This window comes from Heterocephalus glaber, unplaced genomic scaffold (assembly GCF_053883595.1).
Source record: "Heterocephalus glaber isolate CG9 unplaced genomic scaffold, H.glaber_assembly_v1.0 deba00001760, whole genome shotgun sequence".
In the NCBI taxonomy this organism is placed as follows: domain Eukaryota; kingdom Metazoa; phylum Chordata; class Mammalia; order Rodentia; family Bathyergidae; genus Heterocephalus; species Heterocephalus glaber.
This window is the reverse complement of record NW_028258457.1, coordinates 2,086,211-2,367,974: the sequence shown is the minus strand read 5'-3', so window position 1 is coordinate 2,367,974 and position 281,764 is coordinate 2,086,211. Positions and strand designations below refer to the sequence as shown.

The window sequence follows — 281,764 nt, the reverse complement described above, 5'->3', positions numbered from 1 at the left end:
TTTTTTTTTTTTTTTTTTTTTGGTACTGGGGATCGAACTTGGGACCTTGAGCTTGTGAGGCAGGTGGCAGAACCACTGAGCTAAATCCCCGGCCTCTGTTATTCCTTTTTAAAATTAATTAATTAATTAATTTATTTATTTATTTATTGAGACAGGGTCTCAGTTTGTAGTGTAGGCTGGCCTTTTGAACTCACTGTGTAACCCAGGCTGGCCTTCAACTTGTGACGATCTGCCTGCCTCAGCCTCACAAATGCTTGGATCACAAGCATGCCTCTCCACGCCTGGCTCAGTGCCTGTTATTCTTTCACCCCTTTGTAGTCTTTAAAGTTTGAAGATTAAATTTGTCTTAATGTTTCTCCTCATTTATTTACTGTTGGTGGTGGCTTTAAATTAATCCCATTTCTTTACTCAGTTGAATTGACTTCTGTTAAGCCATTTCTCCTTTCTAGTTTGTAATTAAGAGAAGTAAGATTGCATATGTGAAGAAGTTGTAAAAGGTGGTGCTATCCGTGTGTAGGCTGTTTTCATTTAAAATCTTTGTAAACATTTCTTGGCTCTGAACTGCTTTCAGGTATTAAAAGCTGCTAAGTAATGAGTGTGTGTGTGTGTGTGTGTGAGAGAGAGATTCTTCCTATGTTTCCTTTTGACATTGGGAACCTTTGAGCTGACAGATTAGCTGCCTGGAAATAACACCACCTTCTTGTTCACATGTTTCACGGTAATAACTCACCTCTTTGTAATCCTAAGCATGCAGTTTTGGTTTTCCAGTGTTGAAGCAGGTTCCCTGTGGGACCCTCTTGAGTTGTGTTATATGCTGCCTGCAGCTTGACTATCCGCAGTGTCATCTCACAGGACATCTCTGCCTATGTGTGAGAGCTGGTGTAGACCTTTCCATCCACTTGCCTTCTGGACCCCCCACTTCCCATTGTTCTTAAGGCAGTGTTTATCTTTTACTGTTGCCTCTGTGAAAAGTTTATAGAGCTTTTAGCAAAACAGCTGCCCAGGAAGGGGCTTGCTTCCCTGTAAAGTTTAGAGCTATATTTTCCATTTTTGTTGTTTTTGGGGGGTTTTTTTTGTACCAGGGATCGAACTCAGGACCTTGCGCTTGCGAGGCAGGTGGTGGAACCAGTGAGCTAAATCCCTGGTCCTATTGTTTTGTTTTTTTGAGACAGGATCTCATTATATATGTAGTCCAGGCTGGCTCTGTACTTACTATGTACCCCAGGCTGGCCTTGAACTCACAGCAATTCTCCCTTGGCCTCCCAAGTGCTGGGATGATAGGCGTATGGCACCACACCTGGTTTAGAGGTATATTTTCTAAATTGATGATATTTTCCTTTACTTTTCTCTCTTATTGCATGCCTACTGTGAAGTGGTGATGCCAAACATTAGCCATTCTCATTTCTCGGTAAACCTTAATATCAGTCCCTCTCCATCACCACTGTGCTGTCTCTCCAGCCTGTGTGACCCTACCAGTCACTCCCTTTTAGTGAATATTTGAGTAATTTCTGTGCCTTAGTACTGTATTTGTAAGTTGATATGTATTCCTTAAGTTCTCAGAAAAACCACCTTATGGAACTAGGTATGTGATAGTATCACCACTGCTTGCTTATTTATTTATTTATTTATTTATTTATTTAGGTACTGGGCATCCAACTCAGGACCTTGCTCTTTCAAAGCAGGCACAGTGCCACTGAGCTAAATCCCTGGCCCTGATCTCTAGCCCAGCCCAGGTCAGCCTTGAACTCCTTCCCAAGTGCTGGGGTTGTAGGGTTGTGCCACCACACCAGACTCATCACTGCTTCTTGATATGGAGAGCTCAGTCACTTGGCCAGGTTCTCTAGGTCACAGAGCTGTGACAGCATGTGGCTCCAGAGACCACAGCTATGGACTGCTGTGCTCCAAGTTGTGGGAGGAGGGATTCTACCAGGTGCAGCTTTGCTCTCAGGGATCTCAGATGGTTTGTATGATACATAATGTGTTCAAGGTAGACCTCAGAAGTGCTCTCTGAAAGGTACAGACAGCCTGAGAAAGGATACCTTCCAGGTGTGAGCAGAAGAAAGGAGCTAGCTGGTTCTTCAGTGCTCATTAAGCTGGGATGTGAAACTCTTGTTGCTGCTTTTTGTGGTACTGGAGATTGAATCCAAGACTTTCGCATTCCACTGTATCCCCTGCCCCGCCCCTAAATTTTGAGAAAGGGTCTCCATATATTGTCCAAGCTGGACATGAACTTTTTTTTTTTTTTGGTACCAGGGATCGCACTTGGGTCCTTGCACTTGTGCAGTAGGCGGCGTGGGCATGAACTTTTGATCCTTCTGCTTCTGCTTCCAAGAGTAGTGGGGATTACAGATGTGTCCAATTAATTGCCTTTTCATCTAGATGTCTGTTCAGTAAAAGCATTGCCATCCTCCTGTGGAAGTCTGTCATGAAAACATTCGCATGAGTGAAATTTAACCTCATCTTGAAAAAGTTTCCACTAGAGTACCAAGCTGCCTTGATTTGGCTCATGTCAATGTTTTCCTTTGATACTTTAGTGAAAGTCTGTGAGAAGAGGGGTGTGTTTAGGGAAGTCCATAAACTAGAGTAAGTGTGTCTTTATTTCAGGTGCCTGGGCCTGTTCTAATTGGGTGAGTTGGGGCCGGGGATTTAGCTCAGGGGCACCGTGTCTGCCTTGCAAGTGTACCAAAAAAAAAAAAATTGGGTGAGTTGGATGATCTCAGTCTTTTGGGGAGTGTCTCAGTCATTGCTTATTGTAGGGTAGAATGGAATTCAACTTGTGGGTACTTTTTCCCCACTTCAGGACGATGAAAGAGAGTTTACCATTTGAACCACACACTAAATGGGACTAGATTCAGTACCCATGGCAGTGTGTGTGCTGGACTTAGTAAGTGATTAGGCACTGGGTGTATTCTCCATGTGGAATGAGATTTTATGGTGAACTATGGTGCCTCTCATGTCTGTGTCCTGTGTATAATTAGAATATCCCTGGGAAGAGAATGAGGCATATGTTTTAGGGATCCTGACATCTCCAGATGGCCAACTTCCCAGGGCTAGACCAGTCAGTGTTTATTTAACAGTTGTGCCTTGAAGGATTTTCATTTTACCTTTTTTTTTTTTTTTTTTGTACCGGGGATCGAACTCGGGTCCTTGTGCTTGCATAGCAGGCATCGAAACCACTAAGATAAATCCCCGGCCCTCATTTTACCTTTTTGTTGTTGTTCTTGGTATTGAACCAGGGGTTCTTTAACACTGAGATACATCTCTAGCCTTATTTTAGCTTTTTTTTTTTGGTACGGGGGATCAAACTCGGGTCCTTGTGCTTGCGAGGCAGGCGGCGGAACCACTGAGCTAAATCCCCGGCCCTCTAGCCTTATTTTATATTGTTTTGTCACAAGATCTCACTAAGTTGCCCAGGCTAGCCTTAAACTTGTGGTCCTCCTCCTCAGCTTCCCAAGTAGCTGGGGATTATAGGTGTATATACCCATCTCATTTTACTTGTAAGGTCTTTCTTTGGCTTTGTAAAATAATAAGTAAGTCTTGCTCAATAATGAGTTTGGCTTTTTTTTTGAGATAGGGTCTTTCACTATGTGGTTTAGACTGGCCTTGAACTCATTACATAGTCCAGGCTGGCATTGTAAGCATGTGTCACCACTCTGGGCATGAGTTTGCCTTTGGGTATGTGTGAGAAAAACCCAGTCCAGAGAAAATGGTAGAAGTGATGAAATAAGTGCTGTGTAAAATTTAAATATATAGTATCCTAGTTGCAAAGTACATGGTCAAAATGTAATCGATTTTTGTAGCATAATTATTCTCCTTTAAAATCCATATTCCTATCCTGGGCTCCTGGGCTCTCTGAAAGACTACTCAATTCCATTTCTGTGATTTCCTCACTTCTTCCAGATGACCCCAGCTCCACTCCCCCATCTTTCAGAATCCAGTTTAGACTTAACTCATTTTACAGTGAGCTACCCAGTTTGTAAAGTCTGGTGAGGGAAATGTTCTCTGGGTTATCCAGCCCATTAGCTACTTCCCCATGTGGTAAGTGAGCCTTTGAAAGGGGGCTGGAACACTGAGTAGGACTGTTAGCAGCCTGCTTTGACAGATTTTAGATAAAGCTCCTGTCACTCTAGTGTCCTGACAATTATGGTGTTTGTGAGGCTTCCTCGTGGGCACTGCCCTGTGGGCAGTTCAGGGTACAGGTTTATGTGTGGCGTGGTACTGAGCGTTGCCTGGATGGTGGGTAAGGTCTTTGTGGGGCTGTGGAAAGAGAAAGGAGGAAAGTTCAAGGACGAGCATTTAGGGTCCAGTTAGTCAAGGACTGAATCGTGATATTGGAAATATGCCAATTCTCTTCTCCTGTCCTCATAGAAGGTTGGAAGTGGAACTCCAGGTTTGAGGAGGTGTGGCTCCTGTGGGGTTAAGAACATTGGTGGTGAATTTGCCTTCATCAGAGGAAGGGCTTTTCTTTCCAAAACTCCTTATCATAGTTAACCTAGATGTTCTCTGGTTTTGTTCGTATGTTCTTGGAGAAAGTTCTCCTCCACCTTTATCTGGTATCACCGGGCCTGGCTGAGGTGTAGAACTATTTTATTTTATTTTATAAAACTGAAAGTAGTTGGGCCCAGTGGCAAGCATCTGTAATCCCAGTACTCCTGGGAGGCTGAGGTAGGAGGATCACTGAGGCCAGCCTGAACTGCATAGCAAGACTTTATCTCAAAATAACAAGAAAAAAACTGAAAGTATATCCATTCAAGTCCTTTTTTTATATATATACCCCCCCCCCAAATTGGCATTGCCCTTCTACTTTCTCTTTCACTGTTAAAGATTCCTTACACAAGTAGATCAGACAGCAGTTGCCTTTTTGTGACTAGCTCGTATCCTTTGGCACAACATCCTCCAGGCTGATCCATGTTGTAGCACATGTCAGCATTTCTTTTCAAGAGTGAATAATATTCCATTCTCTGGATATATCATCTTTTTATTCGCCCTTCTGTTGATGGTCACTTGGTTTGCTTTCAATTCTGTTTTGTTTTGCTTTACTTTTTTGAGATAGGGTCTTACTATGAGTCAGTCTGGCCTTAATCTCAATCCTCCTTCAGCTTCGCCCAAGTGCTGAGGTCATGGATGTGCACCCACCCCATTATTTTTTAGTGTAGTAGGGAACTAACCTGGAGCCTCACACATAGTAGGCAAGCATTCTACTACTTAGCTACATCTCTAGTTCTTGCGTGCACCCTCTCTCTCGCACTTGCTCTCTCTCTCTCTCTCTGTCTCCATATATATATACATATATATATACATGTGTGTATATATATACACACATATACACATGTGTATATATATAGCCTCAAACTTAGAAATCTTTCAGCCTCAGCTTCCTGAGTACCTAGGATTATAGGCATGTGCCTCTGCCCAGCTTGCTTCCACTTCCATCTTGGCTGTTGTAATGCTGCAGTGAATATGGATGTCAGATAGCCGCTTGAGTACTTTATGAATATGGTAGAACTCAGAACTTGAATCTGGAAGCCTTCTAGAAGGCTAGAAACCTTCCCACATCTTGCCTGCACATTAAAATTATTTGGCGTTGTGCGATTTTATTGACAGCTATGAAATGTGGACCCAGGGGTCAAGGAAGTGGTTCAAGCAGTGACACCATAGTATCTGCCAGGTTTCTTCCAGAGCAGCCTAAGAAAAAATAATTTTTTTTTTTTGGTACCTCTCCCTCGTGACGCTAGTATTGGCAAGTATTATCTTTTTGGGGTGCGGAGGCGGGTACCAGGGATCAAACTGAGGTCCTTGTGCTTGCAAGGCAAGCGGCGGAACCACTGAGCTAAATCCCTGGCCCTGGCAAGTACTATCTTGATGATTTGTGACATACACATGGACAACTTAAATTGCTTTCTCCTCTCCCACGCATTGATTCTTGGATACTGAACAGCAGTACTTCAAAGGGCAGCATGGTGCCTCAGGATTGACTGCCACACTATTCAGTTCGCTCCCCTAAAAGGAAGTATCTTTTTTCCTTAGAAAATCTGATTTCGGGGCCGGGGATTTAGCTCAGTAGTTTCACCGCCTGCTGCACAAGCGCAAGGACCCAAGTTCAATCCCCGGTACCAAAAAAAAAAAAGGAAAAGAAAATCTGATTTCATTCTTACAAATAATATCTAGTCATCAGTTCATGAATATTTTGGTTTTTATGAATAGTGTTGCTTAATGTTCATGTACAAGGTGTGTGTGTAAATGTGTTTTACTTGCTGTGATGCACACCTGTAACCTCAGCACTCTGGGAGGCTGAGGTAGAAGGATTGTATTTTTTTTTTTTTTTTTGTACCAGGGAATGAACTCGGGACCTTGTGATTTCGAGGCAGGGCGCCGGAACCACTGAGCTAAATCCCCAGCCCTCACCTGGGTAACTTTAGTGAGACTCTTGTCTCAAAAAAAAGAAAAAAATGTTTTATTTTCTCTTGGAGACATACATACATACCTAGGTCATATGGTATCTGTGTTTAGGTACCTTTCAAGGAACTGCTAGATTGTTTTCCAAAGTGACTGCCCTGTTTTCCATTCCTTGTAGCAATTTGTGAGGGTTCCTTTTCTCCACATTCTTGGCAATACTTGTTATTTGTCTTTTTGATCACAGCACAGTTTCGTTCTAAACCTACCAGAAGCTGAGAAGTTTCTGCTTAAATGTAACCTTCCCTTTCAATCATTGCTTTGAGCAGCAGTTGCAGGATATATAGTTGTGTTTTCTCAGTATTCTTGGAAGTTAGTCCTGCTAAGGTGAGTATCGTCATGTGACAAACCAGTTGCAGGTGGCCTTGTGTGCAGACCTGAATGTGTAGTGTTGTCAAGATGTTGAATTTTAAGTCTGCAACATGGAACTCATTTTCTTTATGCTTTTATTCAAGTAATGTTTTAATTGTAATCTTTAAGTAGTATGGTATGTGAGACTTGGGGTGGAAGGTCCCACTTCACACTCCCCCCAAGACAAAGTCTTGTTATGTACCTTAGTAGTCTGGCTTCAGATTTGTGATGTTCCTTCCTCAGCCTCCTGAGTGTTGGGATTACAGGTGTGTACCACTACACCTGGCCCCCCTCTCGGTTTTATTACAAGCACACCTGTATACTTGAGGCTAAAGATGATGGTTCTGAACCCATCTTTCTTTGTGGGCTTATTGCTAAATGGCTTCTGGTAGAGAGTGAGGGGAAGAATTGATTCATTGAAGATCTTTTGCAGGTGATGCCTCATACAAATTGCGACCAGTCTATCTTTAACTTTTTTTTTTAACATGCTGAGAATCAAATCCAGGGCCTTGTGCACGTTAGGCAAGTGCTTTACCACTGAGCTACAGCTCTGGCTCCTGCAACCAAGTTATCCTTGATGTTTACTGTTGCATAGTAATTGGCATTGTCTTGTCTTGGAGAAAGGTTGAGATAGTTATTTTGTATCGTGTTTATTTCATGATTAGTTGAAGTTCTCTATCTCTCATGTGTTTTAGCTGAAAATAGACTATACTGTCTGAGGAGAGGACAGAGGAGTACCCCTGTGATTGTTGGTACTGAAGCTGAAAATGGACAATGACTTACTAAAATTTGAAGACATGGGCAATGAAAGGGGATAGACTGCTTAACCTCAGGCCTCTGGTTCCCTGTAGGTAAAAATGAGGTAACAAAAGCACTCCACCTGCCATTCAGGGTTGTGAAGTTACTGTGTCTGGGAACAGGTAGCTCTGCTTGGTACTGATGGTAGTTAAGTATAGCAGAGACGATTGCTCCTGCCTACCCTGAAATATTCCCAATTTTCTGAAGATGCTGAGACTGAGTCATGGGTGATTGATGATACAGTGGTTTGGTTTGCACGCTAAATTTAAGATGCACTTTAATGTTCATCTCCCAGTGTGAGGAGACTTGGATGACAAGCTCAGGCACCTCTGCTGCTCCCTGTGTGTTTCTTTCCTTGCCCCATGTCTTTGGCATCCTGAATTTTGAATAGACCAGCCTTCTTTTCCCTTTTGTTTCAGTTGCTTATACTACTTTTTTGCTGTGCTGGAGATTGAACCCAGGGCCTTGCACTAAGCCATTTTGTATTTCAGACAGGATCTTACTTAGTTGCCCAAACGGCTCAAACTTGTGATCCTTCTGCCTCAGCCTCCTGAATAGCTGGGATTATAGGCACCCACCATTGTGACTGGCAGTTGCACATACTTCTAAACAATTGATTGCTTAACTTCTGTTGTGCTTGAGCTTTATATCATTGGCAGTTTATCAGTTACCATTTGCTTGTTTAATGATCAGCCATAGAGCAGTAAGTATAGTTCGTTTTCACTGAAGTGTGAATGGGATACAGGTTATTCATTCTTGCATAGGGAAACATTTGGGTCATTAGAGTTTGTACTGGAGTGTGGAAGAGGCACCACTGTCAGCAGTGTTGCTGTGAGCATTTTGCATGTGTGCATGCATGTGACATGTGAGTAGGTTTCTCAGCAAATGCCCAAGAGTAGAATTGGTGGGCCATCAGGCATGCCATAATGCCAAATAGTTGCAGGAGTTTTATCTTCCCACATTCTAAACCATTGAACTGTATTTTCACTGTCATTACGTTAATGGACTTTTTTTGGCCAGTCTTGATGGTTATAAAATGACATTGTGACCTGGATTACAGGGAAATGCAAATTGATGAGGCTGAGCATCTCTGCTTGTGTTTATTGCCCTTAGTTGAAATGCCTATTCCTGTCTCTCTCTCTTTTTTTTTTTTGGTTGTTTATTTTCTCTTTAGATACATTGGCAGTCCTTAGTAGGATCTGTGTACCATATCTTTGTGGGTAATAATTTTGCAAATACTTTCTTCTAATTTGTTTCCCCTGCTCCCTGTAACATCTTTCGATATAAAGAAGATTTTGGGGGGAAAGGGCTGACTGGGGATTGAACTCAGGGCCTTCACACTGAGCTGTATCCATAGCCTGTTTTTTTATTTTGAGTTTTGAGACAAGGTCTCACTAAGTTACCCAGCCTGGGCTTGAACTTGGGATTCTCCTGCTTCACCCTCCCAGAGTGCTGGAATTACAGAAGTGTACCACCAGGGCCAGGTCAAGATTATCTTAATTTTAATGTATATGAATTCATGAATCTTTGCTTTGTGGTTGATGAGAAGAACGCCTCCTTTAGGTCAAATATACAGTGGTACCTCAGCTTATGAACTTAATTTGTTTTATGATTTGGGGGAAGATGGCCACATTTGTGTTTGTGTGGGGAAGATGGCCTGGTTGTGTTTGCTACTGTGTTTGTGAGTGGAAGCAAAATGTTATCAAATGCTTTTGTTTGAGAACCGAATTGTTTGCAAACAGAAGCATTCATGAGCCAAGGTATTACTGTATTCTAAAAGTTGTAAAGTTTTGCCTGCCTAATTTATACCTTGATCTATCTAGTAATGATTCTTGAGTATAGAATGAGGAGTCCAAGAAAAAAACAAACAGAAAAACCCCAAATCTATTAATGGGCAGTGTGAACTTAGATAAATTACCTCTTTTGTTTTTGTTTTTTTTTTCTTCTTCCTATCATCAGATTCCTTGGCTGCAAAACTGAGATCCTAGACGCTATTGGGTCCAAGGTTCCCATGTGGTTAGAATACAACATACAAACACATTGAGCCCCTGCCTCGGTAGGCATTTAGTAATTGCTTGCTGGTCTGAGTCCAGCTGCATTCTGTAAGCATGTGGACACTCTGGGAAACTTGGCACTTAACTGGGAAAATTGCTGCTAGTACATTGCCTGCCAACTACTGCAGGCATGGTGGCCAGGCTGGGTTTGGCTGCTTAGCGAATCCCCTGGCAGGACACTGGGAGCCTAGAGAATGTATACCACATGCAGAGCTTGCCTGGTGCAGGCAAGTGCTCAGACAGACCTAGAGCTGGTTTCATGTGATAGAATTGAGAGCATAAGAACATATTCTAACTTTTCTAGGGTCCCAGACTCTGCTTACTTGGCCTACTATTTCAAACTGTTGTGGGGAATCTCAAGGTATTGAGTGGAGCAGAGCCTCCTGGGGCAGAAACACTTGGTGTAGTGACTGCCAGTGACTATGTGTGCAGACACACAGTGTGTTCCTGTGGGGAAACAAATAGACAGCTGGGGATCTGGTGGTTGTCTGTCATTTGTGTCACCGCATGCCTTCTGTGAATGACTTGTGAAGGAATCAAAAGGATTGTGGGGTTGTGTAGGTTTAAAGATTTCTGCAGCCAGCATTTAAATTAGCCTTCTAGAAGAGAGTAATTATGGATGGGCATTTCTTTGTGTGCCCTGAGCTCTTTTATCCTCCTGTTGATGGTCAGGTGGCAGAGTAAGGTCTTTAAGTGCCCAAAGGGCTACTGACTACGAGCATTGCAAATGGAGGTTTCCCCCCACCCCCCACCCCTGGGATCGAACTCAGGGCCTTGCACTTTCAAGGCAGGCACTTGGAACCACTGAGCTAAATCCCCGGCCCCGCAAATGGAGTCTTATGGGGAATGATGATTGAGACAGGGTCTTGCTTTGTAGTTTAGGTTGGCCCTGAACTCAGTGTAGCCCAGGCTGGCCTTGAACTCAATAGTAATCCACTTGCCTCAGCCTCCTGAGTGCTGGGGTTACAGGTGTGTGCCAGCTACCACACTTCTTGCTAGCATCTTGATCGGGGTTCCATTCATAGTGGGGACTGTTGAGCAGGACAGCTAATGATTAGCCATCAAATGCTTATCGATCCTTCTCTTCTTCGTCTAATGACCATATCTGGAAAACTGGAAACATCCCAGTATGAAATGGCTGAGGAGTGGCCTTTTGTGGGCATGACGTCCCAGTTAAAGGTGACAGGAGCTGGATATGTTGGTACACACATGTAAACCCAGCAATCTAGAGGGCTGAGGCAGGTGGATCACAAATTTGCACCCAGCCTAGGTGACTTACTGGGATCCTGTCTCAAAATTAAAAAATCAAAAGGGCCTGGGGATGTAGCTCAGCGTGAAGGCCTTGAGTTTAGTCCCCAGTATTACAAGGGGAAAAAAGTGTCAGATTGAGTCTGTATACTTGGTATCCCATCAAAAACAGCACAGCAAGCTGGGTGTGGTGACATACTCTTATAATCTCAGCACTCAAGAGACTGAGCCAGGAAGATCCCAAATTCTAGCCCACCCTGGGGCAATTTAATGAGACCTTGAATAAAAAATAAAAAGGCTGGGGAGGTAGTACATTGCCAAGGCCTAGGGTTCAATTTCCAGTTCTGCAGAAAAAAGAAAGAGATAGGCCTGAACTGTATAGCAAGGCCTTGCTCAACACTGAAGTGCATGTGCACGCACGTGCCTGCACACACACACAAATTGTGAAGTTTTTGTTTTTTGTATCAGGGGTTAGATCCAGGATCTTCACACTGAGGGCAAACAACCCTCTTCTCCCCCAGGATCTTCGCACTGAGGGCAAACAACCCTCTTCTCCCCCGTGCCTTTTCTTTGAGACAGGTCTTGTTGAGTTGCCTGGGCTGGGCTCAAACTTGTGATCCTCTTGCCTTAGCTTCCCAGAGTACTGGGATTACAGGTGCACACCACCACGCCTGGCTATAAAGGGAATTTTTTTTTAATTAAAAAAATTTTTTTTGGTACCAGGGACCTTGGGACCTTGTACTTTCGAGGGCAGTGGCGGAACCACTGAGCTTAATCCCCGGCCCTATGAAGGGAATTTTTATGGCAAGTAATCCAATGGGCTGATTGTAGTGATAGGAGTTATAATACCAGACCGCCTTTTCCCTAGTAGTTTTGTTTTGTTTGCATTTTATTATAATGATGGTTACACAGTTTAATCACAAAATCTCAATCAAAAGACAGAATTGTCATGTTTAATGCTGCTTTTTTTTCCCCCTGTGGACCTGAAGGTATACTGTTGTTGGAGTCAGTAGAGTTTTGATTCTGGCACTTTTAGAAATCCTTGTCCCCTCCCCATCCCTACAGAAATAAATATCTTTCGAACTTTGAGATCTAATTGACACTTTAAAAGTTTGACCAAAGTACTCCTGGAAGCATTAGTATGAAAAATATTCTAAGCAGTAGCTTTGCTCTGTAAGCACAACTGAGTTATCTCAAAAGGTGAAATGTACATAAAGCACTTTTGAGTAGCTGTTCCCTCCTTAGAGGTAGAAGGAGTAGGTTGTTCGCTCTAGTGGGTCTGAATGCAGGGGTCACTGATTTTTTTGCTATTTCAAGATTTAGTCTTGCTGCTTTGGTTTCTCAAGTGTAAAGTCACAGAACCCCTTCTTTACCTTAACTAGCACATTCCTTTCAGTAAACCACTTTCAGGATGTATTTGGGTCCCAGGGGGTTAATGTCTACAAGTATTTATTTGCATTGCCACTCTAAGGAAGGGGTCAACAGAAACAGGCAGATGCTGTAATGCTTATGTCCTGACCCATAAAGGTGACATCAGGATGTGCCAGTTACCCAAGTGCTGGCATCCCAAGAAATTAACCTGTGTTGCCTGGTGGGTGGAGGGGGGGTCCCTTCTTGTGGGTCGTGTGTTTGTTCTTCAGGCCTCAGGTAGAGTCGGATTGTTTCATGAGGGATGAATGATTGGGTGTTCTTACTGTGAAGCTGATTGTCTGGTTGTAGGAAGTAGATTGTTATAATTTTGGTTTAGTTCACAAGTTGTCAGGGAAACTGTGAAGTTCTTTCGTCCCTTTTAGGAGGAGGGGGAACCACACATTTTTATACTAAGAATGCAAGGAAAGTATTTTCCTCCCTCCCCTCATCAGTACTGAGTACAGAACCCAGGGCCCTCACACTAAGTTACATTCCCAGTCTTTTTCTTTTTTCATTTTTGAGACAGTCTCAAAGGCTCTAGGTTGCCCAACCTGGGCCCAAACTTGGGATCCTCCTGCTTCAGCCTCTCTGAGCGTTGGGATTACAGGTATGCACCACTACACCCGATTTCCAGTTTTCTTGAAAGCCATTAGAGTAGACCACAGCCTCACATGGATTTATCCAAGGTTCAGGCCAAAAAAGATGCCAAGTATTCTAGGAGTGCTTACAGTGTTTCTGTTTGTGGACATCTACATATATTTGTGTCCTTTACAGAGTCCACCAGTAAGCCATTGCTTAATAATGAAGTCTGAACTGGGTTATGCATAACTGGGCGAACACATGGCAGGCACAGAGGAGCCTTTCTGGCAATTGACAGCTGCTGCATAACTTGGCATCAGACAGGCCATTGTATTGTGACTCTTAGGGGTTCTTCCAGCTGGGAACAGTACTGGATGTAACCGAACTGTTATTTCCCTTTTGCCTCACAGATGAGATTGCAGAAATGCCTGAGATTAGAGATGGGAGCATATACAACCAGCATCTCTTCCTCCGCACTGCTGGTCTCTTGGGAATCCCCGGGGATTTGGGGTATTTGTTGTATTTCATCTGCTGCTTTCTGTGTCTTACATCATCTCCTGTGATGAGAATTGGCCACATGCAGAGGAAAAAAGACTCTAGTTGGAGCACGGGAGTACAGTCCCTTTGTGGACTGGTGAGGGCATCCCTCACTAGACCTGAACTCTGCACAGAGGCAGATCCAAAAGCAGATGAAATGTCTGTCAGCTCTGAAAGAGACCCATTACTTATGCAAATACAGTTTCTTGTACTTATCCAGTAGACACATCAAAGGTGTGGGAGTGTGTTGGCCTTTGATGAGTGACAGACTTGCAAAGCAGTTTAAGGTCCCCTCTCCCCACAATTTAAAAACTATGTGAAGGCAGATTGGATGCCCTCAGTGCTTCTCTGTCTTTTTTGTAGATTGTTATTCTGGAAGTTGAGGAAGGAATATATTTAATCTGATATTTTCTTAGCAACAGAAAAGAAGAAAGCTCTCAATAAGTTTAGGCCTGCAGAAGGTGCAGCTTGGTAAGCTTTGCAGTCTATATGGCCTGCCCAGGTCTCTTTGAACTTTCTGACATTTGAAGGTTCCATAAAGGAGGCCACACAGACCTAGCTGCCCTGCTATGTCTTTTGTTAAGGTGGTGAGAATATAACTGAGGGATCCTGTTTCACATCCTGTGATTACGTCTTTGTGTGTAGGAGGGCAAGGACCTTATATTTTGTTTTGTTTTGGTACCGGGGATCGAACTCGGGTCCTTGAGCTTGTGCAGCAGGCGGCGAAACCACTGAGCTAAATCCCTGGCCCCTATATTTTGATTTTTAAATCCTGTACTACAAGCTGTGCCCACTTTATTTATATATGTTCTTTTATTTCATCCTTATAAGAATGCAAGATGAGGTTTACAAAATTCCCAACTTGGGCTGAGGTGCCTGCCCAGAGTCATTGGGGCAATGTCTGAACTAATGTTTTGCTGGTTCTGGAGTATTTCATGTGGTTTCCTTATGGCACCTTCACATGTCACCACCAGAGAACAATCACTCATGCACGCTCACATGTGTGCGCCACTCACGTAAAGTGAGTGGACAACTGCATCTGAGGTTCTGGCCTTAGAAAATCAGAGAGAACTCCATTGATTATCAGAATAGAGATATCTCTGTCAGCACACCTCCTTTATTAAGTGGATTTTCAGAGAGTTGTAAATTGGCTTGTCTGTTTTTATATCCCTGGATTTTCAAATTCAGCTTAAAGCTTTGCGCTTGGGTGGAGTGGTGTTTTAGAAGTTCAGTGGGCTTGGGAGGTCAAGAGACTGTACATTGGTTTCCCACTTCACTGTGTGTTAGTCTTCTTGGCACCCTGCTCACTTAAGCAGCCATCTAAAGATAATGCAGACAGGTCTGCATACATCCTGCCCTGTTCTTTTGAGTTCTGAGGGGTGTCTGTCCGAGAGTTTAGGCTTTGTGTGGCAATCAGTTTTGATTATGTTCTGGCTTCCTTCATACTTTTTTTATTTTTGGTACCGGGGATCGAACTTGTGTCCTTGCACTTTCGAGGCAGGCAGGGGAACCACTGAGCTAAATCCCCGGCTTGGCTTCCTTCATACTTGGGGCACTCACTTGATGCTGTCCATACCCATATAGTATACTTCAAAGAAAAGCATCAAACTAGATCACACTATTGTAGTGTGGAAGATGCTGTAATTTCAAATTTTGTTTGTTGCTGGTTTTTAGGAAAGCAGTTGACCTTTGTATATTAACCTGGTATCAGCAACCTTGCTTCTTGGTTCTAGAACTTTTTTTGTCAAATCTTTGGGATCTTTGTAGACAGTCATGTCATCTGCAAACAAAGATAGTTTTTTTTTTTCTTTCCAATCTGTGCTTGTGTCTCTCTCATTTCCTTTTCTTATTGCATTAGGACTTCCAGCATTGTTCAAGATGACAGAGAGAAAGCATCTAGTTTCTCAGCATTGACTAGATCCTGTGATTGTAATAAACAAAATCTGGCCACAGGAATACTTGAGGAGAACACCTACAGCAGACTTAAGATGCGCAAGTGGAGTTCAGAGAAAACAGGATATTCCAGGTTCTAGAGGATTCATCAGCCAAATCAAAGGAGGAAATCTCAGAGTGAGCACTTCTGAGAGAGATCAAGAACGTGGGTAAAGAGTCCTTGGGCTTCTACCCTGTGCTAGGTGCCCTGAGATGTTAGGGATCTAACCTGACATCCCTGGGTCATAGTGGGATAGGGTGCAGCTTCCTTGAGTAAGCTGGTTCTCTGAGTGGATAGGCTTGATTTACCAAAGTTCAGCTTCACCTGTAAGGCTTGTTCCCTTGGCTGACTGTCACCCTGCTGTTGCCCTTCACAGAATCTCTAATTGATAGCAAACTAGGAAATTATAAATGCCACAAAGTCATGTTATGGCATTGAGTGTTGAGACAGTAGGGAAAGCAATCACAGCTGAAGCATAATTTTATCTCCTTTTTTGAAGCTGGGTGAAGTAGTTCTTTACTTTTTGAATGGGCTTCATGGTGTAAAGTCTGGGAAGACCTGCCCCCCTTTCACTATTCTTGACTGCGATGCCACAGAGGGCCCCACAGTGCCTCTGCCTCAGGGATCTTGGATGTCAGCCAGGTCCTAAAGCCTCAGGCTCCAAAGGGATCAGTGATTCTGTTCATTTAGATTAGTGCTGGCACCCAGCCACCATTTACAGCATTCCTCCCTGGGGAATCACCAGAGAGGCCCCAAGAGCTAATGAACGTGTTGGACGAACCTTTGGAAACTCAAGCCTGTCCTAGGTTGCTGGCTGCCTATGTATATTGAGAAGATAGGGAAAAAAAGTGGGAAGGGAGGAAAAGATTAGCCCTGGATTTCTGAGCTGGTTCTTTCGGTGTTATCCTGCCTACTCTCCAGGTGGCAAGACAGGTTTCAGTTATGTTCGGTGCTGGTAGTAAAAATCACATAACGTCATTCCTCTTCTCATCTTTTGGCTTTTGGACTGAAGAGAAAACCAATGAGCCCAGAAAATCTGCTCTGCATGAGAGCAGTTCCACCTTAGCTGCATACTGACCAACCAGAATCCCACACATCTAGACCTTTGTTGGTTATGGTACAAATGCACCAGAGAAGAACATTCCACCTTGGCTTTTCTATTTATATTTAACTCAGTAAGATTATGAGAAAATGAGGGTTAGGGTTAGAGAGTATATTACATGTGTTACATGTTTGTGAAAACTCATGGACTTCTGACATAGCTCTCCATTTCTTGGGTGTTTATTCACTATATAGTCCAAGCTGCCCTCAAACTCATGGTGATCCTCCTGCCTCAGCCTCCTGCATGCTGGGATTACAGGCATGTGCCACCATGCCCCGCTCCATTTCTTGATTGTGTAGTGGTTCAGAATCATGGCTTGAATGTTAAAACCACCTCAATCTCAGTACTTGGGCATCCCCTGGGGACTCTGTTGGAATTTCTGTGTGTAGGGGCCCAGATATCAGTATTTTTTAAGGTGTCCCCAGCGTGCCAGCTGTGCGGTTCTGCATACCATTGATTCATACCAGGTCTTACTCCGGTTCAGGAGTTGAGTGTTGAATTCAGAATCCTCATAGTCTTAGTAGTAGAGAAATGAGATATGATTGAAATATAAACCAGGGATGGGGATTTAGCTCAGTGGTGCCGCACCTGCCTTGCAACCACAAGGTAGGTCCTGAGTTTGATCCCTGGTACAGGGAGGCAAGGTGGGGGATAGATACTCTGCTTGGAACACACTTAACTATCATTCTGAAGAAGTTCTGCAAGTTTCTTTCGTGAGTGTCTTTACTAGGTGTGATAAATATAGTGAATGCTGCTGCTCAGCGTCATTCAACAGAAAGGCAACTGGTAAAAACATGACAGTGTGTCTGCATCTATCTTATTCACTGGATCTGGCACCATGTGACTTCAGGTTCTTCCCCCAAAGTCAAAATGACCTTGAAAGGTAACATTATGAATCAGTTCAGAACATGGAGGCAGACACAAGAGAGGACTTTCAGAACTGCTTAAGAGAGTGGCAAGAGGGCTGGGGATTTAGCTCAGTGGTTCCACCACCTGCCTGGCAAGTACGGGACCGGGGTTCAATCCCCCGTACCAAGAGAAAAGAAAGTGGCAAAAATGATGGGATGATTGTGTTTGAGGGGGGATTAATGCCAATGTATTTTTTATTGTACTATTGGGGGGTTTTGGTACTATTGTTAATTTAAATTCACTATAAGTTCTGGTCACACTGCATTATACTGAGTCAGACTCTTCTGTGACTAAACTCTTTTCTTCATTCCTGCTGTTAGATTCTTCCTCCTGTCTTCCTTGTAAAGAGCATAATCTTAGTCTGAAGATGTAGAGAATGATAGTCTGATTTATCAAGGCCCTGTTGACTATGTTGGCTATACTTGAGCCTCAGTGAAATCTGGGAAGAGGGGTCCGGACTATCTTAAGTGCTTAAGCTTTTTCTGCTAGTTATTTGACATGGAAAACTTTCTGCAACGAATGATCAGAACTTGCCCTGAGATGTGCTTTCACCAATGCTGATGGTATTATTCAAAATAACCGAAAGGTAGAAGCGACCCTAAATGTCCATTTTTGGGAGAGCTAGATGGATAAACAGAATATATATTCACATGGAATACTGTTTGACCTTAAAAGGGATGGAAATTTTGACACATGCTACAGCACGGACCAACCTTGAATATATTGTGCTGAGTGAAAGCAGCCACACACAAATTGACAGACATTATATGATTTCACTTAGAGAAGATAGAAGTAGTCAAATGTATAGAGACAGAAAACAGTACTAGTAGTTACCAGGGGCAAGGGGAAGTGAAGAGTTACTGTTTAGTGCATAGAATTTTAGTTTGGAGTGATGAAGAAGTTCTGGAGAAGGATAGTGGTGATGGTGATTGTACTACATTAAAAATGTATAAATGGTGCTACTGAATGGTACACTTAAAACTGGGTTAAAATCATGCCAGGTGTAGTGGTACATGTCCGTCACCCTAGTACTTAGGAAGATGGAACCAGGAACAAGCTTGAGGTCATCCTGGCTACATAGCAAGAGCCTGTCTCAAAAAAAGAAAAAAAAAAGATACAGTGGTAAATTTTATGTTCTCTGTGTTTTACCACAATAATAAAAAAGTAAACATTTTAAAAAGAGATGTGCTTTTTTTTTTTTTTTTGAGACAGGGTCTTGCTTTGTAGTTCAGGCTGGCCCTGAACTGACTATTTAGCCTAGGCTAGCCTGCCTGCCTCTGCCTCCCTCCCTAGTGCTGGCATCATAGGCATGTGCTACCATGCCTGGCAGGTGTCTTTTTTTGAGACAGCTTGGGAATGCATAATTGGTCATCAGTCTATTCTGCAAAGGCTGTGAGTAGTATCTTCACAGGTCCGCTAAGGCTGTTTCTCTTTTTTATAGCAGTTAAAATTTTGGCTGCTTTTTCTTTTGGTGAAACAGCATAGCTGTCTCTTTGCATGCTATCGAATTGCCAGCTGTTGCTTCCTGCTTCTGTGCCTTTAACTCTTCTTCACTTTTAATGGGCTGCTTCTAATGTGGTACTCTGGGAACTGAGATAAGCTTGCCTTCTCAGTGGTGTGGGGCTTTGTGGTGGCCTTTGCCTGGTGCCACCCTCCTGGGACCTCTGGTTTGGGGCCACATTATTAAACTCAAGCAGCCAAGAATTCCTCAACCACACACTCTAGTGTAGTTAAGTTAAACTGTACTGTTTCAGGTCTGTTTTTTAGTTCCAGTTTTGGCTAATCTTGTTTTGAGTTAGATAATTTATTTGTTGGCCTTTCAGTTTGGATGGCACAGTTTTCTGCTGCTGTTTGCCACTTTTAGAGGTGTTGGCATTGATGGTAGATTGCTGTTGTGAGGCCCTGAGACATACACATAGCAGGGTGGTACAGCACCAGCCCACACTTTGAGGGCAGTGAACTCCAGGAGGAAGTGGTTGTCTCTTGGCGACTCAACAGTGAGCAAAGAGTTAGTTTCCTTTTGCTGAAGTTCTCTCAGGTCCAAAATTGTGACCTAAAATGTTTTCACTTTGAGGGAGTTGGTTTGGGCTTCTCAAACACATCTATAGATGCCTCCTTATTTGTTCACAGTGCCTTCTTAGGCAGGCATTTTTCTCCAGTCTTTTGTCTAATCCAGCTAATGCCACTGACATGTGGATTCATCATTTTCAGCAGCAAAGAGACCCTTTGCGGGTGTGTATATAAGTTATCTGGAATCTACTACAGCTATGGGAAGCACCTGTCAGTTGTGAAATGAAGCTTTTGTCTTTAATTTATGGGAGCTGTGAGAAACTTGAGAATCCCAGCCTAAAGAGAAGACCCTAGAATAGGGTCATTAGGCACGGTGGGTTATGGCTTGTTTATAACCAGGAGTCTCTGTTGGGCTTGCTTTCTTTATTAGAAGTGAAACATATTTGTGAACAGAAAAATCTGTCTTTGGTTAGCTGAGTATTTGTCATTCAGTGGTGCTTAACAATTGTGTTTATTTAGGGAATATTTCATTACCACCTAGCAAAATAACCAGTGTACCCGATGGAATTACCATCCTTCAGGGTAATAATGTAAGCCTAGGGTTGCCTGAAGGCTGGAGTCAGGATGATGGACTCACACCTGACTGCAGAACCACCAGTTTTGAAGGAAGATAGCACAGCAGATAAACTACCCAAGTTGTGTTGATTTAATGAGCTACATTGTCTTATATGTAAATTAATTCTCAGAGATAAATAAATGCAATCATTTTTCACTAGATTTAAAGATGATAATGTAGCTATTGCAGAATGAGAGCTGGTTTTAAGTAATTCCCAAGCCCCCAGTATTCAGAATAAGACCTATCTGGGAAACCAGTTTAGAGTAATTTGCATATGGATGAGGTTTTCCAACAGTTTCTTCTTCAGGTGGATTATCATCCCCTTTAATGCATAATGTGGAGGAAATCAGAAGAGATTAGGAACCACATTTTCACTTGTGAAAGTCACAAGAAGTAGCAAGTAAAAATAGCCCATCCCTTCCGCTTGCTCCCTTGCTTTTTCTTTTTTTCACAGCACTTACTAGCTCCTAGTACATCACATTTTAGCTGTTACTTTTGTTTCTGGTTGTATATATGTCTGTCCTTGTGAACCAGTGAGGGCAGGTGTCTTTGTGCTGAATTCCAAGAACCTGCAGTGTTGCAAGACATGTAGTGGATTGATTGTTCAGTGGATGAATCAGAAATCCAAAGTTTTTCACTTAAGCTAAGTACACTTCAAATGTAGGGGGAATACTAAGTCATTCCCAGGCAAGCACCTGCTGGTTGGCCAGCCTTTCACTAGGAGTTGGTTTGCACCCTATCCTTTATCTTTCCACTGACTTCTTTACAGGGAGAGAGGGAGCAGCAAAAAATCAGAAGCCCAGAGCAGGGAGTGATAAGCAGTAGTGGGATCACAGGAGCAAGCTGAACCCTTACCATATTCCATTGATGTGAGACTTTGCAGGGGGTCTGAGCAGCCGTAATGCTTGTTTGTTCGTTCCTTCTGGAACCTGTCACATGTGCCATTTCCCCTGTAATTCAGTAGCCTTTTTTCTTTATAAAGAGCACATTATTGTTAATATTCCTCAGCCCCCTTTTTTATTTTGAGACAGGGTCTTGCTAAGTCACTAAGTTGCCAAGGCCAGGCTGAAATTTGCAAACATCCTGTCTCAGCTTCCCAGAGTGCTGGGCTTACAGATGTGCACCACTGTGCCCAGTTGTTTCTTGAATTAATATCATATCTGTCATTACCCAGTAGAATATAGTTAACCCAACCCCATGAAGGAACTTGAGTCGCTGAGAGGGGCCACTTAGAGTTTCATAATGTAAGACCGAGGGCCTTACCAAACGCTCCGAGGAGCTGACTGCAATGAAGAACACCCGGGAAGGAACACACCGGACAAGTTGGAAAATAAAACAGACCTTTATTAGTCTGGCCAGACGGCACTCCCAAAGCAAAATAGCTTAGAGAGGCAACTGGCTCAGGGTCCGAGGCTGTTCTTATAGGGGGTTGAGGGGGAAGTTAACATATAGAATTAAAGAAAAGGGACAAAGGTTAGTGGTCAACTGTCACGTATTGATGGTCAGCAGACATTTGCAGCTTGTTCTATAGATTGTGGTGTCCAGAACATCAGTTCCAGGCAAACAAGGAGTTGAGTGGTTTACTTTGGGACTTTAGGTCTGTTACAGATTTTATCTAGTGTCCCAAAACTAACTAGCATCTTTATCCATTAACTCACATTTAATCACAGTGGGGCTGGAGAAAAGGAACAAAGGTTATGCAGTCCCACGATAATATGGGTCATTATGAGAAATATGAAAATTATATGACTTAGAGGAAAGGAAATGTATATTGGGTGAACTTCATCCCTTTGAGAAAGAACCCAGAGCATGGAGGCACAGAGCATGGAAGGGCGGGCAGCCTACCACCAGAGCAGTTTCCCCTGAATAAGTAAAAATGAATGAGTGAAACGCCTTTCTTCCCAAGACCTGGAGCACATGTTTGGGTGGTGTTCTGGATGTATTTGCACCTAATTTAGTATTAAAGGGGTTTGGGTTTGTACTGGATTTGATGAAAGTTTTTCTTCAGCATCTGCGCTGCATTTCTTCACCTGAAAATATAATGCATTTTGATGCTGTTTCTATGGAAACCAGTGAACTCCAAGGAAACAAGTTCTATTTTTGTGTTCTAACATGGAAACAGGATTAAGGAAGGCACATCAAAAATTCCATTATAAGCCAGTGCTGCTTTTTGAAGAGAATTGAACTGGTCAGGCACTAAATTTTTAACATTAACTTCATTTGTATACACTTTTAGTCTACATGTTTCTTAACTTTATCTTGGTTTTAAATGTCTTCAGGATTTGTGAAGGGTGCTTGATGAGATATTCTTTTTTTCTTTTCTTTTCTTTTTTTGGTACTGGGGAATCAAACTCGGGTCCCTGCGCTTACAAGGCAGGTGGTGGAACCACTGAGCTAAATCCCTGGGCCTAATGAGATATTCTTTTAATCTCAATTGTTGGTTCCTTAGTAAAATCTTTAAGGACATCATTCTCTGGGTTTCAAAAGCATACACATTTCTGCCATTGGAGGTTCTTATGTCTAGTGTGTAAACCTCCTCCCCCCTTCTCCAGGAGGTCAGGGGTTGTAACTTATCCGTCCTGCCTGGACGCCATACGTCTCCAAAAATTGAAAACAAAAATATGAATTCATCTTTGCCCTTCAGGCACTTTTTTGGAAGCGTCCTTGCCCTGAGATCTGTGCTGAGGGATGTGCTGAAGCCCCTGTGCCTTCCTGCTTATGCAGGCAGAGACTTGACTGTGGGTGGTACCCATAAGCAGAACCCAGGGACTGGGGGCTCCCTTGCCTTGGTGAGCCCTGCCTTTCCTAGCATCTCCCAGTTTAGCTACAAGAGTGGGTTTTTTTTTTTTTTTTATCTTTTACAAATTTATTGTACTTGAATTGGAGGACTTTCTGTTTTGCTTTTATTCATTAAGTTTATTGGTACATTTTAGGTATACAATATGATGACATTCAGCTTAGGAACTTGTACCTTTACATGATATATCTTGTTTCTTTTTTTTTTTTTTCCCCATTCCCCTGGCCTCCCTTCAACCCCTCCACCTCTCCCTGTTTACAAAGACTTTGTTTCCATTTTTTCCTTTTCTCATATTTATTCCTTTCTCTTGGAAACATTCCCCTTCCCCTTTGGACCATTTCTTCCTATTTCACATTCTCTGTTATATATTTTGATCCTTATTTACACTTTCAGTTTCTCACACCAGAGAAACTATTCGGTATTTACATATGTGTGTCCTAAGGATTGGTTTTGAGTCTTGGAAATAATGCTCACCTGTTTCCAAATTTTAGGTGACTAAGAAGCATAGTTTTTTACTAGAATCATTTTGGAGATGTGGACACATCGCTGCCTAGATTTCCTCTTTGGCCTGGCTGCCTTCTGGCTTGTGAGCACTAGTCATCTGAATCTGGGATACAGATAACAGAAGCATGAGCTTAGAAGGGAACTGAACAAATGCAACCAGACGTAGAAGACAGGTAGCATTTCTGGAGCACTTCTTCAGTTCCCTTTCCCCGGGTAGTTACAGGCAGGGACTGTAGTTCAGTTTGTTAGAGTCTCATGTTGGGCTGGGGTACTTGTCTGTTGCAGTTATCTTGATACAGTAGGCCTGGTTGGTCATTTTTGCCTGAGTGTGGAGGACCAAGGATTTGGTGCCTGTTCTATAACCTTTCTGTCCCCTCTGCAGATGGTGCTGTGTCCTGTTCTCCAGCAGTGAAAGAGCTCAGTCATGCAGTGTGTTCAGCACTCTTCCCTCCTCCGTCTGCTGGAGAAGGCACCCACCTCACTGCTTTCAATGGCCACCCTGGGGCCAACAGCTCATGTCCTCATTCATGGATAAGCACCATCCTGCATAACACCAGCTGCATGGCTGCTGTGGCAAGAACCAGGGAAGTCTGTAAAGCTGGGCTGTGTATTGTGCCGCCGTGGGAGAATCTACCTGAGGATGCGGAGGGCTTAAGGCAGCATCAGCAGTTTTGGCTGATCTCTGTGTGTGCCTCATAAACAGCTGGGATAGAGCTACTCTTTCCCCCAGTGGTATCAAATCCAGGACGTTGTGTGTGCTGGGCAAGTGCTCTATGACAGCCATACCTCAACCCCAGGAGGCTTTTTTGGGGGGGAGGGTACCGCGGATCGAACTTGGGACCTTGGCGCTTCTGAAGCAGGCAGCGGAACCACTGAGCTAAATCCCTGGCCCTGGAGCCAATTATTTTGTTTGTTTGTTTGTACTGGGGATCAAACTCGGGTCCTTCCACTTACGAGGCAGGTGCCAGAACCACTGAGCTACATCCCCGGACCCTGGAGCCAATTTTTGATGGGGGGAAAGATCACTTAAGTAAGTTTATAGCTAGATCCAGTCCCCCACCTTCTAATGATAAGAAAAGAGGGGCTGATGAGATCTTTGCCCAGGCTTTGGAACCTTCATTGAAGGTTAATTTCTGATCTCTTCTTTCTTTTGGTGTATTTACCTTGGACCATGTGGTCTGTACATACAATCAGCCTTAAAAAGGAAGGGAATTTTGACATATGATAACATGGATGAACCTTGAAGACATGCTAAGTGAAATAATCTAGTCATAAAAGGGTAAATACTACTGGATTCCACTTGTGTGAGGTTCCTAGAGTAGTCAAATTCACAGAAAGAATGGTGGTTTTCCAGGCAGGGTTGGGGGGAGATGGGGAGTTAGTGTTTAATATGGGTATAGTTTTTCAGTTTTCCAGTATGGAAAAAAGTTCTGGAGATATGTTAATAGCTGTATAACAGATAGATGTACTTTAAAGTCTTTATTCTGTCTTTTTAAAAAGAACATTGTCCTCTAAAGCTATAAAAGGAACTGGATGGAACTATGTGCATAGCAAGTACAAGGCCTTGGATTCCATCTCCAGCACCACAAAAACAAAACCAAAAATCTCACAGTAAACATTGTTACATACAGGAATATCGGTTGCTGCATACCATATAGAGATTTCTCATGTTGTCTCCAAAACTCCATCTCCCCCATCACACAAGTTGACTTGTCACACGTGATGTGTTAATTTCCCATCTTTCCTTCCTGGGGATTGAATCCAGGGCCTCACACGTGCTAGGTGAGTCCCGTTGGGCTGAACTGCGCCTCCAACATTCATTCATTCATTCTTCATTCATTTGACAAAGTCTCACTGTGTAGCCCAGGCTAGCCTCAAACTTGTGATCCTCCTTTCTCAGCCTCCTGAGTGCTGGGGTTACAGCTGTGTGTGCGCCACTATACCAGTTCTTATTTTCTGTTTTGAGACAAGATTTCCCCAAATTGCTCACACTGGCCTTGAATTTGGGACAGTCTTCCTTCCACGGTCTTGGGAGTTGGTGGGATTACAAGCAGGTGTCACCATGCCTAGCTTAATTTTTTCTTTTAAGTAAGTATACTAGAGTTTGTAAAAGCAACTTTATTTGTATCACAGATGGATCTATGGGCGATGGAGGTGGTGAAGAGGGTCTGACTGCTTAAACCAGCCCTGAATATGTAGTGGTCTGCATCACTGTGGCACCAGAATGGATTTCTTAAAATACCTACCCCTTCCTGTCTAGCTGTTGAAACTTAGATCTTCACAGTAAGGTAGTAGTTAACAAACCTCATGTGTCTCTGGAACATCAAAATGTAGATGGTGCTACTGAGAAACTAGATTTTTAATTTCATTGAATTACAACATAGTTTTTAAAACCAGTGCTGAGTTTCCTTATTGGAGAACTCTTTAAGAAGGTTTGGAATGCCTCGAATATGTGAATCTACCTTTTCAACTGTGAGTTTTCACACTGAGCTACATCCCTAGATCCTTTTATTTTGGTTTTGAGATGAGATCTCACTAAATTGCCCAGGCTAGCCTCAAATTTGTGGTCCTCCTGCCTCAGCCTCCCAGAGTGCTGGGATTGATTACTGGTGTGCGCCTGCATGCCTGTCTTCAGTTGCAAATTTTATGCAATCTAAGTAGGGATAAAAATTTTTGAAGATGTAGTGCCTGACTTGAGTTGTACTGTGTGTGTGAATGGAGTACACACTTGGATGGATATCGAAGATTTAGTATGAATAAAACTTTATCCGAATTTTTAATGCTGATTACATGTTGAAATATTTGGAGGGCCAGGAATTTAGCTCAGAGGCACTGTGCCTGCCTCGCAAGTGTAAGGTCCTGAGTTCGATCCCCAGTATTGGAAAAGAAAAATTGGGGTATTAGGTTCAGGAAATACACTATTAATTTTCCTGTCTTTTATGTTAATGTGAGTCCTAGAAAATTTAAAATTGCCTGAGTCACCTCATTAGATTTCTCTTGATACCCACAGATACTGTGCAAGTATGGAATTACACTTCTGTGCAGCAGCCCCTGCTGATACCCTTCACCTACCTCTTACTTCCTTTCTGTGCTGCTGAACCTTCAGGCCTGTCTTTTGGTGATTTCTTGGCTGGAGTCTCTTTCTTTGTTCTCTGTCCTAATGAGGCCTCGGGCCTGTGAGTGCCCCTGATGCCCAATCTTGCCTCACGCTTCATTGGTTCCTCCACTGTTAGCTGGTGGAGAGGAGGGGCTCAGGATTGACTTGCATTACTAGATACATGGGAGGAGGGCCCTCTCCCCTTGGTTTTTGGACCCAGTTCCTCAGAAAAGACATAATCCTCTGAAGCAGGTTCTAACGTGGGAAGGCAGTGGCTTCCTTCCTGGATGAGACTTGCACAGAGCTGGAGAATGTCATGGCATGTGGCTCTGCCTCTTTCCCCACACATGCCTCATAAATCAGGATGGGTCCATTTTTACTAAGCTGGGTGTGTCTGGGTCTGAGTCACGCTCCTACCCAGCCTCTGCCCATTAAATCTTCCTTAAAGCACTTTTTTCCTTTCTTCCTGATAGATAACTATGCACATATTTCAGGAAGTTGGAAAACACAGAGGTATCAAGCAAAAAATACAAATGAGACAAGATCCCGGTGTTATTTTTTTGTTCAGTTCATCATCCCTGTTAGTATAAGAGTTGGGGTGCTTCACTGCTTTGTGGGAAGTTTGTGAAATGAACTGCAAACAATGTCAGCCTTAAAAAATAGCTGGGCATGGTGGTGCACGCCTGTAATCCCAGCACTGGAGAGGCTGAGGCAGGAAGATTCCCACAAGTTCAAGGCCAGCCTGAACTATACAGTGAGTCCCTGTCTCAAAAAAACTTTATAAAAAGAAAAAATGATAGTTCCCTACCAGGTTAGCTATTCTCATCTGAAACAGTGTTTTGTTCCCATTCAGCTCCTCTGCCTTCTGAAAGTTACTGAAATCAAGACAGTTTTGTCTCAGTTAGGTTGTCTGGACCTTAGTCACAGAATGCTGGCTAAGGAAGTCCTGGATGGCATGTGCAGGTGGTTGTCTGGGTGGCTTGGAAGCCAAGTCTGCTTGGCCTATTCCCTAGGGCTTCCATGAAGATGTTTGGCCTTTTCTGCAACTTTGGGGGTGTGTTTTGAGTATAAACCTGGCGGTTTAGTTGGTCATTGGGCCTTGGGTCAATCTTCACATTTTACTCTATAAACTGAGGACTTGAGATCTAACTCTGACATTAATTTTGAGTCACTTTGTGCATTTCCTTTTCTTTGAGTGAAGTGGTGCTCTCCCTTCTTCCTAGTTAGGGTTGAATACCTGATGAGAGGTGAGGTCAGGGGATGAAAATCATTTTACCTGGAGCCACTTGTTAAGAGTGCCTGGAGGGCCGGGGATTTAGCTCAGTGTTTTCCGCCACCTGCTGCGCAAGCTCAAGGACCCGAGTTCGATCCCTGGCACCAAAAAAGAGTGCCTGGATATTGACTGATGTAGTTTTTTTTTTTGGTACCAGGGATCAGCCTGATGTAACTTGCTTTTCAAAGTTCAGCTTCACAATGAAGGATGCAGAGTAATATTGATGAAGAAAGGTTTGTCCCATTAACAGCAGCTCTGTCATTTACATAACTGGACTCCAGAATCTCTCAACCCTGAGTCAGTGTGTGTGCTTGCCCTTTGTGGGTGCATTTGTTCCTGGCACGTGGGTCTCTCCATGCCTCCTCTTGGCTGTCAGAGGCCTGGCTTTCCCTCTCAATGAGGGCTCTCTGTTGTCAAGTTGTTCCCCTGGTATTGGTGTCATGGAGTCTTTGGAAGCACTTGTGCTAGCTCTGTTCCTCAAACCGCTTTTTGTCCCAGTGAAAGTAGGTGGGTTGCAGGAATGTGCCTGGGTACAATTTACTCTGGGTTATTCATCCATGCTCCCCCTTTCCCCATGAGTGAAATTGAATAGAAAATTTGATTGGAATATCATCTTTCCTATTCCATGAGTCTACTCATGAGTTTGTGTTATTTCCATTTCTATAAAACTGTGCCAAGCTGATATATTCTGAACATTTCACCCACAGGCAGTCTCATCATTGGGCTTGCAGATTTCATCTGCACCTTATCTCTCCCTCTCTTAGTGTCCCAAATTCCCAGTTTAACCTCGACCACATGCATTGAACTTGGTACTAATATGTTTCTCTGATGTTTATTGTACTGGAAATGCTATAGTTGTATGTGTGTGTTGTGTAATAAAGCTTTAAGTTTTGTTCATGAGGACCGTGAAATTGGTTTTTATTCTTTGTCTGTTGGTTTTGAAACAGGTTCTCTAGTTCAGGTTGGCCTCACACTAGCAGTGATTCTGCTGCCTTGTTCTCCCAAGTGCTGGGATTACAGGTGTGTACCACCATGCCCAGATTATCCTTTTGTTGGAGATGTGAGTTTCCAGAAGATCAGTGTGATGTCATCCCCAGGAGCTTTCTCATCTCTACCAGGGCTCTTCAGCGCTGTGTTAACAGCTTGGTTTGGCTAGCCTACGTTTCTCACTCTTACACCTTTTCCTCATTTCTAATCCATGTGTCTTCCATGAAGTAAACATCATCTCCTAGTCTTGCTGCCTTGCACATTCTTTTCTTCTTCAGTGTCTCCTTCATTTCTTACTAGGACCCCTCTAAAACAGAGAGAAGTGCCCAGCCTTACTGCTTCCTACTCTACTCCCCTGCCTATTTTAGTCTCTCTTTTTAGAGGTGGGTGTATTGTGTGTGTGTGTGTGTGTGTGTGTGTGTGTGTGTGTGTGTGTGTGTGTACACAGGCACACCTGATGCATGTGTTTTGGGGCAGGGTCTTGCGGTGTTGCCCAAGCTGGCCTCCCAACTCCTGGGCTCAGTGGTCCTTCTGTTTCCCCCTCACCTGACTTCTCTCCTTCCCTTCTCTGCCTCTCTTCCCCTTTCCACTCCCTCTTGATGCTGGAGATTGAACCCTCAGTCCTCTACACTGAAGTATATCCCCAGCTCTCATATTTTTTATTTTACTGTCTTTTATTTTGCTAAATCATTAAATTCCCCTGGGTGGCCTGAAACTTGGGATCCTCCTGCCTCTACATCCCAGAGTTCTGGGATTATAGGTGTGCCTCCCATGTGCAGCTCTGTGTCCCTATGCCCCCCCCCCTTGAGATAAGGTATTATATATCTTTCTGATGTATAATTCAGGCTGGCCTTGAACTCTCAGCAGTCCTCCTGCATCAGCCTCCCAAGTGCTGGGATTACAAGTTTGCACCACCACACCCAGTGAGTTTGTCTTGAAGTAGAGTTTTTCTACATGAATTAACAGTCCTGTTGTTTTGTTTCACACTATGCTGTGGATTGAGCTCAGTACCACACATTCTACACCACCTTTGTTGAAAGAATAAATTTTTAAAAAATTAGAGATAGGCAAAGAAGATAGAGTAATGATGGTGGCAACCAGGAGAAAACATAGCTCTTAACTGTGAAAGGCACAACCTGAGACACACTCAGTGCAGCCTGAGTCAATGGGTTTGTGTACCTTGGATTAATGGTATCCTGTTTCTTTTTTGGAGGATGCAGTGCTGGGGATTGAAGCCTTTGAGCATCAAGGCAAGTGCTCTTGTAGTGAGCACCTAGCTCTGTTATAATCTTTGAGTCTTGAATTTGGGTGATTTCCAGGTCACAGCTCCTTTGGGGAGCAGTGCTTGCAGGCCAGCCAAGCTGGTAAAGAGATGGACAGGTAGACCTCAAGAGAGAATGGTGGGGACTTGTGGAAAGGGCAGATGGAAAAGGGCTGGGCTGTTTTTACGTACTGGTTTTTTTATTTGTTTGTTTGTTTTGTGTTTTTTTGAGACAAGGTCTCACTCACTGTGTAGCCCAGGCTGGCCTTGCAGGGATCCTCCTTCCTCAGCCTACAGGATGCTAGGATAACAGGAATGTGCCACCATGCCTGGCTACATGCTGTTGATTGGGTTGTTTTTGGGTTTTTTCAATGTGAATAGATACAGTCACTCAGACCTGCACCTGTATACCCTGCTTCATCCTGTGATCCCACATGCTCACCCACACACATGCACATTGCTACCTACTTTCATCTAAACATTTGCCTTTTTTTTTTTTTAAGATGGCGTCTCACTATTCAGTTCAGGTGGGCCTAGAACTCACACCAGTCTTGCCTCAGCCTTCCAGGTGCTCAGATTACAGGATGTGCCATGCCCAGCTTTGTTTTCCTAATGTAATGTTTTTTTTAATCACATACCTTCCCCTTGCCTTCTGGAAATTTGTGGAACAGGGGCTGCAGATTATGAGCCTCAGGCCGAAGTTGTTGGCACACAGCCAGGTTTATTTGTTTGGCCGTGGTAGCTTTCATGTTGTAGTGACAGCAGAATGGATTATTTTGATAGACGGTATGTCCTGCACAGCTGATATTTACTCATTTCCCTATATAGGAAAAGTTAGCCTAGGCTTCTCCTGCTGGAATATGTTTTAGCCCAGCAGTCTTGATTTTGTGTAGTAACACTGTTTTCTTTGGCTCACAAGATGTAGTATGTATGTAACAGGAACCTTTTACTGTACCTGGGCTGCTCATCCCTCCAGCCAGCTCCTGACAGCTTTCACAGGGAAAAGTGCAGAATTCATATGTTCCTAGTGTAACTGGTCTTCTTAGTGCTTTCTAAAAGGAATGGGACTAGAGTTTTGTTTGGCTGGGTTGTGGTCAGCCCAGGCTTGGCTCCTGCTCCTTCTGGCTGCAGGACCCTTGTTGCCCTGTGTCCCCTGGACAGAGAAGAGAGCCTGAGTGTGTCTCCCCTCCCGTTGCTGGAAGGCCAGCTTATCTCTCTGCCTTGGCTCATCTGGTTCAAGACAAATGACAAGGTCTGAAGTAACGAAGTCCCCACTTGGCTGGTCCAAGAGGCAAGGGGCAGGATGTATACAAACTTGTGTGAAGGAGGATTAAGGCTTCTAAGAGCTGCCTCTGTGCATGGCCACTGGCTCTTCTCCAGGCAGCACTGTCTGGCTGATGACAGAAGAGCTGTTCTCACTAGCCGCCCTAGCCAGTCAGATGGAAAAGTAATCCTGTTTGTGTTTCTCCACCGACACAGATTGCACAATTGAACACAGCCATCGTCGTCATGAATGTGAATAGCCACTGCACTAGGAGCAGGAGGGGAGCAGACCGTCTGTTACTTGTGTTTAGCCAGCATTTCGGCAAAGATTCTAGGACAGGATAAGGTATACCACAAGTTGACTAATACAGAGAAATTATAAGGTTTTTACCAAAGTCAGAGTTCCTCATCCTCTTCTCTCACCTCCCCCTCACAGGAGCCTCACAGTAGTGGGGAAGGGGTGACCTTCTATTTCTAAAAGGCATGTGTGACTGGGAGGAAGATTGCAAGTTCAAGCCCAGCCTGGGCAACTTAGCGAGATCTTGTCTCAAAAATTAATTTAAAAAGGGCCGGGGATTTAGCTTAGTGGTTCTGGCACCTACCTCGAAAGTGCAAGGTCCCAAGTTTGATCCCCAGTACCAAAAAAAAAAAAAAAAAATAATAATAATTAAAAAAAATAATCTCCTGATATAGCTCAGTGTGAAGGCCCTGGGTTCAATCCCCAGCACTGAAAAACAAAAAAGGGTACATGTAAATGTGAACTTATATTTTTACTACAGGCTGGGGTTGGCTAGTATTGCCCAGCACAAAACAAGTTTAAACCATGTCCCCTCAAGCTAATAAATATATAGGCTTATAATTGATAGGCTTGTAAGTGATAACTTCATCTCTACTCCTCTGGTCCCTTGTCCCATGCCCCACAGCTTCAGCAAGGAACTGTACTTCAAGTTTTGGCTGTGACATGAGCCTAGTCTCATTGCAGACAGATGGCCAGGTGCTGTGAGAGTTGTCTCAGTTCTGATTTGTTCACAGGAGTGAAATTCTTCAGAAGTACCACTGCTAGAAATCTTTCCTGAGCCTCAACTCATAAGTCAGGTGGCATTCAGATACCTCTGCTGTGAAGGCACTCCCAGTGATGGATTTGTGAAGTGTGGATGTTGTCGGCCAGTGGATACCTGGGGGTTCTGGTCAGTGGTCCTCTGCTTCCTTGTGGTTGTTGCCCGTGTGCTTGGTGAGGAAGCACCTGTGGGGCAGAGCTTGCAATGCAGAACACTGTGCTTCTGTGTCGTTGTGGGGACAGCAATGATGATGCCACTGCTTGCTTTGCAAAGATTGGTTTGACTGATACAGGTCAAGTGCTCAATACAGAGCATCAGCTCAGGAAGCCGCATGTACCTTGGCAAGCTTTCCTAGGCCTCCTGCAGGTGCATGTGGTGATGGCAGGTATAAAGTTCTGCTAAGTACAGTTTTATGAAAGAAGTGCGAAAGCTTTTCAGTTAACTAACATTTGTCTTTACAACTGCTCCTGCCTTCTCTGGCATCTTGCCAGTGTACTGTCACTTTAGGAGGGAAATGGGTCTGAACTAACAGGACAGAGTTTGGCACTTTCAGTGGGCACTTAGGTAGGCTGGGAGACCAGGAGAACTTCAGGTGGAACAAGTGTAGCTGGTTAAAACCCACTTGTTTTACTCAGTTTCTATCTCCCATATTGGGAATTGAACTCAGGACCTTGCCCTTGCCAGGCAGGCGTGGCATCACTGACCTACATCCCCAGCCCCTACTCAGCTTCTTGGAATGGACAGAACTGAGAACTCAGTCTCCAGGAATAAGCCGATTTCTGGGCAGTTCAGATGTGTGTGGTCTTTTTCTTCTCTTGTCTGCTTGCCCTTAAAGTCTCAGAACTAGCCTGCCTCTGTCTGCATCTTCCTCTGTAGCCAAACCCCACTCCCCAAATTCCAGGAAGGAAGCCCATCTAGTGTTCCTAAAAGCCAAGTCAAAGGACAGGAGCCCACCCGGACGTGGTAGCACACACCTGGCATCGCAGCACTTGGGAGGCTGAGGAAGGAGGATCGCTGTGAGTTCAAGGCCAGCCTGAACTACGTAGTGAGTCTCAAAAACCACACACACACATAGTGGTAATAGAGGGCAATGAGAACCAGGACTTGATGGGGACAGCTGGTGGATGGGGTTTGCTGCCATATAGTTTACAAGTTGGAACTCTGTCATTGCAAAAAAATACTCAAGCGTTCTGAACTTGTTTTGAATCTGTGAAATAAAGTTTTGCATCTTTAGGCTTCTGAGTTGTCTGTACTACTGGCAAGATTACAAACAAGTTTTAAGATAGCAAAGGAGATAAAATATTTTCTGTACAGAGTTAGAAAACTTCACAGTGATGTTGTCTGTTATATACTATTCTTTGAGCGGTGGGGGGAGGTTGGTTTTTTGAGGCATGGTCTCCCTTTGTATTTCACACTGGCCCTGAACTCACTGTGTAGCCCAGGCTGGCCTCAAGCTCTTGGCAATCCTCTTGCCTCAGCCTCCCAAGTGCTGGGATTACAGGTATGTGCCACCATGCCCGGCTTTGCTATATGCTATTCTTAAAATGAGAGGTGAATTGATAACAAAGACTATCCTTGAAAAGCAGCCATGCTTTATCAGAGGGCTGTGAACATAGAGAAACATTTTATGTTTTTATTTTCATTAGATACTCTCTAAACTTCTGGTTTACAGCATCCTAAAGCATCTCAATTTTTTCACAATGCTTCTAGGTCTAATGAAATATTAAACAGTTTTGTTTACTGGGTAGCTATGTATAAACAACTAAGTACTGATGTCCCAACAACTGTGTAGCTGTTGAAAATATGAAACGTGTAACTTGAAAGGATATTATTTTATCCTTACATAACCATAGTTATTTCCTAGTGGGATGTGTGTCTGTTGCACACTGCTGTCTGCATTTCCTGTTCATGTTGATTTTATTTGTTTTGTTTGTTTGTTTTATTTTGGTGGTACCAGCATTTGAACTCAGGACCTTGCCCTTGCGAGGCAGGCGTGGCGCCACTGAGCTAAATCACTGGCCCCCATGTTTTTTATTATAACAACTTCACAGGGTGTGGCATTGTCAAAAGGAATGATAGTGCAGTCTAACATTGAAATTATCGATTGTTTTGTGTTAATAGTTCCTGCAGTGCTCCTCTGCTTTACCATGGCATCCTGAGGCATCTTGGTGCTATCCATGGCTATCTTAGCATCATATATTTCTTGTTCCTATGAGAATTTATGTTATAGGACTTCTTTGAGAGTAGATACATAAATAGAACATCCATTTGGATCATCCAGCCTTTTGGGGTTGGAAATAGTTAAAATGAAAATTCTCTTCGTGTCCCTTGATTTTCATCTATCTCAGCATAGAGACAGTTGGCTCTTGCTCTTGGCCACTGGTCAGAGTGAGAATGGAAAGAGAACAGTCTTTCATTTTTTAGATGGAAAACTTTGGTTGGGAACAATGTCACAAGAATCCCACTTGCCCTCCTGCCAGCAATTTACATGTGGTAGCCTCTTTTTTTTTTTTTTTTTTTTTTTGGTACCAGGGATCGAACTCCTCGGGTCCTTGTGCTTGCATAGCAGGCGGCAAACCTCTTTTATCTAAACCAGTGATAGCAAACCTTTTAGAGCTTTCAGTAATAACAAACAGCCCTCTGTGGCACACATGCCATAGGTTCACCATTGCTGGTCTAGACCTTTGCCTGTGCTGTTACTACATTGGTTAGGAGTCCTGTTTTCCTGCCTGCTTCACTAACCTCAGAAGCATGTACCCAGTCTGTCACCTTCCCAGTCTCATCCTGTACCTCCTTCAGAGATGTAACCTTTCCCGCGATGTCAGCACAGTCCTTCTCTCCCTGTCCAAAGCAACCTTGCGGTTCTTTGAAGATACTCACCTGAGTATTGTTTAATTACTAGGGAGGGCATCACATCCACTGCAGAGTTTCCAGGCCTGCCATGTATCTTAGACGAGTGACTGACCAGATCTGGCAGTTGCCACATTGTGAGTGTGAAAGCTGCTTTGCTTTGCTTTTCTGGAGGTGGTGATCCAGTGGAAGCCCCAGGATGACAGTCTAGGTGTGGTCACTGTAGGGCAAGACTGCCTCCTGCTAGGAGGAGTAAGGTCACTGCAGGCCTGCCCTCAGAGTTGACCAGGAGCCACTAGGTAGAGATCAAGAAAACACCTGGTGCTGGTTGAAGGTCATGGTCTGCCTATGTGTGTCCTCCGAGCAGGGGTAGCAAATGACTGGGAGGCTGTGCTGTTTGGAACATTGATGCTAGGGGCCTGGGGCAATGTGGTGTAAAGATGACCACTATAGTAAGAATTTACCAAAGAGGCTGACCTAGTCAGCTCTATGCCTCAGTTTTCTGGCTGTCTCATAGAACTCCCAGGGCCCTTTTCCTTGACCTGTAAGAGACCAGATGTTCTGGTTGGTTTTCCTCATGTTTCTTTTTACTTCAGTAGGAGTAGTGCGGGGATTTGGGGTGGGGTACCGTTGTGTGATGTGTACTGGGGATGGAACCCAGAGCTTGTGCATGGTAGATTAGTGCTCTGCCACTGAGCTCTACCTCCAGACCAGGAGTGGGTGCTTGAAGTTCCTCAGACATTTTATTTTCCTATGGTTATGTGCAGAGAACGCTGTGCCACAAAATGCAGGATGTCTAGGGATAGCAGCCTTGTGACAGGTCAGTGTGTAGTCTCTAGAGGTAGCCGGGGGTAGGTGCCAGGCAGTAGTACATGATGACCCTCTGGCTCAGGCATCATTACCTGGTGACATCCATTGTGGAGATTGTGTGTGTCACTTGATAGTGGTTGTCCTGAGAGCCTCTTAAGAGAAACTGAGGTACTTGTGGCTCTCAGGTCCAACCTATATGGGTTTTTGGTTGATTTTTTTTTTTTTTTTTTTTTTGAGACAAGGATTGGCTATGTAGTTCAGGCTGGCCTTGAAGTCACTGTGGAGCCCACACTGGCCTCAAAATTGTAGCAGTACTCCTACCTTGGCCTCCTGAGTGCTGGGATTACAGGTGTGTGCCACCAGCCTATATGTTGAACATGTGATACCTTCACATTTGGGCAGCAGCCTTCAGCAGTTTCTTTCCTTGTGGAATTGACTTAAGTCTTTTTTTCAGTATATGGATCTTGTGTCTGGTTGGGTTGGTGGGTGGGTGAGTGGGTTGTTTGTTTGTTTTGTTTTGTTTTGTTTTGTTTTGCTATATTAGTGATAGAACCCAGGGCCTCTGCATTGAGCTTCATCCCAAACCCATTTTTTAAAGAGGGGATGAGGAAGGAACCATATTAGAAAGTTGTAAAGATTTAAAGGTTACTGTGTATCATATAAGCAGCCTGCCTAGCCAGGGGTGTTTCAGCTTTTGTAATGGCTTAAAGCACTAAGATGAGGCAAAAGAAAGGCTTTTTTGCAAAGTAATCTCCATCCATCTTGTAAACAGAAAATTCCGCTTCCTTGGCCTGTCTGGCCCTGGCATGAAGGTGAAGAAAGTCATCAGCCCAGAGCACACAAGAGCCCCTTGTCCTTTGGCTTTGCTACGACCTTTTTGGAAAGAGAGAAGGCATAGCCAGCCCAGAAGCTCCAGAAATTGGCTACCTTGGCTTTCCTCTTGTCTCAGGAACGTTGCTTGGAGATTTCCAGAATGTCACTGCTTAATGGAAATTTTCTGGGGCTGCTTCCTCTTTGTGGGAAGAATGCAAGCTAGACCCTCTCTTGTCCTATGTCCTTGCTGCCTATATACTTCTCTGCCCTGGGGCTGGAGGTTCTCCCTCAACCCACCTGCAGCTGTGCCCACTCCCCTGGCATATGCTCCAGGTACAGCATCAGCTATACTTTTCCTAAGCTGCTATAAAGGAGAAGTCTGATTGCAGCACCCAGAGGACATCATTCTTTAGCCTTATTCACTGTGCCCTCCACCCCCATTTCATCCTTCTCCAGGACATAGAGGCCTCCCCTTGTGCCGGGCCATGTTGCACCCATCCCCTTGTCTCTTTGGACATGCTGGTAGCAAAGACTCCTGGTGACCTTAAACCCCCTGGCAATGCTCCTTCTATGTAATGCTGTTCCTTGCTTGATGCTTCTGTGCAGTCACCTAGCATGTTCTTGTACTCTGTGCCCTCACCACTGTCACTCCACTCCAGTCCTGATTTGATATTTGTATGCTTAGAGATGTTTCTTTTCTTTTTTTTTTTTTTTTGGTGTCAGAGATTGAACTCAGGACCTTGTGTTTGTGAGGCAGGTGATGGCACCACTGAGCTAAATCTCCAGCCCGAGATGTTTCTTTTTTAAATCAGTTGTTTCCTGTATAGTACTTATTTTGAAAGGAAGCTAAAAGCAACACAAAGAGGTAAAATAAAATTAAATACCATGAGAATAAAATAAAGTTGTTAATTTCTCTCCAGGTGATAAAATTGTCTGCTAACACCTCTCAGTACAGCCTTCACATTGCACCAAACTTCAGCTTTCCTCATCAATACTGGGATGAGAATGAAAGTAGGAGAACTCAGGCCCAGTGCTCACACATCCTCCACCTAAGACCAGTCTGCTTGCTTGCCGGCTTTGAGACACAGTTATGCAAATCCTTCCACAGCACTACTTCGGGCCCTGGCATGTCTCTGAAGGTGGCTGTGCTCCCCTCTCTGAGGTTGGGGTTCTCCCCATTCATTAGTGGTGAAATCATCTTGTCTCTCTTGTCACCTCAGGAATGATGGCGAGTAATTTCTACAAGGTCCATGCCCAGCTGGATGCCATTTCTGGGTCGCTGCCTCCCTCTAACCTCTTCTTGGATCGCCTGCCTTGCTGTGCTACACCTCTCTGGTTAGCAGTGCCTTGCTCTCTGCCAGACTTGTGTGCCCATACACAGAGTCACAGTTTTGTATGGTTAGGCCCAGGTCCTAGGTCTCTCATCCTGCTCTGCTGTTCTCTCCTGAGCAGAGCTTCTGACAGTTTACACCCTACCCCCAGCTTGTGGGTGCTGTCTCCCTTTGGATCTGTACGTGACCTCCTCCTCCTTTCTTTCATTGGCATGTGCTCACTCAGGGGTCCAGGGCTCATACTGTCTTTCCTAGCTCAGTCTCAGATGCCATCATTTTTCCCAGGTAGCTCCCATGTACTTGTCTCCCTCCAGTTGCAAGTGAGAGGAGACCACCCCTCCATATGGGACTGGGCAACTATGGGTTAACTAGGTAACTGTGCTGTTTGTAAAATGTACCTGGGTAGCCATGACAACTTCTGTAATCTGTCACCAAAGGAGAATTATGGACTCAAAAGTCCTGCCAGAACTCTTTGCTCTCCCCCCTCCACTGCCCTGCTTTGTATAAATCCTGCTTGCTACATTCTCAGGGAAATTCCAATAAAATTAAGCTTCGTAGATTTAAAAGGAGGTATATAAGGACACACAAAACTTCTATTCGGGGCTCTCGAGACTGATAGGAGTCACTTGCTGAACTGCCAGCATCATTAAAAACCACTTTTTGCCCCTATCTTTGTGTTAAAGAGTTATCTGTGCTGAGGTCGTCACTGTTTCCCGCTTTCACCGGAACTCTTCTAGGTCTGTCTATGCAACAGTTACTTCTTGTTCCAGAAGTACCCCCTATAGGGTGGGAAATCCTTGATACATGAAGCAGGCCCACCTAGTCAGACATCACCCTTTAGAAACCATTGTTGGGGTGAGATGGCAGGAGTTCAGTCATAGAGCATGTATTTAGCATGCATAAGGCCCTGGGTTCCATCTGTAGCACCAAGAAAAAAGGGTAGGGGGGATGAAAGAAATCACTGTAGGGTACGATGATGGCTAGGTGCTGGTCAGGCTCTTGTGATAATTCACTCAGCCCACCCTCAAATGAAGTTGCTTCAGGGAAATGGCCCATCTTGGTCCTAAACTCCTGTCTCACTGCGCCCTTTCACTTGGGGGACACTTTTGCCCACCTGATCCTAACCCTTTGTGTCCGTAGAGCTGTGGTGCAAGGTGACAGATTGAGAGGGACCTATCTGTGCCCCTTCCCCATCTCTGGTACTCTGTGTGGGACAGGTACCAGGACAAGGCTTCACATTCAAGAAGCCCTCCCTGACACACACACACACCCTTTTAAAGTAGTCTGTTTGAGCTGGGTGTCCTCCAAGGAGAACACAAGTTCCCAGAAGTTGCCACCCCTCTCCTCAAGGCTTGGGAATGCCTGGTGCAGATTGTTGGTTCCAGTCTGGCATCCTGGACATAGTCACATATCACTAAATCTTTGTTTAGCAATGGCTGCTACACCCCTCTTCTGTGAATTAAAGGAACAATGGATTACTCTGGGGGAGTTTTGTTGTTGTTGTTGTTGTTGTTGTTGTTGTTTATTTGTTATTTGTATCCCTCCCCTCTCTGGCTTTTGGGGGAAACAAGAGGGCAGTTTCAGATGGAACCCCCAGCCGAAAAAAGTATTCTTAAATCTCTTCTGGGATGAAAAAAGGACATCCTGTCCTCTTGAAGCAAACAAAGATTTTGTTCTTATATTGGATCTGTGAGATCCATACTATAGTTTTCATTGCCACCAATCATTTGTTGATTCTTGAGTTACATTTGTTCCCTGTCCCCTTCAGAATCTGCACTAAGTAACCTTGAGCTACTCCCACATGGACCAGACTCTTCCTTAGAGCATTGCTTTTCTCATTGTTCTCCAGTTGGTTGGTGACTGCATCTGTAGTTGGCCAGAGTACCATGGAAAAAGAAGATGCTCTCTGGAAAGGTTAGTTTTTTCCCTTGGGTTCAGTCTGTAGCCAGGACCATAGTGTAGGATGCATATGGCCAGGACCTTCATGCCAGGCTTCTAGCCTGTCTGGTGTCTAGAAGTTCAGCTCTCCACAGACCCCAGAGACAAAGACTACTGAGTTGCTTTAAGTAGCATGATGGTGCTTTTAAAATTTGGCAGAACTGTATTTGCAAAGAAGTTTATAGTATCCTTGGTTTAAATTACATTTGGACTGAATTATAATTCATCAGCAACTACAGTGCCAAGGTGTAAAGCTGCTTCTTGACCCATTCATTGTGTTCCAGAATGTTCCAGAATGAAAGCTACCACAGAGCAAGCCAGCCTGCCCTGCCTTTTCTTATTCTTCTTCCTGCTGGTCATAAAACTCTCCTTTTGAAAGCTCTTCCTTGGCTGACTTCCTCAGCCAGAAAGGTTTTCTTATCCCCACTGAACTCCCAGGTTGATTCCTAGAAATGCTTGTTAGATACAGGCAGCCTCAGCTACATACTGCTGAGTTTAAAGCTGGTAGTATCTTTTTCTTGCCTATAGAAAAATGTTATAAATAGGCAGGACACAAAAAGGTTGCAGATGGCCAGTTCACATTTGAGTATTTGGTTTTTTTGTTTGTTTGTTTGTTTTCTCATTAACAGCATGGGAACTTTCAGCCCTGTAAGTAGAGGGTAGGTTATTGTTTCTGGAAAGTGGTTTGCATTAAGAACGAGTGTACCCCCAAATTACAGTTGTGTATCTTGGAGTTTGTCTCATTGTAATAACTGGACCAGTGTGCAGACTTGCCCTTTTGAGGATGCTTGTGGCAGGGTTTCCAGAGTGCCTTCAGCATAGGTTGTTCAGGGAGGGATGGGAGGGTCCCATCTGGTGATGTGCTCAGCAGGCACTGACAGACAAGGAAGGCATTGCTGCTGGAGGTGCTCCTTTCTGGTTAGTATTTAATGGTAGATTGGATATGGATTCTTCTTTTAATCTATAGTAACTTTGTATGATTTCTTTCATCAGTGTGCATGTATTATTTAAGTTACCAAGAAAATGTTCTAAGAATGAGGCTATACTCTGAGCACTCTCCAGAAGTTTGTATGGGCCATCAAGGAAGGGCAAGCGGGCCTGGAATCTGCTCACCAAGTGAAATTATGGACCTGGCTCAGTGCTCAGTGAGCCAGAATACAAACAGTTTGAATGTAAATGCCAAATTCAGGGACTTTCAGACCTTCCCCACTCGAGGCTTTGTCCTCTGAATACTTGCAGGTGGGAAAAGGAATGTGCAGATTTGTGAAACGTGGCTTTATTAAACTTTCTCCCCCATGAGTTCCATAGCACTCAGTACCTGCTGGCTCCCGATGGGCTCTCACCACCATGCCTATTCTGCACTGTTGGGGAGGTGATCTCTCTCTTCCCTGCTGGATGGTGAGTCTTGAAGGAGAGCAGGTATTAGAGCCCCCATACTTAGAGCATAGAATTATTCTCCTGACTCAGAATCCTGCCAGAGGAGCTCAGTCTTTGGAAGCTGAAGCCAGGGGGCCATATGATTTAGGAGTGCCCATCTACTGCTTCATCTCTGATAGGACTTTTCTGTTTCCTTGTAGAGTGCCTGGTGAAGAATGTGATGGGATCATTAGCATGTCTGCGGAGAGCGGCCCTGGGACGAGATTGAGAAATCTGCCAGTAATGGGGGATGGACTAGAAACCTCCCAAATGTCTACAACGCAGGCCCAGGCCCAACCCCAGCCAGCCAACGCAGCCAGCACCAACCCCCCACCCCCGGAAACCTCCAACCCCAACAAGCCCAAGAGGCAGACCAACCAACTGCAATATTTGCTTAGAGTGGTGCTCAAGACACTATGGAAACACCAGTTTGCGTGGCCTTTCCAGCAGCCTGTGGACGCTGTCAAATTAAACCTCCCTGTGAGTAGTTTGGGCAGGCCGAGGACCTCTGTCCACCCTCAGTCTCCTCACAAGGACAGATTCCAAGGGAGGGTGGAGATGGGTTTGGAGTTATGGCAAAAGCTCTGCCAGCACCTAGAAGGCCTTTGAGTGTATGGTTTCAGTAGTCCTGATAATCGGAATAGGGAAGGAGAAAGGAGCTAAGTGCCGTAAACACTAACTGGTTTCTTAGGTATTGGGGTCTTGGGCAAAGAAAAAAGAGAGGTTTGAAACAAGAGGGGAAGGGCTACTCAGATTCATTTCTATTTCCAAGGTGTACTGAAATTAGAGTGCTTGGCAATCCCAGACCCTTCCCCTCTCAAGAGGTCTGTGGTCCACCAGGCCAGTAGTAGATATGTTGGTCAGACTGTGCTGAAAGGGACTGGCTTGCTTCATCAGTAGTCACTACCACCATCATCTCCATCACCAGCACAAGGTGGGAATACACACCAAATTCTGTCACAGGGAGTGAGTGTATGGAAGGGCCCTGGGGAGAAGTGCCCCTGGCTGCATCTACATAGGCCATGTCCTCAATTGGCAGCTTCACCCTCTTCCTGGAGTTTTCTATTTGCCCATTTCTTGGCAGACAGCTCTGTAAGCATAAAAGTCTCCCTATCTGAACCTCAGGGAGGAGTTGGAATAAATGCTTTAATTTTTGCTTTCCTTCAAAGCATCAGGGACTTCTCTAAGCTGCCCTCTCCTATGTACCGGGACCCATACCCACTGGCAGGTGAATTAGTGGGTGACAGCCACTGACCCAGGTTGGGTCTGCCTTAGCACCCATCAACCACCCAGATTCATAAAGTAAGGATACCCTCGAATGGCCTTCCTTGCCTGAAAATTGTCCTTGTGACAGTTGTCCAGTGCTGTCTCTCCACCACATACATATCATATGACCTTGGGGGAAGGGTCAGCCAGAGAGAGTGCCACAGGTCTGTATAATAAACTGGCTCAGGAAAGGGTAGAAGCAAAAGAGGGCCTATGTCTGCATTGACCAAGATACGGAGAGGAGGCAGCCAGCTATGCCTGACAAGTCACTTAGAAGAGGCTGTTAGATGAGCTTGCTCTACCAGTCTGTATCTGGGCTGTGTAGGGGTCCACAGTTGAGGGTGGACCTTAAAGAAATCCAAAGAACCCTGGGATAGAAGGAGCTAGGATTGGAATGCAGGGTGTTCTGAGGCTTCCATGGGAGGAGGCAAGAGAATCACTTGGCAGATGACAGCATTCCCCACATTTCTGCATCAGGCTGCAAGGTTGTGAGAGAGATGAGGATTCTGACCTGACTGCCATGTTGGCCTTAGGAGGTCATTGATGACCTTAGGAAGACATGACAACAGGAGTAGAAACCAAATTTGTTACCGTGCAATTGAGAAAGTGAGGGTGCGAAGCCACCATTTCCAGAAATTTTGCTTTAAAGGGAAAGAGTATTGTAGCCAGATCAGGGGAGGGGCCATTTTTTGGTAAGAAAACAAAATGAGAACAGAGTCTCTGAGGGCTGGGCCAGCGAAGATCAGGTAGAAGGGGCCTCTGAGAGAACTGAGATCTCTGAGGAGGCAGCATCCCGTGAGAGGGCATGGGAACAGCACTGACTGGTGAGACAGATGTGTGCGGCTGGTGAGGCCAAGGGCTGGGTCTCTGGAGTGGGGCTGGCCGCCCTAGTGAGCAGGGGGACAGCCGTGCTCTTGGCACAGCGTGGGTCCCAGTCCCTGACTGGTGACAGGACCTTAACAGCTCATTGCTGCTGGCACCGATCAGTGTCTTCAGGCATGGGGGAGAGAGGAGCCCAGAGGAGGAAAGCTGTTGCTTGCTGTGAAGACATCCTGCAGTCCTCGATGTGGGCTGATGGAGGGGCTGGTTCAGTAGCAGCAGCATCACCCAGTTATTCTGGGAGCTAACAAGAGCTTCCTCTTCTACAGGAGCTGTTAGTAGACACTCCTGCCTCCAAAAAAGCTCCCCCCATGTCTGCCTTCCAAGACCTTCTAGAGTTTTACCTATGTGTGGCCCTCTTGTCATGCCCTAAGCCCACTGCCCTAGTTGTCATCCCACGCCCAAACACTACTTTCATTCCACCTCCCTCTTGCTTAGCTCTCTATCACTGTCCACTTTGCCCTTGGCGGTACTCGAACCCACTGTGGCCAATGCAAACACGGAATACTATTCTTAGGGAACTTTGGCCACAGAATGAAATATAGATTTCCATTGGGGCTGATGTATTTGGGTTTGGAAAGGAGGCCTGAGCATAGTGTAGAATCTAATTTTGAGTCCCCCCTTGGCCTCTTGTCTGGGATACCTGGGTGTGCACATGCACCCCTTACCAGGGCAGAGCCCTGACCTATGCTAGCTCTTAAACACAAGTGGTAATTTTGTTCATTTCAGTGTCAGAGCAACTCAGACCCCACTACCCACCACCATTTTCTTTTTCTTTTTTTTTGGTACTGGGGATTGAATTCGGGTCCTTGCGCTTGCACAGCAGGCGGCAAAACCACTGAGCTAAATCCCCGGCCCACCCACCACCATTTTCAACCAGAACCTTGATACTTCCTACTGCTAGGTCTGCACTCCTTACAACACCCTCTCTGCCACCCTAGATGCCCCATTTGGACTTAATTCTGATGTTACGGAGCCTTCTCGTGGAGGAGATGCCCTGAGAAAAGGCAGCTCTCATTAGGTCTGGCCTTGAGGCCAGAGCTGGACCAATACTTTGGGGGCTTGCTGTCTCTGTGAACTCCTCCCTCACTCTCTGTGGTTGCCCAGGCACTGCTTGATCTGTCCCCAAATTCTTCACATATTTTTGAGAATAAACTTTTGGTTCTTCGAATAGCTTGGATTTAGAGAAAAGTTGTGAGAGTGGTAGAATTTGATTTCACATCTTTACCTGCCATCTGAGTCCTCCTGTTTGGGGAGTGAGATCTGAAGGTTTGTAGACTGGGCCTGCTGGATTTTTTCATTGAGGATTGCAAAGATTGTCTTCTTTAACAGTTAACCTGAGTAGTCCAGCTGTGTGAGAATACTAATAAATCCTTAGTGGCAGCCTGCATGTAAGTGAAAGACATGGATGTCCAGTGATGCAGGGCACATATTTGTGCTTCACAGTTTTGCTGTGTGATATAAAGTAGGGAATGTAGTCATTAGAGGGATTCAAATGTGGAGACCTGGGAATTTGCATTTTATGAACCAGTAAAATTTCAGGTGGTATGGACAAAGGAGGACTAGCTATGGGTTGTTTTACTAGGTAAGACCTGTTTTCTTAAAAAAAGGAAAAAGGCTGTGTACTCTCCCCATTATTTGTTTAGAACAAAAGGATATTTTAACATAAAAGAAAAAAAGTAAATTTCAACAAAGACAACCTATTCTAAGATAGGGCAGTGGGCAGCTTGCACATTTTCTTTCCATATTGCCACCTGGTGTTTTGGAGTCCTTCCTTGTCCACTTTATCTTGGGTTTCCCTTAAGGTCACTTGCTGACGTCATAGAAGAGCTTCCATCTCTGCTATACCTCCTGTGGGTTTACCTGTGGAGTGACCTTGAATGAAACCCACAGGCTGCCCTGCCTGACCTTCCCAGCATAGCTGCTGAGGTGAACACTGGTCTTTGCCCTCTCTCCTTCCCAGGATTACTATAAGATCATTAAAACACCTATGGATATGGGAACAATAAAGAAGCGCTTGGAAAACAACTATTACTGGAATGCTCAGGAATGTATCCAGGACTTCAACACTATGTTTACAAATTGTTACATCTACAACAAGGTGAGATGTGGGAGTGGGTGTCCAGATGCCCTGGGGGGAAGAGGAGGAGATAGAGAAGATGGGAGACTTGTCAGGAGGCCAGGGACAGGGAGTTGGGGTGCTTAGAAGAAGCTGGGGTTCCAGTCTGATAGCAGGAGACCATTGAAAGCGCAGCTGATGGAACCTTCAATTGTGCCTGGGACTGGGAGTGTTTCTTTTGTGGGGAGGAATTCACTGACCGCTTTAAGCTGGCTTTGTGAGCCTGGAGCATGTACTCCTGGTACCCTTGGGATTTTGGCTCCTGAGTATGTCTAGTAGAGAAGGTGTGAGGAAGACAATGACAGCCTGTGACAGTCCATTGGGATGGTATGAGTTGTCAGGGAAGAGCCTACTCAACTGTGATCATGCAGAGGAGGAGGTATGCTCAGACAGAAACGTCAGTGCGAGAGAGGGCACAGTGGGGTGGGCTGCAGAGCCCAGCTGTTCTGTGGGTCATATTCTCGGAACTGTGGACATGACCATTGATAAATCTTGGCCATAGAGTTGAGTATCCCCTTGATCTTACATGTAGACCTGAGAGCCACTTCTAACCCCGTAGCCAAACCTTTTGGCTCGGCCATGAAGCCAGATCATTTGTTTACAGTTCAGACCACAGAAGTGATTAAAACCAACCCTTTCAAATTAACGACTCTGGAGGGAGACACTATACAGAACTCAGCTTTTGACCTCTGCTGGTGTAGTGGGTAAAATTGCCCAGAAGAGATGGGTAGGTGAGTTTCTTGAAGTTTACTGTGTTTTGTAAAGTCTTAGCTCTCACCACTTAGGTGGAAGTGAAATGTACAAACCAGGCCCTTGGCTCAGAGCTGAGTGGTAACAGCATGTTCTGGACATAGTGACAAAGTGGGGACCCATAAAGCAGTATGAGATGGGCCTTATCCAAACCCCGTCAAGCTGATTGGGGGTACATTGGGGAGCACTGTTGAAGCCCTGCTAAAGTATTTGTGGCAGGAAGTCCTGTATAATTTGAGCATTGTAGTGAATTCAGTTGAGATATGCCAACTAAAGCAAGGAGGGCCCCTGTCAGTGATTGGCTGAATTTGGTAGATGCTTTTAAGACACCAGGATGGTTTCCCAGACAGGCCAGAGCTTTAGCAGTAATATAAGGAGGTGCACGTTAGATAGATGCTGGATCAGCACCTCTTGGGGGCACCTGGTAGCATATAGTTGTGGCCCCTTGGGCTCCATGTCAGGGTAAGCTTGTAAATACAATGCTTCACACACTGGGGCAGGGGGTGGCTTGGGTGTCCTGTCCACAGAGACAGGGAGGGGAGGGCTTCTGGCTCTACCACACATGTCTCCTCATCCAGCCTGGAGATGACATCGTCTTAATGGCAGAAGCATTGGAGAAGCTCTTCTTGCAGAAAATCAACGAACTTCCCACAGAAGAAACTGAGATCATGATAGTCCAGGCAAAAGGAAGAGGACGAGGGAGAAAAGAAGCAGGTAGAGTACAGAAATAGGAAGCAAATTGGCTTTGTCCCTTTTCCAAGTTTAATGGAGTAGTAGGGGAGACAGGAAGCTAGATGATGACTATCTACTGAGGTGCTGCTGTTTGGAAGCAGTGGGATCAGTGTCAGTATTGGATCTACCCCACAGGGTTCTGGGATCCTATGGTCTTCACCCAAGTAGTGGTTGATGGACCTTGCCTTCTCTGTGGTGCTCAGTGGACTTAGGTCAGAAGTGTAACACCTGTGATCCTGGCACTCGAGAGGCAGAGGCAAGAAGATGGAAAGTTAAGGCCAGCCTGAGCTACATAGCAAGACCCTGTTTGAACAAAAAAGAAAAACCTTTTCAAAGTACTTTGACATTGTTTGAATTTTCACTTTGACAGTGTTGTATTGCTGTAGATGGTTTCTTTCCCCCTCCCACTTCTTTTCTCCTCCCCCTCCCTTTCTTTTTTCTGTTTTTCTTTCTTTAGTCCTCTGGGTGAACCCAGGGCTGCGGGACTGCTAGGCAGGTGCTCTGTCACTGAGCATACTTGTAGCCTTGCCTTTCCATTTTAGAATAAAGCAGTTAATCTGATCAGAAGCATTTTTAACCAGCGATCTGATAAAAAGCCTTGAGGTTTGTTGTGTGGCATAGTCATGTTCTCTCCAAGTCATCTGAAGTCAGTTATGCTTTCTTTGTCTGGCTCTGCGTGTCCTCTTGTCCTTGCACCCCCACTGACACAGGATTCTGCAGGCCATCTGGCAGAGAGTTGCCCGAAGAAATGTTTCAGCCTAGGAAAGTCTCTTAACAGCTGCCTTCTGTAGCTCTGTACTACAGAAGGATGATGTTTTCAAGGCAGTTCCTGGGTATGAGTTGTTGGCTTCTATAGCCTAGCCTCTTAGCCTGTTCTGAAGTGGTGGTAGCACAAGGACGTTTAGATCCCCTAAGGTGCCTGGAGTTAAACAAGGGAAACTTTGTTTTGTTTCTTGTGTTAGTGGAGATCAAACTCAGGACCTTGCACTTGCACACACTTCCCCTTTTAAGAGGACCTCAGTTCTTGCTTCCTGGGCCCAGATGTTTGGTCTGTACACGGGGCAGACATGGAGACAGCTTCTCTGATCCAATTCTGGGAGTACCTAGGGAAGGGGAATTGGGAAACTCAGTAGGACCTTCTACTTGCTTTTCACAGCCTAGGTGCTACCCAAGGGCACCTCACTGATGAAGGCTTCTTTTACAGAGTTCTGGGTACTTGTTCTTTTCTTTGCCATCGAGTGTGCCTTTGAAGTACCTGGCAGTCAAGGTCATGGTCCTAGGTTCCAATTCCCTGGTCCACCTGTTTATGAGAGAACCCTCCCTAGTCATAACCCCTCAATTTGGGAGCATGTTGGCCATGCCATGTGACCCTTTCGTGTCTAGGTGTGGCCACCTAGCCACAGAGGCACAGCCTGAGATAGTCTTAAAGGGCAGTAGCTGTTCACCTGTCCCCAGTGACTTTGTGTGAAGTCATGCCTGTTTCCAGAAACCTTGGCCAAGGGTGGCTACTGCCAGCCCTGCCAGAATGCTCACTCAGAGTGTAGCACTTGTGGGAATGGGGACAGCTCTGGCTGGATGTTCCAAGGAACATCTCTTTGATATCCATCCATAGTCCTGCTTATAACACCCAGCATGGACTTCTGCTCCTTCAGGCCAGGACGCCTAGGACGTGCGAAACTCGGTGTGCAGCTGCTCCCTGAGCCCTAGGGTAGATAGATGGCTTTGGCACAGTGACGTCCTGGAACATGCAAATGCTCTGCCTGCAAGCGTACCACACAGATGTGTGCTGGTGTGTGGCAAGGTCAGCCAGCATGTGTCAGCACAGCCTCTAACTCTCTGTCCTTTTTATGATTGATAGGGGCAGCAAAGCCTGGTGTCTCCACGGTACCAAACACAGCTCAACCATCAACTCCTCCACAGACCCAGACCACTCAGCAGAATCCTCCACCTGTGCAGGCCACGCCTCACCCCTTCCCTACTGTCACCCCAGACCTCATTGTCCAGACGCCTGTCATGACAGTGGTGCCTCCCCAGCCACTGCAGACTCCCCCACCGGTGCCACCCCAGCCACCACCCCCACCCACTCCCACCCCCCAGCCCGTGCAGAGCCACCCACCAATCATTGCGGCCACCCCACAGCCTGTGAAGGTAAGCATCTTGGGCGCTGGTAGGCTCCTCCCACCAGGGGCAAGGGCTTGTAGAAGACAGGTGGTCCCATCCTTGTTGATGCTTTATTCAGAGCCTGTTCTGTCCCCCAGGCACTGGCAAGTATTTCTGGTGAAGATCTTTCCCAGATCTTTCTCTGAAGGGTTAGGGTGAAGGGGGTACCCTGCTGACCCAAAGAATTAACCATATTTCTCCTCCCAGTGGGTTTCTGCTTCTGATTTGACTGTGTTTACAGAGATGTCTGAATAGTTGTGACTCGTGCCTCCTGTGGGGACTGTAGGAGAGGTCCCCCAGTAGGAAACAGCTTTGGGAGGTTCCTTAATGCAAGCATGGGAGTGAAGAGAGCCTGAGCTCAGTTGTGTGCTTCCTCCTACCACTGGCTGGTTCTACCCCAGCTGCTGATAGGAGTGGTGGGATTGGGTCTCCCTGTCTTCTCTGTCCTTCACCTGCCCAACTGCCTTTGGGTCCAGTGCCTTTGATTGTTGGGATCCTAGATAGGAACTGGTTTCAAGGGTGAGCCCAGGGGGCAGCTGTACTGGTTGCCACCTCTGATGGAGCCTGACACATCTGTGCTCCTGGCAGACAAAGAAGGGGGTGAAGAGGAAAGCAGACACCACCACCCCCACCACCATTGACTCCATTCATGAGGCGCCCTCACTGGCCCCAGAGCCTAAGACCGCCAAGCTGGGTCCCCCACGGCGGGAGAGCACCCGGCCTGTAAAGCCCCCAAAGAAGGATGTGCCCGACTCACAGCAGCACCCAGCACCAGAGAAGAGCAACAACAAGGTCTCAGAGCAGCTCAAGTGCTGCAGCGGCATTCTCAAGGAGATGTTTGCCAAGAAGCACGCTGCCTATGCTTGGCCTTTCTACAAGCCGGTGGATGTGGAGGCACTAGGCCTGCACGACTACTGTGACATCATCAAGCACCCTATGGACATGAGCACAATCAAGGTGATCCCTCACTTGGGGAGGGAGGAGTGGGCAGAGGCCTCCCTCACCCTTAGGACCTTTCCCCAGGTTTCTTCCTAGAGTAGTGGAAGAAGGCCCTGGCCTGCAACTCGCATTAGTTGTGGAACTGTAAAATTTACGCACCAGCCCAGAGAAACCTAGCACCCCCTACTGGGTATTTTGGGAACATGCATCCTAACAGTGCTCTTAGTCATTTTGGTTGCAGGCGATAGATGAGCTCCCCTCTTCCCCTTGTCTGAGAAACATGATGTACCCTCTGTGGCCCTGAGGGCCCAGTGCCCCAGGTGCCTTGTACCTGGTAGATGCTGTAGGAGGGCTTTGATGGTTCATGGCCAGGTTCTGTGTAATGGAGCCAGATGATATTTTCTTTCTTTCTTTTTTTTTTTTTTTTTTTGGTACCGGGGATCGAACTCTGGACCTTGCACTTGTGAGGCAGGCACCGGAACCACTGAGCTAAATCCCCAGCCCTAGATGATATTTTCACTGGCATGTTTTGAATCCTTTTAAAGACTGCATTTGTCTCCTTCTGGGAGTGGAATAAAAGAGCCCAAACATGAGGTAGTCAAAGCAGGGAATGGTGGTGTGTTCCACTGACCAGGGTCCTGTTCCATGTCCCCAAGAAAAGTGCATGCAAAATCAGGGCTAGACTCATCTTCTGTTCTTCAGTTCTGGTTGAAGCCCTGCCTTTTGGGATTCTGTGTTCTCTTGCCCTAAATTAAGGCAATTAGGATGACCCCAGAGGGTGAGCATGGGCTGCTAACAGGGCGGGTTTGCAACCCCAAGACTTGCTGTTGAAAGCCTCCTTGTCCATATGATGCTGATAAGTGGGGTCATGGCCTGTGCACACCTCCACCCCAAATCTGGCCTGCATTTTACAGGTAGCTCTCACTGCTGCCACTGACCACCCCAAATCAAAACACAGGCAGACACAACTAACTACCTGTCTCATCTTTCCAGTCTAAGCTAGAGTCCCGTGAGTACCGAGATGCTCAGGAATTTGGTGCAGATGTCCGATTGATGTTCTCCAACTGCTATAAATATAACCCTCCCGACCATGAGGTGGTAGCTATGGCCCGGAAGCTCCAGGTAAGGCTCTGGGGAAGGCAGGCCAGACCTCTCACTTGCCTTGGGACAGTGCATATATATCACCTTACAAGAGTCCACCCAGTTCAGGCCAGGGCATACATTTTAGGTTGGTGTTACTTACTTGCCATCAGAATAAAGCTGCTGGTTTCATTTTGGGGTGATCCTCTGAAAGTTCCCTCCTCTGCCCCTTCTCGCCCTCTACCTCCACTTTCTTGCCCTTGGCTGGAAGAGCATGTGTGCTGTGCATGGCTGATTTTTTTTTTTCTGAAATAGACCTGACTCAAGTTGGTGGGGGACACACTTTCCTAGTAGACAGTTTGTCACAGCTGTGAGCCAAAGTAGCTGCTTGCCTGTGGGTGTTTCTTCACTAGAGGCTTGAAAGCCTTTGTTTGCCCTCTAGGTGCATACTGGCTATTTAGATGTTCCATGTGACCGTAATTCTCTAATAGGGGGAATTCATGGGCCCAGTTGAGAAGTCCTGGGTGGTCCACACTGTAAAAGGCACATGCAAGAGGCAAGTGAGAGGTATAAATGTGTGAACTAATTCACTTCTGTATTTTAAAGGATAATTTATTTATACCTAAATTTAAACAGTGGTAATCTTTGGGTAATAAGATCAGGATTAAAGATTTTGGATAACAGTCAGTATCTAATACTTTGATAATCTGTGTTTTAAAGTTCTTTGAAAGTAAACAAACAAAATCATAAAACTTCCCAGCCCTTTCTCCCCAAGGCCATGGGTTGCTTTTGCTCACAGGTCTGAGCAGACTATGGGTTGGGCCACCTGATGTCACAAGGTACAAGTGTGCTCATTGTGGGCCTCTGGGCTTCCTCACACCTGGCTTGCACCGCACTGTTAGTGTTCTGGGGCAGAGGTGAGGGCTTGCAAAGCCTTGTGTGTCTGTGCTACACAGAGGTCACCTGAGCCCCACTGCCTGCCTGCCCCCCAGCTCTGCCAGCTCCAGATTCTGTCCCATAGTGCTACCACTGGAGCTAAGGACCTTTGTCCCCTACGCTGGCTGCTCTGTCACTTGGCCTCTGCCTGGTTGGGGCTGCCTTTAGCTCAGAGGATATGCCCTCACCTGTGGTGTAGAAAAAACTATTTCCCTATGGATGAAGTTAGCTGGGCCCTTTATTACTAATGTGGCCCTGTCTCTTGATATTCAAACCCACGCTCATATTGGAAGGTTTTTATTTCTAGAGCTTGTTTATTAGTTCTGTTTTCTATGACTTTGGCTGGGCAAGAGGCACTGCAAAACCAGTTTGGTGTTGTCTGTCTTCACAAAGCCCCTTCAACTCATTGTGTTTGCCATCCTTAAAGGAGTTCCATATTTTTAATTTTATTGTAGTTCTTATAAGGGCCACCTAGTGGCAGTGGTGATTTCAGATTTATCCCACAGATATCTCCCTCCCTCCTGTTCTCTTGAGAAGATGTAGCTTTTGCTTGTGCTGCCTAGATCTGATATCCATATCCTTTATTTGCCCTCATGGAAACAGTGAAACCCAAACAAGTTCTCTATCAGCACCCAAGAGTGCTATTTTGAGCTAATTTATTAAAGAAAGGACTGAAAAAGACTGCACCCTCTAATATGTTCCAGTGCTCTCTTCCTCATTTCTGTGTGTTTTTTTCTGGCCCTGACTGACACCTTGGAGCCACCTACTCTTCAGTCTCTGATTTTCTAACAAAAATTTATTCTGTTTGCATCTTTCTCCTTCTGGGAGTGAGTGAACTTGCCCAAACATGCAGTTTTCACCTGTAGCATGGCCACTGAGATGTGTGTCACACAATAGCCTTTTGAACTAAAGGGTTCTTCTTAGTGACCTAGGTACCAGACTGGACTAGACGTGGGCCTCACCCTTGAGAAGGGTCCAGTTGTGGTGGTGGAAGGGTGTGCTATGAAGGAGCCCCTGGGTTTCTGAGAATAGTGCTATCTTTCCCACCTCTTCTGGAAGGCAGTTGTGATGTTTGTGGCACCTCAGGCTGTGTTCCACTTTCTCTTCTAAGTTCTCCCATTACCTCCTTACTTGCTTCTTTCAGAGGTGTTGGGACCTGCTTAGTTAGGTCTGCCCAGAAAGTGGGAATTGTCTAGAAATTTGCACGGAGGAGGATGGATTTACTTTATTCTTCTAGCTCCTAAATTGTGGGCCTTTAGAAAATCCACATCCCACAGCCTAGGAGCCATGGCCACAAAGATGACCAGAAGCCTCTAGGCAGGGCATTTCCTCAGGAGCCCCAGGATGGCCACCAGCACAGCAGAGGACGCAGACCCACGGGTGGTCCTGCCTTTTACTCTACCCTGTTTTGAAGAGTGATGAAGGAAGTTTGGTAGCAATTGTAGCCCATGTGGCTACCAGTTTTATTGGGGTGGAGGGGATATCACAGAATCTAGGTTTTTTATAAGTATTTTTAGGAGGAAAGATAAACTGAAAAGTACATTGGCCTCCTCCATTGGATCCTAGAGGCAGGAAGGTTTTGAAGAGAGTGTGTGTGTGTGTGTGTGTGTGTCTGTGTGTCTGTGTGTCTGTGTGTCTGTGTGTGTCTGTGTCTGTCTTCCTTCCACTCATGGCCGTGTCCCCAGCCACCTGGCACCTCTGCTGAGGGTTTCCAGCTCCAGCCCTTAGCTCCAAGAATGTTTGGGCATTGGTCCACATTCTAGCAAAACGGAACTTGTTCTGAAACCAGTGGCATGTGCCCAACTCAAGATGGTGTAGACCCAACAGCAGAAGACCTAGGCCCTGTTCTGGGTGGGTACTGGTGTCCACTGCTCCTCTATATCATTATCTTCCCTCACTCTCCATCAGTATTCTTCCTCACGAGATCCTAGCTTTTGGTATGTCTCCAGTTAGTTTTTCCTGGACTCTTACTGGCCCCACAATAGGCCTGTTAGCATTCTTGCCCATTCCCTCTTTCCTAAGCCCCATTTTCTCTGATCGCTACAGAAGTGTTTATCTTGCAGCCCTTGTCCTGGTCCAACCCTCACCCTGAGTTTACAGCATACTCTTCCCAGGTACGTCCAGTGGATTGTGACCCCTTGCTGTCTCCCTCTTAGCACTAATCCAGTGTAGAGCTATATGTTCACTCATCCTTGTTCCACTAGACTGATTTGAGGAGAAAGGCTTGTTTCTCTTTTCCATTTAGCAGATGCTTGGTGAGTATGTGGAGTGTAGTCAGCAAGATCTTCCTGCCACTAGCATATGGGTTTCCCAGCGTTTCCCCTGCTCAGGCTAGAACAGAGTTCTCACATCCCAGACAGTGTCATTTAGCTGGACACCATCAAGAAGCCGCGCCCAAGCCTGCCTGGTGGTATTTATTCACTGCAGCTGGCTTCCTGTCTTGTGCTCTGTGCTGTTTGGCCTTGCCCTTTGACAAGCCAGGGTGGGACAGCTCCTGGGACAGCCTTGGTGCTTGGCCTCATGCATTGTTCTGTGACACATTCTTGGGGTCCCTTTCATTGTGTGAATTGTTACATTGACCAGTTTATTCTGTGCTTAAAGCAGCCCTGAAAATCCTGCAGGGAAGCCAGCCCTGTTCCTTCCATCTCTGACCTCCAAGTTATTGTTGGGTTGATCATGAGCACGGCAAGATTACTGTTTTCCTGAGCTGCATGACCTCACAGATCTTAGAGTTACAAGGTCTAGGGGTCTCCTGGAATGGGCTCTTAATGCCCAGTATCACTGTGGCCTCTCCAGGTCATTTGCATCTCACAAGGTGACTTTTTCTTAGTACCTCCACAGCATTGCCTGGCGTATCTTGGAGGTGCCTCGGCCAGGGACTTGACCCTGCTCAATTAGATGCTGCTGGGTGCATCTGAGGAGTCATGCGGCTGTGCACTATGCCATGCACACTTCCACCCCAGGGCCTGTGCATGTATGTGGTTTCCCACCTGCCTGTGAGGTTCTTTCAAACTGCAGTCCTCATGCGTTGCAGGCTTCCATGCTAGAGGGAGAACTAAACATTAGTAGAGCCTTCTGTTCTGGGGGCCACAGACCTGGCAGAAGCTTTGAGAGACTGGTTTTTTTTGGTCACTGTGTCCCCAGAGAGTGAGTGCCCAGCTATGTCAGGATCACATGGTTCTTCAAATTGTTGAGTCATTGAAAGCCCTGCCCGCTGGGCGTAGTGTCACACACCTGTAATCTCAGCTGAGGCTGAGGCAGGAGGATCGCCATGAGTTTCAAAGCCAGCCTGAACTACATTTTGAGACTCTCTGTCTCAAAAAATAAAATAAAGCCCTGCCAGAGGACCTCAGCCAGCCCTTTGGTCCCTGCATTAGTGCCAGAGGGTAGCCCTCATCCTCACAGCCCTGTTATCCTCTCACCTACTTTGTCCTGAGTTGTCCCAGCAGCTGGCAAGGCCACGGTGACCTTTATGGATTTGGCCTTCCCTCTCCAGGATGTATTTGAGATGCGCTTTGCCAAGATGCCAGATGAGCCTGAGGAGCCTGTGGTGGCTGTGTCCTCCCCAGTGGTGCCACCCCCCACCAAGGTGGTGCCCCCTGCCTCGTCCAGTGACAGCAGTAGCGACAGTTCTTCAGACAGTGACAGCTCCACCGATGACTCTGAGGAAGAGCGAGCCCAGCGGCTGGCAGAACTCCAGGAGCAGGTGAGGCCGTGTGGCTCTGTCCCCAGCCTTCGAGAGTCCATGGACAGGTGGTCTCCCCAGAAGTTTTTTGAGATGTGGCTAGCTCTTGGTTCCCACTGACCCTCATGTGGCTTACCCTTCTGCCTATTCATTTGCATATTAATCATACAGATGCATATGTTGTCTATGTTGAGGGAGTAGGGGTGGTCATTTTCTGAGGAGAGGTGAGGCTTTTGTATCCTCCAGTGTCCAGAAGAGGTCCAGGCAGGATGTCTTGTCTCTCCTGAGGCTGCCTGCTTGCTCCTCTCTCTCCAAGGTAGTCATCAGGTCCTTGGGGCCCAGCATGTCTGTGTGCTCATGGCTGGCCTCTAGGAATCCTCCTCAGGAACATCCTGTACCAGGATGGCCAGGGTCTTAGCCTCCCTCAGCTTGGGCAACTTCTCTGGTGAGGCGGACACTAGGAATCCTTGGAGTTGGGAATCTGATGAGTGTGGCAGATCACTGAAATGCCCACACCCTGACCCTTAGGGCTCACCATTCCATGTGGTACAGAGCCGGCACTCTGCTCTTGGGTGATAGGAAGGTGTCAGCCTGGGTATATATCTTGCCTGTCTCCTCCTCAGCTCAAAGCCGTGCACGAGCAGCTTGCAGCCCTCTCGCAGCCCCAACAGAACAAACCAAAGAAAAAGGAAAAAGACAAGAAGGAAAAGAAAAAGGAAAAGCACAAAAAGAAAGAGGAAGTGGAGGAGAATAAGAAAAGCAAAGCCAAGGAACTTCCTCCCAAAAAGACAAAGAAAAACAACAGCAACAGTAATGTGAGGTCTGTGCTTCCTCATGTGGGGACCCTCTATCCCAGTGTGCCCTCAGTGGGGAGGGAGGCTGCCCTGGTGCATGGCAGCTGATACGCTGGTAGTCAGACTGGCAGTCACATATGTGTAGCACTTAGCTGCTCTTTCTACCCTCTCTCTGGGGTGAGCTTTCTTTCCCTGCCATACTAGGGATTAAACCCAGGGCCTTCACACTGAGCTCCATCCTTGGCTCATTTTTAATTTTGAGATAGGATCTCACTAAGTTGCCCAGCCTGGGCTTGAACTCGTGATCCTTCTGTCTCAGCCTCCCAGAATGTTGGGATTGCAGGTGTGTGTATCAACACTGGGATGAGCCTTTGGAGCTCACAGTGTTTGGGAGAAGATAGTATGGTGCAGAGGCAAGAGTGCAGCCGCAACAGAGCCCCTAGCTCACACAGCCCCTGTTTGTGGTTGGTTTCCATTTTGTGCTCCCAAGGAGTGAGTTGCCCAAGGCCCCTTTCTTGTGAAGACCAGATGGGTGGGGTATAGGAAGCTCCCCTACATACACATGGAAGAATGAGTGCCCAGCTTCCTCAGGGGACCTGTTCTTGATGGTGTCTGCATCGTCCCTTCATAGCAAGAAGGAGCCAGCACCCATGAAGAGCAAGCCCCTCCCCACATATGAGTCAGAGGAAGAGGACAAATGCAAGCCTATGTCATATGAGGAGAAGCGCCAGCTCAGCTTGGACATCAACAAGCTCCCTGGCGAGAAGTTAGGCCGAGTGGTGCACATCATCCAATCTCGGGAGCCCTCACTTAAGAACTCCAATCCTGATGAGATAGAGATTGACTTTGAAACCCTGAAGCCATCCACATTGCGCGAGTTGGAACGCTATGTCACCTCCTGTTTGCGGAAAAAAAGAAAACCTCAAGGTGCACTTGGGCCCTCTGGGTGTGGGGCTCCTTCCCATGGACACCCTCATCTGATTTTCCCTTTCTAAAGTAGCCCTCTCCTTCCATGAGCTTTTTTCCAGTTACAAAATCTGTGTCCTTGATGTAGAAAGCCCTGCAAACCCAGAGAGCGCACATGATCTTGGACTGTCCATGCCTTTCTAGACCTCTGGCTGGTGGCTGGCTAGGACCCACTTGCACCTTTGTGTTTTGAGCCTTACTCTAAGCAGCAGCTGCTTCCATCCCTGGCTGCCTGCCCCTCAGTCTCTGGAAACCAACTCCTGTTTCTGGGGGGTCTGGGGTGGGTGGGGGCAGGAGGAAAACGTACAGCAGTGTCCCAGGGGGCCTGTGTATCGACACTAGGTCAGAACTGAGCCAGGCCATCCTGCATCTGCAATAATGTGGCTCTCTTTGATGACAAAGTCTGGTGTCATATTGGTCTCACCTTGGCACACCGTTTTCCTCTCAGGACCACAGGAGTGGGGTCTTACGTCAGAATATTTTTGAACACAGCCTTTGTTTCCAACCCAGACCGGCTTCTGGGGTCCTCAGTCCCCTCCTTAAGGTGCTCTTTACACACCATGTGAAAGTACTGGAAAACCTGGGTTTTGTCTCCATGCACCATGTCCCCTATGGGTCACCTTCACCATTAGCCAGAAAGATAGCTGAAGGAAGCCAAGCCCAAAGCAAGCAGTACTTCATGCCACTGGAAATGAACTCCTCTGCTTGGTCTCCTCAGTCCTTGAGAAATCCTCCAAAGGATGTTCTGAGAGATGGGCAGGGCCCTGAAATTCCATGTTTTGGCTGGCTGCTGTTGGGAACAGTGAGGGTGGCACAGGACCTGGGACAGTGGCAACTGACAGGAGCTGGTCTTAGGCACAGGTTTCCCACTGGTTCTCCTTAGGGGTGTTTGGGTGCACTGTAGCTAAGAGCAACTTCCTGGGTCGGGGTCCTGCCTGACATAGTTCCTGTTGCTTGGATTGCAGCTGAGAAAGTTGATGTGATTGCTGGCTCCTCCAAGATGAAGGGTTTCTCGTCCTCCGAGTCAGAGAGCACCAGTGAGTCCAGCTCCTCTGACAGTGAAGACTCTGAAACAGGTTAGGTGACTTGTGTTTAAGCATCTTTTCCAACTCCTCCCAGGCACTAGCTCAGTCCTGTGCCCAGGAGCCCAGAAACAGTGGTCATGAGAATCTGCTGGGCTCTTTTGTCTGTCCATCTACCATGTCAGTTTTCTCTGGGAGCAAGTGGGTGGCCCTGCACCTTGTGTGACAATGATCCATTCTTTCCACATGGCCCTTACACTGTCATCGCTGAGGCCTGGGCTGGAGAGGATGAGTGGTCAAGGGCATTAACACTGCAAAGCTCTGAGCTGGGGGAGGGGAGAGGGCTGGGCCTTGAGAACTGTGGGTGTTGAGGCCTCAGATAGTACCGTTGACCTTGGTGCGACCCCACCTAGCCTTCTGCACCAGGGGAGGTGTTTGGCCAGACTCTTGAGACTGCAGCCCACACATCCAGTGTGCTCACGGTCCTGCCGTCACCCAGGCTCTGGACACTGCTGGCCCTCCTTAGAGTGTGCTTGCTGCCTTGTTGGCTGCTCCTGGCTCTCCTCTAACTCTGCATGCATCTGGACATGTGTGTCCCACACTTCTAACAGTCCCTTCCCATCATGCTCTGTGGACCTGCACAGGTACACTGCCAAAGCCCACCTTCTGAATGGCAGGTTCAGAATTAGGTGGGAGCAGGTCAAAATTCTGGGAGCTGGTTTGGGAGGGGATACTGTTTTCTCAGGGGAGCAGGTGCTCAGACTGGCCAATGGAGAGGATAGGGAAGAAGCCAGTGACCCGGGAGGCCAGGCACATGGCTTATGTGAGTGAGGTTGCCACTAGACAAATCAGGCTCCATCCACTGAGCAGATGAGCTGCAGACCACCCAGGAAGCAGCCCTGGAATCTCAGGTGCACTCTGCCATGTAGGCTGGGGTGTGGAGATCCACAATGAGAAACAAGTACTTTGAGCAAAAAGCTCTTGGCATGTTCTTCCATGGACCTATCCCACCTCTAGAATTTTATTCTAAGTGGAGAAAAAAAATGCTAATTCCATAATGAGTGCATGCAAATAATGACCTGGTCATTCCAGTGATGGTCAGGGGTCCCTTACAGAGCTTTGTTGTTCTGAGGTTATTTGCACCAGTGGGGTGGACTCAGCCTTCCTCTTCCCAGAGAAACAAAGATTGAGGAGATGAAGTACTTCTGATCCTTGAGGTAGGCTTTCGGCTTCTCCAGGACTTAAGTGCTCTGGACTACCTCCTTTTTAATGGGCCCAAAGGAGATGAAATCCATTAAGCCATGTTTGTTCTCCATTTGATCAGCACTGACTGTAGAAACTGTCACCATCCTTCACCCTTTTCCTTTCTAACCAGCTACCCTGCCTTGCTTTTTTTTTATTACTAGTATTCTTTCTCCCCCTCCTTGCTTTTTTATCCCATCCAAGAGGGAGCACTGCACCCCAGGAGGGGGCACTGCACCATAGGACACTGGTGGGAAGGGGTGGCTCTGGGCCACTTTGAGCTGGGGCTATACAGCGGCATGAATGGCCATATTCTTGGGCCCCATTAGCATTCCTGCTGGCAACTGATTTTCACTGTGTTTTCTAGCAGACCGCTTCTACCAGGGATTTGTAGCCCAAGTGGCCAAAGATTGAAACTGGGAGGGTTAATCCTTGAAGCAACTTGGCTTGGGGGTGGGTGGTTCGAGCATCAAGTCCTGACTGTGAATCCATGGCTGGCCTTTGTCCCTGGTCCCCACAGCCTTCTAGGGCAGCATACATGCTTTCAGTAGAAACCCTGTGAACTCCCAAGTGAGGTCCCCGCACCCCTCCTGATTCTGGGGCTACCATGACAGCATTTCTAGCAGCAGTTTGCTCCTGCTGGAGCTTCCGAAGGTTTTTTCCCCCCACTTTTAGAGTGTGTGTGTGTGTGTGTGTGTGTGTGTGTGTGTGTGTGTGTGTGTGTGTGTGTGTTTCCTCCTCCCTTTAAAGAAAGTGGAAAGATTGTGCAACAAGTAATCTGAGAGTCCTGGGAACAGCTGTCCTGGTGGGAAGGAGAGTGAGATTTACAGTCTTGGAGCTGCCTGCTCACAGGCTCTCAGGCTCCAGCAATCCTGCTCTGACCACTTGCTCAGCTGCCTGGGCTGGGCTGTGGCTCTTCTCAGACACCCTTCCTCCCACTTTGTGTTTTTGCCTTTTGTCTTTGACATTCAGGCCAGAGGGCTGCCGATGGATTGGTAGCTTTCCCTTTGCCCTCTATGTGTGCTAATGACCTCTGTTGTGAGCTGGCTGGGCACTTCTGAGGAGGGGCCCAGTGCAAGTGGTTTGTGCAACAGATCCCAAGTGGGGGCCACATGTGCCATTGCACTCTTGTGGGTGGGCACATGGTGGGCAGCTCCTGGCAGTGGCTCTCCTGAGTCCAGGAAGCCAGATAGCCCCGATTTCTGTGGCCAGTTACAGGCTTGGGTAGAAAAGAAGAGGGGGATATTGAAGGTATTTCCCTTTGGTCTTTTGGGGCTTGTTTTTGCCCTTGTTCTTATGTTTCTATTTGGATTGGAGCCGAAATTCCTGAAAGGGCCTATTTTTGTGACTTGTACTAGGGGTCAGTTCTGCTGACATGGCCCCAGGACATGAATCATCAAAAGAAACTGAAGAGAGGCACTAAACTGGAGCTGGTAAGGTGGTGCACAGAGCCCTCCTCTGGCAGCTGTCCATGGCAAGGATGCAGTAAGCCAGTCAGGGCACAGGGCCAGACCTCAGGGACCGGTCTGCAATTTAGGGAGTCTGTGCCCAAATGAGGGGTGGGGCTGCTTTCCCAGGTGGGCCCCAGCCACCATGTAGTCCTGCACCCTACCCAACATCACACAGTGTTGATGGCCAGTCCCACTGCTTCCTCTGAACCCAGCTATTACTTGGACTATGTGGTCTTTTGTTCAGTCTCAATTCCAGCTGAAGTCCAGAGCTGCTGGAGAGGGTCAGTGTTGGAACAGGCAGGACTAGGGGGACATCTGCAGACCTGAGCTGGTTAGACCAGAGGAGGATGTCATGATTCTCCCCTACCACTGCTGTCCAAATGGGCTGTGGCCAGTGCTGTGGCCCTGGTATCACCAGTGCTAAGATTGAGTCTGTATGGCATGGTGGGGCAGGGATATCTAGGACCCTATCCTGAAGTGCTCATTACATTGCTAATGTCTGACTCTTCAGATGTCACCCGCAGGTCTTTGTGGGGAGGGCTCACTATACACCTTATGCTCCTTTTAGGAGCACGCCTTCCTCCTCAGCTTCCTGGGGTAAGACGGGGACTTAGGGAGATTTGACTTTGGCCTGCCTGATGATCTAGTCACAGTAGGGGTACAGACTATTTTAGTCTCCTGTGGTCCTTTTCCCAGGATTGGAGCATGTGGGTGTTTCTTAGAAGCTCCAGGGGAAAAAAGGAATGCTTGATGTTTTGGAAAGATTTGAGCAGGGAAGTGCAGACAGAGGCCTTGGGACACTCTTACCACACATCTAGCCTCAGCTTCCTGGCCCCTAGAGCCTTTGAAGGGACTCTTTCCAGTCACTTCTCTCAGACCATGGCTTGCCTGCTCCCAGGGTGTGGCCTGTATGGCCTTTGCCCTTGGAAAGGGGTAAGTTCCCTGTGGGGAGTAGGGGTGGGTGTGCACAGCAAGGTGTTACCCCCTACCCACGCACACCCAGGAGTTGCAGCTAGAGGGATTCAGGGCTTCACAGAGCAAGGCCAAGCTTGTGGAATGTGGCCCACAGTGAGAGGCTGTAGTGGGCGGGTTTTTCCCAGCCATGTGGTGGGGGCCAGGAGTCCTTGCATCCCGGAGTACAGCAGAGGCGCTGCTGTGTGGGTGGGAATGAACCCCACCCCTTCCTGCTCCAGAAGCCATGTTGGATGCCCTGAAGAAGGGAAGAACAAGACTTTTCAGCTTGGGTTTTATTTGTTGGTTTGAGATTGCGTGTGTGTGTGTGTGTGTGTGTGTGTGTGTGTGTGTGTGTGGTTTCTCTGCCCTGTTTTTCTTTCCTCAACAATGTATGTGTCACAGTTTCCTCCTTTACAGTTTGTGGTTTTTGTTTTGGGGATCTGGAGCAATGGAGAGATGAGGCTTTGCTCTTTGCCTCCCTCAGCTAGAGGTCCTGTACTCCAGCATCTCGTTTGTTGGAGGCTTTTCCCCAGCCATGCCATGTGGAGGGGCTGGGATCACCTTCCCAGACTGAGTCAGCAGATGCTTGCTGGGCTCGACACACCTGGCCAGTGGGACAAGGCAGAAGCACCTCTCACCCTGAAAAGGAGTGACTTCAAGAGCGGTAAATGCCAGCATCCGCTCAAGGCAGGGCACACATGGAACTCGTTAGTGGAAGTAGTTCTGTCTAGAGCACGAACAGGCGCCAGTGGTTTTGGAGAGTGCACATGCTGGATCATTGGCCTGACTAAGGGGAAGGTGGGTCTGTCCTCACCCAGTGCAAGCAAGCCAGGCAAGGGCAGGACTCCTGGTCTCCAGCACCATTCTCTCCTGGCCTTTCAGCCCCCTGGGCACAGGAGCCTGGCTCGATCTGCAGTTCTTCTGTTCTTGTGACTTGAATGGTACATTCCACACCATTTCTCTCACACTGGTTTCTCTCTCCCTCTATGTAGGTCCTGCCTAATCATTGGACACGGACTCTTAATAAAACGTCTTCAGTTCCAGATTCCTTCCCAGCAAGCTATATAGCTTAAATCCATTTTCTTCTGTGAAAGGGACAGGACTCCATCAAGTTATGGAATTCCTCAGAGCCCTGGGCCTGTCCCCGGGGTGGATTAGTCATGTCCAGCAGCACACGCCTAGTCCCGCCTTCGGGAAGGCTGCCTGCCTGGCTGCCTGCCCAGGCCTACTTGTGCAAAGACTGCCTGGCTGTCCCACCCAGCCTCCCTGGTCATCTGGGTCCTCTGGGTGGTGGCATCTCCTGGAGGGTGATGACATTCCCCCCACACATGCATACATGTGGTGCTGCTCCCTGAGCGAAGCCTGATCACAGTGTTTCCTCTCTTCGTCCCCGGCTCTTTCTGAGACTCCAGACCCTGATTCCCCTGAGACCTTGCAGTGACTTTAGCCCAGGAGAGATCACATTCAGCCTAAGGAAGATGTTCTGACCTGAGGAGTGGGGGCTGTGGAGACGAGGCCACTGGGCCTTCCTGGCTGGGTTGGTCAGCTGGAGGCTATCACCAGCCACCACTGACCCATGGCCTCCTGAAGTCCTCCTTCCATCCCCATTGTTCCTGTGCATTTCTGAAAGCTTCAGTTCTAGGGGGCATTTTCCTACTTCTTTGGCCTCTTCTGCTCAAGTCACATAGGGAAAGTACCTTCAGGGCTGCTGATGTGGGGCACTCGGGCCATCAGCCCCTCCCACTGGGGCCAGGATCTGGGTGGTGAGTGAGAGGGGCATCACAGCCCCTTGTGGGCTGCCTGTTGCGCATCTCTGAGGGCTGTTTCCAACATGAGCATCCTCCTGGTCTTCAGTCCCCTGGGATGACAACAGGGGCTGGGGCTGGGGCTGGGGCTGGGGCTGGGGCTGGGGCTGGGGCAGGCACAGGCACATCATCCAAGCCCTTCCAGAGGCACCAAATAGACATTTCTGCTCTAAAAATAAATACCAACCCTTTTTTGGTCATGAATACAGCATCACAACAGAAAATTGCCTGATGTAAAGAGTTGCCTAAAGAACTGCAACTGTATTTTAAGGAGTGCACACTCCCCCACCACCACCCCTTTTTTCCCCCTTTTTTAAAGTGTAATTTGTATGTGCAGCCATCCAGCACCTTAGAACCCACCTTTTGGAGCTGGCAGGTTGGGGAGGTGCCACTCATGGGCAGGCCATGGGTGCTGACCCCTACCAACTGCCCTCCCAAGCTCCTCAGGTCTTTGGACTGCTTGGTGCCCCTTGAGACCTTCTGTGGCCACAGGGTGTAGCCCCAGCCTTCCTTGGGCCCAGCAGTGATATTTGTCAGTTCCTAGGCTGCTCCCAGACCTCTGGGCATCCGGCTTCCAGTCAGCTCCATTTGCCAAACATACTATTTTGAGCTGCCCTTTGGCCTGTGCCTGATGTGTTCCCAGTGAACTTGGCTGGGATGGGATGAGGGTGCTTCATGCCCAGAGATTCCCACAGGACAGTTGGGAAGCTGCTGGCATTATCTTTCTGGGAAGATTCTGCTGTCTTGGACCGAATGGCAGCATGAATTCCCATGGTGGCCTCAGTCTCAGCCACATGCTGCCCATCCCTCCCTACACATGTGCACACAGGCCAGCCATTCTGCAGGATCCTCTCACCCTTGCTGTCCAGGCATCCCATCCTTCTTGCCCTCAAGGTTTCCATCTGGCTAGAACACTCAGGGCCCTTTGAACTTAAGAGCTCTTTAGACTTAGGCTGTCACTTGTGCTTAGTGCCTAGGGAACACAGCCAGAAAGGACAGTGCCCACCCACTCTTCCTTGTTGGCAGCCTCCTGTTCCTGGGCAACAAACGAGGTGCCAGCTGAGTGCTCAGTGTACCAGCTGGCTGTGGGTCCTGTGGAGGAACTATGTAAGAGGGGTAGAGGAGCCAGACGGGGCAGTGGAGGCCTGCTCTCTTCTGCCCTCCTCCTCTCCTCTCCTGTCCCCTACCCCACAACTGCCCCGCCCTGCCCTGACCTTCCTTTCTGTCTCCTTGGCTGGAGTGGGGCAGGGCGGGGGTGGGAGAAATCAGTGTTTTAATCAGATTTTTACCAAAACATTTTATTTCTTTGTACAATTATCATCCTATGTAAAGATGAAACTTGTGTTGAGTTAAAGATTGTCATGGAATAAAGATCACACAGTACTTGAGGCCATTTCCATGTAACCCTTTCTAGAGAGTTTTGTTGTGGGGGTGGTGATCTGGGGCTGGTGTGTCGTGAACCTGTGCACTTCCTTTTTGTCTTCTTACTGGTAATTCCAACACAAGGCTCGAGCCATGGGAGTCAGGGGCCCCAGCTCTCCTCAGCACCTGCCACCATCTCCTTTAGTCTCACCTCGGCCTGGGTATCTGCATTGTGCCTCCCACTTCTCCTGCACTCTGGAGAAGAGCCCTGGGACACTCCTATGATGTGCTCCCTGGAACACCCACAGGCCCACTGTGCTTGGTCTCCAGCCTGCCTGTGTGGGTCTCTGTTCATAGCCTGTGGGCAGAGAGCAGGGGTCTGGTTTTTGTAAGTGGAAAAACAAAGCTTCACATTCAGATTGACATGGTGGCCTGACCTCTTCACCTAGCTTACCTTCTCCGTGCCTGACTTCCCTCAAAAGTGCACCCAGCATTTGAGCAGCCACTGCCTCCTTGCTCTGGAATAGTTTGGGAGAGGAGGCCATCCTCGAGAAGCCCTGGCCCTGTTCCTCCTGCCCTCAGGTCAGGGCTTCTGCTGCTGAGGCACTGGGGCTCCCAGCCTCTCCAACCAATGTTCCTCACTCCACGGCAACAGCAGGCGCCCTTTGCCCTGATCCCACCAATCTGCCCAGGCTCCCTTTTCATATGTCTCACCCACAAGAGCGTCCCTCTCTTCAGGTTTTCACTCTAACCTGAAGGTTCCTGAGCCCTTTATTCTGGTATTCAAGTTTGGGACCTGGTCTTTGGTGCCTGTACCCTAGGTGTCCTTGCTTAATACCCTTGGCCGTTTGTATGAGGACATGTGTCTCTAGCTGCTGAGGTGTGTGTCCGAGTCTTGTTTCTTGCATGGAGTGGTAAGCTCTTGCCTGGCACGAGGTTCCTTCTCATCCCTTTTGGTGGCACACTGCACCTTGGCCATGCATCTCACAGAGGCTTAGTGTGACCCTCAAAGCAGCTCTGAGCAGAGTGGTATCCTTGATTTGGGCAAGATGTGTCCTTTGACACCAGCAGCAAGAGTTGGTGTCTTGACAAGTAGTTCAGGGGAACACAAAAGCCAGAAGGTGCCTCTCGGTGACAGGAATCCAGAAGGTGTCATTCCATGGTTCTGACCTTCCACCTGGTGGCTGGCAACTATATGACATGGCAGCCCAGGGGTACCAGCAGGGGTGCTCTCTCTCTCTGGGGCTTGCACAATGTCTGTGTGTTGAGTGGTGCATCCACCTGCCAGAGTTGCTTATAGTGAACATCTAGGGTGCAGGCTCTTAAACACACCTCAAGGAGGCAGGCCCGCCCCGGACACATCTGCACAGCTGCAGCGCCAGCCATCAGTCCCTGAGGAGCCAGGGCACATGCTGCCTTCTCTGCAGTACATTTACTGTGTCCCAGAACAAGGCTTCTCTGAGGTCTGTCTCACCTGAGGAAGGGGACACAGACTGCTGTCCTCCTTTTATAGCCACGGAAGTGAGCACCTGCCCCTGGTCATTCTGGTGAGGCCATTGTGCTTCCTTCCCTCCCTAGAGGTCCTTAAGGGCCCTCTGGGTTCGCACTTGCCAGCGCTTCCCTCACCCATCCCATGGCTCTGGGACCAGGCTTCCCTCCCATGACCACACCATTGAGCTTTTGATCCCAGCCTGAGCTGCTCTCCTTCCCCTGGGAAAATGGAAAGCTGTGAGCCTCAGAGGGCCATGTGGTCTTGGGGTCCCCACACTGCTGAGTTGTAGCTGTGCAATCCTGAACAAGTCCCTTAACCTCACTTTCGTTCAAGTCTGTAGTGAATGGGACCATTTCAAGCATCCCAGGTGGAGTGGGTGGGGTCCAGAGCATGCTAGTTCTCCCCATTCGCCTGAAGCCTGACCATGAACGGGGAGGCATTGGGCAAGGTCTCCACAGCTCAGCTTCCAGTGGAGCCAAGGGGGCAGCCTTTTATGGTACCTATGGGCTGAAGCTTGGCAGGGGGAGCCTTTGATTTTTTCAGACATACCCCCCACTAGGAAAAGTAGCGGGCAGATGGGTAGGTGACATATCTTTCTCTAATGACCAACTTCCCGGACCCAACCCAGACACTCTTGCTCAGTGTCAGTGGGCCCCATCCCGAACACCCTGTGGCCCCCCGTTTTCATTTGCATTCAAGGCCATCTTATAACGTTCTCCCCCAGAGCCTCACTACCTTCTTTTTTCTCTGCAGAGATGGCTCCGAAGTCAAAAAAGAAGGGGCATCCTGGGAGGGAACAGAAGAAGGTATGTGGCTTGGGTGTCCCTTCCTTAGATGAGAGCTAGGTACTCAGCCCTGTGAGCCCCAAGGACAGCCTAGGTCAGGCCTGGGCCTGTTCTGCCTGCCTGATGTCAGCCTGTGTCTTCTGTCTGCCTGCAGCACCATCATCACCACCATCAGCAGATGCAGCCAGCCCCAGCTCCTGTGTCCCAACAGCCACCCCCGCCTCCCCAGCAGCCTCCGCCACCCCAACAGCAGCAGCAGCAGCAGCAACAGCCCCCACCCCCACAGCCCCAGCCTTCTATGCCACCACAGGCAACCCCGGCGCTGAAATCCTCGCCCCCGCCCTTCATCACTGCCCAGGTGCCAGTCCTGGAGCCTCAGCTCCCAGGGAGCGTCTTCGACCCTATTAGCCACTTCACCCAGCCCATCCTGCACCTGCAGCAGCCCGAGCTGCCCCCTCACCTACCCCAACCACCTGAGCACAACACTCCACCCCATCTCAACCAGCATACCGTGGTCTCTCCTCCAGGTGAGCATGGCTGTAACCCCTTCCCTGCCTTGGTTCTGCCATACTGGGATTGCATAGTCTGAGGGCCATCTTGGAAATTTAAGGAGATTCTCTGGGACATGCCTGGCATGGAGTTAGCTAGTATTCTGATTTAGAAGATGCTGGATTCGTTCTCCCGGGCCAGGTGTTGTGTTAGATGGAAAAAGACAACCTCTCAGCAGCTCCCAGCGGGCTGGGGGGGTCACTTATCTTGATAAAGTTAGTTGTATGGGTCCTGGACAGTACGTACTGGGTGGTAACTGTCCAGGGTTACCATCCTGGTGGGCTGGTGCAGGTCTGGGAATTAGTGGCTGAGGCCTGCACTGAGAACAGGGAACAAGAGGAAGAGTTGAAGGCACAGAGCATGGGGACAGGTGAAGAGCCCGTTCTTGCTGGAAGCTGTCTTCATTCTGAGGTTTGTGGGAAGTCATGGAGTGTGGGAAGAGATTGCTAGCTGGAGGGAGGGTAGGAGGTGGTCACCAGAGTCCAGATGAAGTCAGCGTGAAACAGAAATGCCAGGCCAAGGTCACAGGGCACTCACTGCCACCCTGGTGTGTCATTTCAGCTTTGCACAACGCGCTGCCTCAGCAGCCATCTCGGCCCAGCAACCGAGCTGCCGCCCTGCCCCCTAAGCCTCCCCGGCCCCCTGCCGTATCCCCCGCCCTGGCCCAGCCACCCCTGCTCCCACAACCCCCCATGGCTCAACCCCCCCAGGTGCTGCTGGAGGACGAAGAGCCACCTGCCCCACCCCTCACCTCCATGCAGATGCAGCTGTACCTGCAGCAGCTGCAGAAGGTGCAGCCCCCCACGCCACTACTCCCTTCCGTGAAGGTGCAGTCCCAGCCTCCACCCCCCCTGCCACCTCCACCCCACCCCTCTGTGCAGCAGCAGCTCCAGCAGCCGCCACCCCCACCCCCACCACCCCAGCCCCAGCCGCCACCCCAGCAGCACCAGCCCCCACCACGGCCTGTGCACTTGCAACCCATGCAGTTCTCCACCCACATCCAACAGCCCCCGCCACCACCAGGCCAGCAGCCCCCCCACCCGCCCCCAGGTCAACAGCCACCCCCACCACAGCCTGCCAAACCTCAGCAAGTCATCCAGCATCATCCTTCACCCCGGCACCACAAGTCAGATCCCTACTCAGCAGGTAAGTGGTCCTTGCCACTGGGCTCTCCTGGGGTCCTGGCCCTGTGGTTTGAAAAACCAGAAGGGTTGGCTGAGAGCAGAGCCCCAAGGGCTCTGGGTGATTGGAGAGAGAGGAAGCATCCAGGGAGCATTAGTACCCCCCGCACTAAGTTTATCAGGTGTTTCTCTTGCTGGTAACCTGAGGTTGCTTAGAGCACTACAGTATACTGATTCTCCTGCTAGAATGGGTAGGTGGAAACCTACCCTGGAGGTGGTAACCATGGTACAATGGTGCCTCAGTTTATGAACTCAAGGTCGACTTTGAACCTAACCATTGAATTGATTCAGTTCTCATCCAATTTTGTTTGTGACCAGAATTACGGAAAGAATTAAGTGAACCAAGGCACCAGTGTATAAGCACTAACTTAGTAAGCAGGTTGAAAGTGAGGTTTAGTCCTGGACTGAAGAGACTATTGGGAACAGACAGGTTGTTCCCTCAGCACCATAAGGGCACCTGGCAGTGTGGAGGGTGTGCTGGGAGCACTGGGACTGAGGCTGAAAAGCCACCCAGGGCCTCCCTAGGAACTGTCCTGGTCTTTATGCTGGTCCAGGCTGCCCTTTCCCATTCATGGGCCACACACCCTTTTGCCTTTCCCAAGCATTTGATTTTTTAAGCGTCTGGAACCAAAATGTCCAGGCCACCCCCAGCTAGAAAATGTTCCAGTCAATGCCTTGTGACATGGTTACTTTTAAGGGTCAGGGCAAGAGTCTCCCTTGGGGGTGTACCAAGGGCTCTGACTGCTTTTGAACCCAGTGAAAGCTGTCAGGTGCCAACTGGATTGCTGCATGCCCTGAGCTGAGAGCATCTGGCTGTCCTCCCTGGGAAAAACTGGTGCTGGGCCTGATCATCATGCAGCTGTGCTATTGTCACTCCAGAGCATGCCAGCATCCCAAACTTCCTGTGTGAGGCAAGTGATAGATAGATGGGTGCCAGAAGAGCCGGCACTCAGGGTAGCCCAGGCCAAGACCTCTGGCCGTCTCTGCTTTGAGCCCCCAGGCCTGCACCCAGTCTCCTGAAGCCTAGGACAAGGCATAAGAACTCATGTGGCTTGGAACCCAGCTAGGGTCTTTGGGACAAAAGATAGGTCATCAGAGTTCCACAAAGGCTGAGGCATCGAAAAGTACCCAGCCAGCTATCTAACATCATCCCCCAAACTCCTAGGCTACCTATGTGAAGCCACCAGCAGGCGGACACTTTTTTTTTTTGGTACTGGGGATCGAACTCAGGTCCTTGTGCTTGTGAAGGCGGACACTCTTTAAACCACAGGCCTAAAAGGCTGGCCTGGTAGTGGATGCCTGTAATCCCAGCACTTAGCAGACCGAGGCAGGAAGATGAGTCCAAGGCCAGCCTCAGCTACAGAGTCAGTTCAAAGCCAGCCCGAACTACATAGTGAAACCCTGTCTGCCCAAGTCAGTCTCGGGAGGCTGTCATAAGTCATTTACCTGTGGATTGTTGGCAAGCTGGAACTAGGCCAGGGGAGGAGGGTGGCAGTATCCAGATGGGTCCTGACAGGCTAGAGTGGGAGAAAATGTCAAGGTGAGCAAAACTAGCCCCATAGGTTGTGGGACTACAAGAATAGGGTGAGCTTTGCCTCCGTCTCGGTGGCAGCAAGAGGCTACAATGTCTTTCTGGGGTTAGGGATGAGTCCTAGCTCTGGAAGGGGTCAGGAGGGTCTGTTATCTGGGCCATCATGGTTTGGCACAGAGCTGTCAGAGTGGGTACCTGAGCCAGGGGGCCCCGTAGCAGCAGACAGGAACTTGGAATCAGGACCTAGAGGAGATCGTTGGAAGGGCTGGCATGTGGGGCCAAATAAAATTACTCAGGTGAGTGGGAGGTAGGGCTGGAAGGAAAAGGTGTTAGAGGCACTTTCTCTTGTGGACACTGTGGCTTATCCTGAGCTGTACAGGCAGCAAGGTCCCTTCCCATAGAATTGAGTTAGTGGGGGCCAGGGATTTAGCTCAGTGGTTTCGCCGCCTGCTGCGCAAGCACAAGGACCCGAGTTTGATCTCTGGTACCCCCCCAAAAAAAAACAAAAAGAATTGAGGCAGTGGGTATCTATGCATTCAGATGAGTGGGACTCAATGTGCAGTTGTCCTGTGACCTGTGCTGAGGCACTGGCTCCCTGTGACCTGGGGCTGTTTCCTCACTGGTCCAGCTGAGTCAGCCAGAAGTGGGGTTGAAGGGCTCTCTCACCTGTGCTGGGCACTGAATCCCTTGGACCCCTTGGTTGGATACAGATGGGTGCCCTCCAGGACCTGTTCTAGCTGCTCTGTCCAGATGGAGGCCAAGTCCCAGGCTTTGTCATTCTGTAGAGTGAACAGGCTGAGTGAGGAAACGGGGCCCCTGAAGAGCTCTACCCTCACTCCTAGCAACTGGACCTCAGGCCGTCAGAGCTCTCCACCTGCACAGAAACAAGGGAGGCTCCTGGGCTGAGCCTTATGGGTTTATTGGTGCCCCCTGCATCTAGCCCAGGCCACAGTTTAGAACTGTCTGGAAGCTTTTTAAAAAGATCGGTGCTGGGCGTGGTGTCATGTGCCTGTAATGTCAGCATTCAGGAGGCTGAGGCAGGAGGATCCCTACAAGTTTAAGGCCCACGTGAACTACATTGTGAGACCCTGTCTTGAAAAGCCAAACTGAACCAAATCAAACAAATACTGTTGTGCAGGGTCCCACAGGCTAGGGATTAGATTGTGTGGATCTTTATTCTCAGGCTTGGCTGGGGTACTTGTTGGTTCTGCTTTCAGTCTGTCCTTGCATTGTAATTCTCTCAAGGTCCAAATGGCCCCTGACATACTCTTTGTCACCTCTCGTAGGTCACCTCCGTGAAGCCCCCTCCCCGCTTATGATACATTCCCCCCAGATGCCACAGTTCCAGAGCCTGACCCACCAGTCTCCACCCCAGCAAAATGTCCAGCCTAAGAAGCAGGTAAAGGGCAGGCTGGGCCATGGCCCTCAGGCCAGGTGTGGGCTGGGGCTGAGGGTGCCCTCCTGCCTCACCGGCCACTGTGCCCGTGCTGTCCCAGGAGCTACGCCCACCCTCGGTGGTCCAGCCCCAGCCCCTGGTGGTGGTAAAAGAGGAGAAGATCCACTCACCCATCATCCGCAGTGAGCCCTTCAGCCCCTCGCTAAGGCCGGAGCCCCCCAAGCATGCTGAGAGCATCAAGGCCCCAGTCCACCTGCCCCAGCGTGAGTGTCCTCCCCTCCCACTCCCAAGAACCATCCCACCCACCCCCACAGGGTGAGTTGGCAAGGCCCACAGGCTGTTTTGTGTTCCAGGGCCTGAGATGAAGCCTGTGGATGTCGGGAGGCCTGTCATTCGGCCCCCTGAGCAGAATGCACCCCCGCCAGGGGCCCCTGACAAGGACAAACAGAAACAGGAGCCGAAGACGCCAGTGGCACCCAAAAAGGTAGAGGCAGTAGGTCCATGGGTGTCCTGAGCTCCCTGCCATGACCTTTAGGTGCACCAGGCCCCTCACTTGTCCCCTGGCCTCTCTGCCCTACAGGACCTAAAAATCAAGAACATGGGCTCCTGGGCCAGCCTGGTACAGAAGCATCCGACCACCCCGTCCTCCACAGCCAAGTCATCCAGTGACAGCTTTGAGCAGTTCCGCCGTGCAGCTCGGGAGAAGGAGGAGCGAGAAAAGGCCTTGAAGGCTCAGGCCGAGCACGCAGAGAAGGAGAAAGAGCGGTTGCGGCAAGAGCGCATGAGGTGGGCTGGGGTCTGGGGGGCCACTGGGGCTCCCAGGCCCACACCAGGCTCCAGCCTGACCCGGGGCCCCACTCTGCCCAGGAGCCGAGAGGATGAGGATGCACTAGAGCAGGCTCGGCGGGCCCATGAGGAGGCACGCCGGCGCCAGGAGCAGCAGCAGCAGCAGAGACAGGAGCAGCAGCAGCAGCAACAGCAGCAGCAGCAGCAGGCAGCCGCTGTGGCCGCAGCTGCTGTCCCCCAGGCCCAGAGCTCCCAGCCCCAGTCCATGCTAGACCAGCAGAGGGAGTTGGCCCGGAAGCGGGAGCAGGAGCGAAGGCGCCGGGAGGCCGTGAGTTACGGGTCCTAGTAGGGGCCATTGGGCAGGAGTCCACCTGGAGGAGCTGGCAAAATGGGCCAGGGGCCCAGGGGGGTGGGGTGGGGCAGAGAGAGTCCAGGCCCATGGCTGTGCACAGGGCTGGCTGCTGGGCTCAGAGGTGGTTCAGCTCAGATAGAAGCGGCCCAAATGCTCAGGTTCTGGGCTGGCCACTGTGGAAGAGGCCCAGGAGGTCTGATGGCCGAACTCAGGCAACATACAGGGGTAGGGGGTCTTGGAACCACAGCAGGGGCAGAAACCCTACCTCACTCCCTCCTTCCTTCTCTTCCTCTGCAGATGGCAGCTACGATTGACATGAATTTCCAGAGTGATCTGTTGTCAATATTTGAAGAAAATCTTTTCTGAGAGCACCTAGGTGACTTCTGACTTTGATTTTCTGGCAAAACATTGACTCTCCATAGTGTTAGGGGTGGCAGTGGAGGCGGTAGCAGTGGCCAGGGGTGTCTCTGGGCCTGGTCCTCCTGCATGCTATGCCCGGGGCAGGCCTGATGGGCAGCTGAGGATCGCAGAGCCCCCATCTGCCTTACAGCCAGCTGGACGGACGTCCCGCCACCTGCCACCTCCTCACAGGACGTCGGCTCAGAGCACGCCTCGATTCCAGCAAGTGCCGGCTGGACCCAAGGCCTGCGTCCCCGTGTGGGGAAGTGGCCCTTTTCTCCGCCAAACGTCTACACAGTATACACAGGACATTGTTGCTGCCGCCACCGTGACTGGTTTTCTGTCCCTGAGAACGTGACGTTTGTGACGTCTGCCCATTGGGAGTCCTCCACACCCCAGCCATCGCCACTCGCTCCCAGGAGGCCAGGGCAGGCCCCCATGGACTGGAGCAGGCGAGGGCACTGGCATACCCCGTTGCTGGCACTGACTTTGCCTTGAACAGATCCCCTTCTCTCCTCCCCACAAGCCTTTAATCGAGAGCCGCTCTCTATAAGTGTTCGCTTGTGCAAAAGGGAATAGTGCCGTGGAGGTGTGTGTGTCCATGGCAACTCGAATAGAGGTGACCGTCCCACGTATGTGGGCGGGCCTTGCCCGGGGTGAGGCCACCAACCAAAGTCAGTCCCTTCCCACCTGTGTTTTTTTGTTTTGTTTTGTTTTTCTATATATATATTTTTTTTGAATTCTATTTTATTTTTAATTTTCTCTTCTCCTCCAGACACAATGGCACTGCTTATTTCCGAAATGGTGTGATCGTCTCCTCATTGAGCGGCGGCTCCCACCGCGCTGTGGGTAGTGTGTGACCGTGGCTGTACTGTATAGTGAACATAGTTGGCATATCTTTGTTTGAAGTTTGTGGGTGACTCCACCAAACTGGTGTAAAAGAAATTTTTTTTTTCAAAAAAATCCACAAAAAAAAATCAAAACAGAAAAATCTCAACCTATATTTTACTCTCATTTCAAACTTTTATTAGTCTTTTTAATTATAAACCCAGAAAGCTATAATTTCTTTTCCTTTCCCTCAGTGCCCATTTGTTGGCTTTTCTTTGTTTTTTAATGTCAAGTCTTTTAGTTTTTTACCAATAAAAGGAAGGGCCTGGGGACAGGTAGGCCCCAGTATGATTGGGGGTGCCACAAACTGAGGCAGAGGCTCCCCCACCCAGCACCCAGTCCCAACCAGCTGGCTGCTCCCTCCCACACTTTTTTTTTTTTTTTTTTAATTTTATAATTGGAGCCCTTGGTGAGGTTACGTGTGCCATGAGAACCCACTCTACACCACAACGCTGGTGCCTCTGTTGGCCAAACTCTGGAGTCACTGACTGGTTTGACTTTCATACGGTGAATATGCATTTGGTCTGTACTGATCATGGAATAAACACATCTCTCTTTTTTAATGCTGGCGTCTCCCTGACATTTCTTTGTGAACCAACTGTTGGCCTAGGGTAGGCCCAGGCTCCCCTGCCCCCCAGGCCACCTGTGCATGAGAACTAAGGACTCTAGCCACAGAGCCTCTTTCATGTGGCTTATCCCTACCTTTCCTGGGCAGGAGGTGCTCAGGCTCACAGCTGCCACCCAAGCTGAAGCTGACAGGGAGCCCAGAAGCCCATTCTTCATGTGGACCCTGGCCTAGGTAGGTGACCTGTCCTAGAAGAACCCTGGCCAAACTCCAGACTCTATTCGTCCCATTTTCCCTCCTTCATCTTGGTCCATTCATGCATCAAAGGATTTGGGCCACTTCCACCTCGGTTGCCTCCGCCTCTTTTTCATTCAAGCTCAGGGTTAACCGGATATTCATAGGTAAATGTACATTCCCCTAAATAGGATCTTCATTCGAACACATGTACATTTTCACCCAAGCCCACCCACAGGTAGCTTCTCTGCTTGTATCCACCTGTAAGTACATGCCCCACCCACAAGCACAGGTGGCACCTACAACAGCCCCTGGGATGTAAGGTAAAGTACATAACTTACATGTATCCAGAGACAAACATTGAAATATTTCTAGCACTGTTTACTAACATCCCCCCTGTTCAATCAGAAAGGCCCTTTTATTACCCTATGTTTAAGATCTGCCAAACCTCAAAGGGTAGAATAAGGCATTCAGCCAGTGCCTTCCCACTACCACCACCACACATTTCCTCCATGTCCTTGACCATCTCAGGCACTTCATGCACCACCGTGCCAGTTCAAATGTGACATTTTGGTTCTGTGGGGTTTCTTCCATTTCATCCCACCCTCTGTTTTTGTTCAGAAACTTCCCCAGGCTGGGTCCAACTGTTGAGCTGGAGAGATGGTTTCATCTGCACCTTCCTGCTAAAGATTTCATTCTGCCATGGCCTTCACACCTCCCTGATGGGTGTTTCTCAAACTGGGTTGTAATTAGAACTGGGATTTATTTAATTTTTCTGGCCATTTATCCAGCCCCTCCTACAGTACTAGAAATCTTAGTCCTATACAAGAGTAAGAGGTGTGTACAAGCCCCCACTGTACTGTATGCACGGATCGCTTGGCCAATAATTATGTCAGTGAATCTGAGACTTGTATTAAAACACTAGACATTTGTAGAAAGGAATTCGTAGACTTTTCACTTATATACTAAAAGTTCTTTTTTTGTGCAGTTCTCATTGCAAAAATAAACATTTGTACTGAACATAAAGTTACCCTCCTGTGAGTACTGCTGTCTTTTTGAGGGTAGAGTTGGGAGGAGGTGGTGGGGTGAGGACTGGTTAGGGGTGTGTTCTAGAGTTAGAAGACACCCACCAACCGTGCAGCCTGAAGAGGACTGTGGAAAGGTTCTAGCAATGTCAAGTTGTCAGATAAATGGACATGAAGTGTAAAGGAGACCAAAGTTAGGACACAGGCTAATAACAAAGATGAGTGGTTAAATCTAGGGAGAGCAAAAAGGTAGTTCAATATAGGCAATGTACTCCAACTTTGAGATCCATTGTTCACTGAGGCAGAACAATATGAATGGGCATTCACCTTTACCTAGCAACCCATGGGGTTAATTATGGTTAGTACCCAGATAATACAAAGCTATATAGATGACAGGAAGAAGGGACGGTGGGTGATGTGAAAATGGGGTCTTAGAGGAAACCAATAGAAAAACTAAAATGGAAACGCATGTTCAGTGGTGGTAATGTCAGCAAGTCAATAGATGATGTTCCAAATTAAACAAGAAATAGGCACATAACACACATTGGGATACCTAGTTATCAACCAGAAGCGATTAGGGGATGGGTTTTTATCAGTCTTCCTGGATTGCTCTTTAGCCACAAGTGACTTCACAGACACGTGACTTCATCCACAAATTTCAGGTTCTTGTAATGCAAGAATGTGACCAACACTGCCTACAGTGGTTGTCCCCAAAATAGACACGGATCCCTGAAGGTTGCAAAATACAGGACACTGGCTCCCTGCATGAATGGGATTCTAATCCGGTGCCCCGTCATGCTCTACTCTGCCCAACCCAGCCTTGACTCCTTTTTGTCAGAGGCAGTGACTCAATTTACCGAGTCTTCTTCCAGGAAGCATCAAAGCCGGACTTACCCTCCAGGAATCAGGAGCTCCTCTTAGCCACCATCGGCAAGCCCGGACCAACCACAACACCTGCCAGTTGGCACCGGGACCAAGACGTGTCGCTAGGACATCAATGGCTGCCGATGTCCAATCACAGCTGTGTAAGGATGGGCCGTCGGACCCGCTGGGCCAGCAGGAGGACTGCGTGGGACCTCGGCCTCTGGACCCGCTGTTGGAATCAGAGCTGGATAAAGGTGCTACTGGGTCAGCCAGATCAGGGAGGGTCGCGCACTCCAGGGAAGGAAGCAGTCGAGGGGGAGGGCGGTTGGCTGGGGCTCCTGAGTCCCTCTCGGGCCGCTGTGACTGACCACACCTCCCTGCCAGTCCCAGCCATAGCACTGCTGGTCTCTCTTCCGCTTTCCGGCCAGTCCGACCCGCCGTATTGTTTGGCTCCGCCCCCCGGCCTCATTGGCCCAATCCCGGGCCAATCCTCAATTCATTGGGCCAACCTCCGTCCTTATCCGCCCAATGTTAGGCCCCAGCTCTATGCCCCACCCACTTCCCTTCCCACCTGCAGAAGCCACGCCTCTATCCTTACAACGCTCCTGAGCCAAATCTGGTCCACCTTCCGGGCTCAAGAGCCGCACTCCCAAGGCGTAGGCCCCGCCCCTTCGCGCGAGTCTCCGCCCATTTCGCCCAGGGCCCCGTCCCCTCTATTTGTTCCGGCTCCCAATCTCCTTTAGAGACCCCTCCTCACCTGCTGCAGAAGTCCTCCTAGGCCCCTGTACCTGTCTTAAGCTCCAACCCGTCCAGGCCTTTGTGTGCCCCGTCCATTGAGCCCCTTTTTCCCCAAAGCCCCTCCCCAACCACAGAAGCCAGGTCCTCCCGGGCTCCGCCCCTTCACTCTACCGGGCAGCGTCGCGCCCAGATGTTTACCTGCCCCAGTAGGTGAGTCATGGAGCGGTGGCAGTTTCTGTCTGAGCCATCCCTCTCTGTTCCTGCAGCGCCTCCAGCCAACCCCGACGGCACGAAGGGGTCATGGACCAAAGGCAGTAGGCTCCCAAAGTCCGATTCCTCTTCGCCGCTGCTGCCGGTGTGCTCAGCTCGGTCTTCGCCCGCCAAAGCCGTCGCCGTCTTGGAGCACGGCAACATGCCCGAGCTGGTGGTGACCGCGCTGCTGGCGCCGTCGCGCGTCTCGCTGAAGCTGCTGCGCTTCTTTATGTGGATCTTCGTGTACTCGGCTGCGATAGTGACTGCCGCTGTCTACGGCTGCATCGCGCTCACGCACGTGCTGTGCAGGCCCCGCCGTGGCTACTACGGGCGCCCCCGGTGCGCGGCTCCTGCCTGCCTGGTAGACCCCACACTGGGCGAGCACGGCTTCCTGAACCTCAGGGTGAGCTGCGGGGTGTGTGTGTGTGTGTGTGTGTGTGTGTGAAGGGGCTGGGGCCCAAGGAGGAAGGGTCCCAGGCCTTAGATGGTGCCCTCCCGCAGAGCTCGGGCCTGCGTCTGCACTTTGTCTCTGCTGGTCGCGGCAACGGGCCCCTGATGCTGTTTCTGCACGGCTTCCCTCAGAACTGGTATGTCCAGGGCCCTGGGGCCTGGAGCCTAAGGGACTGGGAAGAGGTGGAGCCCAGACTGGGCACCCAGGGTGTGGGGAAGAGGGCTGAGTACTCTTGGGGGTGCAGAGCATCTAGGGTCCAGATGGTTCGGAAGCAGGCAGGGACTGCTCCAGGATGCCAAGGATTTATCTGTAGGCCCTGGAGGGATGGCTCTGAAACGCTATTGATGTTGAGGCTGTCCTGGATCTGGGGTGCAGCTGGCTTCTTCCTCTGCTCGGGGTTCCCCATCCTCCCTTCTGGGAAGACCAGAGGCGGAAGGTGGTGTCACCAAAGAACCCTGCTGAGCATAGGGTGGAGGTGCAGCCTAGGGGCCCTGACTCAAGCTCCCCCTACATCCCCTCCCACTGGGCAGGTTTTCCTGGCGCTACCAGCTCCGGGAGTTCCAGAGCCGCTTCCATGTCGTGGCTGTGAACCTTCGTGGCTATGTCCCCTCAGAGGCTCCTAAGGATGTGGAATGCTACACCATCGACCTGCTGATGGCTGACATCCAGGATATCATCCTGGGCCTGGGTGGGAACAAGCCCCCATCCCAGGGGTACCTTGTTGGGACCTACATCCCCCACTCCTACCTCACCCATACCTGGCATCTTACACCAGCATGTCTGTCCCCTAGGTTACTCCAAGTGCATCCTCGTGGCCCACGACTGGGGCGCTCTCCTAGCCTGGAATTTTTCCATCTATTTCCCATCCCTTGTTGAGCGGATGGTAGTGGTCAGTGCTCCCCCCATGTCGGTGTTCCAAGGTGTGTTGGGAATGCTGGGGGAAAAGTGCCTGTGAGCGGGCGGCGGTGGGGGGGCGGGCGGGCATGTGTCTGTGTTTATATATCTCCATTCTCCTGTTCATATACCAGGCTGTCCCCTCCCTGCGGCACTCCTCAATCTAGGGTCAGTGACAGAGCTAGGGGTGGTGACACACACTTGTAATCACAACTGCTCTGTAATCTCAGCTACAGAGATGACTGAGATAGGATCAAAAGTTCAAGGCCAGCCTAAGCAACTTGGCAAGCTCTTGTCTCAAAATTTTAAAAATTTTAAAGGTTCTTTAAAAATTGCTGAGGATGTAGGCCAGTGCTTCCTAGGTTCAATCTCCTATATTGTAATAAATAAGTAAAATCAATGAGAGTACACTAAGAAGTAACCCACATACTGGAACAAGTTGAGTATCCCTTATCCAAAATGCTTGGGACCAGGACTGAGGTTGCAGCTGAGTGATAGGACACTTGTGGAGCATGCTCAAGACCTTGGATTACAAACTGGGTGTGGTGGTACACGGTGTGCTGGTGCACGCCTGTAATCCCAGCACTCAGGAGGCTGAGGCAGGAGGATCGATGCAAGTTTGAGGCCAGCCTGGGCTACATAGTGAGTTCAGGGCCAGCCTGAACTACAAAGGGAGACCCTGACTGAAAACCGCCCCAAAAGACAACAAAAAAGGACCTTGGATTACATCCCCAGTACATCCACATGAGCACATACACACACGCAGACTGTCACACACACCTGTTTAGGACTAGAAGTATTCTGAATTTCATATTATTTGGAGTATTTGGACGCACATATTGAGATATCTTGCTGATGGAACTTGAGTCTAAACATGAAATAATTTGTTTCATATACACCTTATACACATAAGCTGAAAATAATTTGTTTTTTTGGGTTTTGTTTGGTACCGGGGATCAAACTCAGGTCCTTGTGCTTGCGCAGCAGGTGGCAAAACCACTGAGCTAAATCCCCAGCCTGCTGAAAGTAATTTGTAGAATACTTTAAATATTTTTGTGTGTGTGAAAAAGATTGTACATTGATACATCAGAGGTCAGGTAAGGAATTTTCCACGTATAACACCATGTGGACACTCAAAAATTTTAGATTTTAAATTTAGGCATGGTGTAATCCCAGCACTTGAGTTCAAGGCCAGCCTGGGCTTACACAATGAGTTCAAGGCCAGGCTGAACTACATAGTGAGACTGTGTCTCAAAAAAATCGGGAAAAAAAATTTTCAGATTTTAGAGCATTTCAGATTTAAGATTTTTAGATGAGGGATGCTCAACCTGTAACAAAAGCCTCTGACGAGGAGCATGCATACAGTAACCCACACAGGGCTCCTGGGATTAGTGTGTGTGTGTGTGTGTGTGTGTGTGTGTGTATCTGTTTTGTTTTGTTTTTGGTGTCAGGGATTAGACCCTGGGCCTCATGCATGCTAAGCACACACTCTGCTGAGCTACAGCCCCAGCCTGTATCACCTGCCCTGATTTCATTTTGATTGACTCACTGATTTTGCTGTGCTGGGGTTGGAACCCTGGGCCTTGCACATGCTAGGCAAGTGCTCTACTACCACTGAACTACACCCCAGCCTTCACCTGATTTTAAATCTCAGCATGGATTGTAGTCATAATTGTGTTTATTCTCTTCCTCTCTCCCCTCTTCCCTCTCTTCTCTCTGTTGTTTTCTTTTTTTTTTTTTTTTGGTACCGGGGATCAAACTCGGGACCTTGTGCTTTCAAGGCAGGTGCCAGAACCACTGAGCTAAATCCCCGGCCCATCTCTGCTGTTTTCTATCTGTCTCCTCCTCTAGACTGTCAGCTCCCTGATGGCAGAGTTTTTCTACCTCATTCACTACTGTGTCTCCAGGGTCTAGGACAGGGCCTAGAACATAGTAGGTACTCAATAAGTGTTTGTTGAATGAAGCAAGGGCGTGCTTGGACAGGGGAAGCACACCAGAGCTGCAGAGGGATGTGCCCCCATTGTGTGGATACAGTGACTCCCTGGTAGGGAGGAGTGCTGGGCCCTAGACCAGGAGGGCGCATTGGTGTCTTCACCAACAGCCATGGTGGCATTCATTCATGAGGCCTGTGTGCTTGACTGGGTCTGTGTGGGGATATAGGGGTTCAGGGCCACCCCTGGCCTAGGCCACACATCCACCTCCCCTCCTCTTGTTCCTAGATTACTCAATTCACCACATCAGCCAGTTCTTCAGATCGAACTATGTGTTCCTGTTCCAGCTTCCCAGGCTGCCAGAGAAGCTGCTATCCATGTCTGACTTCCAGGTGCAGTGGGGTGAAGGTCTGGGGGTGGGGGGCAGTGGGTTGGACCCAGCAGGCTGGACACTGCAGCCAGATCCTTGGTTTTTTACCCAGATCCTGAAGAGCTCCCTCACTGGCCGAAAGACAGGCATCCCACACCTGACCCCCTATGAGCTCGAGGCCTTCCTTTATGGCTTCTCTCAGCCCTGCGGCCTTACTGGGCCCATCAACTACTACCGAAACATCTTCAGGTGAGGCCACACCCAGGGTGGAAGCTCAGGAGAGTTCCAGAGGCAGGGAGTAGGAGTGATCATCGTCTGTCTGTCTGTCTGTCTGCCTCCACCACAGGAACGTCCCCCTGGAGCCCCAGGAGCTGGCTGTACCTACATTGCTGCTGTGGGGAGAGAAAGACCCCTACTTCCAGGTGGGGATGGTGAGGGCCATCGAGAGCCGCTTTGTGCCAGGCCGGCTGGAGGCCCACATCCTTCCAGATGCAGGACACTATATCCCACAGAGCCACTCCCAGGAGATGCACCAGTACATGTGGGCCTTCTTGCAAGACCTGCTGGACTAGTGGCCCTTGCTCACCTCCCTTCCCGGGTGCACAGCTCCACTTAGGAACACACACCTGCTGTCTGAATGTACTTGTGTCACACAGAAATGCGTGAGGCACACCAGCCCCTGTGCTCACACCCGGGCATCTCTGGCCTTTCTGTCCTTGGCTTCTGACTCGAACCTGGGTCTTAAGCCTTCTTCACTACTGAATCCAATACAGTAGCGTTAGACATGTGTGGTTACTTCCACTTAAATGTGAATTCATCCAAATGAAATCCAATGAAAAAATGCAGTGCTTCAGTCACACTGGCTGTATATCAAGTGCTTGTTTGTCATATTGATGAAGAAAGTTCCATTAAGCCTGGTGTGGTGGCACACACCTGACATTTCAGCATTCAGGAGGCTGAGGCGGGAGGTTCAATGTGAGTTCAAGGGCAACCTGGATGAGATCATGTCAAAGCCATCCCAGAATATATAGCAAGACCCTGTCTCAAAAAAAGACTTCATTAGATTGTCGGAGGGTGTCCTTAGTTTAACAGGGACATGTCACTTCACCACGGCAAGCCGTTCACGGGCAGGCAGGTAGGTGTGCAGACTCCTCTGCTGCCAGGCTCAGGTGGCTCCCAGGCCCTGCTCCCTATCCGGACCAAGGTTAAGTCAGGTCAAGTTCTCTTGCCCCAGCCCAAGCTGACCTGTTTCAGAGCCCTGGGAAAACAGCTCTGGGATCTTTAGGATACATGGGATTTTGGACTCAGCCCAGAAAGGCACCAGTTCCCTGAATGGCCATCTGGGCTCTGAGTCCTGCCCCTTCAGCCCCTAGAATCTTCTGCTTAAAATTAGCCCAAGTTTCTAGAAGTCCAATCAAGGGTTTTACAAGAGGAAGGGTGGACTACACAGTCCCAAGCTGGTCACAGCATCGACTTCTCTCCTGGCTTTTGCTCAGGTTTGGGGACAGTGTCAACACCAGCAGGCTGAGGACTCAGAAGACCTGAAAAATACATTCTTTTAGCCAGCCATGGTGGCACACACCCGTAATCCCAGCACTCTGGGAGGCTGAGGCAGGAGGATCCCAAGTTCCATCCCAGACTGAGCATCTTAACAAAACCTTTTCTCAAAAAATAAAGACAGCTGAAGAGTCAATCCCTAGTATCCCCCTCCCAAAGAAAGTCTTATTTTGGTATGAGCCTGCCCGCCCCTCCCTTGTCCCCCAAAAGACTTGCTTTCTCTCACCATGGGTGCCAGCCATTGTATTTGTTCCCAGGGATAGAGCCCCAGAGGCAATCTTGGAGCTCTGGGGTACACAGAGGAGAGGGGAAGACAAGTGACAGAGCAGGTAAAGCTCCCCTGAGGACCCACAGGTGGGACCCTGGTGATGGTGAGGGACTCACTTTGCCCAGAAAACATTAAGAGCCAGATCCAAGGCGGGAAGGAGCTCAGGTTATTGGATAAACAACGTGGAAGCCAGTGGCTGCTAACTAGACTGCCAGGGACTTTGAGGAGGAGTTTGGATTGGATTCTCAAGCAGAGCGAGGGGAGGTTTTCAGCAGGGGAGGGACATGGCTTGCATTTTGAAGAGCTCCCTGTGGTGGCCGCTGAGTTCCTTGCAAGAGCGCGAGCAGAGAGACAAGCAAGGGGCTGTCTCAGCCCAGTGCAGTCCCTCAGCATCGCCAGAGCAGGAACCCTCAGGACCTGAGCTACTCCCCCTACCCCGCAGGGTGGGACCAACACCCGCCTCCCTCTGGGGCACGAAAAGAGGGACCTGAACCATGGGGCCTAGGGATCCGAGCCTGGAATAGAGGTCTGGAGAGAGGAGGCCTGTGGGCAGGTTGAGGACAGCGTCCAGGAGGCGGAGGGTCTATCAATGGTTGCCAGGGTGACGGGGGAAGGGTTGATGGTTGATCGGAACGGGTAGCGGTTGTCCGGGTGACTGGAGAGGCCCAAGCAAAGGCTGACGGGAGGTTTCTGACAGTTGCCGGGACTACTCCGGGTCCACTGATGGTTGCCAGGGTAACCAGAAGGCGCCCTCTTCCGCCTTTCAGGTTGTGGGCGCGGGGTGGGGGGGGGTCTTCTGGAGGAAGCGATCGCGTTGATTGGGCAGAGTTCTGGGGAGTAAGCCAATAGAAATTCATATCATGGCCTAGACTCGCCTCTCCCGGCCTGAGCCAATCACAGAGCGTCTTTCTTCCGACCCTGGGGCTAAGCGTTCGATTCACTTTGGGCGGGAGCAGAAGACTCGAGAGCTACGGGTGGAGGTCCTCCTGGGCTCAGACTCACTCTTATTTTTTAAGCCCCTGTCTCCAGACCACTTTCTATCATTCGCCATTCATTCATTCACACACTCACCCATTCATTCAGACCACTTTCCATCATTCGCCATTCATTCATTCACACACTCACCCATTCATTCAGACCACTTTCCATCATTCGCCCATTCATTCATTCCTTCATCTCTTCGTGCCACCAGTTCTATGCCGCTGGCCAGGGACTAGAGGAGGGCGGAGGAGACAGCCGGAAAGAGTCACTGCCAGCCCGGTGTGGTCCGGCTGGGGGACGGGGGGCGACGAGGAGGACGAGGGGGCGGGGGAGGCTGCCTGGAGGAGGTGACCTTGGAGCTGAACTTTGAAAAAAAAAAAAAAGTGCTTCAACCTCCAGAAGCCTCCCACGCACGGGTGATTTATCATTTTCAAGAAACAAGGAGGAAAGTTTGGGAAAGGAAGATGGTGGGGGGATTGTAAAGGATTTCAGATGCCAGCAAGGGAGGGCCTGGGACAAATCTGTGTGTCTGGAATATTACTTTGGGGGTTGGTGATGTAGCCAGACCAGAGAGTGGGGAAGCCAGAACAGAGGGTGTGGTCTGGACCTTAGAGAATGGGAATCCAGTCCAAGCACTGAGACAGGAGAAGAGGTGCTGGAAAGGCACAGAGGCAAGTTTGGGGCATGTTCACCTGAGGAGTCTGGGCCCTTGGGATGGGAGATCTAGAAGCATCCGGGCTGAAGACAGATGGCCCAGAATACATCAGTGTGTGGTGGGGGAGGGAGACGAAGCTGGGAGACAGTGTGGAGTCTGTCCTCAACAGAGTAGAGACTAAGACTCACTTGAGACTGAGCCCTAGGGGCCCTTACCATTGAAAGACAGGCAGAAGAGAGAGGCCACACGAGTAGGATGCCCAGCAGGCAAGTGGCCACCCAGCAGTGGAGGAGGGGAGGGGAGTGCCAAGGGCACCGGCAGAGTCTGTGGTTTTCAGAACAGCTTGAGGTGCAGGAGGAGGACTGAGCTGTGCAGAGGGCTGAGGATGTAGGCGGGCTAAATTCCCCCCACGACATAAGGGAGAAAGCCAGGAGGGACAGCTGAGCACCAGGGCTTGGGAGCTCTGAGTAGGTTAAGCAGGGATGGAGAGGGAACAACTGACACATTCAAATGGGAAGTTTTGAGATAGATTTGCTATGGGGACTGTCCTCATCCAGTTGGGGGCGTGGGGACAGAGTTGGGGAAAAGCAACATGGATTCTTGCAACACCCTGAAGCAAACACCCATCGCCATGTCTGGCTGCCCTTCCCTGGCAAGGGGAAGGAAGAGAATTTGCAGAGCTTCGAGGAAGGGTGGTGTGGACAGGATCTTTGGTCAAGGGACACAGGTGGCCACAGTGACCTTGTAGGAAGAGATCTAAGAGGGTTAATGTCCCTTTCTCACTTTATTCCAGCTTCACCTTTTGCCAGTGACTCCTACTAGCCAAACTCACCCAGAAGCCAGAGGATGGGATGGGGTTTGTTTGTTTTTTTTTGGTACTGGGGATCGAACTCGGATTCTTGCGCTTTCAAGGCAGGCGCCAGAACCACTGAGTTAAATCTCCAGGCCTTCAGAGGATGGGAACATCTACAAGGACCATAGAGTGGGGCAGAGAAGGGAAGAATGGAGAGGGAGAGGGGGATGCAGAGCAGGGAGAGGTGACAGGCTGGGTCCTGGCTCCTGATGCATTCATTCAGCAGCAATGATTAAGGCTGAGAGACAGTTCAATGGTAAAGCAATTGCCTAGCATGTGTGAGGCCCTGGATTTTATCGCCAGCACAGGAAAAGAGAGAATTATTTCACTGCCTCTGCATCCGGTCTGTGCTGGATCCTGAGACTCAGCGTTAAGCATGACAGATGCCCACAGAGCTCGAAGACTGCAGGGGGGTCAGGCAGGGTTGTGTGAAGGGGTCAGAGCCCGGATGGAAGAGACCAAGCTCCGGAATGGCTCCCTGGGAGATAAGAAGGCAGATCTGTCAGAGCAACTGAACACTGTTCCTCTGGCTCTCTGCTGTTCCAACTCTTTCCTTCCTTTCTTCCTTTCTCTCACGACACCAAGGATTGAAATGAGGGGCTCTCTACTGCTGAGCTCATCCCCAGCCCTTTTTACAGTTTATTTTTTATTGTAAGACAGGGTCTTGCCCAGATGGGACTCACATTTGCTGACCTGTACTCCCAGATCTTTTCTCCTCCTTTAGGTCTTGGCTCTAAGATTCCCTCCTTAGTGAGGCCCATCCCAACTCCTAGGCTGAAATCTCTCCTTCCCCCCAGTCACACTTCATCTGAATAGCTCTTAGGTCTTTGCCTTCCTGTTTTGTTTTTTGGGCCACCTCTCTTTACAACAAGACCTGCCACCAAGTAAGTAGGTAGTCAATAAATGTTTGTTGAATGACTGAATGAAGGTGAGAAGAGCTGGAGAGTCAGCCAGAGTGGCTAGGTTTCTGTTTTGTTTTGTTTTTTGGTACTGGGGATCAAACTCGGGACCTTGGGCTTGCGAGGCAGGTGGTGGAACCACTGAGCTAAATCCCTGCCCCCTGAGTGGCTAGGTTTTTAAAAAAGCCTCCAGGGTATAAAAATGGGGTTCCTGGTCTTGAGAATAGCCTGCATAAAGGCTAGCAAGGCCGAGAAGAAGGGAGGTGAAGCCGGGGAGGTGTCGAGGTTGTGCCATTCTGCGCAGTGGGGAGCCATGGAGGGTTGTAGCATCAGAGGGTCACACAGAGGCCGTGTCCAGTAGGCCTGTCTGGGTCCCCAGACCCTGGGGTCCAGCCACACCCCATGTAGCCAGGCAGGCCTCACCCTGCTGAATCCACTGGGCTCCCACGGCGCCCCCGCCTGGGCAGAAGGACCTGGCCTGGCTTCCGCACAGAGGGTGGGCCTGTGGGCCTGGGAGGAGAGGCAGAGGGCACATTCTCAGGTTCCCGGTCAGCATGCCGGCAGCTGCATCTTGGCCTGGCCCCAGGTCCCGCATCCCCGGGGACTGAGCTCATTCAGGAGAAATGCAGTCCCTGGCCAAGGCGGCCAGCAGGGGCCAGGGAGGGGGCGCGAGCCCATCTCCACCACACTGGGAATGGAGCATCCTGTTGCAAAGCCGTGGGAATGGCCACCCCGCCTGTCCCATCCTCCAGGCACCCTTGGCCAGTCCTTCCACTGTGGTGGGAGACAGCAGCACGAACCTGGAGCTGCACGGGGTCCCATGCCGTCCTCAGCCTGTTTTCACTGTTGCTGTTCCGTCTCCCACAGATCAGAAGCCACCACATTAAATCAGCAGTCACAGACCAGATCTCCTGCTTAGCAAAATATGTCTGGGTTTCTTGGTTGCTTCTTTGACCGGGAGCTCAGCGTGGTCATCTATTGTGGAAGGAAGTCCAGGAGGCCCAAGGAGGAGCTGGTCTCTCACTCCTCTCCCTGCAGCCACAAACCCCTCTCCACCCCCTAGAACAGTAGTGAGGAGAATGGTTTGGTCCCCTGTGTGGCTCTTCTGGGCTCCTGTGTGTCCCAACTCCATCAGTCACTTCCTGAGTTACCAAACCCTGCCACATCACCCCCTTGGTGTCCACTCCATGCCGAGGTGCTGGAACCTTCATCCTCTGCCTGTTCCCTGAAGAGTCCCTTATGATCAGGGGTGAGCTGGAGAGGGAGGGCCCTGGGAGAGCTCAGAAATGCAGAGGGGTCTGGCCCCGGGGGCAGGGAGGGCTTCCTGGGGTGGACCCTTGAATGAATCTGATGCCATCTGCCACAGGAATAGGGGGCATGGGCTTGTGAGGAAGAAGGCCCAGCATGGGCGATGAAGTGCCATTGTGGGAAACAGGGCAGTCCCTACAATGAGAGCAAGGTATCCCTGTGTGTGCACTAAGCTATATCCCCAGCTAAGTTTTTATTCTGGAGCCAGGCATGGTGGTGCACACCTGTCATCCCAGCACTTGGGAGGCTGGGGCAAGAGGATTACCATGAGTTCTGAGGCCAGCCTGGGCTACACAGTGAGTTCAAGGCCAGCCTGATCTACATAGCAAGATTCTATATCAAAGAACCAAAAACTAATTTTTAAAGTACTGAAATTCTTATTCTGAGACAGGGTCTCCTTAGGTCAGCTAAGTTGCCCAAGCTGGCCTCAAACTTGCAATCCTCCTGCCTCAGTCTCCTGACTGGCTAGGATCACAAGTACACATACCACAAGTGCCCTGAAAGTGCATTTTATTGTTGTTGTTGTTGTTGTTAGTGGTAGTTTTTTATTTTTTGAGATGACAGAGGTATGTGAAAGTGCATTTTTTTCCCCCAGTACTGGGGATTGAACTCAGGACCTTGGACTTGTGAGGCAGGCACAATGCCAATGAGCTAAATCTCTGGCCCAAAAGTGCATTTTTGAAAAGAACACATTTGCTGTTGGTTGCTGCTTGGGGGGGAAACCCAAGTCCTTCCATCGCAGGCAGAGGAGAGTATGGGCAACAGCCTTGACAGGACAGAGCTGCTGTGTAGAGAGAGCCTAACAGGGAGATGACCCGGGCTCCCAAAGGGGCTGGAGAGGGCCAAGCCTGGCTCCAGGGGTCTGAAAGCCGGGCTGCAGAGGCTGTGGGGACTTGGATTTCCTCCTGGCTGGTGGCAGGAGAAAGGACTTGAGCTGTGCCTGCCCTCTGGGCCAGTTGACTCAGCACAGGTTAGTGAATGTGTGTCCCTCTTATGCAACTTTTTTGCCTTTTTCTCTGTCCAACATTTACTCCTCTTCCCCACCCCACCCTTGTGGCCTGGAGTCAAGCAAGTCGAACTTCAAATCTCAGCTCTTGCCAGACATGGTGATGCACACCTATAATCCCAGTACTTGGGAGGCTGAGATCGGAAGATCGCGTGAGTTTGAGACCAGACTGGGCTGCATAGTGAGTTCAAACCAGCCTGAACTACATAGTAAGACCCTGTCTCAAAAGAAAAAAAAAAAAAAAATCTCAGCTCTTGGGTCGGGGCTGTAGCTCAGTGGTGGAGCATTTATCTGGCAAGGCTGAGGCCCTCTCTGCAATGTCCAGTAAAACACACACACACACACACACACACACACACACACACACACACAAGAATGAAGTACCTTGGCATGGTGTCCTGCAACTGTAATCGCAACACTAAAGAGGATGAGGCAGGAAGATTGCAAGTCTGAGGCCAGCCTTGGCTACACTGCAAGACACTTTCCCAACAAACAAGAAAGGGCCAGGATGAAGCTCAGTGGCACTGCACCTGCCTTGCAAGTGCAAGGTCCTGAGTTCAATAGCCGGTACCAAACCAAACCAAGCAAAACAAAAAACAAACAAGAAAAAAGAAATTGACCCCTGCCATAATGTGGCTGAATTTCTCAAGGTCAGACACAAATAGCCACATCTTGCGTGATTCCACTTATAGGAAACATCTTGCTCAAGCAAATCCATAGACACAGAAATCCTATTAGTGATTGCTAGAGGTTGGGGGAACAGGAAAATGGGATGACTGCTCCTGGGGACTTGGTCTCCTGTGGGGGTAATGAAAATGTCTTAGGACTAAATACAAGTCATGGTTGCATAGCACTGTCAATGCACTCAATGCCACTGAATCGCACACTTTAAACAGTAAATGAAACAAAACAAAACAAAAAACTCAGTAAATGAGCCAGGCAAGGTGGCACACAGCTTGAATCCCAGTATTTTGAGAGGCTGAGACAGGAGGGTTACAAGTTTGAACTCAGCTCCAGCAAGTTAGTGACTTACTGAGACCCTGTCTCAAAGATAAAAAGGGGGGCTGAGGATTTAGCTCAGTGGTTCTGCCGCCTGCCTTGCAAGTGCAAGGTTCCAAGTTTGATCCCTGGTACCAAAAAAAAGATAAAAAGAGAATGGAATGTAGTTCAGTGGTAAAACACCCCTGGGTTTAATCAGAAGTACAAAACCAAAAACAAAGTTTAATGGGTGCCATGGTATCCACATAGTCTCAGTGTGTCTCCCTACAGGAGAATAGGGCTGGGGATTTAGTTCAGTGGCACTGCGCCCGCCTCAAAAGTGCAAAGTCCTAAGTAGGATCGCCAGTAGTGGAAAAAAAAAGAGAAAGTTTATTCACCACTGAGTGCCACTGTGGTGCACACCTGTAATCTCAGCACTCAGGAGCCTGAGGCAGGAGAATCATGAGTTTGAGACCAGCCTGGCTTGCTACACAGGGAAAACCCTGTCTCTGAAAAGGGGTTGGGATTGGGACTGTATCTCAAAGATGCTCAACCTGAACTTAGTCACAAGAAACCCGCCAATATCCTTGGAAAGAACTGACTTCACCTCTCCAAAAGTGTCCACGTCATGAAAGAAAAGGAAGAGGAACTAATTCAGGTTGAAGGAGACCAGGAGATGTGATGATTCGATACAGTATATGATCCGAGGGGCAATCATAAAAACACAGCAGAAAGGGGGCAACCAGCACACGCTGAACTGTGGTACATTTGTGCAGGAGAATGTCTTGATCTCAGAGAACACTCAGAGAAGTAGTTGGGGGCAAAGGAACATCACGCTTGCCTTCAGATGAACCAGCTGGGTATGGTGGCACACACCTGTCATCCCAGTGCTCAGGAGGCTGAGGCAGGAGAATCACCACAAATTCAATACCGGCTAGGCTACATAGTGAGTTCAAGGCTAGCCTGGGCTGCATAGTGAGACCCTGTTTCAAAAAAACCAAACCAACACAAAATCAAACAGTTGAGCCAAAAAAAGTAATATATACACACATATATGCATGTGTATAAAATTATAAGATAAGCTGGGCATGGTCGGTGGATGCCTATAATCCTAGCATTCTGGGAGGCTGAGGCAGAAGAATCCCAAGAGTGACTTTTTTTTTGGTACTGAGGATCGAACTCAGGACCTTGCGCTTGTGAGGTAGGCAGTGGAACCACTGAGCTAAATCCCTGGACCCCAAGAGTGACTTAATGAGATTCTGTCTCAAAAAAGAAAAGAAAAAGAAATCATAAGACAAGTGAGGCAAAATGTAGTTGGTTGGTGAATCAGGCTTACGGAAATCATTTGTACTATTCTGCAATAATTTCAAAAGAAGTTTAAAAATTGCCCCAAATTTCTGTTGTACTGGTGACTTCCTCCCTCCCAGGCTAGGCCCTAGCATTCGGCTGCCTTTTGGGGTTAACCCTCAAGCTCCTCACATTCAGCCTCATCACCAGCCCAGCTCTAGGGGCAGCCCGGCCATTCTGCTCCTCCTGACTCCTGGCCAGTCCAGTCTTCCCCTGACTGTCTCCTCTTCTGGTCCAGACTGGTCCCCTCTGCTCCAGCTAATTTATTTATTTATTTATTTATTTATTTATTTATTTATTTATTTAGAGACAGGGTCCCACTGTGTAGCCCAGGCTGGCCTGGAACTCACTGTGTAGTCCAGGCTCTCTTTGAACTCTCAGCAATCCTCCTGCCTCAGCCTCCCGAGTGCTGGATGACAGGTGTGCACCTGACTCCAGCTCATCCTTTAGTCATAGCCCCTGGGGTCTCCTCTGAGAAGCTCTCCCCAGGGGACCAGGTGTATCTTCTTCGGGTCAGCGTTTTCACTTAGCCATACTTGTTAAATACAGGAATGAACAGGCTAAGAAATCCACCACCCCGCTCCAGCCCCTTTCTAGATTCTGTGGCTCCTCTGGCCCAGCTCTAACCTCTCAGCACCACGGATGTCCGCTTCGGCTCCCCCCTCCCTCCCGCCCCCTGGGGACGCCCTAGGGTGGGCTTGGGGCGTCTCAGGGTTCTCATTCTCACTATTGAGACAGTGAGGGCCGGGTGGACCTTTGCAGGAAGGTGGATTTTGGAAAAGCCATTGATTACAAGGAGCAGGGGGCACTATATGGCCAAGTTGTGCAGGGCCCGGGGTGGGGGCTGCAGTGGACCTCTGCTGTGAATACACAGGGGAGTGAGGAGAAGAGGGCTGCTGTCTAGGAGGGCTGAGGGCAGGAAGGGATGCACACAAGCGGGCTTGAGCCCTGGTGCGTCTGCAGGTCTGAGGCTGCCGGTAGCCTGGATGGGCCTGAGTTTCAGGTTTGTGTTTCCGATTTTAGGGTCTCCACGGATTTTCTGTGTCTCTTTCAGTGTGGTTTAGACAGTCTCGATAGCAGTTCAGGCTGCCCTTGAACTCACTATGTAGCCCAGGTTGGCCTCAACTCCTGGCAATTCTCCTGCCTCAGCCTCCAGGGTGCTGGGATGACAGGTGTGCGCCACCATGCCTGGCACCCACGAAAATCTCTATTTTGTGCCCTGGTGTGGCTGTGCGCTCAGGAACCTCTCAGCAACTCAGTCTGGAGGTTTGCTGAGGGTCTGCCTTGGGTTCCCCGCCTATGTGGATCTCGGGGTACTCCAGAGCTGGGCCTGCCTGTCCCCAGGTCCGGGCCGCAGCTCTCAGGCTCTGCGGGTGGAGGGTGGGCAGCGACCCCGCAAGGCGGTGCTCGGGACGGGGCGGGGTGGGGCGGGGCGAGCAGCGGGCTGGGGGCGGGGCGGCCAGCGGCCTCACTCGGGCGCAGTCGGCGGCTCGGAGCCTCGGCCGGGACGCGCCCGAAGCCAGGAGAGGAGGAGGAGGAGGAGGAGGAGGAGGAGGAGGAGGAGGAGGAAGAGGAGGAGGAGGAGGAGAAGGAGGAGGAGGAGGAGGAGGAGGAGGAGGAGGAGGAGGAGGAGGGAGGGTCTCGGCTGGCGCCATGGGGCCGGGGGCCCGGGGCCGCCGCGGCCGCTCGATGTCGCCGCCACCGCCGCCGCCGCCGCCCAAGGGGACGCTGCCTCAGCTGCTGCTGCTGCCGCTGCTCGCGGGGCTGGGGGCTGCAGGTGAGGGCCGGGCGGGAGACGGGTGGGGAAATAGGGGGCCAGGACCCCCAGTTCTGGGGAGAGGATCCTGTGATCCGGGGACCCGAGGCCGGGAGGGTGCAGGAGCTGGGGACGGCGTGCCAGTCCCAGGAGGCGCAGGGACCCCGACTTGGGGGCGCAGGATCGCAGGGGCCTGCGGAGCAGAGACCTCCCGAGCCATTGAAGTCTGAGATGAAGAGGGCCCAGGGGTCCCAGACTCGGGGCTCGAGATGCGGGTTTCGGGGACTCAAGCTGTGGTAGGGGGCGCACCCCCATCCCAGCCGTGCCTGGGGTCCTGGTGAGACTCCGATGGGAATCCAGGGATCACCCCCCTGACCGAGGACCCCTCGCACAAAAGCCCCCAGCTCCCCGACCCCCGGGCCGCCGGGCCTGGCGGGGGGGGGGGGCGGGGAGGGGCGCGAAGTTCTGGAGCTCAGAAAACTTCCCAGGCCGGCGCACCGCAAGACCCGGAGCCGGAGCGCGCAGACCGGAGCGGAGCTGAGCAGCGGGTGGCCCCCCTCCCCCGCGCGCCTCCACTCCCTCCGGACCCCGTGGCCACGGGACACGCCTCTGTATGGGTGGGGAAGGGGCGAGCGCACGCGGGCTCCCTCTTGGGCTGCGGCGCCCCCTCCCCAGCCCGCCGGGTCCCTGCCCCCCCCTTCTCCTCCTCCTCCTCTCCTCTCCCCTCCCCCGCTCGGGACAATGGCCGCGCCGTCTAGACACCCCCTCCCCCGGACCGGCCTCGCGCTTTCTTAGCCAGACAAAGCGGGACCCGCAGCGGGGCCGGAGCGGGGGCTGCAGGGGCGCCCCCACCCCAGCCCCCACCCAGCCCCCGGGAGGCCTGGCCAGCGGGGGAGGGGCCGGGGTCCCGGGCGCCACTGTGGAGCTCGGCGGTGGGGGTGCGGAGGGATCCGGCTCCCGGTCCTGGCCTGGGGGCCCCAGCGAGCTGGACGGAGCGGGAGCTCTGGGTAACACACTACAGAGATGCAAATGTGCACCGCTGGCAGACCCAGCGTGCACAAACACCGCGGACACTCAGCTCCAGCGAGACACACCCAGGTGCACACCGCGCACACACTGTATGTGTGCACGCACAGTCAAGGGTGGCCACACGTGTGGTGCATCACTGGTCTAAGGCCTGGCACACTTGATGCCTGCGCACAACTCAAACGCACTTTGAGACATGCTAGGCCGTGCCACATCCCATCATACCTGCAGATAGACACATTGGACACACACAGATGGACACCTATAGATAACAGTGCATACACACAAGAGATGCAGCTGTGCACATCTGTACACTCCTGTCTTTTTGTACAGTACACACACACACACACCACAGACACACACACAAATATAGGCAGCATGGACATGCCCAGGCAGATTCACATTTAGCTGCACAGGGAGCCGCCGGCAGGTGAGTGCTCAGTTCCCTGCACAGGTTGCCACAGACTTCCATGCACATGTGTATGCTCACACGGCTCCCCCCTCAGACGGCTCACAGCTCATTTCTCACAGACTTCCAGTGCGTACACAAACGCAAGCCCCGCTGGGGTGCTAGTGTCTCAACCCATTCTGTCATGTCATTCACTGTCTCTCTCTCTCTGTCTCTGACTTTTTCTATCTCTGCTTTTGAAATTTTATTTGAGACAAGGTCTGGCTATGTAGTCCAGGCTGGCCTCGAACTCATGGTAATCCTCCTGCCTCATTTTCTCAAGTGCTGGAATTATAGCCGTGCACTGCTATGCCTAACTCTAGTTTCTGCTTTGTCTGTTTTTTTCCATTGTCTTCCCCCTCCCACCTCTCTCTCTCTCTCTCTCTCTCTCTCTCTCTCACACACACACACACACACACACACACACACACACACACAGTGGCCTCATACCTGCCTGCTCGCACAATTTTCCACTAGCTCAGACCCTGCCACACCTCTCATCCATCTGGTAGGACAGTCAGACCAAACCACACCCAAGAGGGACACAGCCCTCAGGGATGGGGACACTGGACAGGCAGTATTTGTTTCTTTCCAGCTGCCCCTCCCCACCACACACACCCTCCTCCCACAACACCTGGAGCTGGTAGCTGGTTCTCCGACACGCACTCCTGGGTACCTGCCTTGGCCTCTCTCCCCAGGGCCACTTGGAAGCCACTCAGCTGGAGTAGATGCCCAGTGTCAGGGGAAGAGGAACCTATAGCCCCAGGACTTGCTGCCCCTCTATTAGCCCAAGTCCCCTGCAAGGAGCCGTAGACCTCCCTTTAACAACAGCACCCTCACTTCCTGACTGCACCCCCTTTTGCACCTCTTAGCTCTGGCAGCTTCCTGAGCCCCACATCTGGCATAAGCCAGTCCCTCCTCCTTCCCACCCCTGCCTTGTGGTTCCCAAGGCTCGAGCTGGCAGGGACAGCTGCATCCCCAACAGCTGGGGCTGGGGCAGGGGGCCGTGGGAACTGTGGATGGGGGCCTCTGTGCACCCACAGAGACACCCCCAGCCCGGTGCAGCTGTTGCCTGGCAGCAGGAGGGAGGGGGTCTGTCCCCGTGGGTTGAGTTCTGGGCGCCTGGCTGACCCCTACCTTCCTTCACCCTCTACACAGCCCCCGCTTGCCTGGACGGAAGCCCGTGCGCCAATGGAGGTCGCTGCACCCAGCTGCCCTCCCAGGAGGCTGCCTGCCTGTGAGTGCCTGGCCCACCGCCAACAGTGGGCCCGCGTGGGAGGGGAATCTGTCCTCTTTCTTTGCCTCCGTGTGCCATGTCCTACACGTGTGTGGCTAGGGCAGCCTCTCATGTTTCCCCCCTTGGGAATAAGCAGGCTCTGGGAGTCCATCTAGTGTGGGTTCAAATCCCACATCATGGTGCTGACTGGCTGGGAATGAATCCCTTACCATTTCCATTTTTATGGGCCTGGTAACCCCAGCTTCATAGGATTCTAGGCTTCCTAAGGTCACACATAAAGCCCTCACAGGAGGCAGTTATTTGAGTTGAGTGGTTGAGGGCAAAGGAGGCCTGTAAGAGTCCTCCTGGTCTGCCATTTTCTTTTCTTTATTTTAAAATTTTTATTATTATTATTATTTTGAGAAAGGGTCTTGTTATGTGGTTCAGACTGGGCTTCAAGTCATTGTGTAGCTCAGACTGGCCTCAAACTTGTGGCAATCCTCCCGATTTAGCCTCCTGAGTGCTGGGATTACAGGCCTGGCCCACCGTACCTGGCTATCTGTCATTTTCTTGCTGGGTGACCTTGGACTAGTCACTTCCCTTCTCTGCATCTGTGAAAGGGGAGTGCTCTCCCTCACTGGCTTGTGACTGAAGGAACACCTCAAATTTAGTTGTTTCAAAACACAAGAAAGGGCAGAGGGCTGTGGGGTGGGCAGAGCAGGGGCTGGGGAAGAGCTGACAGAAGGGGTCAGCTCAGCTTGAATTCTGGGCTCTGGGATACCTTGAGCAAAGGCTTGAGGCTTTCTGAGCTCAATATTTGTACCTGAAAAATGGGGCAATAATCAGCCAGGCATGGTGGTGCATGCCTCCCTGCACTTGGGAGGCTGAGGCAGGTGGATTGCTGTGAGTTCAAGGCCAGCGGGAACTACAGAGCGAGACCCTGTCTCAAAACAACAACAACAAAATGGGGCAATAATAGTTCTCCCCTGGGCCGGGGATTTAGCTCAGTGGTTCCGCTGCCTGCCTCGCGAGTGCAAGGACCCAAGTTTGATCCCTGGTACCAAAAAAACAAAACAAAACAAAATAATAGTTCTCCCTTTATGGGGATGGGTGTAAAGATGAAAATAGACCGTAGGATGTGCTCTGCATATAGTATGTGCTCAATAAATGCTCAAAATAATAATGATAAGGACAGAGGAAATAGATGCTCTATGGGGAGGCCTCTTAAGGTTATAGGAGAAAAGATTGGTTCCTTTTAACTTATAATTGGAGGGCCGAGGATTTAGCTCAGTGGTTCTGCCACCTACCTCACAAGTACAAGGTCCCGTTTGATCCCTGGTACCCCCCCCCCAAAAAAGAAAAAAAAATTGGTAAGAACAGCTCACCCAGGACCACTCATTGATTCGTCCATGTATTCATTCATCAACACCAGAGATGCAAGACAGTGGGCCTGGGCTGTCTTTAGACCCAGAAGAGACTGGCTGGATTCCCCTCTTGGGCTCACCTGTTTGGGAGGTGCTGAGATGGGCTGGGGGTCCTGACGTTGAGGGAGCGGGTGGGTGGTCTGCGTTGGTGAGGCTGGGGAGAAAGTGTGGCCTTCCCCGGGACCCCTCGGCAGGATGGGCGCGTGCGCAGTGTAACTTCGCGCCTGGACCGCGGCCGACAGGTGGATGCGCCCGGGGCGGCCCCGCCCCCCGACAGGTGAATCACCGGCGCGCGCGGGCGCCCGGAGCCCGGATCGTGCGGAGTGGAGCGGGCCCGATCTCCGCGCGGGGCTGGAGGGGAGCCACTCCCCACGCGCCCCCAAAGCATCTCCTTCACAGTTCCCAACACTCCAGTCCTTTTAGGGGTGCCTCAACCTATCACTCCCCCCACAGAACCCCTACGCCTGCCCCCCGAGTCGGCTCCCGAGCCCTGGCCCCTGTCTCCAAGCCCGCTCCCCCTCTGTCTCCCCCAAAGCTCTGGTCGAGGGGCGGGGCGCGCGCCAGGGCTGGAACCGGGAACCGGCCTGACCGGTCGGCAGCGGGGCGCAGAGCGTGGGAACCCGCCCGGGGCGCCGGGAGGGGCCGCGTGGGCCACAGCCAGGCAGGGCTGGGGTGAGGTGGGGTGGGGTGGGGGCACCGGGATTCCTGGCCTGTACGCCCCCTCCCGGCCCGCTATGGCGGTCGCCGCCGGCCTCCTGCCGGCCTCCTGCGGGCCTTGGGGCTGGGCCGAAAAGGGTAGAGGACCCTCTTCTCCCATCGCCACCCGCGCCCCTCCCGGGCTGTGCCCCGACTTGTTTCGCTGGGGGCCAGTGTGCGTGTGTGGGGGGAGTTGTGGTGACGCTAAGAACTGAGTCACCTGCTTGAGGTCAGATCCAGGCTTCTGGGATGAGCCTGAGGAGAGAGGGACCCGCTGGGGCGGGGGGTGGGGTGGGGGTGTCCTGTAGTTGTGCCAAGACCCTCCTTCGCCACCCCCTCCCTGTGCCCCATGGAGGGTTCCAGTCTTCCTTTGTGTGTGTGAGACAGGGTCTCACTGTGTAGCTCAGGGTGGCCTTGAACTTACTAGGGGGCCCAGGCTGGTGATCCTCCTGCCTCAGCCTCCCCAGTGCTAGGATAACAGGCATGCTGCCACCACTCCTGGCTGAGGTTTCCAGTCTTAAAAAGTAATCCCTCCCCAGATCTCATTTCCCTCCCACGCAGGCTGGCTTGGTGAGCTTGGGAAGGAGGCTGCCTGTTGAAGGACCGCCCTGTAACCCTAACCCCCCAACACCCTGTCTGGGATGAAGGTTGTGTGTTTTAGAGAAAGGAGCTGTGGATTCCTAGGAGACTTCCTGCTGCCCGTGTGAGGGAGAGCTGCCCACATCCGCGGGTGGGCGAGGCTGTGGTTGTTGTCTGTTTGCCAGGCCAGTACTCCAGCTGGTGTGTCCTTCTGTACGCCTCTGGCCTCTGGTTTCTGCGTCGGTCTCGCTGTGTGCTGGGTAGTTGTCTTCTACAGTGTGAGGCTTCATTTGCTGTTCCCTCTGCCTGGAATGCCCTTCCCCACAGAACTCTTTGGTTTCCTTTTCACCTTCTTTAGTCTGTGAAGATATAATAGCCAAGCTGGGCATGGTGGCGCATACCTATAATCTAAGCACTCTGGGAGGCTGAGGCAGAAAGATCTCCAATTCAAGCCCAGCCTGGGCAACCTGGTGAGATCCTGTCTCAAAATAAAAAAATATTTTTAAAAAGGGCTGGTGATGTAGCTCAGTTGGAAGGTCCTGGGTTTAATTCTCAAATTCACGGTACTGGAAAACTCTCTCTCTCTCTCTCTCTCTCTCTCTCTCTCTCTCTCTCTCTCTCTCTCTCTCCATCATTCCATCCCACTTCATCTGTGTGGGAGTTTCCTGTGATTGCTATAACAAATTACCACAAACTGGGTGGCTTAAAACAACAGAAATATATTCTCTGGGAATTTTGGAGGTGACAAGTATGGGATGAGAGTGTTGGCAGAGCCATGCTCCTTTCAGCAGTTCTGTGGAATAATTCCCCCCTGCCTCTTCCAGCTGCTGGTGGCTCCAGGAGTTCTTTGACCGTAGCTGCCCACCCCACTCTGCCTGCCCCTGGCTGCACGGGTCCTTCTGTCCTTTCCCCCTTCCAACTCTCCTGCCATCCTCCGCCCCGTCATACTGGGGACTGAACTCAGGAACTTGCGCTTTCTGGCCAAGCGCTCTATCAGTAACCTACATCCCTGGCCCTTTTTATTGTTTTGTTTGGAGACAGGGTCTTGCTAAATTGCCTAGGCTGGACTAGAACTTGCGATCCTCCTACGTTAGCCTCCCAAGGGCTGGTATTATGGGCAAGCAGCAACACACCTGGCCCCTTTTTCTAAAAATGGCCATAGCTACAGGTTCTGGGACACGGACGCATTGTTTTGGGGGCCACCACTGAGCTCACCACACCCTTCGTAGGCCTTATGACATACACCTCCTGCTGCCAGCCTGTTGTATATTAATCTGTCACTTTTCTGTGTTCTCTTTGCCTGACCTGGCTGTGAGGATCAACAGGGTAAGAACCACTTTTACAGTGTTCGCTGCTGTGTTTTACTAGTTAGTGAGTATTTGTTGCAAGAATGAACAAGTGTGTGTTTGCCAATTTCTCTGCTCGGTGTGTCTTGTCTCTTGTGTGTATCTTTGTCTGAGGCTGCCCTGCCCTGGCTGGTGCCCACCGCACTTCTCTGCCCACAGGTGCCCACCAGGCTGGGTAGGTGAGAGGTGCCAACTGGAAGACCCCTGCCACTCGGGGCCCTGTGCTGGCCGAGGTGTCTGTCAGAGCTCGGTGGTTGCAGGCACTGCCCGCTTCTCCTGCCGGTGCCCCCGTGGCTTTCGAGGTGAGGACAGAGGGACATCTGGAGGGGAACCCAAGGCCAGCAGAGATGTGGCCAGCCCCAAGCTCACTGTCTCCTGCATCCTTCAGGTCCAGACTGCTCCCTGCCGGACCCCTGCCTCAGCAGCCCTTGTGCCCACACTGCCCGCTGCTCCGTGGGGTCTGATGGCCGCTTTGTCTGCTCCTGCCCTCCTGGCTATCAGGGCCGCAGCTGCCAAAGTGACATGGATGAGTGCCGGGTGGCCGGGCTCTGCCGCCATGGTGGCACCTGCCTCAACATGCCTGGCTCCTTCCGTTGCCAGTGCCCGGGGGGGTACACGGGGCCCCTGTGCGAGGACCCTACGGTGCCCTGTGCTCCTTCGCCTTGCCGCAATGGGGGCACTTGTAGACAGAGCGGTGATCTCACCTACGACTGTGCCTGCCTGCCTGGTGAGTGAGCTGTCCCTCTGGGGGATGTTGTGGCGCTGGGGACAGGAAGCCAGCTCCGCAGTGATGTCTCCGTCCCCTCCTCCCATCCTAGGGTTTGAGGGTCAGAACTGTGAAGTGAATGTAGATGACTGTCCAGGACACCGGTGTCTCAATGGGGGAACCTGTGTGGATGGTGTCAACACCTACAACTGCCAGTGTCCCCCAGAGTGGACAGGTAGGTGCCAGGGCTGCAGGAAGCTGGGCAGCAGACCCTGGCTGGGCCAGGTCACCCACCAGGTGGCTGGACTGGTACCTCTGTGTGCCACAGGCCAGTTCTGCACGGAGGATGTGGACGAGTGTCAACTGCAGCCCAACGCCTGCCACAACGGGGGCACCTGCTTCAACACTCTGGGTGGCCACAGCTGTGTATGTGTCAATGGCTGGACCGGTGAAAGCTGTAGTCAGAATATTGATGACTGTGCCACAGCCGTGTGCTTCCATGGTGCCACCTGCCATGACCGTGTGGCCTCCTTCTACTGCGCCTGCCCCATGGGCAAGACAGGTGAGTGGCTATTTTCCCTGTACGCAATAGGGAACCATTGATGGTTCTTGAGTAGGTGAAGAGAGGCTCTCGTTTGAGCATCAGTGGCCAGGCATGGTGGCTCATGCCTGTCCTCCCAGCACTTGGGAGGCTGAGGCAGGAGGAGTGTTGTGAGTTTCAGGCCAACCTGGGCTACATAGTGAGTTCAAGGCCAGCCTGAACTACAAAGTGAGACCCTGTCTCAAAAAAAAAAAAAAAAGAAAAGAAAAGAAGAAAGAAAGATCATACTGGGAGCTGGGCATGGAAGTGTGCATACCTGTCATCCCAGCTACTTAGAAAGTTGTGGCAAGAGGATTGAAAATTTGAGCCCAGCCTGGGCAACTTAGCGAGATCCTGGTCCAAAATAAAATAGAGAAGGGCTGGAGATGGAGCTCAATGGTAGAGCGCCTCTGAATTCCATCTTCAGTACTGGTGGGAGGAGGCGGGAGAAAGAAAAGAAAAGTGGTCCTGGGGCTAGGCATGTAGCTCAGCGGGCAGCGGTGCAGCGCCTGCCTGGCAAGCATGAGGCCCTGAGTTCGATTCCTGGTACCAAAAAAAGTAAAAATAAATAAAAATAAAAAGAAAGATGATCCTGGAGCTGGGGTGTAGCTCAGTGCTAGAGCATGTGCTTAGTATGTGCCAGGCCCCAAGATCCATCCTCAGCACCGAGGGAGGGAGGGAGGGAGACACCAAAGGAAGGTGTGCAGGAGGCTGGATTTGGGTTGAAGGGTAGGCCGGAGAGAGGCTGGGGAGGAAGCTGGCACACAGTCAAAGGCAGAAACCATTGGAATGGGTAACTGTTGGAAGGTGCAGCCAAGAAAGAGTGAGGAGTTTTGGAAGTGCAAAGGTCAGAGAAGTTATCTAGGAGGGAGACTTGGGAATGCAGAGAGGGTGCGGCTGCCAGAGGGTAGTGCAAGGGCAAAGGCTTGAGGGTAGAACTCTTTTGGAAAGTCCAGTGTGAGGAAGTAACCGCTTGAGCTAAAGCCGACCCAATAGAACTCTTTTGGAATCAGAAGAGTCAGTAGGTTTTAAAACAATGTGCTTGCACCTTTTCGGGGTTTTTTGTTTGTTTTTTCCAAGTGGCTTAGTAAGAAAATTAACAGAGTAGCAAGAGTGGAATTTGGGCAGTGGCTATATGAATGATCAAGTTTTCTGCATGTGTAATTTTCATAATAGATAGATTAAAAAGCTACTAAATCATAGAGAATTGTATTAAGGACTCATTAAAAGGAACCTATTTAAAAAAAAGCTACTAAATGCTCTGCAGGTTAATAAAACCCCAAACAAGGGTTTGGGAGTGCTGCTCTGTCATCTCAGAGGTGCAGGGTTCAATCCCCAGCACTAGCAGCCTCCCTCCCCCCAAATGCCAGGGGTGAGGGTCAGCCCTTGACCTCTGCCTGCCCTTTCTCAGGGCTGTTGTGCCACCTGGATGACGCCTGTGTCAGCAACCCGTGTCACGAGGATGCTGTCTGCGACACGAACCCCGTGAACGGCCGGGCCATCTGCACTTGTCCACCTGGCTTCACCGGCGGGGCTTGTGACCAAGATGTGGATGAGTGCTCCATTGGTGAGGGCCACCTCCTGGGGATGACATGAGAAAGAGGGGTGAGGCTTCGGCCTGCCATGCCCACGCCGGCTGTGCCCCAACCCCACAGGTGCCAACCCATGTGAACATCTGGGTCGTTGCGTGAACACGCAGGGGTCGTTCCTGTGCCAGTGTGGTCGTGGCTACACTGGGCCTCGCTGTGAGACTGATGTCAACGAGTGTCTGTCAGGGCCCTGCCGCAATCAGGCCACTTGCCTTGACCGCATTGGCCAGTTTACCTGTATCTGCATGGCAGGTGCGTGGTGGGTGTGTGTGGTGGGTCCTCAGATTGGGGGTGTGGGGAGGGAAGCCCATAGGGTGAGACTGAGTGTAAAGTGAAATTCTAAGCCAGTGTGGTGGCATGCACCTGTAACCCCAGCACCCTGAGTGGCGGAGGCAGGAGGGTCCAAAGTTCTAGCCCAGCTTGGTGACTTAGCGAGACCTTGTAATCCTAGCACCTGGGAGGCTGAGGCAGGAGGATCGCTGCAGAGTCCACCTCCCTAATCTCTCGGTCCCCTCCCCCACCCAGGCTTCACGGGAACTTATTGTGAGGTGGACATCGACGAGTGTCAGAGTAGCCCATGTGTCAACGGTGGTGTCTGTAAGGACCGAGTCAATGGCTTCAGCTGTACCTGCCCCTCAGGTGAGGAAAAGAGGGTCTGTACAGGCACCGAGGCTCCAGGGTGGGAACCTATAAGGCCGACCATGTTAGATGATTTAATGAGAAACCACATGTCCTGAAGAGATTGGAATGAATTTAAAACCGAGTAAATGAGATTGCCTTCACAAACACAGCAGCGTGGGTCAGGGGACTGCTGTGACCCTAGCTGGGCATCCTGCCGTCCTTTCCTTCCCAGGCTTCAGCGGGACCACTTGTCAGCTCGATGTGGACGAATGCGCCAGCACGCCCTGCAAGAACGGCGCTAAGTGCGTTGACCAACCAGACGGCTACGAGTGTCGCTGTGCGGAGGGTGAGGGCGGAGCCAATGAGAGTCCAGGAAGGGCCTGGAGGCGGGGCTGGAACAGCAGGGGGCCAAGAACAGGCCTGGGGAGGCGGGGCTGCAGCAAACAACGGGCCCAGGGACAGCTGGGGGTGGAGCTTATGAAATAGAATGAGGTAATGCTAGGGGTGGGGCCAACGGGTCTGGCCAGGTACAGGAATATGTAAATGTAGGGGCCGGTTCTCCTATACCTTCCTCAGGTACCTCACAGGTGCCCATCTCCAATCAGGGGCGGGGCTGGTAGTGTAAGGACTAGAGTTGGGGCCACAGTTGGGAGTGGGATGTAATTGTGGGAGGGCCCTGGAGCTGGTCCCAATAGAGGCAAGCTGGAGGCGGAGTCTGAATTGAGCCCGCCTCCTGTTGACTCAACGGGCAGGGCTAACAGAGTTCGGAATTGGGTGGAGGCCATAGCTGTGGGCGGGCCATGGCAAGTGGGCGGAGCCTGAAGCTCTGGCCTTGCAGGCTTCGAGGGCACGCTGTGTGAACGCAATGTGGATGACTGCTCTCCGGACCCGTGCCACCATGGGCGCTGCGTGGATGGCATCGCCAGCTTCACCTGCGCCTGTGTGCCAGGCTACACGGGCACGCGCTGCGAGAGCCAGGTGGATGAGTGCCGCAGTCAGCCCTGCCGCCACGGGGGAAAATGCCTAGACCTGGTGGACAAGTACCTGTGCCGCTGTCCTCCTGGCACCACAGGTGAGGCTGAGGCTGGCCTGGGGCGGGAACTGTCTTACCTGGAAGCCACAGAGGGTTGAGGAGTGGTGCGTGACCGTGGTGACCTTTCTTCCCATGTTCCCTTCCCCAGGCGTGAACTGTGAGGTTAACATCGATGATTGTGCCAGCAACCCCTGCACCTTCGGAGTCTGTCGTGATGGCATCAACCGCTATGACTGTGTCTGCCAGCCTGGCTTCACAGGTGGGCAGATAGCAGCCACAGACACCGGTCCTGGTGGCTGGATTTCCTCCCATCTTTGCCTACACGGGTCCAGGGTAGGCATCGTCCACACCATGCCCTGAGATTCACATTGGCATGGCACCAGCCTCATAATGGCTCATGATTATCCTGGTATAAAAATGAAGCTGTCCACACTCGAGACCAGGTTGTGTCTGAGGGGTATTAAGGTAATCCTTGGTCGGTGGAAATGGAAGTGTTCTGGGACCACGGAGCTGAGTTGAAGAGGTGGCTGTTCTCATTTGCGTAAGCCCTGGTTAAAAAAAAAAAGGTTCTTAGCTGGGCTGGTGGCACACGCTTGTCATCCCGGCACTCAGGGGGCTGAGGCAGGAGGATCTCCATGAGTTTGAGGCCAGCCTGGGCTACACAGTGAGTTCAAGGCCAGCCTGAATTACATGGCAAGACCCTGTTGAGAGAGACAGAGAGAGAGAGAGAGAGAGAGAGAGAGAGAGAGAGAGAGACAGAGAGAGAGGTTCTTGCTATCCGTTGCCCAGGTGCCGTGCCGAATGTTGGAACAAGGTGTCCTTTCCTGGTTGGCTCCACCATCCTGTCCTGGGACGAGGTTGCTTTTGTGTTTCCCAGGGCCCCTCTGCAATGTGGAGATTAACGAGTGTGCGTCCAGCCCTTGTGGCGAGGGAGGCTCCTGCTTGGATGTGGAAAACGGCTTCCGCTGCCTCTGTCCACCCGGCTCCTTGCCTCCGCTCTGCCTACCCCCAAGCCATGCCTGTGCCCACGAGCCGTGCAGTCACGGCGTTTGCCACGATGCACCTGGCGGGTGAGGCCCCTCCCCAGCAGCCTGACCTCCTTGCGATCTCCCTGGCCATTGGCCACGCCTGACCACCTCCCCTGCCAGGTTCCGATGTGTGTGCGAGCCTGGCTGGAGTGGCCCCCGCTGCAGCCAGAGCCTGGCTCGAGACGCCTGCGAGTCCCAGCCATGCCGGGGTGGAGGCACCTGTGTCAGCGACAGAATGAGCTTCCACTGCACCTGTCCCCCTGGAGTCCAGGGTGTGTGTCCCCACCTTTCCTCCCTATGTCTCCCTGACGTCCCTTTTTTTTTTGGTACCGGGGATCGAACTCGGGTCCTTGCGCTTGCAAGGCAGGCAGAGGAACCACTGAGCTAAATCCCTAGCCCTTGACATCCTTTTTTTTTTGGACCAGGGATCGAACTTGGGGCCCTGTGCTTTCGAGTCAGGCACCAGAACCACTGAACTAAATCCCCAGCCCTTCCTGACATCCTTGTCCTCATTTCCTTTCTACTTTACTCTCTTCTATATTTGTTCCTTTTCTGCTTCTCTTTTTTCACCTAAGGAGCTCCTCCAGGGAGGTGGCTATCAAGGTGGGGGGACCCCAGGGAGGGAGGAAATTGGATGTTTCTCAAGACAATCTCACTCTGCTGGGTAAGGTGGTACAGGCCTGTAATTTCAGCACTCTGGAGGCTGAGGCAGGAGGATCACTATGAATTCGAGGCCAGCCTGGGCTACATAGCGAATTCAAGGCCAGCCTGGAAAAGAGCAAGACCCTGTCTGAAAGCTCAAAAACAAACATAAAAAGATGATCTCACTCTACCTGTCCCCCTCCTACAGGCCGTCAGTGCGAAGTGCTATCCCCCTGCACCCCAAATCCCTGTGAGCATGGGGGCCGCTGTGAGTCTGCCCCTGGCCAGCCGGTTGTCTGCTCCTGCCCCACGGGCTGGCAAGGTACACTGGTGACTGCTTCCTCCTCTTCCTCTTCTTCACCTCCTCTGTCTTTGTCCCCCACTGGGTGATATTGGGAGCCCCATGGGGGACTCACCCTCAGGCTTGCCTTTGTGGGAAGCTTCCTTCCGGGGAAAGAGCTGAATGTGAACACTCGCAGCTCATGGGGTCAGCAGTGGAGAAGAGGAAGTGATACGGGGCTGGGAATGCTAGGACCCAGTTGAGGGTTGGGGACAGCTCCTGAGTAGGGATTGCCACCCACTAAGATGGCAGAAGGATGTTCTGCTACAGCATGTGTGAAATGCTCAGAGACAAATGGCATTTCTTGTCTTTATCTCAGCCTGTAGCTTCTCCCTGAGCCCCAAGTAGCCTCAGACCCTGCCTTGCACTCTGTAACTCTAGCTGTGTCCTTCCTCCCTGCCCCCAGGGCCACGATGCCAGCAGGATGTGGACGAGTGTGCCAGCTCTGCACCCTGCGGTCCCCATGGCACCTGCAGCAACCTGGCAGGAAGTTTCAGCTGTACCTGCCACGGTGGGTACACTGGACCTTCCTGTGATCAGGACATTGATGACTGCGACCCCAGTGAGTTCCAGTGAGGGGCTGAGGGAGTGGTGGTGGTGGTGTTCTGTTTGTATGGTTCACACTTTTCTCTTTTTTCTTTGCCATCTCTCCATTCCTTTTTTTTTTTTTTTGTACTGGGGATTGAACCCAGGCCCTTTGCATTGAGCTATATCCCCAGCCCTTTTTTTTTTTTTTGGTACCAGAGATCGAACTTGGGACCTTGCGTTTGCAAGGCAGGCAACGGAACCACTGAGCTAAATCCCCAGCTCCCCCCCCCAGCCCTTTTTTATTTTTTATTTTGAGACAGGGTCTTACTAAGTTGCCCAGGCTGGGCTCATATTTGTGAGCCTCCTGCCTCAGCTTCTCTTGGTGCTGAGGTTATAGGTGTGTACCACCAAGTCTGGCAATATATTTATAATTTAATAATGTAGTTTATTTAAGTCAATATATAAAATATTATTATTTTAGGCTGGGTGTGTAGATCAATGGCAGAGCACTTGCCTATTATGTGTGAGGCTTTGGGTTCTATCCCTAGATTCCCTCTCTCTTATCCCTAGTACCTCCCCCATATGTAATCAACATTAAAATTACTATTTCTTTAAAAGCTTTTTTCGAGGAGGATTTTCACTATATAGTTCAGGTTGGCCTCAAACTTGTGGCGAGCCTTCTGCCTCAGCCTCCTGATAGTATTAAAATTATGATTTTTATTATTTTTTTGGTACCGGGGATCGAACTTGGGTCCTTGCGCTTGCAAGGCAGGCAACGGAACCACTGAGGTAAATCCCCGGCCCTAATAATAAAATTATTAACAAAATATTTTACTGTTTTCCCACTAAGTTTTCCAGATTTGATCTCTTTTTTTTTATGGTACCTGGGATTGAACTCAGGACCTTGTGCTTGTGAGGCAGGCGAGGCGACACTGAGCTAAATCCCTGGCCCCCCACATTTGAAATCCAGTGTGTATTTTACATTTACAGCACCTCTCAATTGATTTCAGCAACACTGTTAAGGGCTCAGTGACAACGTAAGTCTGGTAGCCACTACAGCAGCCGGCACAGCCTGTACAAGGCCCAGGAGTCAGAGCAGGCACAGTTCACATTGTGCCTGTCCCTTGCTGTCCTCTGGTGATTGGTTCCAGGACCCCCACAGATACGAAAATCTATGGGTGCCCAAGTCACTTGTGTAAATGGCATACTATTTTTTTTTTTTTGGTACCGGGGATCGAACTCAGGTCCTTGCGCTTGCGCAGCAGGTGGCGAAACCACTGAGCTAAATCCCCAGCCCTGGCATAGTATTTTTGAAGAACTTGCACAATTTTCCTATAGACTTTAAATGATCTCTCGATGACTTGTAACCTAATGCAGTATCGATGTCTTGTAAATACTTGTCATGCTGTGTTGTTTAGGAAAGAATGACAAGGGAAAAGTCTGTACATGTCCAGAACAACTGCAGTTTCCTCCCTCCTTTCTCGCTTCCTGTCTCTGTCTTTTGCAGGGATTCACTCACTATGTGCCCCAACCTGGCCTCAAAGTTGAGATCTTTCTGCTTCAGCCTCCTGAGTGCTGAGATTATAGACATGTGCCACCATGCCTGGCTTGATCTCTTTTTTTCAATATTTTCCATCTACTGATTAAAACCACAGGTGCTGAACCTAAGGCTGACTGTATTTGCTTGGCAGTTCAAAGGGCCTTTTTTTTTTTGAAGCAAAACATTTATTGGTACATTTTAGATATACATAACGATAACATTTGTCAAAGGGAATTTGTACCTGTACACTATATATCTCGCTTCTTTTTTTTCCATTCCCCTTCCCTCTCTTCAACCCTGCTTCCCCTCCTTATTCACGAACTTCTATTTCCATTTTTTTCCTTCTATTCTCTTTCTTCAAAGGGCCTTTTTGGTCCCCTCTCTCTCCCCTTCCATATAGGTGAGGTCTCCAGATAAGGGAGGAGATGGGGATGGAATTTGATCCCGCCGAGCAAATGTAGCCCCTACCAGTTGGATGTGTCTCCTTCTGCACCCCTCTCTGTGCAAGGCACGGCCAGGTCAGGCCAGGCTGCTGGGGAGTGAGGCGAGTGCTCAGATCTCCTCCCTTGTGACCGCAGACCCGTGCCTCAATGGCGGCTCCTGTCAGGACAGCGTGGGCTCCTTTTCCTGCTCTTGCCTTCCTGGCTTTGCTGGCCCGCGCTGCGCCCGAGATGTGGATGAGTGTCTGAGCAGCCCGTGTGGCCCTGGCACCTGCACTGACCATGTGGCCTCCTTCGCCTGCACCTGCCCCCCAGGCTATGGAGGCTTCCACTGCGAGAAGGACCTGCCCGACTGTAGCCCTAGGTGTGTGTGGGGGGCTTCGACTTGAAACCCAGGCTCTGGCGCTGGGTGGGGCTCAGGGGCCTGTGATCGAGTGGGGCGAGAGGGCGTCGTTGGCTGAGCATCCACCTAAGGAGGCTGATGGCTGATGGGGCCGTGGCATCTGTTTGGAGGTCACCTTGGCGACTGGTTCTTGAGGGAGGTGGGGCTCTGCACATGGCTCCCACTGGTCAGTTGAGGCTAAGGGATGGGGTGGCCTCTCTGGGGCTACAGCTTCCTGTGGGGGTTAAGGGTCAGGTCCAGAAGCCCCCATTCTAGGAGGGACACGGGTGATGGATCTTGAGTCTCTTCTCTCACCTCCCAGCTCCTGTTTCAATGGAGGAACCTGCGTGGACCGGGTGAACTCCTTCAGCTGCCTGTGTCGTCCTGGCTACACTGGAGCCCACTGCCAATATGAGGCCGACCCCTGCCTCTCACGGCCCTGTCTGAATGGGGGCGTCTGCAGCACCACGCACCCTGGCTTCCACTGTGCCTGCCTGGAGGGCTTCGCTGGCAGCCAGTGCCAGGTGGGCGGGGCCATAGGGTCTCAGGGGAGGAGTCTGGAGGTGTGTTCTGGGGGTGGGGCCTTTCAGGTGGGCGGAGCCATAGGTCCCGCGGGAGGAATCTGGAATTGTGTTGGCGGGAGGGGTCTGATAGATGGGTGGAGTCACAGCTCTGGAGAAGTCTGGGGGTGTGTTGCCGGGAAGGGGGCTATCAGCTGGTCAGGTCACACTCCTGGAGGAGGACTCTGGAGGTCTATTCCCGGGAAGGGACCCGTCAGGGGGTGTGGCCATACTCCTGGGGGAGGAGTCTGAGGCCGAGTTCCGGGGGAGGGGCCTGCCAGCTGGGTGGGGCCATAGTCCTGGAAGGGGGCTTGCCCCTGTCCTGGAAGAGATTCCAGGACCTCCTCTCAGCACTGAACACGTGGGGCTCCCTTTCCAGACTCTGGTTGACTGGTGCAGCCAGGCTCCCTGTCAGAATGGGGGTCACTGTGTCCAGACCGGGGCCTATTGCCTTTGTCGCCCGGGATGGAGCGGCCGCCTCTGTGACATCCGAAGCCTGCCCTGCAAGGAGGCGGCAGCCCAGATAGGTGAGGGAGGCGCATGTGGCCATGTGTGTGTGGGGTTGGGTAGGGTGTGTGTGCACGTGTGACTGTGTGACAGCCGGCTAGGATGGTGTGTGTGTCTCTTACCATGGGACGGCTGGGACGGTGTGTATGACAGAGCTGCCATAAGGATCAAAGTCACATGTGTTGGTGATTGAGAACTGCCAGCTAAGCGGCTGTGTGACATGCGACAGCCTATATGGGTGTGATCCTGGGGACTGATGCCGCAGGGTGACGAGTGTGACGAAGACAGAAAGAATGAGCCACGTGTAGCTGTCTCCGTGCCTGATGCCCCTCTCAACTCTTTCCAGGGGTGCGGTTGGAACATCTGTGTCAGGCAGGCGGGCAGTGTGTGGACAAGGGCAGCTCCCATTCTTGTGTGTGTCCAGAGGGTCGCACCGGCAGCCACTGTGAGCAGGAGGTGGACCCCTGCCTGGCCCAGCCCTGCCAGCACGGGGGCACCTGCCGAGGCTACATGGGGGGCTACATGTGTGAGGTAAAGCTGTGCCCCTGGGAGAGGGAAGGGAACCAGCATTCTGAGTGGATACAGGCACACATTTCTGTGTGTGGCTTGGTGTGGGTTTGTCTCTCCTCTAGGCTCCTTACAGTCTTGCTTTGGGAGTAATCTGTGGGTGTCACAGTGGTTAGATATGGAGGTCTGTTTCCATCTGGTGCTTCCGTCTGTGTGGCATCTCCTTGGGGATGAGTGGATGTGGCAGTGTTTGTGTGTGTCTCGTTGTGTGTGTCTTGGGGACGTCCGGGTGGTTCTCCTGTGTGTGTCCCTCTGGACTGGGTGTGCTGGTGGCCTGGGTGTGTCTCTGCGAATCTGGTGTGTGTGTGTGTGTGTGTGTGTGTGTGTGTGTGTGTCCTTGTGTGCTGGGATTCTCCGTGTCTTCACAGGGGTGCCTAGGCAGGTCTGTGGTCCTTGGGGCTCAGTGGGTCCTCCTTTTGCCTCAACACAGTGTCCAGCTGGCTACTCTGGCGACAACTGTGAGGATGATGTGGACGAGTGTGCCTCTCAGCCCTGCCAGCATGGGGGCTCCTGCATTGACCTCGTGGCCCGCTATCTCTGCTCCTGTCCCCCTGGGACACTGGGTATGCCAGGGCCAGGATCGGGGGACAAGACAGGAGGCTGAATCTGTCTGTCACTGACTGCTCATCCTCCTCCCCCAGGAGTGCTCTGTGAGATCAACGAGGATGACTGTGGCCCAGGCCCATCCCTGGACTTGCGCCCCCGATGCCTGCACAATGGTACCTGTGTGGATCTTGTGGGTGGTTTCCGCTGTAACTGCCCCCCAGGATACACTGGCCTGCACTGCGAAGCAGACATCAACGAGTGTCGTCCTGGGGCCTGCCACGCAGCACACACCCGGGACTGCCTGCAAGACCCAGGTGGACGCTTTCACTGCCTTTGCCATACTGGCTTCACAGGTAAGCAAGAAAGGTAAGGGGCGGCCTGGCACACTGCCTTTCCTTCCTCCATTGTGTCTGATCGCCCTGTCCGTGCTTGTCCAGGTCCCCGCTGTCAGACTGCCCTATCTCCTTGTGAGTCCCAGCCATGCCACAACGTGGGCCAGTGCCGCCCCAGCCCAGGACCTGGGGGTGTGCTGACCTTCATCTGCCACTGTGTCCAGGTAGGTGGAGTGGCACGGGTGGCAACCTCTGTGTGGAGAGGGTGTGGCCTCAGCGAAGGGTGTGGCTTTGAGGGAGAAGTGGATGGGAAAGGGGTTCCTGGGCAATGCAGAGATTACCTAGAGTTGGGAGCTTGTTGGAGTAGGGTTGGGGCTTGGAGGCGTGGCCTCCCGGAGAAGGCGTGGCTTCCCAAGTAGGGCATGGCCTGGGGAAGGTGTGGCTTTCTCGGAGGGCGTGGTTTGTCTGTCACGTGCGGCCTCTAGGGGAACCTGGAGGAATTGGGCAGGAGTTGGAGAGGTTGAGGCCCAGCCTCTTCCGAGCCTTGACTCTTCACTGTTTCATCTCTTGACCCCCATCCTCTTCTCTACCCTCCCATTTCTGCTCTTCACTCTCTTCCCCCCTCTTCCCCCCATTGTCTGCCCACCCCCAGCCATTCTGGGGTCCTCATTGCGAGCACGTGGCGCGCACCTGCCGGGAGCTGCAGTGCCCACCGGGCGTCCCCTGCCAGCAGACACCGCGCGGGCCTCGCTGCGCCTGTCCCCCGGGGCTGTCGGGGCTCTCCTGCCGCTCCAGGGCGGTGCCCCCGGGTGGCACCAATGCCAGCTGTGCGGCCGCCCCCTGTCTGCACGGGGGGTCCTGTCGTCCTGCGCCCCTCGCCCCCTTCTTCCGCTGCGGGTGCGCTCCGGGCTGGGCCGGGCTGCGCTGCGAGACCCCGGCAGCAGCGGCAGCGCCCGAGGTCGCGGAGGAGCCGCAGTGCCCACGAGCCGCCTGCCAGGCCAAGCGCGGGGACCGGCGCTGCGACCGCCAGTGCAACACCCGGGGCTGCGGCTGGGACGGAGGCGACTGCTCGCTGAACGTGGACGACCCCTGGCGGCAGTGCGAGGCGCTGCAGTGCTGGCGCCTCTTCAACAACAGCCGCTGTGACCTGGCCTGCAGCTCGCCCGCCTGCCTCTACGACAACTTCGACTGCCACGGCCGCGAGCGCACCTGCAAGTGAGCCAGGAGCCACACCGTACACCCCTGGTCCCTGCCTGTCTCTGTCCGTCCTCCCCAGTCCGCCTGCCTGTCCGCTGGGCCGCGCTTTCCTTTCTGCGCCATCCGCATGTTCAGGCGTGATCTCTGCCCCAGGGTCCCCTCCCCACCGCGCCCTGTCTCGGACCTTCCGTCCACTTGCCCTGGACAGTGGCTTGACCTTCTGCCTGCGCACTCCATTGCTCCATCCTTATGCCCGGACTGTCTGTCCTTTCTTTTTCTTCTTCCCTTTCCTCCCTTCCTCCTGGATTTGCCGGAGGCCCAACAAATGTAGCACACTCTCTTGCCCTGTGCAAGCGGAGTCGTTGCTTTGTGTTGTGCCATGTGGGGACCGCACGGTCCCTGACCCTGCCCCTCTCTGCCCCCAGCCCTGTGTACGAGAAGTACTGCGCTGACCACTTTGCCGACGGCCGCTGTGACCAGGGCTGCAACACCGAGGAGTGTGGCTGGGACGGGCTGGACTGCGCCAGCGAGGTGCCGGCTCTGCTGGCCCGTGGCGTCCTGGTCCTCACGGTTCTGATGCCACCCGAGGAGCTGCTGCGCTCCAGCGCCGACTTCCTGCAGCGTCTCAGCGCCATCTTGCGCACCTCGCTGCGCTTCCGCTTGGACTCGCGGGGCCAGGCCATGGTCTTCCCGTACCACCGGCCCAGTTCTGCTTCCGAGTCCCGGACCCGGCGGGAGCTGGCACCCGAGGTGATCGGGTGAGTGATTCCACCTGGAGGACCCACGGGGCCAAGGGAGGCCCAGGGCCCAAGAGAGGAGAGGAGGCACCACTGGATAGGTCTTGTGTGTGTCACTTCTCTTAATGTTTTGTTTTATTTTGGTTTTGGTTTTTTGGAGACGGGGTCTCGCTATGTAGTCCAGACTGTCCTTGAACTCAAGATGTTGCCCATGCTGGCCTGGAGCTCTTGATGATCTTCGTGCCTCAGCCTCCTGAGTGCTGGGATGACCGGCGTGTGCCATCACACCCGGCTTTACCTACAGGCTTCTCAACCTCTGCTCCATTGGCATTTGAGGCTGGATCCCTCTTTGCTGTGGGCTGCTGTCCTGTGGTGTGTAGGGTGTGGAGGTTTTACTCTTAGGTGCCTCTAACACCATCCCAGACGCCAGATATGAGCAAGTGTCTCCTGGTGGTAGTGGGAGGGGAGGCCCAGAGTTGCACCTCGAGACTAGTTCTACCTCCTTTGGGAGGGGCAGGTGGTTTTGCAGACTCCATAAGGGCATGCGTAGGTCTTTTTTTGGTGGGGGGAGTTAGCCTAATTTTGATTTTTCTGAAAATATCAGGAGCTATAAAAACCAGGCTGGATACCTGGCTGTACAAAAAGCAAAATACAAGTAATAATCACCCTTGAAAACCGTGTTTAACCTTAGAGAAACATGTTTCAAAATGCCACATTGAACTCTTTTTTCTTTATAGCAAAACAGGTTCACTAAACTGTAACACTGGCGTTGTTTTGTTTAACTGCAATAATTTTAAACGAAACACTCACGGAGTAAAAAGTAACCAGTTCCCACCCTGGAATCTCATCATTTATAAAAAATAATATGATCTAGCCAGGTGTGGTGGCTATGCCTGTAATCTCAGCACTTGGGAGGTTGAGATAGGAGGATCACTTTGAGTTCAAGGCCAGTCTGGGCTACACAGCCAGACCCTGTCTCAAAATCCATCCCTCCAAAAACCATGATAAGCCCTCCCCCCAAAATAAAATGTCTATCTTAGAGCAAGTCAGCTGAAGAAGGCATGAAGACCCTATCTTTCCTGTCGTCCCAAATGATACTAATGCTCTTATCCTTTCGATATGACCTCAACATCATTAAGAACCAACATGCTAGGGTGAGGACAGTAGTGCACACCTGTAATCCCAACTTTTTTTTTGGTACCAGGGATTGAACTCGGGTCCTTGTGCTTGCGCAGCAGGCGGTGAAACCACTGAGCTAAATCCCTGGCCAATCCCAACTATTTCTGAGAGTCTGAGGCAGGAGGATCACAGGTTCAAGGCCAGCCTGGGAATTTAGGAGTCTCGAAATGAAAAAGAAAGAGGGTAGAGAGGGCCTGGGATTTAGCTCAGCGGTGCCGCTGCCTGCCTCAAAAGTGCAAGGACCTGAGTTCGATCCCCGGTACCAACAAAGAAAGAAAGAAAAAACATAGAAAATGTGGTTCAATGGTAATGCTTGCCTTGCTTGCGCAAAGCCCTGGGTTCACCCCAGCTAGGTTTTTTGTTTTTATGAAAAATGTAGAATGATATTGCTGATGACCTGGGGTCAGATGGGAGGTATGGGATTTGTTGAGAATAGAGCGGGGGTCTGAGAAGGACAGGACCATGACAAAGAAAGGAAAGCGGGACCTTAGAGATGCTGGGGTGGGAAAGGCTGTGAATGGATATTGCTGGCAGTGGGGCTGGGAGGGTGAACTTGAAAACACCGAAATACAAGGGTTGGTGGAAGGAAATTAACTCAGAAAACAGGAGATGGGCTGGGGCTGTAGCTGAGTGCTAGCGCGCTTGCCTAGCATGCATGAGGCCCTGGCACTGGAAAATAAAGCCAATGCCCAGAGCGAGTGGAGTGTGGGTGCATCAGCCACCTGCTGAGCAAAGGCTGGTACCAGCAGCCTCCACCAGGGTGCGTGAGGAGAGTTACTGAAACACTGACGTGAAAATAACGTCCATTGGGTTCATGGCTCCGGGAACGCTGGTGACCACAGCAAGACCTGTTCGGGATGCTCTGGGTTGGATGGCAGCTGGGAACAGGTGGGGGTGGAGACACGGCTGGTGGAAATGGCTCTTCTGAGCCTGGTGCTGGGGAGAGAGGAGGATGTGGCTTGGTGCCTGGGATGCATTAGGTGAAGGTCGAGCCCTTGTCCTCTGCTGTGTCCCCGTAGCTCTGTAGTGATGTTGGAGATTGACAACCGGCTCTGCCTGCAGTCGCCTGAGAATGACCACTGCTTCCCTGATGCCCAGAGCGCGGCTGACTACCTGGGAGCCTTGTCCGCGGTGGAGCGCCTTGACTTTCCCTACCCACTGCGGGATGTGCGAGGTGAGATGGGACTGGGCCTTTTGCAGGGCGCTGGAGGGAGGTGGAAACCTCATCCCGGTTGAAGCCCCACCCACGACAGAAGCGCCCCACCCCCTCCCCTATTAAGCCCTGCCGCCGGTTGAAGCCCCGCCCACGGTCAGAGCCCCCGCCCGCGGTCGAAGCCCCTGCCCCATGGTTGCCGCTGTCCCTGCCTCTCCTGCAGGGGAACCCCTGGAGCCTCCAGAGCCGACTGTGCCAGTGCTGCCACTGCTGGCCGCAGGCGCCGTCTTCTTGCTGGTCATCCTCGTCCTGGGTGTGATGGTGGCCCGCCGCAAGCGTGAACACAGCACCCTGTGGTTCCCCGAGGGCTTCTCCCTGCACAAGGACGTGGCAGCCGGCCACAAGGGCCGGCGGGAGCCTGTGGGACAAGATGCGCTGGGCATGAAGTGAGGACCCTGTGTGCTCCCTGTCCCCGACTCCCTGTCCTCGTGAGCCTTGCATCCCACCGTGGTCTGGCTCTGGCCTCTGACCCCTTCTTGACCTTAGCTTCGGACTGCATCTCCGACCCAAGTTCAGGCTGTTAATTACTGGCTTCTTGATCCCTGGGGTCTCCCCTGATCCTGACTCCTGACCTTCTTTGTGTCTCCATTTCCCGGCTCAATTCCTACCCTAACCCCACCCTGAACTGGCCTCTCAGACCTCACCTTGATTCATCAGCACGTGCCTACTGACCCTAAGACCCTGGTCTGCATCCCACCCTCCCTAACCTTTGACACTGTGCTCTATGATCGCCAGTGCCACCTCTGCCTCCAACCCTCCCCTCCCTTCCCTCCTTCCCCTCCCTCCCTTCTTTCTTTCCTGGGATTAAACTGCAGGCCTCACACATGCCACTTTGTAAGGTTAACCCTGCCCTCCGTGACCTTTAACACCATCTCCTGACCCCTGGTATGTCTGTGACCCTATCTATCCCATAACCCATTGCTCTGACTTTTGACCACACTCCTGTCCCTTCTCTGATTCTACCTGAAGACTCAGGGTGCCACCTGTCACAATCCCTGACTGTGCCCCTCCTACCTTGCCCCATGCTGCCTTACCCCATCACTGGAACCTATGTCCTGAGCCTCCCCCTGAATTTATCAACCCAGGACCTTAGTCTAAACTCCTCTGCATCTTCGCTGTGACCCCACCCCAAGAAGTTCTTCACAGGCTGGAGGCCTCCAGTGCCTCACCTTCTTTTCTTCCTATACTCCACAGGAGCATGGCCAAGGGTGAGAGTCTGATGGGGGAGGTGGCCACAGACTGGATGGACACAGACTGCCCAGAGGCCAAACGACTGAAGGTGCTGCCCTCTTCTGTACCCCTTCCTCCAGGGTCCTGGGTGGGGAGTGCTCTGTTCTCCCCACCTCCCCGGCGCCAGAGAGCAGGCATAGCCCTTGTGACCTCATTTTCTTCTCTATGGTCTCTGTACCTTTAAGGGAGGAGGGGGATTTGCCATGGGGGCGCCACACAGTTCTCTGGGTGAGTCGGAGTTCCCCTACTCCTACTCCGCCCTGTTTCTCCTCAACCAGCTTCCTATTCTCACACCATCCTGGGTTCATCCCAGAGGGGACCGACCTCCTGGCCTCCTGCTCTCTTTTCTGTGGGTTCTCGCTTTGTCCAGCTTGGGCTATGTTCTGGTCCATTTTCTGTAGCTATAACAAAATACCCAAGGCTGGATAATGGATAAAGAAAGAAAGTTTATTTGGCTCTCAGTGTTGGGGCCCGAAAGCCCACGATTGGGGCTTTTCACCACTTTGGCATCTGATGGCAGGTTACATCAGTAGCAGAAGTGATGACAAGGTGAGGCAGGAGTCAGAGAGAAACTCAAGGGGAAGTCTCATTTATAGCAACCCACTCTTGTAGGAACTAATTTTAGATCTCTCGAGGACTACATTAATCCCTCCCCCCCACCACATGTTTTTTTTTTTTTTCTGGTACCGGGGATCGAACTCGGGTCCTTGCGCTTGTGCAGCAGGTGGCGAAACCACTGAGCTAAATCCCCGGCCCCTGTTTTTGTTTTTTGAGACAGGGTCTCTGTATGTAGTCCATGCTGGCGCTGAACTTACTGTGTAGCCCAGGCTGGCCTCGAACTCATGGAAATCCTCCTGCCTCAGCCTCTGGAGCTGGGATTATGAGTGTGCACCACCATGCCTGGCTTTTTCTTTTCTTTTTGGTACTGGGGATTGACCGGACCTTGTGTTTGCAAGGCAGGCGAACCACTGAGCTAAATCCCTGGCTGCTTGGCTTTTTCTTGATGCTATTGTTGGTGCAATTGTTCATTTCCTTTTTGATGTGGTTCCATCTCGTGTGTGTGCATCATGCACTTTGGGTTACCAGCCTCTCCCTTCTTCTGACCCAGATTGAAACTCAATTTCTTTTTTTGTACTGGGGATTGAACTCGGGTCCTTGCACTTGCGGGGCAGGCGGCAGAACCACTGAGCTACATCCCCGGCTCCAATTTCTTCCTTTCATGAGCTCCCCAAGCTCCAGCACATCCCCTTCCCATTTCCTCATCTGTGAGACACAGGATGTTAATGGTTTCCTGGGGTCCCTGTGTGCATCCCCTTGAGCAGAAGCATTGAGTCTGGGGTCTGTCTGTCCCTGCCACTGGCAGTGTCTCTCCTACATCCTTGTCCTTCCAGATGGAGGAGCCTGGTGTAGGTGCCAAGGAGCCTGTGGATTGTCGTCAGTGGACCCAGCACCACCTGGTAGCTGCTGATATCCGCGTGGCACCAGCCATGGCGTTGACCCCACCACAGGGTGATGCAGATGCTGATGGCATGGATGTCAACGTTCGTGGCCCAGGTCAGGGTCCCTCCCCCAGGGAGGCTCCACCCCTCCCATTTGGGAACAGTTCCAGGGAGAGTCCAGGCTGTGCCGGGTGTGTGTTCTCTTGTGTGCAAATGGTAAAAGCCTAACTTTGTCTAGCTTAAGTACAACAGGGTATTTATGGGCAGATGGCTGGATTTGGTATTCTGCTCTCTACTTAACTTTTTTTTTTTGCGGTATTGGGGATCGAACTCAGGATCTGGTGCTTTCGAGGCAGGCACGGCACCACTGAGCTAAATCCCAGGCCCTCCACCTACCTTTTTTTTCCCCCCAACACTAGTGGTTGAACTCACTAAATTGCTAGGCTGGGCTCAAACTTGGATCCTCCTGCCTCAGCCTCCTAGAGTGCTGGGATTACAAGTGTGCATCTCCATGCCTGGATTCTGCTGAGGTCAGAAGCTTCTGCTGAACTACTTCTTGGCTCTGGTGTTATAATATCTTCCTGCTGAGCGTGGTAGCTCATGCCTGTAATTCTAGTAATCCCAGCTACTTGGGAGGCTGAATCAGGAGGATGGCAAGTGCAAAGCCAGTCTGGGCAACTTGGCGAGAACTTGTCTCAAAACAAACAAACAACAACAACAACAAAATATATATATATATATATAAAATATTAGCTCAGTGAGGTGCATGTCAATAATCCCAGTACTGAGAGGCTGAGGCAGGAGGATCACCATAAGTTGGAGGCCAGCCTGGGCTACATAGGGAAGCTCAAAGCCAGCCTGAGCTATATAGTGAGAACTTGTCTCAAAAATCCAGAAATAAAATAAAGTAAAATGAAATGGCTAGGGATGTGCTTCAGTGATAGAATGGCCTTATGTTTGATTCACAGTACAACAAAACAAAACAAAACAAAAACACTTTGCATTCTGATTGGATAGACTAGGAGACTTGCTGATCCTTACCCAGTCGGAGGTAGCTGGCTGGATTATGTAGATCGACTGGTCCTGGCCATTGCCCAGCTGAGTCTCCGGGCCTGGGAGGGAGGGGTGTTGGGCTGTAAGCAGGACTTGAGGCTGGAGCATGGAGTGCACATGGCGCCCTAAGGAAAACCAAGACTGCTCACGACCAGTGTAGCACCCTGTTCATACTGAGGTCCTCTCAGATCCCGCTCTGCTGTGTTCCAGAGAATTCTTCCTAGCTCTGCTTTCTCTAAACAGCCTGTTCTTGTGGCTGTGCAAGTCCCCCATGCTCCTGGGTGTGAAGAGCATGTGATTTTCTGTCCCTGGCCCTGGTTCTTGACCAGCGGGCGCCTGGCCTGTTGCCACTCTTTCTTGTCGTGTGTCTCCCGACTCTGAATAGCGTGTCCTTGATGTGACCTTCTGGAAGGGCCCCTATGCCTCTGTGACACGTTCCTTCTGGTCCCCGCAGATGGCTTCACCCCGCTCATGCTGGCCTCCTTCTGTGGGGGAGCCCTGGAGCCAGTGCCTGCAGAGGAGGAGGAGGTGGAGGACACGTCGGCTAGCATCATCTCCGACCTGATCTGCCAGGGGGCGCAGCTCGGGGCTCGCACCGACCGCACGGGCGAGACAGCCCTGCACCTGGCTGCCCGCTATGCCCGGGCCGATGCGGCCAAGCGGCTGCTGGATGCTGGGGCCGACACCAACGCCCAGGACCACTCGGGCCGCACCCCTCTGCACACGGCTGTCACTGCCGACGCCCAGGGCGTCTTTCAGGTGAGACAGGGGCCCTACTCCCGGAGGTTGGAGCCAGTAGGCATCAGATCTGCCCAGCCTGGAGCCCTGGTTCTATCTTTCAGAGCTTTTTTCTGATTTGGAAGATGAGGTCAGACCCAAGCACAGTGTCTGCCAAAAACAGAAGGGACCTGACTTATGATATTTATTTTCTTTCTTCGTTTTTCTGTGGGTCCTGGGTAATGAACCCAGGGCTTTGCCCATGCTAGGCAAGGTCTTACTAAATTGTCCAGGCTGTGGGAAGGATAGGGAAAAGGAAAGAAGAGAAAAGAAAAAATATAAGAAAAGGAAAAAATGGAAACAAAATCTCTATAAATAGGGAAGGGTGGAGGGGGTGAAGGGAGGCCAGGGGAAGGGGGAAAAAATAAGAACCAAGATACATCATGTAATGGCACAAGATCCCAACAATGAATGTAACTGTATTTTATACCTAAAATGTACCAATAAACTTAATGAAAAAAAAATTGTCCAGGCTGGGCTCAAACAAGGGCTCCTCCTGCCTCAGCCTCATAAAGAGCTGGGATTATAGGCATATGCCACCATGCCCAGCTGATTTATCTTTTGTGTGTGTGTGTGTGTGTGTGGTACTGGGGATCGAACTCAGGACTTTGTGCTTGCCAGGTAGGCGCAGCGCCACAGAGCTACATCCCCTGGCCTGTTTTTGTTTTTTTTTTTGGTACTGGGGATTGAACTTGGGTCCTTGTGCTTGCTCAGCAGGAGGTGAAACCAGTGAGCCACATCCCTGGCCCTGCTTTTGTTTTTTGAGACAGGGTCTTGCTCTGAAATTCAGGCTGGCCTTGAACATGTAGTGATATTCCTGCCTCAGCCTCCTGAGTGCTAGGATTACAGACATGAGCCACCAGGCCTGTGATTTATCACTTTTTGACATTTTTTTCCCCCCAGTACTGGTGATGTAACCAAGATCCTTTGCACTGAGCTGCATCCCCAGCTCCTTTTAAATTTTAAAAGTTTGAAACAGGCTCTCCCTAAGTTAGCCAAGCTGCACTCGAGCTTGAGACCTCTCTGCCTTGGCCTCCTAAAGAGCTGGGAGCACTGGCGTGTATCACCATGCCTGGCTTCACTCTGTTTTGACTTTATAATGTTGCAGAAGTGTAAGTAGACAACCATCCTGTTTTTCACTTCAGTATTATATTCAATGAATTCCATGAGATATTCAGCATTGTTTTTGCTTTGTGTTCTGGGATTGAACCCAGGCCCCCCTCACATGTCCTAGGCAAGTGCTCTACCCCAGAGCCACATTCCCAGCCCTACACTTTATTATAAAAATAAGCTTCATGTTGGGTGGTTTGGCCCAATTGTAGTCTAATGTAAGGTTTCTGAGCATATTTAAGGCTGAGCTGTAGCTGGGCAGAGTGGCGCACGCCTGTCATCCCAGCAGCCTGGGAGACGGAGGCAGGAGGATCCCAAGTTTGAGCCCAGCCTGGGAAACAGCGATTTAGCGAGACCCTGTCTCAAAATAAAAATCAAAACAGGGCTGGAGATGGAGCTCAGTAAGAAGACTCTAGGTTCAATGACCCCCCCGCCCCCCTTTTTCCCTTAAATTCTTTTATTGGTACATTTTAGGTATACAATACGTTTACATTTATCATTGGTTGTTTGTACCTGTACATGATGCATCTTGGTTCTTATTTTTCCCCATTCCCTGCCCTCCCTTCACCCCCTCCACCCTTCCCTATTTATAAACACTTTATTTCCACTTTTTCCTTTTCTCATAATTTTTCCTTTCCCTTCTTTCCTTTCCCCTTCCCCACCCACTTCCCTTACCCCTTTGGACCTTTTCTTCCTATTTCAAATGATCAGTTATTCATTTTAACCATTTTAGTCCTTATTTACACTTTCAATTCTCACACTAGAGAAACTTCAGTATTTACACGTGTGCCCTATTTATTTCACTTAAGAGGATGGCCTCAATATGCATCCATTTAGCTATAAATGTCTCTAGTTTCTCGTTCTTTATGGCTAAGTAGTACTCCATTTTATTAACAAAACCACATTTTCTTTATCCAGTCTCCAGTTGATGGGCACTTGGGCTGTTTCCAAGCTTTAGCTATTACAAACTGTGCTGCTATGAACATGGGTGCACATATATCGCTGTGGTATGATTCTTTTAATTCTTTGGGGAAAGATACCCAGCAGGGGAATAGCTGGGTCAAATGGGACTTCCAGTCCTAGTTCTTTGAGGTATCTCCATACTGATTTCCACAGTGGTTACACCAGACTGCACTCCCACCAACTCAATTCCAAATATTAAAAAAAAGGTTGAGCTCTGATGTTTGGTACTTTCGATGTGTTCAATCCACTTTTAGTTAGGATGTATTCAGTTTACCATGGGCTTCCGCCCTTCCTACGATTCCCGCACTGTAACGTCTTAACATCTTTCCTAGATCCTCATCCGGAACCGCTCCACAGACCTGGACGCCCGCATGGCGGATGGCTCCACAGCCCTGATCCTGGCGGCCCGCCTGGCGGTGGAAGGCATGGTGGAGGAGCTCATTGCCAGCCACGCTGATGTCAATGCCGTGGACGAGCTCGGTAGGAAGCTGAGCCCTGGCTGTCCTGTGGGTGTGAACTCACATCCATGTTGATACCAATCACCAACACCCATGTACACGGAGTCGGCTCCCACGCGGGCTCACACCCTTGGGAATTTAGAAAACATCTGTCTCCTTTGTTGGCCAAACTCACTCTACTGCCACCTGCTGGACCATAGCAATAAAGGTTACAGCAGCACAATTCATAGTTTAATGTTAGAAGCAGCCTTCGTGTCCACCATAGAGGAATGGATACAGAAAATGTGGTATTTACATACAGTGGAGTACTACTCTGCCACAACGATAAAACTCCAGTCACTTGTAGGACAATGGCTGCTTGAGACCAATAATGTTAAGTGAAATAAATCAGACACAGAAGGTTAAATATCGCATGGTTTTTCTTATATGAGAAACCCAAAGTATAAGTAATTTTTGAAAAGTGTAAATAATTTAAAGAGCAAAATAAAGCATGGATAATAAGGATCAGGGAGATGGATCTTCTGTAAATGCAAAAGGGATCTAGAGATAGGGTGGAGAGGCAGGAGAAGAGAAGGGAAGTAAAAAGAATTAAGATGTGCTATGTGCATATACCACCTCTCTGCGATGAATGTAATCACTATACACTGCAAGCATGTACTAATAAAAAATTAATTAAATAAAAAAGGAAAAAAGTTTGAAATCAGGGCGATCTCTATGCAATGTCAGGGTCTTGCTATGTAGTTGACACTGGCCTTGAACTCACTACTTAGCCCAGGCTGGCCTTGAACTCATGGTGATCCTCCTGCCTCAGCCTCCCAAGTGCTGAGATTGCAAATGTCCACCGAGCCTGGTTCTTTTTTTTTTTTTTAACTTTTTCCTATTAGTATGTATTTGGCGTACATAATGATTGATGATTACCTTCATCGTGAGGAATTGGTACATGTGCATAAAATACCTTCTTTCTTTTTACTTCTCCTTCCCCTCCATTTCTTCGTCCCCTTTTCATTTGCAAAAAATCTATCTCCTTTATCCTATTATCTTCTTTTTATTTATTTTTTTGGTACCGGGGATCGAACTTGGGTCCTTCTGCTTGTGAGGCAGGCGGTGGAACTACTTCGCTAAATCCCCGGCCCCTATTATCTTCTTTTATTTTGCTGTGTAGATTATTTATACTTTGGGTATCTCATATAAGAAAAGCCATGTGCTATTTAAGCTCTTGTGTCTGATTTACTTCACTTAACATTATGGTCTCAAGGTGCGTCCATGTTCCTACACATGGCTCAAGTTCAGCCTTCTTTATGTCAGAGTACTACTCCATTGGTGTAAATACCACATTTTCCTTATCCATTCACCTGTTGGTGGGCTTATAGGATGGTTCCAGGGTTTAGCTCTGATGAGTTGTGCTGCTATAAATATGAGTATCCGTGGATCACTGTGATATGATGTCTTTAGGGAGTTATGGTTCTACAGAAGTGTTCGCCAATAGAACTTCCTGTGCTGATGTGAAACAAATGTTCGCTGCTAGCACCATCCAATATGGCAGCCACTAGCCGTACGTGCTGGCTGCTGAGCACTTGAAATACTCCTGGGACAAAAGAAGAACTGACTGTTCTTTTATTTCATTTATTTATTTAGTTTTTTGAGATGGAATCTTTTTAATACTTCTTTGTTAGAAATGTATGCTTTATTAAAGTTCCATATCGGGTGTGGTGGTGTACACCTCTAATTCCAGCATGTAGGAGGCTGAGACAGGACAATGGAAGGGATTTTAAGGCCAGCTTGGGCAACATGGTTAGTTTAAGGCCAGCCTGAATACATAGTGAAACTTTGTCTCCAAAAAACAAAAACTGGCCAGGGATTTAGCTCAGTGATGCCACACCTGCCTTGCAAGTGCAAGGTCCTGAGTTCTATCCCAGTACCCAAAACAAAACAAAACAAACAAAAACAAAACAAAAGATTGCAGTACAAGTTTTCTTATGTCTGATGGGGTACTACATATATATTCTCCACAACTCTTTTTTTTTTTTGGTACCGGGGATCAAACTTGGGACCTTGCGCTTGCGAGCCAGGTGGTAGAACCACTGAGCTAAATCCCTCGCCCTCCACAATTCTTTATGTTTCTGATTTTATATTGAAATGCCTTTGACAATTTCATATTTCTTGAGGGCTTGGTTTGTTACTCTACTTTTTTTTTTTTTACTCTACCTTTTTTATTGGTCACGAGACCTCTTTGTATGTGTTTATTGGGTTTCTGAGGTGAATGGCCCTGTCCTTTGTGAGCTATGAATGCTTGCTTCTCCCATGAATTCTTCCTTTTTCTCTCCTGTTTTACTACATATTTCTTTTATGGCTTAAGGGTGCCATAACAATATGAGGCAATTCTAGTGCTAACGGAAAAATATTGCCTTGGTCCCTGTTTTGGTAGGAATGTTCCTGGTTCAGAGCTTCTTTCTTTATTTTAAAATTTTCATTAGTACATGTTTGCAATACAGAACAATTACGTTCATTGTGGGGATCTTGCTATTTTGCCCAGGCTGGTTTTGAACCTGTGGGTTCAAGTGTTGTTTCAGTTCCATGTTTTCTTCTAGTGGTATTATAGTTTGAGCTTTTACACCCAAATCTCTGGTTCATTTTGAGTTAGCTTTTGTATATGTGTGTGGGGGACTCAACTTCATTCTCTCTCTCTCTGTCTCTCTCTATCACTGGGGATGGAACTCGGGTCCTTGTGCTTGCGAGGCAGGCAGTGGAACCACTGAGCTAAATCCCCAGCCTTCTCTCTCTCTCTTTTTTTGAGACTGGGTCTCACTATGTAGCCCAGGCTGGGCTTGAACTTGAGGTGATCCTCCTGCCTCAGCCCCCTGAGTGCTGGGATGACAGCTGTGTGCCACCATGGCTGGCTTTTTCCACTTCATTCTTTAGCATGTAGAGATCCAATTGTCCCAGGACCATTATTGAGATGATTCTTCTTATTGAATGATCTTGGCACCTATTTAACATAATGTAATATAATAATATAATAAATTATTATTATTTGTTTAGTTTTTGCAGTACTGGGGGTAGAACCCAGGGCCTTGCACATGCTGGGGAAGCATTCTACCACTGAGCTGCACCCCCAGCCCTTCTTAGGGAGTTGTATTTTGAAACAAGGTCTTGCTAGATTGCCCAGGCTGGCCTTGAACTTGGAACCCTTCTTCCTCAGCTTCCAGAATAGCTGGAAGTGTGTGAGGGGGGTGTGTGCCATCAAACCCAGCTGTTTTTAATTAGTTTAAATCTGAAGAGTCCCATGGGCCTGGTGGACAGCTCAGTCTAGGTTCAACCAAGTGAGGTCAACACAGTGTGCCCCTGGGCTTGGAAGTCGTGTGCGTGCGTGTGTGTGTGTGTGTGTGTGTGTGCACTCACGCGCGCCTGCCTGGTTCTGACACGCTCCTCTCTCCCCTCTCCAGGGAAATCAGCCTTACACTGGGCTGCAGCCGTGAACAATGTGGAGGCCACTTTGGCTCTGCTCAAAAACGGGGCAAACAAGGACATGCAGGATAGCAAGGTGAGCTCCTGGCCCAGCCACGGGTGGCGGAGAGCAGGGTGGGGACGTTTGCTCTGCCTGCAGCCAGCGTTCGGGGTGGGACCCTGGAGCCAAGGGGCCTCCTCAGTAGATGAGCGGACGAAGTTGCTGTGTGGCCTTGGGCTGGCTGCCTACCCTTGAAGTTGTCTCCGGCTTGGTAAAGTAGAGGAGCAGCAGCACCCACTTCATGGCTTCCCCTGAGCAGCTAGCGAGCTAATGTGTCTGTAAAGCACTAGCAGACCCTCAAGAAAAGGTAACTGCTAGGTTGCTTGTTTAAAAACTGTTCCCAGGGCCGGGGATTTAGCTCAGTGGTTCTGCTGCCTGCCTCGCAAGCACAAGGACCCGAGTTCGATCCCCTGTACCAGAAAACCAACCAAACAAATGAACAACAACAAAAAAAACCCGTTCCCAGGTGGTGTTATATAATCTCATTCTCCAAATGAAAAACATGAGACTCAGCGGCTTGCAGTGACCAATTGTATCCTTATTGAAAATTTCAACATTTTATTCACTGTAGATACTTTTTACTTAAATCTTACTTTTTATGAAACATTACATTGAAGTATCATGTATCTGGTGGACTGAAGTTTTTTTTTTTAAAGTTTATTTATTTTTTGTGGCACTGGGGATTGAACTCAAGGCCTTCACATTGAGCTCTATCCCCAGACCTTTTTTGAGACAGGGTTTCACTAAGTTGCCCAGGCTAGACTAGAAATTGAGATCCTACTGCCTCAGCCTTTCAGAGTACCTAAATTACAGGCATGCACCACCATGCCTGGCTTTGACTGAGGTTTTTGATACCCCTTTCAATTTTGTGCCTGTGGTGAGCACCCTACCTGACTCACCTGCAGGTTGAATGTCATTTAAAGGAAAGAGCTTTGCCTGGTTTTCGTCAGCAGAGCTGGGATTCGAACCCAGATCTGTCAAGCTCCAGGTGACAAATTCTTAGCTCCCACCCTCTCTCGAGGCTGGAGATTTTGGTATATCGGGCAAGGTGCTCTTGACATTTATGGGTTCCATCCTTTCTCTGTCCCAGGAGGAGACCCCGCTGTTCCTGGCCGCCCGAGAGGGCAGCTATGAGGCTGCCAAGCTGCTGTTGGACCACTTTGCCAACCGGGAGATCACAGACCACCTGGACAGGCTGCCTCGGGATGTGGCCCAGGAGCGGCTCCACCAGGACATCGTTCGCTTGCTGGACCAGCCGAGCGGGCCCCGAAGTCCCCCCGGCCCCCATGGCTTGGGCCCCCTGCTCTGCCCACCTGGGGCCTTCCTCCCTGGCCTCAAGACAGCCCCATCGGGGACCAAGAAGAGCAGGAGGCCCCCCGGGAAGGCAGGGCTGGGGCCACAGGGGACTCGGGGCCGGGGCAAGAAGCTGACGCTGGCCTGCCCGGGCCCACTGGCCGAAAGCTCGGTCACACTGTCGCCTGTGGACTCGCTGGACTCCCCAAGGGCCTTTGGTGGACCCCCTGCTTCTCCTGGATCTTTCCCCATCGAGGGTCCCTATGCAGCTGCCACTGCCACGGCTGTGTCCCTGGCTCAGCTTGGTGGCCCAGGGCGGGCAGGTCCTCTGGGTCGCCAGCCACCTGGTGGCTGTGTGCTCAGCCTGGGCCTGCTGAATCCAGTGGCTGTGCCCCTTGACTGGGCCCGGCTCCCCCCACCAGCACCCCCAGGGCCCTCATTCCTGCTGCCTCTGGCCCCAGGACCCCAGCTGCTCAACCCTGGGGCCCCTGTGTCTCCCCAGGAGCGGCCTCCACCTTACCTGGCAGCCCCAGGACATGGGGAGGAATACCCGGCATCGGGGACCCAGAGCAGCCCCCCCAAGCCTCGCTTCTTGAGGGTCCCCAGTGAACACCCTTACCTGACCCCGTCCCCAGAGTCCCCTGAGCACTGGGCCAGCCCGTCCCCTCCTTCCCTCTCAGACTGGTCCGACTCCACGCCTAGCCCAGCCATTGCTGCCGGGGCCACGGCCACAGCTGCCGCAGCGGGCCTGCCATCCCAGCCACACCCACTGTCCATCCCTGGCTCCCTGGGTCAGGCCCAGACCCAGCTGGGGCCCCAGCCGGAAGCCACCCCGAAGAGGCAGGTGTTGGCCTAAGTCACTCCGCAGTTCCTGGATCTTGGTGCTGGCTCCTGACTCTGCTCTCTCCTTCTCTCTTTTTGGGAACCTATGTGGTTTGTTTTTTTGGTACCGGGGATCGAACTCAGGACCTTGCGCTTTCGAGGCAGGTGAGTGCCACTGAGCTGCATCCCCGGCCCTCTCTCCTCTCTTCGTCTCCTCGCCTCCATCTCTCACCAACCGTCCTGCACCTGCCTTCCAGACCGAGCTGGGCCACCAGCCCCGGCCTCAGTCTCCCTTTATTTATAACAGATGGGGGCTGACTTCCCACCCTCTCAGTCTTACAATGAGTCTGGGGTCCGCTGTCACCTCCAGTTATCTTTCATCCCCTCATTTCCTCACTCGACACGAATGGGCTATTACTCTGTTTTCCTTTTTTTTTTTTTTTTTTTTTTTTACATTTTGTATAGAAACAAATTCATTTAAACGAACATTATTATTATTATTTTTTACAAAATATATATATATAGAGAGATGCTCCCTGCCCCACCGTGTACCCCTCAGGGCCCCTGTGGGGCTGAGTCTGTGGGCCCGTGTGGCCGAGCTGGATTCTGTGTACTGAGTACACGGCCCTGGTGTGTACCAAGCAGGCACCATTGGGCGAGCCCTCTGGGGCCAGGGGTCAGGGGATACTTGGGCGCCTCCTCCCGACTCCCTCACTTCACAGCATTCCAGTCCTGTAGCCTTGTAGGGGAAGGGTCTTTTCTCTGGTCTCCCACCCTCCCAGAGCCTGGGCCATTACCCTTTGGGAATTGGGGGGCAGCTGATGGGAAATGGGGTCAGGGGAGGTGTGTGCATTCCATGCTGTCTCCCTGTAAGTTGGGAACTGTGGGCAGGGGGCTCCTGCACGGTTGGCACCTTCTCCCCCTGGTACTTCTGCTGCCCAACCTCATAGCAGATTAGAAGTACTTTTAGACTGTTTTTGTAATAGGGCTCCTGGTCACAATCCCTGTGTAGCTGAATTCCCAGGCCCTGTGTTGTACAGCCCCATTTCCTTACTACCTAATAAAGGGATAGTTAACACTTGGTGTCATCTGTGTGTGTCAAGATGGGGAATAGGGGTGGCTGGGCTCACCCGACTTCCTCTTTTATAAATTGACTCCACTGATTGGATTGGTGGGCTCATCTGACTTAAGATGAACCAGTCAGATTCCTTTTTTTCTCCCCTTTAAATTCTTTCATTGGTACATGTTAGGTATACAACACAGTTACATTTCTCATTGGGAACTTGTACCTTTACATGATGCACTTGGTTCTTACTTTTTCCCCATTCCTAGCCCTCCCTTCACCCCCTCCACCATTTACAAAGACTTTGTTTCCATTTTTTCCATTTCTCATAATTTTTCCTTTCCCTTCTTTCCTTTCCCCTGCCCCTCCCACTACCCCTACCCCTTTGGACCTTTTATTCCTATTTTACATTATCAATTATTCATTTTAATCATTGGTACATTTTAGGTGTACAATATAATGACATTCATCATTGGAAATTTGCACCTTTACATAGTCTCTCTTGGTTCTTATTTTTTCTCCCTTCCCCTGCCCTCCCTTCAACCCCTCCATCCCTCTCTATTTACAAAGACTTTGTTTCCATTTTTTCATTTTCTCATATTAATTCCATTCCCTTCTTTCCTTTCCCCAACCCCTCCCACTTCCCCTTCCCCTTTGCCCCTTTTCTTCCTATTTCACATTATCTATTACACCTTTTAGTCCTTATTTACACTTTCAGTTTCTCACACCAGAAAAACTATTCGGTATTTACACATGTGTGTCCTGTTTATTTCACTTTATAGTATCGCCTCAATGTGCATCCATTTAGTTATACCAGTCAGATTCCTTTATTGGAAAACTATCTTATTGGAGAGACTCGGAATTTTCAGTTGGTGGAGCTTTTAAAGTCACAGGTGGATTAAGAAATAGTGGTAGCTAGGCTGGGGTGCAGCTTGTGGTGGGTGCTTGCCTAGCGTGTGCCAGGCCCTGGGTTCCATCTCCAGCACTGCAAAACAAAAGCTAAAAAGTACCCACTCTCCAAAATTTGTCTTTCTGTTTTCCTCTTTCTTCCCTTCCTTCCCTCGCTTCCCTTCCCCTCCTCTTCAGTCTTACTTTTTTTTGTTGCTGAAACAAAATACCCAACACCCAAAGTTTAAAAAGGAAAGATTTATTTAGCTCACGGTTGGTAGAGGTTTTAGGTCATAGTCGGCTGGCTCTAAAGCAGGGTGGTGTGGCACATGGGCATTGCAGAAGGAAAAACAGTTCACAAGGGGAGGGGGCTTGATGGCAGGAATGGAATAAAATAAAATTTATTTTAAACAAACCGGGGGCTGGGGATTTAGCTCAGTGGTTTCGCCGCCTACTGTGCAAGTGCAAGGACCAGAGTTCGATCCCGGTACCCAAAAAAACCCAAAACAAAATCAAACCGGTTCACAGCAGGCAGAAGGCAGCAAGGCAAGCAAGGGGCCTTAGCAGCTTCTTTGTGCCCCTTTTGTTCTCCCTAGGCTGCTGAGATGAGGGCGTTGCCAAAGCAGTGGACTGATTTAGTAAGCATCACCCTTAATCCTAGCACCCTTCCTGCTAGCATCGCACCGTGAATCAGTCACACACTAGATTCAGGCCCCTCTGGAAAAGCCCCACCTATGAGGCTTCGGGGGGGACATCTGGACACAGCCAGAACATCTTCCTCTCCTCTCCCCTCCCCTCCCCCCCTCCCCCCTCCCCCCTCCCCCTCCCCCCCTCCCCCCTCCCCCCCTCCCCCCCTCCCCCCCTCCCCTTTTCCTTTTCTCCCTTTCCCTTCCTTTGTCCTTTCCTTTCCTCTCTCGTTTCCTCCCTCTCTCTCTCTCTCTTTTTATTTGCGGTACCGGGGACTGAACTCTGGACCTTGCCCTTGAGAGGCAGGCAGCGGCACCACTGAGCTAAATCCCCGGCCCTGTTTCCTCCCTCTCTCCTTTCTTTCCTCTCTACTTCCCTCCCCCATGGCTCTGTCTCTTTCCTCTCTTTCTGGCCTCTACTTAGGGTTTCTCCACTTCAGTGCTATTGACATTTGGGGCCAGACTGTTCTTTGCTGTGTGGAGCCTTGTGCCTTGTGGGATGTTTGACCGCACATCTGGCCTGTGTCTGCCAGATACCAGCAGAACCAACTCCTCAGCTGTGGCCACTAGAAATCTCCTCAAACACTGAGAGTTAATTACCCAGGTGAGGTAGAATCACCCCATGTGGGAACCTCTGCTCCAACTAATCACTATGGCAATGTGCTCTGGGTTAGGCCAGCCTCTCTTGCTCGCCCTCATTTTGCATGGCTGGGGATGGAGGCCAGGGATTTGTGCATGCTGGCAAGTGCTCTACCACTAAGTTACACTCCCAGCCTTCGTAATGCATCTCTTGAAATCTGCTATGTAGTTGGCAGGGGCTACCAGGTTTGCAGAAGTATGATTTCTGTGGGAATAATTGCTCAATGTTCACTCACTTCTCCTGTGGCTAAGTCCTTGGAGATAAAACACTCTTCTATTTTTTATTTGTCATCTATCTATTTTGCTGTGGTGGGATTAAATCCATGGCCTCATGCATGCCAGGGACAGCCTCTTTCTTTCTGTCTTTCTCTTTCTTTCTTTCTTTCTCTTTCTTTCTTTCTTTTTCTTTCTTTCATTCTTTCGTCCCCCCATCTCTCCTCTCTCTCTCCTCTTTCTCTCTTTCTCTCTCTTTTGAGACAGAGTCTCCCTATGTAGCCCAGGCTGGCCTTGAACTCATGGTGTTCCTCTGGCCAGCCTCCCAAATTGCCTGAGATGACAGGCAACTATCAAGTTCATCTGTCCTCTCCATGTTTCCTGGGCACCTGCTATGTCAGGACAAGTCACTGGGAGTAGAGGAATTCTCACAGAATCTGAGACTGGTTAGGGTTGTATAGGAGATGCTCACTGTGTTCCATAGAGCCTGCCTTTCTGGTACAGGACGACAGTGTGTGGCGGGAAACACCACAGCCACGCACCTGGAGAGCAGAAACACCCTTCAGCAACTGTGAGGTGAGGAGTTGTGGGTAAATACTGCAGACTCTTCACCCCTGTCTAGGGACACAGCTGAGGCGCTGTCTGCAGACTTTGTCCGAGGAGGCCCTCTGGGTTGAGCTCCAGGTGCCCACGGCAGCAACGTGCTCACGCTTGCTTTCCTACGGGAGCATTCTGAAATGATTTCTCAAATCAGTTCCTTGTATTTGAATCTGGCTTCAGGAAAGCCCATCTTAGCTCTGTGCCCGAGTAAAATACAAACCCTTTGTTGTGGCTAAAGCCAACCTCGGGATCCTTCTTCACAAGGGTTATGGAGATGGGGAGAAGATCATTACCCCACCTGCACTGTTCACCATATCATGTGACTCTGGCTTGATAGAAATACAATCAGAAGAGTGTCCCAGCCAGGGAGGCTGAGGCAGGAGGATCAGAGTTGGAGCCCCACCTGAGCAACTTAGTGACTTAACAAGACTCAGTCTCTTAAAAATAAAAACAGGGGGCCTGGGATTTAGCTCAGTGGTTTCACCACCTGCTGCTCAAGTGCAAGGATCCAAGTTTGATGCCCGGTACCAAAAACAAAAACAAAAACAAAAACAGGGATGGGGATGTAGCTCACTGGGTGCAATCTCCATAGTACAAAAATAGCAAAAAGCAAAAACAAACAGGAACAAACCAGAAAGTGTCCTACAGGGGAGCCCACTCTGGGTGCCCCAGGAGCTCTGGGTTGGGGAAGGGATGTTAGGAGAGACTCTAGGAAGCCTGTGGTGGTGATTGGAAAAATGAGCTAGTGATGAGAGAGCAAACTGCCCCTCTGCATGGAATTGGGCCACTATAGGTTAACTGTTTATTGGACAACTATGGGTAACTGGATAAGTACGCTCTTTGTGGAATGCATCTGAGTGACCAGGACAACTTCTGTGATCTGTCACCAGAGGAGCTTTACGGACTCAGAAAGTCCCGCCAGAACTCCCCCTGCTTTGTGTAAATCCTACTTGCTACATTCCCTGGGAAACTCCAATGAAATTAAGCCTAGTAGATGTCAAAAGAGGTATATAAGGAAGAACAAACTTCTATTTGGGGCTCTCGAGACTGACAGGAGTCACTCACTGAGCCACTGGCATTAAAGCCTATTTGCTCCTTGTGTGTCAGAGTAGTCTGTCTGGGAATCTCAGTTTCCTGCTTCATTTGGTGACCTAGGTGACATTTGGGATCCAGCACAGTCACTCATGGCTGATTGACTCCCCCACCGGCAGAACAGGGGAGCCTGGCTGGCTGGACTACAAGCTCCTGCTGAGTGTGTGCCTACAGACTGTTTCCTGTTGCATGGGAATTTTCCTGTACACTTGCTGAGATACCCTGGCTGGCTGCCTGAGGAGGGCTCACATGGAGAGGACCACACCACATTTGGCAGACGTCTGGATCACAGTAAGGTCGTGGGGCCCCACTTTAAGGAGGAGACCCAAGGAGGAGACTCCAAAAGAGGACTGATCACCCTCTGTGTTCCCCGACCTGCTGCCAGAGTGCAGTAAACTAGAACACTTTAGGCCACCGTAAGGCAGGTTTTTGTTTGTTTGAATCTGTGAGTGCTTGTGTGTTAAGGAGCCGGACATGGCATTACCGACTCCGGTTAGGATGCACAGGGCTGAAGGGAGTGCAGAGTCCCGAACTGTGGTCCCAGGGCCTTCTTCATGTGGCTTAGGACAGCACTGCAGTGACAGCCAGCATCTCTGGTCTGCCAGTGCTAGGAGGGGCCTTGCATTACCTCCGCCAGGAGAATGGCAGGTGAAGGACAGAGAGATTGATGACTTGTTTGTTGTCCATTTCTGTGTGTGTGTGTAGAAACACTCCATTAGAAATCATGATAAAAACTTCAAAAAGGGATTTACTGGAGATTACGGTCAGAAACTCACTCCAGGGAAATTCAAAACCCTTTGTGAGCTAAAATGGCCTTCCTTTCAGGTTGGATGGCCTGCATAATGCTCACTAAAAAAAAAAAAATAAATAAAAATAAAACAGGGCTGGGGATATAGCTCAGTGGTTCTGCTGCCTGCCTCACAAGAGCAAGGTCCTGAGTTCGATCCCTGGCACCCAAAAAACAAAAAACAAAAACAACTTAGTCCATAAAGTGTGACAGGTTATCAGAATGTAACAGGAAGCCCCAGGCACCCAGATCAGTTCCCTTATGTGGACTCAGGGTTACAGCTAGTTCTTTGTCCACCCCTTGGCTGAGGGAACCCCTTTCCCAAGTTCTGGTTGCCTCTGTGGCCCATACAAATGAACAAAGTTCTGCCAAAACCCCACCCAGTTTTGAGGGCGATCCAGATGATTCAGCCTTAGATGTGTTGAGCCTCCTATTCCTACTCCCAAACCAACCTCCCCTTATGGGCAACAGATGCCAGCCCCAGCTCTGGAACCCTTGGCACCTCCAGAATCTGGCCCCTCTGCCTCTGAGACCGCTCCTGTGCCAGCTGCACTTCGAACTGCTGCTGCAGACCAGCTGCAGTCGATGTCGATGTAGGGTAGGAAGGGGGGATGTCCTGGGCCGGTGATGAGAAAAGAACCTCCTCAAGCAATATTCAGGTTCCCTCTGAGAAGTCTCAGGGTCTGATTTATTTTTATATCTTTAAGCAATAGCTGGGAGGCATTGGGTGGAACATGTTTACATTTTAGGTTGCCTTAGCAATTTCTATCGAAGTAAAGGTTATTGTTTGCTAAACAGAGTATATTTTTTCTAAGCTGATTCATTTCATTGAACATCATGAATACATTTTTAAAAATTACAATTGTCCCCTTATTTACCCACACCTAAGCAGAACAGAAGGTAACTTAATCAAAATCTCTATATCAGAGGGGGTACAAGTAAGATTTAATCAACTAAATGTCAAACTTGTGGTCACCAGCTGGCCCTTGAGAAACTGCACAATGGTTAATATAGTTTGCTATTAGCTCTCTATTTTAGTTTACCTCTATTCATCTTAACTAAATGTCATTTGGGTTCATAGTCCATGAGCAGGAGATATTTACAGCACTTTGAGAAATATTGAGTAACTTGTCTCCTTAATGCATTTACCTGTCTTAACTTTCTTTCTTTTTCCCACTTTCCACTATTTCTTACATCTAAGGTCTGTCCTTTCAGTCTCTTCATAAGACCCCTTTAGTAAAACGAATGTCAGGAATAAGAGGGAGAGTTATAGTAGTGGGGAAACAGAGGGGGTTTTAGGAGAGGTTTCTTTAGGAGTGGATGTGGCAATAGAACTAAGAGAAACTGGAATTTGGGACTTGTGAGCCAGATCAGATTTCAATACATCATTACCAATTTGCCTCATGGAGAGTTTGTTGTTAGTCACAAACACAATGACTCCTGTGATCAGAGTAACAATTATAAACATTATGGCAAGAAAAAATAAAACATGAGGGTCCGATGTGTTCCACCCTTTCTCTCCCCCAGCTGGGACTTTGTCAAGCAGCAATGGAGGTCAGTTGGGCTTCGCCAAACTGCCACCTCTGCAGTTGATCCTGGCCCTGACTGTCCCCGGGAAGAAAAAATATAGGCTACATGACTGGCCAATTCAGGTGGCCCTGAGGTGGATTTACACTTACCCAAAAATGGCTCCAGGTGTAGACAAAAGACAATCCACCTGGCCTGATGACAAATGAGTCCCCAGTCAAAATAGAACCCAAGACCCAAAGATAGTTCAAGAGTTCTTGAGAACATCAGGCTTTTATAAAATACGGATTCCCAGGACCGAGGATTTAGCTCAGTGGTTCTAGTGCCTGCTTCGTAAGCACAAGGTCCTGAGTTCGATTCCTAGTACCAAAAAAAAAAAAAAAAAAGATATGGATTCCCAAGTTAGGGCCACCCTAGTTAAGGCCCTTTATAAAGCCACAAAGGGGAGGAAAAAAAGGAGCCCCTGGGGGCCAGGGATTTAGCTCAGTGGTTCCGCTGCCTGACTCGAAAGCGCAAGGACCCAAGTTCTATCCCTGGTACCAAACCAAACCAAACCAACAAAAAAGGAGTCCCTAACCTGGGAAAACCCCCAGCAAACAGCTTTGAAGACTCTCAAAGAAAAGCTTCAGAAAGCTCCAGCTTTCTGTCTCCTGCCCTGGTCTCCCTGACCTGAGCAAGCCTCTCACCGTCTATGCGACAGAGTGGAAAAAGACCGCAATGCGGGTGCTTGTACATACTCTCGGTTCCTGAGAGTGGCCTACTTGTCCAAGCAAGCGACTCTGGGCCAAGCCCGGCGAGTTTGAGTCCCACATGCTGTAGTAACCCTCGTGAACGCTAGGGGTCACCACTGGCTCACCAGCTCACGCTCACCCAGTGCCCGAGTTTGCTCTGTGGAAATCCTCAGATTAAGATAAAAGTCTCAAACAATCTAAACCCAGCCAGCCTTTTGCCCCAGACAGAGGAACCTCTACACGACTGTAAAGAGATAAGAGAACGGGTCTACTCCAGTCGGCCAGATCTGCGCCTCCAGCCCCTTCACCAGCTAGATTTAGAGTTCTTTGTGGACGGGAGTAACAATATAAATAAGACAGGAAGGCAAAGGGCCGATTACACGGTTATAACTCCGGAGGAGGTCGTGGAATCCTGGCCCCTGCCCAAGGGACCTCAACACAAAGAGCTGAAGTGATTGCCCTGACCTGAGCCATAGAATTGAAGGAAGAGACTAAACGTCTCCACAGACTCCACATACAGGTTCCTGACCTTGCGTGTGCACGGAGCTCTCTACAGAGAGAAGGGATTGCTTACAACAGGGAACAAAGACATTACCCCCAGGACATACTTTGGCTCTTGGCAGCCATGTGGGCCTACAAGGAGATCGGAGTTTTCTGCTGCAGGGGACTTAAAACCAAAAACCAAAAACCAAAAAGAGGTCTTCGGGACAGATGGACGGTGACAGAGCTGACTAGGAGGCCAGGGCCACTCATTTAAGCTCAAATGCTATCTCCTTCCCTTTATTGCTTGGGAAGAAATGTTAAATTTTTTCTGGTGCACTCATCAAAAGCTCCAATGGGCTGGGGATTTAGCTCAGTGGTTTCGCTGCCTGCCATGGAAGCCAAGGACCTGAGTTTGATCCCCGGTAACAACAAAAAAAGAGCTCCAATGGATGGCCAAAAAGGGGGAACCAAAAAATAGATGGATCATACCAACTGCCAGATGGTTGGATCGTACTGCCGCTCCACTTAGGGCCCAACACACATAAGTGGCCACACATAAGACCACCCATTTAGAAAGAAAAAAAATTAAAGACACTGCTTACGTACTTACTTCTATGTTCCTCAGATGACAGCCCTGACAATACAAGTTGTGCAACGCTGTGTCATCTATGCCCAGCACAATCCTAAGACAACACCAAAAATTCCTGCAGGGGTCCAAAGAATGGGAGGTAACTTTTGAGGACATCCAGGTCGACCTCACAGACTTACCCAACTGTGGAAGTTTCCATTACCTCGGTTTTTTTTTTTTGGTACTGGGGATTGAACTCGGGCCCTTTGTGTTTGCGCAGCAGGTAGCAAAACCACTGAGCTAAATCCCCAGCCAAGTTTCTACTACCTCTTGCTTATGATTTGAACCTACTCCAACTAAGAAGACACTTTCCCATGTCAGACTGAGAAAGCCCAAGAGGTAGGATGAAGACTGCTACAGGAAAGTGTTCACCACTGTAGGGTTCCTTTGAACCTAAGACCAGACAGCGGTCCCGCTTTTGTGGCAACAGTGGTCCAAGGAATGACAAGAGCCTGAGGGATTAATCAGAATTTGCATGTGGCCTGTAGGCCCCAGAGTGCAGGAAAAATAAAAAAGATAAAGTAGAACCCTACAGACAGGGTAAGAGCAGCTTTCTGGGGTTCAAGCCTTACCACTGTCCTGTTCTGGGTGAGATGCACCCCCGACAAGACTACAGGCTAGTCTCCCTGTAAGATTTTATTTGCTAAGTCACCTCCCCTCCTGAGGGGACTAACATAGCCTACAGGGACATTAGGGGAAACTTCCCTAGAAAAAGAGTTGATTAAACTAGAAAAGGATTTCCAGAAGGTGGTGCCCTAGGTGCTGGAGAGGGCCCCCTTTGGCACCCCTAGCCCCCTTCACCCCCTTTCCCCAGGTGACTCAGTCTAGATAAAAGACTGGTGTCAAGAAAATCTTAAGCCAAGATAAAAGGAACCAATAACAGCCATTCTGACCACCCCCACGATGGTCCAAATAGAGAGTTCCCACATAGATTTTTCACAGTCAGATAACAAGGGCAGCAACCTCAGAGTAAAACTGTACCTGTGATCCCCACCGTGACACCAAAGTCGTCCTGACCTGGAGGGGACCCTTGTCAGGCCAGAGGACGCTGGCTGGGACCTCAGGAGCATCACTGAGAGACAACAGCCCTGCTCTAGTCACACCACAGGCTGACTAGGGCAGAAGCCCGGGGATGCAGTTCACGGGAGGACACCTTCCCTTAAGACTGTCTGTTACAAGCCGTCATCTCTTGTTTCCAATTGTACTTGGGTCATTAACCTTGCTTTTTGCTCTAGTCTCACTGAGACTGCCCTGGCCATTTGGAAATATAGCAAAAGGGATCTGCTACCTCTCACCTCCTTCCTGTGGGTAAGACGTTTTACTGGCATCAGCTGCTTATATGAGAGATCCTCATCTCTTCCATGCCAAGAACAACAAGGGCAGGGACAATGCTCAAAGGGGCGACTAACAACTGTGACCCCTGCCTGTGTGTCACCCACACGCGAAGCTCTGCAATGACTGTTTTGCTTTTCCATACTTACTATAATTGTGATGGAGAAACTATTGGGACTCGTGCCCACAACCCAACAAGATCTATTACCTCAAAAAACAAAACAAAACAAAACAAAACAAACACCAAGGTCTATTACCTAAAGATGGTACCCCACCCCTCTGCTTCAATCTAGAGACAGAGACCACTTGGGAGTTTAAACTTTAAATTGTGTCTAGGTTAAAAAAAGAGATTTAAAAAAAGATAATAAATGGCTACCAGAAAAAAAAAATGTAATATTATGGACCAGCCACTTGGGCCAAGGATGAAATATGGAGGTATCAAATTCCCATGTACATGCTAAATAAAATAATTAAGCTACAAGCTGTGCTAAAAATCATAACCAATAAAACTGCTCATGCACTAAATCTCTTAGCCAAACTACAAAGATTTAAAATACAGTATATCAGGGCCGGGGATTTAGCTCAGTGGTTTCGCTGCCTGCTGTGCAAGTGCAAGGACCCGAGTTCGATCCCTGGTACTAAAAAAATAAAAAATAAAAAATAAAATACAGTATATCAAAACAGATTAACATTAGACTGCCTAACAGCTAAAAAAGAAAAGAGTTTACAGAAAATTCAATTTGACTAATTGTTGCCTACAGATATCATCAAGGACAGATGATAAAAAAAATCACCAAGAAAATGCAGACATTAACCCATGTACCAGTCCAGACCTACAAAGGACAAAATCCTGGGAAATGTTCAGAGGATGGTTCTTGGCTCTAGGAGGCTTTAAAATCATAACGAAAAAATGTATTACTAGTATGGAGATCTACTAGATCATCCCATGTTTGTTACCCATGACAACATGAGCCTTAAACTCCACAATAAAAACTATTACTGATCAAAAAACAGCCTCTAGGGTCTTATGGGCTAAAGGATATCAATCTATAAAAGATTATATAAACATAGACATTGATGAGATAAAACATGATGTGATAAAAATTGATATAAAAAGAGAGGATTTTTGATCAGAGCTTCAAAGGGGGGAATGAGAGAGGAAACCAACCCTCTGTATGGAATTGAGCAACTATAGGTTAACTGTTTATTGGACAAGTAAAAGTAAACTGGGTAACTATGCTCTATGTGGGATGCACCTGAGCGGCTAGGACAACTTCTGTAATCTGTCACCAAAGGAGCGTAACCAACTCAGGAAGACCTGCCAGAACTCTTTGCCCTCTCCCTCCACCCTACTGCTCTGCTTTGTGTAAATCCTGCTTGCTACATTCCCGGGGAAACTCCAATGAAATTAAGCCTTGTAAATGTAAAAAGAGGTATATAAGGAAGCACAAACGTCTATTCGGGGCTCTCGAGACTGACAGGAGTCACTCACTGAGCCGCTGGCATTAAAACCAATTTGCTCCTTGTGTGTCAGAGTAGTCTGTCTGGGAATCTCACGGTTTCCTGCTGCAGTGGGATTCAAACTTTGATGTGCATGTGACCTCATCAGTACCCACAAGTCAGGAAAATTTGGGGACTTCAGATACGATGTCCTTGTTGCCTTTGTTATTAACGACAATGATAAGTATCTGCCATTTGCCCTGCAGATCTGCCCTCCTCCTCCCTGCTCTGCTCTGAGCCCTGGCCTGCAGGGACGTTGGGGTGCTTTCTCCATACAACTGAGCTGTGGTTTTGGGTAATAATATAATAATATTTCCCTCTCCTTGTCTTGTCCCAATGTGTGGTACCATTACCCTGGCCTAACTTTTTTTTGGTGATACTGGGGATTGAACCCAGGGCCCTTTTTTGTTTTTCATTTTGAGATGGGGTCTCACTAAGTTGCTAAATTCCCCAGGCTGGCCTTGAACTTGTGATCCCTCTGCCTCAGCCTCTCAGAGTGCTGGGATGACAAGTGTGAGCCACCAGGACCAGCCACGCTGCCCTAGTCTTGTACTGCCTGTTTGACCTAGCTGATTTTCCACTCTGGCCTAGTCTTTTTTGTCTTTGAGGACAGGATGCCTGTAGGCCAGAGACCACTCCTCAAGTGGGCCAGCTGAAAAGTGGTTGGCTCTAAGGTGGCTGCCAGAGTCCCCATCAGACAACTTCTATCTTCATTACAATCCCATCTGCATTCAAAACAGCAGTGCTTTAACACTGTCACTCACAGGGACAAACCCAATATTTAAATTCAGTTCTTTCCCCTTGTCATGCATGAATGAGACCCAGAGATGGTTGTGGGTTGTCTAAGGTGGAGCAGTAAATATGTGACAGGGATAAAAGGAGAGAGCCCAGGTTCAGCATTCTCCCTGGAAAGATAAGGGGCGTCCCAAAATGATTACCTTAAACAGGGAAGAGTATGGAGAAGGAACAAAGAAATTAGACCAAAGAGTGATCAACAAATGGCAAAGGAGAATCAAGAATTGATTCTAGGGCTAAGAGAGATTTTAAAGAGGTGTGGGCAGCAGTGACACATAGAGAGAGAGAGGTAAGTGACACAGCAGTGACACATACTAAGAGAAGTAGATGAGGTAGCAGGTGAACCACCCTCATCAGCAATGGAAGTTTTCCAGGAAGTGTCTGTGATGATAATAATAATGGACACACGGTGAGAGCTCCCTAAATGCCAAGTCAGGCTCCCCATGTATACTCCTCGTCAGCAGGGGCGTTAGGTAGAAAGTGACCACCAGGAAGGTCTCCTTTAAGGCATCAGATGCAGAACAACTGCTCAGTAGCACTGACAATTCCTGACTTCATGAAAAAATTGCTGCCCCTGCCTCTTAATTACTGACCTTGCCCTTTAAACAAGATCCATCAGAACCAAAGATTTTCCAAGCCAACATTTTAGTCTCGTTACTGCTGTTTAAATAGGGGTTCTGTGATTTCTGTGATCTTGGAAATCATTATCTTTTCTTCCTTCACATTTAGAGAAAACAGACTGAAATGCTGAGATTTGCTTAGGATCACATGGTTAAAACCACACAAGTTAAAATCACAACCACTAAAGCTGTCTGGGCCGTGGGAAGGGCTACCTGCAAGGTGAGTTTGGTAAAGCTGACGCCCCACCAAGGAAGTTGCAGAATTATGCAGTCTTTTCTGGATGAGATTTCTTAAGTCCTCACAGCCTTGACAGAGAAACATGGACAGAGCCAGGAGGCCGCGGTAGTAGAGTTCAATCACAGTGATTCTAATAATGGTTAAAGGATAGGATGGGCTGAGATAGAAGCTAAGATACTTAAAATGAAAAGCAAAAGAAAGTGGAAAAAATCCTAAATACTGAAAGCAAAGATGTGTTTTGAGTAAAAATAGGAAAACATAATAATTGAAAATCGGGGCTGGCAATTTAGCTCAGTGGTTCCGCTGCCTGCCTTGCAAGCTCAAGGACCTGAGTTCGATCCCCAGTACTAAAAATAAATAAATAAATAAATAAAATCATAGAACTGAATGTTATGGTCTGGAATTCTAAATTCTTAGGTGTATCAGGTTTTTAGTAGGAGCCTGACTTCACGTATTTTACATATCGGAATGAAATTAGTTTTTGCTTTATAAATTTATAAGGTCTCACTCAAAACCTTAAAAAAAAAAAAAGCAGTGCCTTGATGGGTGATGGTTGCCTTGACAACCACTGAAAAGAATCACAAAAGGAGCAAAAATTTTAGTGTATGGGTTTTGGCATTGATTTAAATTTTCATTTCCGAAGAAAAATACCTAGGAGTAGAATTGCCGGATCATATGTTGATGAAGATATGTTTAATTTTATAAGAAATCACCAAGTTGCTTTTTAGAGAAACACTAGCATTTTGTATTTTTCTCAAAATACGTGAGACTTTGGGCTGGGAATTTAGATCAGTGGCATCGTGCCTGCCTGGCAAGCACAAGGTCCTGAGTTCGATTCCTCATACAAAAAATAGATGAGATTTCTAGTTGCTCCATCTATCATTATGAGTACCTGGTATTGTTAGAATTTTTGTTGTTGTTGCTGTTTTTACTCATTTTTAATCTTTGACCATTTTAATAAATGTGCAGAAATATCTCCTCGGTGTATTTTTTCTTGTCATACTGGGGATTGAATCCACACTCCCTGCCCCTTTAAAAATTTTTTTAAATGTTAAGACAGTGTCTTGTTATTTTGCTTAGAAATTTCTTCCACCCAATATTGTAATTTGTTGCTGTTAAATTCTGCTTTCCATGGAGCCACAGGGCCTCATGGATGCTAGATATGTCCTCTACTACTGAACCACATCCCCAGACCTTTTCGTTTTTTAAATTCTGAGACAGGGTGTCACTAAATTGCCCAGGCTGGCCTGGTACTAGTGATCCTCCTGCCTCAGCCTCTTGAGTAGCTGGGGTGACAGGTATGGCCACTATGCTCTACTCTTTTTATACTTATATTTTCCTAGAGGCTAGTGCCTTGATTGTATTTCTGTGTGTTTGTCATTTGTATATCCTCTTTGAAATGTCTCCTCTTTTGAAATGTCAAGTGAATTTTTGTGCATTTAAAAAATTAAGTTGTAGGTGGGCATGGTGGCTCAGCCTGTAATCCCAGCACCCTGGGAGGCTGAGGGAGGAGGACCACAGGTTTGAGTGCAGCCTGGGCAACTTAGAGGCTTAATGAGAGCTTGTCTCATAATAAAACAATGATAGTAATAATAATAATAATAATAATAATACCTGGAAATGTAGCTCAGTGTGAGGGCCCTGTATTCAATTCCTAGTACTGCTCCCACAAAAATTATAAAAAAATAAAAAAGGGTTGGTGGTCAGTTCAAAGGTCCTGGGTTCAATCCCCAGTACTGAAAGAGTTGAGTTGTTTTGTTTCTTTACTGTCAAATTTTAAGACTTCTTTATATATTCTAGATTTTTAAAAATCACTTTTTTTGGTATTAGGGATGGAGCCCAGTGCCTTTGCCCTAAGTTACATCCCTAGCCCATTTTTTTGGTACCAGGGATCCAACGTGGGTCCTTGCACTTGTGCAGTAGACTGAGAAACCACTGAGCTAAATCCCCGGCTCTATCCCTAACCCATTTTAAAAAAATTTTAATTTTGGGCCAGGGATTTAGCTCAGTGGTTTCACTGCCTGCTGTGCAAGCGTAAGGACCCGAGTTTGATCCCTGGTACCAAAAAAAAAAAAGAACCAAAAAATTTTTTAAATTTTGAGACAGGCTCTCTCTAAGTAGCTAAATTGTCTAGGCAGGGCTCGAACTTTCCATGCTCCTGTCTCAACCTCCCAGAGGGCTGGGATTACAGACATGCCCCCTCGCCCAGCTAAAGCAATCTTTTGTCAGATTGTATCTTGCTCTAGCTTTTCTTTCTTTTTTTTCCTAGCTTTTCTTTTTCTTCTTTAAAAAGTATCCCACAGAGACTTACTGATATAAATTACTCTCCACAGTGAGCCATAAAATTAACAAATCATGTGCTTCCAAAATTCAAGGGTGGGACTGACGCTGAATGGACATTCCCGTTCCAAAGGGGGAGAAATAGACATACTTAGCAAAACCCAACAGAGAAAATAACAGTAAGTCGCTTCAGCCCATACAGGTTGGAGTTTCTTGATGGAGTTGTTTCTTTGGAGACAGGGTCTCACTCTGTGGTGCAGGCTGGCCTCAAACTCACAGCAATCCTCCTGCCTCAGCCTCCCAAGTGCTGGGATGACAGGCATACATGGCCACACCTGGCACACGGGTTGGAGTTCTGTGCCTGCTGCTTTTCCAGGTTGGAACTGTACACTAGGTATCTAGCTGAGGATCTCCATAGTGGCCCCACTCCTGTGATGTTTTCTGCATGGGCTCCAGGCTGTTTGCAAGATGCTTGAAATCTCGGCGGAGGCAGCCATGACTATGCAGCTCCTGCTACCTATGCACCTGGATGTTTAGCACCACGGACAGGGCTGCGGTTTGGAAGGATTTTTCCAAAATGCTGGCCAAGCTTCACCTGGGTCCATGTGAGTCATAACCAAGGCAGCTGAGGGGGTTGCACCAGAATTCAGGGTACAGAATCTCATAATGGTGCAGGGAAGCAATGCTGAGGCCTTCTTTGGAAACTGGCCTCCCAGGTGCTGCTCTGGACCTGCGATGGGAAAGACAGGCACAATGATCTCTGCAGCACCTTTTGGGTTTTCTCCCATTGTTTCTATGAACAGCACTCGGTCTCCTTCTAGCCATGGAACTCTCGAGTGAACTCACTTAGCTACATCCTTGTTTAGTATCCGAAAGACACCTTTTCACTCTACAAGATTAGCCTATGGATTTTCCAAATCTTTCTCTTTTTTCCCCAAATCTTTCTGATTTGTTTCCTTTTCAATGATAAATTCTGTCTGTAAATCATTTTTTCCTTTTGCATCTTACTGTTCGCAGGAGCCAGGCATGGCAGTGCACACCAGTCACCTCAGCACTCCGGGACACTGAGGCAGAAGGATTGCAGGTTTGAGCACAGCTTGGCCAATTGAATGAGCAAGACTCTGTCTTAACATAAAACTGTGAAAGGGCTTGTGATGTAGCTCAGTGTGAAGTCCATGGATTCAATACCTACCACCAAAAAAAATCATGCACACAGCTACTTTTACTTTATATGTATCTATATTTTGTGGTGCTGGGGATGGAACCCAGGGTCTTGTACATAGTAAGTGAACACCCTACCACTGAGCTATACCTCCAACCCTTAAAAATTTTTTAAAATGTTGAGACAAGGTCTCAATATTTTGCTTAGAAATTTCTTCCAAAGAAAAGGGAAAGAAATTTCTTCCACCTGATATCCTAGTTTGTTGCTGTTAAATTCTGCCTTCCATAAAGCCATCAGTCATAGACACAGTTCAGCCGAGTTCCTTGACAGTTTATAACAAGGATGGGATTTAGTTTCCAAGAATATATTTCTCATTTGCATCTGAGAACTCATTGGGTTCACATTTCCATTAATATCATAACCATGGCTGCTTAAGTAATCTTCAAAAAATTCAGACTTTCCCTGCATTTCTTCTTTTCTTCTGGGACCGCACCAGAATCTCATTTAATGTTCAATTTGTGCAAATATAGGCTTTTCCTAACCTGTTTGTATGAATTCTTATGGTCTCTACTGATTACCTAGTTCCAAAGCCATTTTCACATTATCAGGTATTTGTTGTAACATCCCAACTCCAATTTTCTGTCTTGGCCTTTTTTCGTAATAAATGAGATTGAGCCCAAGCCCTTTACACTGAGCTATATCCTCACCTCCATTAATTTTTACTTTTGAGCCAGGATCTTGCTAAGTTCCTAAGTTTTCTGGGTTAGGCTTATACTCCAGATCCTCCTGCCTCAGCCTCCCAGAGTGCTGGGGTTAAAGACATGTGTCACCATGCCCAACTTGCCTAGCTTTTTAAAGTTTTTGCTTTTTGGTACTCCTATAGTAGAATTCTATATGCTGGGTAATTTACAAAGAACAGGGATTTATTTCTCATGGTTCTAAAGGCTGGGAAGCTCAAGAAGGAAAGGCTGTATCTGGTGAGGGCCTATTTTTTATTTTATTTTAGTTTTTTTGGTACCGGGGATCAAACTCGGGACACCTTGTGCTTGTGAGGCAGGCGGCAGAACCACTGAGCTAAATCCCCGGCCCCCTATTTTTTATTTTGAGACAGGGTCTAGATAAATTGCCCAGACTGATCCTCTTCCCTCAGCCTCCCAAGGAGGTGGGATTACAGGTGCACACCACTGTGCCCATTCGTGGGGTTCTTGTTGTTTCATCATCCCGTGGGAGAAGGTGGAAGAGCAAGGAGCATTAGAACCATGAAAGGGACAAAGACCACTTCCAACATAACCCACCCATTTCAGGGCCGGGGGTGTAGCTCAGTGGGGCCACCGCCTGCCTCGCAAGCGGAAGGTCCCAAGTTCGATCCCCAGTACCAAACAAACAAACAAAAAACAAACCCACTTCTGCCAAAATAGCATGAATCCATTCAAAGGTCCGTGCCTCACGACCTAATCATGCCCTAACGGTCCCATCTGTCAACACTTGTGCTGAGCATTAAGGTTCTGACCCAAGACATTTGAGAGAAGAGAGCTGGGCCTGGCAGTGCATGCCTATGATCACAGCATTGGCTAAGGAGGCTGAGGCAGGAGTATAACCAGGAGTTCGAGGCCAGCCTGGGCTACACAGTGAGTTCAAGCTCAGCCTGAACTACATAGTGAGACCCTGTCTGAAAAAACAAAAAACACTGGCTGGGGATTTAACTCAGTGGTGCCACTGCCTGCTTCAAAAGCACAAGGTCCTGAGTTTGATCCCTGGTAAAAAAAAAACCCCTAAAAAACAAAAAAAGAACTTCACAAAGGAAAAAACTTTGAGAAACACATCAAGGCCTGCAGTATAAAAATGCTCATTTTTCTGGTGGGGAAACTGAGCCTCAGGAGGGGTAGGTGTTACTGAATAACACGTAGAGATTCCTTATTGCAAACCTCCACAGCCATGGGCCAGGATCCTCCTGAGGGCCACCCTCACCTCTTTGTTGCGCAGCGTGTACACCACAGGGTTCAGCAGTGGAGTCACCACTGTGTAGAACATGGCCACCAGGTGGTCCCACTCGGGGCTGGCCCCAGAGTCCGGATGCAAGTAGATGATGGCAGCGCAGCCAAAATGCACAATGACCACGGTGAGGTGGGCCGCATAGATGGAAAAGGCTTTGTGGCAGCCGGTGGCCAAGGGCATCTTCACGATGGTAGCCACAATGAAGGTGTAGGACAGCAGGATGAGGAGGAAGGAAATCAGCACCACAAGGACACTCAGGAAAAAGATGCCCAGTGCTTTGAGTGCACCCTGGGTGCAGCTGAGCTTCAGCACTGGGGCGATGTCACAGAAGAAGTGCTCCACGCGGGCCCCATGGCAGAAGGGAGAGGAGAAGATCATGCAGGTCTCAATCGAGGCCACTGAGAACCCAGAGCAGCAAACCAAGGCTCCCAGGCAGAGGCAGACAGTGGGTCTCATGATCATCGAGTATCTCAGGGGATGACAGATGGCCACGTACCGGTCATAACCCATCAGGGTAAGGAGGAAGCAGTGACTGCATCCCAAGCCCAGGAAAAAGAACATCTGAGCCCGACATGCAGGGATGGAGATGGCCTGGCTCTCCATCAGCAGATGAGCCAGCATACTGGGGATGGTGACCAGTGTGTAGCAGGTCTCAGAGAGGGACAGCACTGCCAGGAAGCGGTACATGGGCGTGTGCAGGGTCCGATCCACATGGATGATGGTGATGATGGTGACGTTGCCACTGAGGGTGACCAGGTAGGTGAGGAGGAACAACGTGAAGAGCGTGGTCCTCAGGTGTGGGAGGTTGGAGAATCCAACCAGCACAAATTCTGTCACCAGCCACGTCCCATTTCCCCACAGCTTCTCAGGAGCCTGAGAGGAGACACAGAAAAATGGAATAGAGCAGCATAGTGAGGGCCTGCTAGGCATCAGCAAAGCAGGAGAATCATCCCTCTCTTCAAAACAGGACAGAGGACTCCAAAATGCTATGTCATTTCCTTTCCTAATATCACCCAGAGGATGTTTCCTCAGTGGATAAGAAAATCATAAGAAGTGGTGGTCCACACCTGTAATCCCAGCCCTCTGGGAGGCTGAGGCAGAAGGACTGAAGTTCTACCCCAGCCTGGGAAAATTAGCAACTTAGCAAGACTCTGTCTCAAAATAAAAAAGATAGGTAAGCAAAGCATACAGTACACCAAATAGCCATGATCAGAAAATACATTATACATCATAGTCAAAATCCCAGAAGTCCAACACAATGAAAGAATCTTAAAAAGAAAGAAACAAATAGAGAGAAAGAAACAAATCACTGTTAGAGAAGAAACAAATCACTTATAAAGGAAAATTCATTAAAATTACAGCAGACTTCTCAACACAACCTTAAAGAGCTTTGAGAGAAGTGTTTCAAGCCCTAAAAGAAAACAACTTCTGATCTAGACTGATATATCCTGCAAAACTATCTTTCACAATTGGTGGAGAAATAAGGTATCTCATCTCCAAGACAAAAGAAAAAATTCATGACCATGAAACAAACACTCCAAAAAATTCTCAAAGGTATCTTAGAAAGAGAGAATGAACCCAGCAATGCCAAAAACTCAAATAGCATGTATAGACCACAGAGGGTGAGTCATTCAACAGAAGGGGTCAATAAGGGAATCAGCAACAGGAAAATAATGAGATTACAGGAATAAGTTAATACCTTTCAGTAATAACTCTCAACATGAATGGTCTCAGATCTCCAGTCAAAAAACACAGATTGGCAGGGCTGGGGATGTAGCTCAGTGGCACCATGCCTGCTTGGCAATAGCAAGGTCCTGAGTTCAAACTCTCATACCAAAAAACAAAACAAAACAAAACACACAGATTGGCAGAATGGATACAAAACAAAACTCAGTATTATGCTGCATACAAAGAAACACATTTAACCCAAAAAGAAGTTTATAGACTAAAAATCAGAGAATAGAAAAAACACTACAACATGCAATGGGAGCCCAAAAGGAAACAGGAGTAGCTATCCTATTTTGAATTTTTTTTTTTTGGTACTGGGGCTCAAACTCAGGACCTTGCACTTGTGAGGCAGGTGCCTGAATCACTGAGCTAAATCCCCAGCCCTAGCCATCCTATTTTCAGACAGAGTGGACTTGAAACCAAAATTGATCGGAAAAGGCAAATTCATTACATAGTGATTAAGGGAACAATTCAACAGGAAGAGATGACAATTACAAATATATATGCATTCAAATTCTGGCACATTTAATTTTATAAAACAAACACTACTTGACAGAAAAGATCAGATCAATATCACCACAGTTATAATGGGAGACCTCAAACCCCTCATCAAAAATAGATTAATTAGACAAAAAAAATCAACAAAGAAATATCAGAGATGAACCATTTATCTTCCATCGACTGGTCTTAATCCATATCTACAGAATGTTCCACCCAATGACAACAGAATAACATTCTTCTCATCAGCACGTGGGACTTTCTCCAAAACACACTGCATATTAGCCCATGGTTGTGGTTTATCACTAAGTGTCCCCCCAGAGCCTCACAGATTCATAGGTGGGGCTTTTGGGAGCTGATTGGATAATGGGGGTGTGATACTCATCAATGGATTAGTCCACTGATAAGTTTATAGCTGGTTGTGATGTTGGGAGGAATCCTGGTAAGAAATTGTAGGTCACTCTAGCCATAGCCTGGAACCGTATCTCTCCTTTCTTCCTCCACTGATCTCACACTGCTTCCTGCCTGCCATGGTATGAGCTGTTCCTTCTTTGCCATGCCTCTCTGCCATGCCACCTGGTTTGAAGTCAGCTGACTATGGGCTGAAACCTCTACAAACTGTGAGCCAAAATAAACCTCTCCTTCTTTAACTTGTGGGTTTTGAGTATTTTGTCCCACCAACAAAGAAAGTAACCAAGGCACCCATGAAACATAAATAAACAAAAAAGAATCAAAAATTTCCCATGGATATTATCAGATCATAGTGCAATGAAAGTAGAAATTGATGGCAGAAGAAACCACAGAAATTTGCAAACACATGGTGATTAAACTATACACTCTTGAGTCATCAATGAGAAACAGGAGAAATAAAGGAAGAAATTAAACAGTTCCTAGAATCAAATGATAACACCAGTACAACATTCTAGAACCTATGGAACACAATGAAAGTCATCCTAAGAGGGAAGTTTATAGCTCTAAATGTCCACATCAGAAAAACAGAATCAGCCCAAATAAACAATCTAATAATGTAGAAAAATAATCCAAATCCAAACCTAGCACAAGGAAGGAAATTATAAAGATCAGAGTGGAAATTAATAAAATTGATTTAAGAATAAATAAATCAAAGATGGGCCGGGGATTTAGCTCAGTGGTTTGGCCACCTGCTACGCAAGCGCAAAGACCTGAGTTCGATCCTGCTACTGGAAAAAAAAAAATCAAAGAGCCAATTCTTTGAAAGAATAAACAAAATGGACAAAATCTTAGCTCAAACTTACCAAAAAAAGGAAATGACCCGTATAAATGCAAGTAGAACTGAAAAAGGTGAAATTACAAAAGAAACTGCCAAAATACAGAAGACTGTTAGTTATTATTTTGAAAACCTGGACTCCAGTACTTTAGAAGATCTAGAAGAAATGGGTAGATTCCTAGACACATATGAATTACCAAACCTGAGCCCAAAAATACAAAAACCCTATACAACCCAAGAGCAGGGGAATGAAATTGATGCAGTAATAAAAAACCTACCAAGAAAAGCCTAGGACCCAGTAGATTCACTCCTGAACTCTACAAGAACTTCAGGAAGATCTAATACCAACACTCCTCAAACTCTTCAGTGAAACTGAAAGAGAAGGAAGACTGCAAAACTTAGTCCTGGAAGCTAGCAATATCTTAATTCCCAAACCAGACAAGGACTCAACTAGAAAAGAAAATAACAAGTCAATATCTTTAAACATCATAGGTACAAAAATCTGCAACAAGTCAAGGAGAATGCAACAAATCATTGAAAAGATTAGGATTAGGTCCAATAAATGCTAATCAATAAATGTGATACATCACTGTTATAGTTACTTTTCTTGTTGCTGAGACAAAATACCTGATGCCCAAAGTTAAGGGACGAAAGGTTTCTTTAACTCAGAGTTTATAGAAGTTTCAGTTCATAATCGGCTGGCTCCAAGGCACAGCAGTACACGACAGAGGGGTGTCACAGAAGAGAAATGGTTCACGGTGGGCAGAAAGTAGCAAAAGCACCAAGAGAGCTTAACAGGATCTTTCTGCCCCTTTTATTTTGTCTAGACTACTTAGGGCAGGTAGCACTCACACCCTTAATCCGACTGCTCTTGAGCCTAGCATTGCACCATGAATCAATTCCAGTGTCACACACTCTAGATGCAGTCACCTCTGAAAAAGCCCCACCTATGACCACATGAGGCTTTGGGGGGACATCTAGGCAGAAGCCCTAACAATCACATAAACAAAAGCAAGGACAAAAATCACACGATCATATCAACATATGCAGGAAAAGCCTTAGACAAAATGCAACATCCATTCATGATAAAAACCCTAAAGAAGATAGGTATAAAGGACTTTATCTCAATCTGATAAAAGCCATTTATGAGAAACTTACTGCCAACATCACAGTAAATGGAAAAAATTTAAAGTTTTTTTCTAAAATCAGGAACAAGAAAGCAAAGTCTGCTATCACCACTCCTGCTCCACATAGTACTGAAAGCATTAGCCAGAGCAATCAGGCAAGGGAAAGAAATAGCAAGTATATACATAGGAAAGGAAGAAGTCAAATTATCCTTATTTGCAGATGACACGATCCTTTATATAGAACACTCAAAAAATTCCACCAAAAGACTCAGAATTAATAACCAAACTCAGGAATGTAGCAGGATACAAAATCAGCACACAAAACTCATTCCTGTACACTAACAACAAGCCCACTAATGAGCTGGGTGTGGTGGCACACACTGTAGTTCCAGCATTCAGGAGGCTGAGACAGGAGGATTCCTGCAAGTTCGAGGCCAGCTTGGGCTACATAGTGAGTTCAAGTCCAGCCTGAACTACATAGCCAGAGCCTCTCAGAAAACCAAAACTAAAACCAAACCAAACCAAACCAAAACAAACAAACAAAACTCAATGAGCTAACCAAAAAAGAAATTAGGAAAACAATACTATTCACAATAGCTTTAAGAAAAATTAAATACTTTGGTACCAAAAAAAAGGTTATAAGTACAGTCACCCAGGTACTATTGATTAAATGGGGGTCAAATCCGGGAGCAAGTCACGTAGCAAGCATACCAGGATTTTCAGTAAGGGTGGGGGTCAGGGATATTTCCTGGAGAGGCTGGGTTAAGACCTTGACTGCCCATCCAGGTGGTTGATACCTATTCAGACTATCAATCACTGCTATTTATCCCCAGGGGAAGCACAAGGGTGTGTAGTTTCTCTCCTTTTACAATTCTGGCCTTCAGTGAGTGTGTCTTCACTGTCCTCCATGGTGGCTCCTTGACTGTCCTCCATGTTTGGCTCCTCCTGGGCTGGCCCTGTCTAACTGCCTACAGGATATCTAATTAAGTTACCTATCTGGAATATTCCCCCCTCTGAAGAAGGACCCCTAACTGCTGTGAGGGGGCAAAGGGTGAAGACCGTTCTGGCTTCTTCCAGCTGAAGAGGGTCGTAGTAGTATATTTTGATTTGCATTTCCATGTGGCTAAAGGTGTTAAGTATTTTTCATATAAGTATTGGCCATTTGTACTTCTTTTTTTGTTTGTTTGTTTGTTTTTTGGTACTGGGGATCAAACTCGGGAACTTGCGCTTGCAAGGCAGGCAGCAGGACCACTGAGCTAAATCCCTGGCCCCTATTTGTACTTCTTTTGAGAACAGTCTGTTCAGCTCAATTGTCAATTTATTGATTAAATTACTTGTTCTTTTGGTGAGAAATTGTTGAGTTTTTTATATATTGATATTAATCTTCTGTCAGATGAATACCTTGCAAGAATTTTCTCCCATTTTGTGAGTTGTTTTTGCTCTTCTGTTTTGTTTTTGCTCTTTTGATTGTTTCCTTTGCTGTGTAAAAAATTTTTAATTCGATATAATCTCATTTGTCAATTCTTGCTATTATTTTCCAAGTAACTGAAGTCCTACCCAGGAAATCATTGCTTAGGCTTTGAAGTCCTTTCCTTATGTTTTCCTCCAGTAATTTCAAACTTTCAACTTTTACATTAAAGTCTCCAATCCATATTGAGTTGACTTTTGTACAGGGTAGGGATTTAATTTCTATTTGCTACAGGATATGTCTAGTTTTCCCAACACCATTTGTTGAAGAGGGTGTCTTTTCTCCAGCATATATTTTTGCCTTTTTTTTTTTTAATTAAGAATCAGATGACTGTAGGTGCATGAGTCTACAGATGCTATTCTATCTCCTTAGTCTACAGGTCTGTTTTTATGCCAATATCATGCTAATACATATAGGGTATTTTTAAACTGGGTGTTGTGATACCTCCAGCATTCTTTTTGCTCAGAATTGCTTTGGCTATTTGGGATTTTTTGGGTTACATATGAATTTTAACTTTTTTTACTACTTCTATGAAAGATCTCATTGATACTCTCATGAGGACTGCATTAAATCTGTAGATTGCTTTCAAGAGTATGGCCATTTTAACAATATAAATTCTCCCAAACCATAAGCATGGGAGGTCTTTTCATCTTCTCTTTAATTTTTTTATTTTGAGACAGTCTTACCAAGTTGTACAAGCTGGGCTTGAACTTGCAATATTCCTGCCTCAGTCTCCTTCAGTGCTGTACAGGCACGTGCATGCCTGGCTTAAATCTGGAATATATTTCTTATAGACAATACAGGGTTGGATGTTTTGGTTTTTGTGGTAATGGGGATGAAACTCAATGCCTTGTGCATGCTAAGCAAGTGCTGTACCACTGAACTATACTCTCAACCCAGATAATATTTTATTATCCATGCTTCCAATATACACCTTTCAATTGGAGAGTTACATTAATGTCATTACCAATAAGGTAGGGGTTATATTCACCATACTACTACAAAAATTTTGAGTTGTTTTCATAGTGATTGCTCTGCAATAATAATTAACATTAGAATTTATAAAAATCTAATTTAGATTAATACTGACTTAATTTTAACAGTAGTGTGTGTGTGTGCATGCAACATCTCAGGCATTAAAAAAGCATAGATAATTCAAGCTGGAATACATTGTTGATACGAAACACAGCTCATACTCTAAAACAAATGAAATATAGTTTATTTTAAGCCAATTATGAGTGACCAAGACTCCGGAACACAGGTTCAGATTATCCTAAATAATGTGGTCCATTGTGGAAGAGGAAATCACACAGCCTTTATAGCCACAGAACGAAAGAAACTCATAACCAATGTATTTACCAAATATATTGGTGGGGGCGTCAGGTGAGCGGGCCACAGCACAGTGGGGTGACCTCTTCTGTAGGTTTAAAATGTTATCTTTTGTTTTTTTTCCTATGGTATTGGGGATTGAATCTAGGACCTTTGCACTGAGCAACATCCCCAGCCATTTGTATTTTATTTTGAGCCTGGGTCTCACTAAATTATTAACTTGCCCAGCTTGTGTTGGAACTTGGAATCCTCTTGCCTTAGTCTCCCATACTGCAGGGATGCTAGGCATGGGACACCACACTGTTGAGGACTGGCCATGATATTTATAGATTGGTGGGGGCTAGGTTACAGGACCTGCAGTCTTGAGGCTGGTGGGACTTTTTTAGGGTTAGGGAAATATGTGGAAGGCCACACATTTCCTGGCTGTGTGGGGAAGGCTCCTAATATAACATCTGCTGAGGATAATGCAAAAAAAAAAAATGCAGGTATCCAGGTATGGGGAGGAACTTAATCCCCGTTAACTTGCTCCCTTTGTGAGGATTAACTTGTTCCTTATTTTTTGTTGTCTCATTCTTATTGCAGTTGCTGTTCTGGGAAAAGTACACTACCCCTTCCTCTGCACTTATTGCTGGTTAATAAAAGTGTGTCAACCATGGAGATTATTGAGTCTGTCCACTAGAGGTAGGCTCCTCCCAGTCCCCTTGAACTTTGAATATTGTCTTTGTTTCTCTTTATTCCCCATCATCCCCCCTACAGGTATCCAAGGATCTGATCAGCCCCTGGTACCACACTTAGCTAGAAGTGGTATTTAAAACCACATACCATGTGGCAGAAGCTGAGGCAGGCCCTGGGTTCAATCCCCACTACCACAAAGCCAAACCAAACCAAACCAAATCACACAACTGTACTGATCAGTGAGGAAGACAGAAAAGTGGCCAGGTTAGAGTGCTGGACAGATCCAATGTTAAAGTAGAGGAAGAAAGAGAGGGAGCAGTAGTCAGAGGTGAAGGCACAGTTCAAGTGTAGAAGATGTTGTCACTCCCTGTCAATATCTTCTGGCTCTGACTGCTTTGGGGGACCTTAGCTTGTTTTCCAAAGCCCAGTGTGTGCATCTCTGTGTCTGAGAGCTTTCTCTGGAGCCAAAGCTTACTTTATTGCCAAATGCAGCAGGCCGGGAACACTGAGGAATTCGTGTCTCCAGGAGCAGGCCTCTACACTGACCCCTAGAGTTGGTGTATGCATACAAAGTGTGATAGAAAAATACAGTGCATGTTTAAATCTAAAGATTACATTACAAGCTGGGCATGGTGGCATGTGCCTATAATCCCAGGACTCAGGAGGCTGAAACAGGAGGTTCAATGTGAGTTCAAGGCCAGCCTGGACTACATAGTGAGTTCAAGGTCAGCCTACAAGGAGAGACTGCCAGAAAAAAACGAAAAAAAAATCATATTCCAGTAAAAGACACACTGCCATGAACCCCTTTAAAGAACTTTTTGTTTCACACAGTCATCTCATCATTCTTGTCACTTCCTGAAGCAGTTCTGAAAGAATGTCTTGCGAATGTCTGTAGTTGTACTGATGTGGCTGACTCTAAATCCTGAACAGATTTAAAATGTTTCCTTCTTATAGTCATTCTGACTTTGAGGCAGAGCCAGAAGTTGAATGGTGCCAGATCTGATGAATGAGGTGGATGAAGACACATGGGAATGGTTCTACAAGCCTGCTTTTGTGATGGTTGGCACCAGGCAGCAGCATTCACTGAATTTTTGATCACAGCTTGTAAAGACAATCACCAAAGAGGACTTCCAGAACTGCTTCAGAAAGTGGCAAGGATGATGGGATCAGTGTGTCTGAAGCAAGGAGGAGTATTTTGAGGGAGGATTAATTATATTGTATTTTACTGTAATAAAATTTTCAAAACTTAAACACACATTATGTTTTTTGATCAGCCCTCTTACCTCGGCTCTCTCACCCCTCTGAAGTGAATGTGCTATGCGTGTCTCAGAGGTCCCAAGGAAGGGAACCCAGTGGCCTGCGGGGATAGTGTGCTTGGCACCCCAAGCTTTCTTAAGCTCCCTCCTTCCCTTCCATTTTGCATTTCTCTACTCTCCTCCTGGTGTTTCCTGGCATCACCTCTCAAATACACTCATTTCAGGTTGGGGTGTAGCTCAGTAGTGAGCAGTTGCCTAGCATGTGCAAGCTCCTGTGTTCCATTCCCAGCACCACAGAAGAGAAAAATACACTTGTGTCCGCTAGAATCCTTGTCTGAGTCCACCTCTGGGGGCACTCAAACAGTGACAGGTGTTTTGGGAAAAGCAAGGATGTAGCAACTTGGGACTGCACTCATCCACGAGGGAAGAGAAGAGGACCTAGGACTGAATGGAGTCTAATTGTAGGGGTCAAGAGAGAAGGAGGCTTGGAGAAAAAGCAGGAGCCAAGGAAAGGAGAGGGGAGGGCTCTGCAAGTGAGGAATTTGTCATCCGGGCTCAACACTCCAGAAAGGTGGAGCAGGATGGGGTCAGTTCCAGAGCCCCCAGGCTGGGGGAGACAGAAAGGACAGAGTGTGAAGAGGAAGTTCAACCCCACCATTCCCCCTCCCCCCTTCCCCCTCCCCCCCTCCTCCTTCCAACCCCCTTATCTCCTCCCCTCCCCTCCCCCTCCTTCCTGTCTCCTCCTCCTTCCTCTCTCCTCCTCCTTCCTCTTTTCCTTCCTCCTTCTCCTTTTTTTTGGTTCCAGGAATCGAACTCAGGACCTTGTGCTTGTGAGGCAGGTGGCGGCACCACTGAGCTAAACCCCTGGCCCTTCCTTCTCATTTTCCCTTTTCTCCTCTCCTCTTTCTCCTTCTCCTTCTCCTCTCCCTCCTTCTCCTTCTGCTCCTTCTCCCTCTTCCTCTCCTTCTTCCCATGCACGTACTCCAACCCTCCTCCCCTTCTCTGCCTCCTCTTCTTCCTTATTCTCCTCCCTCACCTTTTTCCCTTCCATCCCTATCCACATTTTTCCCTCCTCCCCCTCCCCCTCCTCCTCCTCCTCGGAATTGGGGATGACATCTGGCGCCTCTACATGACAGGCAATTACTCTATTGCTGAGCTGAATCGTCAGCTCCACAATGTGGACAGGAAGCCCAGAGTCTCAGGAAGCACAGAGGCTCATGTGACCGGGCTGGCTGGTCAGGGAAGGCTTCCTGGAGGACATGATGCTAGAGGAGTCTTCAGGAGAGGGGGGAGCTTTTGAGGGGTCTAGGTGTAGGGAGCAGGGAAAGGGGACCTTACCGGAACCTCTGCAGTGAGTCCTGGTCTCCTGCGAGCCACGGCGGCACACGGCGAATTACAGGAAAGGTAGGAAAATGAGACTGAGAAGAAGCCGAGCTTTGGGTCTGATCAGTGCTGCTCTGGGCGGCAAAGATGAAAGGCCCCAGCTTACCGCACCTTTTATTCAGTACTCAGTACATCGGGAGAAACAAATGTAACAGATGACTTGCAGAGAGTTCAGTACATCCGTGTAAACAAGATGGTCACAGTCCAAGAGCAATGAGGAACTGAGTAGATGTTTGTTCCTCCCAGGATGTTCTCAGCTCCCAGGATGTTTCTTGTCCTGGAGAATCACAGACACGGGATCGTTGAGGTCTCAGTGTGACCGGAGGCCAAAATGCAGTTATGTCTCGGAATTCCATAGCTGGGTATGCAGGAGAATTAGGCTAACCAAAATGATTTTTCCCTAAAATTATGTAGCTTTGCTCCCGACATCTAGGAAGAGGGGAAAAGAAATTCCCACCTGAGGCAACAGCACAGGAGAGGGAGAATGGTGTACAGGGTGTGGAGATCTCTGAGGAAGAGTCAGCGCTTTGGAATGGCTGGGTCCACACCTCAGTTTTTCTCTTATTGTTAGGTAATAGATGGATGTTTGTCAGTTTTTGTGGGGCAATGGCTGGATTTGGAGCTAGAGAAGGAGGCAGGGTCAGATCACGAGTCTGGACTGGGAAGATGGGCCATTTGTAACTGTTCTTGAGGACACTGGGCAGCTACGGAAGGTGCTTAAGGAATGGAGAATCACAGGGAGAGTGTGGTGTTCTGGTGGCCGGTACAGAGGACACCAGGGGGAGGCCACACTGCAGGGTGTAGTAGTGGGTCAGGGGAGGCAGCCTGGAGTTAGGGTGGGCTGAGGGGATGAGCAGAAGTGGGGAGAAGAATGGAGATGGGGTGACTGATAACATTTCAGGAGAGCAGGCCTGGAGGCTGAGGACTGAATTAGGCATGGGCAACTGTTGGTTCACAATGTCCAAATGACAGGGACTGGCTGCACTTTTTGGGAGGAAGCCTGGCCAGGTGTGGTAGGCACCGCTGGGGCAGTGCACAAGGGAGCCATGTGAGTCCTCCCCACCCGGAGCCTCCAGTGCAAGGGACTTCCCTGAGGGAGGAAACGCCCAGGCACCAACATCCCAGCCCTTCGGGGCTTGTTAGTGGCTGGGGGCCCCCGGGACAGCAGCTCCTGGGATCCGGGGATATCAGGAGCCTGGCGCTCAGCCCCTCCCTTCCCAGGCAGAAAGCAATGCTGGTGGGGACAGCTGGAGCCTCCCTGGGCCATGGTGAGTGTGTGGCCCCACCCTGCACAGCCTCAGGGTTGACATCTGAAGCTGACTGAGGGGATAGCGACCTTAGAGAGGGTCTGAGAGCTCACCCCAGATGGCCAGGCCCAGAGAGGGACGTGGAGGGAGATTGCAGCAAACTGTTTCCTTCTGGGGCTCAGCCTGACAGCGGTGTGGGGGAGAGGAACACGGAGGGTCGTCACCATCGGGGTCACAGAGGTTCCAGAGGCTGAGATCAGGACCCTAACCCACCCTGCTGCAGAATAGGTGTGCAGGTTCGCTGATTCTTCACAGGAAAATAATTCTCATGACACATCAGTGACGGGCATGGGAAGGGTTTGTTAGGCAGAAATTGAAAATGAAGTATTCAGAGAAATAGAGTGCAGTCCTGAAGAGGGAGAGAGTGGGAGAGAGGGAGAGAAAGGGGGAGAGAGAGCATTGTTTCCAGACCTGGGAACATGGATGCTTCTTCGGGGGGTGGCACCCAGGAAACAGTGACTCATCCCTGAAAAAGGTGGTGGCCCATTTTACACTTATGGGCCAATTTGTATTTTTCTTTAAGATAGATGATTGAAGCGTTCTTTGGATTCTCTCAACCTGTTCCTTTATCCCAGGATCAGGTTCCTGCCCTTCACTGTCTCAGCTAAGTGGATCTGCGGACTCTCAGGATTCCTGGGGAATTTGGGGTGTGATGGGTCTGGAAGGAGAGGGAATGTCGATGAGGATCACCTCGGGGTGACTCCCACTGGGACCCGGAAGTTGCCATTTCTTAAAAGTATGGCTTTAAGTTATGATTTCCTTGTCTTCTTTTTACCTATCTTTTAATTCTTTTCTCCTGCCTCGGTTGGAAGAGCACATGAGGGGTGCTGCGGAGCGGGGGAGGCGTCTCTGGGGGTCCTGAGGAGAGGGAACCCCTCCGCCACTGCACACCCCAGACCCAGACTGGGGTGCACAGGTGTGGGAACTTCCAGCAGGTCTGCGCCCAGCTCTGAGCTCTCAGCACGGGGCTGTGAACCCACACAGACCCATGGGCACAAATGCACACGTGCTCTCTTTCTTTCCCTTAGAATCTTGCAAGGTGAAGGCTCAAAGGGGCCAGGGCAAGGGTCCTTACTTTTGGGGGATTCCTGAGGAGAAGGAAGCGGGACAACAAGGACCCACAGCCTCCTCCCGTGTCCCCCAGCCCTAGGTGCCCACTCCCCTCAGGAGGCCACCCAGCCCCTCTCCTACTCACAGTGGAGGTGGCACCTGCTGTGTCCCTGAGCTCAGCACCCGCTGTCCACTCCACACCAGCCGGACCGCTGTCCTGGGCATCCACAGTGGGGGCAGTGTTCATGGGTCCAGGTGCAGGTGAGGGTTGCTGGTCGTCCGGTCCCCTGACTTCCTGTGGACCCGGCCCTGTGTGCACTTGGAAGGATCAGGACTTGAAAGCCAGATGCGTGGAGCCAGACTCACAAGTCACAGACACCCGGGGGCTGCAGGGGCAAATTCCGACCCCTTCAGGGCCTCCCTGGTTCTCCCTCTCATATCTGGGGCCAGGACAATGGCCTCAACCTTGTCACTGACCCACAGCACCTGTGAGTTCACAGCTTCCTCTCTGTGTTCCCAGCTGAGACGCAGAGGGCAGGGCCCACAGCCCAGGGTCCCACCGCCCCTAGTCCTGGTAGGGACCGACACGCTGATCCAGGCTTGTCTGATTTCAGAGCTGGGCCTTGCTGTCCTGCTGGTCCCTGCCTGTGTGTCCTGAGCACAGGGTTTCTGCTGCAGGTCGTGGGTGTTGCCTGTGCAGGTAGTGATCTCCCCGTCCCTAGAGGGGAGCAAGTGCAGCCTGGGACACTGTGACCGAGTTCACCCTGCTGAGTGTGTAGTGAGGGTGCGTCCTTCCTCTGTCCCTCTTTAGGTGCCCCAGGTGGTCCCTTCCCCTGGAGAAGCCCGGGACAATCCTTAAGGAGCCCTTCCTGGTTGGCAGCTCAGAGCCGGCCCCTCAGGGTCCCTCTGAGAGGCGGCCCTTCCTCTGCGGGGCTCTCCCCATGCAGCCTCCTCACCTCTTCCTGAGGACTCAGCCTGTGCGGGCTGCGGGAGCTCAGGGTCTGCCCCTCGCCTTCACTTCTCCCACACACTCGCTGTTCGGGCCCTTCTTCTCCTCTCACTTGTTTTACACAGGCTGCACGGACTCACGGGCTTCATGGTGCGGATCTGTACAGGCCCACGACATATTCAGTCACCGTCACCGGTCACCCTTGCCTCTGCCTTCTGCCCTGGCTTCACAACTCTGGAGAGTTTCAAGCATGAAGTATATTCTGATCATATCCATGCCCATTACCGACCCTCTCCCCGCTCCTTCCCTCTTGTCTAACAGTGCTCCCCTGTGCTTTCTCCCATCTTTGTTTACATTCCACACATTTGGGAGTGTTCAGGTCATTGGCTGAAAACTTTCAGTTTGAGTGGTTCTCTCTCCCTCCCTCTCTCTCTCTCCCCCTCTCCTTCCTTCCTTCCTTCCTTCCTTCCTTCCTTCCTTCCTTCCTTCCTTCCTTCCTTCCTTCCTTCCTTCCTTTGTCTCTGCTCTGGGATTTGTGTGTTAAAACTAGATTACTCAAACCCCTTTACGACCAATTAAACCTTACCAAGAGGGGAAAAAACCTCTGTAGGAAAATTTGCTTCTTCTGCTTAGAAAAATTAGTACTTAAGGGGCCAGGGATTTAGTTCAGTGGTTCTGGCCATGCCTCGAAAGCGCAAGGTCCCAAGTTCGATCCCCCGTACCAAAAAAACTCTAAGAAAAATTAGTAAGGTAGAAGTATTGGGAAATTCAGAAAAGCATAAAGAACAAATGCATGTGTAGTCTTGCAATTGGAATCTTGCTACTTATTGACCTATTTCGCACAAAACACAGAAATTCTTCTTCAGTCATCGTTCATTCTCTCAGGTGTGACTTTCACAATAGCTCTTGTCACATCTTTTTCACGTCGGGGTCTTAACATAATTTTTTTTCCTTAATGTTTGAAAGAGGCTTTTTCCTGTTAAACACTTAAAGTGTTGCCTGTGAGGAGGAGGAGGAGGAGGAGGAGGAGGATGGTTATTGCAGTACACAGGGTGGATCAGGACCTTTACACTAAGCTACATCTCCAGCCTTTAAAAAATTTGTTTTTATTTTTTATTTTGAGTCAGAGTAAGACAAAATTGTTAAATTATCCAGGCCAGGCAGGAACTTTTCCTGCAACTTAGTCGTGGATCTGGAACTGAGCAACTTGTAGCTCTTCTGCAAGGTCAGAAGGACCTTTCCATATGAATGTTTTGAATTACTTCAGGGCCTAGCGTCAGCCATGACAGTGGAACTAAAAATATTCACAAAAAAAGAACTTCCAGAACTGCTTCAGAAAGTGACAAGAATGATGGGATAAGTGTATTGGCGACAAGGTAGAGCGTTTTGAGGGAAATTCATGGCAATATATCTTTTATTATACACATTTTTAAAAATTTCATCATTGACTAGTTTCTATCATACCTTGTACATCATGATGTGAAACACCCCACTTTGTTTATCCATCCATAGCTGTTGGACATTTGGGTTGTTTCTGTCTTTGATATTTGTTCATGGTGCTTCTGTGGACATTTCTGTAATTTTTGTTTGAAAAGCTTTTCAGTTCTCTTGGGCCTGTACCTAAGAGTAAAAATGCTATGCCATATGGTAACTTTGTGAATAATTTTAAAGAACCAGTTATCTTGTTTTAACTTGCATCTCTTTGTCATAAAATTTTTCAAAATTCCACTTGATATTGGAAATTTGAACTTTCTCCTTGCTTATGGTCCACTGGAGTAGTAGAGGTAGCAGTTAACTTTGGGTAAACAGGGCCTCTGGTCCTGTAGTGAGGCTTCTGAGGACCCTACCTTAACTCTGTCCTGTCTTATCCTATCCCAAAAGGTGAGGCATCCACTCAGCCAGTGCATGTGCTGACCTTAGCTTACGTCCCCTTGGGCACAGTGCTCTATAGGACCCCATCATTTCCTATGCAGGTGGCTCTCAGCCCAGCAGAGTCTGAGACCCTTTCTTGGGTCCCTCCTCCATCTTGGACTGAGACACAGCTGTGTGCTGCTCTGGATGTGTTTAAGTGATGGTCACTGGTAGGGGCTGCTGCTTGCAGGTACATGTTTGGGGCATTCGTCACATACACGTGAAGTCCCTTGTAGTGCTGGATGGAACCTGGAGTGGGAAAGGAGGAGACAGATCATGGGCCAGGTGCTGGCTAAGGATGCCCCTCACACTAGCAGCCTGTTGGCTGTGGAACTCTGAGAGTCCAGGAATTCTGTGTTTGAATATGGCTTTCAGGTCATCAAGACATATTTTCAGTGCAGGGAGTTAGACCACATTTAACCATTTGTTAGCTGTATTTTTCATTTAAAGTTTTCTGGCACCTAGTATGTGGATGTTCCTTTGAACTCTGCAACTGTTAATGGGTTGGCCTGGGAGTTTGTCTCAATGATTTGTAAACCTGGCATGGTGTTGCATGTCTCTAAGCCCAGTGCTATTGTAGACAGCTAAATTAGTTAGAAAATATTATAAGGCAGTTGCAGAGCTGGGTCCTCAGCACAGAGGACAACTGTGGCTGAGGACACATACACTGAAGGCCAGGATTCAAGAAAAAGAAGAACTACTACACCCACATACTTCCCCTAGGGATGAACAGCAGTGATTGATATTCTAAATAGGCATCAATCACCTTGGGTGGGGACCAAACCTCCCTAGCCCATTCATTCCAGGAAAATCCTTGTTCTTTTCCCATACACTTGCTGCATGACTTGCTTCCCCATTTGATCCCTATTTAAGCAATGTTACCTGACTATCCTTGTTGTAGTCATACTGGTTCACCATATTTTCATCCCATTCATACCCACCTGGTGATTTCCCATTGGATCAACATTACCTAAGCAACTATACTTTTAATCTTATTAGTTGACTATACTTTTGCTTGAACCCAGCTCACTTCCTGGCTTTGATCAATAAAACACCCTTGAAAGTAGGGTCCGTGGGTAACCCACTTTCTGGGCCCCCTTCTGTCTCTCTTAGGCAGAATCTATCTTTCTCTCAGTAAATTCTGCATACTCTTAACCTCTGTTGTTCCTAGAATTCATTCTTCACTTTTAGAGAACACAAACTTGACGTTTCAGACATCTAGCAGGTTGGGAGCTATAATATTTCCCTTACATTTTTCGAGGTCCACATATCAGATTCCTCTGTATCAGGACCTGCGAGGCTGAGATAGGAGAATCACCAGGAGTTCATGGCCAGAGTGAACCACATAGTGAGTGCAAGAGTTCAAGGCCATCATGGGCTACACAGCAGCACCTTGCCTCAAAAAAAAAAAAAATACAGAATGAATTGTAAGAGGGAAATGGTTTTTAGGATTACAACCTTTTTGTTTCTGTTTGTGATTTGACTATATGTTTGTTTGAATTTAGCAATTTTTAGTGAGATTCAAAAATTTCAGTGTAAAGACAGTCAAAAATTTTGCCTGTGGTATATTCTATGTAATCGAGTGTCTGTCATTGTTTGTTCAAGGACTCTGAAGTTCCTTCTGATGTGGTTTAACTTGTGGTGATAAGTCTGTCCTTAGACCATGCTGTGCTCCCCGCTCACTATGCCTTTTCTTAGGTGTGCACTTCGTAATTGCAGTCTGAGATTCTGGGCTTGGGGTTCCTTTTGCTTGTGTTGCTGAAGATTTCAAGTCAGGCTTTGCTTCTGTTCATGGCCTGTGTCCCTTGGGGAATCTCCCTGGAGTCTCCTCTAAGCTGAATGCCCTTTACTTCTGCTTGTGCTACATCAGGGTCGGCAGACGACCTTCTAAAGGTCAAATCTGCCCCTTTGCTGGTTGGTGTAAGTAAGGTTTTACTGAAACGCAGCCATGCACACTCATCTGTCTATGGCTACTTGCACGTCAGAATGACAGATGAGCCTGAGCTGTCCCAATAGAGCTGGTGCAGCCCGCAAGCCAAGTACTGGCTGTCTCGCTCTGTGCAGAAAACTTCAGGGCCTCAGCGCCAGGGCCCTGTGCTTCCTGCTTCCTGGTTTTGCTTCTTTGGGAAAAGCAGAATGCATCCCTCACCGCCTTTCCCATCTGTTAAGGACTTCCATGGTCCCAACTGCCCTTTTCTTTTCTTTCTTTCTTTCCTTTTTTTTCCAACTGCCCTTTTCTTCTTCTTCTTTTTTTTTTTTTTGGTACCGGGGATTGAACTCGGGTTCTTGCGCTTGCGCAGCAAGCGGCGAAACCACTGAGCTAAATCCCTGGTTCGGCCCTTTTCTTCTTAACCAAACTATCTCTGGATTCTTCATGCACATTTTTTTTTTTTTAGCAATGTCCTCTCCTTTTTATATATCTTCAGAGTTAAAAATTTAAATCTAGATTTACAAAGTGAAAATGCCAACCAGTATTCCAAACATTTAAATCACGATCTTCTCTTTCCATCGCCCAGGAACTGCTGCTCATACTTTTGAGTGCGCGATCTATTTTTTTTTTTTTCTCCACAGGCTTGCAGATGGCCAGGTCCACCACTAGAGGGCGGAAAAGGCAGCCTCTTGGTCCCCCCTCCCTCCCTCTCACAGAAAGTATTTGAGGAACTCAGGTTGAGCTGTGCTCGTCTAAACCTATTCTTTCTTCCAAATTACACATTTATTTTAATTGACATCCAGAAATTGTATATATTTATCTTGTCAACAACATGAGGTTCCAAAGTATGTAGGCATTATGGAACGGGTAAATTGAACTGATTAGCACATGCATTGCTTCACACAGCATTGTTTGCGGTGAGAACACTTAAAATTTACTCTCAGTACTTTCAAGCCTGCAATCTATTGCTATGAGCCACAGTCTCTTTTTGTACAATAGATCTCTTTTTTGTTGTTTCACTGAGGCAGGGGCATACTTTGTAACCAGGCTGGCCTGGAGCTTGAGATCCTCCTACCTCAGCCTCCCTGTGTGCTGGGGTTACAGGTGCGCACTGCCAAGCCTGACAGTAGATCTCTTAAATGTATCTGTATTATCTAAGTTAAATCTGATAACCTTTGACCGACATCCCGCTAACTGCCAACCTCCCAGAACCTGCTAATGAATGTTTTACTTTCTTTTCTATTTTTTTGGTACCGGGGATCGAACTCAGGACCTTGCACTTGGGAGGCAGGCAGCAGAACCACTGAGCTAAATCCCTGGCCCTAATATTTTACTTTCTATGAGTTCAGATAATTTAGATTCCACATGCCTAAGCTCATGTGGTATTTGCCTTTCTGTGCCTGGCTTATTTCACTGAGTATAGTGTCCTCCAGGAGTAGCCGTGTTGGCGAGGATGACGGGATTTCTTTTGTTCTGTGTTCATCTGCTGATGGAGATCCAGTTTGCTTCCGTGCCTTAGCTACCATGAATAATGCTGCAAAGATCACGGGAGTGCAGACCCTTCTTTGATGGTCTGTGCTTGTCAATTAACTTTTTTTTTTTTTGAGTCGTGGTACTGAGGATTGAACCTGGAGCCTTTGCACTGAGCTACCTCCCCAAACCTGCAAATTTTTTTTTTTATATTGATGTAAGGTCTCACTAAGTCATTAAGTCACCCAAGCCCATGTGAAACTTGTGGTTCTCCTGCCTCAGCCTCCCAGAGTGCTGGGATTACAGGTGTGCACCACCACACTCGCCTGCCAATTAACTCTTGATTAGTATGGAAAGACGGTTTTATGACCACTTTCCTTAAAACAAAGTTCCATGTTCCAAATGAGGGCAGAACACACACACACACACACACACACTCCTTGAGGTAGCAGGTTAATCATTTAGAACATGACAAACTGCCATCCATCCAGGATCTCCCCTGACGTCTCATCAAAGTGGTCCGGAATCTCAGGGTTACTTTTCAGTTAAATAAGCCACATTTTTCCATGACGTATAGTGCTTGCAGCCAAGATAGTCTTAGGAGGCCCATGAAATTGTTTTAATTTTCTTGAAAATTTGACAAAAAGAAAGAACATTTAAGGTGGGTATATATTCCTCTTTATACTAGTACAGTCGTAAAATGTAAGTTTTAGTTTTTTGTTTGGCCTGTGGCCCATATAAGTGCTGATGATTCTCTGGTGTAGGATTTCTTCTCTCCTCTCCTCTCCTGTCCCTCCCTCTTCTTCTGCCCCTCCTGCTCCTGCTTCTGCTTCTTCTTCCTCTCTGTCTCTGTCTCTGTCTCCCCCTCCTTCTCTCCTTCCTCCCTCTCTCTGTCTCTAGGATAGAACCCAGCACCTCACACATGCTAGGTGACCACTGTACCATACTGGCCCATCCCCATCCCATAAAAGTGAGATTTATTTAATTTCGGTTGTCAGTGTCACAGGCTGTGCCTTCTCCAGGTTTCTCTTCACCTTGACCGTGGTGGATCCTGTACATGTCTCCCAGGCCATTCTTGTTTCTTGCTCACCAGCCAGACTCAGAGTCCCCCACACAAGTGAAAATCCAAGAGTGCCAGAAAACTAACACCCTTGAAAAACCCTTAGCCAATGACTCAGGAGAGTGGCTGTGTAAATGCCCTGGCTCGCTTTCCCTCAGGTGGGATAACACGGGGTGTGTGTGTGTGTGTGTGTGTGTTCCCCAACACTGCCCCAGTCCCAGGCAGGATGAAGTTCCGGTCACCCACACTGGTAGGCTTCTTGTTGATACGCCTGTTATTGGCCGGCCCCCTTCCACTTTCCTGGTCGTGTTTTTTGGATCATCCCCCCACAAACTATTAGCTTGTGAATCTTATTTAGGATCTGTTTCTAGAGGAATTGAAACTAAGACAGTGATGTGTGTACTGCTTTCTCCCAACATCCCAAATTTCTTTTCCTTAAGTCTTTCTATAATTTCTCTCTCTCTTGTTTGAACCCAGGGCTTTTATACTAAGCTATATCTCCATCCCCATCCCTTTTTATTTTTGTTTTAAAATTTATTTTTTATACTATGTGATTGCAGTATACAATGCTTATGTACTCCGCATGGGGAGTTGGTACAGGTACATAGCACATCTTAACTCTTTTCACTTCTCCCAACCCTCCCCTCCTTCCTACTCTTTCCATCTTTAGATGCCCTTATCATTTGCAAAAAATCTATCACCCTGCTTTCTACTGTCTGTCTTTTATTTTGCTATTTAGATTGTTTATACTTTGGGTTTCTTATGTAAGACAAGTCAAGCATTATTGAAGCTCACATATAATTTATTTCACTTAACATTGTGGTTTCAAGGTACATCCATTTTTCTACAAATGACTCAAATTTATCGTTTTTTATGGCACAGTAGTGCAGTGTTGTGTATAAAAACCAAATTTTTCTTTATCCATTCATCTGTTGATAGAGGCATCTTCCAAGATTTAGCTTTATGAGTTGTGGTGCTATAACCATAGGTATGCATGTGTCACTGTAATAGGACGTCTTTAACTCTTCAGGGAAGATACCTGGAAGGGAAATACCTGGGTCAAATGGAATTTGAATTTTTAGTTTTTTGAGGAGTCTCCATGCTGATTTCCATAATTGTTGTACTAATTTACATTTCTACCAACAATGTAGAGGGCTTCCTTTTTCCACCACAGTCTTGCCAGCATGTGTTATTATTTGATTTCTTTTTCTTTTTTGTTTTGGTACCGGGGATCGAACTCTTGTCCTTGCGCTTGCGCAACAGGTGGAGAAACCACTGAGCTAAATCCCCAGCCCCTATTATTTGATTTCTTGATGATAGCTGTTCTTTCTGGATTAACGTGGAGTGTTGTTTTGATTTTCATTTCTCTAATGGGCAGAGATGTTGAACATTTAAAAAATATATTTATTGGCCTTTTGTGCTTTGTCTACTGAGAAATGCCTATTCATTTCAATGCCCAATTTTGGATTGGAATTTTTATTTTGGGTGGGTGGGATCTATGTTTTTGAGTTTTTTATGTATTCTAGATATCAGATCTCTGTCCAAGAAGTAACTGGCAAAAGTATTTTCACCTTCTATAGATTGTCTCTTCTCTTTGTTTATTGATTCCTTTGCTTTGCAGAAGCTTTTTAATTTGATATGATCTTATTTTTGATTCTTTTTTTCTCATTAGGTTTATTGGTACATTTTAGGTGTACAATACAGTTACATTCATTGTTGGGATCTTGTACCTTCACATGATGTATCTTGGTTCTTATTTTTTCCCCATTTCCCTGCCCTCCCTTTACCTCCTCCACCCTTCGCTATTTACAGAGACTTTGTTTCCATTTCTTTTCTTTTCCCTTCTTTCCTTTCCCCTACCCCTCCCACTTACCCTACTTCTTTTAGACCTTTTCTTCCTATTTCACAATATCAATTATACATTTTGAACCTTATTTACACTTTTAGTTTTTCACAGTAGAGAAACTATTCAGTATTTACACATGTGTGTCCGGTTTATTTCACTTAAGAGTATGGGCTCAATATGCAACCACTTAGCTATAAATGTGAGTAGTACTCCATTTTATAGAAAAACCACATCTTCTTTATCCAGTCTCTGGTTGATGGGGATTTGGGCTGTTTCCAAGTTTTAGCTCTTACAAACTGTGCCACTATAAACATTGGTGAGCTTGTATCACTGTGGTATGATGCTTTAAATTCTTTTGGGAAGACACCCAGCAGAGGGGTAGTTGGGTCAAATGGGACCTCTAATCCTAGTTGTTTGAGGTATCTCCTTATTGATTTCCACAGTGGTTTCACCAGTCTGCACTCCCACCAACAATGGAGAAGGGTTTCTTTCTCTCCACACACCCTCCTACATTTGTTATTGGTTGATTTCTTGATAGCAGCCATTCTTTCTGGGGTGAGGTGAAGTCTCAGCGTTGTTTTCATCTGCATCTCTCAAATGACCAGTGGTGTTAAACATTTTTTCATATGTTTATTTGCTGCTTTTACTTCTTTGTCTGAGAAATATCTGTTCATTTCAGATGCCCATTTTTGAATTGGGTCTTTATATTTGGGGGGGGTCTGATTTTTTTTTTGAGTTCTTTATATATTCTAGAGAGTAGACCTTTGTCTGAGGAACACCTGGTAAAATTTTTTTCCCAGATTGTAGGTTGTCTCTTAGCTCAGTTGGTGGTTTCTCTTGCTGTGCAGAAGCTTTTTAATAAGATGAGATCCCAGGTGTTGATTCTTTGTGCAAATTCCTGAGCTACTGAGGATTTGTTCATAAAGTCTTTTTCATTTTTTGTTTCTTGATGTTGTCTTATGAAATTGGGATTCTGCATGTGATCATATCAATAGATGCAGAAAATGCCTTTGACAAAATCCAACATCTTTTTTGATAAAAACCATGAAGAAAACAGGTATAGAAGGATCATACTTGAATATGATAAAGGCTGTTTATGAAAAACCAATAGCATTATACTAAGTGGGGAAAACCTAAAAGCATTCTCACTAAAATCAGGAACAAGACAAAGATGTCCACTATCATCTTTTCTATTCAACATAGTACTTAAAACATTAGCCAGAGCAATTCAGCGAGAGGAAATAAAAGTGATACATATAGGAAATGAGAACTCAAATTGTGATTATTTGCCAATGTTATCATACTCTACATAGAAGACCCAAAGGACTCCACCAAAAACCTCTTAGAATTAATAACCAACTGCAGCAATGTAGCAGGATACAAGAGGAACACACAAAAATATTAGCTTTTGTGTACACCTACAATGAATGGGATAAGCAGGAAATTATGAAAACAATACCATTCACAGTAGTTTCAAGAGAAGTGAGATATCTAGGAATTAATGTAATCAAGGGAGTAATAGACCTCTACAAAGAAAACTACAGTACTCTGAAGAAGGAGATTGGAGAGGACATCAGAAAATGAAAAAATGTCCCTTGCTCCTGGATAGGCAGAACCAATACTGTCAAAATGGCCATACTTTTAAAACTATTATACAGATTCAGTGCAGTCCCAGTCAAAATACCAACAGCATACTTTACCAATTTAGAGAAAACAATTCTAAAATGCATATGAAATCAGTGAGATCCAGAGTAGCAAAAGTAATTTTGGGCAATAAAAGCAAATCAGGAGGCATACAATACCTGACTTCAAGCTATAGTACAAAGCAATAGTAATAAAAACAGGATGTTACTGGAACAAAAACAGACATGTAGATTGGTGGAACAGAACTGATGATACAGAAACATCCTTAGACATATTCAACTATTTGATCTTTGACAAAGGGTCCAAAAGCATACATTGGAGGAAAGATAGCCTATTCAACAAGTGGTGTTGGGAAAACTAGTTATCCATTTGTAGAAGAATGAAGCAGGACCCTTGTCTCTCACCATATACTAAATTAAAATCAAAATGGATCAAAGATCTAAACATTAAAACAGCCAAGGATATAGCTTAGTGGCACCTCACCTGCCTGGCAAGCGCGAGGTCCTGAGTTCGATTCCCAGTACCAAAACCAAAGCAAAACACAACCGCAAACATTAAAGCGGATCATTAAACCTTCTGGAAGATAAAATAGGTAAAACAGTTGAAGACATAAATGTAGGAAAGGATTTTTATAAATAGAACCTCAATTACACAAGGAATAGCAGCAAGAATCAACGAATGGGACTATTTGAGACTAAATTCTTTCTGTAGAGTAAAAAAATCAATCAGTGGAGTGAAGAGACAACCTACAGAATGGGAATAAATTTTGCTGGTTACTCCTCAGACAGAGGGCTAATATCTAGAATATACAAAGAACTTAAAGAAAAAGAAAGAAAAAAGAAAAGAACAAAACCAAAAAACTAAACAATGTAAAATTAAAGACCCAGTCAAAAACGGGGCTAGAGAAATGAACAGACACTTTACAGAGGAAGAAATACAAATGGTCAAGAAACATATGAAAAAATGTTCAACATCTCTGGCCATTAGAGAAATCCAAATTAAAACAATGCTAAGATTCTATCTTACTCTATAAAGAATGGCAATCATTAGGAAATCAAACAGTAATAAATGCTGGCGTCACTGTGGTGAAAAAGGAAACCTCCTGCATTGTTGGTGGGAATGAAAACTAGTACAATCATTAAAGAAAACAGTATGGAGATTTTTGTTTGTTTGTTTTGTTTTTGGTAGAGGGGATCAAATTCAGGTCCTTGCGCTCAGGCGGCGGAACCACTGAGCTAAATTCCCGGCAGTATGGAGAGTTTTCAGAGAACCAAAATTAGAGATTCCATACAACCCAGCTATCCCCCTGCTAGGCATCTTCTTTAAAGAGCTTAAGTCATCATACTACAGCGATACATGCATATCAAGGTTTATAGGAGCTCAATTCACAGTTCACAATTCAAATCCTGGAAGCAGCCTGTATACCCATCAACAGAGGACTGAATAAAGAAAATGTGGAATCTCTATATAATGGAATACTACTCAGCCATAAAGAGCGACACATTTGAAATGTTTGTAGGGAAATGGATGCACTTAGAAAATATAATGTTGAGTGAAATAAACCAGACACACAAGCTTAAATACCATATAATATCTCTCATTCGAGTGAGGCTTAGTACAAGCAAAGAAAATGATAAAGGATGGATGGAAAGGGACAAGGGGGTGGATCACTTGCAATAGGAAAATGTCCAAGAGAACAAGGGAGAGGGGAAAGGGGGAGGGGAAAGGGAAATGAGAGGAATACAGATGTGCCATGCACAGGAGCCTCATAACCCCAATTAATGTGAACCAGAACAGGAACCAAACAAATAATGTCAGTAAGTATGAAAAAGGGGATCACCGAACCTGAGGAGGAAGGGGGAGGGGGAGAGAAGGGGAAGGGCAATAAAAAAACCCCAAGCTGTAATACATACATGTAACCACTCCCAGAGGTGACTGTAAACTGCATGAACTGCAAACATGTACTAATAAAAAAAGAAAAAAGAAATTAGGATTCAGGTCAGAATGTCCTTGTGTACACCTACATCTTTAAGAGTTTTCCTATTTTATCTTCCAGTAGATTGTTTCTGTTTTAATATTTAGTTCTTTGACCCATTTTCATTTTAGGTTAGTACATGGTTGGGGATATGGGCCTAGATTTAATCTTTGCATATGGATAGCCAGTTTTCCCAGCAACACTTGTTAAAGAGCTTATCTTGGGCGGGGGATTTAGCTCAGTGGTTTTGCTGCCTGCTGTGCAAGTGCAAGGACCTGAGTTTGATCCCCGGTACCAAAAAAAAAAAAAAAAAGAGTTTATCTTTCCTGCAGTGTACATTTTTGGTCCTTTTGTCAAAGATTAGATGGCTGAGCCTGGAGTTGTTTCTGCGTCCTCTACTCCATCCCACTGATCCACTTGTCTTTTTTTTTTTTTTTTTTTGGTACTGGGGATCGAACTCAGGACCTTGCTCTTGCAAGGCAGGTGTGGTGCCACTGAGCTTAATCCCCAGCCCTTCCACATGTCTGTTCTTGTGCCACTACCCTTCTGTTTTTATCACTGCTGCTTTGTAGTACTGTGCCGGATCAGGCCAGCAAACCCTGATAGACAAAAGAAGACAGGAGAGACAGAGAATATCACTGTGGGGAAGTCAGCGGGCTTCACCAGAATGAAGCCCTGAGCTGACTTAACCTCCCAGTTTTATCCAGAAACAAACAAAAGTGCTGTGTCCTGCTGAACACAGGTGGATTCTTTAGATTAGATAGGCATGATGACAATTATGCCAAATTGTTAACTATCGAATTGTTCCCAGGATGTTTCTCCTTGTTTCACTGCTGGTAGAACACCTGTCTTCAAGTTTTTCCAGCTCCTCAGAGATAGCAATTTTCTGTGTCCAGAGCCAACTGGAGCCGATGTAAACGTATTTGACGCTGCAAGGAACTCCACAGTACTGTAGATCTTGAAGTCTGGGATTGGGATGCCTTCTGTTTGCTCCTCTTACCCAGGATTGCTGTTGCTATTCTGCATTTCTTCTCCTTCAATATGAATGTTAGGATTATTCTTTCTAGTTCTGTGAGAATTGCTGTCAGTATTTTGATTGGGATTATGTCAAATTTGTGTATCAGTTTTGGAATGAGGCTATTTTGACAATATTGGTTTTGCAGGAAAAGGTCATAGCTTTAAATTTTCTGATGCCCTTTTTAATCTCCTTTGTCCAAGTAGTGTCATTTTTCTTGTTGAGGTTTTTTGCTTCCACTGGTTAATTACAGAGCATTTAATTTTTCTTGATGCTATTGTGAATGGTATTGTTTTCCTAATTTCTTTCTCAGTGGGCTCGTTGATGGTGCACAGGAGCGCTATTGAGTTTTGTGTGTTGATTTTGCATCCTGCTATGTTCCTGAATTTGCTTATTAATTCTCAGAGTTTTGTTGAAATTTTTTCAGTGCTCTACATAAAGGATCATGACATCTGCAAATAAGGATAATTTGACTTCTCCCTTTTTTATGTATATACTTGTTATTTCTTTCTCTTGTCTGATTGCTCTGATTAAAGCTTTCAGAACTGTATGGAACAAGAGTGGTGATAGTGAACATCCTTGTCTTGTTCCTGATTTTAGAGAAACGCCCTCAATTTTTCCCCATTTAATATGATGGCAGTTGATTTGTCATAAATGGCTTTTATCAGAGTGAGGTAAGGTCCTGCTGTATCTAATTCTGCGCAGGTTTTTAAAATCACAAATAGATGTTGGAAGTTTTTTAGATCTTTTCCGCATGTGTTGAGATGATCGTATGATTTTTGTCTTTGCTTCTGTTTCTGCAATGCATTACACTGATTTGTGTATGTTGAACCATTTTTCCATCTCTGGGATGTATGATCTTTTTAATGATTTGCTGCATCCTGTTTGCCAGTATCTTGTCGCAGATTTTTACATCCATGTCCATTAAGCAGATTGGCCTGTAGTTTTCTTTTTCAGTTGAATCCTTGTCTGGTTTGGGAACAAGGAATTGCTACCTTCCAGCAATGACTTTGGCAGCACTCCCTCCCTTTCCATTTCACTGAAGAGCTTGAGGAGCATTGGTGTTAGATCCTCTCTGAAGTTCTTGTAGAATTCAGAGGCAACTCCATCACGTCGTGCGCTTTTCTCAGATGGTGGGGCTTTTTTGATTATTACCGCCTCAATTTCAGTCTCTGTTTTTGGACTGTTTAGGGATTTTATATCTCCTCGGTTGAGGGTTGATCATTTATATGTTGTGCCTAAGAATCTATCCATTTCTTCTAGATTCTTTAATTCAGTGGAGTCCATGTTTTCAGAATAACTAATAATCTTTTGGATTTCAGTGGTATCCGTTGTAATGTCACCTTTTTCATTTCTAATTGCTTTGGTATTGGCCTCCTCTCTCTTTTTTATAAGTCTTACTAAGAGTTCGTCTGTTTTATGAAGAACCAGCTCTTTCCTTCGTAGTCTCGATTTCATTAATTTCTGCCCTGATCTTCATAATTTCTGTCCTTGCACTAGCTCTGGATTTGGATGGTTCTTGTTTTTCTATGACCTTGAAGTGTATTATTATTAGATTATTTAGTTGGGCTCACTCTGTTTTTCTGATGTGGGCATTTAGAGCTGTAAACTTCCCTCTTAGGATAGCTTTCATTGTGTTCCATAGGTTCTGGTATGTTGTACTGGTGCTATCGTTTGATTGTAGCAACTGTTCAATTTCTTTATTTCTTCTGTGACTCACTGATTATTCAAGAGTATAATAGTTTAATTTCCATGTATTTGCAAATGTCTGTGGTTTCTTTTGCCATTGATTTCTAGTTTCCTTGCACTATGATCTGATAATAGGCATGGGATAATTTGGACACTTTTGCATTTACTTAAGTATTTTATGGCCTAGGATGTGGTCTATTTTGGAGAAAGTTCCATATGCTGCTTAGAAGAATGTATATTTTATGCTATTGTGTGGAATACTCTAGATATGAATTAAGACCAGTTGTTCGAAGATATAGTTCAACTCTTAATATTTCTTTGTTGATTCTTTTGGATAGTTGATCTGTCTGTAACTGTGGTGATATTTACCTTATCTTTCATGTCCATTAGTGTTGGTTTTATAAAGTTAAATGTGCCCATTCCAGTATTCAGTGCATTTATATTTATAATCGTCAACTCTTCCTGTTGAGTTTTTCCTTTTCCCAATATGTAGTGACCTTGTTTGCCTTTTATGATCAGTTTTGGTTTGAGGTCCATTGTATCTCAAAATGGGTTAGCTGTTCTATTTGCTTTGGGGCTCCCATTGCATGGCATAGTATTTTCTATCCTTTGATAAACTTTTTGGATTAACTATGTTTCTGTGTATGCAGCATAACATTGGGTTTTGGTTTGTGATCCAATCTGCCAATCTGTATCTTTTTGTTTTTTTTTGAGACAGGGTCTCACTGTGTAGTCCAGGCTGGCCTTAAACTCATTATGTAGCCCAGGCTGGCCTTGGACTCGTGACTGTCCTCCTGCCTCAGGAGTGCTGAGATTACAGGCTTGCGCCACCATGCTTGGCTAATCTGTGACTTTTGACTGGGGAATCAAGAATATCATATTGAGAGTTATTACCGAATGGTATTTTCTGATGCCTGCCATCACATTCTTTTCCTGTTACTGATTCCCTCCTCTCTCCACCTTTTTTTAAATTGCTCATCCTGCCTGGTGTATTCATTCTATTAGACTTTTTGCCATTGTTGACTTTATTATCTCTTTCTAAGATACCTTTGAGAATTTTTTGGAATGCTAGTTTGGTGATAATGACTTTTTTTTTTTGGTAATGGAGATACCTTATTTCTGTATCAATTTTGAAAGATAGTTTTGCAGGATATATCAGTCTGGGTTGGAAGTTGTTTTCTTTTAGGGCTTCACTCCAAGCCCTTTAAGGCTTGTGTTAAGAAGTCTGATGTAATTTTAATTAGTTTTCCTTTATAAGTGATTTTTTTCTCTAACAGCTTTTAGGGTTCTTTCCCCTGGGGATGTAGCTCAGTGGTGCTGCACCTGCCTGGCAAGTGCAAGGTCCTGAGGTAGATTCCCAGTATCAGGGGAGAAAGAAGATTCTTTCCTTATTTTAGACTTCTGGGATTTTGACTATGATGTATCATAATGTATTTTCTGATCATGGCTATTTGGAGTACTGTATGCCTTGCTTACCCATCTTTTAAATTTTTTTTATTTTTTATTTTTTGGGTACCAGGGATTGAACTCGGGAACCACTGAGCTAAATCCCTGGCCCCATCTTTTTTATTTTGAGACAGAGTCTTGCTAAGTTGCTAATTTTCCCAGGCTGGGGTAGAACTTCAGTCCTTCTGCCTCAGCCTCCCAGAGGGCTAGGATTACAGGTGTGGACCACCACTTCTTATGATTTTCTTATCCACTGAGGAAACATCCTCTGGGTGATATTAGGAAAGGAAATGACATAGCATTTTGGAGTCCTCTGTCCTGTTTTGAAGAGAGGGATGATTCTCCTGCTTTGCTGATGCCTAGCAGGCCCTCACTATGCTGCTCTATTCCATTTTTCTGTGTCTCCTCTCAGGCTCCTGAGAAGCTGTGGGGAAATGGGACGTGGCTGGTGACAGAATTTGTGCTGGTTGGATTCTCCAACCTCCCACACCTGAGGACCACGCTCTTCACATTGTTCCTCCTCACCTACCTGGTCACCCTCAGTGGCAATGTCACCATCATCACCATCATCCATGTGGATCGGACCCTGCACACGCCCATGTACCGCTTCCTGGCAGTGCTGTCCCTCTCTGAGACCTGCTACACGCTGGTCACCATCCCCAATATGCTGGCTCATCTGCTGATGGAGAGCCAGGCCATCTCCATCCCTGCATGTCGGGCTCAGATGTTCTTTTTCCTGGGCTTGGGATGCAGTCACTGCTTCCTCCTTACCCTGATGGGTTATGACCGGTACGTGGCCATCTGTCATCCCCTGAGATACTCGATGATCATGAGACCCACTGTCTGCCTCTGCCTGGGAGCCTTGGTTTTCTGCTCTGGGTTCTCAGTGGCCTCGATTGAGACCTGCATGATCTTCTCCTCTCCCTTCTGCCGTGGGGCCCGCGTGGAGCACTTCTTCTGTGACATCGCCCCAGTGCTGAAGCTCAGCTGCACCCAGGGTGCACGCAAAGCACTGGGCATCTTTTTCCTGAGTGTCCTCGTGGTGCTGGTCTCCTTCCTCCTCATCCTGCTGTCCTACACCTTCATCGTGGCTACCATTGTGAAGATGCCCTCAGCCACCGGCCGCCACAAAGCCTTCTCCACCTGTGCGGCCCACCTCACCGTGGTCATTGTGCATTTTGGCTGCGCTGCCATCATCTACTTGCGTCCGGACTCTGGGGCCAACCCCGAGCAGGACCGCCTGGTGGCCGTGTTCTACACAGTGGTGACTCCACTGCTGAACCCTGTGGTGTACACGCTGCGCAACAAGGAGGTGAGGGTGGCCCTCAGGAGGACCCTGGCCCGTGGCTGTGGGGCTTTGCAATAAGGACTCACTGTCCCTCATTCATGGCACACTAGATTTTCATTAACACCTGCCTCCTCTGAGACTTAGTTTCCCCACCTAGATAACAGGAGTGCATCTCATACCAAGTGAAATGGATTGTCTAATGGTGCCTGAGAGTAGCATAAACTCAATAAAGCATGTCTTTTCCCTCTATCTTCATTTCCTTGACTTTGCTTTGGGTTATATCGTCTACAGTGCGTAATGCTGGCCAGTCGAGGGCACCACTGAGCCTGCTCCAGTTTGGTCCACCCTGGAGAGCGCGTTAGATCAGTAGAGAGCAAGGACCAACACTATGTCCAGCATTCTTGTATTTTGGCTAAGAAGGTCACTTTTCTTTTTGGTCACTAGCCTTTGTTTGTTCTCCTGTTAGAATCCCACAGTTAAATGCTATTATTTTGATTACTATCTTCCAGCTGTTTTCTTTTCTTTTTTCTTTTTTTGTACTGGGGATTGAATCCAGAGATTTCACACTGAGCTATATCCCCAGCACCCTTTATTTATTATTTTCAGCCAAGGTCTTTCTAAGTCACTACATTGCCAGGGCTAGACTTGAATTTGCAATTCTCATGCCTCAGACTCCCAGAGTGCTTGGCTTTACAGGGGTGCACCACCACACCTGGCTTTATCATATCCTTAATTGCTTTGGTGTAGCTGAGAGAAAATGAGAAGGATTAAACATTTTTTCATTTTGGTAAAAGTACGTATCATAAAATTTGCTACTTTAACCATTTTTAAATTCAGTAGTGTTAACCACATTCACAGGTTTGTGCAAATCTCATCACTATCTCTTTCCAAAGCTTTTTCAGCACCCCAAACTCATCGTCACTGTAACCATCAAGCAACGACAGCCCATGTCCTCCTTCTGTCAGTCTCTGGTAACTTCTAATCTACTCTGTGTCTCCATACATTGCTGAATCTAGTTATATCATCTAAGTGGAGCCATACAATAGACATCTTTTGTGTCTGGTTTATTTTAGTTAATGTGATGTTTTCAAGGTTCACCTATATTGTTGCATGTGCCAAAACTCAATTCCTTTTTCTCTTCTAGCAGTGGGGATTGAAACCAGGGCCTTGAACATGCTAGGCAAGTACTATGTCAATAAGCTCCAGCCCCCAGCCTTTTTTCATATTTTTTTCCATTAAGTTTATTGGTACATTTTAGGTGTACAGTACACTTACATTCATCATTGGGATCTTGTACCTTTACACGATGTATCTTGGTTCCTATTTTTCCCCTTCCCCTGCCCTCCCTTCACCCCCTCCACCCTTCCTTATTGACAAACACTTCATTTCCATTTTTTCCTTTCCCTTCTTTCCTTTCCCCTTCCCCTCCCATTTCCCCTACCACTTTGGACCTTTTTTTCCTGTTAGAAAATATCAATTATAGGTTTTGATCCTTATTTACACTTTTAGTTTTTCACACCAGAGATACTGTTAGGTATTTACACATCTGTGTCCTATTTATTTCACTTAACAGTAACACCTCAATGTGCATCCACTTAGCTATAAATGTCTCTAGTTTCTTGTTCTTTAGGGCTGAGTAGTACTCCATTTTATAAAAAACTCACATCTCCTTTATCCAGTCTCCAGTTGATGGGCAATTGGGTGGTTTGCAAGTTTTAGCTATTAAAAACTGTCCCGCTATAAATGTGGGTGCACATATATCACTATGGTATGATTCTTTTAAAATTTTAATTTAAATTTTATTTTATTTTTAAAAATATTATTTTATTGGTTCATTTTAGGTATACAATATAATGACATTCATCATTGGAAATTTGCATTTTTATGTAATCTCTCTTGGTTCTTATTTTTCCCCCTTCCCCTGCCCTCCCTTCAACCCCTCCATCCCTCCCAATTTACAAAGACTTTGTTTCCATTTTTTTCATTTTCTCATATTAATTCCATTCTCTTCTTTCCTTTCCCATACCCCTCCCGCTTCCCCTTCCCCTTTGCCCCTTTTCTTCCTATTTCACATTATCTGCTATACCTTTTAGTCCTTATTTACACTTTCAGTTTCTCCCACTAGAGAAATTATTCGGTATTTACACATGTGTGTCCTATTTGTTTCACTTAAGAGTATTGCCTCAATGTGCATTCATTTAGCTATAAATGTCTCTAATTTCTCATTTTTTATGGCTGAGTAGTGCTCCATTTTATAAAAAAAACACATTTTCTTTATCCAGTCTCCAGTTGATGGGCACTTGGGCTGTTTCCAAGCTTTAGCTATTACAAATTGTGCTGCTATGAACATGGGTACACAAATATCACTGTGGTATGATTCTTTTAATTCTTTTGAGAAGACACCCAGCAGTGGTATAGCAGGGTCAAATGGGACTTCCAGTCCTAGTTCTTTGAGGTATCTCCATACTGATTTCCACAGTGGTTGCACCAGTCTGCACTCCCACCAGCAGTGGAGCAGGGTTCCCCTCTCCCCACAGCCCCGCCAGCATTTGTTATTGGTTGATTTCTTGATAGCAGCCATTCTTTCTGGGGTGAGGTGGAATCTCAGCGTTGTTTTCATCTGCATCTCTCGAATGACTAATGATGTTGAACATTTTTTCATATGTTTATTTGCTATTTCTACTTCATTGAGAAATATCTATTCATTTCAGATGCCCATTTTTGAATTGGGTCTTTATATTTAGGGGGGGTCTGATTGTTTTGAGTTCTTTATATATTCTAGATAGTAGACCTTTGTCTGAGAAACAGCTGGTAAACATTTTTTCCCAGATTGTAGGTTGTCTCTTAGCTCAGTTGGTAGTTTCTCTTGCAGTGCAGAAGGTTTTTAAACAGATGAGATGGGGCCAGGGATTTAGCTCAGTGGCTCTGCCACCTGCTTTGCAAGCACAAAGTCCTGAGTTCGATCCCTGGTGAAAAAAAAGCCAGTTGTTGATTCTTTGTGCTAGTTCCTGTGCTACTGAGGATTTGTTCATAAAGTGTTTTCCTATGCCAATGTCTTCAAGAGTTCTACCTAGCTTATTATCTTCTAGCAAGTTTAGTTTCTGTTTTAGATCTTTAATCCACTTGGGTTTTAGTGTAGTGCATGGTGAAAGATAGGGGTCTAGTTTTACTCTTTGGCAAGTTAAAATCCAGTTTTTCCAACACATTTATTAAAGAGGCTATCTTACCTCCAGTGAGGATGGTTGGCTCCTTTGCCAAAGATGAGGTAGCTAGCTGAGTATGTCTGGAGTTTTTCTGCATCTTCTACTCTATTCCACTGATCCTCGGGTCTGTTTCTTTGCCAGTATTGTGCTGTTTTTATCACAGTGGTTTTGTAGTATAGTTTCAAGTTGGGGATTGTGATACTCCCTGACATGTCTCTATTGCCTAGAATTGCTTTTGCTATTCTAGGTCTCTTCTGGTTCCAAATGAATTATTGGATTATTTTCTCTAGTTCTGTGAAATATACTATTGAAATTTCAACTGGGATTGCATTGAATCTGTATAGCAGTTTTGGAAGTATGGCCATTTTCACTATACTGGTTCTTCCTACCTAGAAACAAGGGTTGTCTTTCCATTTTCTTATAACCTCTTTTTATATTTCTTATATCCTCTTTTTTCAGAGTGTTGTAGTTCTCAATGTAGAGGTCTTTTGCTTCCTTCATTAGATTGATTCCTAGATATTTCATTTTTTGGGATGTTATTGTGAAAGGGATTGTTTCCCTAATTTCTCTCTCAGTGAGTCTGTTATTTGTGTATAAGTAGGCTATTGATTTCTGAGTGTTGACCTTGTACCCAGCTACTCTACTGAATCTGTCAATTAAATCTAGAAGTCTCTTGGTGGAGTTTTTTGGGTCTTCTATGTAGAGTATCACATTGTCAGCAAATAATGACAGTTTGACTTCTTCCTTTCCTATCTTTATTACTTTTATTTTTTTCTCTTTTTTAATTGCTGTGACTAATGTTTCTAGAACTATATTGAACAGGAGTGGTGATAGTGGAATCCTTGTCTTGTTCCTGATTTTACTGTGAAGATTTTCAGTTTTTGACCATTTAGTATGATCTTGGCTGTTGGTTTTTCATAGCCTTTATGAAGTTGAGATAAAGACCATCTTTTCCAATTTTCTGCAGGTTTTTTTTTTTTTTGATCATGAATGGGTGTTGAAGTTTGTTGAATGCTTTTCTGCATCTATTGAGACAATCACATGGTTTTTGTTCTTGACTCTGTTAGTATAATGTATTACATTTATTGATTTACATATGTTGAACCATCCTTGCATCCCTGGGATAAATCCAACTTGGTCAGCATGCGTGATCTTCTTGATGACCCTCTATATTCTGTTTACCAGTATCTTATTGAGGATTTTTGCATCTATGTTCATTAGGGAGATGGGCCTGAAGTTTTCTTTTTTGCTTGGGTCTTTCCCTGGTTTTGGAATCAAAGTAACACTTGCTTCCAGGAATGAATTTGGAAGTATTGCTTCCCTTTCAATTTCCTTGATGAGTTTAAAGAGTAGTGGCAATAGTTCTTCTCTAAATGTCTTATAGATTTCAGCATTGAAGCCATCAGGACCTGGGGTTTTCTTTGTTGGTAAATTTTTAATTACATTTTCAATTTCATTCATTGTAATTGGAGTGTTTAGAATTTTTATGTCTTCTTTGTTCAACTTTGGTAATTCATACGTATCTAGGAATCTGTCCATTCTGTGTTTTCCATTTTATTAGAGTACAGGTTCTCAAAGTAGGTATTGATGATCCTCTGGATTTCTGCTGGATCTGTTGTGACCTCACCTTTTTCATTCCTAACTGCATGGATTTGAGCCTTTTCTTTCCTTTTTTTGATAAGGTTGGCTAAGGGTTTATCGATTTTATTCATTCTTTTGAAAAATCATCTCTTCAATTCACTGATTTTTTTGTATCATTCTCTTAGTCTCCATTGCATTGATTTCTACTCTGATATTTACAGTTTCCTCCCTTATATGAGCTTTGGGTTTGTCTTGCTCTTCTTTATCTAGGAGCTTAAGATTCAGCATTAGGTTGTTTATTTGAGCTCACTCTGTTTTCCTAGTGTGGGCATTCACTGCTATGAATTTCCCTCATAGAACTGCTTTCATTGTGTCCCCTAAATTCCTGTATGTTGTACTGGCATTATTATTAAATTGTAAAAACTGTCTAATTTCTTCTTTAATTTCCTCTGTGACTCATTGGTTGTTCAGGAGAGTGTTATTCACTTTCTACCTGTCTGTGAAGTTCTTGCTGTTTCTTATGCTGTTGATCTCCAGTTTAATTGCACTGTGGTTTCTGATAATATACACAGGATAACTTCATTTCCTTTGGATTTACTTAAACATGTTCTATGAACTATTATGTGATCTATTTTGGAGAATGACCTGTGTGCAGCCGAAAAGAATGTATAATCTGATTTTGTGGGGTGGAACACTCTGTAGACGTCTACTAAGTGCATTTGTTTCAAAGCTTTGTTCAGTTCTAGTGTTTCCTTATTGATTTTTTTGTGTAGATGATCTATTTGTGACAGTGGGGTATTGAGGTCCCCCACTACAATTGTATTAGTGCTTATTTGGTTTTTCATGTTCCTTAATATTTGTTTAATATTTATTTGATTTTTTTTCCCAGCCTTTTTTCTGAGACAAGGTCTTCAAGGTTGCCTGGATAGGTTTGAACTTATTCTCCTCCTGCCTTGTCCTTTGGGTTTTTTTTGGTACTAGGGATTGAACTTGGGTCCTTGTGCTTGTGCAGCAAGCGGCGAAACCACTGAGCTAACTCCCTGGCCCTGCCTCATCCTTTGGAGTAACTGGTATTATAGGTGTGCACCACCACCTCTGGCTTGTATTTTTTTTGAATGGGTGAATAGTATTTCATTGTATAGATGGAGCACATTTTTTTTGTATTGGGAATCAAACTCGAGACCTTGCACTTTCGAGGCAGGCGGCGGCTCCATTGGGCTAAATCCCTGGCTGGAGCACATTTCTTTTTTTTTTTTGGTACTGGGGATCGAACTCGGGACCTTGCGCTTGTGTGGCAGGTGCCGGAACCACTGAGCTAAATCCCTGGCCCCTAGGAGCACATTTTTTTGGGTAGGAATTTGGGTTGTTTTGGCTATTATGAAGAATGGCATCATGAACATTAGTGTATGGGCATGTGCTTGAGTCTTTGTTTTCAGTTCTGTTGACTATGTAACTAGGGGTGGAATTTTTAGATCATAAGGCAATTTTATGTTTACAATTTTGAGGCATTGCAAAATAGTTTTCCATTAAAATAATGGCTGTACTATTTCACATTTCTACCAGCAGCATGCAAATGTTCTGATTTCTCCACATCCTTGCTGACATTTGTCTTTTTATATTTTAATGACTTACTAGTCCAATTATTTAAATACAGGATGGCCAAAAATTGCATATTTTTGTTAATTTTTATAAAATAATATAACAGGAAATATAAAAATGACAATTTTATTAAATTTATTTTATAACTTTTCTGTATATGGTATATCTTAAAACATTCAATACACAACACAATGTTACAAGCTGAACACTAGTATCTAGTCTCTCTCTGAATTCTTTTTGCATTATTGTCTTGCTTTGAACAACACACTTTACACCATCATGTTGGCCTTTCCTTTTTTTCTGTGCATGGTATAATTTGAATAAAATGCCTACCCACTAAACATAATGGTGAAGACATCTATAATGGATGTCCTGGTTGGTGCTTTGTTGTCCCTTATTTTTCAATTATTTGGTCTATTAGACCTAATCTAAATTTGAAATGACTTTTGAACCCCCTAGTTTTGAATAAATAACAAACATGTTTCATATTGTTTGGTCCAGAAGGTGCATACATATTTTATAATAATATTTTCCTTGTTTTTTGATTATAGAATAGCTTGTTAGATGTTGGTTAATTCTGTCAACATCACCCATAGAATTATTAAAATCATTGACCACTATTGGAATTTTTAGTTTCATTTCTTCTTTAAAGTTCCGTCATTTCTATATTAAGAATAGTTGACAATAAGGAGATGTCTTTTTTGTCTTTCCATTTTGTAACACAGACTTTTCCTCTTAGATTTGCTTACATTTCTCCCTTTTTCGGTTTTTCTTTTGCAGATCTTTCGGCACTTCCTTCCTATTCAGTCTCAGTATCCCATACATGCCTATTTTGTATGGTAAAAGAATATCACTGAGTTCCAGAGAAGTATAAAACTTATATCTAATGTACTTATGTTTTGTTTTTTTTTTGGTACCAGGGATTGAACTCTGGACCTTGCACTTGTGAGGCTGGCAGGCAGAACCACTGAGCTAAATCCCCAGCTCCCTCATTTTTTTTTTTGGTACTGGGGATCGAACTTGGGTCCTTGCACTAATGGACTTATGATAAGCATTTTTATAGATTGTAGCACAAAACTGTGTTATTTTTCACAGTTAAAATAAACACAAATTAGTAAAAGAAAGTAATCAGAAGTTATTAGATTTCACTAGAAACAAACATCAAAGATGAATACAACGTTCTAAATAAAAATATGCAAAGAATAGTTGATATAAAACAAATAAGCAGATGTACAAGTGTATCTCATGCAAATAAGAATCGACTGCTTGAGATGACACCTGTCTGAGCGATGCTTGAGATAGTACCTAAACAAACATGCTACCTGTTAGGGCTCGTGTTTAGATGGCCCCTCAAAGCTTCAAGTGAATGAGGCAGGGCTCTTTGGGAAGCGGCTGAATCTAGAGCGCGTGATTGATTCATGGTGGGACTAGGCCTGAGGGCCCTAGGATTAAGGGCATGAGTGCTACCTGCCCCAAGTAGTCTGAAAAAGATAAAAAGGGCAGAAAGGCACTTTTAAAAAAATTTATTTTATCAGAACATTTTAGGTGTACAATATAATGCCATTCATCACTGGAAATTTGCACCTTTACAAAGTCTCTCTTGGTTCTTATTTTTCCCCTTCCCCTGCCCTCCCTTCAACCCCTCCATCCCTCCCTATTTACAAAGACTTTGTTTCCATTTTTTCATTTTCTCGTATTAATTCCATTCCCTTCTTTCCTTTCCCCTATCCCTCCCACTTCCCCTTCCCCTTTGCCCCTTTTCTTCCTATTTCACATTATCTATTATACCTTTTAGTCCTTATTTACACTTTCAGTTTCTCACACTAGAGAAACTATTCGGTATTTACACATGTGTGTCCTATTTATTTCACTTAAGAGTATCGCCTCAATGTGCATCCATTTAGCTATAAATGTCTCTAATTTCTCATTTTTTTTATGGCTGAGTAGTGCTCCATTTTATAAAAAAAATCCCACATTTTCTTTATCCAGTCTCCAGCTGATGGCCAATTGGGCTGCTTCCAAGTTTTAGCTATTACAAATTGTGCTGCTATGAACATGGGTGCACATATATCACTGTGGTATGATTCTTTTAATTCTTTGGGGGAAGATACACAGCAGAGGAATAACTGGGTCAAATGGGACTTCCAGTCCTAGTTCTTTGAGGTATCTCCATACTGATTTCCACAGTGGTTGCACCAGTCTACACTCCCACCAGCAGTGGAGCAGGGTTCCTCTTTTCCCACAGCCCTGCCAGCATTTGTTATTGGTTGATTTCATGATAGCAGCCATTCTTTCTGGAGTGAGGTGAAATCTCAGTGTTGTTTTCATTTGCATCTCTCACATGACCAGTGATGTTGAACATTTTTTCATATGTTTATTTGCTATTTCCACTTCTTTGTCTGAGAAATGTCTGTTCATTTCAGATGCCCATTTTTGGATTGGGTCTTAAAATTTTGGAGGTCTGATTTTTTAAAGTTCTTTATAGATTCTAGATAGTAGACCTTTGTCTGAGGAATAGCAGGTGAAAAATTTTTCCCACATTGTGGGTCATCTCTTCATACTGCTGGTGGTTTCTCTTGCCATGAAGAAGCTTTTAAATGAGAAGAGATCCCACTTGTTGATTGTTTGTGCTAGTTCACAGGCAACTGAGGTTTTGTTCAGAAAATCTTTTCCTACACCAATGTCTTCAAGAGTTCTACCTAACCTCTGTTCTAGCCAGTTCAGTGTTTCTATTTTAATATTTAGATCTTTAATCCATTTTGATTTTAGTTGAGTGCATGGTGAAGATATAGGTCTAGTTTTAATCTTTGGCAAGTTGAAACCCGGTTTTTCCAGCACTATTTATTAAAGAGCCTATCTTTCTTCCAGTGAAAGTGTTTGGCTCCTTTGTCGAAGATGAGTTGGCTGACTGTGTCTGGAGTTGTTTTTGCATCTTCTAATCTGTTCCACTGATCCTCAGATCTGTTTCTTTGCCAGTACCATGTAGTTTTTATCACAGTAGCTTTGTAGTATAGTTTCAAATTGAGGATGGTGATACCCCCTGCCATGTCTCTGTTACCTAGAATTGCTTTTGGTATTCTGGGTCTCTTCTTGTTCCAAATGAATTTTTGGATTGTTTTCTCAAGGTTCATGAAGTATGCTGCTGGTATTTCAATTGGGATTGCATTGAATCCATATAGCAGTTTTGGAAGTATGGCCATTTTCACTGTGTTGATCCTTCCTGCCCAGGAGGAGGGGATGTCTTTCCATTTTTCGGATATCCTCTTCAATCTCTCTTTTCAGAGTGCTGTAGTTTTCAGAGAAGAGGTCTTTGATTTCTTTTGTTAGGTTGATTCCTAGTTATTTCAGTTTTTTGGATGCTATTGTGAAAGGAATTGTTTTCCCTATTTCTGTCTCAGTGAGTCTGTTGTTCCTGTAGAGGAAAGCTATTGATTTTTGTGTGTTGACCTTGTATCCAGCTACTCTACTGAATTTGGTTATTAAGTCTAGAAGACTTTTGGTGGCATTCTTGGGGTCTTCTATATAGAGTATCATGTCATCTTCAAATAATGACAGTGTGACTTCTTCATTTCCTATCTTTATTCCTTTTATTTCTTTCTCTTGTCTAATTGCCATGGCTAATGTTTCCAAAACTATATTGAACAAAAGCAGTGATAGTGGACATCCTTGTCTTGTTCCTGATTTTATTGTGAAGGAGTTTAGTTTTTGACCATTTAGTATGATACTGGCTGTTGGTTTTTCATAGATGGCTCTTATCAGATTGAGGTAGAGACAATCTATTCCAATTTTTTGTAGGGTTTTTCTCATAACTGCCTGTTGGATTTTGTGGAATGCTTTTTCTGCATCAATTGAGGTGATCATATGGTTTTTATCCCTGGCTCTATTGATACAGTGTATTACATTTATTGATTTCCATATGTTGAACTATCCCTGCATTCCTGGGATGATTCCCACGTGGTCAGGGTGTATGATCTTCATTTTTGTTTTTGGTACCGGGGATCGAACTCTGGACCTTGTGCTTGCAAGGCAGGCGATGGAACCACTGAGCTAAATCCCCGGCCCTAAGGGTGTATGATCTTCTTGATGATTTTCTGCATTCTATTTGCCAGCAGATGCAAAAATCATTAAGGATTTTTGCATCTATGTTCATTAGTGAGATTGGCCTATAGTTCTCTGTTTTGGTTGGGTCATTCTCTGCTTTGGGCATCAAGGTGATGCAAGGTGATTCATCCAGGAATGAATTTGGGAGTATTGTTTCCCTTTCAATTTCATTGAAGAATTAAAACAGTAGTGGCAGTAGTTCCTCACTAAATGCCTTGTAGAATTCAGCAATGAAGCCATCAGGACCTGGGCTTTTCTTAGTTGATAAGTTTTTAATTATGTTTTCAATTTCATTGATTGATATTGGGTTGTTTAGAATTTCTAGGTCTTCTTTGTTCAACTTTGGTAATTCATGGGTATCTAGGAATTGGTCCATTTCTTCTGTGTTTTCCATCTTATTGGCATATAGGTTCTGGAAGTAGGTATTGATGATCCTCTGGATTTTTGCTGGGTCTGTTGTCATTTCACCCTTTTCATTCCTAATTGCATAGGTTTGTGTCTTTTCTTTCCTTTTCTGCTAAGGTTGGCTAAGTGTTTGTCAATTTTGTTTATTCTTTCAAAGAAGCAAATCTTGGCTTCATTGATTTTTTTGTATCATTCTCTTGGTCTCCATTGCATTGATTTCTCCTCTGATCTTTATAATTTCCTCCCTGGTATGAGCTTTGGGTTTTTCCTGCTCTTCTTTTTCTAGAAGCTTGAGGTTCAGCATCAGGTTGTTTAATTGGGCTCACTCTGTTTTCCTAATATGAGTATCCACTGCTATGAATTTCCCTCGTAATACTGCTTTCATTGTGTCCCATAGATTCTGATATGTTGTATTGTCATTTTCAATTAATTGTAGGAACTCTCTGATTTCTTCTTTAATTTCCTCTGTAACCCATTGGTTATTCAGAAGTGTGTTGTTCAATTTCCATGTGTTTGTGAAATTTTTGCTATTGATCTCCAATTTCATTGCACTATGGTCTGATAACATACAGGGGATAACTTCAATTCCTTTGCACTTACTTAAACATGTTCTATGAGTGAGTATGTGGTCTCTTTTGGAGAACGACCTGTGTGCAGCTGAAAAGAATGTGTATTCTGATTTTGCAGGGTGGAACACTCTGTAAACATCTGCTAAGTTCATTTGTTCAAGAAGTCGATTGAGTTCTAGTATTTCATTACTTATTTTTTGTCTAGTTGATCTATGTATTTGTGATAGTGGGGTATTGAGGTCCCCTACTACTAGTATATTAGTGCATATATGACTTTTCATGTCCGTTAGTATTAGTTTTATATAGTTGGTTGCACTAGCATTTGATGCATAGATATTTAAGATTGTAACCTCTGCCTGCTGGATTGTTCTCCCTTTACAAGGATGTAGTGTCTTTCTTTGTGTCTCTTAATCAGTGTTGGTTTGAAATCCACTTGATCTGCAAAGAGGATAGCTACTCCTGCTTTTTTTCAGGTTCCTGTCACATGGAGTATTGTTTCCACCCTTTACTTTTCAGTCTATGAGTTTCTTTTTGAATTAAGTGTGTTACTTGTATGCGGCATATTGTTGGATCTTGCTTCTTGACCCATTCTGCCAGTCTATTTCTTTTGATTGGTGAATTCAGACCATTAACATTGATGGTATTATTGATACGTGTTGACTTTTCATTGTCATGACTTTTTCTTTTTGTTGGGTTTCCCCCCTTTGCATTTAATTTCTTGTTGCACCCGATGGTTTCATTCTGCTGTGTTTTCTGAGGTTGTGATCCTTTTTGTCTTTTCCTAGGATATTGCCTAAAATTTTTTTGGAGTGCTGGTTTGGTATTCATGAAGTTCCTAAGGTGCTCTTTGTCATGAAAGTATCTTATTTCTCCATCAATTTTGAAAGATCGTTTTGCAGGGTACATCAATGTGGTTGGAGGCTGTTTTCCTTAGGGCTTGGGATATAATACTCCAAGCTCTTCTTGCCTTGAGGGCTTGCATTGAGAAGTCTACTGTGATTCCCATGGGCTTTCCTTTATATGTGATTTGTTTCTTTTCTCTAACTGCTTGTAGAACTTTGTTCTTCTGTTGGGTTTCTGGAATCTTAACAATTATATGCCTATGTGTAGATTTTTTTTGATCAAGGCTAATTGGAGTCCTATATGGCTCACTTATCTGTATCTTAAATTCTTTTCCCCTGCTAGGGAAGTTTTCTGCCATTATTTTTGTGACAGTTTTTTTATGTCATCTGCACTCTCTCCTGTTTCTTCATTGCCTCCAATCAGTCTTATGTCGTTCTTCTTTGCATCATCTAGCAGCTGCTGGATTGACTTCTCATGGTCCCTTAACAATTTTAAAGCAATTTTTCTTCTCCTGTTCACTAATTGCAATCTTATCTTTTATATCTGAAATTCTGTCCTCACATTGGCTCATTCTGCTGCGTAAACTTTCAATGGAGTTTTTTATCTCCTGGAAATCTGTTTGCATCTGTTTTATGGATTCCATTTGTTTCCTGTGTTGGGATTCCATCATGCCTCAGCTCCTCTCTAGATTTATTAATTACGTCTTGCACTATGAGCACAACCTCTGCGGTTATCTGATAAATTATTTCTGATTTCATTTTTTCCGGATCCTCTTTTGTTGCTAATTCAGGGAGTCCACTTGGTTGAGTATCAGAGTGTTCCATCTCCTTTCCCTTTGGGGTTGCTGTAGGTGATCTGGAAATCTGGTTTTGAGACTTGTTTACATGTCTTCTCATTTTGACTGGGGTGTGTGTGTGTGTGTGTGTGTGTGTGTGTGTGTGTGTGTGGCATGTAGGGAGGTGGGTGCGTGTGCGCTGCTGGTGCCCACGTGGCTCACCTCCTCTGCACTGGGAGGGGTGGTGTGGCAGTCCAGAAGCCTCCTCTGCCCTGGGAGTGCTATGGTGGCCTGGAAGCCTCCAGAAAGGTGCCTTTAAGGTCTTTTATTGCTTAGTGACACTCAGGGTAAACTCTTATGGGGTTAAAACATTTCAGCCATTCTATTAGATGGAAGGCAATATCTTGTGCTTTAATAGTTTTCTTTTGCTTAATCAAATATTGATGATGGATTGAAATTATTCAAGGTATCTTCTTTGGCCATAATAGAGTGAAATGAGAAATTGGTAACAGAAGAAAAATTCAAAAACAGGAAGAAATTAAACAACACACTATCAACTGTCTTAGTTACTTTTCTCATTGCTCAGACAAAATACCCAACACCCACTAGTTAAAGGAGGAAAAGTTTATTTCAGGTCACAGTTTGTAGAGGTTTCAGTCCATAGTGAGCTGCTACCAAGGCAGGGCAGCATGGCAGAGGAGCATCACAGAGGAGAAACAGTCCATGGCAAAGCAGGCAGGAAGCATTGAAGCAGCAAGCAGCAGCAGCAGCAAGCCTGCCTGCTTTCTGCCCTTTATATCCCATCCAGGCTACAAGCCTATTGATTGGTGCCACCCACATCCAGGGTAGGGTTTCCATTATCCACACTTAGAAATAAATCAATTTAGTTATCACATATCCATAATCCCAATATCACACACCCTAGATTGAGCACCCCACACCCATGACTCAGCTACCTCCCAAAAGCCCCACCTATGAGTGCTTGAGGCTTTGGGGGGCACTAGATACAAGCTGTAGAACAACCACAACTCAAAGAATTCATTACAAGTTTGTGATTCAAAAATGAATGTAAATGAAAACACAATATACCAAAAGTTAAGATGCAGCAGAAGCTGTGGTCAGTGGGCAATTCATAGTTATAAATGCTTACTTTAGAGAAAGACAAAGATCTCAGATCAACAACCTAACCCTACAATGGAAGGAACTAGAAAAAGACCTTGCCAAACACTGGGGATGAGGCTGATGCCATGAGTATCTTCTAAGAAGTTACATTCTGTGCTCACTGTGCTGTGGGCTCCATTTGTCCCAACAGAAGCACTCAGTTCTGCACTCTGCTCCATGTCTCAGGAGAACAACCAGTATGAACCCCATTGATGCGTTCTGTGCTGTGGGCTTCCCTTTGTGTTTGGCCAGTGAGAGGCACTAGCAGGAAGTTGAGAGCCAGAGGAGAGAAAGGTCAGGGCATGACTCTCCCTGATCTCTCTCTACCTGATTGCCACAGGTGGCTGCTGTCTTAGCTAGAGAGGCCTGAGGCCTTTCCACACAGCTGCTTTCTCAGAGCAAGCATAACTATCTTCTCCTTTGCATCTGAGTCATTAACAGCTGCTAACATCTCCCCAGTTGTGTTAGCTCTGGCATGTTGCACCATTCCTTAATTCTGCCCACATCCTTTTTTTTTTCCAGAGAGAACATATTTTTTTTTTCTTTTCAAACTCCCACATACTGCATATAATGGTATTTCTATTTTCTTCTTCTCCCCACTCCACCTGCATAGTCATTTGGCAAATTTTCATGTGACAGATAATTTCATTGTGCTTCTGAATTTGGCTGTTTTCAGTAATATTTTTTCAATTTTTTTCATTAAGTTTATTGGTACATTTTAGGTGTACAATATATAAATATCGGGAACTTGTACCTTTACACGATATATCTTGGTTCTTATATTTTCCCCATTCCCCTGCCCTTCCTTCACCCCCACATCCCTCCCTATTTATAAAGACTTTGTTTCCATTTTTTCCTTTTCTCATTTTTTTACTTTCCCTTCTTTTCTTCCCCTACCACTCCCACTCCCACTTTAAACCTTTTCTTCCTCCTTCACATTATCTATTATACATTAGTATATGTTTGCAGCACATAATGACTACATTTTTTGTGGCAATTTGGTACATGCATATAATATATCCAAATTATTTTTTATCCCCTCCCTCTCCCCTCTCTTCCCCTCCCCCCATCTCTTGGTTCTCTTCCCTTTTTTCCCCCTTCTCTTTTGTAGAAGATCGATCTCCCTGTTTCCTATTATCTGTCTTTTATTTTACTCTCTATTTGTATTTTAGGTTTCTCATATATGAGAAACCATGTGATATTTTAGTCTGTGTGTCTGATTTATTTCACTTACCATTATGGTCTTAAGGCACAGCCATTTTCCTACAATTGACTCAAGTTTATCCTTCTTTATAATGCCCACATCTTTACAAAGAACCCCTTATAAAAGCTGCCCTGGGGCTGGGGATGTAGCTCAGCAGCATAGCATCTGCCTGGCAAGCATGAGGCCTTGAGTTTGATTCCTGGTACCAGAAAAAATAAAATCTGCCCTGGATTACCCAGCCTAAATGTGTCTTACATTTTCTATTGGATCCAGTTGATGCACTTAATGGAATCATTGAAAAAGAAATGAGGCAAAGCCTAAGGGAAAGTCTCTATACCTCCCCACCCCATACCACTAAGAAAACTGAGTCACCATTTTTGCTGTGGTCACTTTCCTCATTGCTGGGATAAAATACTTGACTTCCATAATTTAAAGGAGGACAGGTTTATTTTGGCTCATGGTTTCAGAAGTTTCAGTCCATGGCTGGCAGGCTCCAAGGCAGAAACAGAATGGCAGAGGGGCATGGCAGAGGAAAGCTGTTCACATCGTGGTGGTCAGGGATCAGAGGGAGAAGAGAGAGTCTGGGGGCGGGGAGATATCAGGTTATGCCCCCGGTGACCTCCTCTTCTGAACAGACTCCCGCTCCTAATAGCAAGTTAGCTGTGAACTCAGCAGTAGGCTAATCCACTGATGCGTATAGCGCCCTCATCCACCATTAACCTTTCACACACATGAGCTTTTGGGGAACACTTTAGATATAAGTCACAACAATCTCTACAACTCTGCCTTCCTGCACAGATCCCTGTGTCTTGTCTTTGAGGTGTTGTGATGGTCAGTCTTGATCGTCAACTTGACTGGATTGAGAGATGTTTAGGAAGTTTGTAAAACTCACTTCTAAGTGTATCTGTAAGGTCTCTCCAGAGACAGCTGGCATTGTGGGTCAGTGAACTGAGGGGGGGAAGACCCGCCCCAAATATGGGCAGCACTGTCCATAGGCTGGGGGCCTTTGATGGAACAAAAAATGGAAGAAGAGTGACCCCCCCCCCCCCCGCCGCAGGAACACTTAATTCTTTTTGTTGTTTGTTTGTGTTTTGAGACAACGTCTCACTATGTAGTCTGGGCTAGCCTTGAATTCACAAAGATCCTCTTGCCTCAGACTCCCAAGTGCTGGGATTACAAGCATGTACCACTGTACCTGCCCTCTTCATTCTTCTTGAGCAGGTGCATTTTTCTTTTGCTTCTTCTGTCCATTGCCCATGGACATCACACTCAGGCTTCTTCAGTCTTTTAATATGCACTCACACCAAAGACTCTCCATGAGAGCTACCAGGCTCTCCAGCTAAGACTGGTGGTACATTCTTGGTTGTTGTAGTGTGTGACCATGGCTGCATACAGGACAAAAAAGATTATTCAGAGACGAGACTTAGTTCAGTCACCAAGAGGACCTAGAGGGGCTGATTCCAAAGTCTCAGGAAAATGACAGTGAGATGAGACCTCTGCAGTTATTTATTTGTAACTCAAGGACATGAGAACAAAGACATAGGAGAAAAGCATTTGCAACAGATTGTATAGGAGTTTTTATCAGGGGACAGGACCGAAATGGGATGGTTTGTTATGTGACACATGTTGACCTAGTTTAGGCAATTTTATCTTGGTAGGAGGGGACACAATGGCCAAAGCAAACATCTCTGAGAACAAACTGCTTTTAATTCTGCTGTTGTCCTGCTCTAAACTCTAACCATGAATTCCAGGAGCATGGGAATGGTTGTTCTCAAGGTCTCTTCCGTTTCACTCACTTCTTTGCCCGGTGTCTCTCTACACTTGTTCCCTCTTATTTTGAGGCTTCTTGGATTGAGTAGCTACTGTTTTCCCTAGCTCTCCATCTTTTGGATAGCCATTGGGAAGCTATCCATCCTCTGATCATGTAAGCCAATCTGATATTATATTCTATTGGTCTATTCCTCAGTAGAACTCTAAGACAAATGTTTATCTGTTTTTTATTTCTACTGTTCATTCTGCACATTTGAATACAAGCATGCTTATGTGACTGTCATGGGGATACTGCTTAGAAAATGCTCGACAGATGTGTTTGTTGAATCCCTTGCCTCTTACTGAAATTATTCTGGTCCCTTGTAAAGAAGAGGGCAAAGCCTGCTTCAGGAAGGAGTGGGAGGATAACCCCTTTCTAGTGCCACAAGAAGAGGAGGAGAGATAGATGTTGGAAAAACAGATGGTCAGGTGTTTGGAGTCCTGCGATGCAGAGTATGGCAGAGAGCCTCTGAGATGGTCCCCAGTGACCCCAGATCCTGGTGTTCAAGGCCTCATGTCATTCTGTCCCCTTGAGTAGCTTGCTTCTAATGCTAGCATAAATTGAAAATATTGAATGAACATCATTTTCATGACCAGGTGAGGAACATTCTGATATCACTCTTGCTAGTAGCTGTCTTGATGGCTTTGATGGGCCCGGATGCAATTATTTTTTGTGGTGCTGAGGATGGAACCCAGGACCTTGCATATGCTAAGCAAGTGCTCTACTGCGGAGCTGCACTCCCAGCCCTGGCTGCCATTTTGGAGGGATCCATTAGGTAAGAAGTTGAGAGTAGCCTTCAGCCAACAACCAGTCAAAAGTGGAAGCCCAGTGTAACAGTTTTTAAAGAACTGAATTCAGCCTAAAACCATATAAGCCTACTAGGAAAATAATGTTCTTCTTGAGCCCTCATAGGAAATCTCAGCCCTGCCTGGACAACATTTTCATGGCAGCTTCTGAGCAACTGTGAAGTAGAAATATACCCCAGGTAAGCCATGGCCAGGTTTCTGGTATACAGAAATTTTGAGTAATGAATGTGTGTGGCTTTCCGTAACTAAATCTGGGGTAATTTGCTATGCAGCAATAGACAAGTACAAAAGTTGGTGTATGTGTATTCTTTTCTTTTCTTTTTGATTTTTTGAGACAGGTTCTCACTTTGTAGTTTAGGCTGGCCTTGAACTCTAAGTAGTCCAGGGTGGCTTTAGACTTGTGATGATCTTCCTGGCTCAGCTTCCCAAGTGCTGCTGGGATTACAGGCATGTGCCACCATGCCAAGATCATCTTCCTCTCTTTTTGACCCTGCATGGACTCAGAGAAGAGCTTGCTAGGCAGGTTGGCTTACCCAGTATCCTCCTCACCCCCTGCACCAGTACTTGAACTCAGGACCCTTTTTATTTTGAGGCAGGGTCTTGTTAAGTTGCCAAGGCTGGTCTTGAACTCATGATCCTCCTGCCTCAGCCTCCCAAGTAGCTGGGTTTAAGGGTATTTGCCACTGCATTCAACTCCTTTTAATTCTTGGAAACAAAACCCTGCTTCAGGTTTTAGGGAAATCTTGGAAACTGGGCTCCAAGTTGAAAACTTTTATTTTAAAATTTTTGTTTCTTGTTTTTTGAGACAGAGTCTCACTGTGCAGTTCAGGCTGGCCTTGAACTCACTATGTAGCCCAGGCTGGCCTTGAACTTGTGGCAATCTTCCTGCCTCAGCCTCCTGAGTGCTGGGATTACAGCCTTATATCACCACACCAGGCCTGAAAATTTTTATTATAAGCCAAACATAGGAACTCTCTTCTCCTATTTTCTATTCACTTTCCTGTCATTAGGACAAAATACCTAACACCTACAACCTAAAGTAGGAGAGGTGTATTTCGGCACATGTATTTAGAGGTTCAGTCCGTGGCTGGCAGGCTCCAAGGCAGAAACAGCATGGCAAAAGATCATGGTGGAGGACAGATATTTAACCCATGGAAGCCAGGAAGCAGAGAGAGTGAAGGGAAGACCCAAGGACAAGAATACACCCTTCTGGGTCACACCCCCAGTGACCACCTCCAACTAAGTCCCACCTCCTGACAGCACATTCAGCCATGACTGCATCCATGGATGAATCCACTGTTGAGTTTAGTCCTTTCAGGATCCAATCATCTTCTAAAAGCCCAGCTTTGAGAGAGGCTTTTGGGGGGTGCATTTTAGCTCTAAACCAAAACATCTTGCTAGAGAGTGATGTAGGAACAGACACTTTATTCCATTCTTCTAACAAAAGTGGAAGAAAAGTCAGTAGAGGAAGATTCTGTAGTTTCTTTGTATTAAAGCAAGTGTTAGAAGATACATTTTCTTTTCTTGTCCCTGGTTGACTCTGTGTGGGAAGGCAATGCCTGGAGCTTCTGCAGCTATCTTGTGACACATCTGAGGTTGGCAGAGTGGAAAAGATGAAAAACATCTGTGCCGTTAAGGAGGCTTCCTGTCATATAAAAGAACAATTGCTCATATCATTTAAATCCATTTGCGTTTAGATTTACCTTTTCTTGCAGCCCAAAGCCCAGCACTCAAATTGAATTTTGGGAGTGTATTAGTCTGTTTTTCATTACTGTACCAAAGGCTGGGCATGGGGGTCATGCCTGCAATCCCAGCACTCGGGAGGCTGAGGCAGGAGGATTGCAGTGAGTTTGAAGCCATCCTGGCCTACAAAGCGAGACCCTGTCTCAAAAACCATCTAGTCATTACTGTAACAAAATTCCTGAGGCAGATAAACTTTATAAAATCAAGAGGTTTATTTAGCTAACAGTTTTGGAGGCTGGTTGGGTGGCTCCTTTTGTTCAGGCTCTGCTGAAGGCCTAGCACGGCTGGAATGCATATGAGAGCAGAGATAACATCTCAGGGCAGGAAGCAAGGGCATCACTGAAGGCTCGGGCTAAGTCTCATAACAACATGCTCTCAGGTAGATTGGGGCCCCATACCTTAATCTTTTCCAAAAGCATTACCCAATTTACCTAATTCTCTCTCTCTCTCTATTTGTGATAAATAATGAACACTTTCACCGTAGGGAGTTGGTACAGAAACATGCCACATTTTTTACTTCCCCTCCCCTCCTCTCCCTCCCTTTTCCCTTCATCTCCAGATACCCTTTCCATCTCTACAAAGTCTACCTCCCTATTTCCTATTATCTGTCTTTTTATTTTATACTTTCAATTAATTATTCTTTTTTTTTTCGTATGGGGGATCGAACACTTGTGATCCTTGCGCTTGTGCAGCTAAATTATTTATTCTTTACATTTCCCATATAAGAGAAACCACGCAATATTTAAACTTCTGTGTTTGATTTATTTCACTTATGTTAGGGTCTCAAGGTGCATCTATTTTCCTGCAATTGATTCCATTTTATCCTTTTTTATGACAGAGTAGTACTCCATTGTGTATAAAATACCACATTTCCTTTATCCATTCATCTGTTGATGGACATATAGGCCACTTCCAATATTTAGCTATTATGAGTTGTGCTGCTATAAACATAAGTAGACATGGATCACAATAATGTGATATTTTTAATTCTTTTGAGAAAAAGCTCAGAAGAGGTATAGTTGGCTCAAACAGAATTTCTAGTTTAGTCTTTTGAGGAATCTCCATACTGATTTCCGTGGTGGTTGTACCAGTTTACATTCCCATCAACAATGTAGAAGGGTAACTTTTTCCCCACAACCTCACCAGTGTTTCCTATTATTTGATATCTTTTTTTTTGTACTGGGGATAGAACTCGGGTCCTTGTGCTTGCACAGCAGGCGGTGAAACCACTGAGCTAAATCCCCGGCCCCTATTTGATATCTTTTAAAAATTATTTGATATCTTGCTGATGGCCATTCTCTCTGGAATAAGATGGAATCTCAGTGTTTTTTTTTTTTAAAACCCTTTCCCGTAGCAGCAGCTTCTATTGAAGTCTTTTTTTTGGTACTGGGGATCGAACTCGGGTCCTTGTGCTTGCTCAGCAGGCGGCGAAACCACTGAGCTAAATCTCGGGCCCCTCTCAGTGTTATTTTGACTTGCATTTCTCTAATGGCCAGAGATGCTGAACATTTTTTCATATGCTAATTGTAGGCCCCATGTCCAAGTTTCCAACATGTGTTTTTGCTCAATCATAGCTTCCATCCAAAGGCAGTGCTTTAGCTCCAACCTTACATTTTCATCCTGTGCTACAGGAAAGAGTAAAAGACTCAAAGGAAGACACACTCCTTTCTTTAAAAGGCACAATGTGGGTGTGGTGTTCAGGAAACCCCTTCACATCCTAGTGGCTGGGACTATGACACGCTACAAGGATGTCTGGACACATTGTCCTTCAGGGAAATGACCATGTGCCTGGTCACACCTTGGAAGTCCTAATACCAAAAGAAGAAGGGGAAAATGAATTCTGGTGAACAACTAGCAACACATGACTTACTTTATCCTGTGAAGCAAGAGCACCATTTCCATTTAATTGATGAGAACATGGAGGCTCAGAGACTAAGAAACTTGCCCAATAACACACAGCTACTGCAAGGGTAAGCTAGGATTCAGCTCCAAGGAGTCTGTGCTCATAGCAATCTGAACAAACTCATTGAGAGCCAAGCCTTCGTGGAAGGAAAGAGATTAAAAAAGAATCCAGTGCTGGGGGCATAGTTCAGAGGTAAGGGATCTGTCCAGCACATGCGAGGCCTTGGATTCAATCCCAAGTTCTGAAAAATAAAATACCCAAAGTAAATATGGGATAAGAAAGAAGGGACAGGGGAGTGAAGATTTCCCCCTGGGGGTCAGACAGGAGACAGAAGAGGAAAATAAAGCTTTAGACGAGTTTCTAGAGTCTATGTATTTGTTATTGTCTAATATTAAAACTTTCTGTCTGGTAATAGAATTTCTATGATCCATTCAGTCATTCGGCATGAATGAAGACCCACATATTTCAGAGGATGCCTCTCTTGTATTCCCTTTCTGATTGCTTTTCTTTTTCTAATGTATCAATTGTATATGTATATAATATAGAGTACAATATATTATATCATAATATATCATCCATATACTATAATATATCATCCATATAATAAATATCTACCACATTGTTGAGGAGTAGTTCATGGACTGGATATACCATAGAATGTTTAACTGTTTGTCCACGAGGGAACACTTGGAATCTCTAAATTTTTGGCTGTTATACTTCTAAGGGTCAGCGGATCTTGGGTTATTTCAATCTTCCTTCCCTTTGCTTCCCTTCCCTTTCCTTTATTTTCTTTTTTCCCTCTTCTCCTTCTCGTCCTCCACCTCTCCCTTGCCTTCCCTCTTCCTCTTTCTCCCCTTTCTTCTTCACCCTTTTGTTCTTGTGGTACTGGGGTTTTAATCCAGAGCCTCATACATGCCGAGTAAGCATTGTACCGCTAAATTACATCCCTAGCTCTTTAAATTTTTTTTTTTTTGGTACCGGGGCTCGAACTCGGGTCCTTGCGCTTGCGCAGCAGGTGGCGAAACCACTGAGCTAAATGCCCAGCCCCTAAATTTTTTTCAAATTGTGTTTTGAGATAGCATCTCAGTAAGTTGCCCAGGCTGACACTGACCTTGTAGTTCTCTTGTCTCAGTCCCCCAGAGTACTGAGATTACAGGTGTGCACCAGCATGCCAAGCTTTTATTTCAACTTCAGCCTTAAGGGTCATATGAAGCACACTGAATTGCTATAGGTGCCTCCATTGTTCTTTTAAGTTTGGGGACTCAGTCCATTTATTGTTTTTTTTTTTGTTTTTTTTTTTTGGTACCGGGGATCGAACTCCAGTCCTTACGCTTGTGCAACAGGTGGCGAAACCACTGAGCTAAATCCCCGGCCCCAACTCAGTCCATTTATAACTTACTAACAACTCCTTGAGTGATGTTTTTATGATTCCTGTAGATTTTTTATTTTTCCCAGTTGTGTGGTCTTGTTGGTGTTTGTTTCTGTGCTTGGGTGGAAATACTGGTTCTATAGCCCTCTGTTGGGCTGTACCTCGTGCTGGTGTGGGGCCAGGTATGACTCAGGCCTCATGAGGATGGCTGGAGGCCTGGGCGATGCTGTTTTTGGCTTAAGGATGTAGAGACAAGGATTGGTGAGTTTAGAAGCAGCTCTGAGTACCTTGGGCCTCTTTTCAAAGGCCACACAAGCCGTTTAGAAGTACAGGTACTTAAACTGGGCACGGTGGTGCATACCTGTATTCCTCTTTATGCAGGAGGCTGAGGCAGGAGGATTGAAAGTTCCAGGCCAGTCTGGGAAACTTAGCTAGACCCTGCCCCCCCCAAAGAAACAGATAAAGAAACAGGCACCTCATGCCCACTGTGCCTGAGTCAGGAGATCTGGGTGCCAGGTTGAAGTAGGATAGAAGAAATAAAAGGTAGGTAGAAAGGAGACAAAGAAATCACAACTTAAAAGAAATACTTCTAAGAAGACTGAAGCTTCCAGGAGCCAGCTGAAGCTACCCAAGGGGATACATATCAGCATTCCTTTGGTTAAATTTAGACTCCTTCCAGGCTGGACCCATCACACCCCAAATTCCTTAGGAATACTAAAAATCTGTACATTGGCTAGAGAAAGCAAGGACAGGAGCCTGATTCCAAGATAAAGGAGAAGTTGAGAGAACACAAAAAATGTTCAAGTTATCTATTTTAAATAAACATCCCCACTCATACCTGTAAAATGGGCTAATACCCTTCCTGGGGGAGGGTGGGGACCTTCCCGAGAGAGGTACGAATGTTCCCAGTTCCAAACTATAATGCGTCTCATTTCTCTGAGCACCTGAACGTCATTCCTCAGTGCGTCCTAAATCTCTGCCTAACAAACCTTTCCTGAGCCTCTTACTGACCAGTCCTGAAAATTCTTTTTCCGAGACAGGAGTCAGTGAACCTGTTGCAAGAGGGAGGGTTAATTTCTTTCTTTTTTTTTTTTTTTCGGTGCCGGGGATGGAACTCGGGTCCTTGCGCTTGCACAGCAGGCAGCGAAACCACTGAGCTAAATCCCTGGCCCAGGGTTAATTTCTTTATTTCAGCCCTGGGGATCCTCAGGCCCATGTGGTGAAAGGGTTGGCTCTGAACTAGTAGGTGAGACTTGGAGAGGTTCCTTCCCCTTTCTATGTCTCACAGGTTATTGATGGGAGGAATTTGATCTTCTTCTTTGACAGTTTCTGATTCTGTTCTTTCTTCAAACTTGTAGACATGAAGACTGAAAAGGATAAGAGGGTCTGGGAATTCAATGTTTCCCCAAACATGAAACACAGTAGCATTTCCTGTGTGGGGCATTAAAGAAACCTTCGAGTTGTACAAGCAGTGATCTTTCAGGCCTTCCCATTATGCCAAGAGAAGATTTCAGTTTGGTGCTTATATAACAAGCTAGAATGTAGTGCACTATGTACGGAGAAACCTTTAGGCCAAACTTAAAATATGCACAGAGGTATTTATAGGTCAAACTTAATCCAGTACCCTCTAAGAAAGAATTTACCATCTATCACAACATCTGACTCTCTCTCCAGAAAGTGTATTCTTTCTTCCTCCCTTCCCCTCCTCCTCTTTCTCTTCTCCTCTTCCCTTTTTTTTTTTTTTGGGTACCGGGAATCGAACTTGGGACCTTGCACTTTCGAGGTTGTGGAACCACTGAGCTAAATCCCCAGCCCTCCCCTTCCCATCTCCATTCTTTGGCCCCTTCCCTCCTCCTTTTTTAGATTTACAGAAAAGATTCAAAAATAAGAGACTATCAAGGGCTGTGGATTTAGCTCAGTGGCGCTGCCCCCTCTTGCAAGCACAAGGTCCTGAGTTCAATCTCCGGTACTGCAGGGGCGCGGGGCGGGGGGAGGCTATCATAACATAAAATTACACTCAACTTCCTTGAATGTTAACAGCTTATGTAACCATGATATATTTGGGGATGGAACCCAGGCCTTCCTCAGGCTAGGCAAGTGTTCTGCCATTAAATTTCATTCCCAGGCCTTGTTTTAAAAAGTCCTTTTGAGACAGACTGACCTTGAGCTTGTGTTTTTCCTTCCTCAGCCTCCTAAGTAGCTGGGATTACAGGTGTGCACCACCACACTTGGCCGTAACAAACAAATTGTAACCGATTGTAATTGGCCATAACTGATTGGCCATAACCAAAGTGTGGAGCTCAATGGTATCAAACAATAATTCATCATGCTCTGCAAACATCACCACCATCCATCTCCAGAACGCTTTATCATGCAAAACTGAAACTCTGTCCCCATTAGTCTACTCTCTCATTGCTCCTCTTCTACCCCTTGAGAACCACAGTACTCACTCCTTTTGAATATTTTTGGTATAGCTTTTAAAAAAGGCTGCCCTGCCAGGCTTGGTGGCACACACCTGTCATACTAACAGTCTGGGAGGCTGAAGCTGGAGGATTGCAAGTTCAAGCTTAGCCCGGGCAGTTTAGTGACTTAGCAAGATCCTGTCTCAAAGTAAAAAATAAAAGGGCTAGAGATGTTCCTCAGTGTGGAGGTCTTGAGTTCAACCCCCCAGTACTGCAACAAAACAAATAAACACCAAAATGGAAACAAAAAAAGGTGCCTTTTTTCAATGCCTGGGATGAGCAGTGATGAGTTTCATTGCTGGTAATATTTAGGGTTTTTCTCCCCCTTGGGGTGGGGTAGAATGAGGGTTCAGGAGTCTTCCTCCTTGAGAGCAGTGAGGAGATTCTGTCTGTGGAACACGACCACATGAACATCTGCTGATTTCACTTTTACTAACCCCAAGGGGCAGAGAAGCCTGAGACCCAGCACGAGTAGCGTCCAAATATTCATATGAACTCAGAAGAAAAAGGGAGAACATGGAAAAACTGGCTTTGAAGTTGCTTAGTCTTCTTTTTTCTTTCTTTCTTTTTTTTTTTGGTTTTTTGGGACAAAGTCTCACTATGTGGTTCAGGCTGGCCTTGAATGTCTCACAGCGATCCTCCTGCCTCAACTTCCTGAGTGCTGGGATTACAGGCGTGAGCCACCACACGCCCTCAATCTTTCTTTTCTTTTGAGACAGGGTCTCTCTATGCATTCAGCCTGGCCTTGAACTCCTGGGCCCGAGTGGTCCTCTTGCCTTGGCCTCCTAAGTAGCTGGGACTAGAGGAATGAGCCATTGCACTGAGTTGAGGTTGTTGAATCTCGGGGTTTAAAATGCACACCTCTGGGGTGAGGGTGTAGCTTAATGATCGAGCCCTTGCCTAGCATGCACGAAGCCTGGGTTCCATCCCAGTACCAAAAAGAAAATGAAAAGTACATCTTTTTGACTTAACCAGTCTTCAACATCTTCCCAGCTACTTCCAGGGAAAGCCGTGAGGCCCAGCTGTCTCGATTACAGCTCTGCGTCTTGCAGCCCACAGCAGCCCTTCCATCTAATCCGCTCCCCAGTCCTCTCGCAAGCCTACCTCCAGGAGCTGGGAGTGGTGTGCCCCACTGCCCGCAGGGAATGAAACCAAGTCCTTCACACCGAGCTACACCTCAAGTTCATTATATATATTTTTTTATTATTTAATTTTTGAGACAGCGTCTGTTAAATTACTAAATTACCCTGGCTGACCTTGGGCTGGCAGATCTCCTGTTTCAGCCTCCTGGAGTTCTGGGATTACCATCATGTGCCACCACCTCCCATCGAGTGGTGTGTACACACTCCCTCCTGCTGCTTCAAACTGCAGTAGGTGGCATTTTCTATTTTTCCAATATTTGAGGAATGGGTTCTCCTTAGCTCTTGTAAGATTGTGAACCAGGTCCTCGATAGTTTTCTCACTTTTTCTTTTCTTTCTACCTCATGGCTCTTGCATCTTACACGAGCATCTGAGCATCCTTTATCTCTCAGGATCTTCCCATCTCCCACTGCTTCTAACCCCTACCTCCCTGCTTCCTTCTCTGCTTCCAAATTCCAAGAGAGAATCTATTTTCCAAGTGACGTGCATGGAATAGTGTTCTCCCCAAGTTCATGTCCAACTAGAAGTTCAGATTGTTGGGAAATGCATCCCTGCAGATGTAATCCAGGTGAGGACCTGGAGATGAGATCACGCTGGAGGAGAGTGAGGCCTAAGTCTAATGGCCAAGGTCCTTAGCAGAGGCAGAAAAAGACAAGTTGAGACACGGAGAAGAAGGTGACGAAATGCTGGCTGAAGAGATGGGAAAGACTGGATGGATAGGAGGTCGGGGGGTGCAGTGGTGAGCGCTTGTCTGTGGAAGGCCCTGGGTTTCATCCCCAGCTCAGGAAAGGGAAGTGTGGCGAATGTCAAAGATGACTTCGGCCTCCCCTAGCCAGGAGGAGCCACTGTCCTTCAGAGCCTCCAGAAGGACCCTCTTTTGCTGACATCTCGATTTGGGATTTCTGCACAGTGAGAGAGTCTGTTTTTACTGTTTTAAGCTACTCAGGGAGTGAAGGCAGTCCTAAGAAATGAAATACACGAACACTGGATTTGTGCTGCCTTGTTCTCCTGGTGGCTGGCCTGCAGTGTGAGATCAGCTAAATGTAGGTCTGGGTAAGGACGCAGTAAATGAAAGCAAACCCAGGGTGTGGCTGTCAGGAGATGCAATCTTTGGAAAGCTCTCCGATTAGCTCTAGGCATGGAAACTGTCAGTGTAGACAATGACAGGGCACATGCTTGCCAGCTCCAAAACTGCAAAATGTATTTCCTTTATGATTGTAGGGCTAGAAAGATGGATGGTTTTAAAATTTTTTTTAAATTTACTTTAATTAATTAATTACTTTTAGTGTTTTTTTTTGGTACCAAGGATCAAAATCGGGTCCTTGAGCTTGTTCAGCAGTTGGCGAAACCACTAAGCTAAATCCCTGGTCCAATTAATTATTTTTTTGAGACAGGTTCTTGCTATGTAGCCCAGGCTGACCTTGAACTTGCTGTGATCCTCCTGCATTGGCCTCCTCAGTGCTACTGTGTGCACTACTGTGTGGTTGTGCTTTTTGTTTTTTAAACCAAGAAACGTTTTTTCTTTTCGTTTTTGGAGTGTTGGGGATTGAACCAAGGCCTTATGCATGCTAGGCAAGCACTCTACCACTGAGCCACACCCCCAGCCCCAACAGATATGCTTTTTATTAGTGATGCTTTCATTTTATTTTTCTGTGATACTGTGGATTGAATACAGGACATTTGCACTGACCTACATTGCCAGCCCTTTAAAGCTCTTTTATTTTGAGACAGGGCCTTGCTAAGTCATTAAGCTTTCCAGGCTGATTTAGTATCCTCCTGCTTCAGCTTCCCAGAGTGCTGGGATTATAGGCGTGCCCCACCATGCCTGGTTTATGATGCACTTCTTTTAAAGTACATTAGAAAATACATAACTGATACTGTACATCAAAATGTGATTTCCTCTGTAATATTGTTTAGGACGAAGCTACACAAGGGGAGGGAGCTTCTCTCCCAAGAAATGACGCCTCATGGGGAACAAGAGCGCCTACTTTGGAGCTGGTCTTCTGCACTCAGAGCACAGCTCTGCGGTTCCCTGAACCTGTGGCTTTGCTGATCTTGTCCACCTCTCTTTATTGTTTCTTACTGGAGAAATATGCTGTCCACTTCATAGGGTTGTTATGAGGATCAGAGGAGTCAGGATAGCTGGCCCTGTGTGTCTGCAGGCTCTGTTTCCACAGATTCAACTAACCACAGACTGAAGATGTTTGAAAAGGTTGCTGGGTGTGGTGCTATGCACCTGTCATCCCGGCACTCGGGAGGCTGAGGCAGGAGGATTGCTATGAGTTTGAGACCAGCCTGGGTTACATAGTGAGTCCAAGGCCAGCCTGGACTACATAGTGAGACCCTGTCTCAAAAAACTAATATATATATTTGAAAAAATAAACTGGGTCTTTATTGAACACATACAGACTTTTTTTCTTGTCATTGTTTCCTCAGCAATGAATATAAGTGCATCACATTTATATTGCATTAGGTGTTATAAATCCTCTAGAGAGGATTGATAGCCTACAGAAGGATGGGCATAGGTTGTGTGCACACACTACACCATTTTATATAGGACTTGAACATCCACAGATTTTGGTTTCTGCAGAGGAGCCTGGAAAAAGTTGGATATTGAGGGATGATTATCTATTTCATGCACAGGGTTGTTATATGGATAAAAACAGTAATACTTTACAAAAATTTTTATTCGAGGCAGGGTCTTGCTAAATTGCCCTTCAACTTTGATCCGCCTGCCTCAGCCTCCCTAGTAACTGGAACTACAGGTATGTGCCATTATGTCAGGCTTGAGTAAATACTTTCAAAGTGTTTGAAATAATGGCTGGCCCATGGTTTCTCACTGAGAGATCAAAGTTGAGGTGACTAAATGCAACGTAGGATTCTGGATGGGATTGTGGGACAGAAAAAAAAGTAACAGAAAAACTGGTGACATTGAAATGAAGTCTATAATTTAGTTAATAGTAATGTGCTAATGTTGGCTTCTTAGTTTTAACAAAGGCATCCTGGTTATTATAAGGTATTAACAATGGTGCCAGGTGTGGTGGTGCAGGATTGTCATCTCAGCACTCAGGAGGCTGAGGGAGGAGGATTGTCATGAGTTCAAGGCCAGCCTGGGCTATACAGTGAGCCTCTATCTCAAAATAAAACAATACAAAACAAAAACAAAACAAAACAAAAAAAGCAATGGAGTAAGCTGAGTGAAGGAAATATGGGAACTCTTGTTACTATTTTCACATATTTTTCTGTAAAATTTAAACCTAAAATTATTCCATTATTTAAAGAAGTCTACAGTAAGGAGTAGAAGCAGGAGGATCCCAAGTTCAAGTCCCACTAGGCAACTTAAACAGAGACCCTGTGTAAAAATAAAAAATAAAAGAGGCTGCGGGCATAACTTAGTGGTAGAATGCATCTGGGTTCCATCTCTCCAGCACTGAAAATAATATAAGTTTAGGAGAGGGCTGGGGATGTAGCTCAGTGGTGTTGCACCTGCCGGGCAAGTGGAAGGTCCTGAGTTTGATTCCTGGTACTGGAAAAAAAGAAAAAAAGTTTAGGGTAGAGAGAGAGAGGAGAAGGATGTGGTCAAGGTTATGAATGTGAAGTTCCAACAGGTTAAGTTCAAGACAGCAAGTGCAGTAGTGCCACCTGCAGTCCCAGCGGGGGCAACATAGCAAGACACTGCCATCTATCTATCTATCTATCTATCTATCTATCTATCTATCTATCTATCTATACAGGGCTGGGAGGCGGGATGGTTTTTGGAGACCTTGTGTTAAGGTCTATCGGGTTGATTTATAACCTGGCTGCAGGGTGATAGAAACGATTTCCACAATGAGATGAGTTTCAGCTATACCTGAATCTGACAGGCTCGTGACAAGAGGGGCAAAGTTCATCACCTTGCCTTAGAATTTGCTGGAGAAACACCAATCACTGTTTGAAAAGTGAATTCTCTGGTTAGCAGCTGGTGCTTCTGGACAAGAGGAAGCTAAGAGGGTCAGGATTTTTTGTTGGCTGCTTGTGTGGGTGAGCAATCAGTTCTCCATTTAGCAGAGCTGGATGAATATGCCTTGTACCAAGCTCTGGTCTTAGATTGCATCTCCTGGATGGGGACTAAGCAAGTGTGAGATGTCTGATAGATGATCCAGGGGAAGTCTAGTAGGAGTGGGAAGAGTTTGGAGAGGAAGGTGAAGGTTGAAGGGCGTGATATCAAGCAAGTTCCCATGTAGAAGCACATCTGTGAACTGTCCCATCCAAGGGCCAAGAGGCTTGGCTATTTAGCCACCAATGTCCTGGATTGAGGGCTGCTCTATGGGAGGGAGATGTGAAGCCGTCAGCCCTCTGGCTCATTGCACTGCTGGGTAAAATGGGCAGAGAGATTGAACAACAGATGCAGGTGCTGCAGCCAGGAGGTAGGTGCAAGGGAATGAGTGGGCCCCAAAAGCTACATCCTTTGATAGGCATGGGGAAGGCAGTTGTGGCTCAAAACAGTCCTTTTTCGGGTGCTCCCACTCTGCAGACCCAGGCTGCTCTGCCCGAGTTCCCATTCTGCCTCTACCATGTGCAAGCTGTGTGATCGTGGGTAAGAACTCTGTGTTCCAGTTTCCTCACCTGTAAAATAAACATAGTCAGCCTCCCCTACAGGGGTGTTGTCAGGATTAAATGAGCTAATATGTGAAAAGTGCAGGAAACTCTCGCTTCTTTTTCCCTGCCCTACTGGGGAAGTGAACCTAGGGCCTTTGAGCTACATCCCTCACCAGCCTTTTTAAAGTTTTATTTTGAGACAGGATCTGCCTTAGTTCCTAACTTGCCCAGGCTGGACTTGAACTTGCACTCTTCTTACCTCAGCCTTTCAGAGTGCTGTAGTGACAGGTGTGCACCACCAGGCCTGGCTTAGCCTCTTGCATGTAATATATGCTTGACCAAACAGTAACGAACACTATTTCATATTGGCTTTGGGAGTTTAATCGATCATGGAAGGCCCTTTGGAAAGTTTGTTTTATCCTGTTAATTATGGGTCCTCATTAAATAGTGCCAGGCAGGGGTGACTCTCCCAGACTGCTCTGAAGGGTGGGGTTGAGTGAGAAAAAGGAGGGGGAACAACCGATTTGGAGACTGCTGGAATAATCCTGAACAATTACCAAGGGGTGTCATGGAAGAGCCAGTTTGGATTGGGTTCAAGAGAAAATTGGGAGACTCACTGAGTATAGATAACTCAGGGAGGCTATTGCTAAAAATAGAAGCGGGCGCTCGCTGCAAGAACGATTCCTTCTTAACAGGGAGATCATTTTCCAGGAGCTGGATAGGTGGAATACTGTTGAATGCAGACTGGAACCGGCAACCAGGGCGTTTCCCAGAGCCTGATCGCTGCACTTAAAGGAAGAGAAACTCCAAGATCCTCGAGGGGACGGGGACCGCGAGCAGGGGCGTGGCTACGGACGAGAGCACGGCTTTCAGGGAACGAGTTCCCGGATGGTGATCTCTGAGGGGCGGTCACGCCTAGGAATATGGCTAAGCTGGTTTGGAAAGCGAGCTGCGCTTGGAGGACCCATAGCTAAAGATCTGCAGCATGGGGCCAATGGATGGCTGCGGAAGGCGGGCCTGCGAGGGTCTTGGCTAATGGAGGACACCTAGGGCCACGGCCTCCTGATGAAAAGTGGAAGGGGCATGAGATCTGCAACGCAAGCCAATGAAAGGCGAGGGGAGGCGGCCGATACAGGGCTCTTAAGGGTGATTCCCCCCCCCCGCCCCGAGTGTGGCTCCGGTTCTGCGCACGCGCATCCGGCCAGACTACGGGTGCCGCGGAGCCAAGTGGGCGAAAGGAGCGGCGGCGCACGCCGGGGTCACGTGGCACAGAGAGCGCCGAATTCCGCTGTCGTTAGGGCTGTTTCTTGTAGGTGAAGGTTGAGGGACCCTAGAGGTCGGTCCGCCGCTGGAGAAGCATCCTGGTGGTATTTGACCTCCGCTCCTGGCTTGGGGTGGAGAGTCAAGCTCGGGCTCCGCGCTCGCGCTCTCTACAGGGAAGAAGCGTGGCTTGGGCGGGGCGGGGGGGGTCGCACATTCCTAACTGGGGGGCCGTGGCTCCGTGCTTCACGGTGACCACGTGGGGCGGGCTCACCACTGGGGCCCGAGGTTCTGGGTCCTGTGTAAGCGAGGGGCGGGGCTTCCCGCCCATAGATTGACATACAGGTACGTGCGGAAAAAAATACTTTGTTTTGATGCCGTTGTCGTTGCATTTACTCGTGGTGGCTTAATTTGAATGTCAGTGACAAGTGGGTGGGGCGTATAAGGACTCCCATAAGAGCTCTGTCTCTACTGGCCGCTTTGTGTGCAGGTCCCGCCTCCCCTTTCCTGTCATTGCCTGCCTCATGTCCCCACCTTCACGAGAGGCGTGGCCTGGCCTTGGGTGGCCTCAGTCTTGTGTGTGGGGCGTAGCTTGGCAGAATTGGGGGCCTTGCCGCGCGCGCGGAAGCTCCCGGCAAGGGGCGTGGTCCAAGCCTAGTGAAGTAGGGGACGCGCTTTTTTCCGGATTAGATACTGTGTTTAGCCCCAGTATTAGCACTGCGCTTTTTCCTTTAGGTACTACCTCATGGAGACCCCCGCCGCCGCCGCCGCCGCCGCCGCCACCACCGCCGCCACCGCCGCCACCGCCACCCCTGCCACCCCTGCGGAGGGCTCCTTCCCCTCGTTCCTGCTTCTGGCGTGCGGGACGCTGGTGGCTGCCCTGCTGATGGCTGCTCACAGACTGGGGCTTTTTTATCAGCTGATGCACAAGGTTCCAGGGCACTGGCGGGAGGCCGGCTGGGGGCTGCCAAAGAAGGAGGGCTCTTAGGGTGCTTCTTCCGGCTGGCTCTTTCTACAGGTGGGGAAAGCGAGTCCTGACTGGTCTAGAGTGGTTGGCTGGAAGTTTCTGTGCAGGGCTTTGTCTCCAATGCCAAGCGGTATATGGGCCCTGGACTTTGACACTAGTTAGAGATAAGGGAAGCAACCACTGCCTGAGCAGTCACACCCCTCCTACCTCCATACCCCTGGGCTTGAACCCTTTTTGCAGAGTAGAGACAGCACTAGGATTGTGCTTCCTAAATCAAGTGGGATCAGTGGGCTGAAACAAAGGTGGGCAGGAAAAGGGCTGACAGTTCTCTGCCAAGCTTAATGTTTTAGAGGGATTTTCTTACATATCCCTTATCACCTCCCTGCAAGTATTTGCTTCTGTTTTTGTGCACATTTCCATAAAGGAGACTGAGGCCCAGAGAGGTTGTTCAGCGGTCTGCTGCATGTGACTTGTTTGGCCAGAGAGGTTGTTTTGCAGTTTGGCCCAGGTGATCTGTTTGGGAACAGCTGACCTCACAAGTCTCTTTCTGAACCTCTAGTTCCTCTGTCAGAAATTTACCTGTTCCCCAAACCCTTTCTCCAGTCCTTCCTCTTCTCGCCAAGAGCAATGCTGCTGACCTGGAGATGTGTGACTGTGTGGGTGCTAGGGCTAAGGGTCCATGCAGTTTGTACAGGCAGGGGTCAGCCGTGTGTGGCTGACAGTGTGTCAGTTGGACCCAGACCTGCTCAGCAGTGTTGGGAGGGAGTCAGGTGGGCTGGAGTCAGCAGTCCAGGTGCCAGGCCCTGCAGGGACATCACAGAGCAGGGAGGAGGTCAGCTGGTAGCCTCCTGCCCCTGGCCAAACTCCTCTACCTTCTATATTTACACCTTTCCTATCCTCTCCTGATTGCTCCACATCTCTTGAATCAGGCAGTGTGACAGTGGCAATTAAGAATGTGGGTTCTTGGGCTGGGGATTTAGCTCAGTGGTTCCGGTGCCTGCCTCGAAAGGGCAAGGTCACAAGTTCGATCCCCGGTACCCCCCCCCCCCCCCCGCAAAAAAAAAAAGAATATGGGTTCTGTTGGACTTTGAATCTTTCTTGGGCCAGTCTTGGTATCCTTACCTGTATAAGAAATACAAAGACAAGAGACTTTGATAAGATGATAGGTCCTTTTCTGGGCCTAATCTGTAGTATGGTGTGTATTTAACCAACACCCAAGTTCCTCTGACTTCTGTCCCTGTTTCTGTTCCTCTCCCAGCTGCCTGTGCACTGGCCCTTGACAGTGTTTTTATTTTTGATCAAACCCAGGGATGCTTTACCACTGAGCTATATCCCCAGCCCTTTTTATTTATTTTGAGGCAGGGTCTCACTAAGTTGCCCTGGTGGGACTCAAACTTGTGATCCTGCTTTGGCCTCCCTCAGTCCTGGGATTACTGTGCCTGGCTCCTTCACCATGTTGCTTTTCTCACCCCTGGCCCAGGTGGACGGGGCGAGTGTCCGGCATGGTGGGGAGAATGTGGCAGCCGTGCTGAGGGCCCATGGTGTGCGATTCCTCTTCACACTGGTTGGGGGGCACATTTCTCCGCTCCTGGTGGCCTGTGAGAAGCTGGGCATCCGGGTGGTGGACACACGCCACGAGGTCACAGCTGTCTTTGCTGCTGATGCTGTGGCTCGCCTGACAGGTGAGGGCGGTGCAGAGAGAGCTGGTGTCTGGCGGGACAGTGGCGTAGGTGTCTGAGAGTGAGAGGTGGGGATTTTGTGGGGGTAGGAGGTTGGCAGGGAGGATGGGCATGGCCCTGACGGGGGTGTGTTCCAGGGACTGTGGGCGTGGCGGCAGTGACAGCCGGTCCTGGTCTCACCAACACGGTGACTGCTGTGAAGAATGCTCAGGTGGCACAGTCCCCGATCCTGCTGCTAGGTGGAGCTGCTAGTACCCTGCTGCAGGTGCCCAGTATTTGCCCGGTGGTGGGGACCCCAGGAAGGAAGGCTCCAGGGGCTCCCATGGTAGCTGTCCTACCTTGTTGCTGCCAGAAACGGGGTGCGCTCCAGGCCATCGATCAGATGTCCCTGTTCCGGCCGCTCTGCAAGTTGTGTGTGTCTGTGCGGAGAGTGCGGGACATTGTGCCCACGCTGAGGTCCGCGATGGCCGCTGCCCAGTCGGGTACCCCAGGTAGGTGGGGTAGGGTGCTGGGCAGTGGTCAGGGGCTGAGCGCAGTGCTCCAGGCTCGGCTTCCTTTCTGTCTGGACAGGTCCTGTGTTTGTGGAGCTGCCTCTTGATGTACTGTACCCCTACTTCATGGTCCAAAAGGAGATGGTGCCAGCCAAGCCACCGAAGGGCCTCATGGGTCGAGTGACGTCCTGGTGAATAATGTCATCCCCACTGTGCCCTCTTCTGTCCCCTGCTGTCTCATGCAGGCTTTTCTCTCTGCATACCCACCCTCCTTTGACTCATTCACTGGTTTGCGCATGGCCCAGAGGGGCAGGCTGTGGGGAGAGCAATCTAGGTGAAAGGAACAGCATGTTCAAAGGTCCTGAGGCAGGAATGAACTCGCTGGGTTGGAAAAGCAAGGTGTGGCCCTTGTGGCAGCAGCTGAGCAGGGGCTGAGTTAGAGCAGCTCCTTTGCTTGTTCTTGCTCTTCCCCTTCCAAATATTTACTAATCCCCAGTGATGTACCAGGTCCTAGGAGAGGCCTGGGGTGACCCTGATCGACAAGATGGGTCCCTGTGCTTTGGGTGTGTGAGAAGTGCTTGAAGGGCTGGGTCAATCAGTAGTGATTTTGTTCTGTGGCCTTGTTCTTAAAGTTTTGCTCTCTGGCCTGCTGGTCACCTGCCCCCTTTGCCCCTTGTTCTCTCCTTTGCAAAGCTGGTTCTTTCTTCCCTTTCATTCCCTTTCAACTGTAGGTCCCACAGTTCCGTCTTAGACTTCATCTCCCTTTCTGCAATCCTGACTCCTTAACAGATAGAACAGGATCCTGGCTCCAAGCCCTGACTACTTCTTGCCATTGCTCCTGGGCCTGTTTCTAGCTGGATTGAGTGTTCCTTGAGGGCAAGGCATGGATAAGATTTCTCTTTGTGTCTCCGGGGCACAACACAGAGCCTTAAGGAAACTCTAGGCCCATGGCCCAGTGAATAAGCAGACAAACATTGTAAGAAGCCAGAGAGGAAGATGTTAGTAACTCCCAAGGGTTGAGTGTTTTGCAGAGTGCCTTATTACTTATGTGGACAGATAGTTGAAGCTTGGGATGGAGCTGAGGCCCAGGCCCATGTGCCTGACTCGCAGGCACCTGGGCTTGAGTTGCTTGTTGGTATAACGGCATTGTGTCAAATTGGCATGGCCCCCAGAGGCTTCTGGGACAAACAGGTAGCTGGAAACTTGGCAGCTTGGTGCCTCTCCGTCACTGGTGGTGAACCTATGGCACGTGTGCCACAGCCAGCTTTCTGTTATCATTGAAAGCTCTAAAAGGTTCGCCATCACTGCTCTAGGTCTACTCTACTCTGTTCCTTTCTCCTTTGCTTCCAGCCCCTTCCTAGCACCTGGCCTTCCTTAGCTCCCAGAATCCTGGTAATTTGGCTCCTTCCTCTCCTCCCTCAGGTATTTACAGAATTGCCTGGCTAACCTCTTTGCGGGTGCATGGGAGCCTCAGCCCGAGGGGCCCCTGCCCCTGGACATCCCCCAGGCATCCCCCCTTCAGGTGAATCACTTCCCTCCCCTGGCCTAGGACTCCCACCTGGCTGGCACCTGCAGACCCTTTTCCTGAGCCAGGATCGGGGACTGATAGTGACTCAGGGATGACCCTGTGAACCCCAACTCTTGCACCAGGTTCAACGCTGTGTGGAGATCCTGAGCCGGGGTAAGAGGCCCCTGCTGCTACTGGGCAGCCAAGCTCTGTTGCCCCCGACGCCCGCCAACAAGCTTCGGTGAGGCCCAGCCCTGCTGCCAGCCATGTCCCTGGTCCCTGGTCTTTCAGTGCCCTGCGGGGAGGGGACAGGCCCTTGGCCACACTGACCTCTGCTCTGCCTGGACATTCAGGGCTGCTGTGGAGACCCTAGGTGTCCCCTGCTTCCTGGGGGGAATGGCTCGTGGGCTGCTGGGCCGCAACCACCCCCTCCACATCCGGCAGAACCGTGGTGCAGCCCTGAAGAAGGCAGATGTCGTCATCCTGGCAGGTGGGGCTCCGCTTCTCCCTCTCTCTGAGAGCCCCTCCCCGCCGGACTGTACCCCTTCTCCTTCCTGGCTCCCCACCATCCTGTCAGCGTACCATCTTTCCTCTGCCTTAACCTCCTTTTTATTTCTCTGGCTCAGAATAACTCTGAACTTGAAATTCAAGTGAACCTTCCACAGTCTGCAGTCCTATGTGTGACTCAGCTTACCCCCGAGGACAGATGCCTTGAGGGTATCTGCTGTGTCTCACGCACATTTTCACATAAAGTGCTTTGAATCCCGATGAATGCATGCTAGGCGTATCACTTAGCTTCCCCCTGTCTTTACTAGGGATGGAACCCAAGGCCTTCCCACTGAGCTACATCCCAACACTTTTTATTTTTGATTTTGAGACAGGGTCTGAGTTCCCAGGTTGCCCAGGTTGGCCTCAGACTTTTGTTCCTCCTGCCTCTGCCTCCCAAAGGGCTGGGATGACTGGTGTGCACCACACCTGACTGAGCTCTTGCTTTATACAGACATGTGTTGCTTAATGACTGGCATATGTGTTCAGAGAAATGTGTTATTAGGCCATTTTGTTGCCATGTGAACGTCACCAAATATAAACCAAGGTGGCTGCGATGTCACGAGGCAGTGGTGTCACACAGGTCCAGCTGTGTATGTATGTTGTTGACTGAAATGTGCTTACTCGATGCAAGACTGTAAGAACCATCCCCAAACTCAAAGGCTTAGGATGCCTTTGATTTCTCAACGCATAGGGCTGGGGTTTCAGCTTAGTGGTAGATGCTTGTTTAGCATGGCTGAGGCTCTGCGTTCCATTCCCAGCACTGTAAAAACAAAACAAAACAAAACAGAATAAATTGGATTTGGCTGGGCTTGTTCGTGAGTTGAGAGTGAAGTCAGCAGGGAGGCTGTGGTGTGATCCAGGTGGGGCTGGGGCTGTCTTGGCTGTTTGGGTTTGGCTGGCTCTGTAGGGTCTAGAAGGCTTCAGCTGAGTCTCCGCCTGCATCCAGTGCTCACTGTGTTCTGCATCCTCAAGCAGGCCAGGCCAGGCTGGGTCACTGGAGAGTGAGAAACATCCTCCCCTCCCCATCTCTCCCCTTTCCTGCCCTGTTCCTCCTTCCCTCTTTCCATCTGTTTGTTTTTGTTGTGGTGCTGGGGGTGGAACCCAGGGCCTCACACATGCTAGGCAAGTGCTCTACACTGAGCTGCACCCCCAGCTTTCGAAGCCTCTTGAAATCTGTTCTCAGGAATGGGAGACCATTGCTTCTGCCACACCTAGTTGACAAGGGCTACTCCTGGGGTCAGCCCTGATTTGAGAGCTGTAGGGTCATTGCAGAAAGCACAGGGACCCTTTATAGTCAGTAACAGTGGATCAGAAGTTAGGTCATGGGTGTTGCCCAGGATGCTGGGCCTCTTTGTACTGATGCCCTGTCCCTTGCCCCAGGAGCCGTGTGTGACTTCCGCCTCTCCTATGGCCGTGTCCTGAGCCGCCGCAGCAAGATTATCATCGTCAATCGGAACCGGGAGGAGTTGTTGCTGAACTCAGACATCTTCTGGAAGCCCCAGGAGGCCGTGCAGGGTGAGCTCTGCAGTGTCCCCACCATGTACGTGATCCCTCTCCTCCTGGCTTATACTGCAGCTGCCTTGAGTTGGGTGTCAGAGATGAAGGCCCAGGCCCTGCCCCTAAGATAACCAGAGACACATACTTGGCTCTCAGACCCATGGGTGCCTTTATAGGAACAGATGGGAGGAGGGCAGGGAGGGAATGTACACATGATCACATGGCCAGGGTAGACCCTGCCACGCTGCCCACTACCCTTAGGACAGAGAGCTTATTCCTTAGCCCCTGAGCTTTTCTGCTGTCCTGTCCCTCCTGATTTCAGTCCCTTCCCATGCCCTACTTTGCGGATGGTTCTAAAGACAGTGACTTTCCCCTGAAGCATAGGTGACAGGTATTCGGGTTAAGCAGAGAAGTGGCATTTTTGTGTTTGTTTGGGAAAGTCCACCCTAGAGCTGGTGGGCAGCAGTCTGGAAGGGACAGGCAGAGGCAGGGTGGGGCTGCTAAAAAAGGGCCAGGACAGCAGTGGCAGGGCCCAGAGTCAGGATGGACTGGGGGAGAACCTGAACCTCTCTGATTTTCCACTGATCATTTCTCAAGTCAGATGGTGAGAAACCCATCTTGGGCTGTTTACTCCTTCACTGCACTGATCAAAGGTCTGACCTCCTACGTGCCTGTGTTTCAGACACTTGCTTGATGATTGGAGCTGGTTTTCTTGTTTGTTTTCAGCCTTGTGGATGCGAGGCACGTGCTCTACCACTGAGCTGGTTCCCCAGCCCACAGTGCAGCTGTTTTTATCAATGCATTTTGGAGGCTGAATTGATAGGACTTCGTGATGTGCAGCGTGAGGGGCAGGGAGATCATGGATCCAACTTGGGACTGTAGCTCTCTGTACTCCCTAAATCTCATTTCTCTGGCCTTACTTCCCTCTTGCGCAGACTGCCTCTTGTGCCTTTCACCCGCTTTGCCCTGGCAGCACTCCTGGCCTGCTTCCATCCCTTCTGCTTGGATGTGGCTGTTGGCTTCTTGCTGTCTTCTGGCCTCTGGTGCTGGGAGGGCAGGAGGAAGCCACTGCTCTGCAGCTGTGACCTCTTCCTCTACCAGGTGATGTGGGCTCCTTCATGCTAAAGCTGGTGCAAGGCCTTCAGGGCCAGACATGGGCCACAGACTGGTTAGAGGAGCTGCGGGAAGCTGACTGGCAGAAGGAGCAGACCTATCGGTGGGTCTTAGGGGAGTGGAATGGGCAGGGGCTTTCCCAGCCGGCTCTATGGCTAGCCCTGCTGACCTTCACCAACCTGTTGCAGGGAGAAGGCAGCAAGGCCTGTAGCCCAGCACCTGAACCCAGTGCGGGTCCTGCAGCTGGTGGAGGAAATTCTGCCTGACAATTCATTTCTTGTGGTTGATGGTGGAGACTTTGTAGCTACTGCTGCATACCTCGTACAGCCCCGAGGCCCTCTGCGCTGGCTTGATCCTGGTAAGGAAGGACCCATACCCTGAGCAGCTTTCACCGTCTGGACCCTTCACAGCTGCTCTTTTGTCTTTCTAGGGGCCTTTGGGACTCTGGGAGTTGGTGCAGGGTTTGCACTTGGGGCCAAATTGTGCCAGCCGGATGCTGAGGTGAGGCTCTGGATGTGGGAGACTTGCTGGCTTCTGGGCTGTGAACCACTGTAACCATCCTGGGTCCCCCTCTACCAGGTCTGGTGCCTGTTTGGGGATGGAGCCTTTGGCTACAGCCTCATTGAGTTTGACACATTCGTCAGACACAAGGTGACTGGGCTGCCCTGAGGGGGAAGCTTGAAGCCTGGGGTTTTGGGAGATGTCAAGAACTGTGAGTTGGGGTGGTACTGTTGGTCAGCCGGAGGCCTTGTCCTTTGGCTGGCCAGGCCTTTGGGCTGAAGGCTGTGGCCCGACTCATCTTTTTCTGCAGATCCCTGTAATAGCATTGATAGGGAACGATGCAGGCTGGACCCAGATTTCCCGGGAGCAGGTGCCCAGACTGGGCAGCAACGTGGCCTGCAGCCTGGCCTATACTGGTGAGGAGTCTCAGCAGGGCGTGTGGGTGGAATTGACAGGTGCTGCTTTGGGCCCAGCTGGGCTTATGTTCTTCTCCTGGGCTGGCTACATAGTGGGCTAGGTCTGACTTATCTCCTCTTTTAGATTATCACAAGGCAGCCATAGGTCTGGGGGCCCGGGGCCTGCTACTCTCACGGGAAAATGAGGACCAGGTGGTCAAAGTGCTGCGTGATGGCCAGCAGCAGTGCCAAGATGGCCACCCGGTCGTGGTCAACATCCTCATTGGGAGGACGGACTTCCGTGATGGCTCCATTTCCGTATAGGGCCTTGTGGGTTAGTATGCTTGGCTTCCTTTTTGTACATGGACTGTGCCTGGTTTGGAGTCTCATCCTCACCCACCCTGGACTTATTCCACGCGGCCCAGTGACCTCACAATCCTCCCTGAGGTTGTGCTCCAAGAGGCACCGTGGCAGCCCTGGAGAGCTACGGGCCTTTGTCTCCACAGGCCTAACCATGCACTATCTCCTCTCCGCTCTTACAGACCAAATAAACCATCTCTTCTGACCCATGTGGGCCCGAGGATTTAGTCACAAAACCTGTGCATATTGATTTATTGTCAATAAAAGAGGGAGACAGGAAGGGGACCTTACTCTCTCACTGGATTACTGGGGATTTCGGGGTACCTGGCAGGCTGAAATCTTTACCCCTCTGTGGTCCCTAGAAGAATCCCACAACCCACTTCCAGGTGGGGCCATGCACATCAGCCCGCGCGCGCGCACACACACACACGCACGCACGCACGCACGCACGCACACACACACACACACACACACACGGAGGCAATAAATAGGTTTCGTACCAAAGTGCCCCAGCCTGACACTTCAGGCGGGGCCCCTCTGAAACAGAGGGGCTAAGTGCTCCATTTTTTCAAGGGTAGGGAGGGGAGAAGAGGAAGGTAAGGGCCAGACTCTGTCATCTCCATTGGCTGGCTGGAGGCCTATCGTGGGGTCTTCCCTGGAAAAGAGGGTGGGGAAACCAGTTGTTTCTCTACAATCCCCAGGCTGTCCCTATCCAGCTGGAGCCTAGGATAGGGGCTGCTCACCCTCAAACAGAACCTCATGATAGTCCTTGGGTCCTCCAAGGGAGGGAGAAACAAGAGTGCAGTGCTCGAAGCTAATACTGATTTGGTTGGCAGCAACAAGAGGACTAAGAGGTGTCTCAGCACCCCAGGGTGATGCTCACAGTAATTGGTGTGCACCCCAGCGAAGGGGTGGCGAGAGGCCTGCCTGGCAAGCAGGAGAACTGCCTTTTGGCAACAACAGGCTTAGTCCTGGTGCTCAGGAAAGACGGCCACAAGAGCTAGTCGCTAAAAATCCCGTGCCTGGCCCTGGCAACTAGTGCCCAAATAAGTGGCACAGAGAACTGGGACTGACTTTCAGCTTGGGAGGCTGGCCAGTTCGCCACTCTCCTAGCAACCAGGAGCTCGGCCTGTGCAACACGTCCGGTCCTCTGAGGTCACTAAGGGCCCTGCCTTAGTAACCAGGGTCCCGCCCTGCTCCACGAGTTCAGAGGCACACGTTTAATTGCTTAGAGAGCTCTCTCTCCAGGTCCAGGATGAGGGCGTCAAAATCTTTGAGATTCAGGTGCGGATTGAAGGGCGCATCAAACTCATCTTCGAAGTCGGCAGCGCCTCTTTGCTCACCCGCCTCGTCGTCGTCATCGTCATCCTCATCGCTGTGGCTGCCCGTCACGTGGTCATAGGCAGGCCCGGACAGGAAGTCCCGTCCACATGGCAGGAAGTCCCGCCCGCAAACGCTCCACTCGCCAGCGTAACGGTTGCTTGGGGGGCTCTCCGGGCCTCCGCGGCCGCGGGGCCGAGTCACCACCTCAGGGCCTGTTAGCGGCAAGTGCAGGGACGGCTGTCGTTTGGGCCGCAAGTACGGTGCGACATCTGGAGCCTCTGGGGACTGCCGGGGATCTGAGGGAGGAGAGGGAGCGCTTGTGATGACGTCATGCACAACTAGGCCCCTGGTTGGCCTTTGGGAAGGCAAGGCATTGGACCGGATTAAGATTGCACTGGTAAAGCCCGAATTGGTTGCTTAGACAACTAGGCTTCTGAGTGGCACGTTGAGAGGCGGGGCCTCTGGCCGCATCAACGGTTGATTGGTCAGATTGCTGGTTTACCTGAGGGGGCGTGGCCTACTTTAACCAGACTGATTGGACGCTCGAGAAGGCGCTGCCATAACAGCCTACCTGGATTGGCGGCCCAGGCCGCTGACAGGCTCACCTGGCCAAGACTGCAGCAGGTAGTGTAACACTTCGATGTGGCGCTTGAAGTCCACCGCGCTGGTGACGCCTGTGCCACAACTGCGGATGCGGGGCCGGGCGGATGCCTGGCGCGCCGGCAGCAGCACGGGCCCGAAGCACACGGCCAAATTCTGTGGGGTCATGCGGTTGTGAGCCTGGAAGGAGGAGACGAGGCGCAGGTGGTCCAGGAGAAGCGTCAACGTGGCCTGTGGGAGAGTGTTGTGAGGGGAGGGTGAGTGGGCGTGAGGCAAGTAAAGTCGGGGCCCTGCTGCACCTGTGGGAGACTGAGGTGACCCAAGTGGGGATACTGAGGTTTAAGGTCTCACAGCTGGAAGGTGGCTGAGCTGTTAGCACAATCCCATTAGCTAGAAGGCAGACAGAGGCCAAGACAACTTAGCTTTGGAATGGCAGAGCTGAGAGTCCATCCCACTCCTGTGTGTGTTAGGCAGGGTTGTCATGAATCCCATTTTACAGGTGAGGGAAAGGACTTGTTTAAGATCCCACAGCCAGGAACTTCCCTTGTGGCAGGTTGGCAGATCTGTGTTGAGAATCTGTGTTTTTGACATACCCTGGCTATGCCACCTTGGGCAACTGCTCTGGGCCTCAGTTTCCTGGTCTACAAATGGAGGTACCAGTAGTACCTGCTTTGTAGGAATGTGATGGTCCCATGAGTTCGTGCCTATTGCAAGCTCAGGCAGGGGTGAAGTGCTCTTCTGGTATTGCTCACCCCATTTCCCACCATTCCCACCAGGGCCGACTCACCTTTTCCACATCTGGCAGGCAGCTGAGGAGCCCTCGGGTGCCCTCAGGACTTGGAGGAATTCTGCTTGGGGGGCCTCGGGCCATGGCCTCCAGGACCACCTGATAAAGGGGCTGGGTGATGAGTGGGGTGGGCAACTCTCGAAGGTAATCCTTGAGGATGCCTGTGGACACAGGACCCCTATGGTCAGGGCATCAGTGGCTTCCAAGACCAGAGGATTCCCTGGGACTGGGAGTAGGGGGGCAGAGGAGGAGGACAGGTGCAGAAGAGTGCAAACAAGGTTAGACCAGTGGAGTCAGTAGGGCCCCCAGCCCAGCTTGACCTGAGGGTTGAAAGGAGATGAGTCCGCAGAGGTGAAGGGGGTCATGCTGACCTGTGATGACGTTGATATCAGGGTATAAGTCCTCAGAGAGGCAGACAGCCTCACTATCCCGCTCAAAGGCATCCCGAAGCTCTTTCTTCACTGCTGCGGAGCCGCACAGACGGTACAAGCCCACTACCTAGGGGTGGGGACAGAGGGTGTTTTGTCTGGGCTACACACTGACCAGGGCCTACTGCTGTGGGGGCTGGGGGTGTGGCCAGGCAAGTGGCTGTAAGAAGCATCAGTTGTTATGTTTCTGCTCCTGCGACACCTGTTATTGGAACCCCATCCTGGCTGCCTGGATGTGGCCTTATAAACCTTCTGCTTGCACTGCTTCCTCTGGCTTCTCAGATCGCTTGTCATGTCCTCCTCCAGGAAGCTTTCCCTGACCACCTCAGGCCTGCCCTTAAGCTCTTGCAGACCCCAGGTTCTTCCCATTTCTTTCTTTTCTTTCTTTCTTTTGTTGTTTTTTGGAACAGGGTCTCGCTATATACTTCAGGCTGGCCTCAAACTCACTACACCTCCTGCCTCACCCTCCCACATGCTGGGATTATAGGTGTGCTCCATCACACCCCAGCCACCTTTACATTTGTGACCTATTAGAGTCATGTGTTTCTCCCAGGAGACTGAGCTCCAGGAGGGCCCAGGTCCTTTTATTACATGGACGGACGAACCCAGGGTTCTGGCATGGGTGCTGTGATCTGAGGGGAGAGGTCTCCTGTCTGTCTAGGTTGGGGTTTGAGTTACGAGTAGCCCAGGCTGGTGGGAGGTCTGGTGTCCATACTGTGGGGGTTTTGGGGGGGGAGTGGATCTAAACTTCGGGGGTCAGGGGAGGGGACAGGGGCTCACCCGCAGCCCTCGGCGCTCAATCTGTGCAACACACTTCTGGATGATGTGAGGCACCTGGCCTGGGGGCTGCTCCCGCTCTACCAGCAGTGGCAGGGGCAGCCCAAAGACACGGGGCTCAGCTGTGGCGGATGCTTCTTGCTGGTCCGACAGGGTCAGCTTGGCATACAGCAGCCCCTGGGGTTCCAGGCGGATGGCCAGCTGCTGGGCCTGGCAGCCTGAGGACACAAGAGGATCCAGGTCACATGTGTCCCAAAGGTTCCCGGGTCTTGGCCCTTCCTAGAGCAGGTCATATCTTTCCCCCAGAGCCCAACCCTCTGGGCACTTTCAGGGTAGGGGCCACCCTGGGCTGGGTGCTGTACCCTGTCCCTCCTGCTCTAAATCCCATGACCTACCTCGGAAGACTGTGGGCAGCAGCACAGTCCCCTGGGCACAGGGCCGGTGCCGCCTCACGCCAGGGTCCCAAGCAAGCACCAGGGCCCGCAGTAGCCGGGCGGCCTCCAGCTCCAGGTGGAAGGTGTGGTCCAGCTGTAGGAAGTCCGGCCCTCCTCGAAGGGGTCCTGTGCGGGCTCTCGCCACCCCATCCACTTGGAGCAGGCAGCAGAGGTCTCTCGGGGTGGCCCCTGGTGTTGGCCGCAGTCCCCCGAGCCCGTATAGGTGCAGGCTGAGGCGGCCCCAGAGTGCAGCTGGCAGCACCCGGGCCGCTGGGCCTGCTTCATAGGGCCGAAAGGCAGCAGGCGATGGGGGGCCTGCCGGGCGCTCGGGGGAATCGCTATCACTAAGGTACACAGCCCTGGCGCTCTGAGTGCTCCCAGCAGCTGCCATCCGCCGGGGGTTCCCCACACTGCTGTCCAGGTGGTAGCGGGTGATGACAGAGCCCTCTGGGGCAGCCCTCTCGCGCTCCCGGCCAGCCTTGGGCCCCCGCAGGCTCAGGCGGCGCCGCAGCTCGGGCAGCTTCTTCATCTTCATAGAGAGGCGCCTGGCAGGGCCCGGGGACTTGGTTCGGGAGGTTTTGGTTGGGGGGCTGGCGGGGGCTGCACCTGCGGTGAGAGCAGACATTAGGGTTCCGAGCCTGGGCCCAGGGCAGGAGCGAGGCTGTGGTCACCTGAGGGTGGGGGTGAGGCCGTGGCCACCAGGGAGTATGGAGGTGAACATAGTGACCCGGGTGACACTTGTACCTACCTTGGTGGGTTGGGTTCTCTGGCTCAGCAGAGCCTGGCTGTGGCCACAGTGGCTCAGGTGCTGGGGGTCTGGGGTCTTCCTCTGGGATGGGGTTGTACCAGATCTCGCCAGCGGGCTCCCCACTGCTAGGTATCCCTGGCCCCAGAGGCACCTCCTCAGGTGGCTTGGCCCCTCCCAGCACCCATCTTCGGCTGCTGGGCTCCAGGCTTTGCAGGTACACCCCCCGGGCAGGGCTCCGAGGTGCCTCCGGCCTGAGGGGTCCCTCTGCTCCTGCCTGGGGCCCTTCAAGGGCCTGGGGTTCTGGCGGGCTGGGCTCTGGGTGCTGGGCTGGGCGGCCTGGTGGAGAGCAAAGGGAGTGAGATGCAGCCCCTCAGTTCCCCTAAAACAGCCCCAGCCCAGGGCTCTTGTGAGGTCACTTTAGTACTGGCCTTCATTCCAAGCCACTGATTGACACGTGGGATGCCCTGTCCTGTCCTGGGCTTCAGTCATTGCCCCCAGGGACCCGCCGTCTTATCTGGAATGGGTAGCCACAGGCCAGCGATCTCCCGCATCGCCAGCTCAGTTCCTAGCATTCCAAAGGGGGCTGAGTCCCTCCAGCCTCAGGGCCCAGGTCAGCTGTCCTTGGTCCCTCAGGCCCCTGGATCCAGTTTTCACTCTTCCTACTCTCTGTTTAATCCCAGCACAGAAGTGTGTGCCTGGCCCTGCTCACAGGGTGAACTTGAGCGAGTCCTTTCCCCTCCCTGAGCCTCAGCATCCTCCTTCGGAAGGAGAGACGTGGTGCTGACCTCCAGGAGGGCTTCAGGGGGTTTGGTGTGGGAAGGGCTCCCTAGACACCAGGTCACGGCCAAGCTCACAGCTCCGAGCAGATGCTGGCTTGTGCCGCTCTGGAGATTGGAGTGGGCTGACAGGGAACTTGACCTGCACCCCAAACTCTGTTCCTACCCTGGGGTGGGTCCTGTCCCTCAGTCCAGGCCTTGTCAAGGCCTTGTGGCCTCCCGTTTGCTCCATCCCCTATCTGACATCATAGACTATTTCCTGTGTGTTTCTGTGTGGGCACCCCCTTCCCTTCTCCGGCCCTGGGAACCTTGGGATCTTTGGGAAAGGCTGGGGAGGAGGTCAGGTCTGTGCAGTGGTGGAGCCGCTCTCCTTTAGCTAGCTTCTTCCCACACACCCGTCCCATGAATTCCAGTTTCCCTAAGGTCTTGTCTCGCTGTCCCTTGATCCCCTCCCCTGGCCACCTCCCAGGACCCCATCTCAGAGGTCTGTTGTGAGTAACATAGGCCAGATCGCTGTTTAACTCACTCTACTCGGCTCTGGGCAAACCACTGAAACTGCCACGTGCCTCAGTTTCCCCATCTGTATAAGGGAAGAGTTTCCCCGGGCTGCCCAAGGCAGGCACAGCGACAGTTAGCAGTGTGTGGACGGGAGCGGGGTGGGATGCAGGAGCATGACCCCTTCCCCACCATGTCCCATTGCGGTGCCCCCTGCCCGCCCGGGCTGGGCCAGCGTCCCAGCCTCCTGCCCCTCCTCCCCGCCACCCCATTTCCTGTTGGGGCAAGGCCCCCTCCCGGGCCTCCCACCGAGCCATCCCGGCCGGCCGCACATAACGGTCCGCGCGCCCAATCCACGCAGACCCGGGCTCCCAGGACCCCCGCGCGCCCTGGCCGTGTGCGCCACGGCCCGTAGGGGGCTCCGTGGGGCGCCACTGTCCCTCCAGCTGTCCCTCCTTGGGGGTCCCAGGCCCCCAGGCTGCGCGCGGCTCTGTGCCTCCGTGCTCCGCCGCACCCCGGCCCTCTCACCACGCTCCTTGGCGTCTGACTTTTTCCGCGGAAGTTTCTCCCGGCCCCGGAGGCGGGAGAAGGTTTTCCGCAGTAGCGGCTCGGCCATGCTGGGGCCCGGGCCGCCGAGCCAAACGCGTCCCCCCTGCCCATCCCTGCGCCCCGCCCCACCCCGCGCCCCGCCCCGCACCCCGCCCGCCCTGCCTCCGGGCCGCAGGAAGCGCATTCCGGGAATGCTTGGCCCAAACTTTTTTTTCCCTTCCCCTTCCAGCTGCTCGAGCGGGCGTTGCTGGGAGATGTAGTTGCCCCGGGCCTGGAGGGCGCAGGATGGGGGCTGCGGGTCGCCCTCCTCCGCTCCAACTGGGAATTCAATGGCACAGGCTCGGCCCTAGACTGCTCTCTTACTCACTCTCTAGATGATGCTACATGCCTCAGTTTCCCCATCTGTATAAACGGGATCATTTCCCCAGGTTGCCTCCAAATGCACCCTACACCCAATCCTCCTCTTCCCTTTCCATCCACGACTTCAACCTGGTGCAAGCCTCAGCATCCTTTTCAGTAGCTCGCTCTCCCCCGGGCCTCTTCCTTGGTCTCCCCAGTGCCGCTTCTGCCTCTCCCTCCGCACCCAGCTTGCTCACAACCTCCTCAGCCTACATTCCAGTTACTACGGTTGTTTTAAAAAGCTGTCCCAAAACTTGGTGTAAACGGCTGCTCACAGCTGCTGTAGGTCAGGAACAGGGACAGGGGAGAGCGGGCATTGCTGTTTGTACTCAAAATGGGAGAGAGGGGCCACAGGTTCACCTGGAGGCATCTTCAGTCATACGTTGTATCAATCAGTTTTTTGTTAGGATAATGAAAAACCTAAGGGTGGTAATTTTATAAAGCAAAGAGGTTTGTTTAACTCGGTTCTGGAGGTTCACCAGGTTGGTGCTGGCGAAGGTGTCAGGCTTCTGGTGTCACAATGCAGAAGAGAAAGATGGAAAGGGGCCAGCAAGAAATCTTATACCCAGACAGGAAGTCAGAGAGTGACTCGGGGTGGGGCTTACTATTACAACAACCTACTCATCCCTGAGAACTGCCTTAATTCAGTCTGAGGCCACAGCCCATTGACCTAAGGTCCTCCCTCTTGGCCCCATCCCTTAACATAGCTACATTGGAGACCGAGCTTCCAGCACACGAAGCCCTCGGGGATGCATCATGCCCACACCACTGCACAGATGCATTGATGCCTGCTCTGGGCAGGAACCTCCACTGCAGCTGTGGACTAGGGCAACTGCATGGGCCTTTTCATGTGTCCTCCACTTCCTCTCAGTATGGTGGCGTTGGACTTCTGAGACAGCTTCCCAGGGCTCCAAAAATGAACAAGGCAGAAGCTACATTACCTTTTCGGCTACACTGGGCATTACACTCTGTGCTGATCAGCATTTTGTGTCTGAGACAAAACACCTGATACCTGCAATTTAAAGGAGGAAGGCTTTAATTTGGCTCCCAGTTCGGAGGGTTTAGTCCATGGTCAGCTGGTTTCAAGATAGAAGTGGCAGGGTGGAAGGGTATGGAGGGAAAAACTGCTCAACCCATGACAGGAAGCAGAGCAAGCAAGTAAGAGCCCAAGAGGAAAAGGCTAGGGATCAGGTACCGTCCTCAAGGTCATGACCCATGGCCCACCCAGACACACCCAGAAGTATACATTTCTCATGTCCCAGGCATCTCGCAAGCCAAAGTTGACAGTCAAGATTAACTATCAAACACACTTGTCATTTGCAACATCAAGGTTTGGATGTAGACCTACATCTCTCAATGGAAGTCATGTCTCATGAGCTTGGATGGATGAGATCAGAGATGTTCTTGCAGAAATATACCTGAATTTACCTCTATGTTCTGTACCCCATGCAGTGCCCAGGGTGGACCTAAAACTGAAATCAGATTATGGCACACTCCTGCTGATAGTTATGCTGGCACATTCCTGTGACTGCTTACCCATGCCCTGAATTAAATCTACATTCCCACTATAACCTACAAGACTTCTGGTGCCATCTCTTTTCTGCCACCTTTATTCCAGTTTCCTTTCTGGTCCTCCTTGTTGTCAAGCTCTTTCTGCCCCAGGCCCTTTTCATACACACGTGCACACACACACACACACACACACACACACACACACACACACACACACCCCTTTTATCTGAGAGACCCTCAGGTTCTCCTGAGATTGCCTCTTGTTCATTAGGTCTAATGGGACCTCCTTGGGAGGCTTTCTTTCTGCCTATCCACTGCTGTCCAGCTGGTATTACTTAATTTTGTGTCCTTTCTCCTATTTTACCACAGCTTGGATTTAAGAATCGAGTGGTTTGTTCATTTATTTGCCTCCTCATCCAGGTGAGGCTCACCTGTCTCTCACAGCTGAATGTTCAGATAGGAGATTAGGTGCCAAGAGGGGTGGCCAAGAGGCATGGACATAGGGAGCTGTGTGTGTGCGTGTGTGGTTTTAATATGTTTCACTGTGGTTCTCTGTGTTTATCCTACTTGGAGTTCCGTGAGCTTGTTGGATATGTGAATTCATGTCTTTCATCAACTCTGGGAAGTTTTGGGCCATTATTTCTTCAGATATTCATTCTGCCCCATTCTGTTCTTTTTAAATTCTTGTTTTCCACACATCCCTTAGGCTTTGTTCATTTTTCTTGGATAGGTGTGTTTTTGGAGAGTTAGCCTGGAAGAGGGTGTGGTGCACCCTCCTCCCTAACAGAACCCTGTTCAGATACCTTGAGGCAGTGGCTGACATGGGGAGTGGGTTGGAGGTCAAGACTTCACAAGCCCAGGTTAGGGACAGATCTAGGGTACCCTGGAGCCTCAGAGGAGATAGGGTCACAGCAGCCATTGTCCCACCTCTGTTACAACAAATAACTAAGAAACATCCTCAAGCTTAGGACAGGGGTGCATGTCTGTAGTCTTATCTACTTGAGAGGCTGAGGCAGGAGGATCCTTGAGCCTAGAAGTTTGAGGCCAGCCTGGTTACATAGTGAAAACAAAACCAAAATAAAACAAACCCCTCATACCACATAATATTTATTATTTTCTGTAAACCTGTTTGATAAAGTCTTTGTTTTTATCTATTGCATTTATTTGCCTATGTGTAGCTCATTTAATTCATCACTGGCTATAATTATTGATAAGTGAGAACAAATTATTTGCAAATTGTATATTATGAAATGATTGTGACTGTGGAGTTTCATGTTTAATAAAGTTTGTAAATTTATTCTTGTGTCTTTTGAAACTGTAGTACAGTTTTTAGAGCATGTGCACATGTGTGTGCGTGCTTGCGTGTGTGTGTGTGTATGTGTGTGTGTGTTTCCCCCAGATGCCCTCATTAGCTGCAGGCCTGATATGCTGTGCATTTCAAGTGCCTGATGGATTAACCAGCCCTTGGCACATATAGGTATTTGTTGAAAGAGCAAATGCAAGTGGAGAGGGATGGTTAGTGGAGAACTCTACCTTCATGGCAGACAGTGAGAGATGGAGGATGAATACCACAGCTCCCGTGCCCTTGGTATGAGGTGACTGAGGGGCATGTGCTACACTGTCCCATGGGACTGAGGTCCAGCCACCCACCATGGAAACTTGCTTAAAAATGAACCTTTTATTGACCCTTGCTTCCCTGTCTCCGTTCACTACTTTCAGCATTTCTGATGGATCACTCCCCAAACATAGCACTTGTAGTTCAACTGTTGTCTCAGGGTCAGCTTTCAGGAGATGCCAAAGAAAGACATTCTTAGCTATCATCAAGAAATCAGGAAACAACAACAAAAAGAAATCAGATAACAAATGTTGATGAAGCTGAGGAGGAAAAGGAGCCCTCCTTCATTGTTGGTGGGAATGTAAATGTAAGCTACTATGGAAATCACCATGGAGATTCCTCAAAAAACTAAAACAAGAAATTTCATTTCACTCAGCTATTTCCCTCCTAGATATCTTCCTGAAAGAGTTAAAAACATCATATTATAGTGATACATGCATACCCATGTTTATAGTAGCACAACTCATAGTAGCTAAATCTTGGAAGTGGCCTCTATGTCCACCAACAGATGGAATGGATAAAGAAAATATGATATTTACACACAATGGAGTACTACTTTGTCATAAAGAAAAATACACACCAGTCATTTGTAGGAAAAATGGATGCACCACAATGTTAAGTGAAGTAAATCAGACACACAAGCTTTAATATCACATGATTTTTCTTATATGAGAAACAGAAAATATAAACAAAGAGCAAAATAAAAGATGGTAGAAAAAATAAAAAAGAAATATTCTCTCTAGGCTTTGGTTTCCTCATTTGTCCAAAGGGAAGAATAATCCATGTCACCAAAGCTGTGAGGGTGGCCATGTGTCTGTGGGGCTAGGTCCCCTGCTGCGGTTTGGATAGGAAATGAATCCGAGGTTCATCTGGTTGGGGACTCGGTCCCTCAATGCAGTGTGTAAACAGCTGGGACTTTGGGAAGTGGTTGGATCGTGAGGGCTCCAACTTCTTTAGTGGGTTAATGTATTCATGAGTTTTATAGCTCAATGGGCTAAAAATGGGGTGGGACCTGTGGTGGATTAACTAATGGTCACCTTGTAATGTCCAGCTGAACTGAATCAGTGTGTTTCTGGGCATGGAAGACCCATCTGAGGATTGTTGCCAATGGCATACAAAAAGAGACCTGGAGGGGAAGATTGTTTGTTGTTGATTTTCTTGGAGAAGCTTGTCATGGTTTTCCTGAAGTGAACTTGGCTGTTCTCATTGTCGTCAGAGCTCAGGTCTTTGCTGTCACTGGCAATGGCTGCTGTTCTCATCAGGGGAGCTCTGATCTTCACCTTGAGCATCACTTCCTGGCTCCAGTGCAGATCCCTCAATCTGGTAGCACAAATCCTTCACCCTGCCTGGGCAGGCTTTCTAGCTTCTACCACTGGCCTTTGGGCCTTCCTGGAGCAGATGCTCCATATGGACTTGCATAAGAGATTGCTGTGGGCCCTGGGCCTCTAGCTGGACTTGTGGAGGACATTGCCTTGGGCTCTAGGCCTTTAGCTGGACTTGTGTGGGACATTGCTGTGATATCCAGGCCCTCAGCTGGATTCTTTGGGTCTCTAGTGCACAGACAGTTCCATTGCATCCCCCTGCATTTGACTTTGTGGGTGAATATTATAAAATAATCCTATAAATTATGTGTCCTGTATTAAATGTATTCCCTTGCAAAAAAAAAAAGTGAAAATAGAAGGAAAAAATGGAAACAAAGCTTTTGTACATAGGGAGGGGAGGGGGCTTGGGGGTGGGAGAGATGAAATAAAATTTATTAATAATAAAGATCTATTCCTTTGCAAAAACCTCACCACAGTCGGGCCTGATGGGGCGAAACAGGTCACTGGGGTATGGCTGGGAAAGGTACATTTTGTCCCTGGCCCCTTCCTTGTTGTCTCTTTCTCTCTGCTTTTGGCTGTTATGAGGTGAGCAGCTTTCTTCTGCCATGATGTTTCTGCCTCTCTACAAGCCTGAAAGCAAAGCAGCCACTGACCATGGACTGGACTGACATCTCCAAAACAGCCAAAATAAACCTCCCCTCCTCCAGGCTGATTTTCTCAGGTACTTTGTCACGGCACCCTAAAGCTGTGTGACACGTACTCTTGTCCTGCCAGCTCCCTGGGGAATCTCAGCTCTTGGGTGATGGAAGACAGAGGTTATGGGGAGCAGACCCCATACTTCTTCCACCCCTTGTTGTCATTCCCAGTTGTCTTCATGCCTGAGGCTCCCACGTATCCATCACCTTCCAGGGTAAGGAGGTGAATGACGGCCTGTGCAGGCCACCTGGGCTGAGAGTCGGACCTCAGAGGAACCAGGAAGAGGTGGCTGCCCAGAGGTGACCCTTGGGGAGTGAGAGGTAGAGAGGGTGATGCAGTTGCCGTGAAGCTTCTCCTGAGGTGGAACGTGGGCTTAACTGGGCAGTGAAGTGTTTTTGGCCAAGGCTTCCTGGTAGCCTCTGGAAAAATCCATCCAGGGAGCTGTAGCGTGAAGTTGAGGAGGATCTGTGTTCCCCGTTGCCTTCCTTCTACTCCCCACAGTGCTCTCTTTTATCACATATCTGCTGGATTCTCCTGCTGGTCAGGCCCCTGCACAATCCCTGGGACACTTTCAGCAACTGGCCACCGTGCCAGGAGCTGCCCTGGTGTCTAGTTTGCAGAGCCAGAGGTGCTCAGGTGATCATCATAACCTCATCATAGACAGTGCAGGCTGGTTGTGCCAGAGGAAGGGCAGGCAGCCTGGAGAGGAGTAGTTGGCCAGGTGGGAGCTAGTGGCCTGGAGTTGGCAGGGCCTTGACAGATGTCCCATATCATCCTTAGCCCCTCTCTTCTTCCTCCAGGTCTCTGAGATCCATGTGTTCAAATGAAGTTCTGGCTATTGACTTACTTCTAGAGGATAGCTTCTAAGCCCATAGACTATTCTATCTGAGAATAGTTTCTTTGTATCCCTGAGGGCCACACTAGGTAGTTTATGCCAATAGTGGGATTTATGGTGTAGGCCTTGGGCCACACTCTATGAGTCCGATCTCCGAAAGCTTTGAAAATTGAGTAACTAAGGTCTGCTGAATTAGTTAATACAACAAATACACATAGTTGTAATTGTCAGTTTTTTGTTACTGTAATGGAATACCTGAGGCAGGCTAACTGTATAAAGAGGTTTAGTTCACAGTTTTGGTGGTTGAATGTCCAAACAGCATGGTCCAGGCTCTGGTGAGAATCCCCTTAGCTGAATCACCTCAGATGATTGCTGAGGCTGGACAGATTGCCTTCTGGACCATGACAGATGGTAATGAGAGGAGCACACAGGGGAAGAAGAGTTCACATCACCAAAGAGGAAGGCAGAGAGAGACCTGGGTCCCATAACCACTTCCAAGAGCTGCACTTTCAGTTGACCCAAGTACCTCCCACTAGGCTGTAGTAGGCATAGGGGGGATATTTTTTGTGGTTTTGGAGATGGAACCAAGGATCCCATGCACGCTAGGCAAATGCTCTGACTGGGCTATATCCTCTTCTCTAGGAGCCACCTCTTAAAGGTCTCACCAAGCTCCCAACTCATGAATCTTGGAGGACAAAAAACCCAGAAACCACAGCAGTCACCAGTGGTGTCTATGTGGCTGTCATGCGCTAAATTGTGCCCCTTCCTGGCAAAGTCTTATGGTAAAGTCGGAACCCCAGTGCCTCAGCATTGACTGTATTTAGAGATAAGGTCTTGGCAGATGTAATTCAGTTAAAATGAGATCATTAGGGTAAGCCCTGATCTGATATGACCGGGATCCTTTTGAGAAGATGAGATTAGGACACAGATGTGTGTCCAAAGATGTGAGACACAGGAGAAGACAGCCAGCCGGGCCAGGGATTTAGCTCAGTGGTGCTGCTGCCTGCCTCCAGAGTGCAAGGTCCTGAGTTTGATCCCTGGTACCAAAAAAAAAAAAAAAGATATAGGCAAATTACTTACTTAAAATAGTTTACACAAGGAGAAGACAGCCATGGAGAGAGGCGTCAGAGAAAACCACCCTACTAACTCCTTGACCTTGGACTTTTAGCTTCCCAAACTGTAGGAAAACAAAGCCAACCTACAGGTGATATTTTGCTATAGCAGCCGAATATAGTAGTCAGCTCCCAATAAAACCCTGGAGACCGAGGCTCAGGTGAGCCTCTCCAGATGGCGTTACACCTTGTGAATGGTCATATATCATGGGCAGGAGGATTAAGTGTTATATCCTCAAACTCCACTGAGAGGGGACAGCAAGAAGCTCACGGATTTTGTCCCACATGTCTCTTGGCCTTTGCAGATTTTACTATGCATGGTTTCCTGTAATAAACTGTCATTGTGACGACAAAAGCTTTGCTGACTGCTGTGTATCCTCCTATAGAGTCAGTCGTTGAGCCTGAATGTGGTCTTGGGGACCTCCCACCGTACAGGTTCATGAAGATGAAACACCTCTATCCTGCTAAGTTCCCAGCGAATGGGGGTTTGAGAGTAGGAACTTCCCCTCTGGGGACTCCCCTTCCCCAAACTTCAGTGAGTCCTCACACTTTCAGGAAGCAGCTTTTTGGCCACTACTACCTGCTTGTCCACTTTTTTTGTTGTTGTTCGTTTGGCTTTCCGAGACAGGGTCTTGCTTTGTAGTTCAGGTTGGACTTGAACTCAGTATGCAGCCCAGGATGACCTTGAACTCATGGGCGATCCTCCTTCCTCAGCCTCCCCTCCCAAGTGCTGGGATTACAGGCATGTGCCACCTTGCCTGGCCACTTGTCTACTTTTTGTTCCCTGGGATCCCATTTGTGGCTGCCCTCTCTTCCTAGTTTCAGTGTAACTGTGAGTCACCCACATAGCAGCTTATCCATGGTGGAGGGAGGAGTTGGATTTTAGGGTCACCCTCACTTAGGTTGGGGTACCCTTGCCTCTGATCTGGCACGTGGTCTCAGGATGGGCCTGTTTTCTCTCTGTGTCTCAGTGTCTAAGTCTCCAATATCTCTTCGAATCACTCAGTAACATCCCAGAGGGACAGAAAGTTGTGTTCTTGTGCTCCAGCACCATTCTGTTCCTTCAAATCTTAGTAAGAGGGCTCCAGCCCTTTTCAACACCCTTGCTGAGATTTCAGAGAAGCCCTGGGTTATTTTCTCACAGACTCCTGTTATTGATGAATTAATAGTTTCACCATGAGCTCTCTGTCCTGCTCTAGAGGCTTCTGTCCTTGAGTTCAGTGGAATTCCACTTGCACAAGGGTGCAGAAAAGGCTTTTCTGAGGATTGAGAGGGTCAGAGGGGTTTATATTTCACAGCACAACAACCCATCCTTGACTTCATCTGTTTTCTGTTACTATAACAAAATATCTGAGGCCAGACAGGCATTTTATAAAGAAGAAGTTTATTTATCTTACAGCTTTGGAGGCTGAAAGTCCCAGATTGGGTAGCACTGTGTATTCAGCCTCTGGTGAGGGTCCCCTGGCCTGGGTCACACCATGCATGACATTGTGGAGGGCACGTGTGTGAGGGGAGAGATCACAGGGCGAGACAAGAAGCCAGAGGCTGGGAAGCAGCCAGGCCCCCTCTTTTATAACAGCTATTAACTACTCCTGGAAGCCAGCATTCATTCCTTTGAAGAGTGAGCCTCCATCACCTCCTCCTAGACTCCAACCTCCCATCACGACCAGCCTGGGGACCAAGCTTCCAACACACGGACACGTGGGAGACATCCTTGAGCCATACCTGAACCACAACCACTTTGACATCTCTGTTCCCTCTCAGCCTACCTTGGCCATCCAGCCCACCAGGCATCCTGGATTCTTGCCATCACTCTACCTCTTCATTCACTCATTCATTCATTCACTCACACATTTCATTCATTCCACAAATATATTTACAGTCCCTCCTGTCCTAGGCCCAGGGGTACAGAGTTGGGCAAGATAAATAAGACAGCACAGCCTTAGTCCCCCCACCACGTGTCAGCTCACAGTTCAGAGTGAAAGAGACATTAATCAAAGAATTACACAGATGAATGTGTGTTTGTCAGCTTTTGTTACTGTAACACATACCAGAGATGATAATATATAAAGAGGAAAGATCTAATTTGGATCACAGTCTCAGAAGCTTCACTCCGTGGTCTGTTGACCCTGTTGCTTTGGGGCCTGAGGTAAGGCTGAACATCATGGCAGAGGATGGGCTGTGGAGCAAAGGTGTTCATGTCAAGGCCAGGCCGTGAATTAGGGAAAAGGAGGAAAGGGCCAGAGTCCCAAATTCCCATTTGAAGACGTGCTCTCAGTGGCCTAAAGCCTCCCACAAGGCCCCACCTCTTCCAGGTCCCCCTGCTTCCCAGTAGTGCCAGGGGCCTTGGGGACCCACCACAGCCATGATGACAATGAGGGTGAGTGAATGGACTGAGGTCCCTGATGTGGCTGCAGTAGGGAGTGGAGGTTAGAGGAGTCTTCCTGAGGCAGTGGGGTTTGCACTGAGACCTCACAGCCAAGCAGGCAGCCCCTGGGAGGCGCTGGGAGGGTGGAGGAGCATGTGAAAAGGTCCTGCAGCACCATAGACATCTATTCTTCCTTTCCTAATGCCGAGATTCAGCCCATCCCGTCATCTCTCATTTTTTTTTAAACCTCTTTGATCTCCTTGCCTCTTGTCACTCCCATTCACCTACACCACAGCTCAGAAACCACGTCCTGAAAATTCAGCTTTTAAAAAGTGGTTGAAAACAAGACTGCATTTTGGGGGACCAAGTTTCACGCACCCATTCCCTGATGTACGGTCTATGGCCGGCTTCATGCTACAATGGCGTGAGTTGAACTATTGCAACAGAGACCACCGGGGCCAGCGAACCGGCAATACCTACACTGGACTCTTGGCAGAAAGCTTGCTGACTCCTAACCTGTGGCGTGGCTCCCCATCACAAGCCGTCCCTCATGCCCAGCTTAAATCTTGTCACAGTCCCCTCTGCTCCATGGACCAGACTGCAAGGAGAGGGCAGACCCCCATACCTCCTTGCAAACCCAATGACAGTCGTTCAGGGCTAGTAGTGCCGCCCAGCCAGGATTCCCGCTTTGAAAAAGAGAACTTTAAATTCATTTAATAGAAGTACACTATTGCCACCTGGTGGTCATGCCTTCTAACTGCAGCTTCAAACAAGCCTAGCTGGGAGGCCGGGCTCCTCCGTGTAGTCCCACAGGCAGTACAGCTGGACACCGTGAGTTCGAGGCCAGCCTGGACAATATTGTGAGACCTCGTCTTTAAAAAAAAAAAAAAATTCTGCTCGGATTCCAATTCTCTATAGGACACCTAGCTAGCCCAGTGATGGGCAAACTTTAAGTATGCTTTTAATCCCCTGGGGGATGTTGGTAACATTATGATCAGGGATGGAGAATGGATTCTGAGGCATCTTTCCTAAAAGTCTCTCCTTGAGGATGCTTCCTGTTCATGGACGACTTTGAGTTGCACGCTCTACTTGTTCTGTAGAAAAGGAGTTGGCAAACTTCTTTGATAAAGGAACAGATGGTAAATATTTTCAGCTTTGTGTGCTTTAGGGTTCCTGTCAAGCTACTCATTTCTGTGCTGGAAGCCTGAAAGTAGACATCAATGACATGTGAATGAATAAGTGTGCTCCTGTTTGGGTAAAACTTTACTTATGGGCACTAGAATTAGACTTTTATATGATGTCCTCTGTCTTAATCTGTCAAGAAATCTCCTCTTCTTTCTTCCTCTCCCTTCCCTCTCCCCTCTTTTTCTCCTCCTTTTGGGTATGGGAGATTGAACCTACAGTGGTACACACTCTGGAAAAGTGCTCTATCACTGAGCTAAATCTTTAGCCTTTAACATGTTTGTAAAAAATTTTTGAGACAGGGTCTAATTTGCCCAGGTGGCCTTGGAGTTGCAATCCTCCTGCCTCAGCCTCTGAGTAGCTGGGATTACACATGTGAGCCACCACACCCAGCTATTCCTTTAATTTGCCTAACCATTAAAAATGTTAAAAAATTCTTAGCTTAAAAAATTCTTAGTTAAAAAATATTCAAGCTGTATAAAAAGAGACTGGAAGTTGGACTTGTCTAGTGGGCTGTAGCTTGTGGGCCCTGCTTTACACTGAATTCTAGGCAATATCAAGTTATCAAGTTACTGGCTACTGCTTATTAGCAGCTTCACTTTCCAAGCCTCAGTTTCCTCTTCCGTAAGAAAAGGGGTTATATGGTCTATCCTGTGGGGATGTTGTTTAAAATCTAATGAAATGGTGCATAGGAAGGGCTCAGCACTGTGTAGAGAGCAGATCTCAGCTGTCAACATCATCACTTTATCATTCGGATACCTAGTGATGCACCATGCAGTTTGAACCTTCCAGCCAGTCTCTGACTTGGGACCCAGGCTTGACCTCATGATCAACTTGAGAAGATACCTGCACACGGTCTTTGCAGTGTAACATCCCTCCCCAGACTAACTGCATTAGCTTTTCAAGGCTGGTATAACACAGTACCACAAACTAGGTGTTTTAAACCACAAAAATTTATTGCATTACAGTTCTGGAGATCCCAGATCAGGGTGTGGGCAGGGTCGGTTTCTTCTGTGGGCTGTGAAGGCAAATATGTTCCATGCCTCTCCTTCTACCTTCAGGTGGGGGTTCTCCCCATGTGAGTGTCTGTGTCTAAATTGTCCCTCCCTTTCTTTGATGCTGGGGGTGGAACCTAGGGCCTCATACGAGCTAAGCCTGCTCTTGACCCCAAGGTGCACCCCAGCCACTCGGCTCCCTTTAAGGAGAGATGTCAGTCACAGTGGACTTGCTTTACCCTGATTGTCCTTGTAAAGGCCTTAGCTCAAAATAAGATAGCATCCTGAAGTGCTTGAGGTTAGGACTCCGACATCACTTTTGGAAGACACAATTCAACCCCTAACACTAACTTTCTGAGCATGTCAGGCCACCTGGTCAGCTTGCTGTCTCTCATACCTGGAGAATCACTGGATTCAGCATCCAGTGATGGACGTCATAGGAAATATACAGACTTTGGAGACAGGCCAGAGCCTGAGTCCCTGAACTGTGGTCCACGGACTCCTTGAGTCAAAGCTACCTGGAAAATCCTGAAGCAGCCTGTGTACCCATCAATGGACAATTGGATAAAGAAATGTGGTATCTATATAGAATGGAATACTACATGGCTATACAGAATGACACATTTGAGACTTTTGTAGGAAAAAGGATGCACCTGGAAAATATAATGTTGAGTGAAATAAACCAGACACACAAGCTTGAATACTGTATGGTATCTCTCATTTGAGTGAGGCAAAGCACAAAGAGGATAATAAAAGATGCATAGAAGGAGACGAGGGGATGGATCTCTTGCAAAGGGAAGAGGTCGAAGGGAACAAGGGTGAGGGGTGAGGAAGAGGGGAAGGGGAAATAAGTAGACTAAAGACATGCCATGTACAGGAGCCTAATGACCTCAATAAATGTAAACATTATAGGTCATAACATGAGCTAAGATTAATAGTATTAACAAAAGTGAAAAATCAAGATAGGGGAATTAGAGGAGGAGGGAGGGGGAAGAAGAGGATAAAAAAGAAGAAATAGCCAGGGATTTATCTCAGTGGTCCTGCTGCTTGCCTCACAAGTGCAAGGTCCTGAGTTTGATCCCTGGTACACACACAAGAAAAGCTGTATGATGTTCATGTGTGCATTCTCCAAGATGATTGTAAACTGCATGTACTGCAAACATGTACTACTAAAATAAAAAAATGTTTAAAAAGCTACCTGGAAAGTTTGTAAAACAACAACAAGAAGCAGATTCCACTGGGAGGCTGAGGCAGGAACTTCCAAGTTCAAGCCTAGCCTAGGCAACTTAGTGATTTATCAAGATACCGTTTCAGGGGGTGTGCTGAGGCTGTAGCTCAGTGTGAAGGTTCTGGGTTCAATCTCCAGTTGAAACAAAAGGAGATTCCGGGGCCCAAAGCCAGACCTGCTGAATTGGAATTTCCATGAGCCAACACAGGCATCTTTCCTAATCTAAGAGGGGGCATGGGAGCCAGGAAGGACAGCGACTCTCATCCAGAGTCACAGAAGGTCAAGGCCGGTGGCTGTCAAAGAAAACAGCATCTGAGCTCGGGGATCTCAGCAGATAGTTTCAATGTCTCTTAACACCCAGGAAGCACAGTGGTGCAATTGGAGAATACCTGACCTGTTTTCATCAAAACTACGATGAGGAAACTGGGCGTGGTGGCTCATGCCTATAATCCCACCACTCAGGGAGCTGAAACAGAAGGATCGTAAGTTTGAGTCCCTCCTGGGCAATTTAGTGAGATGCTGTCTCAAACTAAAAAATAAAAATAAAAATAAAAAAGGGCCAGGGAGGCCGGGGATTTAGCTCAGTGGTTTCACCACCTGCTGTGCAACCGCAAGGACCCGAGTTCGATCCCCAGTACCAAAAAAAACCAAAAAAGGGCCAGGATGCAGTTCAGTGGTCGAGTGCCCCTGGGTACCACAAATATCCCCTAGTACTGCAAAAGAAGAGAGTAACTACACCTTCTGTCCAGCTACTATTATCCACGTAGAGAGTCTATAAGCCAGATATACCAGGGAGGCTAATTTAAGGGCACTTGGAAGTATTCTCTGCTGCTCTGATTTTCACAGGGAAGATAAGTCTTGAGGAAAATGAAAGCTTCCTACTTGGGTTCATAAAAGTACTTCATCCAGCTCTTTATGACACATTGACCACATTATTCTATCTTAATTTTTTTCAGACAGTCCTGGGGATTGAACCCAGAACCTTGAGCATGCCAGGTAAATGCTCTGTCAAAGGGCTACACCCTCAGCCTGTTTCTGTACTGTTCTGTAAGAATTTACTGATGTGGCCCTGTTCCCCTCTGTACTCTGAGCTCCTCAAGGGCAGGATCGGGATGCATCTCTGTGCACCTAGTGCATAACAGTGGTCCTGGAACAGGGTAGGCATCCAACTGTTCTGCCCTAGTACTGGGAGGAGGCTGCCTTGCTGACAAGCTTCCTCAGGGCAGCCTTCATGTCCTTGTTCCTGAGGCTGTAGATAAAGGGGTTCAAGGTAGGGATGATCACCCCACACATGAGTGTGGCTGCCTTGTCTTTCTGTGAGGAGTTGAGGGATGCGGGCTGTAAGTACACAGTGAAGATGGTCCCGTAGAATAGTGACACCACTGTCAAGTGTGAGCCGCAAGTGGAGAAGGCTTTCCACTTGCCCGGAGCAGAAGGGATCCTGAAGACTGCCCGGGCAATGCAGACATAAGAGAGGAGGATGCAGGACAGCGGGCTAATGCCCATGATGATGCCAAAGGCAAAGACCACCAGCTCATTGGTGTGTGTGTCTGAGCAGGAGAGCTTCAGCAGGGGCATGAGGTCGCAGAAGAAGTGGGGGATTTCAGAGCCAGCACAGAAGGTCAGTCGAGCCATGAGGCAGGTGTGCACCAGGGACTGGAGGTTAGTGACCACCCACGGCCCAGCCACCAGCAGCCCACAGACACAGGGGCTCATGAGGACCGAGTAGCGCAGTGGGTGGACAATGGCCACAAACCGGTCAACGGCCATCACGGCCAGGAGGAAGCTGTCCATGGTCCCAAAGAGGTGGAAGGCATACATCTGGGCAAGGCAGCCCGCAAAAGGGATGGCTCTGCTCTGGGTCCGGATGTTCCCTAACATCTTGGGGACAGTGGTGGAGGAGAGGAAGATGTCAACCAGGGACAGGTTGCAAAGGAAGAAGTACATGGGCATGTGGAGCTGGGAGTCCGTGATGGTGGCCAGGCTGATGAGCAGGTTCCCCAGCACAGTGACCAGGTACATGGAGAGAAACAGCCCAAAAAGCATGGGCTGTACCTCTGGATCCTCTGACAGTCCCTGGAGGAGGAATTCTGAGACTGTTGTTTGGTTTTCTGGTTCCATAGAGGGCCTGTGTCTACTGGGAACAAAAAGGGAAGGGAAAAACATAAAACTGGGAGTCAGAAATGGGGTTCCAGCCCCATTTCCTGTGGAAATGTATAGGTTCTGTGAAAACTCGTCTAATCCTTTTTATAAAAAATATTTTTATTTAAACATACACATTGTTTGAAGAAGTCAGCAGTATACTGCATGGCAAATATATTCTTTTTTTGTTGTTCTTTGCTTCCTGTTGTGTTTGTGGTGCTGGGGATTGAATGCAAGGCCTAGCTGATGCTAAGCAAGTGCTGTACCACTGAGCTACACCCCCAAACCTCATCTAATCCTTGTAGTACACTCTTTTGTGTGATGCTATCTTCAAGCTACCATCAGTGCATTTCTGTTTCCCTGAGGTATTCTTGCCTGAGATGGCATCTCAAGAACTTAACTTAGTTGTTTATGGTCAGCTTGATGTTGTCCACCTTGGATGACCTCTGATTTTGAGGTATCCCTCAAAGGCCCACTTGCTAAAGGGCTTGGTCCTCAGCCTCTGGTGCTTTTGGGTGGAGCCTTTAAGAGGTAGGGCCTCATGGGAGAAAGTTAGGTCATTGAATTGTGTCCTGAAAGAGAATTGTGAGATCCTGGCCACTTTTTGTCTCTCTCTCCCTTTGGTTCTTGCCTGCTATGAGGTGTGCATGGCTCATCCATCATGTGCTCCTGACATCATGGGCTGTCTCACCACAGGTCCAAACAACAGGGCTAAGCAACCATGGACTAAAACCTCTGAAGCCATGAGCCTAAGAAGCCTTTCCTCTTTATAGGAGGAAATGTTTAATGAGAGTGACAGAAAGCTCACTAACACATCTCTGTTTTTCTTCAGTGCCACAAAAGCTTCCCAGCAAACAAAATCAAATAGAATCAAATTTAAGCCCAATGTTTATACATAAAAGGAATCCAGCCATATTCTTTTTCTTCTTCTTCTTCCTTTCCCATTCTTTTTTCTTCCTTCCTCTTTCCCTTTCATTCTTCTGTGAAGAAGATACAGCTTGAACATCAATTTTGTATTTAAGAACAGATGAATGGATAAAACATGCTAATATAAAAATTTAAAAAGTAAAAAAAATATGGTGTAAGGGGTCTGAGGATGCAGCTCAGTGACAGAGTACATGCATAGCCTGTGCAAAGCTCTGGGTTTGATTCCTAGCACTAGAAAAATATTGTGGTATATATTCAAAGTGGAATATTATTCAACCTTAAAAAAGAAAATCCCGTTATTCACCGTAACATGGGTGAACCCAGAGAACATTATGCTGAATGAAATAAGCCAGGTGCAGAAAGACAAAAACAGTCAAATTCATAGAAGCAGAAAAGAGAATGGTAGCTACCAGGAGTTGGCAGGGGTGAAGAGTAGGAAAGTGTCAGATGCTACAAAACTTAAGTATGCTATGTGCGTCTTCCTGCAAGTAATCTGATGACAAGGGAGCAAGTTTTAAAAATAACATTGTTATGAATTAATATAAAAATGATGATTTAAATGATGAAAAATTTAAAGAAATGCAACCAGGCATGTTTTGATGATATTCTCATTCACCCACTTGACATTGGTAATGGTTCTGGCTCTGGTTTATTTCCTCATAGATTTAGGAAGGAACTGAGAGCTCATCCTAGGCTATGGAAATCTGTAGTCAGAGGTAATTGCTGGACGCTTCTCTACTTTGTCTTTATCACTTTGGAATTTAAAGGCAACTTCATGTCAAAAGTCTATAGAAGGCACATTTCTCCTTTTCCTCTTTCTCCTTCCCCTCCTCTGCCTTCTTTTTGTTTCTTTTGAGGCAGGGTCTCAGTAAGTTACTTAGCCTGTCCTCAAAATTGCAATCCTCCTGCCTCAGCCTCCTGAGTAGCTGAGATTATAAAGGAATATGCCATCATGTCCAGCAACAATTCTTTATTACAGCCCTGCAAGACCACCAAAGCCTGGCTATATTTATTTTTCTAGGCTCCCATTTTCCAGCGGGTGCATTTGTCCTTCAGTTCCTTTAATGAACATTTATGAAGAATGTGTTAGGTACCAGGCACTATCCATTTCTCTAATAATAAACAGATAATGTAGAACAAAACTCCCACCATGGCGTGACTTACTAAGTCCTTTTAAAGCCTTTATATTTCCTTTTTTTTTTTCTTACCAGGGATCGAACTCGGCGCCTTGTGCTTGCGAGGCAGGCACTGGAACCACTGAGCTAAATCCCGGGCCCCTTTTATATTTCCTCTGCCCAGCAAAGAGAAGGTTTTCTTTTGCTCAACTCAATGCTCGAAGAGTCAACACTGTAAAAGCTAGATTATTTTTGTGTGGTTCTCATAACAATTCTGAGAATACTGGGTTTGAGACCGCTGCTAGGAGCATTCATCTTGCAAGTACCCAACCTCTCCTCAACGTAGTTCTGTTTCCCTGTTCTCATAGACCATCAAATCTCCATACACAGCCACTCCTTGTTTTATGAGCAGAGCCATTTCAAAGCTAAACTCTGTGCCTTGGACACATTTGAGGGAAAAATATTCAGTGACAAGGGTTGTAAATTCTGATCGCCCTGTCTTCCAAGGAATGTTAGTCTCCAGAAAGATTTAAGGGTGGACGAGAGATCAGAATGCAAACTGGAGAATGTGGTATGCCGCTAGACCTGTGGAAGGGTATGGGTTGCTGGCTTTGGTGGTGCATGCCTGAGGTCCTAGTCTATTGGGGAGGCTGAGGCAGGAGGATCACTTGAACCCAGGATTTAAGACGAGCTTGGGCAACATAGTGAGTCCTGATATTAAAAAAAAAAAAGAAAGGATATGGGTGATTCCCAAGGCATCGTAAGAGTGATGGAGATGCTGAGTGTGGTGGTGCATGCCTGTAATCCCAGTATTCAGGAGGCAGAGGGAGGAAGGTCGCCATGAGTTTGAGGCCAGCCTGAACTACGGGGTGAGATCTTGTCTCAAAAAAGAAAAAAGGCAAAAAACAACAAGAAAACAAGAGCGATGGAGAGAATTAAAACAACTACTGTGATATGAGAAGCAGGACCCTCAGAGGTGGAAAGGGGGTTTTAGGAAGGTTAGCAGCACAATCCCCACGATAACCAATCCTAAGAGGCCTTCAGCAAAGCCCCATATTGCTTTTGAGGCTTCGTGGAGTTGGGCTTGAAGGTTTTGTAACACAGTGCTCAGGATTCTCTGTTCTGCACGCGACCTGTGATGCCCTTCTGGGGGACCTTTGCAGCAGTCTTCTGTGTTGAGCTCCAGGGTGCTGGTCCTCAGCTTTGAGCATGAGCCAAGTCGCTGGGTGGGCTTTTTGAGCATGTGCCATAGTCACTGGGTTGGCTTGTTAAAGGCTAGAGAGGGCCCAGGTCCAGAGTGCCTGAGGGGGCTCTGGAATCTGTGTTCGTAGCAATGCTGAGGGCCCAGGGGCCACTCTTAGAGAACCCTGTTTATGACTATTTCTCCCATTTCTGCAGGTGTCTCCAACCTCAAACCTTGAATACTTTACCCTCTGTCCCCTTCGTCCTCTCCAAGCCTAAATTGATCTCAGTCCTCCCCTCTCTCTCCCTCTCCTGGCTCTCCATCCACCAGGGGAACAGCTGCCTCTCCACTAGCATGTTCCAGCTCAACATTCTTTACCCACCATGCGCTCACCAGGATGGAGACTCCTGCTGTACTGGTCACCAGAGGAAACTCCCACTGGTCATGGGAGGTCACTTGCTGTGATGACTTGGACGCAACCGACGTCTATGGGAGGAGCCCACAGTGCCTGCCTGCAGGCTGGGGCAGGTGTGGAGGCCCAGGCACAGCAGGGTATTTCTAGCTGAGGGGCTCGTGGGGACCCCATTCCCATGGCTGCTTGTTCACGAAGAGGATGCTAATTATTTTGTTTCTATTCTTGTTACCTGTGACTTTTTCTCTGGGGGAAGCTTGGCTCATGGGGTGGACAAGGGGATAGAGCAGCCGCAGGGACCCTCTCACTGGGACAGCTCCCCCGGGTCCCCTCTCAGCCCAGACTAAGCCCCATGGAAGTTTGCAGGCAGGGTGGGGATTGCAATGCCCTTTCATTTATTCCACTGTGATGAAAATTCCACGAGGCCAGAAGATTTGTACCATTTGATTCATCTAGGAAGGTTCCCGGAAGTAACCAGCAATCAGGAAGTAGACATAGAATAAATGAATTCATCACACAGTTCTCTTTTTTCAGTGCTGAGGATGGAACTCAGCCTCATAGGTGCTAGGCAAGTGCTGTATACCTCAGCTCTGTCAAATGCTTCTTGATCATCCACTGTAGGTCAGGTGCTGTGTCAAACCATGGCCTTGCTACAAATGCTTTCCAGTCAGCCAGAGAGTTCTGCTGCATCAGCCTCCTGCAGTCTCTACAAACTCCACTTTGAGTCCCTCCTTACCCTTGCTCCATAGCAGTTTTAGTTTGTTCTTTCCTCTTGGCGGTGTCCATTTTGTGACCTGTCTTTCCCCTTTTGGTCTCCTGGAATCCTTTTATCTTTACCTTATGCCTCATGGGCCTTTTGATTTCTTTTAAAAAGTTAATTTTTTTGTAGTGATATGGATCAAAACCACAGCCTCACACATGTTAGACAAGCACTTTACCACTTAGCTATATCCTCGGCCCCCCAAATTAACATTTAAAATGGGTTGATGGTGCACTAATGCCAGCTAGTAAGGAGACTGAGACAGGAGGATCTCGAGTTTGAGGGCAGCTCGAGCAACTTGGTGTGACCCTATCTCAAAGAAAAAAAATTGACTTTTTAAATGAGTAATTCTAGCTTTTGGTTTGGAAAATTGCTATGCAACCGAGTAATGAATGGCTTCCCCCAGTAGAGGCTCTCATTTTCCCACTCTTAACAAGCTGCCTTCATGAATAACCTCTCTTAATGGTTTCTTGGGTAAATTTCCAATCTCTCTCGGTCTCTCTGTCTGTCTGTCTGTCTCTCTGTCTCTGTGCCTGCCTCTTTCTGTCTCTCTTTCTATCTCTCTGTCTCTCTGAGTCTGTCTCTGTTTCTCTGTCTCTCTGTCTCTCTCTATTTCTGTCCTTCTCTTGTTTTTTTTTTTTTTGGTACCAGGGATTGAATTTGGGACCTTGCTCTTGTGAGGGAGGCAACAGAACCACTGAGCTAAATCCCTAGCCCTCTTTCTCTTGTTTTTTGAGACAAGTTCTCTCTAAGTAGTCCAGTGTGGCCTTGAACTCACTATGTAGCTCTGACTAGCCTCAAATTTGCAGCGATCCTCCTGCCTCAACCTCCCAAGTGCTGAGATGGCAAGCATGTGCCACCATGCCCAGCTAAATTTCCAATCTCTTTGTACTTACACACACACACACACACACACACACACACACACACACACAGGTATATATAAAAGAAGCATACTTATTTTCCCTTGAATGGGTGGTAACATAATTTATAGAACTTACTAGTTATTAATAGTGCTATACTTCATGAAGTCTATTTCCTATTAACGGATATTTCCAGTTTTTGCCAAGGCAAATACCTTGGACACACACTGTATTATTTCACACCTGACAGTGTATCTGTAGCCTGACTAAGCAATGCAGCTTACTATTTACATTAGATTCCTCCTCCCTTGTTCTCCTGTACCATAGTGTTGGCATTTCCAGGATTGTTTTGTGGTATTGGAGACTAAACCCATGAGTGCTCTGTTACTGAGTTATTTTTTATTTTATGGCAAGGTCTTGCTAAGTTGCCCAAATGAGACTTGAACTTGTGATCCTCCTGGCTCAGCCTCCAAAGTGCTGGCAGTCCAGGTGTGCATCACTGCATCTGGCTCATTTCCAGAATATTAAACAGCTGTCCCTTGTTATCCATGGGGGACTGGTTCCAGGACTTCCTTGTGGATACCAAAATCTGTGCATGCTCGTTGTCTTATATAAAATGTCAGAGTATTTGTACAGAACCTACACACATCTTCCCATGGACTTTATATCATCTCTACCTTACTCATTGTGCCCAATGTAACGTAAGTGCTATGTAAATATTTTTTATTACTGCATTGTTTAGGGAATACAAAAAGGACCCTGTACATAATTGGTTACAGATGCGATTATCCCAGGAGGTTTTCATTCTGAGGTCAGTTGAATCCCCTGATGTGGGACCCATGGATACGGAAGGCCGGCTGTGTACGCACAATGTCATTTACATATTATGTGGGCTCCTTGAATTTGGGGGTGTAAGGTCTAGGGTGGAATGCATTAATCTTGATTTGCATTCAAAGCTGGCTCTAGTTACAAAGCACTTGGGTGCAGGTGGTTTACATATTTGGCAGTCCGTCCAGAGCATGGAGGAAGGAAAGTGAGAAAGGGGATGTACAACAAGCTACTCCCTCTGCAGCCAGGAGCCTTCATCCTTCTGGGGGCCCTCCGAAGTATCCTGTAGAAGTTGCTTTCAGTATTATTCCACAGAGGGGAGGGGTACTTATGTGTCCCCTATTGATTCCTGTGTCTCTGGGGTTAGATTCCCAGCTGTCTAGGATACTGTGATAGTCAGCTGCCTGTCACTGTACCAAATACCTGAGACAAATCAACTTAAAAGGAGGAAAGGTTTATTTTTGGTTCATGGTTTCAGAGTTTTCAGTCTACAGTACATCATGGGGGGCTGAAAGGTGGAGGGGGGTCTGCTCATCCTGCTATGGCCAGAAGCAAAGAGAACCCCATGGTTATGTGCGTGTTGAAAATACTAAAATATGCCACATTACCTATCCCTGTGTGTCACAGTGGCCTCCTTCACCATACTGAGTAATAGAAAAGCCTTACCATAGTTTTTTTTCCTAAAAGAACAGATCCATTTGGATAATTCTAATTTTTTTTCCCTAAAAGAACAGATACATACACATAGTTCTTAATTTTCCAAGAAGGTCCCCAACACTTGCAGACACAAGGACAGAGACCCATTGGTCACCCGGTGGCACTGTTAAATGACAAGCATGTGAGCTGGGATGGGACATCGGGCCAGGTCCTGGGCTATGATGAGGGGCAGCTGGGACAGATATGTGCCCGCACCAGGCCAGCAAAGCCTCCCTCAGTGGCGACCCATCCCGAGTCCGGGCCGCTCCTGCTCCTCCAGGGAAAGGACTCCATCTCCAGCCGGATCAAGGGCCAAGGAGGAAGAGCCACTGAGGGATGCTTTCCAGGTGGGAGCATGAAGATGGCAAGTTGCAAAAGAGGCCGAAAAGGCTCTCGCACCATAGTTTCCAGCAGCAGCAGGAGCAGCAGCAGCAGTGGATGTGCTGGCTGGAGAAGAGGAGGAGAGGTGGACACTGCGAGGGGGTGGAGAAAAAGAGGGGGAATGAGGAGCTGGGAAGGAGCGTCTTTCCCCTCCCCTCCCCTCCCTTCTTTCCTGCCTTCTCTGCTTCCTTCCTTTTCTTTGTCATCAAAGCCAGTTGTGCTGTAGCACTGAGAAGCATCTCCAGCCCTTCTTAAAATGTCATTTGATTTTAAGACTAAGTTGCCTGGGTCGACCTCAAACTTTTAATCCTCCTTCCTTAACCTCCTAAGTAGCTGGGATTACAGGTGTGCACTGCTATGCCAGGCCAGAAGGAGGGGGTTGAATCTTGGTCCCACCACTCAGTTGTGCGAGTCTCAAAGGATCATTGCTAACGGGAGGTGCCGTGGGCTGAGTGGTTTCGCTGTGCCACGCATGTCTCAGCTTTACCCCTACATCTCCCGACTGTTCTCCAAAGCTGTTTTGTTTATTTTTTTCAGCAGTGCTGGGAATGGAACCCAGGCCCTCACCATGCTGGGCAATCGCTCTACCACTGAGTTACATTCCCAGCCTCATAGTAAGTTTTAAAAATCTCTATTTTACAACAGGAAGATGGAAATTTAGTGAACTAAACTGTTTGTCCAAGGGCACATGGCTGTTAAATGGAAGAGCCAGGCTGTAAACTCAAGGTCTTTCTGACTCGAAAGTTATTGCTCCGTCCATTGAGTCTTCCCCTGTTAACCTCAGTTTCCTTATAAATATTCCTTGTATTATAAATGGGAATGACCCATTTATAATGTGGGAATTATCAGACAAGGAAATTGCATGATTGTGGCAATCATTTTACAGTGTATACACACATTAAAAAGTCACCTTGTGCACCTTAAATACATGTGATTTCTATTTGTTAACTATACCTCAATAAATCTGGGAATAAAATAAGATAAAACTTAAAAAATAATACACAGGGGCCTGGGGATTTAGCTCAGTGGTACCATGCCTCCTCGGAAGTGCAAGGTCCTGAGTTCTAACCTTGGTACAAGAAAAAATACACAGGCATTCTGGGAGGCTGAGACAGGAGGATCAAGAGTTCAAGTCCAGCCTGGGTAAGTAGTGACTTAGTGAAACCCTATGTAAAAAAAAATTAATTTAAAAAAGGGCTGGGGATGCAGCTCAATGTGAAGACCCTGCATTCAAATTTTAGTAAAAAATATACATATAATACAAAAGAAAAAATGGCTGTGACAAATGTGTATTGGGTTTTACAGTGCACTGTGTGTATTTATTGTGGTTTTATGTGACATCATTATACCTAGAAGTGGAACAATTAGGCTTATTTGTTTTTAATTGGTATACAATAAATGTCCATATGTATGGGAGATTCAGTGTGATCATTAGATACATGTATACAATGCATAATAATCAAGTCAGGGTAATTAAGATTTCCATTTCCTTAAACCTTTATCATTTCTTTGTGTTGGGAATGTTCAAAGTCTTCTCTTGTAGGTATTTTGAAACACACAAAAATTATTTTAAACTATTTTTACATCATGAAACCGCGCTGTAGAGCACTGGAACTTACTCCTCCTACCCAATTGTGATCTGGTGCCCCTCATCCTCCCCCTAATCCTTCCCTCCCTTCCTATCCTCTGGATCAACCATTGAATCCTCTGCTTCTATGAGATTATTTGTTGTTGTTTTTGTCATTGTACTGGAATTTGAACCCAGGACCTCACGTGTGCTAGGGAAGCCCTCTAAAACTGGGCTATGCTTTCAGTCCAAAATCCACTTTTTTTAGCTTCCACCTGAGTGAGCACATGTGATATTTGTCTTTCTGTGCCTAGCGCATCCTACTTAACAAAATACCCTCCAATTCCACACAGTTAGAATGATAGGGTTTAAACTTGGTCATGCAATTTACAAACCAGAGGCTTTTATTTATCTTATTTTGCTGTGTAATTCTGCTGTTGTGAAGAAATTATGCAAACATATAGAGAGAGCTGTGGTTCTCAGCCAGGGACACTTTTACCCCCAGGGGACATGTGGTAATGTCTGGAGAGATTTTTGGTTGTCACAGCTTGATGTGTCACTATTGGGTTCTAGTGAATAGAGACCAGGGGTGCTGCTTAACATCTTACAGAGCATAGGACAGATCCTCCCCCAAAAAAGTAATTTTCCAGCTCCAAATGCCCATAGCAACAAAGTAGAGAAACCTAGACCCAGGGCAAGGACTAGAAATACAACTAGGAGAATTTTACCTGCTGTTTGTCTCTGGCAACTAGGAGTGTGGGGGTAATTTTGGCTTTTTTTTTTTTCATTCATGTGAATCTGAATTTTAAAATCAATAAAATCTGTGGGTTTTTTTTGTACCAGGGATTGAATTCGGGTCCTTGCCCTTGTGCAGTGGGCAGCGAAACCACTGAGCTAAATCCCCGGAAAAACCTGTGTTCTTTTATAATAGTTAAAGTACCCATAACACTGGGTGTGGTGGCCCTTGCCTGCAATCCCAGCACTCTTAGGAGGCTGACATAGGAGGATTACAAGATCGAGCCCAGCCTGGGTGACTGAATGATGTGGTGAGACCCTGTCTATAAAAAAAGATTGGTATAGCTCAGCGGTAAGGCCCTGAGTTCAATCCCTAGTACCTCACCCACCCTCCAAGTCAGAAACCATTGAAAAGCATTGACAGACAAAAGTGAGGTAGTTGCTCCTGCAGGATGTGATGGTGTCTACAGGAGAACTGCAGGTATTACAAAAGTAGGTGCAGGATTCAGGTATTAGCAAACCAACAGATATTTGGTGTAGGAGTACCCTGGAGTTTGAATCTCTACTGAGGACACTAAAAAGAGAGAATAATAATGATAAATATTCACTAGCTATTTATTTCTTCTTCTCCTCCTCCTCTCCCTCCTCCTCCTCCTTCTTCTTATTATAGCGTATGCAGGGTATGACTGAAAAATGTGGTGAATGTTTTTATTTTTATTTTAATGTTTTGGCAAATGTTTAAATTAAAAAAATTATTATAGTAAAAGACACATTGCTATTAATCCCCCTCAAGATACTCCCCATGGGTTTTAACACACTTATCTCATAATTTTTGCCACTTTCTGAAGCAGTCCTGGAAGTCCTCTTCCACGAGTGTCTAGTTGTGTTGTCCTTGCTGCCTGGATGTCCTGAATCAATTAAAAATGTTCACCTTTCATAATCATTTTTGACTTTGAGGAAGAGGTGGATGAGGACGCATCATAATGTTTTTATGAGCCTGCCTTTCCACTGGAGGCACTTGACAACAACATTAACTGTATTTCTAAAAAAAATCACACCTCATAAAGACACTCACAAAAGAAGACTTCCAGAACTGCTTCAGAAAGTGGCAAGAATGATGGGATAAGTGTGTTCAAAGCGAGGGGAAGGATTATGAAGATGGTTTATGGCAATGTGTCTTTTATAGTAATAAATTTAAATATTCACCATATATATCGATCACCATATATCTATATTTCAGGTAGTTAATATTTATTTTTTTTCCCCCAAGGCACAGCTTTTATTGAAAGGCAGAAGCTGTCAGGCTGTCTCCAATAATGGCAAGAGCAGTAGCTGGGAGCTGGTCGGGAAAGGTTTATAAGGGTTGGAAGAGCATCGTGGGGTCTGCAGATTGGCTGCAGCTGGTAGTGAGGTTTAAACTGATTGGCAGGTTTGAACTTATTGGCAGGAAAGATTGTTAGCGGTAAAGCTCATTGGCAAGAAAGGTGGGGCGGGGTGTTTCACTTTCCTGGCGAGGACAGGTTTCAGCTTCCCGAAAATGACTCATTTTCCCTAGGCGGGAGCCATTTTAGGATGTAGGACTGTCGTTCAGGGCCATTTGGTCTAGCAGAGAACCCTATCATTCCAGACTCTTGTTATTATAAAATAGGGGTGAAGGTCTCCTTTTTTGTAGCTGCTTCCAGGTGCCAGTGGGGTGGTGGGGGGGGGTGTCTATGCAGTGGAGTTGTGGTCTCGATATGTGGAGTCAGCATCAGTAGCGAGGGGCCGGGCCATGACAAGTTCGCCGACCACCTGGTTGGTGAAGGCCTGCATGCGTTTTCTGAACTTGGGCAGCTCTTTGATTAGTGCCAAGGATGTTTGTGCTTCTCTGTGGGTGATGAACTCAGGTGGAGTGCTTCCTTTCGTAATTTTACTTCTCCTTTTCTGACTCCCCCTTCTCTTCAGGCTTTCGGCTATCAGAATGTTCCATTTCTTTAGTTGTTACTTCAGGTCCAGGTTCCGGGGTGTCCTGGTGTCCTCGCTAAGGGTGCCGCAGTCCTCAGAGCTCACAATGAGTCCGAGGCTGCCACGTCAGCTGCTCAGCCCCAGTGTCTGGTCTCAAACACCTCAGGTAGTTAATATTAAAATGTGCCCTGGTGTGTTTGTCCAAATCTTCCTTCTTATCTGAGAACATACCAGCTGTGTATCTCTACAGTTTGCTGATTTATTTGTTGATGTCTTTGGCAGCATGTACATTACGGAATTCCTTCAGGAAAAGTAATAGATATCTAACTCATTATTTTTAATACATACCTCATGGAATTCCCCCAAGCAAAGAGATATATATCTAACTCATTATTTTTTCTAACTCATTATTTTTAATAGCTGCTTAATGCCCCATAAAATGAATGCACTCCAATTATCCAACCATTCTACCTTTGAGAGGGTGTAGGTACTTTCCAGTTTATCTTTTGTTATCACAACAAGCAATTCTTTGTTTTTTTGTGTGTGTGTGTGTGCTGGGGATTGAACTTACAAGCTATTCTTTAGTAAACATATTGCAATAGGATGGAGTACTAGATGTGGAATTTCAAATGGGTATTGTTATATTAACTTTCCAAAAGAGCAAAAATAAAGTCTCATTCCCACTAACAGGAGGAAGGCCTCTTTTATGCACTGGGTATTCTTTTAAAAATTATTACCAATTTGATGAATGAAAAATGGCAAGTCATTTTTACTTCTATTTTATTTCTATTTTTTTCTTTTCTTTTGATTTTTTTTTGAGGCAGGTTCTCCCATTGTAGTTCAGGCTGGCCCTGAACTCACTATGTAGCCCAGGGGGGCCTTCAACTCCTGATAATCCTCCTGCCTCAGCCTCCCGAGTGCTGGGATTACAGGAGTGCACCACCATGCCCGGCTCTGTTACTTCTATTTTCATTTCCCTGACCTGTATTGAAGCTGAATCTCTTTCTATTTGAATATTTTGTTTTAGTTTTAGGGTGCTCCTTTCCTATGACTTCTCATTTTAAATACTATTTGCATATTTGGATACTTTTGGATTGTTTGTGTTTATTTGCAGGAGCTCCTTATTTGTTATAAACATTAATTTTTTCTGCCTCAATCTTTTTATCAGCATATGTGATACATAGTAAATAAATTCACCTTGGGGGAATTGGTACATGTAATACAGCATTTTGATTCTTTTTACTTTCCCTTCCCTATCAGTAGATCCTCTTCTGATCCTTTCAGAGAATCAACTCTTTGATTCACTGATTTTTTGTACAGTTTTTTAGCCTTATTTTCATTAATTTCTGCTCTGATCTTCATACTTTCCTTCTATTTGTATCAGATTTGGATTGTTCTTGTCTTTCTAGGACATTGGAATGCATCATTAGGTTATTTATTTGGGATTCTTCTATTCTTTTCATATGTGTATTCACATCTATAACTTTCTTATTTATTTATTTATTTATTTATTGTGGTACCAGGGATTGAACTCAGGACTTTGCACTTGCGAGGCAGGGGTGCTTTCCTTATGTCCCATAGATTTGGGCACGTCGTACTTTCATTTTCATCTGGTTCTAGGAACTCCTTCATGTCTTGTCTTTCTTCTGTTTCATGGATTATTCAGTCATGTATTATTTAATCTCCATGCGTTTGCATAGTTTCTGTGGTTTCTTTTGCTGTTGATTTCTAGTTTCATTCCACTACAATCCAATAGTATGCAGGAGATTATTTTGATCCTTTGGTATTTAATTCATATTGTTCTTTGTTAAAAGTGTTATCTAGGGCCGGGGATTTAGCTCACTGGTTGTGGCGCCTGCCTCACAAGCGCAAGGACCCGAGTTCGATCCCCAGTACAAAAAAAAAAGTGTTATCAGGCTCCAGAACTATACAAAACATGATTAACCTCGACAAATTTGTGTGCTTTAACTGGGACCTCAACCCGCACATTCTCAGCCCTGGCTGCCCATCCCCTGCACAGCCTTCTTTTTTTTGATGATGGGGGTGGAACTCAAGGCCTCACACACGTTGGTCAAAAGGTATGCTGAGCTGCACCCCAGCCTGAGGTTTTTGAATTTGGATCCTGGAACCCTACTTTCAAAGAGTTGAATTTCATGGTTTGGGGGTTTAATTTCAAGATGTTCTTATTCTGATAAAATTTACATAATATAAATATTAATTTGAACAAGTTTAAAGTGTATAATTCAGTCCATTCACAGTGTTGCCCATCTAGTGTCAGAACATTTTTCTTACCTCAAAAGGAAGCTTCATACCCTTTAGCAGTCATTGCCTATTCCCCCTAGCCTTTGGCTACCACAAATCTATTTTCCATATCGGTGGATTTATCGATTCTGGATATTTCAAGTAATGGAATCATAAAGTATGTGACCTCTTGTGTCTGCCCTCTCTAAGTCAGCATGTGTTTTCAAGGTTTATCCATGTTGCAGTGTATGTTGGTGCTTTGCTCCTTTTAAAGGCTGTGTGATAATCCACTGTATGATATTTTACATTTTGTTTATCCACCTCTCTTGGTGGACATTTGGATCATTTTCATCTTTTGGTTGTTGTAAATAATACTGGTTGATCCTCCATGTACAAGTTTTTGTTTGGACACCTGTTTTCAATTCTTCTGGGCAGAGTCCTAAGAGTGGAATTGTTGGATCACATGGTAATTCTATGTTGAATGCATCAAAGAAGTGCCAAGATGTTTTTCATAGCAGCTGGACCATTTTACACTTCTATCTCCACAGCATCAGGAGTTTTAAACGTGTCTAAGGTGAATCTGACATGCAGTCATGGTTAAAAGCTTCATTCTTAGCAAATCTTTTTATTTTTGTGGTGCTGTGGATCAAATCCAGGGCCTTATGGATGTCAGGCTGGAGCTCTACCACTGAGCTACAGCCCCAGCCCTGCTTTAATACGTTTTTAATGACATTTTCAGTCTCTCATAACAGTCACAAAATCTCATTCCTGAATCAACTTTGCTAACTTATATTTTGTTGGGCAATCACATATTTTCTGTACTTATCAGAAGTGTGGCCGTAAATCTGATATAATAGTTTTTTATTGCAATGTCTTCCACACCTGTAATTACATATATTTTCTTTTTTTTCATAATTCAATTAAGAAGCTTTACTTTTTATGGCAGGAAAAAACCCCAATAAATCAAAAGTGGTGCTAAGTTAGCATTGAGACTTTGGTTGTAATATGACAAAATCTGGGAAGGCGAGTCCTCAAAGCTCCCCTGATACTGATCTGTCTTGGCAAACTACAAAGCAAATACATAAATAACACAAAAATATGATTGAGACTGAGATTTTTAAAAGCAAGACAACATAATTCAGTTTAACTTTGCTGAATAGTAAATAAAAGAAATTCATCTACACCTGAATAAAACATATTTAACAACTGAAAAACTTTAAATAACCACAAAAAGTAAAAACTTTAAACAGACATGAACAGGATTTGTCTTTAGGTCACAGGATGCCCTGCAGCAGATTCCAACAGTAGCATTACTGGCGTCTTCTGAGGAGGAGATGGGGCAGGATGACTAGCAGGGTGACTGACAGTCACACGGCGGAGCAAACGGTGGGCACGATGCTCAGCTTCCACCGCAGAGCTGGCTTTGTGCAGAGGAGGCACACAAAGCAAGATGACTCAGGCAGACATTATTCAAAAGCTGCTTTGCCAGTAACCACTGAATAATGTTTGGGAAAGCTTTAGGCTTTGTTTTTTAAGTTTTACTCCTTGTATTTAATTTTTAAATAACAAGGTCACTAAAACCCATGCATGCTGCAAAAAACCTCACGCAGTAGTTCAGGTAAACCATCTGAGCAGTTTTTATTCATAAATATTCATAAATACACACAGAAGCTTCATTAGAGATTTCAATTTTCCTCTTCAGTTTGAATGTGGAGTATTAGGAGAGCCCTTTGCATGTCAAGGAATAGAGAGCAGAGGTCATCCCTGCACTGCTACCTACCTGTACCTGCTAGAAGTAAAAATTAGTTAAGTGGAAATGATTATCATATATATTTTTCTCTGTTCCTTTTTTTTTCTACTGGGGATCTAACTCAGGACTTTGTACTTTCAGGCAGGCGCAATGCCACTGAGCTAAATCCCCAAGAGCGACAGACCTGAAATTACAATCACCAAACAAACCCAAGATAGTTGTTGTGCACTTTCCCTGGCAAATACAGGACAGATGACATTGTCTGTGAAGTGGGGTGTCATCAAAGAGGAGGTGGTGGAGGCTCATTTCCTTTATTACTCTCTTTTAAATTTAGGTTTTGTTTCTTTTTTGGAGAGTAGCAAGGAGTCTTTACTAGGATGGAGGCGGGGGGTGGGGGGACAGGTTCAGGGCAAGTAGAATTATGCACCCCTAAATGGGCAGAAGTCCTGGGGATCTTGAGTCATCTGCTGGAGATGCTGAGTTAATGTCTGTTGTGGATAAGAGGTGCAGGAATTCGGATATCCTGGCCTCTCTCCAGACGCCGCTCACAGTCAATCAGATAGTTCACTCCATCGATGACCAGCTGTACCAGCTCCACCTCTGACTTGCCCCGCTGATCCAAGTTAGAGATGTCAAAGACGCTGCCGGTGGCTGCAGTGTCTCCTCCTCCAGTACCACACTTCTGGAGTCTCAGGTTCTCCAGGATCTTTGGGAATTGGTTATCTTTGCTTAGCAGGGGTAGTTTGATGTGCACTCCTGCCCGAAGTCCAGTGCCCAGGTTAGATGGACAGGTCAAGATGTATCCCAAATGCTAGTTCCACATGAACTCCCAGCCACGCTCCTGGATCAGCCGCTCCACCTCCTTGAGGCCCCAACAGAATCTTTCAAACACTCCCTTCATGCTGCCACCCTTCTCCGTGGAGATGACCCTCGTGTGATCCTCCTCATTCACCCAGATCAAGAAGCTCTTCTCATTGTTATGCCAGATTCCACGGGCATCCAGCCAGTCTCGACCCATTCCTGCTGCAGTCAGCCATGGGGACACAGGCTTAACAAACAGGAAGTGGTCCTTACCGGCATCCAGGTCAGTGGTTTGGTTCATGGTCCGGGGGTCATATCCATCGTGCCGCTCTTGAATCACACGGTCAAACAGCTCAGCAAATACCTCATAGGTCTCCTCCTCTCCAGCCACCATGCCCACCGTCTTGATGAAGGGTTGGCCAGGACTGTCCACGCCAGTCTGATCAAGTGTCCGACCAGTGGGTGTGGTCTCGTCGCAGAGCCGTGCACAGACTGCTTGGGTCAGGTGACTGGCCTTGCAGTTGCTGTGCTTTCGGAGGTCTGGGTACTCAGCGCTTGGAGGATACGGGTTCCGGGCAGAGCAGAAGCCCAGCGGCGAGAGACCCAGCTCCGGCCAGAGCCAGGAGCCTGAGGCCCGAGCGGGCGGACGGCAGACGGGAGAAGACACCGGCCATGGCTCCCGGGAGCAGGACCTGCTGGGTGCACTGGGTGTGAGGCTGGGGTTGAGCTGGAATTGTTAGCTTGCTCCTCCTTGTCCTTCTCCTTGGCTCTGGACCTAAATTTAGGTTTTCTAAAGCAACATCTAAAGGCATGATAGCTATACAGCCCGTAGCACCAAACTCCGCCATTTCTCCCCGTCTGTCCTCGTCCGAGGACGAGCTCTTTGTTTGTTTTTGGTACCGGGGATGGAACTCAGGACCTTGAGCTTGCAAGGCAGGCACTGGAACCACGCAGCTAAATTCCAGGCCCATAGTTTGGTTTTGGAATTCACCCTTTTTACTGTCTTTTGGTTTACTTTGATATTTTTTTAAAAAAATTTAAAAATGTAGGCATTTAGTTTATTGCAGTCTTTATTTATTAATAACAAAAGTATTTGCATTTTTTCTTTTCTTTTTTCTTTTTTTTGCAGCCCCAGGGATCAAACTCAGAACCTTGCGCTTGCCAGGCAGCTGCAGTGCCACTGAGCTAAGTCCCCGGCTCTGTATTTTTTCTAAGAACTGTTTTAACTGTAGCCTGTTTGGTGTAAAACACTCTCCTTTGCACCATTTTTAAAAGAATAGTTTATAAAATTTATTTTCTATTTATTTATTTATTTTTTTAATGTTTAAAAATTTTTATTAGCACATGTTTACAGTACATAATGATTACATTTATTGTGGGGAGTTTGTACATGTACCTCACACATGTTAATTCTGTTTACTTCACCTTCCCTCTGGACCCTCTCCCTTCATCTCTTGATCTGTATCCCTTTCGAAAAAGATCTGTCTAGCTACTACTTCCTGTTATCTATCTTTTATTTTGTTCTCTAATTTATGTATACTTTGAGTTTCTAATATAAGAGAAATCATATGATATGTGACCATCTGCATCTTATCTATTTCAGTTAACATTATTGCCCCAACATGCATCCATTTTCCTATAAATGACTCAAATTTATCCTTCTTTATGCCAGAATAGTACACCATTGTGTATAAATACCATATTTTCTTTATCTACTCATCTGTTGATGGACACACTGGCCACTGGCAAGATTTAGCTATTATGAATTGTACTGCCATAAACATGGGAATGCATGTATCACTACAACATTATGTCTTTAACTCTTTTGGGAAAATATGTAGAAGCAAAATAGCTGAGTTAAGTGGAATTTCTATTCTTAGTTTTTTGAGGAAGCACCATACTGATTTTCTTCGTGGTTGTACCAGTTTATATTTCTACCAACTATGTAGAAGGGTTCTATTTTCCTCCACGGCATTACTAGCATTTGTTTTTATTTGATTTATCGATGGCCATTTTTCCTGGAGTAAGTGATATCTCAGGGTTGTTTTAATTTGAATTTCTTGAATAGCCAGAGATGTGAAGCATTTCTTCATGTTATTTATTGTCCATTTGTACTTCTTCTGCAGTGTTTATTCAATTCAGCTGCCCATTTTTCACTGGGTTTTTTATTTGGGGAAGGCTAGGGTTGTTTTTTTTTTAGTTCTTTATATATTTCTAGATATTAGTCCTCTAAGTAGTTGCTGGAAAAAAATTTTTGCCCATTCTGTAGGTTGTCTTTTCACTCTGTTGGTTGATTCCTTTGCCGTGCAGAAAATGTTTAACTTGATATGATTCTATTTTTTTCTTGATGTTATTTCTTGTGTAATTGGGGTTCTGTTCAAAAAGTCCTTGCTGATGCTTATGTCTTCAAGAGTTTTAGCTATTTTTAGGGCTGGGGATTTAGCTCAGTGGTTCTGCCACCTGCCTTGCCAGCACAAGGTCCTGAGTTTGATCCCTGGTACCAAAAAAAAAAAAAAAAGAAAAAAAAGAAAAAAAGAGTTTTAACTATTTTATCTTCCAGCAGATTGTTTCTGTTTTAATATTTAAATCTTTGATCCAACTTGATTTTACATGGTGAGGGACATGGGTCTAGATCCAGTCTTCTCACATGTGTAATTAGTTTTCTCAGCATCATTTGTTAAAGAGGCTATCTTTCCTCCAGCATAGATTTTTGGCTCCTCTGTCAAAGGTTCTATTTAAATAGAATTTTTTTGCAAAGAGTTCATAGAGGTTTCAGTCCATAATCAGCGACTCCAAGGCAGGGATGGCAAACAGGCATTGCAGAGGAGAAACAACATGACGTGGCACATACAAGGCAGTAAAGGTAACAAGAGAGGACTATAAAATTTAAATTTCCTCTTTAAGCCAAAGGTTACTCAGGAGATTTTTTTTTTTTGGTACTGGGGATCAAATGCCGGACCTTGCCCTTGCAAGGCAGGCGGCAGAACCACTGAGCTAAATCCCTGGCCCACTCAGGAGACTTTTGAAGATTTGCTGATATTATGAGTTGAATCTTTTTTTTTTTTTTGCCTTATCCTTCTTTTTGTTTTTTATTTTTTTTGTGCCAAGGACTGAGCCCAGGGCCTCATGCTTGCCTGGCAAGCGCTCTACCTCAGAGCTAATCCTCAATCCCTATCAGTTAAATCTTACCAGGACTTCATAGTATGTAAGCCCTTTGTCCTAAAGGGATACAACAGCTTTCAATCTACTTAGTGTCCAATTAACAATCATAAGAGATAGGCACATTTCCTGGTCCTAGGGTGAATTTTGGAGATGCTGGGATTTATTTTCTCTGCAGGTTTGACTCTGGTGGAATTTCCTGAATTGGAATTTGATCCTATTTCCATAGCCTCTTCTCCAACCTAGAGCAAAAAGGACTCATATTTGAAACCCAGAAGGACTGGTCCAGAGGTTCAAGTGCATGTTGTGATTATCCTCCAATTATTATTCACTTCTGAATATCCTGATCTCATCTGGCCCTGAACTTGAATTTCTACGAAGTCTCATTTAGCAACATGGAGAACAAATTTCACTGTCCTTGTGACCTGGGTAGGAGTCATCTTGAAAAGAAAAAAGACCCTGACACACGATAATTGTACATACTGATGGGAGACAAGGAGATGTTTTATACATGTACATACTGGGTAATGATCAGGACAGATAACGTATCCATCATCTTAAACATTGATTATTACTTCACTGGGAGAACATTCAAATCTAGTTATTTTGAAATATACAATGAATTATTGTAACCTGTAGTCACCCTGCTGTGCAATCACATGTCAGAACTTATTCCTCTCACCCAACTGTAACACGTGCCCCAGTGGTCAACATTTCCCCATCTCCCTGCTCCCAGCCTTTGCAACCTCTATTCTATTCTATTCTATTCTATTTTCTCGACTGTGAGATCAATGTTTCTAGATTTCTCATCTGAGTGAGAACACATAGTCTGTATTTCTGTACCTGCTTTGTGTCATTTAGCACCACCTCCTCCAGGCTCATCCATGTTGACAAGATTTCATTCTTTTTTATAGCCAAATAGTACTCCATTGTGTGGATATACCACATTTTCTTTATCTACTCTTCCTGATGAGAATTTATGCTGATTCTGTCATAGTCAGGTGCATTCTCATTCAGTCTTACAGCAGAGTCCAACTCTCTGCCTTTATCACCTCATTTAAAAATCAGTGCCATGGGCTGGGGATTTAGCTCAGTGGTTTTGCCACCTGCTGTGCAAGCACAAGGACCCGAGTTTGATCCCCAGTACCCCCCCCCCCCCCAATGAGTGCCAGTAGAACTTTATTTTTCTGTTTTGCAGTGCTGGGGATGCAACCCAGGGCCTTGCACATACTAAACAAGTGCTCTACCATGGCTATACCCCTAGGCCCTGTCAGCAGGATTTTAAAGAGAATAACAATGCCTCAGTTTATTTGGTCTGGGCTGTAATTTTTTTTTTTTCTGAATGATCTCACTGTATAGTTCAGGATGGTCTTGAACTCACTATGTTGCCCAGGCTGACCTCAAACTCATAGCAATACTCCTGCCTCAGCTTCCCAAGTTCTGGAATTACAAGGGTGTGCCACCATGCCCAGCTCTGGGACTTTTTTATGGAGGGGAGAGAGAGAGAGAGGAGAGAGAGAGAGAGAGAGAGAGAGAGAGAGAGAGAGAGAGAGAGGGAGAGAGGGAGGAGCTAAACATTTTGAAATGTTTCCTGCTGTGTCAGCTAAGTGCTACTGTGGTGCAGGGATCTGTGGCACAGAGTCAGACTTTAGCCTCTTTGGAGACGTTGGAAAAAGGGCTTTAAAAAGCAGCCATTGACTCTTTTTTGACATTGTATCCCCCAGAATTTCCTTTGGGAATGATTGGAGAAGATCACCACAGAGGAACTCAGTTTTCAAGTAGTTACAAAATCTCATAGGCATCTATTCATTTTTAAAAATTCATTTTCTCTTTGGAGAAGAACGAGATTATGTGAGGCCTGTAAGAATCAGGAGCCACAGAGCTCCTCCAGCTGAATATTCTCAAAACCGAAAAGCCTTCCCAAACGAGTATTTAATTTATAAATTATAATAGTAGAATAAAGCAATAGAATGCATTCACTAGAGAGCACACTGATTATTCATTATATCTTTTTCATTTAAAAATTGTTTATTAGTCCATGTTTGCAGTACGCAATGCTTCCATTCCTTGTGTGGAGCTGGTACATATACACAACACAGCTTAATTCTTTTTTCCCCTCCCTCTTCCCCTCCCGCCATCCCTTGATCCCTTTCCCATTTGAGAAAGATCTGTCTCCCTACTTGCTAATATCTCTATTTTATTTTGCTCTTTATTTATACTTTGGCTGTCTCATATAAGAGAAACCATGTGATATTTAACTAGTGTGTCTCGTTTATTACACTTAACATTATGGTTTCAAAGTGCACCCATTTTCCTACAGATAATTCAAGTTTATCCTTCTTTATGGCAGAATAGTACTCCATTGTGCCATTATGTCTTTTTGATGATACTAAATATAGACACATAACATTAATATCATCTTAATAATTTATTATATAGATTATGGAAAAGATTCTTTGTTATCCTCTGTATTAGTCAACTTTCCATCACTGGGACAAAATACCTGAGATAAACAAATTCTAAGGAGGAAAAGTTTAGTTGGGCATGGTGGTACATGCCTGTAATCCCAGCTATTTGGGAGGCTGGCAATTTAATTAGTAAAACCCTGACTCAAACTAAAAAATGAAAGGGGCTGGTGATGTAGCTTAGTGGTAAAGTATCCCAAGGTTCGAGCCCCAGCATCACAAAAAAGGAAGGAGAGTTAGTTTTGATTTTGACTCACAGATCCAGAGGGCTCAATCCATGGTCAGTTGGCCTATTGTAATGGGCATGAGGAGGACACATCACAGCGGGGTGCGCATGGCAGGGCAAAGCTGCTTGCCTCAAGCAGCTAGAAGCAGGGGGGCAGGCAGGTCCGTTTCCCCTTCAAGGGCAGCCCCAGGGACCAACTTTCTCTGGCATCCTAAACTTCCCACTGTCTCCCAGGAGTGCCAAACCTGGGGGCCCAGCCTTCAGCATTTGGGAGCCCCCTGCCTCATTCCTTTTTTTTCTCTCTCATTCCTTTTTTTATTGAGGAGGCAACTGAGGCTTGGGCTGGTCACGTCAGGTTTGCCTGGGCTGCCTCCTAGAGCAGCATCCCCAGGACTCACACCTGTGCACTGGGCTCCATGCTGACCAAAGCTTGCTCTGTGTGGTGAGAGGAGACTTTCCAGTCTATCCGTTTTGTTCCCTTCTCACAATTCCAAGTGGAGGAGCCAACCGAGTGTCTTGAGGGTGAGAGAGAGAGAGAGAGCCCTGGAACTCTCCAGGGAACGGGATGTTAAACAGGTTCCATTCTTGTTTGCACCTTTGGGTTTTGCAAGCCACCAATGCTATTTTGTAGGATTAATTCTTACAATGGCACGAACAGATATAGTAGCTCCCCAAGCTGGCTACGTGCTTAGAAAAATATTTCTGCCCCAGATTTACGACTGTAGGCTTATTGGATCAGCGTGTCTGTGCTCAGGTACGTGAGTGATGATTACAGTCAGGGTAAGGAACCACGGTGCCGGTCACAGCCTGAGAACACGGACACGATGACACATTTTGCCAGGAGGCAGCGAGACTCAGCTTCCTTTAGGACTTAGGAGCAGGAGGAAGATGTCCTGATAACTGCAGGCCTCTGAGCTGCCCATGGCAAACACCTCCCGGTTGGCCAAGCTGAGCTCTTGCCCAACACCGGGAACTAGTCTCTGCCCCACCCGAGCCTGGCCTCGGATCTCCCTCCCCTTCACCTCAGGCTCTGACTCACAGTGATGGAGGTTTGCTGTGACACCCCGCTCCCTCTCCTGAGTGTGGAGCCTGGCTGCTCCCGGTGCCCCTTGTAGGAGGCTACATGTGGGGTGAGCTCAGGCACAGTAGTGACAGTCATGGTGCTTGTCACCTTGTGATCTAGAGTGATGACACCCACGTCTTTCTAAAAGTTTTAATTTTATTTTTTATTATTAGTGCATGTTGGTAACACAGAATGGTGAGGTTCATTTTGGTAAGATGGTAAGTGTGTTTCACAAATCTTGATGTTTTTCTAGCCCATTGTCTCCCTCTTTCTTTTCTCCACTTCCTCTGATCCCCTCCCGCATCTCCAGTAGTCTACTCCTTAGTTTTCTGTCATCTCTCTCTTATTTATTTATTTATTTGGTTTCTCCTATAAGAGAAAACACATGGGACTGCCTTTCTGAGTCTGGCTTATTTCACTTAACATAATGGTCTCTATTTCCATCTCTGTTCCTATATCTGACATGATTCCATTCTTCTTCATGGCTGAATAATATTCCATTTTGTAAACATACTACATTTTTTCTGCCCATCTGTTGGAAGGCCTATAAGCTCTTTTGCCACATTGGCTATTGTGAATTACATTGCTGAAACATGGATATTGAATATATAGCATGCTGACTTTAATTCTTTCAGGAATAAACCTAGGGAATATTCATCTTTGGAAGCTGCCCTCTCTTCTCTACAGACAAGGATGATGACAGACAAGGGATAATGGTGTCTTTTTTATGAGGTCATTGAAAGGAAGACATACAGAGAACCCAGAGCACTGTAAGACCCACTGAAGGCTGCTGGTTGATGTTATTTCCTTTCCTTTCCTCCTATTCTCTCCCCTGAGCACCAAGATGAGCAACTTGGAGTAACAAAAACAAAACAGGATATGATTTATCCACAGCTCTAGACGACTGCTAGAAGCAATTAGGAAAACATGGAAATTCTAGCTCAGAAGTTAGTCAGACTTTTTCTGGAAAGGATCATACAGTGAATATTTTCAGACCTGTGAGTCACTTGAGCTCTGTTGAAATGACTCCCCTCTCTCTTTGCAGTTTAAAAGGAGCCCTGGACAGTTGGTAAATGATGGTCATAGCTGTGTGTCTTTACAATCTTATAAAACCAGCAGCAGGGGCTGGGGATTTAGCTCAGTGCCACCACTGCCTGCCTTACAAGCACAAGGTCCCAAGTTGAATCCCCAGTACCAAACCAAACCAAACCAAACCAATCCCCCCAAAATCCCCCTCAAAAACCAGCAGCAGGCAGGATTTGGTGGGGTGTAATTTGTTGAGCCCTGGTCTAGGGCAACATCTTTCTTTCTTCTTTTTAAAAAATTTTATTTAGGGGCGGGGATTTAGCTCAGTGGTTTCACTGACTGCTGCGCAAGCACAAGGACCCGAGTTTGAGCCCCGGTACCCCCCCATTTTTATTTTATTGATACATTTTAGGCTTACAATATAATGACATTCATCATTAGAAATTTGCACATTTACATAATCTCTCTTGGTTCTTCTTTTTTCTCCCTTCCCCTGCCCTCCCTTCAACCCCTCCATCCCTCCCTATCTACAAAGACTTTGTTTCCATTTTTTCATTTTCTCATATTAATCCCATTCCCTTCTTTCCTTTCCCATACCCCTCCCACTTCCCCTTCCCCTTTGCCCCTTTTCTTCCTATTTCACATTATCTATTATGCCTTTTAGTCCTTATTTACACTTTCAGTTTCTCCCACTAGAGAAACTATTTGGTATTTACACATGTGTGTCCTATTTATTTCACTTAAGAGTATCACCTCAATGTGCATCCATTTAGCTATAAATGTCTCTAATTTCTCCTTCTTTATGGCTGAGTAGTACTCCATTTTATTAAAAAACTCCACATTTTCTTTATCCAGTCTCCAGTTATGGCCAATTGGGCTGCTTCCAAGTTTTAGCTATTACAAATTGTGCTGCTATGAACATGGGTGCACATATATCACTGTGGTATGATTCTTTTAATTCTTTGGGGAAGATACCCAGCAGGGAAACAGCTGGGTCAAATGGGACTTCCAGTCCTAGTTCTTTGGGGTATCTCCATACTGATTTCCACAGTGGTTGCACCAGTCTGCACTCCCACCAACAATGGAGAAGGGTTCCTTTCTCCCCACACCCCTGCCAACATTTGTTATTGGTTGATTTCATGATAGCATCCATTCTTTCCGGAGTGAGGTGAAATCTCAGCATTGTTTTCATTTGCATCTCTCAAATGACCAGTGATGTTGAGCATTTTTTCATATGTTTATTTGCTATTTCTACTTCTTTGTCTGAGAAATGTCTGTTCATTTCAGATGCCCATTTTTGGATCGGGTCTTTAAATTTGGGAGGTCTGATTTTTTTAAAGTTCTTTATAGATTCTCGATAGTAGACTTTTGTCTGAGGAACAGCAGGTGAAGATTTTTTCCCACATTGTGGGTTGTCTCTTCACACTGTTGGTGGTTTCTCTTGCTGTGCAGAAGCTTTTCAATAAGAAGAGATCTCACTTGTTGATTGTGCTAGTTCACGGCCAACTGAGGTTTTGTTCATAAAATCTTTTCCTACACCAATGTCTTCAAGAGTTCTACCTAACTTCTGTTCCAGGTGATTCAGCTTTTCTATTTGGATATTTAGATCATTTAGATTCATTTTGATTTTAGTTTAGTGCATGGTGAGAGATATATGTCTAGTTTTAATCTTTGACAAGTTGAAACCCAATTTTTCCAACACCATTTATTAAAGAGGCTATCTTTCCTCCAGTGAGGGTGTTTCTCAAAGATGAGATGACTGAGTTTGTATGGAGTTGTTTCTGGATCTTCTAATCTGTTCCACTGGTCCTCAGGTATGTTTCTTTGCCAGTACCATGTTTTTTTGCTTTTTTGCTTTTTTTTTTTTTAACCACAGTAGCTTTGTAGTATAGTTTCAAGTTGGGGGTTGTGATACCCTCTGCCATGTCTCTGTTACCTGGAATTGTGTTTGGTATTCTGGGTCTCTTCTTGTTCCAAATGAATTTTTGGATTTTTTTTTCAAGGTCCGTGAAGTATGCTGCTGGTGTTTCAATTGGGATTGCATTGAATCTATATAGCAGTTTTGGAAGTATGGCCATTTTCACTATGTTGATCCTTCCTACCCAGGAGCAGGGGATGTCTTTCCATTTTCTGGTATCCTCTTCAATCTCTCTTTTCAGAGTGCTATAGTTTTTAGAGAAGAGGTCTTTCATTTCTTTTGTTAGGTTGATTCCTAGGTATTTCAGTTTTTTGGATACTATGTGAAAGGAATTGTTTTCCCTATTTCTGTCTCAGTGACTCTGTTGTTCATGTAGAAGAAAGCTACTGATTTTTGTGTGCTGACCTTGTATCCAGCTACTCTACTGAATTTGGTTATTAAGTCTAGAAGACTTTTCATGGAGTTCTTGGGGTCTTCTATATAGAGCATCATGTCATCAGCAAATAATGACAATTTGACTTCTTCATTTCCTATCTGTATTCCTTTTATTTCTTTCTCTTGTCTAATTGCCATGGCTAATGTTTCCAAAACTATATTGAACAAGAGTGGTGATAGTGGACATCCTTGTCTTGTTCCTGATTTTATGCACACACATCATTTTATTCAATTATATCAAGGAAATACCTTAAATGCTAATTTAAACATATATTGAAAATACTGTCCCAGTAGTTTTCATATTACTCAAAATGCCCACTTCCCCACTAAGATTTATGTGATCCACTGTAACATGCTGCATAAGACTTCACCCATTATCACTTTGGATTTCTTGATTATCTTGCTGTTTTCCGTTTCTCCTCAGCAGTAAGTTTTGCTTCCTAGAAACATTTGAACACTCAGTAGAATAGACTGCCCGATAACTTGGCCTCCTTCAGGTTTTAAACAGTGAGGAATGTTACTTGTGCAAGTCAGAATCTGATACCAATTAAATGGTGACAGCTTTGCCAATAACAAGAATATGCTCTTCCATGGCTAGGAAGGGAGACTGCCATGGGTGACAGGTCCCAAAGACACATGGAGTTGTTCTTGATTTTAGTATGAAGGTTTTCATTTTTTGACCATTTAGCATGATATTGGTTGTTGGTTTTTCATGGATGGCTTTTATCAGTTTGAGGTAGAGACCATCTATTCCAGTTTTTTGTAGGGTTTTTATCATAAATGCATGTTGGATTTCATCAAATGTTTTTTCTGTATCTATGGTGATAATCATATGGTTTTTGTCCTTGGCTCTACAGATATAGTGTATTACATTGATTGATTTGCATATGTTAAACCATCCCTGGGATGAATCCCACTTGGTAAGGTTTATGATCTTTTTGCTGATTTTCTGCATTCTGTTTGCCAGTATGTTATTGAGGATTTTGAGTCTATGTTCATTAGTGAGATTGGCCTATAGTTCTCTGTTTTGGTTGGGTCTTTCTCTGCTTTGGAGATCAAGGTGATGCTTGCTTCCAGGAATGAATTTGGGAGTATTGCTTCCCTTTCCATTTCATTGAAGAGTTTAAACAGTAGTGGCAGCAGTTCCTCTCTAAATGTCTTGTAGAATTCAGCAGTGAAGCCATCAGGACCTGGGCTTTTCTTGTTTGGTAACTTTTAAATTATGTTTTCAATTACCTTGGTTGATATTGGGTTGTTTAGAATTTTTAGGTCTTCTTCATTAACTTTGGTAACTCATATGTATCTGGGAATTCGTCCATTTCTTCTGTGTTTTCCATCTTATTGGCGTATAGGTTCTGGAAGTAGGTATTGATGATCCTCTGGATTTCTGCTGGGTCTGTTGTCATTTCACCCTGTTCATTCCTAATTGCATGGATTTGGGCCTTTTCTTTCCTTTTTCTGATAAGGTCATCTAAGAATTTGTCAATTTTGTTTATTCTTTTGAAAAACCAAGTCTTGGCTTCATTGATTTTTTGTATTGTTCTCTTAGTCTCCATTGCATTGATTTCTGCTCTGATCTTTATAATTTCCCCCCTTGTATGAGCTTTGGGTTTGTCCTGCTCTTCTTTTTCTAGAAGCTGAAGGTTCAGCATCAGGTTGTTTAATTGGGCTCACTCTGTTTTCCTAATATGAGTATTCGCTGCTATGAATTTCCCTTGTAAGACTACTTTCATTGTGTCCCATAGATTCCGATAATGTTGTATTGTCATTGTCATATAATTGAAGGAACTGTCTGATTTCTTCTTTAATTTCCTCTGTGACCCATTGGTTATTCAGAAGTGTGTTGTTCAATTTCCATGTATTTATGAAATTCTTGCAGTTTCTTGTGATATTGATCTCCAATTTTATCGCACTATGATCTGATAATATACAGGGGATAATTTCAATTCCTTTGCACTTACTCAAACATGTTCTATGAGAGAGAATGTGGTCTATTTTGGAGAACAACCTGTGTGCAGCTGAAAATAATGTGTATTTTGATTTTGTGGGGTAGAACACTCTGTAAACTTCTGTTAAGTTCATTTGTTCAAGAGTTTGATTGAGTTCTAATATTTCATTACTTATTTTTTGTCTAGTTGATCTATTTATTTGTGACAGTGGTGTATTGAGGTCCCCCACTATTATTGTATTAGTGCATATATGACATTTCATGTCTGTTAGTATTTGTTTTATATAGTTGGGCACACTAGCGTTTGGTGTATATATATTTATGATTGTCATCTCTTCCTCTTGAATTCTTCCCTTTACAAGGATGTAGTGTCTTTCTTTGTCTCTCTTAATCAGTGTTGGTTTGAAATCCAATTGATTTGCAAAGAGGACAGCTACTCCTGCTTTTTTTGGGAGTCCCTTTGCATGGAGTATTGTTTTCCATCCTTTAACTCTCAGTTTATGAGTTTCTTTTTGAATTAAGTGTGTTTCTTGTATGTAGTATATTGTTGGATTTTGCTTCTTGACCCATTCTGCCAGTCTATTTCTTTTAATTGGTGAATTGAGATCATTAACATTGATGGTTATAACTGATACATATTGACTTATCTTTGTCATGACTTTTTCTTTTTGTTGGATTCTCCCCCTTTAAGTTTAATTTCTTGGTGCGCCCAATGGACTCATTCTTCCGGGCTTCCTGGGGTTGTGATCCTCATTGTCTTTTCCTAGGATATTGTCTAAAATTTTTTGGAGTGCTGGTTTGGTATTCATGAAGTTCGTAAGATACTCTTTTTCATGAAAGTGTCTTATTTCTCCATCAATTTTGAAAGATAGTTTTGCAGGACACATCAATCTGGGTTGGAGTCTCTTTTCCTTTAGGGCTTGGAAGAAAACACTCCAAGCTCTTCTTGCCTTGAGGGTTTGCATTGAGAAGTCTGCTGTGATTCTGATGGGCTTTCCTTTGTATGTGATTTGTTTCTTTTCTCTAATTGCTTGTAAAATTTTGTTCTTCTGTTGGGTTTCTGGAATCATTTTTTTTCCCCACCATTAAGTTTATTGGTACATTTTAGGTATAAAATACATTTACATACATCATTGGGATCTTGTACCATTACATGAGTATCTTGGTTCTTATTTTTTTCCCCTTCCTCTGCCCTCCCCTCACCCCCTCCACCATTCCCCACTTGCAAAAATCCCGTTTTCATTTTTTTCCCTTTCTTGTATTTTTCCCCTCTTTCCCCTCCCCCTCTCCTCCCTGCCCCCCTAGAGCTTTACTTCCTATTACACAATATCAATTACACATTTTTATTTATTTATTTATTTATTTTTCCTCCATTAACTTTATTGGTACATTTTAGGTATAAAATACAGTTACATTCATCATTGGGATCTTGTACCATTACATGAGTCTCTTGGTTCTTACTTTTTTCCCCTTCCCTTGCCCTCCCTTCACCCCCTCCACCCTTTCCTATTTTCAAAGATGTTGTTTACATTTTTTTCCTCTTCTCTTATTTTTTCCTTTCCCTTTTTTCCCTTCCCCTACCCCTCCCAATTCCCCTGCTCTTTTAGACCTTTTCTTCCTGTTATACAATGTCAGTTATACATTTTTAAAATTACAATATTAAGATCTAGGAGACATTACCACAGATTTTACAGAATTTAAAAGGATATAGAAAGCATATTTCAAAAATCTGTTTTGAAATAAATTTGACAACTTCTAAGAAGTACCTTGGAAGACAAATTAATGAAACTAACTCTGGAAGAAATATAAAATTTGAATAGCACCTATTAAAGAAAGTATATTCCTAGCTTGAAAACCTACCTGTATGACAACCACAGGCTCGTATACATTTTAACTGATAAATTATATCAAACATTTAAAGCAGAAAAAAAAAAGGAACACTTCTCCCCTCATTTTAGGAACTTAACATTGTGCTAATCCTAAAACTGGATAAAGATAATAGAAGAAAAAAGTATGAACATAGATAGAAATTTGTTTAATAAAACAAACTATTAGAAGTTAGATCTGGCAGTATGTAAAAAGTGGTTTTGTTATAGGGATGACAGTGTTGGTTCAGCATTGGAAGATCCACTCCCAAAAGTCATTATTTTAACAGAGGAAAGGAAAAAGCCACATGATCCTATCACTAGTTGGAGAAAAAGTACTGGACTAAATTCCACAGCTATTCATGGTAAAAGCTCTCAGGAGACTAGAAGTAGAACAGAACCTTCTCAACAGATTAAAGACATGTACTCCATACTTCCAGTGAGAATGTCTTATATGAATGGAGAAGATTCAATGCTTTCTCCTTTACTCTTTATCTGTCCATTAAACTTTGAAACCTAGACCCAACCAAAATAGTCCAGCAAAAAAAAAAAATGACACAATTAGGATAGGATTGGCAAGTAGAAGCAAAATCTTTATATGTAGATGAAATGGTCAACCACAGAGAAAATACTAAGAAATCTCTAGGAGTCCCTAGAACTTGTATTTGAATTTAGCAGGATTAGAAAACACAAGGTATATATAAAAATTCAGGTCTTCCCCCAATGCTGGTTTCACCCTAACCTGTAGAATTATCAATGAGAAAATGTTGGGTGGGAAATGTTGGTCAGGAAATACTCAGCATCTCTCGCCTAGTCTCTTTCAACTCCACCCCTTCTGTGAGAATCTGGCCTTGAACTCATGCCAATCCTCCTGCCTCAGCTTCCTGAGTGCTAGGACTACAGGCCTGTACCTGAGTTTAATTTTTTAAGGCCAGCCTGAACTACAAAGCAAGGGTCTTTCTCTCTCACACACACACCAAAAAAAAAAAAACAAAACAAAAAAAAAAAAAGAGGAGGAAGGGGAAGGAGAGGAAGAAGAGGAGGAAGGAGAAGAAAAAGAATAGGAGGGAGGGATGAAGAGAGGGAGAGACAGAGAGAGAGAGAGAGAGAGAGAGAGAGCATTAAACCTATCTAGGACAGGGTAGAGTAGTTGAATGATAATTCACCTTAATGCAATAGTATTTGCACTCCAAGCACACCTGTGGCAGACTCCAAATTCTTTCCAAGTTAAGTGTAATTTCAAAATTTGTGATTTGCCAATCAGATGTTACCAGCAACAGATTACAATTGACAAATTAATTTACATGGATTAGATGTTCTAGATCTACTTACTTTACTTTGTAATTAAAGATGATTAAACCCTGTCAAGATCAGGGAATTCAGGATTAAATTAGGGAAACAGAACATAATAACATAATAACATAATGTGACTATGTAGAAGAGAGGCACTTGAAGGCTTTCAAAATAAAGAAACAACAAAGAAGGAGGGTGGGGGGATGTAGTTCAGTGATGGAGCTTGAGCCGGGCATGTGTGAGGTCTTGGGTTCAATCCCCAGCACCTCCGAAAGCAAATAAATAAATTGAAATGAAAGAAATGAAAGGAGAGGAAAATGCTAATTACTCTGATCAGTGTGTGCATATATCATACCCCATTAATATGTACAAATCTTACATATTAATAAAAAATAAAAATTAGAAAGCACTATCCCGGTTCTTATTTTTTTTTCAATAAAGTTAAAAAATTTTTTTAGCAAGCTGCAAATAATAATTGTGCATCTTTATGGTATACCTCATGATTCACTGTTCTTTCACACCGCAAAACGATTAGATACATAATTGAAATCTGTACATTGAAGTGAGGTCTGCACTCCTATTTCCATTGCAGAATTAAATAAACATCTTATTTTGGAATAATTTTAAGTTTACAGAAAAGTTGCAAAAATAGTATACAGTGTTCCTGTAGCTCTTTCATCAGCTTCCTTTAATGTTAACATGGTACATAACCACGATACATTTGTCAGAACTAACTTTGGCACAAGACTAAACTCCAGACTTTATGCATAATTCCCGTTTTTACTCTGAACATTCTTTTTCTATTCTAGGAGCTATCCAGGCCCCACATTGCATTTAGCTGTCTTGCCTCCTTGGTCTCCTCTGATCTTGTCGGTTTTCCTGACCTCTACAGTTTTGAAGAGCACTGGGTAAGTATTTTACAGAGTGTCTGTCCATTTGGGTTTGTCTGATATCAGTTTACTATTACTAGACCATGGATGTGTCATTTTGGGAAGAAAATACCCCATTTATTTATGTTTTTAGCAAGCAAAGCTTCAGACTTATCTATTTTTTAAATTACTGCCCACTTTGTGTTCCAAGAACTAACCCAGTGTTCCATATTGGCTTTATTCTACTCTTTTTAATTGTCAGATGATAATTGTACATCATTATGGATAATAGTGTGATATTTTGATACATTTAAACATGGTGTATGGATCAACTTGGAATATTTAGGTTCTCTATCATCTCAGTTATCATTTCTTTGTCATGAGAATATTAAAAGCCTTCTCTTCTACCTATTTTGAATTGTATGATATGATTTTATTGATCCTAATCACCTTTCTGTGTAATAGAACATCAGAATTTATTCTTCTCATTTGGCTAAGAATCGAGTGACTTTTCCCTATTTACTCCTTCCCCCCTACCCTTCCATGGCCTCTGGAAAATATGGCACAGACGTGCACACATGCGCACACACAGACACACAGAGGAATACTATTCAGCCATAAAAGGAGGAAGTCCTGTCATTTTCAGCAACACAGATGGACCTGGAGCTCATAATGATACATAAAATAAGCCAGATACAGAGAGACAAGTATCACATTGGCAATCATTGTCATGCCTCCTTAGTCAGCACTTGTCTGTGATAATTCCCCAGTCTTCCGTTGTTTTTCATGACCCTGACAACTTTGAGAAAGACTAATCTGGTAACTCTAAGAATGCCAGCCAGTCTGACCTTGTCTGATGTTCTCCTCATGTCTGCCTTGGCATGAAGGCCCCAAGGAGAAGTCACCCCTCATCACATCCTACTGGGGTGCATGGAATCTGCATGCCATTCCTGTTGATGCTGACCTTCTTCACTTGGTTAGGGTCGTGTTTGCTAGTTTTCTTCATGACAAAGCAGCCAGACTATTAAAAAAACAGATTATTGCAATTTAATTCACACATTATATGATCCATCCTTTCAAAGAGCCAATCCATTGTTTTTGGTGTATTATGTAATTAATTTAAAACTATATATAACATAAACTATATGTAACATAAAACTGTTGTAAACTATATATGACATAAAATTTGTCATTTTACTGATTTTTTAATTTTACTTTTTTGCACTACTGGGGATCAAACCCAGGGCCTTGTGCATGCTAGGCTAGCATTCTACCACTGAGCTATATCCCCAAACCCATTAAAACTTTAAAAAAGTAAAAGATTCAGTGGCAGAAGTTACACTCACATTGTTTTACAACCATTACTACCATGTAGTTCCCCAACTTCTTTTTATCACCCCCAATAGAAATGTTTAACCATTAAGCAATATCTCCCCATTCTCTCCTATTTAGCTCTCCATAATTTCTAATCTATTTTCTGTTTCTGGGAGCTTGTCTATCCTGAATCATGCAGTATTTCTGCTCTGTGTGTGCTTTTTATCTTAATGTTTTTGAGTCTCATCCATATTGGAAATGCACTTAAGGTATTTTAACAGACAATCTAACACAAGAATCATGGTGTTCAGGTAGTGGAAGCAAGAGGCAATGCTAAGCCTTATTTTTTTTAAAATTATTTCTTATTTTTCAGTGCCAGGTATTAAACCTAGGGCCTTGCACATCCTAGGCAAGTGTTCTATGTCTGAGCTACAGCCCCAGCTCCAATATTAGGGCGTAAACACAGATTATTTCCCTGAGAATCAGCTGACCAGTCTAGGCCTGGGGAACAGGCATAAATTAGATCCTAGAACTTTAGAGGGAGAAAGGAGAGCAGTATGTAACCTGACTCTGAGATGGGGTTGGTGCCCAGTATGGGGCACCATGACGCTGGTTTTGTGTGTGGAGCACAAAACGCTGGAAACAGGAATGAGCTGATATGACTGGCAATCAAATCACAGAGTTTTCCTCCTCCCCCTCCCCCTCCGCCTCCTCCTCCTCTTTCTTCTCCCATTGTTCCCCTGTGTCTCACGCTGTCAGAAGCTAACAGGAAGCCAGCTGGGCACTGGGATCCTATTTTGAGGTCATGGGTGTGGAGTGCGGGTGAGGAAATCCATCAGTAGGGGGATTAGTTTAATGAATGGTAGGGATGAAGGTGACCCCATTTCTCATAATTGATCATCTGTAAGAACACCTTCATACACACCTGAAATACTTTATTCTTCAATAACCCAACCTATCAGAATGTAAATGAATCAGCTTGTTTTTCCAGTTCTCAGAGGTAGAAATCCCATCACTTTTCTTGTGTTTCATATGGAGCTCGAGGCTGAATTTTGGGACTTTGGAAATGACACGTGGTTCTTTGGTAGTGAATAACATTTGAACACCATTAAATGGAAATTACTCATAATATAGAATGTGGATTTGATTTTAGCTCACAGATTCTGTGAATTTCTTATGAAGTTGCTAGGAACCTCAGCAGACCATTCATTATATGATGAACACTTTTTTTTTTTGGTACCAGGGATCGAACTCAGGACCTTCCGCTTGCGAGACAGGTGACGGAATCACTGAGCTAAATCCCTGGCCCTGATGGACACTTTTAACATGGCTCTTGCACTTCACCCTAGTCTGGTGTATCAGTCAGCATAGGATAGGTTATGTCACATAACAAATCACCCTCAAAGCTCACTGGCTTATGACAACACAAGGTTAGTGTTGGAGGCATGAAATGGAGGAGCCAGATTTTAAACAATCACATAACCAAAGACCTCATTTATAAGTATAGTTTTAGGTAAATGGATGCAACTTGAGAACATAATGTTAAATGAAATAAGTCAGACACACAAGCTCAAATATCATGTTTTCCTCCCTTATGAGAATATATTTATATTCTCATATATATTTATAATATATTTATATATAATATATTATAAATATATGTTATATATAAACTATATATTATATATAGTTTAGAGAGATATATATCTGTATATAGTATACAGAGAGAGCAAAATAGAAGAGAGATAAATAGGAAGTAGGAAATTCAAATATTTCCTTAAATTACATATTCTGTTGTTTTACAAATATTTCAATATATATGCTATTTGTTTCATTTATACTAATAGTTTGTTGAAAAGTTTGTTATTATCTGTTACGTTTCTTTTTTTGGAAGAATTTTTTGAGTTTATGTCTTGTATTCTGAGTAACTACTTTGAAGATAACAATAAATAGTATAATAACTATTGCTATTCTCTTATTTGGTTATGAAAATTTGTTTTATTTTTTTCATAAGATAAAAAGAAAAAGGGCAAGGACCCAAGTTCGATCCCCAGTACCCCCCACCCCACAAAAAAAAGATACAAAGAAAAAAAGTGTTGCTTATGGTTTGAAGAAAAAAATCTACAAAAAACTGAGCTTTGGTCTTACCTGAAGAAATAGCATTTGAACTGTAACATGGAAGATGAAAAGCTGGTTAGGGGTTGGGAGTGTGGCAGTGGCTGACAGCTTGGCTAGCATGCACGAGACACAAGGCTCCGGATTTCATTCCTGGCACTAGAGCCAGAGACAGAAGACACTGCTGTAGCGCAGTGTCAGAGCACTTGTGCAAAGCCCTTGGTTTGATCCCCAGCACTGCAAAGAGAAAACAGAACAAAGCAAACAAAAGCAAAGAACAGAAGAAGATCATAAAAAAATTTCAGAGGATGCTCACAGGTCATATTTACAGTTTAAAATTATTCTTGCTGCTTGTTGCAAGCTATTCTTGCTTTTTGGGGAATGGCCTGGACGACAGAACAGTGAGAGGTAATGCAGAATCTCTCTTGAAGCTAACGCATCTCCTTCTCTCCCCTAGAGATTGAACTCAGCACCTTGCACATGCTAGGTAAGCCCTCTACCACCTTTCTGGTCCCCCCTTAAAACAATTCATTTTGAGACAAGGTTTTGCTACGTTGCCCAGGCTGACCTTGACTTGAAATTCTCCTGCTTCAGCTTCCCTAGTAGCTATAACACCTGCTTTGCATTTTTCGTAAAGGATTGTTCCCGAACCCATCGTACAGGTCTTGCAAAGCTTGGATTGGCCCTGATGCCTTTCCCTCCCACCCTCCTTTTTGCTCCCTTTCTCTGTCTGTTTGTCTGTCTGCCGCTCTGTCTTTCTCATCCTATGGGTGAAACCCAGGGCCTTGCACCTGCTGGGCAATCACTCTACCATTGAGCCACACCCCAGCCCCCTGATTTAAGAGCTGAAGAAAACCCTTTATTGGGAGGAGGTTGTCTTGAAGAATGAAGGCCTGGATTGCAGGAAGCAGTCCTGTTTGCTTATTGGATGAGGCTCAGATTTTAGTAGTGAGCAACTGTGGCCGACTTCAGCAAATTTGGAAGTGTTAGTGTATAAGTTGTAGATGTTTAAAGAGTGCAACATGATGTTAGATAAATAAATAACCAAATAGGGAAAGGGTTACTATAGTGAAGCAAAGTAACATGTTCTCACAAGGTTACCTTTAAAAAAATAATACTGGAGAGTGAACCCAGGGCCTTGCCACGCCAAGCAAGTGCTCTACCGCTGAGCTATCCTGTCATCCCAGTCCTGTTTAGCCTTTCTTTTTCCCTTGGTGGGAAGAGCACCGGAAACCTAGTCTTTTAGTACACTCCCAGGTGCAGTACCGTGTCACGAAGCACAGCCTCCATGGACCTTAGCTAGCTCTCTAGACTGGTTCATCCCGCATATCTGCTGCTTTGTGTGCTGTGACCTACATCTCCCCATTTCTTCCCCACCCTTTCTCCTCTGTCACCACTGTATGAATCTCTATCTCTGTATATTTGCCTTTTATTAAGATTTCACATATGTGTGAGATCACATGATTTTTTTTTCTGTGCCTGGGTTATTTCACTTAGCATAATACCATCAGGATTCTTGTATGTAGTGACAAATGGCAGAACCTCTTTCATTGGTAAAACTGAAAAATATTCCATTATGTATGTGTCTCTTTATACAATACCACATTTTCTTTATTAGTACATGTTTGAAGCATATAGTGGTTCCATTCCTTGAATGGACTTGTTACATGTACATATCTTAATTCTTTCTACTTCTCCTTCCCCTTCTCTCTATTCCTCTATCTCTAGATCCCCTTCCTATTTGCAAAAGGTCTATTTCTCTGTTTCTTATTACCTATCTTTATTTTGCTCTTTAAATTATTTATACTTTGAGTTTCTTGTCTAAGAGGAACCATGTGATATTTAAGCTTGTGCATCTGATTTATTTCACTTAACATTATGGTTTCAAAGTCCATACATTTTCCTACACATGACTCAGGTTTATCTTTCTTTATGGCAG

The 281,764-nt window shown here is 47.1% G+C and overlaps 8 protein-coding genes, 2 long non-coding RNA genes, 1 other non-coding gene and 1 pseudogene across 22 annotated transcripts in view; 6 read left to right on the top strand and 6 right to left on the bottom strand.

Annotated features, from left to right (window-relative positions):
* Brd4 (bromodomain containing 4) overlaps positions 1-75,462 on the top strand; it is an 88,305-nt gene extending 12,843 nt beyond the window's left edge. The window contains exons 2-20 of the mRNA XM_021250421.2: positions 41,560-41,878; positions 45,507-45,644; positions 46,991-47,126; positions 49,003-49,292; positions 49,893-50,261; positions 51,237-51,365; positions 55,756-55,965; positions 56,568-56,764; positions 57,370-57,665; positions 58,670-58,780; positions 67,786-67,838; positions 67,972-68,344; positions 68,928-69,512; positions 72,365-72,477; positions 72,575-72,737; positions 72,828-72,958; positions 73,055-73,260; positions 73,342-73,588; positions 73,910-75,462. Coding sequence (XP_021106080.2) covers positions 41,594-41,878; positions 45,507-45,644; positions 46,991-47,126; positions 49,003-49,292; positions 49,893-50,261; positions 51,237-51,365; positions 55,756-55,965; positions 56,568-56,764; positions 57,370-57,665; positions 58,670-58,780; positions 67,786-67,838; positions 67,972-68,344; positions 68,928-69,512; positions 72,365-72,477; positions 72,575-72,737; positions 72,828-72,958; positions 73,055-73,260; positions 73,342-73,588; positions 73,910-73,978 — 4,101 coding nt within the window. The 5' untranslated portion in view covers positions 41,560-41,593 and the 3' untranslated portion in view covers positions 73,979-75,462. The remainder of the gene's footprint in view (positions 1-41,559; positions 41,879-45,506; positions 45,645-46,990; positions 47,127-49,002; positions 49,293-49,892; positions 50,262-51,236; positions 51,366-55,755; positions 55,966-56,567; positions 56,765-57,369; positions 57,666-58,669; positions 58,781-67,785; positions 67,839-67,971; positions 68,345-68,927; positions 69,513-72,364; positions 72,478-72,574; positions 72,738-72,827; positions 72,959-73,054; positions 73,261-73,341; positions 73,589-73,909) is intronic.
* LOC110347201 (uncharacterized) lies at positions 64,500-77,764 on the bottom strand. Of its 2 annotated transcripts, none has more exons than XR_002391650.2 (5): positions 77,618-77,764; positions 71,745-71,857; positions 70,994-71,064; positions 69,450-69,553; positions 64,500-66,821 (listed from the first exon to the last, which is right to left on the bottom strand). It is a non-coding gene; the product is annotated as an uncharacterized LOC110347201 (long non-coding RNA). The 2 variants fall into 2 exon arrangements; XR_015447560.1 differs by lacking the exon at positions 64,500-66,821 and adding an exon at positions 68,343-68,685.
* Ephx3 (epoxide hydrolase 3) lies at positions 77,676-83,082 on the top strand. Its single transcript, XM_004872522.4, has 8 exons — positions 77,676-77,841; positions 78,592-78,980; positions 79,079-79,164; positions 79,559-79,716; positions 79,820-79,948; positions 82,142-82,245; positions 82,336-82,472; positions 82,570-83,082. Exons 1-8 carry the CDS (start codon positions 77,721-77,723, stop codon positions 82,793-82,795), a joined length of 1,350 nt encoding a protein of 449 aa, XP_004872579.1. The 5' UTR covers positions 77,676-77,720; the 3' UTR covers positions 82,796-83,082.
* A 10,625-nt stretch (positions 83,083-93,707) lies between these two features.
* On the top strand, positions 93,708-130,561 carry Notch3 (notch receptor 3). Of its 3 annotated transcripts, XM_004872521.3 has the most exons (33): positions 93,708-93,852; positions 96,464-96,542; positions 100,726-100,868; positions 100,955-101,293; positions 101,385-101,507; positions 101,601-101,834; positions 103,264-103,419; positions 103,508-103,693; positions 103,967-104,080; positions 104,295-104,408; positions 104,901-105,134; positions 105,244-105,354; positions 105,973-106,165; positions 106,244-106,395; positions 106,974-107,087; positions 107,512-107,667; positions 109,752-109,977; positions 110,318-110,519; positions 110,935-111,082; positions 111,409-111,593; positions 112,060-112,192; positions 112,271-112,528; positions 112,613-112,731; positions 113,160-113,722; positions 114,130-114,462; positions 116,640-116,794; positions 116,997-117,219; positions 118,028-118,112; positions 119,455-119,617; positions 121,010-121,314; positions 123,738-123,885; positions 127,307-127,404; positions 128,459-130,561. In XM_004872521.3, exons 1-33 carry the CDS (start codon positions 93,729-93,731, stop codon positions 129,515-129,517), a joined length of 6,975 nt encoding a protein of 2,324 aa, XP_004872578.1. In that variant the 5' UTR covers positions 93,708-93,728; the 3' UTR covers positions 129,518-130,561. The 3 variants fall into 3 exon arrangements, with proteins under 3 accessions (XP_004872578.1, XP_087057844.1, XP_087057843.1); XM_087201718.1 differs by lacking the exons at positions 105,973-106,165; positions 106,244-106,395; XM_087201717.1 differs by lacking the exons at positions 110,935-111,082; positions 111,409-111,593.
* Positions 130,562-132,317: 1,756 nt separating this feature from the next.
* On the top strand, positions 132,318-158,701 carry LOC147821166 (uncharacterized). 3 transcript variants are annotated; one of them, XR_015447546.1, is made up of 4 exons: positions 132,318-132,724; positions 134,728-134,955; positions 156,721-156,819; positions 157,768-158,701. It is a non-coding gene; the product is annotated as an uncharacterized LOC147821166 (long non-coding RNA). The 3 variants fall into 3 exon arrangements; XR_015447545.1 differs by having other exon boundaries at positions 132,318-133,548; XR_015447544.1 differs by having other exon boundaries at positions 132,318-134,955; positions 157,768-158,122.
* On the bottom strand, positions 139,637-159,558 carry LOC101706386 (olfactory receptor 10T2-like). The gene is made up of 3 exons (XM_087201664.1): positions 159,408-159,558; positions 148,716-149,615; positions 139,637-146,315 (listed from the first exon to the last, which is right to left on the bottom strand). The coding sequence occupies exons 2-3, from the start codon at positions 149,427-149,429 to the stop codon at positions 146,247-146,249; spliced, it is 783 nt and encodes a 260-aa protein (XP_087057790.1). The 5' UTR covers positions 149,430-149,615; positions 159,408-159,558; the 3' UTR covers positions 139,637-146,246.
* LOC101706041 (olfactory receptor 10T2-like) lies at positions 159,199-181,790 on the top strand. The gene is made up of 3 exons (XM_087201414.1): positions 159,199-159,288; positions 159,339-159,473; positions 179,157-181,790. The coding sequence occupies exons 1-3, from the start codon at positions 159,199-159,201 to the stop codon at positions 180,108-180,110; spliced, it is 1,179 nt and encodes a 392-aa protein (XP_087057540.1). The 3' UTR covers positions 180,111-181,790.
* Hacl2 (2-hydroxyacyl-CoA lyase 2) lies at positions 159,318-221,839 on the top strand. 7 transcript variants are annotated; one of them, XM_087201662.1, is made up of 18 exons: positions 159,318-159,473; positions 211,996-212,593; positions 213,280-213,475; positions 214,992-215,193; positions 215,328-215,455; positions 215,543-215,681; positions 215,761-215,872; positions 217,104-217,203; positions 217,332-217,429; positions 217,542-217,678; positions 219,118-219,252; positions 219,961-219,975; positions 220,336-220,450; positions 220,536-220,705; positions 220,778-220,848; positions 220,927-220,998; positions 221,159-221,264; positions 221,389-221,839. In XM_087201662.1, the coding sequence occupies exons 3-18, from the start codon at positions 213,290-213,292 to the stop codon at positions 221,565-221,567; spliced, it is 1,965 nt and encodes a 654-aa protein (XP_087057788.1). In that variant the 5' UTR covers positions 159,318-159,473; positions 211,996-212,593; positions 213,280-213,289; the 3' UTR covers positions 221,568-221,839. The 7 variants fall into 7 exon arrangements, with proteins under 7 accessions (XP_087057788.1, XP_087057787.1, XP_087057786.1 ...); XM_087201661.1 differs by having other exon boundaries at positions 211,996-212,651; XM_087201660.1 differs by having other exon boundaries at positions 211,996-212,889.
* Positions 221,839-228,638, bottom strand: Syde1 (synapse defective Rho GTPase activating protein 1). Its single transcript, XM_004872520.4, has 8 exons — positions 228,500-228,638; positions 226,701-227,036; positions 225,914-226,558; positions 225,522-225,736; positions 224,685-224,811; positions 224,314-224,474; positions 223,532-223,757; positions 221,839-223,222 (listed from the first exon to the last, which is right to left on the bottom strand). The coding sequence occupies exons 1-8, from the start codon at positions 228,585-228,587 to the stop codon at positions 222,810-222,812; spliced, it is 2,211 nt and encodes a 736-aa protein (XP_004872577.1). The 5' UTR covers positions 228,588-228,638; the 3' UTR covers positions 221,839-222,809.
* A 14,325-nt stretch (positions 228,639-242,963) lies between these two features.
* Or1i1 (olfactory receptor family 1 subfamily I member 1) lies at positions 242,964-243,905 on the bottom strand. Its single transcript, XM_013068360.2, has one exon. It carries the CDS (start codon positions 243,903-243,905, stop codon positions 242,964-242,966), a length of 942 nt encoding a protein of 313 aa, XP_012923814.2.
* Positions 243,906-259,691: 15,786 nt separating this feature from the next.
* On the bottom strand, positions 259,692-260,977 carry LOC101720441 (creatine kinase U-type, mitochondrial pseudogene; annotated as a pseudogene).
* A 9,956-nt stretch (positions 260,978-270,933) lies between these two features.
* On the bottom strand, positions 270,934-271,063 carry LOC147821165 (small nucleolar RNA SNORA24). The gene has a single exon (XR_015447569.1). It is a non-coding gene; the product is annotated as a small nucleolar RNA SNORA24 (small nucleolar RNA).
* Positions 271,064-281,764: the final 10,701 nt, after the last annotated feature.

What these genes read in the sequence shown, in the direction of transcription:
- Notch3 (XM_004872521.3), top strand. Translation starts at nt 93,729, where the DNA reads ATGGGGCCGGGGGCCCGGGGCCGCCGCGGCCGCTCGATGTCGCCGCCA. An exon ending in CTGTCCCCCTGGGACACTGG is followed by an intron (nt 112,193 to 112,270) that starts GTATGCCAGGGC and finishes CTCCTCCCCCAG; the next exon opens with GAGTGCTCTGTGAGATCAAC. An exon ending in ACGCCCAGGGCGTCTTTCAG is followed by an intron (nt 121,315 to 123,737) that starts GTGAGACAGGGG and finishes CATCTTTCCTAG; the next exon opens with ATCCTCATCCGGAACCGCTC.
- Or1i1 (XM_013068360.2), bottom strand. Translation starts at nt 243,905, where the DNA reads ATGGAACCAGAAAACCAAACAACAGTCTCAGAATTCCTCCTCCAGGGA.
- LOC101706386 (XM_087201664.1), bottom strand. Translation starts at nt 149,429, where the DNA reads ATGTACCGCTTCCTGGCAGTGCTGTCCCTCTCTGAGACCTGCTACACA. An exon ending in ACACGCTGCGCAACAAAGAG is followed by an intron (nt 146,316 to 148,715) that starts GTGAGGGTGGCC and finishes TTCCCATCGCAG; the next exon opens with GTCCAGAGCAGCACCTGGGA.
- Hacl2 (XM_087201662.1), top strand. Translation starts at nt 213,290, where the DNA reads ATGGAGACCCCCGCCGCCGCCGCCGCCGCCGCCGCCACCACCGCCGCC. An exon ending in AGATGTCGTCATCCTGGCAG is followed by an intron (nt 217,679 to 219,117) that starts GTGGGGCTCCGC and finishes CCCTTGCCCCAG; the next exon opens with GAGCCGTGTGTGACTTCCGC. An exon ending in ACACATTCGTCAGACACAAG is followed by an intron (nt 220,999 to 221,158) that starts GTGACTGGGCTG and finishes CTTTTTCTGCAG; the next exon opens with ATCCCTGTAATAGCATTGAT.
- LOC101706041 (XM_087201414.1), top strand. Translation starts at nt 159,199, where the DNA reads ATGACAGGCAATTACTCTATTGCTGAGCTGAATCGTCAGCTCCACAAT. An exon ending in CAGGAAGCACAGAGGCTCAT is followed by an intron (nt 159,289 to 159,338) that starts GTGACCGGGCTG and finishes ACATGATGCTAG; the next exon opens with AGGAGTCTTCAGGAGAGGGG. An exon ending in CACGGCGAATTACAGGAAAG is followed by an intron (nt 159,474 to 179,156) that starts GTAGGAAAATGA and finishes GTCTCCTCTCAG; the next exon opens with GCTCCTGAGAAGCTGTGGGG.
- Ephx3 (XM_004872522.4), top strand. Translation starts at nt 77,721, where the DNA reads ATGGCTGCCGATGTCCAATCACAGCTGTGTAAGGATGGGCCGTCGGAC. An exon ending in TATCCATGTCTGACTTCCAG is followed by an intron (nt 82,246 to 82,335) that starts GTGCAGTGGGGT and finishes TTTTTTACCCAG; the next exon opens with ATCCTGAAGAGCTCCCTCAC. An exon ending in TACTACCGAAACATCTTCAG is followed by an intron (nt 82,473 to 82,569) that starts GTGAGGCCACAC and finishes CCTCCACCACAG; the next exon opens with GAACGTCCCCCTGGAGCCCC.
- Syde1 (XM_004872520.4), bottom strand. Translation starts at nt 228,587, where the DNA reads ATGGCCGAGCCGCTACTGCGGAAAACCTTCTCCCGCCTCCGGGGCCGG. An exon ending in TTGAGCGCCGAGGGCTGCGG is followed by an intron (nt 224,812 to 225,521) that starts GTGAGCCCCTGT and finishes CCCCACCCCTAG; the next exon opens with GTAGTGGGCTTGTACCGTCT. An exon ending in GCCTGCCAGATGTGGAAAAG is followed by an intron (nt 223,758 to 224,313) that starts GTGAGTCGGCCC and finishes ACTCTCCCACAG; the next exon opens with GCCACGTTGACGCTTCTCCT.